Raw genomic sequence first — 288,358 nt, 5'->3', positions numbered from 1 at the left:
GAGGCATATTTCTACTTTTCTTATGTCACTTGATAGACCTGTTTTTTTGTGGTGTTCTCGAAAGTGTTTGCGAAGCGCAGCTTCGCCTGTGTATATATTTTTGAAAGTTGAAAAATGCTCAAACGTTTTCAATAAACAAAATTTTGAATGCCTCAAAAAAGTCGAGTGAGTAAAATTCAAGCTTTTTGAGCCCTGATTCCAGTTGAATTTTTTCATTATTGTGAAAAAAGAATAAAATAATCCAGATTATGATAGTTTGTCGGCTTAATTATAAGAGACCGTTTTTTCTTTCGAAAAATTACTGTAGTTTTTAATATAAAATCTTAAAGATGGTAACTTAGTTCCTAGCATTTTTGTCAAAATTTCAAATCTTTTATGAATAATGTTTAATAAAGTTCTCCATACATATTTTTTCTGACTCTAGTTCAAGTTTTCATAAGCAAAGAGCTGAGTATCTTGTCTGTATGATCATTTGGGACCTTTAACCCAGTCAAAATCATAGATTATAGGGGGAAAAATAGCATAATTTTTTCAATGTTTTGGGTTCATAGCATGAATTTTTTCATGCTTTTTATTTTAACAAGTTTTTATGCTGCTAACCCAAAGTTTTCAAAAAATTATGCTAATATTTTGCCCATGACTGACGGTTTTGAGAAGATTTAGGTCACATAAGATCCTTGCTTTGAATGTGGGCCAACAAACACGTTTTTTATGTTTCGATTCCACTTTTTCAAACCGAAACAATAATGCTCAGCAAAAAAACTCGATTGCAGAATCTGTGTAGTGCTCATGTGTTTTAGACAAATGTAATTTATCCGTTTTATTGAAGGATGTTATTTGGAAGTCAGCGAGAACATGGCGCTAAATTCCATCTAAACCTATATGTTGGAGTTTGGTCACTTAGATGCCAATTTCTTCAACTTTTCGTCTTCTCTTTTCTATTTTGTCTTTCCTTGTAATTTTAAAATTCCATTTTGCAATTTTGCAAGGTTTATTTTCGTTTCTCATTAATGGATTGGTTGTTTTTCTTCTTGATGTCAGTTTTTCTATAGTTATTTGAGAAATCATGCAAACTAGATTTTCTAAGGACATACATGCGAAAACTCTTCATATTTCGAATCTCATTTTTGCGGTTCATAATTCTGTATTGCATGTGGCTCAAAATTTTTTCTTATAACTTGAAACGTATAAGAAAAACTCAATAAAGTGACAATCAAAAACTTATGACGGTAGATAGAATATTTCTTGAGATGTTTTTTGTGAAAACACTTGCGAGCGTAGCTTTTTAGTTTGACTTGTTTCCCAGCCCAACTTGCAAATAGAGGTGTCCGTTTGATAGCACTTTTGTTACAAGCCCCATCTGTAGCATTGATATTTCATAGCATCTGTTGTCTGCTTTATTTTTTGCTAGTGTTTGCTGATGCTGAATCACCCGTGATTGAGAGTTTAAGGCATGAGGTTCATAATCTCTAGGTCGCAGGCTCGAATCCATTGCGTGGTAGCATTTTTTTTAATGAAAAAGGAACTGGTGCAGAAAATGCTTTGTCCTGTGCTTGACCAAAGAAATAAATCAATTCCTATCTATTAAAAATCTTTTTTTCCTTCGTGGATTATATCACTATTAACACCTATTAGTAGCAATTTACACTCACAATCAAATCGTGTGTTTTTTTTCGAATAATAAGTTTGTCTAATACTTTCAGTAAAGCATGCTAAGATGTTTTTCATATATATTCATTTGTATCAATTTGAGTAGTTAGTAGCCTCATTTTTATCCGAGCATACTTAGTCCACAAAAAGCTTCAATTATTCAATAAACTTTGAAAGATTAATACTGCAAAATGAATTAAGTAATAATGAACAAAATCATATAACAATTATAATGTTCGTGTTAATTTGTTCAATTTTTTTCAGGAATTTTTGAGATTTGACTTGATTTTTTATGTTCACTCCAAATTATTTTGCCTAATGGAAGGCAATTTATTTTTTCGATTTATAAAAAAAAGTCGTAAAAAAACGTGAGCGACTTTCGGTTTCAAAAATAAACTTACCTTGTCCGATTTCCAACGAAATAAAAAAAAACTTATCCATTCACGCAGTCTTCTAATTGGGTACATAATATAAAAGAAGTGTCCCTCATACATGAGCCATGAAAATCAATAAATTTTAACGTATATGATTGTCCGAAAACGAAAGTTGAAATTTTTCACCAAAACTCATTAACTTTTACCTAAATTCGTTAACTTTATTACAAATTCCTTTTGGCTAGGTCAATAGATTTTGAAATGCATTATTTATGCGCAATTTGGTTTAATGCATTCTCTTTTTTTACTTAAAAAATAAGTGTGATTGTCATTAGTTTGTTACATTCAAAACTGTTATATGCAAAACTTGAGCTTTTCTACTTTTAAAAGCTCTTGAATTTTCTCTGTGTAAGCCCTGAAAGCTCATGAATTTTCTCTGAGTTGGAGTTTGACAAAAACACATGGAGTGAATTGTTTTTTCCAAACGCATAATTGTTAATCAGATAGGTTTCAGGTCAGAAAATAGAATCGTTACATTTTAAAAAGTTTTATCTTTTGAATTTTTGAAAAGTTTTCTGCTTGCATTTTTCCGGAGGATTCTTTTCTCTGTGTGTTTCCACAAGCCAGCGTAGTGTTATACTTTGAACCTTCTTTTTTCAAGTCCAAATTTCAATTAAATTTGCTCATTTGCTAAATATTTTGCAATAATCACGTTCTGTAGCATTGGAAGTTTCGGTGTTTTTTCATAGTGTCTGTATCCAACTATTGGCAAAAGCTTAATCTATTCAAGGAACCTTACTACTTTTTTGTATTTCAACTAATAGATCTGCTTTAAGTCGTTTTTTGATAGTTTTTGCGAAGCGCAGCTTTGCCTCTGTACAATAATTTTATTTTTTGGTATGGAATGTCAGTCAAGTTTTCCCATTTGACTTTTGACTAAGCTTGATAGATGGCAGTACCATACGCACCAATATACTTATGCGCCAATTTAAAACTATGTGATTGGGTTTTGTATTTTGTGAGACGCTTTTTTTCACTTTTTGCAAAAATGTTACGCAAAAGTTTTTAGCACTTTTCAAAAACGGTGTATCAACGGAAATACTGTTTACTGTAATGTGTCTCTGCATAATCTCTAGTCTTTTTTAATTTTGATGTACTCTCTACAGCCTTCAAAAAGTCTGTGAGTGGAACGTTTGACCTATATTATTAGATGCTTTTTTTCGTCTTCTCACAAACTACTCATCCAAATTTTAAGTTCAATGGATAAAGCGGATTATGAAAAATTCCCCAGCATAATCGACTACAACCATTTTTCCGTTACATAAAAGTTATGGCCCTCGGAAAAATCACTAATTGATTTTGTACAGTTTTTTAAATCTATTCGACTTTTCTCGAAAGCTACTCTCGTAAATTTTTGCGTTCAACCAAAACAACAAATTGGGTGAAACTTTTCTGCATATGCGGCTAAGCCGAAATGATTTTAGAACAAAAAAAATATATTTTGCGAAAAAGTCAATGTTTTGACTTTCTTAGCGTTTTTAGGGAACTTTTTGACTTTCCTCTAAAACTACCCTGCCTATTCTCAGGTTTGAGATGTGTTGGAGATCAATTGAAAAACCCGATTTTGGGAGATATTTCTTGCTAAACTACCGCCATGATTTTTTTATTGCTTAAAAAGTATGATCTTCTGCATGTCGCGATAAAAAAAAATCGGAACCAAATAATAGAATTTTGGCATATTTGAGAGTCATAGTATCAATTGGAATAACAGTTTTTGAAGAATAATGATTAGAGAAACGAAAAAAAAAATTGATTTTTTTTAATTCCTAAAATTGCGCTAAGAAACTCCAAAAGCTACCTTTACCAGAGTAAATTTGAATTTTCACGGCTTAAAATAAGCTTGAATAAGCTATTGCAATTACTTACTGCCTTTCTAATTAGCTCAAAATTAGACCAAAAATCAAAGGTTTCAAATCGATTTTTCTCGACACTGTTAATATTTTTTTGAATTTTTTAAAAATCGTTCGAATCACGAATGAAAGGGTTTCAAAATGATATATCACTCAACTTTGTCCAAGCATTTTTTGGGGTAGCTGATTTTGTGTGGAAAACAAAAAGTTGAACAAAAAAACTAAAACACACCCGAATACAAAGTTTCTCCCCATTTTCAATGGTCAGAACAACAACAAAATAGGTTCAACAAAAAAATATTAACATAAAAGTGTCACGAATGAGATTCTTGTACATTGCAAGCTGTATACCACCAACTACCAAAATTCTTTGAGGAACACCCTTTCAGATTTCATTGACTTTCTTCAGCCTCAATACATTTTGCACAGAAAAGCTTTTGGTTATCTTCGCAGATGTAATAGCGAACTCCTTGACATGGTAAGAGGAATACTGCGCCTGAATCAGTGCTCCCCTCTTAAACTACTGTTACGAATTGTTTTCTTTAACAATTTTTTTCTAATCTTCATTTTTTTTGAAGAAGTTTCTAGTTTACTGAACCTGGACGTTGCCTTACGTTTACAATGCAGGTTAGGTAATGAAATAAGACGAGCCCTCTTAGAAAGTGGTTGAATTTTTCCGAAGAATTGACTGACTAGGGGGATGTATAAAGAATTAAGCATCGGATAATTAATCTGTTTTTATATTAATGGGGTCTCTTGAATGCTGTTGTTCTGTTTTTCTCAAAATTTTTAATCAAAATCGCCGATTATGCTATTATTTACAAAATAGAAGTTTGTTTCAGCGATAACTTATGACGATGTAAATGTAAACGTAAATCTTCCTAGACATGTTTTTTTAACTAAGAGGTTATATGAAATTGACATGTTCTGCTGGAAAAAAGATCAGAATGAATAAATTAAGTTATAAAAATATATAGATAAAAAGCTCCTTAGAAGAATCCTACACGGCATTAGCTTCAAATTAACAAAATCACAATTTTGAACGATTGCTATAACTTTGCAAATGATGCAGATGAAAATCTTTTTAAACCAGCTTTTATTTCGTTGATAGCTTTGACGTGGCGTACGAATTCAGTCATCAAGCAGAACTGTTGCTTCGATTTTCGAAAATTATTTGAAGGAAAAACCATTGCTAGCAAAACTTCGGAACAAAGTGCCTTGCTTGCGCTAAATTTTTATTACCTTTGTTTTGTCGACTGTCGAGGAAAGTTAAGAACACGCTACTTTCAGACTTCTTTTTTTCAAAATTATAACCGAAGCAACCCTTGAATTTGTACTTATTTTAGAACAGTTTACGAATTAGAAATAGTTGGATTTCTAAATCCAAGAAGGTTGAATTCGAGAGGAAGTTGAATGCGCTTTTTTAATTTGACAGATGAGACTCTTGAGGTCTGATCTACTATCTCCACTCCTTATTATCCGCTCACTCTTTAGGACTTTCCCCTCGCAAATTTAAAGCTGCCATCTTTGGTTCCAACGAAGTAGCCTCTAAGTTCCTTCTATATACCAACTGTAAAGAAATATAATTTAGTTTTAGTCTGCAGAAACAAATAGCTAAAGTCGGAAAAACAGTTTGTAACCAGCACTGATTTATGTGATTTTTCCAGCATTTCAAAAGATTGCCATATGGTTGCACTTGAAATCCACATAAACGTACATCGCCATTGACTCTTGGTACAGTTTTTGACTTTTTGGAAAAATTCCAGCCTTAAGATATGAATATTACCATGCATATAGAGAAACACATGGCCGGTACTTATTTGCTAACAGGTTGATATTTCATTATATCAAAAATTTTAATTTGTAAAATTTCACTTCCGCAGTTTGTAATCTGAGAATCAGTCCGATCTTTCTTTAGTTAAAATTTCGAACTAAAAATCAAAAACTTCCCTGCAAAATGCCTCTGAAAGCAGCTCCCACTCTCGGCGTGATCAGATTGGACTATGACTACCCTCCCGCATGTGGAGACATCGACTGTCCTGATACCTACGGGTACGATGTCTACTACAAAGTAGTTCCCGGACTCACTTTCGAAATGGCACAGTCGGGAAAAATGACTGCTGAAGTCCAGAAGCGATTCATCGAGTCTGTCAACTGGCTCATCAACATTAAGAAAGTCAACGTCATCACGGGGGACTGTGGGTTCATGGTCTACTTCCAGGAGGTGGCTCTGAGTATCCAGAAGCAACAGCCAGTGTGCATGGTCATGAGCTCTCTCCTTCAGCTGAAGTCCATTCAGGCTACTCTTTCACCCGATGATGAAATAATTGTCATGACTGCTAACGGAGTTGCCCTCGGAAACATGGCGGCAGCTTTCGAGAAAGCATGTGGGTTCTCCATTGTCGACCCGAGAATCAAGGTCCTCGGATGCGAGAACATCCCAGGATTCGAGGCAGTCGCTCTCGGCCAGAAGGTTGACGTTGCCAAGGTGCAACCAGGAATGGTGAAACTCGTGAACGATACCCTCAAGAAGAACCCCAAGGTCAAGGCCATCCTGCTGGAGTGCACCGAATTGCCCCCATACGCAAACGCGATCCGAGAATGCTCTGGACTCCCAGTTTGGGACGTGATCTCGGCGTGCAACTATGTCGTCTCGGCGTTCCTGAATGAGCCCAGATACGGCAAGCAGGGATGGCAGGCCGATTGGGACAAGGTGCAGGACGAGTACGTGTTCGGACAGAACGTCAAGTCCAGCAACAAAGTATACCTTGTGAACAAACCAGCAAAGCAGTAAGCTCGGAATTAAATTGTGAAACTCGTTAATTCGTTTTATCTTTTGCACTCAACTCGTGTATTGAGTTATAAATTGGGTATGTGGTATTTAAAATTGGTGTCTTCAGCTTATATATACTAACTGAATTAATCTATATTCTCGAAAAATTGTTTTGTGATCAATTTAATATCAGTAAAAGAACCAAAAGCTGACGTTACAAGCAACTAAAATAATGGGATCCAGATTGAATTTTCAAGTTGAGAATCTGGATTGATGACCAAAAATTTCAGGCATCCGAAAAATTTGCAGCTTTCAAAATAAAAATTGCTATCTAGAATTTATTGCAGTTTGAATGGCCTCAAAAATTTTTCTCGATAGAAAAAAGCGCCCATCCGCCTGCCCCACCCACTCATCCATCCAAATCCGCCAGAAAATTTTTTTGAACCGAAAAATAAGACACTAAAATCAATTACAGGTGAATAATTCAGATAACAAATCGTTTTTGAATGAGCTTTGATAACTTTTCAATCCACTTTAAAAGTTGAGTTTTCTAATTGTTCCGACCAGGGGCAGATCTAGGATTTTCTCCAGGGGGGGGGGGGAGGATTTTCAAAACGTTGTCGAAAATTTTGTCGACATTTTTTTTTAGGTTGACCAAATTGAGTTTCCGAGCGTGCACACAAAACACTATAAAGACCCTATTTTGACAAAAAAAATGCTTCGCAGGCAAATTTTTGAAAAACCAGATCAAAAATGCCGTTTTTGGTGTCTTCTTGGAAAATTTTAACCAAAAATTGCATTATTTTGTCAAGCGCTCCCCTTCGCTATTTTGTATTCGGAGGTTTTTTGTTCTGTTTCGATAAAGATTTTTCTCTTCTTTTGAAGAGGAGAAAAATTTTTCTCTTCTTTTGAGTTTCTTGTTTTGTTTTATTTCTTTTTACATAATGTTCTACATCATCATGAAACCTTTGTTCTCATCAGTGGTTCTATCGCTGTTTAAAAACTATCAAAACGTCAGCTCAGCTTTGAGAAAAACCAATTTCAACATTTTTCGTTTTAATTCAGTTTAGTAGAGCAAGTAAAGCAGACAATTTATATTCAGCTGTAGAAAATAGGTCTTCAGCAATGCAAAAATTGATTTCGTTGTGTTAATCGTTTTGCAACGATAGCTGCAGTCAGTTAGAACCATTAGTAATATTCTAAGAATTTCTAGGTTTCTGTCCCCACTCAACCCACAAAACACGACAATTTGCGGTAAATGAACAAAAACTGGCGATTGCCAGTTCTTGATTATTTTTTTTCACACAAAACCAGGGACGGCATCGCAAATACGATCGAGAGTTTTTTCGATATTACATGCGCTTCTTTTGAATTTTTGATACTTTCATAACTTTCAATTATCGAAAAAAGCCGAAATTTTTTAATGGTTTTACAAGGCTTCATTTTCTTTTACAGTTACTTTGATATGATCTAATTTTGTCAGACTCTTTTGCAACCCTTGATTCCTCGATGACTTCCAGGTATGAAATGTCTCTATCAAAGGCTGTCTGTACTGTCTTGTCTTACGATAGTCCGTTTGTTTATTATTTCCTAATTTCTAGACTGAGCTATCTCGTTGGGCGAATCTTTTTCTAGCAAATCAAGACCATTTGGTAGTGCCACTACTGAAATCGAAAGCAACCAAGCTGTGATGAACCTGAAACTAGAGCTCAAGTGCGAGCTTTTCCCCCGCACAGTTTGATGACAGGGGATCTGACTATACCAAAGCAAACTCCTTACCACAATGCTAATTACCTCAACCAAGACACATTCATCCGCTCAAAAACCCTCAACAAAAAAAACTCCGTGCTTCCCACTACAAGCTCCGACTCTGGCTCACAATAAGCCCATCATTTTTGCTCGAGCTCGCTGAACTCAATAAACAAACTGAAGCAAAGTGTCAATGACAAACAAAAAGTAATAGAATTGTAATTGTTCAATGGAAAAGTGATAGTAATGATCAATTAAAATGATATAGCAAGCCCGTATCGTCCCCAATAATCAATCGGCTTGCCAAAAAGTTGTTATTCTGATCAAGCTGTTCCAGTAATGAATCTTCAAACAATTTCAAGTTGAGCCATTTGATAAATCGGTTTAAAAACTTTTAAATCTCAGAGAACAAATTGATTCGCGTAAGCTTGAACTTTTTCTGAGCAAGCTACTCAAGCCATGACAATTAAATAATTTTGTGAAGTTATTTCAAGACAGCATGTTTTGCTTAAGCAAGCTATTCAAGTTATGAAACTTTGAAATAACTCAACTTGTTTCTTATATCGAAGCGTTTTGGAAAAACGTAGAATTTCCTATGCAAGCCATTCGAGCGAGGAAACTTTGGAAAATTCTAAGTATTTCAGACTAGACCGGTTCGCAAAAAAAGTAAAGTTTCTCTAAGCAAGCTACTCCAGCTATGAAATTTTGAAAAAGATCAATTTGCTTCATGAAGCGATTCAGATGGCGGAAAGTTTTTATATTGAAGCCATTCAAGCGTTGAAACTTTGAAATATTTCAAGTTGCTTCTTAGACTGAATCGTTGGCAAACAATAATCTTTTTATGCAAGTTATTCAAGCAAAGAAACTATGAAGATTTTCAGGTTGGTTCCTAGAGGGAATTACTTGGCAAAAAGTTTAGTTTTACTAAGCAAGCTATTTAAACAATTATACTCTGAAAAATTTCAAGTTGTTTCAAAGAGCGGACTGAGTGGCAAAAATTTCAAGTGTTTCTAAGAAAGCTATGTCAGCTATGGATCTTTGAAAAATTTTAAGATGTTTAATGAAGCGAATCGATTCACGAAAAGTTCAAGATTTTCTTCAAGAAGCTATAGAGAGTTGCAAATCGAAAGTTCGGACAGAAAAAATAAAATAAAAAAAAAATTGTCTAGACATCAAAGGAATTTAAAACTGAAATGAACGTAACGTCGAAAGTTCATAAAGCAGAGTTTTGCTCAAAACTTATAACCATGTCGGGCAATTGCATCCGAAGCGTCGAATAGTTAACCTTGAAACAGGAAAATTTTTGCTCAGGGTGGCTAATGTTTTCCTGCGATAAGTTTCCAATTTTGACTGATTTGATCATATTCACCACAATTTGTTTTTTTTTTGGGTCAAACCTAATCTGTTTCTTTGTTCAAAATAACCTAGATGTCTATTTATAATAAAATCTGGATGTTCAATGCAGTATTTAAAAATTAGGCTACCATCAGATAATCGAAGATCTTCGTTTCGAATTTGGTCTGACAAAAAGTTCAAGTTTGTCCGGCTTCAGATTTTGCATGCAAAAAAAGTGTCGAAAAGCACTGATTGCTTCTTTTAATTAATTCTGCCTGTCCGAACTTTTTGCTACTAATTTTATTTAGCCTATGAATAAGTTCAAGTTATTTTATAGGCCGAAGCGGTTGGCGAATTTTTTTTCTGAGCCAGCTATTTAGGCTATGAAAGCTTGAAACAATTCAATTTATTTCATATCCTGAATGGGTTTGCGAAAAAATTAAATTTTTCCAAGTTAGCCAGCTAAGCTAAAGAGCTTTAAAAAATTTAAAGTTATTTCCTAGGCTGAATCGGTTCGCCATCAATTCAACTTTTTTTAAGCACTAAATTCTAATTATGAAACTTGCAAAAACATAAAGTTGTTTTAAAGACTGAATCGATTTCCGAAATATTTCAAGTTATTTCACATACTGAATTGGTTCGCGAAGTTTTAAGTTTTTCTAAGCAAATTATTTTTGGCTTCGAAATTTTGTGCTATTTCAAGTTAAATCATAGCGCGAATCGGTTTGCTGAAATTTATGTTTTTTTAAGCATGGAAGATGCTGTTTTTATTTGATTGATTTCAGTCTTATGTGATTCAGTGCCAAATTTGATTAAAAAGTGGGCAGGTACCGTCTAGCCTTGAAGTTGAATCGAGTTCACATTTCTTAAAAGTTCTGATCTGATCCTTTATACAAGTCGTGCTCAATGGAAAAATTAATTTTTGCGTCCATGGCGCTTTCGGATTTTCATTTAATGTAGAGGATAAATTAAGCAACTAATTTTTTTAGCACGTTTTGTGGTACCAATCAAAACCTCAACAAGGCGATAGAACTTCAAAATTATTCAATGCACGTAGTACTCCCCTTTAGTTGGCAAAATTAGCCCCAGTTTCCTTTTTCACAGGTTAAAAAAAATTTGCTCGGCTCTTGGAACACGAACTTAATTTTACTACAAGACAAAATTTCAAAAAAAACTGTTGCGGGGCACTTTTCGAAATTTTTGGCTATAAAATCGTCAGGCAAGCTCCTCCTTAAAACCCTCCAATCCCATGAACTTTCCTCAAATTAAAGAAAACATTTGAGAAAAAAAATCATTCAATAGTTCTGATTAAATTACAATGTTTTGGTTTTAGAGGAAGAATCTTCAACCTCATTTGTCGTTTCATGAAGAACGCTAACAGATTAGTAAAGTTTCGGGACAAAAAACCGAACAAAAGTGCACACCGAGCGGGGTACCACAATGCTCAAATCTGTGACCTTTGCCAATAATCTTTTGAAAATACAGGGACGATTGCTAGAAAAAAGCTGGATTGGATTTATATTTTTCATCTAGATTGCTAACTGTTCCTCCAAAAAACATTAAAAGTCGATCCGCCAAACCAAACAAGTTCAACTTTTCCTGAAAAAAAAATCCAGCACCCCGAAAAATTGAAAAACCATTTTATAGAAACATGATTGATCTGGTCTTGCCAAAAGTAAAGCTTCCGAAATCTTGAATTACTTTGCAAAAAATTCAAAAAATCGAATCAAATAAGCGGAAACAATTTCGAGCTTCAACATATAAATAACTTCTGCAAACTACACATAATAAAAACCGATGTAATGAACGTAACTTGAAGTTGAAACTTGCAAGTTGCCTGAAATTGATTAAAACAACTGAGCTAAGACGAAATCAAAAATTAAACGCTCATTTCGTTTTTTTAATATTTTAGGCTAAGGATTATCAAGCATTTCAAAGCAAAAAAAAAAGGAAAAATTTTTCTTGGTCAACAACTTCTCAGAAAAAATCTGCGAATCATTTAATAGCTTGGCTCGCAATCAGGTCAAACACAACTACTGCTTTGATCAAGCTGGCGCAGAGCTAGCATCCATAATTAGGATAACAAAGGCTTTGAATATTCGAATCCATGTCAAGATCTGTGTTTTTATTAAACCCGAATTAAAAAAATTTTTTGTTTATGATTATTAGTCGGCCTTGTTTTTACAGCGCTGATGTATCAAGTCATGGAGGCCCAGCAGTTTTTACTTTAAGAAAGCCATTTTTGATCTTTCTGATTGTGCAGATAGTTTTGATCCAAAATAAATGTGAGCTAAGGTGATCTTTACACATTGTGTATTTTGTCATTTCAGTTTGCTCGTACTCATAAGAATTCACGAGCAGTTTCAGATTGCAACATAACTTAGTTTCGTAATCAGATTTTTGCGAACAGATTCAATCTATAAAAACTATAAAAACTAGGAAATGTCACTGCTCGAACATATAGCTTAAAAATCCTTTTTTTTCGCGCAGTATTTCGATCAAACAGAAAAAACAACTTGAGCTTTACCCGCTTCCAGCGCCCATAGGTTCTAATCGATTATAATGGACCCCGAGACAAAAAACTCGATTATAATTCTTTAAAGATGTAAAATTCAGACCACGAAATTGATTGTTTCTGAAAAAAAACCACATTACCATCCATTATAATCGATTGTAATCAATTGTTTTTTTTTTGCACTGAAATTGATTATTTTTGCTACGATAAGCTGTTTCAACCGATTGTGTTTAAAGTTTAAATCTATTGTAATCCATTATAATTGATTATAATCCATTTTGTTTTTAAAACTAAATTCGATTAATTTTGCAGGAAATTAGCAAAATGTATGACATGTCTTTTACTAAATGCCATGTCTTAACGTCACCTCTCAAGTTTTTTTCTACCTCCCCTCAACTAGAGAGAGAGAGAGAGAGGGATGTTAAACTGGGGGTGCCAATCATTAACCCTACTCCCCTTGGCGAAATGTAACTTGGGGGGGTTGGGTTTAACCCCCACATTCTACCATTAAGCTTTTCCTCCCTGCCCCTGCGAAATGAAGTGTAAAACAGATAAAATGAAAAAATAGATACAAAAAAAAATTACAAATTTTAATGTGAAATGTATCATTTTATGAAACGTAATACGTAGCAACTGCATAAAACAGAAGAAAGCGCCGGTTTCCAGTACATATCATGTAGAACGTAGGAGCAAAAATCCGTAAACTTATTCAGAAAGGGCACATTGTAAAGCGAAATTAGTGTACAAGCGAACACTTTATCTCCCGATAGTCATAACTGCCGAGAAGGATGGCACGGTTAAAGTGGCCATGGACGCAAATCCCATGAATGACCAGATTTGCAAAAACCAGTAACAGATGCCAAACCTTTTGGGATTTAATGGTATCAGCTGACCAGATCATCACGCCAAATAAAAGTGGAGAAGTGTGATTCACGTCATTGGACCTCAAATTGGCCTTCAGCCAAATTACTCTGAGTGACTTAGTCAGTATTCAGTGTAACTTCATTTTTGTGTTTGGCGAACAAACTGGAACTTACAGAATCAAAACGGGATTTTATGGTCTTACTGATATGCCCAAGGAATTCCAAAAGATAATGGACAATACACTTCAGAGTCTGTCAGGTGTTTTCTTTTTTTTTTGGATAACATCCTCATTGTTTCTAAAGGCTCAGTTGTGGAGCATAATTATTTTGTGGAGAAAAACATCGTTCGCCTGGATGATGAAAATTTTGCTCTAAAATTATCGAAATTCAAACTTTTTTTGGATGAACTGTGATGGCTGGGTTTTGATAACAATTCAAAGCGTTATAGTCTAAAAAGATCAAAACTAGACGCAGTGTTGGCACTCGGAACACCCTGAACATTGAAGCAGCTCAGCTCGTTTGAGGGTGTTCTAAACCATTTGCAATAATATTTAACTAATCTGCAGTTCTATTCAGACCAACTCCGCCCGTCTTTGAAAGCTAGTAACAAGAACAAAATTGTTTGGGTGTGAACCCCAACAATTAGCGTTCAACAGTTATCTCGACCTTGTCGCCCATATCACGAAAATGCTCCATTACGATCAGAATTGAAAGTGGGTTGGTAATTGCTCTCGAACAAAAGTTGAAGAGGAGGTCTCGGATCCAAAAGCATTAGCTTCACGGTTCCTCAATGACCAAGAGAAAAAGTACATTATGAACGAACTCGAGCGGCTTGCCATTGTCTGGTCCTGTAAATGTTTTCGCAATTATTTGTTAGGAAACCACTTCGAAGTCTTAACAGACCATAAGGCAATCATATCGGCTTTAAAGACAAATAGGGATAAAAAAAGCCCATCAGTCTCGTCTAACCCGTTGGGCAGATCGCTTATTGCCGTTTGGCGTTTGGTTTTGACATCATTCATGTTTCGGGATTCAAATTAGGAATAGTCGACTACTTGTCTCGATTTCCCACTTTTGAGGCTCCTTTTACCTAGCAGCTTTGATGAAAAATACGTCGTCAAATATGTTCGTAAACTATTCGATGCATGTAATTTTCTCGATAGCTGGGCTAAAAATTCTTCATATGCAGTTCAACAATCAGATTTTACGAGTATTTCCCATGAAATGAATCCATTTGTTCAAAATCATAAACCAGTAACTTCTATTAATTACATCTCAAGTATTCGGCAACTTTCATGATAGGACGATTTGCCCAATTCTGCAAATACAAATCAATCAAGCTTCAGCACGCAGTCTGACTCTATGTCACTAGGGGGCGTCATTTCCAGCATCACTTTTTCAGACGAATCAAATGCATGTGCTATTGTCTCATTGCCGCAAGAGGGCTACTATTTGAATGACTGTTGTTTGGACGAACCAGATATGAGTTATTTCTGTGATGGCTCTCCACGAGAGGGCAGCTTAATTTGTTCACAATCATAAACCAGTAACTCTTCATCAACCAGCAATCATAAACCAGAATTCTTCATATGCAGTTCAACAATCAGATTTTACGAGTATTTCCCATGAAATGAATCCATTTGTTCAAATCATAAACCAGTAACTTCTATTAATTACATCTCAAGTATTCGGCAACTTTCATGTTAGGACGATTTGCCAAATTCTGCAAATACAAATCAATCAAGCTTCAGCACGCAGTCGGACTCTATGTCACTAGGGGGCGTCATTTCCAGCGTCACTTTTTCAGACGAATCAAATGCATGTGCTATTGTCTCATCGCCGCAAGAGGGCTACTATTTGAATGACTGTTGTTTGGACGAATCAGATATGAGTTATTTCTGTGATGGCTCTCCACGAGAGGGCAGCTTAATTTGTTCACAATCTGTTGTTCAATCAGATCGTAGAAACTTTAATTTTTTTCACATTTTCACACTTTATCAGCATGTTTCCGAAAAATGCTGCATTTTCAGAATATCCTACTCTTGCTAATTCTGGTGGTTCCTTTGGTGCCACCTTTCATTTCTTATGTTTTCACTGACAAAACCCTAATTTCAGATGAACTCCGAACTTATGGAGCCAATTTGAGTATTCTCTTGTGTTTTCAGAGTTTAACGAAAGTTTTGCCAAAAATTTGTTATTCTGATCAAGCTGTTCCAGCAACGAAACTTCAAACAATTTCAAGTTGAGCCATTTGATAAATCGGTTTAAAAACTTTTAAATCTCAGAGAACAAATTGATTCGCGTAAGTTTGAATTTTTTCTGAGCAAGCTACTCAAGCCATGACAATTAAATAATTTTGTGAAGTTATTTCAAGAAAGCATGTTTTGCTTAAGCAAGCTATTCAAATTATGAAACTTTGAAATAACTCAACTTGTTTCTTAGATCGAAGCGTTTTGGAAAAAAAGTAGAATTTCCTATGCAAGCTACTCCAGCTATGAATTTTTGAAAAAAATCAATTTGTTTCATGAAGCAATTCAGATGGCGGAAAGTTTTTATATTGAAGCCATTCAAGCGTTGAAACTTTGAAATATTTCAAGTTGCTTCTTAGACTGAATCGTTGGCAAACAGTCATTTTTTTATGCAAGTTATTCAAGCAAAGAAACTATGAAAATTTTCAGGTTGGTTCCTAGAGGGAATTACTTGGCAAAAAGTTTAATTTTGCTCAGGGTGGCTAATGTTTTCCTGCGATTAGTTTCCAATTTTGACTAATTTGATCATATTTACTTCCATTTGTTTTTTTTTGGGTCAAACCTAATCTGTTTCTTTGTTCAAAACAACCTAGATGTCTATTTATAATAAAATCTGGATGTTCAATGCAGTATTTAAAAGTAAGGCTGGCATAATCATCAGATAATCGAAGATCTTCGTTTCGAATTTGGTCTGACAAAAAGTTAAAGTTTGTCCGGCTTAAGATTTTGCATGCAAAAAAAGCGTCAAAAAGCACTGATTGCTTCTTTTAATTAATTCTGCCTGTCCGAATTTTTTGCTACTAATTATATTTAGCCTATGAAAAAGTTCAAGTTATTTTATAGGCCGAAGCGGTTCGCGAATTTTTTTTTTTGAGCCAGCTATTTAGGCTATGAAAGCTTGAAACAATTGAATTTTTTTCATATCCTGAATGGGTTTGAGAAAAAATCAAATTTTTTCAAGCTAGCCAGCTAAGCTAAAGACCTTTGAAAAATTTAAAGTTATTTCATAGGCTGAATCGGTTCGCCATAAGTTCAACTTTTTTAAGCACTAAATTCCAATTATGAAAAATGCAAAAACTTAAAGTTGTTTTAAATATTGAATCGATTTCCGAAATATTTCAAGTTATTTCACATACTGAATTGGTTCGCAAAATTTTTCTAAGCAAATTATTTTGGCTCGAAATTTTGTGCTATTTCAAGTTAAATCATAGCGCGAATCGGTTTGCTAAAATTTAAGTTTTTTTAAGCATGGAAGATGCTGTTTTTATATGATTGATTTCAGTCTTATGTGATTCAGTGCCAAACTTGATTAAAAAGTGGGCAGGTACCGTCTAGCCTTGAATTTGAATCGAGTTCACATTTCTTAAAAATTCTGATCTGATCCTTTTTACAAGTCGTGCTCAATTAAAAAATTATTTTTGCGTCCATGGCGCTTTCGGATTTTTATTTAAAACAGAAGATAGATTAAGCAAATAATTTTTTTAGCACGTTTTGTGGTACCAATCAAAACCTCAACATAGTCGATAGAACTTCATAATTATTCAATGCACATAGTATTCCCCTTTAGTTGGCAAAAATAGCCCCAGTTTCCTTTTTCACGGGTAAAAAAAGTTTTCTCGGCTCATGGAACACGAATTTAATTTTACTACAAGACAAAATGTCAAAAAAACTGTTGTTGGGCACTTTTCGAAATTTTTGGCTATAAAATTGTCAAGCAAGCTCCTCCTTAAAACCCTCCAATCCAATGAACTTTCCTCAAATTGAAGAAAACATTTGAGAAAATAAATCATTCAATAGTTCTGATTAAAATACAATGTTTTGGTTTTAGAGGAAGAATCTTCAACCTCATTTGTCCTTTCATGAAGAACGCTAACAGATTAGTAAAGTTTCGGGACAAAAAAAAACCGAACAAAAGTGCACACCGAGCGGGGTACCACAATGCTCAAAGCTGTGACCTTTGCTAATAATCTTTTGAAAATACAGGGACGATTGCTAGAAAAAAGCTGGATTGGATTTATATTTTTCATCTAGATTGCTAACTGTTCCTCCAAAAAACATTAAAAGTCGATCCACCGAACCAAACAAGTTCAACTTTTCCTGAAAAAAAAATCCAGCACCTCGAAAAATTGAAAAACCATTTTATAGAAACTTGATTGGTCTGGTCTTGCCAAAAATAAAGCTTCCAAAATCTTGAATTACATTGCAAAAAATTCAAAAAAGCGAATCAAATAAGCGGAAACAATTTCGAGCTTCAACATATAAATAACTTCTGCAAACTACACATAATAAAAACCGATGTAATGAACGTAATTTGAAGTTGAAACTTGCCAGTTGCCTGAAAATGATTAAAATAACTGAGCTAAGACGAAATTAAAAATTAAACGCTCATTTCGTTTTTTTAATATATTAGGCTAAGGATTATCAAGCATTTCAAAGCGAAAAAAAAGGAAAAAAATTTTCTTGGTCAACAACTTCTCAGAAAAAAATCTGCGAATCATTTAATAGCTTGGCTCGCAATCAGGTCAACCACAACTACTGCTTTGCTCAAGCTGGCGCAGAGCTAGCATCCATAATTCGGATAACAAAGGCTTTGAATATTCGAATCCATGTCAAGATCTGTGTTTTTATTAAACCCGAATTAAAATTTGTTTTTGTTTAATGATTATTATTCGGCCTTGTTTTTACAGCGGTGATGTATCAAGTCATGGAGGCCCAGCAGTTTTTACTTTAAGAAAGCCATTTTTGATATTTCTGATTGAGCAGATAGTTTTGATCCAAAATAAAAGTGAGCTAAGTGACCTTTACACATTGTGTATTTTGTCATTTCAGTTTGATCGTACTCATAAGAATTCACGAGCAGTTTCAGATTGCAACAAAACTTATTTTCGTAATCAGATTTTTGCGAACAGATTCAATCTATAAAAACTATAAAAACTAGGAAGTATCATTGCTTGAACATATAGCTTGAAAATCCTTTTTTTTTTGCGCAGTATTTCGATCAAATAGAAAAAACAACTTGAGTTTTACCCGCTTCCAGCGCCCATAGGTTCTAATCGATTATAATGGATCCCGAGACAAAAAAATTGTTTATAATTCTTTAAAGATGTAAAATTTAGACCACGAAAATGATTGTTTTTGAAAAAAACCACATTATCATCCATTATAATCGATTGTATTCAGTTGTTTTGTTTTGCACTGAAATCGATTATTTTTGCTACGATAAGCTATTTCAACCGATTGTTTTTAAAGTTTAAATCTATTGTAATCCATTATAATTGATTAGAATCCATTTTGTTTTTAAAACTAAATTGGATTAATTTTGCAGGAAATTAGCAAAATGTATGCCATGTCTTTTACTAAATGCCATGTCTTAACGTCACCTCTCAAGTTTTTACCTCACCTCAACTAGAGAGAGAGAGAGAGAGAGAGAGAGAGGGATGTTAAACTGGGGGTGCCAATCGTTAACCCTACTCCCCTTGGCAAAATGTAACTTGGGGGGTTGGGTTTAACCCCCACATTCTAACATTAAACTTTTCCTCCCTGCCCCTGCGAAATGAAGTGTAAAGCAGATAAAATGAAAAAATAGATACAAAAAAATTACAAATTTTAATGTGAAATGTATCATTTTATGAAACGTAATGTGTAGCAACTGCATAAAACAGAAGAAAGCGCCGGTTTCCAGTACATATCATGTAGAAGGTAGGAGCAAAAATCCGTAAACTTAGTCAGGCGAAATTATACATTGTAAAGCGAAATTAGTGTACAAGCGAACACTTTATCTCCCGATAGTCATAACTGCCAAGAAGGATGGCACGCTTAAAGTGGCCATGGACGCAAATCCCATGAATGACCAGATTTGCAAAAACCAGTAACAGATGCCAAACCTTTTGAGATTTAATGGTATCAGCTGACCAGATCATCACGCCAAATAAAAGTGGAGAAGTGTGATTCACGTCATTGGACCTCAAATTGGCCTTCAGCCAAATTATTCTGGGTTTTATAATAATCATTTATAATTTTTATAACAAACAATTCAACTTGTTTCTTAGGTCGAAGCATTTTGGAAAAAAGTAGAATTTCCTATGCAAGCCATTCGAGCAAGGAAACTTTGGAAAATTCTAGGTATTTCGGACTAGATCGGTTCGCGAAAAAGTAAAATTTCTCTAAGCATGCTACTCCAGCTATGAAATTTTGAAAAAGATCAATTTGTTTCATGAAGCAATTCAGATGGCGGATACTTTTTATATTGAAGCCATTCAAGCGTTGAAACTTTGAAATATTTCATGTTGCTTCTTAGACTGAATCGTTGGCAAACAGTCATCTTTTTATGCAATTTATTCAAGCAAAGAAACTATGAAGATTTTCAGGTTGGCTCCTAGAGGGAATTACTTGGCAAAAAGTTTAGTTTTACTGAGCAAGCTATTTAAACGATGATACTCTGAAAAATTTCAAGTTGTTTCAAAGAGCGGACTGAGTGGCAAAAACTTCAAGTGTTTCTAAGAAAACTATGTCAGCTATGGGTCTTTAAAAATTTTAAGATGTTTAATGAAGCGGATCGAGTCACGAAAAGTTCAGAATTTTCTTCAAGAAGCTATAGAGAGTTGCAAATCGAACTGATTACTTCTTTTAATTAATTCTGCCAAGAAGGATGGCACGGTTAAAGTGGCCATGGACGCAAAACCCATGAATGACCAGATTTGCAAAAACCAGTACCAGATGCGAAACCTTTTGGGACTTGTTGGATTCAGCTGACCAGATCATCACGCCAAATAAAAGTGGAGAAGTGTGATTCACGTCATTGGACCTCAAATTGGCCTTCAGCCAAATTACTTTGAGTGACTTAGTCAGTATTCATTGTAACTTCATTTTTGTGTGTGGTGAACAAACTGCAACTTACAGAATCAAAACGGGATTTTATGGTCTTACTGATATGCCCAAGGAAATCCAAAAGATAATGGACAATACACTTCAGGGTCTGTCAGGTGCTTTCTTTTTTTTGGATGACATCCTCATTGTTTCTAAAGGCTCAGTTGTGGAGCATAATTAGTTAGTGGAGAAAGTCATCGTTCGCCTGGATGATGAAAATTTTGCTCTAAAATTATCGAAATGCAATTTTTTTTTGGATGAACTGTCATGGCTGGGTTTTGATAACAATTCAGAGCGTTATAGTCCAAAAAGATAAAAACTAGACGCAGTGTTGGCACTCGGAACACCCTGAACATTGAAGCAGCTCAGCTCGTTCGAGGGTGTTCTAAACCATTTGCAATAATTTTTAACTAATCTGCAGTTCCATTCGGACCAACTCCGCCCGTCTTTGAAAGCTAGTAACAAGAACAAAATTGTTTGGGGGTGAACCCTAACAGTTAGCGTTCAACAATTATCTCAACCTGTAAATGTTTTCGCAATTATTTGTTAGGAAACCACTTCGAAGTCTTAACAGACCATAAGGCAATCATATCGGCTTTAAAGACAAATAGGGATTAAAAAAAGCCCATTAGTCTCGTCTAACCCGTTGGGCAGATCGCTTATTGCTGTTTGGTTTTGACATTATTCATGTTTCGGCGATGCAAATTAGGAATAGTCGACTACTTGTCTCGATTTCCCACTTTTGAGGCTCCTTTACCTAGCAGCTTTGATGAAAAATACGTCGTCAAATTTGTTCGTAAACTATTCGATGAATGTAATTTTCTCGTTAGCTGGGCTAAAAATTCTTCATATGCAGTTCAACAATCAGATTTTACAAGTATTTCCCATGAAATGAATCCATTTGTTCAAAATCATAAACCAGTAACTTCTATTAATTACATCTCAAGTATTCGGCAACTTTCATGTTAGGACGATTTGCCCAATTCTGCAAATACAAATCAATCAAGCTTCAGCACGCAGTCTGACTCTATGTCACTAGAGGGCGTCATTTCCAGCGTCACTTTTTCAGACGAATCAAATGCATGTACTATTGTCTCATCGCCGCAAGAGGGCTACTATTTGAATGACTGTTGTTTGGACGAATCAGATATGAGTTATTTCTGTGATGGCTCTCCACGAGAGGGCAGCTTAATTTGTTCACAATCATAAACCAGTAACTCTTCATAAACCAGCAATCATAAACCAGAATTCTTCATATGCAGTTCAACAATCAGATTTTACGAGTATTTCCCATGAAATAAATCCATTTGTTCAAATCAAAAACCAGTAACTTCTATTAATTACATCTCAAGTATTCGGCAACTTTCATGATAGGACGATTTGCCCAATTCTGCAAATACAAATCAATCAAGCTTCAGCACGCAGTCTGACTCTATGTCACTAGGGGGCGTCATTTCCAGCATCACTTTTTCAGACGAATCAAATGCATGTGCTATTGTCTCATTGCCGCAAGAGGGCTACTATTTGAATGACTGTTGTTTGGACGAACCAGATATGAGTTATTTCTGTGATGGCTCTCCACGAGAAGGCAGCTTAATTTTTTCACAATCATAAACCAGTAACTCTTCATAAACCAGCAATTATAAACCAGAATTCTTCATATGCAGTTCAACAATCAGATTTTACGAGTATTTCCCATGAAATGAATCCATTTGTTCAAATCATAAACCAGTAACTTCTATTAATTACATCTCAAGTATTCGGCAACTTTCATGTTAGGACGATTTGCCAAATTCTGCAAATACAAATCAATCAAGCTTCAGCACGCAGTCGGACTCTATGTCACTAGGGGGCGTCATTTCCAGCGTCACTTTTTCAGACGAATCAAATGCATGTGCTATTGTCTCATCGCCGCAAGAGGGCTACTATTTGAATGACTGTTGTTTGGACGAATCAGATATGAGTTATTTCTGTGATGGCTCTCCACGAGAGGGCAGCTAAATTTGTTCACAATCTGTTGTTCAATCAGACCGTAGAAACTTTAATTTTTTCACACTTTCTCACTTTCTCAGCATGTTTCTGAAAAATGCTGCCTTTTCAGAATATCCTTCTCTTGCTAATTCTGGTGGTTCCTTTGGTGCCACCTTTCATCTCTTATGTTTTCGCTGACATAACCCTAATTTCAGATGAAGTTCGAACTTATGGAGCCGATTTGAGTATTCTCTTGTGTTTTCAGAGTTTAACGAAGGTCTTGCCAAAAAGTTGTTATTCTGATCAAGCTGTTCCAGCAATGAATCTTCAAACAATTTCAAGTTGAGCCATTTGATAAATCGGTTTAAAAACTTTTAAATCTCAGAAAACAAATTGATTCGCGTAAGCTTGAACTTTTTCTGAGCAAACTACTCAAGCCATGACAATTAAATAATTTTGTGACGTTATTTCGAGAAAGCATGTATTGCTTAAGCAAGTTATTCAAGTTATGAAACTTTGAAATAAATCAACTTGTTTCTTAGATTGAAGCGTTTTGGAAAAAAGTAGAATTTCCTATGCAATTCATTCGAGCGAGGAAACTTTGGAAAATTCTAGGTATTTTGGTCTAGATCGGTTCGCAAAAAAGTAAAATTTCTCTAAGCAAGCTACTCCAGCTATAAAATTTTGAAAAAGATCAATTTGTTTCATGAAGCGATTCAGATGGCGGAAAGTTTTTATATTGAAGCCATTCAAGCGTTGAAACTTTGAAATATTTCAAGTTGCTTCTTAGACTGAATCGTTGGCAAACAGTCATCTTTTTATGCAATTTATTCAAGCAAAGAAACTATGAAGATTTTCAGGTTGGTTCATAGAGGGAATTACTAGGCAAAAAATTTAGTTTTACTAAGCAAGCTATTTAAACAATGCTACTCTGAAAAATTTCAAGTTGTTTCAAAGAGCGGAGTGAGTGGCAAAAACTTCAAGTGTTTCTAAGAAAACTATGTCAGCTATGGGTCTTTGAAAAATTTTAAGATGTTTAATGAAGCGAATCGAGTGACGAAAAGTTCAAAATTTTCTGCAAGAAGCTATAGAGAGTTGCAATTCGAAAGTTCGGACAGAAAAAATAAATTAAAAAAAGCAATTGTCTAGACATCAACGGAATTTAAAACTGAAATAAACATAACGTCGAAAGTTCATAAAGCAGAGTTTTGCTCAAAACCTATAACCATGTCGGGCAATTGCATCCGAAGTGTCGAATAGTTAACCTTGAAACAGGAAAATTTTTGCTCAGGGTGGCTAATGTTTCCTGCGATTAGTTTCCAATTTTGACTGATTTGATCATATTCACTTCCATTTGTTTTTTTTTGGGTCAAACCTAATCTGTTTTTTTTTTTCAAAATAACCTAGATGTCTATTTATAATAAAATCTGGATGTTCAATGCAGTATTTAAAAATAAGGCCTGCGTAATCATCAGATAGGCGAAGATCTTCGTTTCGAATTTGGTCTGACAAAAAGTTAAAGTTTGTCCGGCTTAAGGTTTTGCATGCAAAAAAAAGCGTCGAAAAGCACTGATTGCTTCTTTTAATTAATTCTGCCTGTCCGAACTTTTTGCTACTAATTATATTTAGCCTTTGAAAAAGTTCAAGTTATTTTATAGGCCGAAGCGGTTGGCGAATTTTTTTTTTCTGAGCCAGCTATTTAGGCTATGAAAGCTTGAAACAATTCAATTTATTTCATAGGCTGAATCGGTTTGCCATAAGTTCAACTTTTTTAAGCACTAAATTCCAATTATGAAACTTGCAAAAACTTAAAGTTGTTTTAAAGATTGAATCGATTTCCGAAATATTTCAAGTTATTTCACATACTGAATTGGTTCGCAAAATTTTAAGTTTTTTTAAGCAAAATATTTTGGCTTCAAAATTTTGTGCTATTTCAAGTAAAATCATAGCGCGAATCGGTTTGCTGATATTTAAGTTTTTTTTAAGCATGGAAGATGCTGTTTTTATATGATTGATTTCAGTCTTATGTGATTCAGTGCCAAACTTGATTAAAAAGTGGGCAGGTACCGTCTAGCCTTGAAGTTGAATCGAGTTCACATTTCTTAGAAGTTGTGATCTGATCCTTTTTACAAGTCGTGCTCAATGGAAAAGTTAATTTTTGCGTCCATGGCGCTGTCGGATTTTCATTAAATGTAGAAGATAGATTAAGCAACTAATTTTTTAGCACGTTTTGTCGGCCTTGTTTTTACAGCGCTGATGTATCAAGTCATACAGGCCCAGCGGTTTTTACTTTAAGAAAACCATTTTTGATCTTCTGATTGTGCAGATAGTTTTGATCCAAAATAAATGTGAGCTAAGGTGATCTTTACACATTGTGTATTTTGTCATTTCAGTTTGCTCGTACTCATAAGAATTCACGAGCAGTTTCAGATTGCAACATAACTTATTTTCGTAATCAGATTTTTGCGAACAGATTCAATCTATGAAAACTATAAAAACTAGGAAGTGTCACTGCTTGAACATATAGCAAAAAAGTCCTTTTTTTCGCGCAGTATTTCGATCAAACAGAAAAACAATTTGAGTTTCACCCGCTTCTAGCGCCCACAGGTTCTAATCGATTATAATGGACCCCGAGACAAAAAACTCGATTATAATTCTTTAAAGATGTAAAATTCAGACCACGAAATTGATTGTTTCTGAAAAAAAACCACATTACCATCCATTATAATCGATTGTAATCAGTTGTTTTTTTTTGTACTGAAATCGATTATTTTTGCTACGATAAGCTATTTGAACCGATTGTGCTTAAAGTTTAAATCTTTTGTAATCCATTATAATTGATTATAATCCATTTTGTTTTTAAAACTAAATTCGATTAATTTTGCAGGAAATTAGCAAAATGTATGCCATGTGTTTTATTAAATGCCATGTCTTAACGTCACCTCTCAAGTTTTTTTTACCTCCCCTCAACTAGAGAGAGAGAGAGGGATGTTAAACTGGGGGTGACAATCATTAACCCTACTCCCCTTGGCAAAATTTAACTTGGGGGGTTGGGTTTAACCCCCACATTCTACCATTAAGCGTTTCCTCCCTGCCCCTGCGAAATGAAGTGTAAAACAGATAAAATGAAAAATTAGATACAAAAAAAATTACAAATTTTAATATGAAATGTATCATTTTATGAAACGTAGTGCGTAGCAACTGCATAATACAGAAGAAAGCGCCGGTTTCCAGTACATATCATGTAGAACGTAGGAGCAAAAATCCGTAAACTTATTCAGGAAGAGCACATTGTAAAGCGAAATTAGTGTACAAGCGAACACTTTATCTCCCGATAGTCAAAAACTGCCGAGAAAGATGGCACGGTTAAAGTGGCCATGGACGCAAATCCCATGAATGACCAGATTTGCAAAAACCAGTACCAGATGCGAAACCTTTTGGGATTTGTTAGATTCAGCTGACCAGATCATCACGCCAAATAAAAATGGAGAAGTGTGATTCACGTCATTGGACCTCAAACTGGCCTTCAGCCAAAATACTTTGAGTGACCTAGTCAGTATTCATTGTAACTTCATTTTTGTGTGTGGTGAACAAACTGCAACTTACAGAATCGAAACGGGATTTTATGGTCTTACTGATATGCCCAAGGAATTCCAAAAGATAATGGACAATACACTTCAGAGTCTGTCAGGTGTTTTCGTTTTTTTTTGGATAACATCCTCATTGTTTCTTAAGGCTCAGTTGTGGAGCATAATTATTTAGTGGAGAAAGTCATCGTTCGCCTGGATGATGAAAATTTTGCTCCAAAATTATCGAAATTCAAACTTTTTTTGGATGAACTGTGATGGCTGGGTTTTGATAACAATTCAAAGCGTTATAGTCCAAAAAGATCAAAACTAGACGCAGTGTTGGCACTCGGAACACCCTGAACATTGAAGCAGCTCAGCTCGTTTGAGGAAGTTCTAAACCATTTGCAATAATATTTAACTAATCTGCAGTTCCATTCAGACCAACTCCGCCCGTCTTTGAAAGCTAGTAACAAGAACAAAATTGTTTGGGGGTGAACCCTAACAGTTAGCGTTCAACAATTATCTCAACCTGTAAATGTTTTCGCAATTATTTGTTAGGAAACCACTTCGAAGTCTTAACAGACCATAAGGCAATCATATCGGCTTTAAAGACAAATAGGGATTAAAAAAAGCCCATTAGTCTCGTCTAACCCGTTGGGCAGATCGCTTATTGCTGTTTGGTTTTGACATTATTCATGTTTCGGCGATGCAAATTAGGAATAGTCGACTACTTGTCTCGATTTCCCACTTTTGAGGCTCCTTTACCTAGCAGCTTTGATGAAAAATACGTCGTCAAATTTGTTCGTAAACTATTCGATGAATGTAATTTTCTCGATAGCTGGGCTAAAAATTCTTCATATGCAGTTCAACAATCAGATTTTACGAGTATTTCCCATGAAATGAATCCATTTGTTCAAAATCATAAACCAGTAACTTCTATTATTTACATCACAAGTATTCGGCAACTTTCATGTTAGGACGATTTGCCCAATTCTGCAAATACAAATCAATCAAGCTTCAGCACGCAGTCTGACTCTATGTCACTAGAGGGCGTCATTTCCAGCGTCACTTTTTCAGACGAATCAAATGCATGTGCTATTGTCTCATCTCCGCAAGAGGGCTACTATTTGAATGACTGTTGTTTGGACGAATCAGATATGAGTTATTTCTGTGATGGCTCTCCACGAGAGGGCAGCTTAATTTGTTTACAATCTGTTGTTCAATCAGACCGTAGAAACTTAAATTTTTTCACATTTTCTCACTTTCTCAGCATGTTTCCGAAAAATGCTGCCTTTTCAGAATATCCTTCTCTTGCTAATTCTGGTGGTTCCTTTGGTGCCACCTTTCATCTCTTATGTTTTCGCTGACATAACCCTAATTTCAGATGAACTCCGAACTTATGGAGCCGATTTGAGTATTCTCTTGTGTTTTCAGAATTTAAAGAATAAGGCAAAACTTTCGAACGGCTGTTGAATCAGTTCGTTCCTCTGAATAGACCATGGCTCACGGTAACTCGCTCGCGTCTGGTGGCTCGGACTAGTGCAGTTAGCCCACGGAGGAAATCGTCGATTTAAAGAGCAGCGGCGTTAAAAGGTGTCTATACCCGTATAAGGGCCATTTTTTGTTCCCGCCGATTCCGCAGTGCGAAGCCAATCAGACCGTCGCGAGCAAAAAAGTGCTCGGTTTGGGCATTTTGAAGTCTTCCATTGTCGCTCCAGACCGGAAGTCGCTGTCGGGTCTAGTGGAGATCCTTGATGCTGGTATGTTATTAGTGCTCACAGACGAAAGTTCCAGCCTTCGTTTGATGACATTCGTTTGAAAATCCCAGCCTTGATTCAATTAATTCTTCCCAGCCCTTACCGAGATGACTAGGTCCGAATCAGGAAGTCCAGTTGGACTATGCTGGGCCACTGCCAGATCATTTAGGTAACCAAATAAACATCTTGGTCGCAATCTACCGATGTTCTAAGTATCCGTCTTCTATTCTTATCCACTCATCTGGGGGTAAGAAAACTATCAAGTTCCCGAAGTCTTATATTCAACAACATAGCATCCCTAAATCTACTAAAATTAGACCAGTATTCGTGATTTTAAAAAAAGTTGGTCGAGTCTCTCTGTAAGTAGAAAAGTAATCGCTAGTAGTCGCAATTTTGCCCTGTGGGAGATAATCGGGGCCGTGGTTTGGTGGAACGAACATTTCAGACTATCAAACGTCGGTTAGGGTCCGCTAAATTATATCTGGATTTTTCCAACATCCAGGATACTCGGTTGATTGGTAATGGAATTCGCCCAATTTGAGTTACAATATGATCGTGCAACAAATACTGAAATATCAATTGCTGCTGAACGTCTTTCTTTACGTCTTAATTTAGAAAATCAACAGTTGGAACGAGACCTTCTATCGGCGGAGCAGCGTCGGGAGCAGAGCGACAACCGACTTAGAACAAAAATTGTCCACTCAATCCCAAAAAACCCACATTACAAGGCTCTCGAGAACTTAGTAAAGTCCGCAAACCGGTGGTTGACCCTGAAGAAATCAATTTCGCACGACAAAAGCCTGCGTACACTTAAGAGCTTGGCAGAGAGGAACCAAGTTCTATCCGCCACCTTACGCTCAAGTCTCTCAGTCGGCACCCTCCGCATTAAACCCTCTGAAACGCCCAGCATTATCTAGCTCTTCCTCTTCACCAGATGACCAGAGGCCTCTCAGACCCTCTCACGGACCTGTATAACGGCTAGAACTGTGTTGGACCCATTCATCCGAAGCCCGCAAAACTCCAGACTGCTCGAACCCCGTTCAGGCCGACGAAACTCTCCAATTTAATTTTCACATGGACGCTCCGGGCATGAAGCCCGACCAAAGCAGCTCCAATCAAGTAGTCGATTTGACAGTCTCATCATCTACGTCTGGGAATCTTCTGGACACGTCATTTGCTCAAACTAAAGCGCCGTCACCATCGAAGTCTGCGTTCCCAACTGGCCCAGTTCCTAACCCTATTTCGTCGAAAGGAGATTTGAATGTGCTAAAATTGCAAGCTCCTTCGTTTCCGCCAGGGCCTGTTCCACCAGCTCAAGTGGAGAGTCTTCTACCCACATGGGTTCAGATGGGGACGAAACTCACTCTCCAGCATCTAATTCCTCCTGAACTTCATTTTGAAGGAAGAAACAGAACTTGTTTTTCGGTAGCCCTATCCGTCACTCTGTCAAAACCGTCAGATGTTCACCGATGCAGCGCAAATTATACTGCCCAGATGTCGGCTCTCCCGATAAGAAAGTCCGTTTTGTCCCTGACAATCCAGTTTAGAAAGTCTCGCGTGACCTCTTTCCGGTTACTTCGCCCCATTCTTCGGAGGTATATTCACGAATGTTCACCCATTTTCCTCAGTCTTCATCTGAGAACCCTTTACGCAGAAATGAGAAGTAGAAAGCGTATCTCCATTCTGCACAATCAAACTTGTGTTCATTTCACTCCTCTCTCAAACTCTCAGTACTTTTTTATCTATCATTGTGACTTTTTCTTCCTTCTTCAGCCTGTCATTATTCTGCTGAGTTTCAAATTTTTGTGTCTGCTTTCAATACACTCATCTTTATTCAAACAAAATTTCCTCTAGAGGGGGAAATGTGGTATAGTGTCGTTTCTATGCTTTTTATTACGTCATATGTAGATTTTGTTATTTGTTTCTTTTTGATTGATTACGAAGTTCGTTGACGACCTGCCACACCACCGTTAAGTTACCACAGACTCACATAAAAAGAGTAGGAAAGCTGAGATAAAATTCAGATGATAACTGAACAGTTGCACAACTTCGAGTCTATCGCAGTTTAAATCACAAATCTGAAAGATTGCCTTGTAAGTTCTGCTTTTAACTCATGGTTCAGTCTTTTGTTTTCTCATTTCTCGAAAAATCTGCAAAATCAAATGAGGGAAATCATTTTTATTAGTGATTAGTAAGCTTTAGCTTACAGTTTAAAATTAACAACGTAAATGATCATTTAAAAACTCTCATTTTTCGACTATCCGGAAATATGTCTTGATCGAAACTGGACTATAAACATTGAACCAATTTTTCAATGTTTTCAAAGAAAAAAGGAAAAAATTATCACTGAAAATATAGTGAATTTTCATTCAATTTTTCAAAACAAAAAAAACAAAACAAAATAAAATTGAAAGAAGAAATCAAAAAATTTTCTCGCCTGTACCCAATTTAAGAACAAAGTTAACCTGAATATTCCGACTGCTTTCTCAAGACAATTTAAAAAAATTAGTTTTAAGCATATAGGATTTTATTTACCGTTTAGGACTCATAAGACCAAATAACTTTGGAACATTTGAAAACGCCTCATAATTAAATAATAGCGAGCTAAATTTTAATTATTTAAACTCCAGGTATGGATCTCCGCATGGTTGGCTGACAAGGAAAATTTTAACTAAAAAATATCTCATTTTGCTTAATTGAGTTTAAGTCCAGGCTGGCTTTCTCATAGAGTAGTTTCGGGTAAGGCACACCGTCTGTCTTATTATCATCGGCCGGAGAGTGTCGTGCAACTTTTTAGTCTATTACTAATCCTAATCCTACTCTTACATCTCCTAACCTCAATGGATCTAGTGTAAACCGGTATTCTTGCGAGGTTTAGAATCAAGAAAGAGAATTTAGAAAGAGCAACTGTTTGCAAAGTTAATTTTATTCGTCTCTGTCGGACACTATAAATAGTTTCAGCCTTTCAATTTATTTTAAGACGTCGTTATGGAACAGGAGTGGTTCATTCTAAGTTTTTTACAGAGGTAGTTCAAAATATTTTTGGATAAAAAGAATTTGCTTTTGAACTGGTTCCACCCATCCGGGGCTTAGAGCGTTTTTAAGTTTTTAAGTTTTTGAGTTTTTTTGTGAAGGATGTATGGAGAAATTTCTAAATTTCTTTTTTCAGTAGATTCATGAAAGTAGTGGAGATAGAAAAGAAACAACTGCTCGTCTTGTGAAATAGTCGTCTCATAGAAGAGAAGATAATCAGTTGCTCGTGAAGAGCGAAGAGATTGCGTATCTCGTAGGTGAGTCGAGTGATCGAGTCAAGGTTGCAGATTGATATGGTGACGTGTCGATTTCGTTAAGTAGAGGGAAACTACGTGCATTCTCAGCTTTTCATCGAATAGTGACATAGGGTTTGACATCTCCGAGTAAAGCGCCAAGTGATCAGGATTCGTATTTCGGAGTTCAATATCGAGTCGGCCCTTGTTCTTCTTCAATGGGTATCTTTACTGCGATACTGGATCCATACTTAAAATCCTGTAAGGGTTGTGACTGCGGCAAACGAATCCAATAGATTTGCCCTTTCAGAGTCGGAATGTCGTCGAATTTTCATCTCCCCTTTGCTCCTCGTTTCTTTGCTCAGAAAAATTTTCTATATTATATATTTTATATATATATATATAAATATATAAATTTGATATATAAATTTATATATATATATATACATATATATTTATTTATATATATATATATATATATATATATATATATATATATATATATATCTGAATTTTTTTAGTGATTTCAGTTTTAGTTTCGATCTCTGTTAATTGTTTTCATAAAAGCGTGTTTGTTAGTTCGGTTGTATAAACAAATTGCTCACCCTAGAGGTACTCTTTGCAAAAATTTGGGGTCGGGGTCTTAGCACATGGTGAGTACATATACTTCAAGCGACGTTTTTCGGAGGGGTGAGGCCACAAGAGCGTGTACTTTTATCGTCTCTTTGAGCAGAGTTTCCTCTTGACTTTTTTGTTCTGTTTTATCAGGTGTATCGTTTTTGCTCTTTGGTTGTGTCCTGTGTTTCAAAACCGACTGCTTTCACCTCTATAGTTTTCAATCGAGGTTCAAAAGAATAAATTATACAGTCATAACCTGGTTTCAATCTAGTTTGGGTACTGTGAGACTTTTCTGTACATGCGGTTGGTTTATAGGTGTTAGTAAGCTGCTTTGATTAATTTAAGCTTAGTTTTAATTCCTTCCAACCGGGTTAAGGAAGAATTTGATGACGCGTCAAAACATAGTAGATTTGTTATCAGTTAGTTTTTCAAACATTAACTTCATTTCTAAGACAATTCTACAGTGGCGAGTTACTTCGAGTTGTGTGTGGAAAGAGAGCGTGAATTATAGGCGGGTCAAACATAAAATCAAAATAAACAAAAATGAGAAGACATAAAAAGGTATGTGTATCTCATTTCTTGCTCATTAATAATTTAGTACTTCGTATTGGTAACTTACTTACTGCATTGCTAATAAATCATTGGTATTTATCAGTTTTTTTGCACTTATACAATTTCTAGCAAATAGGTAGGATTTTAAGTGGAAAATTTTTTCTGAAGTTTCATTTGTTTTGATTTTATTTTACAATTTCAGAGAAAGTGCTGTTGAAATCTAAATAGAAATGGTGAAACTCATGTGTAGAATTGGTGAGTGATATATTGATAAATGACTAGAAAGAATTATAATATCAAACGTCCTGAGGGTCGGGTTCCAAAAAAATCCATTGGAGAATTAATCTTTTTTGTGGGTGAGTATACAAAAAAAGCTTAGCTAGCACTCGGATTACTGTTTTAGTGCGTAAAAAGGGTCAAAAAAATTCGAGTGCGCGAATGATTTTAACTTCTTCTGACGTGGCGAAAAATTGGTGCTGGGAGTTCTTGATTAGATTATATAAATTGTGATTGAACTTAAAGTTTTGTAGTTTCTGAAATGGCAAATTCACCTAGTTGGATATAATCATGTGGGATAATAATGAGGCGGAAGTCTTCATTTTGGAATTTTTTGATGAGAGAGCAAAAGATACTTATTTGTCTAATGGGATCATAGTTGCGGAGGGCCGTGAAAGTTGGTTGTTTATAATGCAATAAGTGAAGTTGAGAAAGTATGGTAATGTTAATTTGTAGTTGATGAACACTTATCGGTGATGGGGATTTCGGGATGGTGAAAATTGAAGGAAATGGCGTTGAATAAATCCGTAACATGTATGAGTATGTGTGAGTTTAGTCTCAAACATCATTTCGTGTGAACAATTATTGTCACTTATTTTGGAGACAAGAAAAAAAATGTTAGTTGAAATTGATCAAACTTGCTGCAACTTGATTGAAAATTCTTTGTGTTTTGAATTGCATGATCAATATCTTGACAAAATGTTTATTAGTCTGTCTGAGTTAAAGATAAAGTCAGTTTAATCGAAGCACTTTTTGGTTAGTTGGGAATTCACTGCGTGCGGGGTGAGTACGGTGAGTCTTCCATGTGTCGGATGACTGTGTGATCAATGTGTTTTATTGAAATCTGATTTGATTTTCGTGCAATGAAACGGTTAATTGCTTGTCATGACCCAATTTTAGTGAGGTGGTTCACGTGTAGTTCAGTGATGAAATGATGAATGATAGTGTCGCAAAGTTCATCATCGTCGGCTGTTTTTTGTAATGGAACTTTGAGTGGGTTGGTACAATCATGGAATGAGATCCAAGCAAGGTTGGGGAGAAGGGAAATTTCGTCAAGATACTTGGCTCGTTGGGCTTGGTTTTCTCATTATTCTACGTGTACTGGGGGAAAGAGGGAAGGTTTTCAACTAAAAATGATGGTGCATTAGCGTGACGGGGGTGATTACTTGGAAAAGGTCGCATGATGTTGAACGATTCATTAGAAATTGAGGTGGGCTGTTGGGGTATTTTCGCTTCGCAAGGAATTGTTGTGCGCGGGTGGGGGAATTGCGGGTAGATGATTGAGATGACCCGCGGGTTGAAATGGAGTGAGTTAATTGTTGGATTGTGAGTGGACCACGCTCAAGCTGGTCATCAGTCATGGGGCTATGGACATCGGGTGCATGACTGGAAAGAAGAGAAATGGGGTAGTGTCAGTGTGCGAAGAGTTGGAAGTGTGTCAACTGCGGGGTTTTCCAAATTGAGGTTAGTGTCATATACAGTTCGGGTTGAGTAGTAGTTTGAGTAGTCAGAGTTCATGTGTGGCGAGTTAGATGAATAACTGGGGCTAAAAACGTGTAGGTGAGAAGAGGTGGGGTCCGAAATGGATACCAGAGATTGTTGTCGGTGGAGATTGGTGGGTAGGGGAGAGAACGATTGAGGGATCCATTCTGGCGGCTCATCGTGGGCTAAGAAGATGATTGCTCTGAGAACGATAATTTAATGTGTGTGGTTGTCCTATGATTTGTTTATCTTCGATGATTTGTTTTAAGGTTTTTTCGGATATGATTTGTTTCATCAGTGTTTTGTGCTATGCGATATGCGGCTTCGTTGTGTACGTTGTTTTGGTGCATGCCTTGTGCTACGGAGAGTGCATTTCTATACTTTTTGGTATTATTTGTAGAGGATGATGATTTGATAAATTGTGTAAATGTGATGGTGCTGTGGGTGAAGTCGTTTTCTTGTCGTATGGAGTTTGCTATGTGTTTTGAGTTGTTGATAGTTTTTTTATTATTTTCGGTAATTTGTGCATCGAGAAGGATTTCATTAATTGTTGTAGAGAAAATTCCAAAAAACCCTGCGAATAATATTCTTGCTACGCTGGCTTGTCTTTTGAATTGTGTGTACTCCGTATGTGTTACAAATCCTTTTAAGTAGTGAGAATAGAAATTCTATAAAAACAAACCTTCCGTAAAAGATAGCAAATTTTTCTAATATGTAGTATGGCCATCCTAGAAATGCTAGGAGTTAATTTTTTATGTGTAAAAAGCTGAAAACATTGATTGGTGAAATGTCTTGTGAGCGGTTTTTTTGTCCATTCGGAAAAATGTAATCTTTGATGTCTCTAAAAAATCCACTATAATTTTGTTTAAAAACATCGGAGAAACAGGCTGTTTCGGCGATTTTTGGTAAATTTTGATCGATTGATTGTCGTTGGGTAGTGTCCGTTTTTGTAAGTAGTTCTCGAAACTTTTGTATGTGGATGTGATGTTGTCCATCCGATTTTCGAAATATGCCTTTAAATTGTAGATCTACATTAGGATTACGGGCTTTTGCTCGGATGCCTTCGGGTTAAAGTTTTTTTAAAGATTGCGTTAAAGTGGGGTACGGTGTGAGAAGATAATATTTATCTTTGTTTGGATTAAGCTGTTGGACATTTCAGCTATATTCTAATCCACATGGGACAACTGTATCCCAGAACTATTTTCTTTGTGACAAATCTACGAATATTACTTTCATTTTTTTTAAACTTTGGTATTCTTTGGTAGCTTATTTTGTCTTTAAATACATAAAGCGGTGAGATTGTTTTAGTGCATGTGTAATACCAAAGGATGTTTCCTTCGTAATCGATAAAATTTGAGCGAATTCCTGATAGTAGGTATCCTGCATAGGGTATTTTTAGAACGGCTAATGCTACAGGTTGTAAAATTTGTGTTCGTTCTAGTTAACATAAGTAGTGTAGTGTTTCTAGTTTGGAGAGTGACATTTCTTTTAAAATTCTACTTAAGATATAATCAACTTTCATATCAAGATGATAATCGTAGTGAATTGCGCCAAAATATGTGTTACTCGTTAGTGATAATTTTTGGAGTCGTGTGCTATCACGATTTTCTAACAGTAGTTTTCCCCAATGTTTCTATTGTTTTTATAAAATATTACTGGAATACAAGTTTGTTCATGCTCTCTCTTTTGGTTTGGATGCAAAATATGGACCATGAGTTTGCCTGTTTTCATGTCAAATTTTTTTTCATATTCAACAAGTAATTCTGCATATTGTGTCGGAAAAATTGGTTTTGGATATTTACAATCTAGTTCTGTTTCAAGATAATTTCGAAAACGTGGTAATTTAATTTCTATACCTTCTATGTTTTCATACGAGTTTGAATTTCATCGTTTATCGAGGTGTAGCTGATCGAATGGGATGGAATCGATAAACAGTTTTTTTGTGGAATTGGAATATTTCTGCGTAAATTTTAAAAACTTGAAATGTGGTGCATGTGTCTCCAGGGAAACAAACAATGGTTGCCTGTGTGCGAGTGGGGGATCGCAAAATCCTTGGTCATTCCTATAATGTTATCAGATTCCTTCATAGATTGTGGTGTCATCTTTTAAATTACGTGTTAGTTGTTCCTTTTCTAAATGAATTTTCCAATCTAAAAGCTTTATTTCTTCGTATCCTGAATTTTTCGAGTCTACTTTACAACTTGACGGGTCATTTTTTCCTATATGTGGTATCCAGTTTTTATCGTGGACGTCATAAGTTAATTTTTCGTGCACACCTTGATAAGGGAAGTTTTCATCATGGTGTGCGGAGTCTAAAAAAGTATGAAAATTTACTAGATTTTGATTATTTTCTTTGTTGTTTATAATCTTGGAACGTTTTAATTCATTTTTACAGTCTTCTGGATCAAGATGTAGTGTTTTTTCAATTTTATTTTGGTAATATGATACCTTATCGAATCTGTTTTTGTTTTCGCTTGAGACTTGAGTGAGAACAAGGCAGTTTCTTCTCAGAAAGTTTTTCTTTGAACTTATAACCTGTGAAAATTGTATCACGGGCTTTTGAAAAAAGTGTTGAGTTTGTTGTTTCTATTTGTAGTGATTCAGATTCACATTGTGTGACCTGGTCAATTCCATATTTTTTAATGGAGATCTTCGCAATCTTAATGGGTTACGAGGAGATCTTAAGGTCCCGTTCGGGGTGAGGGATTATTATGATTTATTGGTTCAAAAGGTACAAAGAGGGAAAGAGAATTTTAGATAAAAGAGGTAAAATATACTTTTATACGATATTCTTGAAAAAAGATTGTAGAAAATTATTTAGCCTACTGTCTTTTTAGTATAGCCGTTAAAATTAATAAAACAAAAAGAATTTTTTGCAGATAATTGGAGGGATTTATGATTGAACTGTTATGTCTGGTTGAGATATCGGCAATGGGTGATGTAGTAAGTTGTTTAATTTTTACTGTTAATTCAAATTTTAGAATTAGACTTCGTTATGAAAATACTTGAATGCTAGGTTCTTGAATGTATTTGCGAATTTCATGTCTATATTGTAGTCTATTCATTGCCCAATTATGGACGCGAATACTATCGAGTTTTTGTTCAAATAGAGGAGTTAGTGCTGCAAATGAGTTCCAATCTAGGCGTAGGTGTTTACTTGTGTTTTGTATTTGGTGATATCTATTGTTCAATTGATTTGGAAATTTTGTTGGAAAATTAGTTAATGGTGTTATACCGGTCACCGAAGGTGTTGATAGAAGAGATTGTGGTTCTGGTAATGACAAGGTTGTATCTGGGTAAATTTTTAATAGTTCATTTACTAGGTTTGGTTCCCCTTGAGTAAATGTACAGTTCATCCAATGGGAGAGTCTATGCGAGAAGGCGAGAGGGTTGAACGGTTTTTTTCTAATTTGCTCAGATGTTGGTGTTGAGCCTAGGTTATCTGTTGGAATAATAGGTGTTTTTTGTTGCAATGCTAAACTTGTAAATGGTAGAGTGCTTTGGATTGTACTATAAAAAAGATCTAGAGGGGGTTTGATGTGGGTGATGAGGGTATATTGAAATGACTTCTTGGTGTTGCTGGGGTCCTATTTCGTCGTGGGTGAATTTTTTGTCTATCATTGGTGATTGTTGAACTTGATTTTGCCTTTGATGTCTTGTTCGGTTTAGACTTTGTTCAAATGATGGATAGATATCATAAGTTGCCTTGTACTGTGGTTTGCTTATGGGTGCATGGCGATGGGCTGGTAAAAATGGTTCTGAATGTGGTGCATGACTTTCTTCAAAAGTACATGAAATTTTGGTTTGATTGAATTGTTGTAGGTATTGACTAGGGATTTTTGTGTGAGTTGTTAGGTGGGAAATCTTTTATCGGTGTTAGATCAGCAATTTTGTTTTTTGATTTTCTATTTTCATTATTAAGTTGATTAAAGTATATGTTCCTGGTGATATTCTTCAGCAAAGATTATGATCGAAACGATTGCGATTACAAAAGGGGCAGAACAAGGGAAGATAATCAAGTTAGAAAAAGGATAAAGAGTTTCGGACGATTTTTTTATTTAGCATTTTTTGTATCATTTAGGCTAAAATTTTCATTATTGTACCTGGTGAGGTGGTCAATGGTTTGGGAAACAGAAAGGAAGGATTGAATTAAAGAATCAAAAAAACTATAAATGGTTTACAAGAAACTACGAATATAGTAATGATGAAATCTAAATCGTCTTTTATTAGAAAGAGACAAAAGCTTATGGTATTTGATAGAATGAGTAGAAAATTGAAAAAAACTTTTTTAAGAAATTGTTTGACTGAGTTTGAAGTGATTATTCAAAAGGTGATTTGCTTTCCGAAACAATTTCAATTCTTCAGAAATAAACCGAGTGGGGTCAAATTAATTATTGATTTTTGACAAGTGGTTTGGGTATGAAGAGGTTTGGGTGAAGGGAAGTCTGGAGTTTTTGGTAAAAAGTTACTTATTCTTGCTTTTTTTCATGGGATGATTAGGGGTTGTAGACTGGGCAATTTTATGATTTTTTTTACTGTGAGCTAGTTCGTTTTTTGTTTAGTTGATTTTCGGTATCAAAGGTTCTCAATATAGTTGATTTTTGGATTGATTGATAAAAGGGTGATGCAACTTTTATATGATGTTTTTTTTTAATTTTTCAAAAAAGGGTGTTGCTTAATTTTGACCTGGAGCTCTTTTATTTGGAGTTACAGACCTAATTCAAGTTGAACTTATGTCGGCTAATATTAGCAATAGCTTTGAAGAAAGAGTGAGATGACTTCAAGTGATCTGATTGATCGGTTTTTCAGTTACTATTTCTGAGAAGGTTAATAAAGAAACTTAGAAATACGATATTGAAAAATGTCTATTTCTATTGCTCCGCAAGCAATGATGAGTTTTAATTGTTTGGGAAAATATTCCAGTTTCTTAATTGTGTAGAAGGTTGCTGAAATTCTATTTTTATTGATTTTTTAGACTGGGGATAAAGTTTTTATTATTTTTTCTAGGTTGACTTCGGAGTCGAGGTGATTGACGTTGTTGTGACTTTTTTTATTTGAGATTTTAAAATTTGTTCTTGTAACTTAAGATTTTTTCTTTGTTTTTCAGCTGGTTTTTTAAGAGTTTTTTTCTGATATAGTTTTTGTTTTAGGAATGAGGGCTGTGGAAGTGTGTTCGGAGTTTCTGATATTTGTGATTCAAAATTTGCTGAGGTGTTTCAACATTGTGTCAACCTGTAAAAGAGTATAACTGTGTCAGCTCGCAAAGAGCGTATTCTTCGGGGTAATATAGTGGAGGGCTATTTCTCTGTTGTATTATTTCTTTTTCATTTTGATCAATTAATTTGTATGTCACATCTGTGGGTTTTTCAGTAATTTGATACGGTCGTTTTGTCAAAACTGTAATTTTTTTTGTAATTTTTTTTCCTGCATTGTAAAGTCTGGAATTAATTGAAGAGTTCCTATTTTAATATATGATGCTGGTGTAAAACGTGAACAAAATTGAGATCGATTTTTTTGTCTTTATAGTATTGTCTTTGCAATTTGACAATATTTTGTTTCTATTCAAAATCCATTCTGTGTGGCTATGGGAGGCTAATTTTAAAATTTGTGGGTGATGAAATGATCTCCATCATGAGTATAAAGTGAGAAGTTGTAGCAAAACGAGTCTTTAGTCGGTTGGCAATGTCCTCATGCATTTTTCGAGGAGTTTGTCGGGCACATTGTTGGGTTTCATTGTTTTTGGTGAAAAAACTATTTTTTAAAGTGATAATCCAAACGCTGCTGTAATTCGAAAGTTGTATGCTAAGGGAAACAACATAACGTCTGCTGACCATTCAGCATAGTTTTTATCGTCACCATTAATTATACATCGGAGATTTTCTTGTAAGGAACGGTTCATACCTTCAAATAAACTATTCACCCAGGGAGCATGTGAGGTTCTGGGTTTGGGTTTTCATGTTGTGGAAATGACATTATGTGATTAATTCTTTATTTATAACTTCTGTTCCGTTGTCTGAAATCAGGATTTCGGGTAACCCAATCTTTGCTATTCAATGTTCATAGAGTGTTGTGTATAAATAGAAGGCATTACAATGTGGTACAGGGTTTAGTGCTACCTCATCTGAAAGTGCGTCTACAATGACCATTAAGTATGAATTTCCATCTGAGGATGGTGATAGAGGGTCTTTTCTATCAATTAAACTCGGTGATTAAGTTTTTTCCTTTGAAATGTTGTTTTTCAGCAATTTGTTTTTGATGTGGTAAATGTTTGCTTAACTGACATGTAAAACAGTCATTCAAAAAGTACCGTAATCTATATTGGTTTATTTGGAAATTACAAAACTTGTGTGAAATTATGATGAGTTTCTTTCTAATCATGTGGGTCCTTTTTCTGTTCAAAGAGTGTGATGTATGAAATGCTGTTAAAATTAAATTTAATGATGAACAGGTTACGTTTGTATGTGTGTGTTGATATTTCAAAACATCAGTGTTTTCATAAAGCTGAAAAGTTACTAGTCCTACGGAGATGCCATATAATAGTCTATTAAAATCGTACTGTTATTTTCCGATAGTGTCTGTGTGATGATATTCCAAAATATCAGTGTTTTCAATTACTGTGGTTTTGTTAAATAACTGAAAAAAGTCTTGTTTCCTAAAATGGTTTCATCAGTTTTTGCGGGTTTAGTTTTTATTTGTCCAAGATTTCTTTTGGCAAATAACGTGGTCAAAACTTTGATAGTTCTTGAGTAAAATTTTTGTTAGATTGACTGTTCATGGCAAGAAGATATTTTGATTTCTTTACTTGATAAAGGGTTTTGTCTATTGGGTCTATTAATTAAAATATTTTATTTATTGTATGTTTTTCGTTAGTATCTAAATTTCTTACTAAAATAATTGTATCAGTTAGGTTTTTTTTCCATTATTGGGAAAGATTTTTTACGTTGTTGGCTTGCTTACCTGTTTTTTTTATTAGGTATTGCTTTTTATGCATGATGAGTATAGGATTCAAATTTTAATGGCTATACAGTTTTTCCCTTAATATTATGCCCAAGAAATTTTGCTTTCAAGTTTTCTGTTATTAAAAGCTGATGATATGTTTCTAAAACTTAAACATATTTTGTTTTGTTTGTGATTGTATGAAAACATCGTCTAAATCTGTGATAACGTTTTCACTTAAGATAAGTGGACTGAAGATTTTTTTCATAAATACTGAAAAAGATACTAGTCCTATGTAGATGCCATAGACTAGTCTATTAAAACCGTAGTGTTGGTTTCCGATAAAAAATTGTGTTAAACAGTGTAATTGTTCATCTAGTGGAATTTAATATTATGCACTGTTTATGACTGCTGTTGTATAATGTTTTTGGTTTAACTTTGGGAAAATTACTTTTATTGGTTCTATGGGCCAATTGCTTTTTGATTCATCAATTGCGGAATTTAGATACTGTGCAATTAAAAATTATTTTAAAGGATTCACCATTTGCGAGGAAAATCACTAGGTTTATAAAAAATACTTCCCTTATTTGTTGTTTTTTAATGACTGGTGAAATAATTTCGTATTGATCAAGGTTGACCAAAAAGTCTGTATATTTTATCTTGTTATTATTTTGAAATTTTGCTTGCTCGTTGTTTTTTGAAAACTCGTCGGGCTTAAGTAGAAGATGCAGTGCGTGAACGTATCTCTCCGACATCAAAATTCGATATTGCGTAAACCTTCAGGTATTTTCATAATAAATCTGCTAAATGCTCAAATTCTTGTTGGTTTATTTGGGAGTGTTGACAATTAAACATTGATGAAAATTGCTGTTGTTTATTTGTGTTTTTTCGAAACTTTAAAGGTAAGTTTGAAATATGGAAATTTTGTACAGTAATCTGTGTTTCGTTTTGATTCATTTGTGTTGTTATTTATAGAAAATTTTTCATTTAGAATTGTAGATTGGAAAATACCTAAATGTTTCTAAAAATTGTTGACTCTGTATGCTTTTTCCTCAGTAGGAGAAAAAGTTTCGTTTCTTGCGCAATATTCTAATAGTCCTAAAGGAAGTGTGATTTTGTCAGGAGAATTGTTGTACATATTGCGCAATTAGATCTGTATTTGTGTTTTTTGCGTATTTTATGGATGATATTGCTACTCTAGAGAATTTGTGTATTGGTTTGAAGTTGAAATCAGACACGTAGAGCTGTTGTGCATTTGATCATTATTATATTGATAATCTTGGTTAATTGAAAAATCATATGCGGGTCCAGTTGATGGTTTTAAATAATTTCGTTGTTGATTGTAGATAGGGTAAGACTTTGAAAAGAGCGGGGGTTGTTTATGAAGTCTTTGGAAAAACGTTTAAATTTTTTTATTTATTTTGTGCACTTCTCTTTGATTTGTATTTCACTATTTAGGATGTTGATTGTTGGTCTATATTTTGTAATGAATGATATGAAATAATTGCTAGAACGGTTTTATTGGAAGTTTAGTTTGTTCCAATGTTCGTGTAGGTATAAGAGATAACTGAATTTTACCATAGTTTGTAAAACTTGTGCCTTGTGCTGTGGCTAGATTACTTGAAGTTTTGGAAAGTGGAAGTTTGCGTTTTATTGAGTGATTTTCATTCCATGTAGGAACGTTAAAATACTTGATACTGCTCTTGGATTGATTAAAAAATCTGTTTCAAGTTCTGGTGGTTGAAGGTTTTTGCTTTTTGGGCTTTCTTAACGACGTGGAAATGTTCATTTTTTTCTAGGTGAGAAGGTTTTTGGTGCTGTATTCTGATATATAATACTCATATTTGTTCGATTGTCAACCATATGAGGAATATAATTTTTCGCAGTGTGTATGATTTAAATGCAGTCCTAAGGTTTCTGTGCTTTCTATTCCTGGTGGGTCTGGAATTCTTTTGCTTGTAGTTTATACTTGGTTGATTTCTCGTTGATGTTTAGGTAAACTACTTCGATAATTATGATTTTGTATATCTGGATATGGTGAACTATTTCGATGTGGTGATTGAGAATAACTTCATGATCTATTTTGATAGCAATCTTTTCTAGATCTAAGGTTTTCTCGAGATCTTTTGCAATAGTTTTTTATATGAGCTGTTATTGGAATATTTTGGAGATCAATTATTTGAGTAAATCCTATTACGGTTATTTGATTAATTTCTCTTGGGTTTATTTGAAGAGTTTCTTGGTTGATCATTTGTGTAATTCAAGTTGAAAATGATCGATTTCAATTATAATTAGAATAAATTCTACTGTTAAATTTTTATCTTGAATAGTTTTTCCTATATTGATTATTATGACTGTTTGATCAACTATATCTATTTTATGAATAAATTTGTGAATTTTAATTTTATGGGGATTGTTCAGGAAAAATGTTTGAGTATGGCGTTTGGGGTCGGCTATTACTAGAATTAGATAGAAATGTTTTTTTCTGAGTTATTATTGCTTTGAATGTTTTCATTTTGTAAACTTCTCTCTTTTTTAATTTATCGGTAAAATGATTTATTTGGTTCTTTGTATTTCGGTGGCCGATTTGATTTATCTTGTTGTTTTGTCTGCATTGAGCAATGATGTGCCCATTCCAATAGTAACACAGTTTTTTGAAAGAGGGTTTTTCTTTAAATTTTACATTTTTTTCATATATATTCAGACTTAGAGTGATTTTTTCTGCTAAACTTTTATCGGAGTCTTGGATGTTATTTATAAGTGAAGTTGTTGTGTGAATACTATTCACATATTGTAATTGTAGTTTCATTGTGGTTTTTCTGTGTTCTAAATTGTCTAAAAATTTGCGGAAATCAACACCTGGTTCTCGAACTGATGATGCATGTGATGCTCTCTTTCTCATTGCTTTTTTTAATTGTGGTGTTAAGATCACCATTAGAATTTCTGTCATTTTTGTGTTTTCATAGTCTTGTGTATTTAGAGAGTACGCTTTGCGTCCCAAAGATCCTATTCTTACAGCGAGTTGTTTTATAGTTTCGTTCCGGAGTCTGCCAATTTCATTACACAGATTTTTTTTAAATAATCATGTCATTTTTGTGTTTTTATAATCGTGTGTATTTAGAGAGTATGCTCTGCGTCCCAATGTTTCTATTTTTACAGCGAGTTGTTTTATAGTTTCGTCTCGGAGTCTGTCAGTTTCATTACATAGAATTCTTTGATGTTGTTTGTTTCTTTCAGAGTCAAAATATTTTGAAAATTCTGGTGAAAATCAGTTCCAATCGGATTTGATTATTATAGGTAGGACTGAAACGTAGAGTGTGGTTTGTGTCAATGCTGTGCGACTATGAGTCCAATTTTGGTGAAGTGGTGCATTTTTAGGCTCTGGGCATTTATTTAAACTTAGGTTAGCTGCGAGAGGGTTAAAATAATCTTGTCTGAGTATTCATGAGAGGTTTTTTGGATGTTATAGATGTGCGTCTACAATGTGCTATAGGGTTTAGTGCTACCTCATCTAAAAGTGCGTCTACAATGACCATTAAGAATGAATTTTCATCTAAGGATGGTGATAGAGGGTCTTTCCTATCAATAAAATTCGGTGATTGAAATATAAGTTTTGTCCTTTAAAATCTTGTTTTTGTGGAATTTGTTTTTGATGTGGTAAGGGCTTGTTTAACTGACATGTAATACAGTCATTCAAAAAGTACCATAATCTATATTGGTTTAAATGGAAATTACAAAACTTGTGTAAAATTATGATGAGTTTGTTCTAATCTTGTTTGTCCTTTTGTACTCAAAGAGTGTGATGTATGAAATGCTGTTAAAATTAAACTTAATGATGAACAGGTTACGTTTGTATCTGTGTGTTGATATTCCAAAATATCAGTGTTTTCATAAATGCTGAAAAGTTACTAGTCCTACGGAGATGCCATAGAATAGTCTATTAAAATCGTACTGTTATTTTCCGATAGTGTCTGTGTGATGATATTCCAAAATATCAGTGTTTTCAATTATTGTGGTTTTGTTAAATGACTGAAAAAAGTCTTGTTTCCTAAAATGGTTTCATCAGTTTTTGCGGGTTTAGTTTTTATTTGCCCAAGATTTCATTTGGGAAATAAAATGGTCAAAACTTTGACAGTTCTTTAGTAAGTTTTTTGTTAGATTGACTGTTCATGGCAAGAAGATATTTTGATTTCTTGACTTGATAAAAGTTTTTGTCTATTGGGTCTTTTAATTAAAATATTTTATTTATTGTATGTTTGTTGCTGGTATCTAAAGTTCTTGCTAAAATAATTGTATCAGTTAGGTTTTTTTTCCATTATTGGGAAAGATTTATTACGTTGTGGGTTTGCTTACCTGTTTTTTTATTAGGTATTGCTTTTTATCCATGATGACTATAGGATAGGTTTAATTGTGTTTCTGCCTAGTAAATTGACTTTTTAATGATCGTTTTGGCAAACTATGTAAAGTGGGAAGTGTTCCAAGTTATTGATTTGTTTACTATCAGAGTCAATTTTGACTGCATGATTACCTTCTGGCCGTGGTGATGTTTCGTCTTTAGCGAAGACATTTTTTATGTTCTGTGGTATTTTTTTAAGTTCTACGGTTTTTTGTGTAAATTCATTTTGTTGGTGTCTTGATGCAATTCTTGAAGTGCTGCACCAATTCAAAACTTGAAACAACATACATGGCATAAATGGTTGATTTGGATCGAAAATAGTATTGAATATTAAGTCAGTTGGATGTTTTTTTTTCATTTCATCAAAACATTTTTGATGCTTCAGGATCCACGCAAAGTTGTTCTGCTGACGTAGTATGTTATAAAATGGTCGAAAAATAATTCACTTTATAAATTTATTTACTTAAAAAACTTAAAATTCCAAGAATTTCTTAGATTTTTTTGGTTTCATTTCGGTTGGAGTGTTAAAGTTGCATCTATTTTAAATTTTATTGGCTTTACTGTTTTTCCTTTGAAAATATGCCCAAGAAATTTTGTTTTCATGTTTTTTGTTATTAAAAGCTGACGATATGTTTCTAAAACTTAAACATATCTTGTTTTGTTTGTGATTGTATGAAAACATCGTCTAAATCTGTGATAACGTTTTCACTTAAGATAAGTGGTCTGAAGATTTTTTTCATAAATACTGAAAAAGATACTAGTCCTATGTAGATGCCATAGACTAGTCTATTAAAACCGTAGTGTTGGTTTCCGATAACAAATTGTGTTAAACAGTGTAATTGTTCATCTAGTGGCATTTGATTTTATGCACTGTTTATGACTGCTGTTGTATAATATTTTCGGTTTGTTTTTGGGAAAATTACTTGTATTGGTTCTATGGGCCAATTGCTTTTTGATTCATCAATTGCGGAATTTAGATATTGTGCAATTAAAACTATTTTAAAGGATTCACCTTTTGCGAGGAAAATCACTAGGTTTAAAAAAAAAATTCTTTCCTTATTTTTTGTTTTTTATTGACTGGTGAAATAATTTCGTATTGTTCAAGGATGACCGAAAAGTTTGTATATTTTATCTTGTTAAAATTTTGAAATTTTGCTTGCTCGTTGTTTTTTGAAAACTCGTCGGGCTTAAGTAGAAGATGCAGTGCGTGAACGTATCTCTCCGACATCAAAATTCAATATTGCGTAAACCTTGAGGTATTTTCATAATAAATCTGCTAAAGGCTCAAATTATTGTTGGTTTATTTGGGAGTGTTGACAATTAAACATTGTTGAAAATTGCAGTTGTTTTTTTTGTGTTTTTTCGAAATTTCAAAAGTAAGTCTGAAATATGGAAATTTTGTACAGTAATCTGTGTCTCGTTTTGATTCATTTGTGTTGTTATTTATAGAAAACTGTTCATTTAGAATTGTAGATTGGCAAATATCTAAATGTTTCTAAAAATTGTTGACTCTGTATGCTTTTTCCTCAGTAGGGAAAAAAGTTTCGTTTCTTGCGCAATATCCTAATAGTCCTAAAGGAAGTGTGATTTTGTCAGGAGAATTGTTGTACATATTGCGCAATTAGATCTGTATTCGTGTTTTTTTGCGTATTTTATGGATGATATTGCTACTCTAGAGAATTTGTGTCTTGGTTTGAAGTTGAAATCAGACACATAGAGCTGTTGTGCATTTTGATCATTATTTTATCATTTTTTTGATCTTTTTTTGATCATTATCATTGTGCATTTTTGGGGTTCTATTTCGTCGTGGGTGAATTTTTTGTCTGTCATTGGTGATTGTTGAGTTTTGATTTTGACTTTGATGTCTTTGATGTTCGGTTTAGACTTTGATTGTCGGCTTAGACCTTGTTGAAATGGTGGATAGATATCATAAGTTGGTTCGTACTGTGGTTCGCTTAGGGGTGCATGGTGATGGGCTGGTAAAAGTGGTTCTGAATGTGGTGCATGCCATTCTTCAAAAGTACATGAAATTTTAGAGTTTTGATTTGTGATTGTTGAGTTTTGATTTTGACTTTGATGTCTTGTTCGGTTTAGACCTTGTTGAAACGATGGATAGATATCATAAGTTTGTTCGTACTGTGGTTCGCTTAGGGGTGCATGGCGATGGGCTGATAAAAGTGGTTCTGAATATGGTGCATGCCTTTCTTCAAAATTACATGAAATTTTAGCTTGATTGACTTGTTGTAGGTGCTGACTAGGGATTTTTGTGTGAGTTGTTAGGTTGGAAATCTTTTATCGGGGTTAGATCAGCGATTTTGTTTTTTGATATTCTATTTTCATTAATAAGTTGATTAAAATATATGTTCCTGGTGATATTCTTCAGCAAAGATTATGATCGAAACGATTACGATTACAAAAAGGTCAGAACAGGGGAAGCTAATCAAGTTAGAAAAAGGACAAAGAGTTTCAAAAGATTTTTTTATTTAGCAATTTTTGTATCGTTTAGGAAAAAATTTTCATTATTGTACCTGGTGAGGTGGTCAATGGTTTGGGAAACAGAAAGGAAGGATTGAAATAAAGAATCAAAAAACTATAAATGGTTTACAAGAAACTACGAATATGGTTATGATGAAATCTAAATTGTCTTTCATTAGAAAGAGACGAAAGCTTATGGTATTTGATAGAATGAGTAGAAAATTGAAAAAAGGTTTTTAAGAAATTGTTTGACTGAGTTTGAAGTGATTATTCAAAAGGTGATTTGCTTTCCGAAACGATTTCAATTCTTCAGAAACAAACCGAGTGGGGTCAAATTGTTTTTTGATTTTTGACAAGTGGTTTGGGTATGAAGAGGTTTGGGTGAAGGGAAGTCTGGAATTTTTGGTAAAAAGTTACTTATTCTTGCTTTTATTCATGGGATGATTAGGGGTTGTAGACTGGGCGATTTTATGATTTTTTTACTGTGAGCTAGTTCGTTTTTTGTTTAGTTGATTCTCGGTATCAAAGGTTCTCAATATAGTTGATTTTTGGATTGATTGATAAAAGGGTGATGCAACTTTTATTTGATGTTTTTTTTTTAATTTTTCAAAAAAGGGTGTTGCTTAATTTTGACCTGGAGCTCTTTTATTTGGAGTTACAGACCTAATTCAAGTTGAATTTATGTCTGCTAATATTAGCAATAGCTTTGAAGAAAGAGTGAGATGACTTCAAGTGATCTGATTGATCGAATTTTTTGTTACTATTTCTGAGAAGGTTAAACAAGAAACTTAGAAATACGATATTTAAAAATGTCTATTTCTATTACTCTGCAACCACTGATGAGAATTAATTGTGTGGGAAAATATTAGAGTTTCTTTATTGTGTAGAAGGTTGCTGAAATTCTATTTTCATTTATATTTTAGGCTGGGGATAAATTTTTTATTATCTTTTTTTGGTTGACTTCGGAGACGAGGTGATTGACGTTGTTGTGATTTTTTTTATTTGAGGTTTTATAATTTGTTCTTGTAATTTAAGATTTGTTCTTTGTTTTTCAGCTGGTTTTCAAAAGTTTTTTCTGAAATAGTTTTTGTTTTAGGAATGAGGGCTGTGGAAGTGTGTTTGGAGTTTCTGATATTTGTGATTCGAAATTTGCTGAGGTGTTTCAAGATTGTGTCATCCTGTAAAAGAGTATAACTGTGTCAGCTCGCAAAGAGCGTATTCTTTGGGGTAAAATAGTGGAAGGCTATTTCACTGTTGTATTATTTCTTTTTTATTTTGATCAATTAATTTGTATGTCACATCTGTGGGTTTTTCAGTAATTTGATACAATCGTTTTGTAAAAACTGTAATTTTTTTTACTTCATTGGAGAGTTTGGAATTAATTGAAGAGTTCTTATTTTAATATATGATGCTGGTGTAAAACGTGAACAAAATTGAGATCGATTTTTTTTGTCTTTATAGTAGTGTCTTTGCAATTTGACAATATTTTTGTTTCTATTTAAAATCCATTCTGTGTGGGTATGGGAGGCTAATTTTAAAATTTGTGGGTGATGAAATGATCTCCATCATGAGTATAAAGTGAGAAGTTGTAGCAAAATGAGTCTTTAGTCGGTTGGCAATGTCCTCGTGCATTTTTCGAGGAGTTTCTCGGGCACATTGTTGGGTTTCATTGTTTTTGGTGAAAAAACTATTTTCTAAAGTGATAATCCAAACGCTGTTGTAATTCGAAAGTTGTATGCTAAGGGAAACAACATAACGTCTGCTGACCATTCAGCATAGTTTTTATCGTCACCATTAACTATACATCGGAGATATTCAGACTAGGCATTACAGATATAGAGAATAGGCATTACAATGTGGTACAGGGTTTAGTGCTACCTCATCTGAAAGTGCGTCTACAATGACCATTGTTTTTGGTGAAAAAACTATTTTCTAAAGTGATAATCCAAACGCTGTTGTAATTCGAAAGTTGTATGCTAAGGGAAACAACATAACGTCTGCTGACCATTCAGCATAGTTTTTATCGTCACCATTAACTATACATCGGAGATATTCAGACTAGGCATTACAGATATAGAGAATAGGCATTACAATGTGGTACAGGGTTTAGTGCTACCTCATCTGAAAGTGCGTCTACAATGACCATTAAGAATGAATTTCCATCTGAGGATGGTGATAGAGGGTCTTTCCTATCAATAAAGTTCGGTGGTTGAAATATAAGTTTTGTCCTTTAAATTGTTGTTTTTCTGCAACTTGTTTTTGATGTGGTAAATGTTTGTTTAACTGACATGTACAGTCATTCAAAAAGTACCGTAATCTATATTGGTTTATTGTGTTCAAAGAGTGTGATGTATGAAATGCTACTAAAGTTAAATTTAATGATGAACAGGTTACGTTTGTATCTGTGTGTTGATATTCCAAAATATCAGTGTTTTCATAAATGCTGAAAAGTTACTAGTCCTACGGAGATGCCATAGAATAGTCTATTAAAATCGTATTGTTATTTTCCGATAGTGTATGTGTCATGATATGCCAAAATATCAGTGTTTTCAATTACTGTGGTTTTGTTAAATGACTGAAAAAATCTTGTTTCCTAAAATGGTTTCATCAGTTTTTGCGGGTTTAGTTTTTATTTGCCCAAGATTTCATTTGGCAAATACCGTGGTCAAAACTTTGATAGTTCTTGAGTAAGTTTTTTGTTAGATTGACTGTTCATGGCAAGAAGATATTTTGATTTCTTGACTTGATAAAGGTTTTTATCTATTGGTCATTTAATTAAAATATTTTATTTATTGTATGTTTTTTGTTGGTATCTAAAGTTCTTGCTAAAATAATTGTATCAGTTAGGTTTTTTTTCATTATTGGGAAAGATTTATTACGTTGTGGGTTTGCTTACGTGTTTTTTATTAGGTAATGCTTTTTATCCATGATGAGTGTAGGATAAGTTTAATTGTGTTTCTTCCTAGTAAATTGACTTCGTAATGGTTGTTTTGGCAATCTATGTAAAGTGGGAAGTGTTTCAAATTGTTTATTTGCTTACTATTAGAGTCAATTTTGACTGCATGCTTATATTCTGGCCGTGGTGATGTTTCGTCTTTAGCGAGGACATTTTTTATGTTCGGTGGTATTTTTTTATATTCTACGGTTTTTTTCGTGTAAATTCATTTTGTTGGTGTCTTGATGCAGAGTGGTCTAAGATAAGTGGTCTAAAGATTTTTTTCATAAATGCTGAAAAAGATACTAGTCCTACGTAGATGCCATAGACTAGTCTATTAAAACCGTAGTGTTGGTTTCCGATAAAAAAATTGTGTTAAGCAGTGTAATTGTTCATCTAGTGGAATTTAATATTATGCACTGTTTATGACTGCTGTTGTATAATGTTTTTGGTTTAACTTTGGGAAAATTACTTGTATTGGTTCTATGGGCCAATTGCTTTTTGATTCATCAATTGCGGAATTTAGATATCGTGCAATTAAAAATTATTTTAAGGGATTCACCTTTTGCGAGGAATATCACTAGGTTTATAAAAAATACTTCCCTTATTTGTTGTTTTTTATTGACTGGTGAAATAATTTCGTATTGTTCAAGGATGACCAAAAAGTCTGTATATTTTATCTTGTTAATATTTTGAAATTTTGCTTGCTTGTTGTTTTTTGAAAACTCATCGGGCTTAAGTAGAAGATGCAGTGCGTGAACGTATCTCTCCGACCTTAAAATTCGATATTGCGTAAACTTTGAGGTTTTCTCATAATAAATCTGCTAAATGCTCAAATTCTTGTTGGTTTATTTGGGAGTGTTGACAATTAAAAATTGTTGAAAATTGCTGTTGTTTATTTGTGTTTTTTCGAAGTTTTAAAGGTAAGTTTGAAATATGGAAATTTTGTACAGTAATATGTGTTTCGTTTTGATGCATTTGTGTTGTTATTTATAGAATTCATTTAGAATTGTAGATTGGCAGATATCTAAAGGTTTCTAAAAATTGTTGACTCTGTATGCTTTTTCCTCAGTAGGGAAAAAAGTTTCGTTTCTTGCGCAAGATCCTAATAGTCCTAAAGGAAGTGTGATTTTGCCAGGAGAATTGTTGTACATATTGCGCAATTAGATCTGTAATTGTCTTTTTTGCGTAATTTATGGATGATATTGCTACTCTAGAGAATTTGTGAATTGGTTTGAAGTTGAAATCAGACACGTAGAGCTGTTGTGCATTTTGATCATTATCATATTGATGATCTTGGTTGATTGAAAAATCATATGCGGGTCCAGCTAATGGTTTTAAATAATTTCGTGTTGATTGTAGATAGGGTAGACTTTGAAAAGAGCTGGGGTTGTTTATTAACTTTTTGGAAAAACGTTTAAATTTTTTAATTTATTTTGTGCACTTCTCTTTGATTTGTATTTCACTATTTAGGATGTTGGTTGTTGGTCTATATTTTGTAATGAATGATATGAAATAATTGCTAGAACGGTTTTATTGGAAGTTTAGTTTGTTCCAATGTTCGTGTAGGTATAAGAGATAACTGAATTTTACCACAGTTTGTAAAACTTGTGCCTTGTGCTGTGGCTAGATTACTTGAAGTTTTGGAAAGTGGAAGTTTGCGTTTTGTTGAGTGGTTTTCATTCCATGTAGGAACGTTAAAAATACTTGATACTGCTCCTGGATCGATTAAAAAATCTGTTTCAAGGTCTGGTGCTTGAAGGTTTTTGCTTTTTGGGCTTTCTTAACGACGTGGAAATGTTCATTTTTTTCTAGGTGAGAAGGTTTTTGGTGCTGTATTCTGATATATAATACTCATATTTGTTCGATTGTCAACCATATCAGGAATATAATTTACCTTGGTAAATTGATCAAAGTTAGATTTGTTAAAGTTTAATTTAGCAATTTCGTTTTGGTAAGGATCAAGAGTCGATTGCACTTTCGTATTCGTGGTCTAATTTTACCACATTATTAAGGAAAAAAATTTTGGTTTCAATTTCATCATCTGTGTTTTCGCAGTGTGTATGATTTAAATGCAGTCCTAAGGTTTCTGTGCTTTCTATTCCTGGTGGGTCTGGAATTGTTTTGCTTGTAGTTTATACTTGGTTGATTTCTCGTTGATGTTTAGGTAAACTACTTCGATAATTATGATTTTGTATATCTGGATATGGTGAACTATTTCGATGTGGTGATTGAGAATAATTTCATGATCTATTTTGATGGCAATCTTTTCAAGGTCTAAGGTTTTCTCGAGATCTTTTGCAATAGTTTTTTTATATGAGCTGTTATTGGAATATTTTGGAGATCAATTATTTGAGTAAATCCTATTACGGTTATTTGATTAATTTCTCTTGGGTTTATTTGAAGAGTTTCTTGGTTGATCATTTGTGTAATTTAAGTTGAAAATGATCGATTTCAATTATAATTAGAATAAATTCTACTGTTAAAATTTTATCTTGAATAGTTTTTCCTATATTGATTATTATGACTGTTTGATCAACTATATCTATTTTATGAATAAATTTGTGAATTTTAATTTTATGGGGGTTGTTCAAGAAAAATGTTTGAGTATGGCGTTTGGGGTCGGCTATTACTAGAATTAGATAGAACTAGTTTTACTGAGCTATTTTTGCTTTGAATGTTTTCAAATTTCTATCTTTGGTAAACTTCTATCTTTTTTCATTTATCGGTAAAATGATTTATTTTCTTCTTTGTATTTCGGTGGCCGATTTGTTTTATCTTGTTGTTTGTGTCTGCATTGGGCAATAATGTGCCCGTTCCAATAGTAACACAATTTTTTGAAAGAGGGTTTTTTGAAAACACAATTTCCGGAAATCTACACCTGGTTCTCGAACTGATGATGCATGTGATGCTCTCTTTCTCATTGCTTTTTTTAATTGTGGTGTTAAGATCACCATTAGAATTTCTGTCACTTTTGTGTTTTCATAGTCTTGTGTATTTAGAGAGTACGCTTTGCGTCCCAAAGATCCTATTCTTACAGCGAGTTGTTTTATAGTTTCGTTCCGGAGTCTGCCAATTTCATTACATAGATTTTTTTTGATAATCGTGTGTATTTAAAGAGTATGCTCTGCGTCCCAATGTTTCTATTTTTACAGCGAGTTGATTTATAGTTTCGTCCAGGAGTCTGTCAATTTCATTATATAGAATTCTTTGATGTTGTTTGTTTCTTTCAGAGTCAAAAAATTTTATAGGTAGGACTGAAAATTTTTCGAGCTGTACCGTCGAGTGTGGTTTGTATCAATGCTGTGGGACTATGAGTTCCGTTTTGGTGAAGTGGTGCATTTATAGGCTCTGGGCAATTATTTAAAATTAGGTTAGCTGCGAGAGCGTTAAAACAATCTTATCTGAGTATTCATGAGTGGTTTTTGGATGTTATAGATAATCCATCCTTGAGGTATGAATTCATCGTCATCAGAAGTGATTCTGATGTAGTTTGTAAGTTAGTTTTGGTGATTTCATGTTGTTGTAAATAAAAGGGTAGTGGAATTCCATTTGTCATTGAGTCAGGTTGGTAAACTTGAGTAATTGTGTAGTGTTGTGATTGCATGTTTTTATCTAGTTGTACAAAATTTGTCTTGGAGTGTTTTGTTGTTGTGTTTCTCGTGTTCTTTGTGGGTTCATTTAAGGTTCAAAATGTCTGTTTGTAAAACATCATCTGGTGGTTTTTCGCTATTTATTAATCATGCCAGTGGTATTTCGCCAATTATTATTCAACTGTTGTTCGTTTCGATGAAAACAACCTTCATCTTTTGATTAGTATGGTTGGTTTCTAGTTAACTGTCTTTAATTTGAGTTTTTTTTTTATTGTTGAAAAATGGATAGTTCTCAGTGCGCTGTGAATAAAATTTTCTCTTTTCTTTTAATATTACAGATTGAGATAATGGCTTTTAAAGCACCTGTTGGGTATGATTATGTTCATGAGATTGGTTGTGTGTTGTAGCAAAAGGTCGTGCCATTGGATTGTTGATATTATTGTTTGTGAATAATTGTAATTATGGTTAGCAAAGCTTTTACCTTCGGTATAATTTGGTTTGTAAGATGGATGTTTTGTGGTTATTGGTCTATATGTTTAGTTATCAAAATGGGAGAATTTTGGTACGATTGTTCGTTTGACTGCTGACTGTTAAGTTGTTGGTGAAAACCGAGTGTTGTTTTTTCTGCGTGGTGTTTTAAAAGTTGGATGTATAGGTGAAATATTTTGTTGTTTTGTGGTGAGTAACGTTTCCACTATTCTTCGTTTACAATATGTGATGGTGTTTGGTTATCTTGCGGTGTCAAGATTGTAGCTCTCCTTAAATTTATTTTTTTTAATATAAGTCGAATTTAGACTGTTATTGAAGGTTCTATCATAGAATATTACGCTGTTTTATAGGTTTAAAGCTGTTGTATCAGTTGTTAATGGAGTTACTTTTGTATAATCTATATATACTGAGGTTGTTGCAATTGCTATTTTTATGATATCGTTTGGTATGTTGAAAAACAAAACGTGAGACACTTCTGGGTCCAATACAAAATCTGTTTCAAATAATAGCTTTGTTTCGTCAACGTTTTGTGGTCAAAAAAGCTTTCTCGCTTGTGAATTGAGATCTAGTTTATGTTTGAAATAGTCACCATGCTGGAGATACATAAAATGTCTCATTTATCTCCAATATTCAAATGAAACTATGATCATTTGTGAAAATTGAGTTTGCCCTTTTTTCTGAGTTTCAATGTTGAATAATTTTATTAGATTTTATAAAAATTTTTGAAAATCTAATTCTATATCATCTGTTTGTATTCGATGTGATGGTTAATTGGATGTATTTGCTGGTGAATTTCAATTGCGAATATGCCATAATATTAGGTTATTTTTTTGATACCTTGTTGGTAGTGATTGAAAACTTGTCTTGTGATTTTTGTTTTGTGGAATTCTCGTTTACATGGACTAGGTCCTTTTTGGGACAAGTTTACGATTAAAATGTGACAAAATTGTACTTGCCCTCCTATTGGATTGCTTTTAAGCTCAAAAACGAAGAAAAAGATTCTTTCATTGTCACAACTATCATCGTATTGTATCATTTTTTGTGGGGTATTTTGGTTAATTTGTAATTTACTATGTGTCTTATCGGTTGATTCCTATTGTATAACCTTAATGGTTTGCGAAAATATGAGTTTTGTTCATCTGCATTTGCCTCTTATGGATGATGCTGTTGTGGCTTCTCATTCGGAAAACATCTTTTATTGTCTACTGTTTTTTTGTCGTGTAGTAGATCTTGAAGATTGTGAAGATTTGAATTGTTGTTGAGTCAGATTCCGAAACAGCGTTTCGTGTTCTGAAAAATTTTGATGTTAGTATATGTTTTCGCTTTGGGATTATTGCCTTCAATTCTGTTTGCTTTTTTGATCTAATATGTCCTCTTTTTGGTCTGTGCGCTGTAAAAACGAGATCATATCTTGTTTTTTACTTAAACAATTATGGAGAATTATTGGTTGCTTGTTTCCCAAATTATCTCTTTACTTACGTGTTAGATTGATTGATGCAAAATCCGGCTGTGTCAGTTTTTTGTTTTTAAACTGGTAGTTCTTGCATTTTTCGTGAGGTTATCCTAATCCTCTGGATAGATGGTCGTGAAAAGACGGATTGGGGAGAGAGTTTATCAATTCGTCGAAGTCATTTTGTACTGCTCTCGAGTGTATATATTTGCATATAAGAAAGACTTAATCTAATTTTGTTGGGGTTTTAGTTTGAGATCGAGGGTTGGAGATTTTTAAATCAATATACAAGGTTGGGTATAATTAGAAAACAAGTAGATCCTTAGATACTGTTTGAGTTCCTACTAGTTTTAAGGTATGTTCTACGCTTGGGTTAATTAAGAGGTGGGGCTCAAGTTAAGAACGAGTTACCGAAGTTGTCCAACGTTTATTCTTTTGAAATGAGTGTCTTTAGAAAAATTTCTGTTAGTCCTGGTTTATATGTAAGGGTTTGAAAATAACTCAACATTTCAGGTCGTTAGACACTATTTCTAAAATGTGGGGACTAGAAAACAATTTTTTTAAATTGATCCAAGGAAAGCCTTGATGATCGAGTTTTTTAAGGATTATCAAATTACAGTTATGGAGGAAAATTTTCAGTTTTAAAATTAGGTTTAAAAATTAAAGATCAAAGGATAGCCTTGATGATCTGATTAAAAATTTATATATTAGGTAGAAATTAAACAAGGATAGTCATTGACAAGATAAATTTAAAGGTTGAATAAATTAGGAAAAGAATAGTATTTAATTTTAAATGAAATGAACTATTTAAAATAGTTATGTATGTTTAGATGAAGAAATGCAATATCAGAAGAAGAAAATACTCGAGAAGCAAGAAACCTTTTTTAAACTAATCATAAACATTTTAATTAACTAATTTTTTGTTATTTTTTTTATTCGATAAATAGAAAAACTATAAAATTTTTACCAAATTACAGGAGATTTGAAAGCTATGGTAGGTGTGTAGTCGACTGGGCATGTATATAACTATCAATTATAAATCGTAGTGAGATATATAGAATTGAAAGTAGTGTTACTGTTTTATTTATTGCAATTCATATTAATGAGTGAAAATGTACTGCTTAAGGGTTTTGTAGCTAAAGAATCGTTGTAGCCTGCTTCTTCGTTTCACTCGGTTGTCGTTCTGATTGTGACATGGTGTCAGCTATGTTATCCTTTTGAATCGATTAGACCTATTGAGACGTGGAAATAAGCTAATTGTTTTATCAATTTGGTTTATCATTTGGTTTGGCGTTTTTGATCTTATTTTTCTATTTTTTGTGTTAATTAGATTCTGCTAATTCTAAATTAGTAGAGGTCTGGTGGAGACGCTTTGAGTCGTATCAGATGAGTTTAAGTCCGTGGTGGCTTTCTCATAGAGTAATTTTGGATAAGGTACACTGTCTGTTCGTCACGCTATCTTATTTTTGGCCGGACAGCTTCGTGCAACTTCTTACTCTTATACTAATCCTAATCTTACTCTCATGTCTCCTAGTATCAATAGATCTAGTGCATACTGTTTTTTGCGAGATTTAGAGTCACGAAAAAGAATTTAAAAAGAGCAATTGTTTGCTAAGTTAAGTTTGTTTATCTCTGGCTGAAACTATAAATAGTTTCAGCTTTACAAGTTTTTGTAGGATTTAGTTATGAATCATGATTTGTTAGTTTTCAAAATTTTACAGATGTGGTTTTACAAGATGATTATTGGATGTAATAAATACTTATTTTGAACAGGTTCCGCAATTTAACAGTTTTCAATTCCCCCGAACATAAAAAAAATGATCACAAGTAAAAAAATTTAAATTGAGCTCTGGACAACGACATCTTTCAGATGCTATAAGTAAATTTCCCAAAAGACTGAGTTAAAATGTCGAAACATGATTGAATAAAAAACCAACTCAAGCATAAACCTTTCTCGCTTTTGTCAAAATTTGGAACACAATTTGTTTTGTGAAATTTATCTTGGTCTCCTGCTTTGGAAAAATTTTAATTCGAAGTATCTTATTTTGGAACTGCATGAACTCAGAGCGCCAAAAACCGGTATAATAAACACAATGGAACCAGCTTATCTTTGATCTGGATCAAAGTCATCACAATATCTTTCGATTAACAATAAAAACATATGTAGAACGCCAGCTTTTTTGTTATCGAACATCATTTGTAGAGATTCAATTATGAAGTTCATCCGCAGTAGAATACTGAAATATTTGCTTTCACATCAGCGGTGTGGTTTTTTCCCCCGTTATTTGTGGTGTTCTATTGACTATACTCATAGAGTAATTTCAGATAGGTACACCGTCTGCTCGTCACGCTATCTTATTTTCGGCCGGATAGATTCGTGCAACTTTTTAGTCTAATACCGATCTTAACCTTACTTACTCTTATATCTCCTAGTCTCAATAGATCTAGTGTATACTGGTTTATGCGAGTTAGTTCTTGGAGTTTATCCAAAAGGAGAACAACTGTAATCTAAGTAGAGCGAGACTACGTGCAGGGTGAAGTTTGACTTTTCCGTGTAGAGTGCCAGGTGACTAGCATTGGTACGTGTAGTCCACATCGAGATGGCCATTGGTCTGGTTCAATGGTTTTCCTTTGCTGCGATGTAAAGACCATACTTTAAATCCTTTGAAGGTAGTGACTTTAGGCAGGAAATCGAATAGATTTGCTATTCCGAAGTTGGAATGTGGTTGGGTTGGCATCTCCTTTGCTGCTCGTTTCTTGGGCTCTAAGAATTCTTTACATACTGCATTTATAGCTTACATCTAAAATTACTTTTTGTTTATTAAGTTTTATTTATGATTTGTTATTAATTGTAATCGCAAAAGCGTTTTACTTTACTTCGGTTATTTTTTAAGAGTCGCTCACACTAGAGCAACTCTTGGCAAAAATAGAGTGTGGGTCACAAAGCATGGTGTAGCGCGGTGGGTTAGACCGGCCATAGAGCATGCTCAGGTCGTCCTATTGGTTGGTGAGGCCAGGCGAGGGGTATATTTTTATGGTATCTTTGTGCAGAGTCTCTTTTTTTGCTCAACCTTTTGTTTCATTTTTATTACTTGTTTTTCTCTTTTTGTTTTTGTTGTGCCCTTTTCTCAAAAGTAGAATCTTTTGGTTTGGGTTTGTTTTTCGACTCTTTTGTGTCTTATTTGATTAAGGTAAAACTTGAAAGTGGTTTTCAAAATAATAATTTATCCATTTTTAATCTGGTTTTAATCTGGTTTGGGTACCGTGGGTTTTTCTTTCATAGTCATGCTAATAGTTTGTAGTTTGTGTCGTTAGAAAGCTGCGTTGGTTATTTCAGTTTACTGTATAATTTGGGAAACGATTGTGAATAGTGTCCGATGATGTAAGGAGTTCTGCAAGCAAGCGGGCAGAACAAGCAAGTGGTTTTAATCTGGTTTGGGTACCGTGGGTTTTTCTTTCATAGTCATGCTAATAGTTTGTATTTTTGTGTCGTGAGTAAGCTGCGTTGGTTATTTCAGTTTACTGTATAATTCGGGAAAAGACTGTGAATAGTGTCCGATGATGTAAGGTGTTCTGCAAGCAAGCGGGTGATGTAATTAGTTTGTAGGAGGGGCCATAGGAGTTCAAGTGCTTTGATGATCTTTTGCTCTTCACTACTTGGCGAGAAATCGTGCGGTGTATTTTGGATTAGATTATAAAGCTTATGGTTATAATTAGTGTTGTGAATATTTTCTAGGATTTGGACTTCGACGGGCTGTGTATATTCGTGGCAGACAATTAGTGGGCGACTTTCATCAACGTTGAAAGTTCTGGTTAGTGAGTAGACTATATAAATTTGCCTTATGGGGTCGTAATTTCGGATGATACCTTGCATATTAGTGTCTTTTATACAATATGTGAAATTTAAGAAGATGGTTGAAGTATATTTAGAGTTAATAAATTGAAATCGATGTTGTGGATTTAGTAATGGTGTGTTAGTTGTGTTGGATAATATTTTAATAAGTGTACGTGTGAGTTTGTTTTGTGCGTAACATTATTTAAGGTGAGCAGTGTAAGTCGCGTTCTTTTGGTGTTAAAAATTGAAAGTTAGCGAGAAATGGTTAAATTTATTAAAATAGGGGTTGTATGCTTTGGTGTCGCAAAGTGCTGTGGATTTGATATGATCAAATTTTTTATTCTTGCAGTTAATGTCAAATACATAATGAGATATAATGAAAATTTTTTCATTTAGTTGGGGGTAAGCGTTAGTATTGTCTTCTAAAAGATATCTTCCATATAACGTGCAATAACGTGATCATAGTGGTTGATAGAAAATCGGTTTGCTTTTTGTGCAATAAACCTATTTAGTGTTTGGGTTAGTCCCATGGTTGTGAATTGTTTTTCATGAAAGGCTGTGGTTAGGTGATGTAATCGAGTGTGACACAATTAATTGTCTTTTGGGTTATTATACAATGTGAGTGATAATGGGTTAGTGAAATGATAAGATGAGGTCCATGAAAATGTGGGAAACAAGGCATGTTCGTCAACGTAAGTTCGTTGATCGTTGTTAGTAGTTTGATAGCAAGTGTATTGTGGGAAAAAGGGTAAGCACACTTGTACGAATTCTGAGTGACGACAGTGACGACAGAAGCAGGGCAACACAACTTCTAGAGATAGACAACTCTGACGATAGAAAGCAGGGAAACACAACAGAAGAATAGAAGACGGTCAAAAGCTACACAAAGGGGCACTGAGTGAGCACAGCAGTGGAAGAAGCACTACACTTTTGATAGTGAAAGAAAACTGAATCAAACTGATAAATTACATGTTTATTTGTAAAAGTTGCTGATTTATACTCAATTTTTGTGGAAGGATAAAGTCGTACACGGTTGCTCGAATCCGACACAAAATCAATCCAAAGAATACGTTGCCATCAAAAGAAAAAGAAACTCATACCCCAGAATGAAAAGACGAACTTCTGTTTTGCTAATATATATATTACCTAGTATGAAATCTGAGAAGGGACGTTAGCTTTGCTAATTTGCTGATGTGTTATTCGGTACGCACTCCGGTAGGTTCCAAATCAGATTTGGGCATTGGGATGTTTTTGCTTAAATACTCGGTGGGCTCGAGTTTTTTCAGTTGTGGATGCTGGGTTGGAGGATTCTGAGGATGTAAGAGTTTGTGATAGGCGATGAATTGTTAGTGTGTTAGGGTTTTGAAGCTGTTGTTGTAGGGTTACAAAAATGTCTAGTTCGTTTTCGAGTTCTTCATCAACGGGGCTAGGGGGGTCAGGTGGGTCGCTGGTCCTTGGGGAGAAAATTGGGGTTGCATCAGTGTAGGTAGAAGGGGCTGAGGAAGTTCATCGAAACTTGGGGTAAGGAAAGGTTGAAAGGAGGGTTGGGAAAAAGTGGATAGGTTAGGCTCGGAATCTGCCAAATCATCTGAGGTTTCAATATCAGAATTGTTAAATTATGAGATGGTATGAAAAACTGTGTTTGTGGAAGTGTCATCTGAATCCATTCTTGGTGAATTATTAGTGTATGATGGTACAAGGTAGGGAGTGAAATCAGAGATTGATATGTTTGCAGAGTGACGTTGGAGATTGGATGGGTAAGAAAGGGAACGGTTGAGGGATCCAATTTGGCGGCTCATGATGTGCTAAAAAGATGGTTGTTCTGAGAACGGAAATCAGTGGTGTGTGGCTCTTTTACGATTTGCTCATACGCTTCTTCTATATTTGGTTGCTGGGGTATTATGTGAGTAACTGGACTTTGTGGATAACTATAGGTTGCAGAGATATACTCTGTTATGGCTGTATTCCTGTAATTTCGTGGTACTAAAGATAATGGATGGTTATTTTATAAAGTGTGTAATTGTGGTGCAGTAGGTGTTGTCTTTTTGTTGTTTTGTGAATTATCATATGCATTTGGTGTGGTTGATAGTATTTCGTTATATTCATTTATTTGAGCGTCTACAAGGATTTTGTTAAATGAGGTTGAAAATATTCCGAAAAATCCTGCGAAAAGTATGCGTGCTACACTTACTTGTTTAATTACTTGCGTGTTGATTGCGCATATAATATAGATTCCTTTCAATAATGAGAAGAAAAAACCAAAAAAAAATTTAACTTTGCATATAGTATAGTCAATCTTTCTAAGATGTAGTAGGGCCATCCTAGAAAGGCGAGTTGTTCACTCTTCAAATTTACAAAAAAATTGATGGGTGAAATATCTTGTGGACGGTATTTTTCACCGCTTTTATATCTTTAAAATATCCTGTAGTCTTGTGTATAGATGTCTGAAAAACCTGCGGTTTCTGCAAGTTTTCTTAAATTTTGGTCAATGGATTGTTTTTGTATTGTATCAATTTTTGTGATGTTTTATATCTGATCTAGAGTATATACCTACTGAATGTAAATCTATATTTGGGTTTCTAGCAATAGCTCTGATACTTTCTGGGTAAAATTTCTTTAATGGTAGCATACGTGTAGGATATGGTGTCAGTAGATAGTATTTATCTTCATCTAGATTTAACTGTACAACATTGTGGCTATTTTCACATCCACATGGGACGGCTGTATCCCAAAATTCTGCTCTTCCAGAAAGTGTGTCAACAAACGGTACTTCGATTTTGTAGAACATGGGGATTTTTTCGTAACATCTTCAATCTTCAAATACATATAATGGTGATACTTTTTTCGTACAAGTGTAATACCATAAAATATTTCCTTTGTAGTTGATAAAATTTGATCTATTTCCTGACAATAGATATCCTGCATAAGGGATTTTTAATACTGCAATTGCAAGTGATTGCAAAATTTGTGTTCGTTCAAGTTCACATAAGTGATGAGGCGTTGCTAGCTCTCATAGTGACATTTCTTGAAAAATTCAACTTATTGGTTAGTTTAATGTCATGTCTAAGTGGATGTCATAGTGAATTGCACCAAAATAGGTATTGTTCATAAGTCATAGTTCTTGTAAGTGTGTACTGCTTTTGTCTTGTGGCCGAAGTTTTCCACCAGTTCATCCTGTGTTTTTCAGAAATGTTACTGGGATGTATCAGTTTTCTGCATGATTTGAAGTATAATGTATTGGATTTGAGTTAACTATTAATTTTCCGGTGTTCATGTCGAAACTTTAGTATTCGACAAGAACATCTGAGTTTTGTGTTTCGTAAAATGGAGTCTTATATTTGCAAGCGAGTTCTGTTTCGGGGTAGATTTGAAAACGTGTCAATTTGTTTTCTATATTATCGATATTTTTGTTACGATTATTGTTTTGCCGGAATTTTTCAGGGCTTACTTTATCATAAGGAATGCATTCAGTTAAGATTTTTTGATGAAATTTTATCATTCTTTCGTGTATTCTTGCAACTTGAAAAGTGCTACATATGTCTTCTGCGAACCAAACAATAGTTGCTTGTTCTTGTTGTTGGATCGCAATATCCTTAATCATTTTTACCAGGTAATTGTATTCCATGATAAATTATGGTGCCGTCTTTTAAACCTCGTGTTAGTTGTACTTTTTTAAATTGGATTTTCCAATCGAAAACCTTATTTTTTGATATCGCTTGTTTTTTGTGTCAGCTTTGCAAAAAGAAGGTGTGTTTATTCCAATGTGTGGTATCCAATTTTTATCATGGAGATCATAAACTAATCGTCCATGAAACCTCGTGTTGCTTCGTGTTAGTTGCATTATGTAGTTGTAGCTGTGTTAAAATATGAAGGTATTTATCATCAAATTTTATATGACCTTGGTATCTTTCAAGTTCTGCTTGATGTGCAGAGTCTAAAAAAACTTGAAAATTTACCAATTTTTGGTTTCTGCCTTTATTTGTGGTTAATTTTAATCGCTGAAAATCGTTTTTACAATCTTCAGGGTTAAGATGTAGAAGTTTTTCTATATTACTTTGATAGAAGGATTCGTGATCAAGTCTATTTTTGTTTCCATTTGAGACTTGGGAGCAATGCACTGTTTTCTCTGAGAATGTTGCTGTGAATTTGTATCCTGTTGAGGTTGTGGCTCGGGTTTTTGAATGAAGTGTGGCTACTGTATTTGTAGTTTCTATTTCTTTTGGTTCGGATTCGCTTTGAGTTACTTGGTTTATGGCGTATTTATGTAGTGTTTTTTGTTCATTTTCTTCACAATCATAGTTTGTGACTAGTAAATCTTGAGGTCCTGTTCGAGAAAAAGGGTTTTCATGATTTGTTGCTGGTTCTGAAAAAGTTAAAGGAGGGAAGGTTTGAATGAGAAGGATTATCAGGGTTAAGATGTAGAAGTCTTTCTATATTACTTTGATAGAAGGATTCGTGATCAAGTCTATTTTTGTTTCCATTTGAGACTTGGGAACAATGCACTTTTTTCTCTGAGAATGTTGCTGTGAATTTGTATCCTGTTAAGGTTGTGGCTCGGGTTTTTGAATGAAGTGTGGCTACTGTATTTGTAGTTTCTATTTCTTTTCATTCGGATTCGCTTTGAGTTACTTGGTTTATGGCGTATTTATGTAGTGTTTTTTGTTCATTTTCTTCACAATCATTGTGTGTGACTAGTAAATCTTGAGGTCCTGTTCGAGAAAAAGGGTTTTCATGATTTGTTGCTGGTTCTGAAAATTAAAAGGGGGAGGGATTGAATGAGAAGGATTATTAAAAAAATACATGTGGAGGATAGTCCTGAATATGGATTGTAGAATGTGATGTATCCAAGTGTCTTTTTTGTTTATCTATCGTATTTATAGATAATTTCTGTTGTGATAAATGGGGGAAGTAATGATTGAGCTGCTTTATTTGATGGAGTAACTTGTTTAATCTTACTGTTATTTCAAGTTTAAGTGTCAAATTGTCTTGTGTAAGGATTTGTATTTTGTGTTCCTGCATGTCTTTGTGATTATCGTGTCAATATTGTTATCTGTTGAGTGCCCAATTAAGTAGTCTGTTACTGTCAGGATGTTGGCCAGATAATGGAGGGGTGCTACGAATGTATTCCAATCTAATCGTACGGGTATTTTATTGGTTAAATGTTCTTTATATCTGTCGTCTAAATTTGTGGGGAATGTTTGAGGAAATGATGTTGTTGGGGTTTGACTTATTGAAGGGGTTGAAGGTAGTGATAGCGTTTCTGGTAAGGACAAAGATGTATCCAATGAGATTTCTATAGGGTCGTTTACCAAGTTTGGTTCACTTGAAGTGAAAGCTTGTGTCATCCAATGTGGGAGACATTGCGTTGAAGATGGGGGTGAAAAGGATTTTCACGAATTTGTTCGGATGTGGGGGTTGATCCTAAGTAATCCGATGGTATGTTCGGAGTATTTTGTTGTGAGGCAGATTGTAATGGTGGAGGGTTACTTTGAACTGCACTACTGGAAAGATTTGGGATTGGTGATGAGGGTATATTAAAATGAACTCTGGGAGTTGTAAAATTTCCATTACGTTTTGGATGTATGATTTGTCTATCTCTTGTGGATGTATTTTGGTTTTGACCAGAATGTCTTGTTCTATTAAAGTCTTGCTGGAGAGAAGGTTATATATTGTATATTGGTTCGTATTGTGGTTCGCTTAGGGGTGCGTGGCGAACTACGAGTTCTAAAGGTTCTGATAATAGTGAATGTCTTTCTTCAAAGGTATATGGGTTTTCTTGAAATGAAAAACGTGTTGATGATTGGGGTTGATTTCTCTGACTGGATGTTGTTGTTTTTTGAGATTCCTGGGATGTTGTAGTCAGTGGGGACTGTTGTGTTGGTTTTCGATTAGCAACTTTGAAAATTTCTTTAAATTTTTTACCTTTGAAAAAAATTTATGTTGATTATAATATGAGCATGCTTAAAAGTTTTCTTGCTAGTGCAAAAGTTATTGTTGCCCTATAAAAAATTTGCATTTTGTCAGAATTAGAGAGTTGAAAAAAGTGAAAAGTATCACTAAAAGAAGAAAAATGTCTTTCTTGTTGAATAGATGTCTAAACATTTAGATAGTTGTTGAATTATCGTACCTGAGTATAATTCGTATAAATTATCTTTATTTAAATATCTTGTTGTGTGAGATTTCTTGTTCTGTGGTAAATGTTTGAATTGATATATCAGTTGGTATTTTAATAAATAAGGGTTGAGACCATTCAGTGTCCCGAACATAATCTGTTTCATCTGCCAATACAGTTTCATCGTCTGAATTTTGTGGTCGAAAACTTTTTCATGCTAGTTATATGAGATCAAAGTTATGGACAAAATAATCAATTAGAAACCATGCGAGTATCTTTGTAGATTGTGTTTAACATTTTGTGATATTTCATTACTAGTGAGATTTTCACGGATTGAATTTAAAAATTTTGAGAATATACAGATTTTTTGTCTCACAGTTGTATGTCGGGATATTTGAGTTGGTGACTCACTTTGTGTTTCTCTTACTTCTAGTATGGATAGATCGCTATTAATGATTGAAAGTACATCGTTTGTGTATTTTGAGTTTGATCTTTGTGAATTTTGGTGTTGTATATTTTTTTAAAATCTGTAAAAACTTTTGAGATTTCTATATCTATATCGTCTGTTTGTATTTGGTGTTTTATGTGATTTGGTTTTGTTGATGCAATTTCGATTGTAAATATACCATAATATGATGTGATATTACATATATCTTTGAGATAGTAGTCAAAAATTTGTCGTTTTTTTTTACTTCAGGAAAATCTTGTTTACATGGGCTATTTCCTTTTTTGAATATACTTGCAATTAAGTTGTAACAAAATTGTACTCGTTCTCGTGAGGGATCATTTTGTGGTTTTATGAAAAATGGGAGCATCGATTCATCTTCGAAATTTTTGTTGTACTCGATCCTGTTTTATATTGTAAAACTGTTAGTGTGTAACATTCAATAGGTCTTATTGGTTGATTCCAATTATATAGACGTAATGGTTTGTTAATCTATGACTTTTTATTTTGCGTTTTCCTTTTATTGATGATGGTGTTGTGGCTTCTGAGTCGGAAAAGTATAATGGTTGTCTATCGGGTTAATTTTATTTATTGAAACTTTTAAATCTTGAACTTCCTGTTTTGTGTTTATTTCTGATTCAGAGACTGCGTTTCTTCGTTTTGAAAATGAAAATCGTCTTTTTATAATTTGTTTTTGTTTTCTTATGATTGTCTTTTTTTGTCTTTGTCTTTTTGATCTAATATACTGTTGGTCTATGTGGTGTGATTACAAGGTCGTATCTTTCGCTTTTTTAATTAAAATATTATGTAATACGATTGTTTGTTTGTTTGCTACCTAAATTATCTCTTGACTTAAAGTTTAGGATGATGGGTGCAATCTTTGAGGGTTAGAGTTTTTAATTTTCCCAAACTGTTAGTCCTTACGGTTACGGTTTTTGTGTGGTAATCTTAGCTTGAGGCATAGGTTTTCATGGTTGACGGGTTGGAGAGAGAGTATATCAATTCGTGAGAATGATTTTTACTTTCTTGTGATTAAGTTTTAAATTATGAGTTTACTACTTAATCTTACCTAGGGGTTGTGATTTGCGATCAAGGGTTGGAGAATAGTAAATCAATCCACAAGTTTCAGGTATAATTAAAACACAAATAGATCGTTAGATACTACTTTATGACCTACTAATTTGTTAAGGGTTTTAGCCTGGGTCATCTAAGAGAAAGGGCTTAAGTGAAGGATGAGTAACCGAAGTTCTTCACTGTTTAGCTTAATTAAAATGGTTAATTTTTTCAAAGTTTCTATTAGTCCTGGGTCGTTTATAGGGGTTGGGTAGTGAATCGACGTTTGAGGTTGTTAGACATTTTTGAAATTGTGGGAAGGGGAGAACAAATTAGTTCTGATTTGATCCAAGGAAAGCCTTGATGATCAATAATAAAATAAACTAAATTTAAGTTTAATTTGAAATGAAAGATCCAAGGGAAGTCTTGATGATCTGTTTAATAAAGAAAAGTGGGATTTTGAAAACCAGGATAAGCCTTGATAAGTTTTAATTTAAAAGTTTTGAGATAATGAAAATTTAAAAGTTAAGGTTTTGATGAGATTAGTTTTTTGAATTGTTGCTGTTATGTTTTAGGTGATGAAGCTGGGATGAGAAAAATCAGTTAATTTATGAAACTAACAATGAATTTTGTACTAACTAATTTTTGTATTTTGTATTAAATAAATTATTTATTGAAAAATTTTGATTTACTGCAGATTTTGGGTGGAACGACTTGTGCTCTTTTTATCAGTCGTTATTGTTTAGATAGTAGGTTTAGCACCAGTAAAGTTGTTGAAAGATTTCTTCAATTTTTTTTAATGTCAGTAAATGAAAATTTAAATTTACTGCATAAAGTACTCTAAATACAAATGTTTGTTCCGGTTTCCGTCGTACTATCATGTACCAGAGTGGTCCGATTCCTGACTGTCTTTCGCGCCACGATCTTGTTCTTCTTTCAATACCTGGTATTTCTGTTATTGTTTGAAAATTTGGCGTAAATTTATTGAGACGTAGAGACGTTGCTATTAAAATATCTATTCCGTCTAGCATTTTTGCAATTGTCTAATTCTAAGATCTATTTTTTCTAAATCTAAGTTAGTTAAGGTCTTGTTCGAGACTTTAGGTCGCACCAGATGGGTTATGTTCTATTGACTATACTCATAGAGTAATTTCAGATAATGTACACCGTCTGCTCGTCACGCTATCTTATTTTCGGCCGGATAGATTCGTGGAACTTCTTAGTCTAATACCGATCTTAACCTTACTTACTCTTATATCTCCTAGTCTCAATAGATCTAGTGTATACTGGTTTATGCGAGTTAGTTCTTGGAGTTTATCCGGAAGGAGAACAACTGTATTCTAAGTTTTATTTAAATTGTTCTGGTGCTGAAACTACAAGTAGTTTCAGCACTTACAAATAAGTGTAAATGTTAGAGATGGAATATGATTGGTTAGTTATAAATATTTTATAGTGATATTCCATCATAATTATAATTGGTCTGTAATTAATACTTTAGAGCTGGTTCCAATATATTGTCCTGTATCAAGGGAAGACGAAACTGAGCGTCCTAAAAAGTCGAGAACGTTTTCCCCTGACAACTTCAAGCGTGTAAGAGGCGCCAATAAAGCTTATTGCTACAAGGCCAAACCAATTCCAGAAGGGACTGTGTGGTTCTCCGATTGCATACTGTATTGTCTGAATCAAAACGCTTTCATCATTCGGCCAAACTCGAAGGCACAAGTTTCGGCACTTGCTGAGTTACTTGATCTCCCGGGAGAAGGCAGGGATCCAGTCGAAGGCTGCTAGGGAGGATGGAAGAGAGAACCGGCTCCTCTGGTTGATGTAGTTCTGACTGAGGCGAATCGGGCAATTAGGAAGAATCCTGGACAATTCTACGACATATAGTCACAGTGTCCGGGAGTGAGGATCCACAACATCTTCAGACGGCCGTCACAACCGGGAGAGAAAGAAGACGAACGCGATGAGCACTGCGTGGTGAGGAAGCAGCCCAACATAGAAGAGAAATTGCAGGGTGTAGATGACAACAGATGCATTGGAGGAGAACAAAACTTCTGCATTTGTGAGAAGTGCTTGGAATTGTAAGAGTAACAAATCCACACGACACTGCCTGCTACGAAAACAAAAAAAAATAACAAAAGAAAGCGAAGAAAAGCAAACAGCATAAACGCAACGAAAATGACAAAAAACTGAGAGAAAGATTAACTGGGAGGGAAAAGACTAAAAAATTAGCATGGGAATAAAAAACCCAAGTAAAAAAACAAGAAATGTGTTCAGGATCATGATAGAAATGGGAACCAAATTTTATGCACTTCTTCCTTTAAATGGTAATTGTGAGGTTGCCTTTGGTTAATTGTTGGGTGCAAAGATCAAAATGTCATTATTGTCATTATTCGGTTTGGGTTCTCAGTTTTTTTTAAGTTAATTATAACTACGATACAACATGGGTTTTTCTTTTCAAGATTTAATCGATAGAAAGTTGTAACAATGCCCACTGAACTATTCGCAAACGTTTTCGAACTGCTCAGGCCAAAACCAGGCATCAGTTCAATCTAATAAAAGATGAACAAGCAAGGCTTCTTGTTCAGTCCCCTACAACTGACTAAACATTTGACGTTATTTTTTTTAAAACCTAAGTTTCAATATCACAATAATGCAATGGAATTTGGCATGTTCATCCAAAAAACAAGTTGACAGATTTATTCATCATACTTTACGTCGTGACATCGCCCATTTTACCATGAGAACGAAAAACAGCTCTAGAAATAGAAAATTTGAAACGTGGGAGGGGAAGGCACAGGCAGTTTATGATTAAAACTACTGGATAATGTGTGTTACAGGATAAATCACATAAACTTCGTGTTAGAAAACTTCGTTTCGGCAAAATATTTAATAATAGTTTATGCTCCTTAACGCAGTTGCTTTTCGCGCCGCACTTGATAGCTTCCGATAAATCACAAATAGTCCGATACAAACAGGGCCGGATCCAGGATTTTCTCGAGGAGGGACGGATTTTCAAAAAATTTTCGAAAATTCTGACGATCCTTTTTAGGTAGACCAAATTGATTTTCCGAGCTCTCCGTTTTTGGGAACTTTTAAAAAAATGTTGGCAAAAAAAATCGCGTTTTTTGGCCCGCGATCCACCTCAAAGTTAGTATAGATTGGCACCCAAGATGCCTTTAGAAAAATTTTAGGGTCGGTCGGGCAAAAATGAATTTCTTAAAAAGTACCAGCGGTGGACCGTTTGGGTCGGCAGGGGGTCGAATCCCTGAGGCAAAAGCGTCTGCCCCCCCCCCCCCTAAATCTGCCCTTGGATACACGTATCTACCCTAAGTTGTAAATCAATCGACATTAATTATTTGGAAAAACTGGAGGTTCCTATTTTTGGTAAAAGCGTTCCCTTTACTATACCCCATGCACACAGCTATTTTGCCACAGAAAATAAACTCTGCTTAGCGTTGGAAATTTTCCATTACCATTCAGTTACTAAATTAAAGCACAATAGATGTTTTCATAGATCAAACTCAATCTGTTGTTTCTAGAGTTAAAATGATAGAGTCCAATCTTGGAAGATTTAATTGGGTCTAGGACAACAAGCCGACGGGACTTCAAGCCGAAGGGACTTCAAGCCGAAATTAAAACTTTACAAGCACCCCAAAACGCTTTTTTATCATCTGCAAAATGTTGCTTTTCTAAAACTTTGGCAAGTTAAGTCCATAATAAGCGTTATTCATGACAATGCGCCGCTTGTGATTCGCATCCGTTAATAAAATCAGCCGGTTTTTGAAATGCATAAATTATAAACATGAAAAAAATGATTTCAACCATGTTTTACTTTTCAACTTTCCGGAACATCATTTGGAGGCTTAAATTAAATGCAAATGCCAATAACTAGTGAAGAAAAATCATGAAATTCAAAAATTCTTCAAAAAATTTTCAAATTGTTCATATTTCACGACTTTATAAGGAATTATTCAGCTTGAAGTCCCTAATTTTACAATTCGGCTTGAAGTCCCGTCGGCTTGATGTCCGGCACCCGATTTAATTCAGTCGGACTGGTGATTAAAACGTTAGAAAATCAAGTTAAGCCTGCTGTTAGTGTAGTGTTTGCAACACTACAACTCACCCCTTTTTAGATAGATAGTTGATTGGTACTCACTTTTAGTTTGGTATGAAACTATGTGTTCAAATGATCTAATGTATTAGGCTTAAGACTTTAATGATGAAAAGACACTTAAATTTGAAATGTTTTTGGTTATTTTTTTTTAAAACATACTTTTTCTTTCAATTTTGTTTCTTCTTTTCATGATGCCTCCACTTGTTTTTTTGTTTTTTGTTTAGTCCAAGAGCGTCATTTGATTGTCACCTTGATCCTCATTGTCCTGATGTTTGTGGTATTAGTCATCATCGAATTTTGATTCCAATCATGTTACTGGGACTTTGTTCGTAATCCTCTCGACAACCGTAAATGCAATGGAGCTGTCATTCGGCCGGATAATGGCAAACCATAACTATTAACATACTATATAATTAATAGCTCGTAATCCTTTCGACAACCGTAAATGCAATGGAGCTGTCATCCGGCCGGACAATAGCAAACCAAAACTTATTAACATACTGTATAATTAATACGATTCTTATGAACTTTTTAGTGAAGTTTGTGTCTACATAGTGGAGGCGAGAGCTTTCAGAGCTTGAAATAAATTATTACGAACAGTGCTTTCTTCGCTCGCCTTAAGTTACTCTGTTTCCCAATCGGTTTGGGTTCAATGCTAAAGGTTGCCCATACACCGGGTAATGACTTGGCGCAACTTAGAATTATAACAAAAACCTCTCAATATTAACCCATTCTGGCAACGGTTATCCACAGAGCCGCCATTCGAACGGTCAAAGTGGGCGGCAATGAAGGAAATGGCCGCTGCAATTGACGTTACGCTGTAAATCGGAAAGTTCCGCTGTAAAAGGAAAAACATTTACAAAAAATGTATAGAAATTAATTTTATGCCAAAAAAGAGACTTCACAGGTGTTCAAATAAATCAGTTATGCGAAATAGTATTATCCTAAAAATACAACTGAAAACTAATAAAAATAATTTTAAAGTACCGGTTAGCTTTTTTTCAATAGTTTATCGTAAAATTGAAATTGAATGATCCGCTCCTCAATAAATTTAAATATCGAGTATCTCCCAAGTTCATGATTGGTTCCCTATCAAACTAACGGCGAAAATGTTGTTGCAAATGAATTGCTAAATTTTTTTATTCCGACCATTGAGCATAAGGAGTAACTTTGTACTGGGTGTGGTTTAGTTTTTTTTGTTTTCCTCTCAAAAACAGCTACAACAAGTAATCATCGGACTGGGTTGAGTGATAGTTCATTTTTTAAAAAAATTTCAGTTGTGATTAGAATGACACCAAAAAATTTCAAAAAAGTTTTCCCAGTGTCGGGAAAAACCGGCTTGATTTTTTGATTTTTCGTTTAATTTTTTGATTTTTCGTTTAACTTCGAGCTGATGAGCAGGCTTACATTAGCTTCTTTGAGTCTAAGTTAACCCTTGAAAATTTAGTTTTTACTCAAATGACGTTAGTTTTTGGAGTTATAAGCTTCATCTTAGGAATCTAAAACTTCAACCATTTGGGAGAAAATTTTTGAAAGTTCAAATTTTTTTTTCTTTTTATTTGTTTTCACAAGTTGTTTTCTAATTTGAAGATCTCACAATGACTGGCAAAAAATGGCTAAGCTCAACTTTTGATCCCAGATTCCGTTATCACTACACACAATAAAAACGGGACTAATTTAAAAAAATAATAATTATTTTGTTGTAACTTGTCGAAACATTCTGTTCTACTTGTTTATCTTTGCATTCACAAAAAAAGTTACGTTTGGACGTTTTTTACGGTCATAAAAGGCCTGGTCGTTTTGGGAAATTTAACGAAGTCAAAAAAGGGTCAGAATGCCAAATTTCGGACACTGTCATAGTCCATAGCTGATTCCCTGCTAAAGATACTTCGCTTGTACGGGGATGCGCCTAAAACGTTTTTGTTTATTCCTATTTAATTTCAGGTTTAGCACGCAGTTTTTGCAAAAATATCTATAAAGTATCCAAAAGATTTTTCCGCGTTCAAAATTGCTTTTTTACAATAATCAGGGCTACGAAAATTTTAAAATCTGGATATTTTTTAAGTCTATTTTTTCAAAACTTGTTTCTTTGGTTGAAACCTCAGTCATTGATTTAGCAGCGTTTTTGTCAACAAATTCAAAATTTATCAAAAAACTATTCAAAAAATGAGGATTTCTTAAATAAGAACGTTTGTTTTTCAATAGGGCGTGTCACTGGTACAAAAAGCTTCGCACAATCTGTTCTTCCACTTAAACTTTTAGTCCCTGATTTGGAAGGGGTAGGTTTTGGATGAAAAAAAACTAGAATACATTGCATTCCCATAAGTCGACGAAGTTTTAAGAAACATCTGGGAAAAAGTTTTTTAGTCTGTAAATGAACCAGTGTTCTTACCTGGGGAGGCTTATACTGAACATAACACGGATTTGGTTAACGAATGGAAAAGATTACTTGAACTCAATTTAACGAGTAGTCGGCATTTTCAAGAAGTAGTACTTCGCATACACAAGCAAAAATATGACCGATAAAGCTATTGGAAAAAACTGAATATGTAAAATTTTGAGTCTGCAAAATTTTTCAGGTGACGCACGCCAATTATGAGTCATTTTAACTAGTATACGAAAAATTTCATAAAAACATCCGACCCTGCCCAGGTTCGAACCCTCTAATTTTGTTGCTGGCCTCCTTCCCTACCTCTACGCTACAGATCCATGATATCTTGAAGCTAAAGTGCTATTTGTAATATAATAGTCGGTGTTAATATCCTTAGCATTGACTGTACTTGATAGCTGGTGGATCAAAATGAACACTTTCAAAATGAACACATTTTGTCGCAACAATATTTGCGACTTAGGTTGGAAAAAAGGAAGTTCATACTATAACACAAGTTATGCTTGTGTAATAACTTGAGCCTTTACCAAGAAAAATATTTCCTATTTTACGAAACCAGACGTCCAAGATTATCGCAAATATCTTTTGAGAATTGTTTCCGTATTTTCGCATGGATGTTATGTAATTTATACCAAATTTTGGATTCTTCGTCGAATCATATTATGATCCAAATAAATGAAATATTCATTCAGTCACTTTACAGTGTCTATTTTTTGTGAGTTCTTTGATTCCCAGATGCTCTATGAAAGGCTTTTCAGCCGTTCTAAATTTAATCCATTGCTCTTATTTCTCAACATTCTAGACTAAGTTATTTTGTTGAGCGAAGCTCATTTTTTCAGACTCCGGAACGTTTTTGTGTCTTAAAATTTCAGGTGTTAACACTATTGTAGCCGAAATTGGACAGTCTGAGGTAGATATCAAGCTAGAGGTCAAATGAGAGCTCGTCTTCACACATTATAATTTCCATAGAAGAGGATCGATTGCACGATCTGACACTCTCGATCTGAATACCTTACCTCTATGCACAGTGCATAGATCTACTTAACAATCACCCTCTCTTTGTATTTGCTGCTTTTCACTTCTGAAGAATACTTTTTAAAAAAACCCCTTTCAATACAGGTTAATTTTGAAAAAAAAAATGATTGACACTTGATTGCGCAATAAAAATTTCAAATTAAATAGGCATCATTAAAACTACCAAGTATGTACAGTAAAAACAGATTAATTTGAGCATAGGTAATTGCAAATATGTAAATAAGTTTTGAACTAATTTTAAACAAGTCCCTGATTTCACGATCTACGCGAGCTGAGATAGAAAAATATAGAGATCAGTCTGTCGTCATGATTCTTAATATGATGACACTGAATCTAATGTCCAACTGAAATTTCTTCAAAAATCGAAGCTTTGCACTGTGCAGGTCTGTTTATTGCTATATATAACTGCTAAACCCAAGTTCCTTTGACCTTATCAAGTAAATTACTCAGAGCATTTTCTATTTTCGAGTAAACTGGAATGTGGAGTTGGTTGGCCATATCCGTCAGATACGCTCTGCCTCGCTTATAGTCCTTAGCCAGACAATCTGCACCTCCTCCTGAGGTGCTGCAGAACGGTTCCACACACAACACTATGCTCTTGATTCCCTGTCCAACAAAAAAGGCAGCCTCGCACATACTGGCAACGGAGCGAGATGAGGAAGATATGAAGTAGAACAGAACTGTGCAGGCGTTTTTCTGAAGTTCTTCTTTAACAAACATTGAGCAGTCCCATGGGTGTGTCTGGGGGTTGTAGTACGTGATTCCGTGCTCCAGTAGAAATGGAATCGCAATTTTCTCTCTCCATTCTAAGCCATTGCAGCTCCCGCCTTCAACACAAAACTTACTTCTAAATGCAGAAAATTGCAATCAACTATACAGAGGGTTAGACGGTGAAGTCTCATTTGTACCAAGGTTCATTTGTACCAAAATGAAAAATCGGTCCCATTTTCACTAAAATTATTCAACTCTCTGATTGGTCGAATTGTGAGCCAACGAATTATTATATTAACTTTCTACCGTTCAAATAGAAGAAAACTAAATAGCCGAATAATGACCGCCGCAGTCGCGCCACCGTGTTGCGAGTTTGCCAACAGAGGGTAGGAATCTACACGAAAATTAGATCCGGTTATCGCCGCAAACCGGCGACGCGTGCGTAGCGCGCACACAGGCGACCTTAAGCCAAGAGCTTAAAATAGTCGGCTTAGTAGTCTTTGGCCAATTGAATATTTTCGGTACAAACGCGATTGATTTTTTTTAAATTTGGTACAAATGGGACTGATTTAATATTTTGGTACTTGTGAATACCCACCGGTTAGACAAATAACCAGGCATTGGGTAAATACGCCGCGCGTAAAATTGCATAGTTGGCGCGTAAAATGACCTAAATTCAGTTCCGCGTAACTGCATCAATAAGCACGTAATTAGTGATTTTCCGCATTAACCAGCGCATCCTATTGGCTAATTCTGAACAAGCTGTTGCTTTTCGCTAGTTTATTTTATCTGGTACAGCTATCTGTAACGAACCTACCGCCGCGGAAGATTTGAAACAGTTTTTGGAAGTCAATTACAAACAAGTTTTTTCATTAAAAAGCATTTTTCATTAAAAATTGGGCAAAACCGACACAGACTGGACCCCCAAACACTCAAAGATTTGCTGTTTCTTTATGTGAATAGCAATCAAATTTGAAGAAATTCAGTTTTTTTGGTAATTTAGCGCATAAAAGCAAAATTGCCGCGTAATCGGCGCGTACAAAGGAAAAAATTCCGCATCCCGGAATTTGCTAAAAATCTCCGCGTATTTATCTAATGTCTCAAATACCTTCAAAGTGTTTTCAAATCACAACAAAAAACAAGCAGTAGAAAGCTATTGCTTTTCAAATATGGTTATACAATACTCATTATAATCAAGCAGAAAATTGATAGAAATTTTTGATCTTTAGCAAACAACCCAACACTAAATTAATCAAAAAAATATTTACTCATGAAAAATTTCACATTACTCGATCGTTAAATTTAGAACGGTCTCTTTCAAAATCATTTCATTTTTGACAGTGAAAACAACTATAAATAATTAGGTTAACTTCAAACGAGTAGCGTTCCAGTTATTCTACAAAACTATTAGATTTAACAAAAAAATGACAACAGAAACTAACCAAGAAACACATCCTTTTTCAGCGGCGCACAAGATGTGAGAAAAGGGGAAGACAGTAAAAGAGGAGGCATATCAGACATTTCACTGCGAGTTTCTTTTGGCACTGGATTGAGGAATCCCGCTGATAGCCATGTGTAATAAGTACTGCTGAGTCTAGGTGAATTTCCATTCGATTCTTTTCGACGAATTCGCTTCTGTTTGAAGCCACGACTATTTTCCGTCGATGTCAAGAACTCCGACATTTCCACCGCAAGAGCTGAAAACTCATCCAAACTTATTTGAACATCATCAAGAGAGTCTTCATCTTCAGATCGCTGCAGAAAATGCGACCTCAAAATCTGATAGAAAAGAGATGGAAACTCAGCATGTAGCCCGAAAAGAAGCTTCAATGCCAAGCAAGTTTCGTCTAAGCTCAAAAATCCGCGAGATTGAAGATCGAGTTCATTGAAGCAACGCCTAATTTCTCCAAGTGATTCTCCCACCATTATATCAGGAATTTGAGAGTAGCTGTTCAGACAAGAAGGGTGTTTGTTATACTTCAGAAGGTACGAGCAGGCTAAAATGTGGAATCACTCAATATCACGTGAAGAACGATTGTTCAAACAAATCTCATGCATGTTATGGTAAAAAAGTAATGCAAAACTAATAGGAAAGCACAAGTGATTCGTGATATATTTTGCTGAATGTCCGAGATTGAAATGGCATTTGAGGAGGAAAAACTAAAAACCACTTGTGCTTGAACTTGAAATCTAACTTGAAGCGGACTGTATTCCAGGAAATAAATGCCAAACAAAATTGCTCTCATTCATTTAACAGAGTTATCATCTTAACTTATCATACCTTGCAGCGCTGACTTCATTTCACCGAAAACAGGCACCATCATTTTGTCTATGAAAGTATTCAGCAACACTAAGCCTCTGTTCAAATCATCTATTTCTTCGTTATTTAGAGTCTGTCCGTTGATTTTTGTGTTGGCAGTATATTTTTCGCCTATGAGTACAACCAGAAGCGGCTTCTTTGCCCCAGCCAAGTGGCAAACCTCTATAAGCGACACAATACCTCTCGTCTCTCGGCAATCAAGAACAAAAAGAAGCAACTTAGCGCTGCGTTTGGCTATTTCCTCGCTCTCGATCATTTCCGGAGACCAGTTATCTTTCTGCGGATTGAAGTATGTCGTAAAATTATGCTTCAGGTATGGAATCGCTATCTCCCATCGCCACGTGGTCGGGTTGCACGCTCCTCCCAGAAATACTTCGTGGGGTTTGATGAAGAAGTTTTGGAGCGAGGCGGTTGTCGCGGTTTTTGACTGTGACCCCAATTTATTGTAAACTATATCCATTGTTGATGACAAAGGAGAACTGTGACAGGATGAAGTTAGACGACTGATTGTGCGACTGCCGCTTTCGTAGATTTCGTCGCGGTCAAGTGATGACGCTTGTTTGGACTCCTTGGAGAAGTGCATGGTTTTGGAGCTCTTAAGAGGACTGTAATGTGACTGGTAGTAGATCGGGTTCTGCCAGTCATCTTCTGGACTCGGAATGTCTCTAGTCTGTTTTGCCAGAGACAATCGACACTCGAACTCGTACATTCCCGCGCAAAAACTACCGAAGGTGACTGCATCTGAAACAATAATTCATATCGTTGATATAATAGTTTTTAAAAGAAAAATACCATCGACATCACTCAGAAATGACATCAGTCAATACGCAAGGTACTGCAAGGTACAAAATTATTTTTATTTTTAACATTGATTTCTTTCTTTATAAGGGTGAAAACTCGTTACTATGTAATATAGTGGAGAACCAGTTCATGCTTACCGATTTAAACTATAGAGAAAATCATTTAGAAACTTACGGTTAGGACTCTGACTCTTGTAAGCCTGATGCACTATATTTAACACTTGGGTCGGGGTGGGATACAATTTACTGCCTCGAAACACATTCTTCAGGTCTTCAGATGCAATCACCAATTGTCCTTCTTTTTCCGTGCAATGCTGCAGAAAAGTCTCGCAGTACCTCTGAGTCTTTGGTCCTAATATTATCATCATTTGAGATCGACCATCGAAGTTAAGTTCAACTCGTGCAAATATGTGTACTGCTGGTCGGTTTCTGGGAGTTTGTAAAAACTAACCCAGTAACTGATAATTTGTAAGTAATACTATTTGATAGTGCAATGTTGTTCATAGTAAACCTGAAAGCAGAACACAATTACCAGCCACCATTTTACTAACTGTTAGTTCACTACTCAAGCAGCCGATAACACAATTTACTTTTGTTTTATAAACAGAACCTGGCTAGCTTGCTAGCTCATTTATCTAGCACAAGCGTTAGGCTCTTCTCGGAGAATGCTTTGTTTCTGGCTTTACTTTTTCACAGAGTATTTGTTACTCAATCAGAGGCAAAACTCAACTTTCAATAAAAAAATCAAAACAGAGACGAAGCAGAGCTACATAAAACATGAAGTCGAAAAAACAATTGGAAAAAAAACTGAATGAACAAAAATATTCGCACGTCTCGATAAAAAGTACTTGAAGGCCTAACATTTAAAAAAAAGTAGCAGCTTCTGTAGGAAAAATTATCGCAACCGGCTCTTTCGATCGAACCTTCCATCTCAGATTTAATAGGGTACTTTCTAAGAAAAGTCAAAAACGAAGGTCGTGATAGCTTGAGCATAGAAAACTCCCAAAACCAGCTTTCTGATTCACACCTAACTTAAGAATTGGTTGGGTAGTTTTCGAGAAATTTCAAAAAGTTTCCAAAAAAAACAGTTAATAAATTGAAAACTCGACTTTTCCGAGAATCATACCTTTTTGTGTACAAAATTTTTGGTGTATCCGCTTATACAAGGGAGCTTCCCACAACCGCCTGATACCCTTTTTTTGAAAATAGAAAGAGTAGTTTTGTGCCGATCTTAAACTTGCAAAAAATGAAAACAGTTTCGAAAGCATCTCAGAAATGGAAAAACCTAATCGCACACATTTTCATAACACCTGATTTTGTCGAAAAGGAACTTTTGGGCATTTAAAACTACACAATACAAGTTGAATAAGCCGATATAAAATTCCAGCCGAAACCGTCTAGTCAAAAAACAACTCTTTTAGAAGACAAAATTATACGAAATCAGACTTGGTAAAATGACGAACTACAGAACTTTCAATTATACTAAAAACACATTTAGAACCAAAAAAACTCCATGCTTTACAAAGTACGACGATAAAAATTAGTAACAGATAATATAAACACCACTTAAAAATGGAAAATAAACCGACAGAACTAGGCCGAAAACCCGGATCCGAAAAAAAATTGATAAATAATAAATTGAAAAAATAATTAATTCCCCAAACATACTCCTTCTATTTCCTATATAGATAAGTTAGATTTATTTTAGTTTTTAGAAATTGAGCATGTCCCGAGAATTACCATTCCTATCAAATTGACCATTCTGTGAACAAAGTTATTTAAGGGAAAAAGTCAGTACCCCATAGCACCACCCTTGCTGATCAAAAATTTCGGCAATAGCAAATTATTTAATATTATGAAGCAATGTGCATATGCAGCAAAACTATGAACATATTGGGACAAATTTCCAAAACGGTTAACTTTGTAAGGTGACAAGCATAAAAAATGCGTTAAAATCATTTAATTTCCGGAGATAAGAACATGCAATAAAGAGAATAAAACACTAGAAACAACCTTGAAGCTTACTAAAATAATCTACCTCACATAAATTGTTTGCAAAATTAAAGTCGAAATTTCAAAAATGCTAACTCATTAAGAGCAAAAGCTGACAAACGTTTTACTATTTATATTTTCAGAGACTCAGAACCTGCGATAAAAACCCCGAACAAAAACAAAAATTACAATAGCAATAGCTATCAACGTCCAGTATATTCAGTAGACGATAACAGGAAACTTATCTGACAGAGTTGAAACAATGAAAAAACAGAGCTGAAACAATGGAAAAATTAGAATATTTTTTATAGTCACTTGAAAAAATAGCTAAATTCGAAAAAAAAATAAAAACCAACAACCGTATTTAAAACTATTTTTCATGGCAAAACTCGGAAACAGATCAGAATTATTAAAACTAGATGTCAGACGATTTCGGTTTTTTAGCTATGCCTTGTCTTGATGGTAACCGCAATACAGATATTTAAAAATTATTTAAAAAACCATGCGATTCAGTCGACCAAAATTGAGACGAGAGTGGCTGAGGCTAAAAAAAGTGCAAAAAGGTGAAGCGGAGCTTCGCAACAGCTGCAATAATACAAATAGAGCATGGCCAAATAGCCGCCAGAAAATGAAACAAAAGCTCAAGTGTAAAAACATCTCAAAAACTATCGAAATTTCAATGTCTCGATTTGCCTCAATGAACACAGTTCATTTTGAAAAACATGCCAAGTAAGACAATTGAATGTTCAAAAAAACAACAAGACAAAAACAATGGAGCGGCAAAAAAGCAGCAATATGCTGAGCAGACATCCTTTATAATAAAAATAATGTGGTTCCTGCAAACTGCAGAGGAGCTATCAACAGTCCTGTCGAAGGATAGTCCCTTTGTAAGTCTCCCAACATTCCAGACAGTGTTATTTTGTTAAGCAAAGCTCTTTTTTGCCTATAGAACTTTCACGTCGTACCTTTATTGCAGCTGAAATTAGTCAGGCTGTGATAAGCCTGCAGCTAGAGGTCAAGTGAGCGCTCGTCCTCGCAAACCATCATCGCTATGGCATGGGATCGAATAAACGATTTCAGCGGAAAAAAATAAGTTTTCATAAAAAGCGCACCTCCCAATCAGAAGTCAATACGTCGATATAACTTTTGGGCCGAATGAATGAAGACTTAAAAAATACACCATCCAACTTTGTAAATTTACCAACAAAAAAAATTCGAACAATGATATCCGGTTACGGTGCAAGTAGTCGAGAATATTCCGACCAATTTTTTTTTTTTAATTAATGACGTTTTTTTTTCAGCGTGGTGATAGTAGAATCTGAGCAAAAAACTAGACGTTAAGCATTTTCGACAGTCATTGTAAAACAGGCAGTTCGGAAAACAATTTTTGAAAAAAAATTTACTAGAAAAACGAAGGAAATAGTAAAAACACATTAAAAAGTTTCAAAAATTTTTATAATTGATCAAAATTTTTTCAAAATTTGTAAAGCGTGAGTAAAGTTACATTTTCAAGGCTTAAATTAAGCCTAGAGGGACTTATGTAAGCTTGCTCACTCGAACTTAGATGAAAAAGCAAAAATTCCACGCAGTTTTTCTCAACTGGAGAAATTTTTTAATGTCGTTCGAATCACGATTTACAGGGATTTATTATGATATATCAATCGACCCAGTCCAATGAGTATTTGTGGTACCTAACTTTGCATGGTAAACAAAAAGATATAAAACTAAAACACACCCGATTACAAAGTTCCTCCCCATTTTCAATGGTGAGAACAACGATTATTTGACATGCTCATAATATGTTTGTAGGTTGACCATTAGGTGTATTAAACCATTAGGTGATTTTGTTAGCGAACTTGTTGAGCTGAACAAGTCTATAATCCGGCTTGATGACGCCTGCTAGTCGCAAGCGCTGAAATGTCCAAAACATAGCCAATCGAAGATTGGAAAAGAGTAATGAACGCAAGTAAATATTAAAAAACACTGACTTTCTTGAAAAAATTTCAGCTTTCGAATTTCAAAGAAAAAAAGAGATGCCCTTTAAGCTCTTTGAAATTCTAGAACAATTTATGATTGGCGCTTTTGTGATATAACATGACATCAACTAGAGAAAACTGGATCAACAGGTAAAGTTTTATTCCGCTGGAAATCTAAAAATTGAACTCCACTTTCGAAACTAGAAATCGTTCACGTTTTTTCGCGCCATTTCCACTTTCGTTTTTGGAAAGTGCTATTTACGTCACTTTCAGCAGATGAATTTTAATTGAACTCATAAAGTGCAAATATACCTAAAAGCATTCATAAATGCATCAATATGTATGAATGCACATGTATTTATTAGAGACTTTTAAGACTTTCCCTGAAAAAAAAACAGAAAAAATCAGCAAGACTTATATAAGTCTTGACTACGTTAATCTTAAAAAAGATACTTGAATTTTAAAAATATTTCCCTCGACTTGTCTTGAAATTATTTTTGAAGAACACCATGCGAAGTAAAAACAATCGAATGCCAAATGAACGCAATCTACAAAGCCATGCCAAAGCGGATAAAACTTGAGTAGACAGCGGTTTAGCCAAAAAAATGGTTCAACAAAAGTTTCACCTTTAGCCTAATTTTTGTGATAAGCTTATTAAATAGGTGAAAGTTGTCGAGAGACAGGAGATTGCTTCCTCTGTGCTGTTAACCGCCGAACAAAAATTGATACTGCAACCTTCTATGATCAGTTGTCGCTACAATGGTTTATTCCAGTGACTCATTAAGAATAGAACTCGAAACTGAATGAAGAACTGATTGAAGGATGGTTGTGGAGACAGCATGGCGGGATAGAAACGAACAACCACATACTACAGCCATTGCAAGAGCATCATCAGAAAAAATCATATGTAAAAAAATCTGGTCGATGTGCGATATGTGAAGGGTGGCTCCATCTCAAATGCAGTGACCTCCCCAGCAGCGACTTATACACCGCTGATTACACATGCAATGCCTGTTCATTAGAGTCATCTCAATCCAGCTCCACAGGGCTGACATAACAGCTTGGGTCTCTCGAGCTATATGACAAGTCTCAAGATGTAATGCAACCTCCCGAAACCTCGAATGAGCTGATCATACTCATGGGCGACATGAAAAACCAGATGCCAGCATATGTTGAAGTTTACTCTCAAAGCATTACCCAACAATTTCGAACTGGCACTCGATATAACTGTGAACAAAATCCTCAGGAACCCTGACGACCCTGCCGATGATGTTAATGCTTGCAACGAGCCTGAGAGCCGCATCTCGCGCAGTGAAACAGAGATCTTCGTCACTTACCAGCATTTTCAACTGTCAGATCAGCGAAATTTTTCTGAGGGAAGACCCTCTCCTCTAAACCTCATTCGCCAAACAAAAAAAGCACCCGCAAAAACTCTAAATCTGAACTCAAATCATCCAAAAATGACAAAGGTGACATCAAAGGAGCTGTCAGACTCATGTCATCTGACGAAGACATGGAGCCCCAGAACGAAGACACTAGAATCTAGATTCAAGCGAAGCATCCCCCAACATGCTCAGATCGGCTTGGTTTGCTACTGACAATATAGAAGCCCTCAGAATATCCCCAATAATGGCGAAACAGGCCATCCGCAGCATCTCCGCTGGCTCAGCAGGTAATCCCTCAGGTCTGCGTCCGCAGGAACTGGAAGATCTGAGCTCCTGCACTGCAAAAACAGCAGGAAACAGCCCTGATATCCTTTACAGATGCTGTTAAATAGATGCTAAGCCGGCAAAGAACCTGAACGTGTCTCCTGTTCTCGCTAGAGCCAACCTTTTAGTGAGACCAGAAAACTTGATCAGTTTTTTGAGAGACCAGAAAACTGATAGCAAAATGCGCCTCAAAAGTGGTCAGAAACAAGCTGTCTACTATGGTTACTGCACTTCAACTCGGCGCAGGGACAAGGAATGGAACCGAAGCCGCAGCACATTCATTTCTGATCAACGCATCCGACGACACGTCATTCTTGAAACTGGATCTCAGCAATGCATTCAACACGCTAAGACGAGACTGCATTGCACAGTCAAACCTGAAAAATCCGACCTTTTTTCTGTTTTACTCATCCTGTTACAAGAAACACAGCTTCCTCTCCAATGGCGACTATCTCATCAAATCTTATGGAAGGTTTCAACAAGGAGATCCAATAGCTTCTGAGGGGTTCTTCCTAGCCATTCACCGCATGCTATTGGACATGAAACTTCGTTTCAAAGCGACACATTCAAAAAGATCATCAATGTGACCATCAACGACGACTGACAGCAAATTAGGTTCCACTGAAAATGGGTGGATTCGGTATACAATGCCCACTTGACGTTGCCGGACCTGTCTATATCTCGTCAGTTGTCAACGAATGACCTGGCAACTTCAATTGCCGGCGAAGAACCTACCACACTTCTGAACGAAGCAGTCGACTACTGGCGGTCCAAGGTCTCTGAAAACATGCGCAGTCCGTCAGAGCCCTTGAAACAGAAAGCCTGATTTACGCCCCCTTGCCGCTAAAGTCAATGATGATCTACTCCGTGAATCATTTGACTACCATAAGACGCGTCTTCTCGGAGTTTCCGCACCAGGCTCACACGACTGGTTGAACTCTCTACCCTCAAGCTATTTGTGGCTTGCTCTCACAGACGATCAGTTTCGTGTTTCATGTGCTCTTCGACTTGGTGCTGCTGTCTTCTATGCGCAGAGTTGCGTGTGAGGCACTGACCCTGATGAGCTAGGTAACCATGCTCTGGTCTGCAATTCTGAAGCCGCGCTAATCAAGGCACAGCCTAGGCAATCAAGTGATCCGCGAAGCCCTCCGCACTACCTCACTACCACCTACCCTTGAGCCTGTCAGTCTGCTACAAAATGACGGAAGAAGGCCAAATGGCATGACAATGTTACCATGGTCTTGAGGAAGATCTCTAGCTTGGGACACCTCACATGCGTTCACCGAGTAGCAGACACTCATTTCGCTACAGCTAAGCAACCAGGTGCCACTGCCCAAGAAACTGTAAAACGAAACCACTACAGCGACTTGCTAAATTATTGAGCCAGTTACCGTGGAAACCCTTGGCGGATTTGGCGAAAAATGTTTCCAAGAAAACGGATGAGATCACACGAGAGAAAAAATCAGTCTCCAATCAACCAACGACTTGGCCTGGCCGTTCAACGCGGTAATGCCGCCTGCATTTTATAAGCAGTCACTGACAGCAATAACTCCAATCCGGTTTCACGCACTCTGTACTATAGTTGGACTTTTTCTTTGTTTTTCTTTCTGACTGTTGAACAGGTATGTAAACATAATCACAAGACTATTTCTGACTGTCTTCATTGACCTTTTCCCAATTCACAAAAAGATAACTTGAAGTTATCAAAAACTGTGGAGTCACTCAAAAACACGCATAAATAACTTTTTTTCATTCATCAAATGCAGCAAGATGAGGCCAAATAACCGATATAATATGATCTGAAACTTTTTAACCCGAATAAATTGAAACAAAGGCAAAGCCGAAAAAAAAATTCGAGAATGTCAAAAAAGTAGATCTATCAAAAAAATTATCGAGGAGTAACAAAGCCGGGAATACCTTAGCAGAAATCCTTTAAGACGAAAAAAAATCAAAACATTTCATAAGTCCCCATCCCCCATCAAACACGCAACAACTAAGCCGATATAATACTAGCCAAAATCTATAAAATCAAAAAAAAAATTTAAAAAAAGCCGAAAATAATTCTAAATTTAAGAATTAAAAAATTTATCAAGTCTCCTTCACCCTCAAAACACGCACAGCTCATTAAACGCTACAAAATGAGTTCACTTAACAGATATAACATAGGCTAAAACCTATCAAGCCGAAAAAAATTTTAAAAAAAAACTATTAAACCCTCCCGCCCTCAAAACACATGCACACACAACAAAATTTTTCGCTTTTGAATGATTAACGCAATATGAGTCCACAAAGCCGATAATATATAGTCAAACGCGAAACCTATAAATCCGAAAAAACGAAACATAAAAAAAATGAGTCGATAAAATTACAACAAATATAAAAAGAAGAGATAATTTCGAATAGGACACAAAATATATCTGTAGCGGTAAATTTGTCGCCAACAGGCTTTCAGGAAATGAGTTCAGGAAAGCATTCCTGCAAGCAACGTTTTTTTTGGGTAAAAAAAGTTGCAGGTCCCGATTGCAATACTGCTGCTTATCGCTAAGGTAAACAACGCAAAAAATCTATATTAAAAACTTACCTCCAACGAAAAAATTTCGAACATAACAGGTATTTAAACCAACAAGCAAGACAGTTGATATTGATTAAGTCGAAAACAGCTGAACCTAAATTAGAGGGCATGTATCAGGGCAATAGTCAAAAATAATTTTGTTGTATTTTCATATCGCAAAACAAGACAGAACGGAACTTGCTCTCAAATATGCACAGAAAAGCAAGAAACATCTCAAAAAGAACTGATTCTATAAAGATGTTTTTATCGCGATCACCAACATCTGGCACACTCGGGACTGAATACCCGACCCACTGCCGAACATTGACTTCAAATGCTGGACTATTCATTTCGTAACCGAACCTGGCTAAGGAAATATGCTGTCGCAACAGTTTTCGGCTTCAATCAACGCACTTGAATTGAGCGGATCAGCTCATGCTGTTTAAGATCACAAAACCAACATGAAAAAAACAGATATACCCAAAAAAGTGAAAATTAGCTTCGTTCATAAGAACTCAAATTGTCTACTATCCCATTCAGAGCTCAATTAAATTCTGTTTTTGCTAGAAGATAATATGGAAAATTTTGAAATTCAGAAAATTCGTAAACATCTTTTCGTGAATGGAGAAATTAATTACCAGCAGCTATCCACTTCACATTGAAAGCACAGTATTACCCTCAACGCACGCAGCATAAGATGAATCCATTAACATAGCAATTTGAAGGTTTAAGTTAAAGATTGCAATTACTTAGGACACCAGTATTTTTAGAGCAAGAAATGTTAATAATCGGAACAACTCGCGCAAGATTTCCCCAGCCGTGAAATAAACTGCACCAGAAAGGCAATCATTATTGAAGACGGGTAACGCCTTCTAAGCCCTTATAGCTAAAGGTCAACAGCTAGTATGTTACACAGTGTTACCAGCCCCATTCCATTTTCCGAATGACTACTATACAGCGGAAATAAGAAATAGAGGTTATATAAAATCGAGGATCAAATCAAAAAAAGAATTGGAATATACTAAATTTTTGAGAATCGAACAATACATTACCGAGCACAGTTTGCTTGTCATTGATTATATAAAGATAATTGCTACTTTAATTATCGAATATCCAAGGAAATTTCAATTTATTTATTCGCTCCTCTTAACTGAACAACATTTTAACATCATTACTCCATCTTAAACTGGATTATTAGCTTTTTAAAATAAATTTAGAGCTCAAATCAATTTTTTCGAGCACAATTCCTTGGCGTGAAATACAACAATTAAGGATTTAAATGAAGGATTGATTACATAGTGAAAACCTATAAACCGCGAAATGATCCATAGCACCATTTTATGTTTCGAATTAACCTGCTCGTAATCAGTGGCTGGTCACATCATTTTAAATTACACTTCAGTCAGCCGGAACTGGTTTTTTGAGGGGGAGCGATAGGGTTACTTCTTCATCTTCTCAATTGAGCCGTTAATGTGTTGCAGGAATTCGACGTAGGATGAGCTGCCGTCAGTTCTGTCATCTACCAGGCTCTCGAAAAACAGAGCCTTGCTGGGGTCATCGTCTCTATAAAAGTTAAAAGCAACATTAAAAACTTAATCTGTTCATTGATACAAGACTATCACTTCGCTTTCCATATAAATAAAGTCTCTTCAAGGTTGAAAATTTCAGCGTGAAAAAGAAATGTACAATTAAGAATTGTAATCCATCAATTTCTGGCTGGTATAGTATTTATAATTAACATTCAGGCTATTAAACAGAGGAAACCATTCTCCTTTATCTTCAGTTGATTATCCTGTATTATTCTCAACACTCAAAATATGTGAACTCTTATTTTCGAAAACAAAGAGTAGAAATCTAACCTGAGTATTAGGATGGGTGCGTGGTTTGGCCTCGAGTCCAGCAAGGAAAATATGAAAGCTCTGAGGGCATTTGACACAGTGTTGTCTAACTCAGGCAGCGACTTCTGAAACAAAACCAAACCTATCGGTTCCAATCACAGCACTACATTCAAGAAAGGTTGTAAGAACATTCTCCAAGAAAAAGGCAAGGTTATATTGTCAAAAATTGAATTTAATTGAATGGCAGATATTGGCGATCTATATATGTCGGTCTCACCAATCCTCCAGATGGTATGCCAGTGGGATTCGGAAGGTCCAGGACCTTCATGCACCAGTTCATTGATACGTGACTTCGCACCAAAAGGATCATCTGAGTGCCCTTGTCCAGAAGGTATGCTCCGTCACGTGACAAACTCTCTGCAGACAACTGAAGTTGGGGAGGCTGGGGGATTTTTCCCTCTGCGAAGCTGAAGACGGTCTCCTGGTTGGCATTGGTGGGCGTCTCGTTTGGATCAGATCCCATTAGAGGCTAAAAACAGTAATTGCGATTTCACGAAGAGAAGGCGTTTAACCAAAATTTACTTTTTCTTTCCCAGAAAAAAGATCCACAGAATGGCCGAAACATTGAGTATATGACCTCAGAGTCAATAACCGGGGAAAACAACAAAAAAAGACAGCATTTCAAAGAAAACTATATGGATAAAGCTCTTTGAATTTCGTGCATCTTTCATGATTGAAATTTTTTTGATAAAATAACCAAATTTCAGAAAATTGAACCAATTCCCGTGGAAAAGGAACAGACCGAACTGCGATACAGGTAAAACACACCATGGCAAAATAGCTGACAGAAAGAGCAGTTTCCAACTACATTAAAACCAACTATATTGAAACAGTCCGTATACCAAAATTACTCACTGAGCACCCCCACTAATCCCCCAAACAGAACTATCACTCAGCCGAAATGCCTGTTCTGGCCTGGCTCAATTACCCTCTGGCTACTCACCTTTGCACAATTCCTACCTCAAAAGACTAGACCCAATCAACCCCAATGACAGTCACAAGTGCTTCAACACCCTCAACACACCAACAACCTCTTCAAAAATCCCCTAACCACACCACTCACTAGTCCAATCAAGTAGAGGCTTTGTACATTAGTAGACCTGACTCCAGGTGACCAGTATTGGCTCAACACTAGCTTATAGCTCCGGCCATGAAACCAAAACCAATCATTTGTCTTGGTGTTCCGTAGATAAGGCATGGACGAAAACAGAAACCACCACCATAGCTCAGCTATACTCTTCCCCGTTAGACGGCTTGCTATTTCATCAAAACGGTTTCCGCAACCAGAATTAGCGGAAGTCTCAGTTACTGCAATGATGGTGGGGGCTTCACCCAGAGGCACTCCGGAGGTGGCCGCAGTTGGAGACTTAGACGACAAGACACCAATGAACTTCCCCTGGAAGTACTGGATAGATCCACATTTAAGAAATTACCCTTCTGTACGCAGAAATACGTAACAAACACACAACCAGTTCCAGATTCACCAAAGTCAACTAGCTTAAACGACCAAAATCATTCAGATGAAAGCGCTGCCCTTCAACGAGGCAACAACAGCGACATCAACGGCTTGCAGAAAATGAAGCGAAAGCCACTTGCAGCAAAAAAAATCGAAAATCAAGTTCTATCCAAAAGGTGATAGTTTGTCTCAATTTTCGATTGGTAAAAAATATCTATTTTAAACAACCCTAAAACAAAAGAATGAGAAAATGTACCAAGCTAAACAAAACCAAAAAACCGGAGCAAACCCTCGCACCCCCTTCAAAACTCAAACAAAAACTTATTGGCTCATCAAACAAGGTAACATGGGTCTTCTATGTGCATATAATACAGGCCCAATACTATTAGGAAAAATATAAAAGTATAAGTAAGCCAAAAAAAATGACAATTTTTGAGCCTTTTTTAACTTTCGAATAAACACGTATTTAAGGTTTTAAGATCTTTGAATTGCGAGAGAAACATATGATGACACTTCTTTGATTTTAAAAAAAACCCAATTATAAAAACTGGGTCAATAACTAAAGTTTTAAGCTGGGAAATTAAGAAACTGAATTCCTTTTTCAAAACTTTTGTTTTTTTGCGCCATTTCAGTTTTTGTATTTGAAGAGCGCAATTTGCCTAATTTTTAGCACATGAAACTTTAGCAGTCAAAAAGTGCATATATATATACTGAAGTGCAATCATATATGCATTAGTTTGTATGACTGCTTTTCTGTAGTTATTAGAGCAGACTTTTTTCGTGAAAAAAAAACGAAAGTATCAAGACTTATTATATGGGTGAAAATCATTCACCCATATAATTTAAAAATTAAAGCACTTAAAAATGAACAAAGAGAGTTTGTAAAATCAAAAAAAGTCGAAAATGAGGGATGTTTTAAATGGAGATATGATCAAAATTGCAGTGAATATGTTGCTAACAGAGGCGTCCAGGAGATGAGCCCTGTGAAAAAAAGTATTTGCACGAAAAAAGTACCAAGTTGCAAGGGTTAAGAGAAAATCCACATTATAAACTGAAGTCATTCACACGTTTTGCGCAATTTTAATTTTTGATATCGGAGAGCGCAATTGTTAATAGCAAATGAATTTTATGTTAAAGTTAAAAGAAATCAAAACCTCGAAAACATTATATCTTTTGAAACTTTTCCTGAAAATTAAAAAAACACGGCCTGGTCAGAACGTAAGTTGTCCTCGCAAATAAATTTTATAAGAGATTAAAAAACTAAACACAAATTGCAAAAAATGAACTTGAGCGAAAATATTGAACACAGAGGCGAAGCTTTGCTTCGCAACCACTTGCGAGAACACGACAAAAAGCAGCTCTATAAAACGCAATAGTTAAAATTAGAAATAAGCTTCAAATTCAAAAAAAAATTAGCTACCTCTGATATTCGAACACGCAACCAAAAGATTATGAGTCTCGCACACTAACTACTCAGTCACGGAAGCTTAATAGTAACCAAACACTAGCCACAAATAAAGCAGAGAACAGATACAATGCAATTTCCAATGCGACTGAAATTTCCAAATAAGTAAACACTTTTCATGAACACTTTAATTAGCGAGTTTGTTAGAAAAAAAGAAGGTTCGTAATATTACACTAAGCTGATCACAAGTGTAAAACGATTTTTCCTGCAAATGAAGACAAAAATCAGCACGACATATGTAAGTATTTTCACTTCGTGCATTGACACTTACAAATTTATCAGAAGCAAAAACACTAATTCAATGCTTTAAAAGGGTATACAAAAACCAAATACCCATGAGAGTATTTCATGCGTCTGTAAATTAAAGAGAGACGAAGTTGCACTTCGCATACACAATCAAAATAATGACCGATAAAACTACAGGAAAAAACTGAATGAGTAAAACTTTGAGTCTACATAATTTGTCAAGTGACGCAGGCCAATTAGGAGTCTACACAATTGCTAAGTGACGCAAGTCAATTAACACGCATTATGAGTATCAGTCAATTTGCAAAAAAAATTTACCAGCTAACATGCCTCAATTTATAGAGCGGACGCATTTGAAATAGTATACGAAAAAGTTCATTTAAAACATCCTACCCTGCCCAGGTTCGAACTATATTATTTTGTTCCGGGTCTCCTTTACCACCTCTACGCTACATATCTATGATACCTTAAAGCTAAAGTGCTATTTGTAATATAATAGTCTATGTTAATATCCATAAAGAGTAATGAACGCAAGTAAAACGAAAAAAAAAACACCGACTTTGTTAAAAAATCTCAACTTTCGAATTTGAAAGAAAAAAAGAGATACCCTTTAAGCTCTTTGAATTTCTAGAATAATTTGTAATTGCTACTTTTCTGATAGCATTAACCCAATTTGAGAAAACTGGATCAATAGGTTAAGTTTTTATTCCGCTGGAAATCAAAAATTTAAACTCCACTTTCGAAACTAGAAATCGTTTACGTTTTTTGCGCCATTTCCACGTTCGTATTTGGACAGTGCTATTTACTTAACTTGCAGCAGATGAATTTCAATTGAACTCAAAAAGTGCATATATACATAAGTGCATTCATAAATGCATTAATATGTATGCATGAACATCTGTAGCTATTAGACCATTAAGACTTTCCTGAAAAAAAAAATACACAGACCTATATAAGAGTCTTCACTGCGTTCATTACTCTCACTTAAATCAAAAAAGCAAATGAAGTTTCATTTGAAAAAAAAAACACCAAGCTAAGCCAAAACTAAAAAAAATTCGTTCATCCTGTGAACTAAGTTTAGTTTGTACCGGGGAAAATGTCTAGTACCCGCCTGCAATACGCTTGTTTATCGCAACAGTAATTTCTCAAACAAATGCGACAAAACATTGGCAGTAAAAAGAGAATTAAGGAAAGAAAAGGCAAAAATTAGCTTTGACATATAAAAGTTTGACCATGTTCCGGAATCAAACCCCCAACTTGAAAACTAAGCGTCTCCCGTCTTCGCAATATTCTCATTAATTAGCTAAACACTAGCCATCAATAAGTCAGACATGCAAGCCTTTAAATTGCAGCAATGCCACAAAAACTAGCACTATTTTAAGCAACTTGGATCGGTAAAATTGACTCGTAATATAACACTTGCTAAATTACTGAATAGACAGCAGAAAAGTTATTTCAAATCGTCAATCTTCAGACACTTAACCAACCTGTAGATGAATATTGTGTACTGGGTACATTGGAGGGTAAATCATATGCATCACGTGAAACACTGGCATGGATAACATGTCAATCATGGCTGCCAGACGATCGTCAAGTTTCGTACTCGATCCAACTCGGAGAGCTTTGCTCTTCAGGAGTCCCGAGAGAAAGAGTGGGAAGAGGGAGAGAGAGGGTGGGGCAATCAACATGGTACCCATTGAGGCATGTCCAGGCAACGATGCTCGGTATGCCGCCAGACAATCTGTGACTGCATTTAGCAGGGCGTCCCTGGCATCGGAAATTGTCGAGTCAAGACTGCGGTCCACGGCTAAACAGACATTTTAATAATTTCAAAAGTAAGCTGTAACTAGAGACTGGTCAAAACAGTAAAGCAGTTTATATTGAGATTGGAGAAAAACCCTCGATAACAGTCAAGCTGTAAACCGTCACAGATGGTTTCCAACCTTGCAATCAATTCTTTGAGCATATAACTTCTACTAAAGCATCTAACTATAGGCATCTGCCTTTAAATTTAAACAATTATCTTCACCTCCCCAGCTTTGTTTTTTTAAAACTAGTTACGTGCTCATTTTCGGCAAAATATGGTATTCAAGATTCAAGAGAATCAGTGTTTCTGAAGCAAATACGGTTGACCAGGAAAAAATTCAAGAACTTTTATGATTCGCAGGTAATACCAGTTACAGTGTACTTGCAGCTCGATTCAACCGTCAGATAGCGTGGAAAGAACCTCGAATATTCAACAATGCTCACCCATTTGGGCCAGAAAACAGGAAACTGCTTCGACATCAGCCGACGCCACAATATCCTGCACACTATTGGCCATAGGCAGGTACAGAGTATGCACTCTTATTCGCCTCTCTCCTTTTGTACTAGTGTACAGCAGAGCTGCCTGGAAACAACAGTGGCTGGCCGATGTCAGGTTCTCCTCAATGCGGACCCGCATCGCCACTCCCGCGTCCGGGTTCACATTCGGGAATGCCAGAAGGTCAGTTGACCTCACGAAAAAATTGCCAAAGAAATCCGAAACTGTCAGTCCTAAAACATAAGTTAATGATTATAAGTAAAAGCTAATTATAAAACTGAATCATAAGTAGAAATTAATCAAACTCCAACTTTCGAATTTGAAACAAAAAAATATATGGCCTGAAAACTCTTTGAATTCCAAGAGCAATTTATTGAAAAATTTAACCCAATTTGAGAAAACTGGATAAGGAAAAGTTTTCATTCTGCTGGGAAAACTAAAATTAAATTCCACTTTGGAAATTAGAAATTGATCACGTTTTACGCGCCGTTTCAGCTTTCATAATTTGAGAGTGCCTTTTGCCTACCTTCTAGCAAATGAACTTGAATTGAACTCAAAAAGGGCTATATACTTAAGGGCATTCATATGTGCATTTTTAAGTATGAATGCACTCCTTTGTTATTAGAGCATTTGATACTTTTCCTGAAAATAACTTTAAAAAATCATCACGACCTATATAAGAGTTTGAACTATGTTCACCGACTCTTAATCAAATGATTTGACACTGAGGCAAAATCTAACCCCCGACCTGGAGATTAAGAGTCACGCATATAGTATCTGCGCCTTGGGTGCTCAACAATCTTCAACACAGAGGCGAAGTTGCACTTCGCATACACAAGCAAAAATGGGACCGATAAAGCTACTGGTAAAAGCTGAATGAATTTAATTTTGAGTCAACAAAATTTCATAAGTGACGCACGCCAATTATGAGTCTACATAATTGCTGAGTGACGCAAGACAATTAAGACGCATTAGCAGTACCAGTCACTTTGAAAAAAGAAATTTACCAACTAACATGCCTCAATTTATAGAGCGGACGCATTTGAAACAGTATACGAAAAAGTTCATTAAAACATCCGACCCTGTCAAAGTTCGAATCCTCTTATTTTGCTGCTGTTGATGCCTTGAAGCTAAGTGCTATTTGTAATATAATAGTCTGTGTTAATATCCTTAGCACCGACTGTACTTAATAGCGGGTCCAAAATGCACATTTTAAAATGAACACATTTTGTCACAACACAACAATTGCATCGCAACAATATTTGCGACTTAAGTTGGAAAAAAAAGAAAGTTCAGACTATAACACAAGCTATGCTTGTGTAAACACTAGTCACCAATTAGCCTATAAAAGCTTTGTTAACCGGACACCAAATTTTCTGTTGACTGCAAGCGTTATCCTCAGCAGTAGCGAAATTGAATGGGCTGGATTCTTCCCAATTTAATTCGACGACAACTACTGAAGACTCAAAAATTTATTTTTGGCAGACCCTAAAATCTTTCCAAAAATCGCATTTTTTGTTTAAAACCTTCTAAAAAAAGATCCCAAAGATGAAAAGACGTCCTTTTTGTCTTATAAACTCATTTGTAGCGCAAAAAAGGGTGTTAATTTAGGGTGTTGGTATTCTCATGGAAGAGCTTGGAAAATCAACCTAATAAAATCCACCAAAGTTTGGTCAACCTAATAAATTTGTGCATTTGAAAAAACCCTCTTTTTCGAAAAAACTCGATCCTCAACATAAGTTAAAACATGATAAATAATAAATTAATTTCTATCAAGCATTTACAAAACTATTTCACTCTTTCACTAACCTCTGTTACATCTAACCCGCAGCACAGCTTCGAATCCCAATTTCCTCGTCAAGTACCGCGTGAAATCTTTCTCGAGTCGTTCTGCCTGTTGCGACTTTGGCAGCATGTTCGGAAACGTTTGGATACAACCTCCGCAAAAACGAGACATGCCACCTAAGATGAAATCAAAGTGCTTAATGCTTTTTTTGATGAGATGCCAAAAATGTTATTTAAAATTATACTAACTCAGAGAGGCCATGTCGATGTACTGAGTGTTGACCGCGAACAGATCAATCGCAATTTGATTCCCACTGCAAGTTAGAGCCAATGATTTATAGAAATCAGTCGCCGGTTTCAAATTTTTCACATCCTGGATAAACAACAGATATTTTGATTTCTCTCAACAAGACAGCACAACAATCGAATATATTTACTCACAGTTCCTGCCCGTTCGTTGGGGTCCTCCCTGGAGCTCAATTTTCCGGGCCCTAATGTCGGGAGAATTGATTGAAACACTGTAATACGACCGCCAGTGCTGGCCTACGAACAAACGCCAGTTTTCAAAGCAAAGTAGAGGTTGGATGTTTCGAATAAAAAATTGCAGTACTTACCAGAAGTTTTTGTCCCGCACTAAGCGCTGATCCCAATGCGCTTCTTGTTTGAACATTTTTGCGAAATATTTCGGGTAACTTAGATAACAGATTAGATATTTTGTCCATGTTTTCGCTCAGGTTCACCAAAAGGTCATCGTGTCTTGGCAATTCCAAATCTATAACAGAGAAAATTTTCATTATCTAACCGATGTTCAGCGAATATAAATTCAATAATTTGTGTGAATTTACCATCAATATCCGGAAAAGAAAGCAGCTGAGCTTTATCTTGATTTTCGAGCACAGCCAAGTAATGGATTGAAGAATCAAAGCAGATAATGGAGACTTTAGTACGAGCATCTCCGGGTAAATTAGCAATATTCTTCTTCAAAACTGAGCACACTATGTCAAGATATCCGGTGGCTATTGCTTGAGACGTGACGTCCAGAAGAAACAAGTAAAGCGCCGCCTGTGGTGGCCTCAGCTAAACAGAACAAAGTTTCAGGGTTGCATTGACGTGCTTTGAGCACTACGCGCTATTTTGGACATAGAATATTTTTAATCACAGAAATGGTCCCACGAAACAATTTTGATAATTTATAAAATTTCAGGCTCGAAGATGTAGTTCGCTTTGTTGATTCAGATCAGCAACATGAAATACATAATGTCTTACCATGTAATCTCCAGGAGCAATAAATTCGACGGTAGCATTTCGAATTTCGGGTCTTTTTGTCACATCTTCTACTCTTCCGTTTGAGTTTACCAAGAAGTCGCTCGGCACTAAAATCGGGAAAAAATTATAATTTACTTTTCATTCTTCTACCACATTCTTTGGTGTACACTAGTAACTTAAAGAAAAATTTTATAACATATCGTATAACCTGATTATCGTATAGCGTATAAAATTATCAGTCTAGCACTCGTATTATAAATAGATAATCTGTTACAAGGAACGATATCTATCTTTTTGTACTTTATATGGCGTCTCCGGGTGACGTCTCCGGATTTTATATGGCGTCTCCGGATTTTCATAAAAAATTTCAAATTTTAGAAAAAAAAATTTCATTTTTTTTATTTCATTTAATTTTTTTAATGTTATTACTGCTGCTCCATAAACCTTAAAAGGCAGTCGGAACATTCAGGGCTTCGCCCTGATACGAGCAGTCTTGTTACGATTTCAAATCAAAAATTTTCAATTCAATGTTTCGCACAAAAAAAAATGAAAAGATTATAAACAATTTAGGGAACGCAAACAAATTTGAATTAATTATGAAACAAGCTACCACTTGAGATGAGTCTACAAGAGTCAAGAGTCGTGTGAACAAAGTTATTTACGGGAAAAATTATAGTGCCAGGTTGCAATGCACTTGCTTATCGCATTGCACTTGCTTATGAAAACAGAAAAAAAAACTGACTTGTTTTCAGAAAAACTTCAATTTTTGAATTTCAAAGTGAAAATATATGACATTACAGCTCTTTGAAAGTCAAAAAGATTTAAATTTTTCGATTGAATGGACTCAATTTGAGAAAACTGGACCATTAAGTGTTTTTTCTGCTGGGAAATCAAAACCAAAATCCGCTTTCGAAACTAGAAATCGATCATCTTTTCCGTGACCTTTACACTTTCGCTGTTCGAAACAAGAGTTTGCCTTCCTTTTAACAAAAAAGATGTAAATTTAAAAATAAAACAAAACACTTAAACCGCAAAAAAAGCAAAATTGAGCCATTTCACTTAAAAAAATTATCAAGACCTATATGTAAGAGCATTCACTACGCACACGACGCTTATTGTGAATAAAAGACCTCGGGTGCTTACTTTATTGGATACTTAGACTATTTTCAGAATAAACATAGCATACATAAATCTGAAAGATGTGGTCCCGCAAAAATCACACTGTGGACTTCAAAGTGTCTGAATTGCGTTGAGCATCACTATAACAAAAGGTTACCTTCATTCGTTCTGAAGCACATGTTGCATTTCCACCTCCGCTGATCAATGAATGAGACAAACGGGTTAATATACGTTCGACATGATTTGCACCTCACGATGACTGGCGACTGTATAACAGGCAGGTTTTGAAGATCCTTGAAAGGATGTATTAGCAGCCCGAAGGGCAACTTCGCTTTCGTTATTTCTTCCTGTTTTTGCGGGATTGCATTTAAGGTACATCTAAATACAGTCGGATCACAGTTCAGTCCTTTGTACTGCTCTGGAACCTTAGGATTTATTGGCTGCAGAGGTTTGGAGGGTAGTATATGTCGATTAGCTAGCAAATTAACAGGCTGGGGTGAGCTGGACTGATTATTGAAGCTGTTTTGTGGTGAGATTGACATGTTAGAAAACTGAGTCTGCATTCCTGCTCCTGGGTAATGTGTAGGTTGTTGGAGAGGCTGAGGGAATCCAGTTTGGCCGCTCGATTGATATTGCCCTGGATAGGGAGCAGATTGATTTACACCGTTGTATTGGACTGGGGGTTGTGGAGGCACTTGGGGGTTCGGTGCGTAATTTCGCGACTGTTGCCATGTCTGAACAAAAATGTTTCAGAGAACAAGTTCCATGCTAAGATCTTGACACAATTATAAAGCTCCAATTTCGAGAAAAGCCTTTGTTAGAAACTTTTCTGATGAAAAACTACTAAATTTAGAAAAATATGACCAAAAAATAATTTGTTCAGAACACTTAATCATTGCACCATACTAACCGGAGTAGGGTAAGCGTATGTCCCCGGAGTGTTTGTTGGTCTTTTACCCAGAACACTCGATCTAGTGGTGTTCACTCCAGCGCTCATTGAATGGGGATTATACGCAGGCACAGGAGCTGATGACTGCTGGTTGTTCACATGTTCTGATCGATTTGTTGTTCCGCTTATGGTGTCCGAATCGGCTGATTCTGAATCACCACCTTCGACACCACTTCCAGCTGGCGAACTCTCACTGGCGGAATGCTCGGGAGATGAGCTCAAACTGCTTTCCGAATTCATTGTTTGCGATTTATTGATATTACTTTCAGTTTCCCCTGCTGTTTTATTATTGAGGGAAGGCGTTGTAAGAGCAACGTTTGGAGGCTGCAAGTGTTGATTAAAACTATTATTTTGTGCAGTATTAGGATTCCAATATCCACTTGGACCATTTACGCCATACTGGTTATATTGCATATTAGAGTTAGAATAATTCATCGGATATTGCTGGCCACTAGATGCCGGATCAGCTGCAGTGTATTGACCATTATAAAACTGATTCTGAGGGAACGCATACCCAGACATTTGTGGATATGAGATGTTTGAATTTGATGGACCAGGTTGGTTGTTCCCTCCAGTGTTCCTCACGGGTTGAAACGCACTCTTCGAGTTATACCCCGGCTGCATATTGAGCTTACGATATCATTATCTGAAAATCGAATATTCATAATACTTTAGGGACACCATTATCTCTTAGGTGAAACAATCTGTATTCGGAACCAGACCCCAGAAACTTCTAAACATTCACCCGGAAAGTTTATATCGACTCAAGATAAACATAAGCTCTGTAATGATCGCCGAGCGGCAGATACGAAATCAGTTCAGGAAATCAAATACGTTCTTCAATCTCAACCAAAGTCAAGTCATTGTGCTCCATCTCCATCGTATAATATATCTACGTCTTCTGGATAACATAGAGCAAACAGATGTTAAATTTGTAAATGCGTCAAAGACCGATACCTATACATAACAACGAGAAAAAACTAATAAAATATTTAATACAGAGGCGAAGCGGAGCTTCGCCTCACTTGCGATATAACACAACGAAAAAAACATGAAGTTAAAAATGAGCCAATATACGTTTTTCGAGTGACGAGACGGCGTCTTTTAGATCAAATATAGAGACAGGTTTATGCTACAAAATACCACATATTAGAAAAGAAACATTAGAATATTCTTTCACAGGAATCTGTTGAAGCAATATTAACTTTTTCTGCAAAAATGGTTCGATTGGATACTGTGTTTATCCATAAGTTTGTCCTTCAAACACTGCCCATTTTGAACAGCTCTCTTGGGATCAACCAATATAACTCGTATCTTATCAAGCGACTGAAAACTGCTCAAAACACGCAACGTCTTCTGGATAAAACGCAACGTTTTTATCACCAAGTTTTATTCAAATTCTCAAAGTGATTTCCTCTCCACTTTTGATGTTTCTAATAAAGCCGCACTTGATGATTCAGTTCAGTTGAGTTCAGTTCTTTTTCTGATCTTTTAGGCGTTTTGTCGCCTCTATCGATCAGCTCATGATGTACTCCTTTTCGATTAATTAGTCTCAAATTTATTAATTCCGCTTTTCTTCCAATGTTTGTCCAGGTTGTTCTTGAAAGCGTTCAAGGTCTTCGAGTCAATTACTTCTCCTGGGAACATGTTCCAATATGTAGCTGATCTAATAGTAAAAAAAAACTTTTTCCGAAATTCGAAGTTGGCCTTCTTCGTTATCACTTTTTTTTCATTTGTCCCTGTGTCACGATTATTCAATTCGAACATGTCTTTCGTAGCTTTTGGGTCAAAATGGTTGTAACCTATTTTGAAAATTTTGATTATTGTTCCTCACCTTCTGTGGTATTCAAGTTACGGTATGTAACATTCGCCCGGAAGATGCATATCGACGGAAAATAAAACTAAGTCCTAAGACGACTGGCTAACGTCTAAACAGAGCTTTATATGCTTTTCACCGTCTCTAACAAGCCAGTACTTTTCGGTGGTCTTTTCTAACATCGGGTCGACAAAAACGTTACTGCTTTCGGCTTCGGTCAAAACACTCAAATTAACTCGATTACATGCAGAAATAATGAGCTCATGGCTGGGTCTCAGTAGCCCCAGACCACGAGGTCACTCCTAAAAACAGGGTTACTACTATTTATTATATTACTATTGTTTTTGTTCAGTAGATAAAAATCATCATCTCCATCGAAGATGGATCAACCCTTTCCCCCAACTCCTAGCTTCTCATCCTTATCAAAATGAATCTAGTTGTTAATTAAATTCAACTCAGGACATGTCAGGAAGCTAAAAATTTATATAAAAGGATAAAAGTTTCAGTCCCGAAACCCTTCCGGATTCTTGAATCCACTGAATCAAGCACGTTAAACTTGACTTTTCCGTAATCCGGAAGGCTGTCTTCCACCCTTCACCGTTGTTCGCAACGGCCTTGCAACTATTGTAGCGACACAATAGTTGCAACTCGGAACGTTCTCTGTCAACTCCTTGATTTGTTGTCGTTTCTTGACCACAATTTCCGTTCTTTTCGCAATCGCTACTAATATTGTTCTGTTTCTTTTTAGCTTTTCTGCCAAAATGGCCGTTTCTGACGTTTCTCAGAAATGTTACGTCATCACTTCGAAAATTTAAAAGTTTAAAAGACGGGAATATCCTGACCTTCTCCGTTCTGCTAATCATCCGAATAACGTCGTTAATCTTTCAAAATCATTAACTCGGAAGGCTCACTGCTAAAAATTCGAAATCTGCAGAGATTGAATTTTGGCACATTCTGGTCGAATGTCACACACTCCCCGGACAGTCCGGTCAATGTCCTCATTGAATCACGCAATGTTCGTAAAATAGATACAGTGTCATCGAACAGAATTTACAAAATGCACGAAATTACTTTTATCCACGTCACATCGACTCACTGCAGAATATAATTGGCATCATGCCACATCACTATAGCCTTCAAACTCTTTCATTAATCTGCACATTGAGGATATGACCTAAGATAAAAACATATTTTCTGACTTCCAATGTCAATGTCCCGATTAAAACTTTTTTTCTCTTAGATTTAAAAGGTGTTGGTTTGCAGGACAGTCCTGCCAACCAACAAGCTAAAATTATCCTACTATGCTCCTTCCCTTCGGAAATCTTGCTTGTTATTGTCCTGAACATTAAAACTACGAAACTCTGTGGTTAGAAAGAACAATGAAACAATCTCCCTCTTCGAGAGATTACCCAAGCCTTCCACGTCACCACAAAGTGATCAGTTCTCCTAGCTGATTAAAAACAGTCATGTAGGCTGGAATATTTAAATATACTCCTTTACTTAAGCCTTTCTAAATAAATAGTAAGTGAGTGTCTCTAAAGCCACTCAACTAAAATCAAAATGCAAATTTTTAAATGCAACAATTTCAAACTCAACTAAATGTTTCAGTTTTCAATTACAATTTGGTTGCTTGGTTTCTCACTTGAGTTTTTTCACACACATAAAACAATTCTGAGTTTTAACTTTTCCTTCATCACTCCATTGTTTTCTTCATTTTTCGTCGTTTAGAAGTTCTAAAACTTCTAAATTCTTCTAATTTCGTCTCTTTTTGCATCTTGTTTTTCGGTCATTCGTCAATGTTCTATTTCTTCCTCCTGTGATACTGACTCTGCACTCTCAGTCTCCGTATCCTGCAACACGTCTTTAGCTATCCTGACGCTGCTGGAAGCAATCCTCCAACACTTCTGCTCTTCTACCCTCTGTTTGCAACAAGGTAGGGGATCCACGTTAGATTCTCTGTTCCTGCAGAAGCTGTTGTGGAGACACAATGTCACATTTCTCTCCAAATCTTCCTTTAACATCTCTGCCTTCTCCTTTCCACTACGTTCACTTATCCTGGAAATTCTTTTCACAGCGGTGGTCAATGCATTTCGATGAGTCACGAGAGCTCGCTTGAAAGCTCCTGCTCCAATGTCCAGCTGATATTCACTGTACACCCTGCCGTGCTTCGACATATGCTTTTTCGCATATTCGTACAACCATGCAGTCATGTTAGCTCTGAACCATGGCATCAATCGTTTTCTTGCCCATATCTTCTTCACGTCCATCGGAATGTTTAGAATTTTGCACATTGTCTCAAAAAGATCTAAATCTTTTAGACAATCTAATTTCCGCAACTGTTCTCTCGTCGGTGCCTCCTGTCTATTATTTTCTCTCACATGAGCTTCCAGCCATCGTGTCGCCATCATAACTCCCACTATCACTATTGTTATGGGCTGTGATGAATCTGGTAAACCCATGGAGAGCAGCTCTCCAGAGTCCCAGATCAACATCAGATTACTACGCTTGGGATACCACCAAGTCTGCAGCAAGCAGTGGCAAGGAAACTCGTCATGTGTCAACATGATGCTCCTCCAATTACGTTTTCCCGAAGCTTCCAGTAATGGTTCCACTTACATCATCACTCGGTGGACTTCATCATTCTCGTCTACTGTATTGTAATCTGTAACAGTTGATCCTCTCTGTTTCTGTCTCTCAAAGTCACTGAAATTCCCGCTCACATACCCCATGAACTTCTTTCCCAGTATCGACTCCAACTCTTCCTTGGTTCTCTCTGGAACTGCTGAGAACATCTTACATAGCAACTCGTAAGACTTCTCGGACATTTTCGTTAGTCTCACACACTTTGGCACTGAGAAGGCTTGATCCACGATCGTTCTCGTACTCTTTACATCCACAGCTACGAAATGCACCGGGTATCTGCTCTTGCACATTGGAGTCAATGTCGATCCCACCAAATATCGTGCTCCTGATGGTCTACAATAAGTCTCACTGTGTCTAATGTTCATTTCCGTCTCGATTGCTTCCCTCCATTTTCCTATGTGTTTCTGCTCAGTCTGCAGAACTCCTGTGAATACTTCTACACTGATGGCTGTGACCATCTCATGTTTCTGTTCTAGATTCAATAGTGACTCTAAACAACCAAACATGCTGTAGAATCCTAGTGCAGTCACTAGATTCACCTCGGTTCCTCCATGGCAATCTGCTATCAGTTCCGTTTCTGTTCTTGCTTTCATCACTACGTTTCCAAACAATACCGTCAATTGCTTGTGTTGTTTCTCCAGGGTCTTCACACAGTCCAGACTTCCACAAACGTGACCCTCCAGTACACAGACTTCCGCCAGACAGCTACCAGGTTTGACCCAGTCTTCTGGTCGCCAGCCAGGCAACTCCACTTTATCTTCTCCGTTGCTCTTAGAGGCCGTTATCATCACATTATATATGATGTTGAGGTCACGCAGGTTACAGTCTGCATTCAGTTCCCTCTGCACGTCTTGTGTCGCTAGCAATATCGAGTCAGCGTTGGAACTAGGACACCATGATGGCCTCATCAATTCCCACACTGCCATCAAGCTCGTTCTCAGTAATTCATCTGAGAATCCCAACCCAAACTCCACTCTTTTGTAGGATTTTGGTACTGAAGGTGCAGTCACCTCTTCTTCCAAGATCAGTCTCAATCTGGCCTGTGGATTGTTAACGCTCTTAATCGTTACAATTCTGGACGTCCAGAATCTTAGCAACACCGCCTGCTCGTAATCGAAGAAGCAATCGCGTATGTCTTTACTCAGGAAAGGGTTGTACGCTATCCCTATGATCTCGGATATGTAGCTATATGATTTCTTCTTGAACGGTCCACAGTATTCACTGGATTTCGGCAAAGCCCCCATAGATTCTTTAGTGAGTCTCAGCTCCTTGTTTGAGAATCTCCTGATTTCGTCTATCTTTCTCATGGGTTCTAATTCTTCGGGTTCTTTCATGTTCACCCTCATCGGTTTACTTTGCTGCATATCTAGCAGTGCTAGCAAGAATAAGGCTTTCGCTCGCTCATCGCCTTCCCTCAGCATCTTAACACAAGAGTTCAATGCAGGTACTGAAATCTGCTCTATCAGGAAACGAATGAATCAGAGAGCGTCTCTCCGCTTCGCACACGCTACTGCTGCTCCCTCTTGGACTATCAGATCCCTCAGGTTCGTCATAAGGAAAACCTTCTCCTCTTTTGACCTCTCCCTTTCTTCTGAATCATATTCTTCGCGAGTCAGTCCCATCATGCACCAGGCGAACCTGAGTTGTAACTCTGTTCTTACGTAAGGTACTGCCACGAGAGCAAGTATTTTTGGCGTAGTCCTCATTTCTTCTTCGAAATACCTTGATACCACTGCTTTCCATGGAAGAATCACCAATTGCTCCATCGTTTCTGCCTGTATGTCAGACGACGCTAAAGTCCCGTACGCCTTCTGCTTGAGGGTGGTGCCTTGCAACATCGTTTCCAGATAACCCTCCATGGCTTTTTCGTCTTCCAGGGCCATCACATACCCTCTAGCCGAGTTTCGGTATTCCATCATCTCCATGTATCCACCGGTGGGTTTATCTTTCGACACAGTCTCCGACACTGTTAGTCGGTTATATTTCACTGGTATTAGTTGTCCTGCGACACTTCCCTTTCCGTGATTCATGGGAGATGGCTTAAAGTCTTTCGTTTTGCTCTCTCCACATTGGCTGAGTATCTCCATTTCTAAGGTTGCTCCAGTCAGAGTGCGGTCACTCTTTTTAGATTTATAAGCTGTTGACTTTATCCCCGCCATGAGAATGGGTGGCACCATCGCTACATCAGTTAACATTTTATCTGTGCCAGGCAGTTGATAATCACCTTGCCCCAAATCCATGACTTCCTCGACTCGTTTCCTTTTCGCTGAGTTAACAGCTTTCATCGATATCTCTGAATCCACCATCGTCTTTCCCACTCTCCTCGGTATCACTCTGCTGCCTAACTTCATTTTCATCGCATTGATCTTATCAATCACCAATTTTGATCGCATCGTCCCTCTCCTGGTTCTTGACAGATACACCACCTCTCCTTTATCATCCTGCGGTGTCATCTTGATGGGAGAATTCGCTTCACTTTCATCAGTGGCCGAGTCGATCAACAACTCACTCAGTCTCCCTTCACAATCATCAAGCTTGTCAAGGACTTCCCTGATCAAGGGTTGGTTGAGACCCGTTTTCAGAATGGACTGGGTCCCATAGCTTTGAATCACGGTCCAGACTTCTTCCATAAACGCCACTCTGTCCAATTCGCATCCCGTCCTACTCTCGTGGTCTCGGTGATGTACTTCCCATTCTTCTTCGGGCAGCGTTCCCAAGAAAGTCACTCTGGCTGAGGCCTCTATTCTTCTTCTTCTAGGTGATTCCATGAGGACTCTTTGGTCGTTATTTCTTGAATTGCCAGGAGAGCTGCTCTCCGGCAAATTCTGTTTCATTTCCATAAAGGCTGACGGAGGCTCCAGTGTCGAGATGCCTTCATCCGCTGGTTCAGTCGTTTCCAACGTATCTGCTTTGTTCTCAAGATCACTGAAGATATTGAAATCCAGGCTGGATGTTCCTCCTGTCGATGCCCTGTCGTCTTCCCCACCAGCTTGATCTTGTTGCATGGGTTCTTCGGTTTGACGGCTTCCTCCCTGTCCGTCATCTCCTTCTGACTTATCCTTGTTCGAGCTCGATGGTCCTTTTTCATCATTGTCGGCTTCTTCCGGGAATCTCGGTATGACCAATGTACCGGCCGATCTATCTTCCTCTTCTCCATGGACCACTTTGATTTCTTCGCAGCCGAAGGGTGCTAGGAAGGTTCTCGTCTGAAGTATTCCTCCCACTTTCATCTCCTGTTTTACACTAGTCAGGATTAATGAGGCTTCAGGCAGTTCGGTCCTGCCTCTCATCCTCATCGGAGCTAAGCCTAATCCCTTCCATTCCTCATCAAATCTTCCAGCTTTGGGAGTCGCGGCGTTGCTTATTCGCCTTCTCGTTGCTTGATCCGTATATGCAAATCGCGTGTATTGTAACACGGCGATATTTCTCCCAACAAAGTATGGATCCATCGTTCCCACGAAATTCCCTACTCTCCTTTCATTGGTTTCGAATGCTCTCAATCTAGGAGTTTGTACCACGGAGACTGCTCCGAGCAACATCCTTCTTATCAGAGGGAATTCTGGGATTGCCTCCGGCAGCTTCTTGTAATCGCCCCCAGTCCTTCGTCTCTTCTCTCACTTTGTGATATGCTGCAGTGAGACGAGGTACTCTGGTTATTTCACCATTCGTTTTATCATAGGGTCTCAGATTCCAAAGCTTTGGAAACACTTCGATGTGTCCTCTTTCTACTTCTCCCATGCGATCGCGGAAGTGATCGTCAAAATTGATGACTGTCATCTCTGGCTCCGATATTTTCGCAAATAACAGATCTTCACTCATGAGCTCCCGCAATGTGTGCTGCTCACACCAGTTCAGTGTACTACCATCCACTGCCGATATGAGGTTCAGGTGCAGCACCGACCTCCTATATGCTTCCACTTTAACGTCAGGGAACGCAAACGTGACTGCTGGACCATAGATCACTGTCACGAACTCCGTGACTCCTCTGATCAGCGCCAAGGGATCGGTTCTCATAGCCAAGCTCAGATCGGTTAACAGCGGCATGCCTCCAACATGTCGTCTAACATCTTCCTCTCTTTCAATCGTCTCGTCTTCTCCCGTTCCAAAGCGATTTTATTGTAAGAGATACTGGATAAGAGTGTGTCTCAGGTCTCTTATCTTGTTCCACGAGTACGTGGATTTCTTCCAAGTTCCTCACTCTCTCTCTCATCTGCTCTGGACAACGTGCCAGTTTCATCAGTCCTCCCAAGTTTCCGTGGGTAATTGCAATCAATGTCAGAAGTCCGTCTAGCCGCAGGTTCTGGATTCCATCGGTGAGCAGTATCGCCGGTCCCTTCACAAAATTCTCTGCTCCAAATGTCACGAACAAGGCTATTAGTTCCACTATCGATACTTCCACTACTGCTTGGATGAATTCTTTTATCAAGTAGTGCGAGACTTTCGGGTAAACTATTGCCAAGAAGGACGCGGTCCATCCGGCTCCCAACCCTTCCAACATGCTGTCTGTCCGTTCAAAGCCCTCCTGTCCCTTCACTTCCTGGGTCCAGAAGGTTTCCAGAGTAATCTGACACATTCTGTTCACAAATTCAGCGGTCTTTTCTCCGGCATTTTCCGCCAGGTTCACCTCCTTCATCAAGTAGGCATGTATTTTTGTGATCATCACGGGGCCTTGCTCAAAAGCATCTGCACCCAATGCCGCTACTCTAGGGTTCAGGTGTAGCCAGTGGTTGGCTTCCGGCTTGGTTCTTAGAACCATCGCCTCCAAGTGAGCTCTCGTCTCTAGTGAATTTTTCCTTCTTGTGTCTTCACCTGCCACTTCCATTGCTCGGAACCATAAGTCATTGGACATCGCCGCGATCACTCGATGGTCGTCGTCTATTCCCGGTTTCAGTTTGAGCTGTCGGCTGAAATTGGACAGTTCCAACCCCAGCACCTCGTCCAACACTAACATGTGTAGCGCATGGTCCTTGAGTCCTCTCATCGCGTTTGAGATATCTAACCACACTGCAGGCAGTTCAGCCTTAAGTGGCCTCAGGTTCTCCATCTCTATCATGCGATTCGGGGCTGATATGATCACATCATATTTTCCTTCCGAAAGTAAGGCCACAATCGCATACACAAATTTCAGTCCATCCGGGAGATGTGCATATCCCGAAGACAACGCGAATACTACTCTCAGTGTCACTTTAGTGAATGACCCCTCCTTCGTCGCATCCACCACTTCACCCATCGACTCAAGGATATCTTTTATCGCTGGCCATACAGCGTTCTCTGCCGTTGTAGGATCTCTGAGTCTGCTCAGAAAACCTCTACTGTGTAGATGGTCATTGATGCCAGCGAACACAATCGTAATTGGGTTCATATCTGTCTGCCTTTGCACCCCTATAGCCAGAGATATCAATTGCTGTAGGTCCAGGTCGACCGCTGCCAACATTATGACGTCCGGCCAAAACAGAGACTTGGAGGTGTGCACGAACTCTGAATTCGCTACTACCATAATCTTGGCCTTCCTCATTTCTGCTTTGTCATAGGCGGCGAAGATGGTCTCATCTTTCTTTATCGCTTTCAATCCGCCATATCTTTGGGCATCACCATCTTGATTCACTAGTTTTGGGTATACTCTTTCCTTCACATGACCAGGGGGTGTCGTCAGCTGCCTGAATATCTTCACGTGTTGTCCAATCGGCGCGCTCGTCGTCAGGAATCTTCCTGGTCTCTCTTCACGATTCCCCTCATCATGATTCAGCCTCACATCTTGCAATGGTCTCGCATTCACTGGTCCCATCGTGTTGTTAAAGGGCAGTCCCTCTAAGTCAGCAAATCTCAAGGCCGTCGTGGAGCTGAAATTTATGCTAGCGGCTATCAACCAGTCTACGCCGGTTATCGAGTACAATCTGCTGACGGATAGCGTCGCTCCACTCAGCATCCTCCTCGCATCTTCGATGAAGCCTACCCTCTGGAGATCCAGGTTCATTAGCTCGTCTTTGTATATATGCCAGGGAGACGGTATGGGTCTTGACCACATCAACGAGCCTCTGCTCGGACGTCTCTCCTCTTGACTGGTACTTGTCGTCCTCGATCTAGTGTCCGATCTAGTGTCCGATCTGGACGTGCCGGCTGTCTCTTCAATTGGGTTGACAGGTCCTATTCTTCTCCTAGGATGGATGGTCCTCCTCATCGGCGCTTTATCCAATCGATCTTGTATGGCTGTCCTCTGACCTGGTTCGCTGGAGCTTTGTTGCCTGTAGTTCGTGACGGCCGGGACCGTACCCAAGCGTGTTTCCAAGCTAGGAGGCACAAAGGTGGTAATCACCGCGTCACTCACTGTTCCTTCTTCCTTCAGCACTCCTGTGTCAAAGAGTTCTGCTTCCAGCTCATCCAACCGCTCTTGGAATACTCGATTCAACCAAGCTTGTCCTTCGATACTGTCGAAGTGGATGCCGTCCGTGGTCAGTCTGGCCTGATCCATAGCTCTCAACTCATGTTCGATAACCATGAGGATCATTCTTCCGGCGTTTCGACTTGCGAGGTTCCTCAAGATGTTATTCCACCTGACGACTCCCTCGTTGTGCCTTCTTCCTGATGCTGTCAGGCTTCTCGTATTCATTGGCACAGTGCAATCGGTCAGTACCGCGCAATTGAATTTCTGCCAGAGGTTAGTAAACAAACACACCATCATTGACTCCCATAGTGCTTCCTGCTCATCTGAACCTCTGGAGATGTCATTCGTCCCAACTAAGAACATCACATTGGGGATCCTCCCTGGATTCATCAGTTCCACCATTCGATATAACTGGGCTATCGTCGCGCCTCCAAAGGCCATCACCGTGGTGACCCACGAGGTCCTCAAATTCGACAGCACTCTGACCAAATTGTCTCCCAGTATCAGATGAGATGTCCCGAGTGGTGGTTGCTGCAGGTTTACAGCCGGGCTCCAAGTCGCTCGATTGAAGCAGGCCCTCGGATCTGTCTCTGGAACTCCCGTGAAATTATATTTCAATTGATTATTCTTTTGCACGTCTATTATGCGAGACACTTTCTTCGCTGGCATCTTCCGTATTCTTCTCTCTGGGGCCCTCGAGCTCCCCATGAGTGGTGTCACGTCACTTATCCCCTGTCTGATCACAGTCTGGGAGAGTCGTACTCTGCCCGTGTCGTCAATAGTTCCATAGGGTGCTGTCTCTATCAACTTCCTCACTGTCTGTTCCACGACGGGGTCACCCAAGGTGTCACTAGGATCCGGGATTGTTACTCGATTTGTCTCTGCTGGGAGCCGTGTCTCCGTTGTTTGACTCATTTCTCGAGGCGTCAAGAGCTCCATCGGGGACTGCCCACGAGGAATATCCCTTGCAGGTATCACTTTCTCCACGGCCGTTGTCAACGCCATCTGTTCCGATCGCTCTTTGCATGGTTTGGTTCGTCTGAACCTTCTGTCCTACTTTCGCCCTTTTTGAGGGCACAGCTGCTCTCAGTGGTGAACCAGACGAGGTCGCCTCGCTGTTCATCTCCCGATGCATTCTCGTCAGCTCAGAATTGGGCTTGGAGGGCATAGGCATCTCACCTGGTTGGTAGGTCCTAGAACTTCCCAGTCCAGGCTCATTTGCCAAGTCACTCCCTGAGAGAGCCCCGTTTCTCCACCTCATCACTCTCATGTTCGGGCTGTCTAGTACTCCCCTTTCTCAATATGCTGCCATCAACAGGACTTCCGTAGGGCGGTCCCCACGGTTGTCGTGCCCCAAGATGTTGATCAGGGCGGTCAGCAACATGACTACCTCTGGGTCCTCCAGAGCGAAGTCCCGATCGATCAGCCGACGATAGATCGCATCTATCATCGGTCCTACATATGCCTCTGCCAGGTCCATCAATTCATCTAAGTTGAAATTGTCCAAACTGTTCTTCAGGTTTGATTTGATTCGATTCGATTGCAAGGTTTTGACTCAAGTGAGTAATTAAATGATCAATCAGTATCTAGTAAAGAAGTCACAAATATCACACTTGTCAGTTTCACCTTAACATATATCGTTAAAATTTGCTTAAAAACAGTTCAGATAAAAAGATATTTTATCCTAAAATTTATTAAAATCAATCGGTCTCTAAAATTTTGGAATTCGACCTAAGATTGGACAGTCCAAACTTTGGATCTATTCTTAAGATCGTCATTCAGTTGTTCATGGTCACTAACCCCTACTTATCCATGATCTTAATAACCTAACACATAACATAACATAACATAACATAACATAACACATATTACATACAACTTAGTCTTTGGCCTAACACCCTCTCGCACGTCACTCAGCCTATACTTAAGTAATATTTCTTATGTAGATATACTTGTATATTCGTATCAGAGAATATCACGTGCACAAGCGCGTACAATTCCCGAGGATGCAGTCTTCCTCTGTTTGGATCGTACACTGGAAGCGAGAGCTCCTTCACGTCCATTTCCACAAGGAAGTCCCTCAGCCTCGTCAAGGACAAGACTAGGTTCTCTGGGTCCACGTGCTGCTTCTCCGTCGCCCTCGTTACCAGGAAGCATAAGTATTTTCCCGGTATCTGCGACGCCGCCGGAGGTAAGGCTGCTACGCCCCCTACTCCTGGTCGTTGCTTCCACAGGAACTCTATGTTTTTATATTCTCTCTTAAAATCTGCCGCTAACGCTGTCCTAAAACTCATGTCTGCCGTGACTGCTATCGCGCTTGTTCTATTTGTGAGTATAAAATCACTGTCTGTTAGTATTATGTTACTTGAATATTCATTTGGTAAGTTAAAATATGACTCAACTACTCTGCCTATGTCAGGTTTCTTAGGTTGTTCGCCTGTTTCTGCTTCTAAGTCCTCTGTTTCTCTTGCTACTCTTAATTTTTTTATTATCAGGTTTTCAGAGTGGGTAAGTCCTACCCCCACTCCCCGGACAAAAACATCCATCGACGTCCCCGTCGATCGCATACCGGGTATCAAGTCGAGGTTAGAAGCTGGAATGAGCAGTCGTCCTTCCTTGGCAGCCCAGGAAGGATCATCTTGTTCGGTCTTGATGTATTTCATGCTTTCACGATCTACGTCTTGAATCGTGACACTGGTCTCCTCAGGATCCGAGGTTGTTTCATTCAGCCACTCTAAGACACGCAGGTTCGTCAAGTCTTGTTCATATGACTGCTGTTGCTCGTCGTCGAATTCTACCTCGGATTTCGACCAGTCGTCAACCCACTCATCATCGTGATCATCGACTATGTCAATGTCTTGTGACACGGTTATTTCCTCTAGACCCACTACTTCCTCCACTATCTTCTTCAGATCTATCCTATCCACTACAAAGTCGTCACCGTAAGGATTGTATTTCTTTCTTGGTCTCGTCCCGTCCTTCTGACGAGTCTGTATCGTGAACGGAAGATCCGGTTCTAAGTTCTTGGGAACCTCTATCTGTTCGGGATCCTGCCAATCTTCCTCTGCGTAGGGTAATGTTTCATCGTCCGCTTCGATCTGCTCGTTTGGATCCAGGTCCAGCGGTGTATCCGTACCTTCCTCTACGACTTCGTTTCCATCGTTCTTCTCCCTGGTGCCCTTTTCATTGACCTCACAAGCAGGATTCATCATTAGATAATCCCCTTCTTCCATGTCTGCAGGTATACACCAGTCTTCTGTCGATGGATTGTGTGGCTTGATGTTCTCGTAGTGGGCGGCTCGGCCAGTACTCAGTCTATAAAAGCGTCCCTCCTGGTGCACCTCTGTAATCATGAAGCGTCCCCTCCACTTCTTTAGGAGCTTTTTCGTCCCTTTCGGTGGTATAACGTTCTGAAATACCCATAAGTAGTCTCCCACCGAGTAAGCTTTTGCACCAGCTGCTTTCTTGTCGAATCTTTTCCTCTGCCTTGCCTGTGTCTGCTGAGTATTTCGTCTACACAAATCGTTCAACTCCTGTTGACGTCTGATCACATCCCTCACGTAGACCTGTGGGGACGTTTTCTTTCCCTCATACTCTGGGTAGAAGAAGTTTAAGGGTAAGGACTTTTCGTGTCCAGTTAGCATCATGTGTGGACTGACTCCAGTGGTGGAGTGTTGCGTGCTGTTATATGCTCCCATCACCTGTGGAAGGTATCTGTCCCAATCGGTCATGTACCTGGAACAATATACTCTCAGCATCGACACTAACTTCCTATTCTGTCTTTCCACTAAGCCATTCGTCTGAGGGTGGTATGTCGTGGAGTGAGCCTGAGCGACCTGTGAGCGTCTCATAAGCTCTTTCGTAAGCTCTCCAACGAAAGCTGTTCCATTATCCGATTGAAACTTCATCGGACAACCATGTCTTGCTATCCACGTATTGATCAGGTGGTCGCATGTCTCTTCCGCCGAGGCAGTTATGCAGGGCACGGCCTCTGCATACTTCGTAAAATGATCTATCATGACCAACACCTGATTATAACCACTGTCTGTCATGCATATCTTCTGGTGATCTATCTGCACCACCTCATTGAATTCAGACGACTCGATGGATTGTAAAGGAAATCGCAGCTTCCTTGGATCCTTGACCTGCTGGCATGACAGACATGCTGTTACCCACTTCTCGCATGCCTTTTTCATTCCAGGCCACTCAAAGCGCTTCAGGATCCTCTGATATACTTTGTCGATCCCCTGATGGCCCATCTGATCATGTGACCTGAATAATAGTTCTGTCTGATAGAGCTGCGGTAACACTATCGCGTTATACTTGTATAGGACTCTGTCTTCCTCCCTTCTTTTGCAAGCCACAATCCCGTCCTTGTTCAAATATAACCTCCCTTCCTTCTGCATGAAGTATTGTCTCAGGATGCGATAACTACCTTCCTCGAGGTCCCCTTTATCCGGAGAACCATTCTCGATCCACCTTTTCAGGTTGCTTGTCATTCGATCATTTCTCTGCGCCCTTAGAAGGTCCGAGAGTCTGTATCTCGCCTTTAAGTACGTCTTCATGACCCTCATCTCACTATTCAGCTCGTTGGGCTGGTGTGTGTCTTCTTCCATCTTAACGCACCAAATCTTCGCCAACGGCTGTGTTTCTTGTTTGAACGGCAGAAGATCAGTCCTGACTACCTCTTTCTGCGGCAACAGGCTTGTCGAACGTTTCGATACCGCTATTGTCTCCAAGTCATCCGCTGCGTTGTCAAAGACTCTTTCGCTTGGTATAAGGTAGCGATCGCTGTCAGGATCCTGGTACACCTCTCTGTCCAGGTTCCTTGCCCGAGTTTCCACTAGTAGTGTGTGTATCGCTAGTTCTGACAGTTCTGATCCCGAGGTCTTAACTAGGTTAAAAAGCTATTCACGGTAATCCGGAAGGCTTCCGCGTTCCGAACTACCCTTCCGCCCCGGCGGTTTAGGCCTATTAAGGGCGTTAATGTGAGCATCCGCTCGGCGCGGAGTGCTCGTTAACGGTACTGCCGGTCATGATGTTAAAAAAGAATAACACCCAGGAGCGCCATAAAAACATGTATGTAACATTCGCCCGGAAGATACATATCGACGGAAAATAAAACTAAGTCCTAAGACGTCTAAAGAGAGCTTTATATGCTTTTCACCGTCTCTAACAAGCCAGTACTTTTCGGTGGTCTTTTCTAACATCGGGTCGACAAAAACGTTACTGCTTTCGGCTTCGGTCAAAACACTCAAATTAACTCGATTACATGCAGAAATAATGAGCTCATGGCTGGGTCTCAGTAGCCCCAGACCACGAGGTCACTCCTAAAAACAGGGTTACTACTATTTATTATATTACTATTGTTTTTGTTCAGTAGATAAAAATCATCATCTCCATCGAAGATGGATCAACCCTTTCCCCCAACTCCTAGCTTCTCATCCTTATCAAAATGAATCTAGTTGTTAATTAAATTCAACTCAGGACATGTCAGGAAGCTAAAAATTTATATAAAAGGATAAAAGTTTCAGTCCCGAAACCCTTCCGGATTCTTGAATCCACTGAATCAAGCACGTTAAACTTGACTTTTCCGTAATCCGGAAGGCTGTCTTCCACCCTTCACCGTTGTTCGCAACGGCCTTGCAACTATTGTAGCGACACAATAGTTGCAACTCGGAACGTTTTCTGTCAACTCCTTGATTTGTTGTCGTTTCTTGACCACAATTTCCGTTCTTCTCGCAATCGCTACTAATATTGTTCTGTTTCTTTTTAGTTTTTCTGCCAAAATGGCCGTTTCTGACGTTTCTCAGAAATGTTACGTCATCACTTCGAAAATTTAAAAATTTAAAATAAGGGAATATCCTGACCTTCATCGTTCTGCTAATCATCCGAATAACGTCGTTAATCCTTCAAAATCATTAACTCGGAAGGTTCACTGCTAAAAATTCGAAATCTGCAGAGATTGAATTTTGGCACATTCTGGTCGAATGTCACAGTAGTTCTAGTTTCTTAAAACTTTCATTGTAGCTTAGTGCCTGCAGCCCTTGTACCATTTGTGTCGCTCGTCGTTGCACAATTTCGATTAATCTTGTGTTCTTCTTTAATCGCGGGTACCAGGCTTTTGTACAGAACTCCAATTGAGGTCTTGTGAGGCATCTATGAACATTTGAAAATACAGGTATAGTCATTCTAATGAATGTTTTCTTAAAAACTGCAATGATAGAATTTGCCTTTTTAACTTTTGCAAAGATATAAGAGTCAAAGAATATTTACTATCGATAATCACTCCAAGCTCTTTTTCTTCTCCTACCGTTTCAAGCTGTTTATCGTAAAATTCATCTGATTTTGTTTCACGATTTGATCCTCCATTTGAAATTATCAAATGTACACATTCACGTTTTATGAAACGCAAAAGACTATTTTTTGACCATTCTTCCAGTTTTCTTAGATCTTCTTGCAGCAGTTCAACGTCTTTGTTACTGGTACCTTCTCTAAATAGTTTTGCATCGTCTGCAAATAAATAAAATTTTGATTTGACTGTGTTTGGCGTTTAATTTACAAATATTATAAACAAAACAGGTCCCAGTACAAATACTTGGGGAATCCCACTCAGAACATCTTTCCGTTCAGATCTACTGTCGTTTATCACAACTCTTTGTCGTCTTCTTAATAAAAACTCGTTGATCCAGCCCAGTGTTTTTCCTTTTATTCCATATTGTTTCAGGATTTCTATCATTCTGTTGTGCGGAACCGAGTCGAACGCTTTCTTCAAATCCAAGTAGATGACATCCGTTTCTCGGCGACTTGTGCCAGTCGGTCATATTTGGAAGTTTGACCTTGAGCAATACGAACAACGTGATTTTGGGATGAAATAGAATTTTTGAAAAATTCGACTTGAGCATGTCATGCTCAACTTTCTCGCGACAACTGAAAATCTCAGAAATATAATATCAGAACAATCGAACTACAATTGCGGGATAGTGGTCGAAAGAGCAGAGGGAAATTGCTAGTCGCAATTTTCCAGATATAAAATCACACGAGAGTAGAGCTGTCTTATCCTGAAATAGGAGACAGAATGATTGCGAAAGAAGAAGATATTCATTAGAAGTGGACTAGAGTCAACCCTCGGTGGAAAGGTGGACAGCCGGGGTCTCCCAATGGTCCAGCTCCAAAAACTCAATTCCCAAGTTAAGACTCATTTCCTTTGCTGGGATTCATTGATTACAGACTTCTTGAGTTAAAACTTAATTCCCTTTGATGCTAGAGTTGCTGATTAATTTAGTTTCTCCAATTCTCGAGTGTGCTGAGAGTACCCAATTTAGTTTTCTTGAGTTTGCTTTGTAACTGTTATGTTGAGGTAAGGAGAGTTTTAGGTTGATCCATCTGAAAAGGATCAAAGTTCCACTGTCTAATAAAAAGCAACCAAAACGGAATGTTCCGACCCTGTTTTTAACCGCGTTCGCGTAATTTGGGTGTTTTGAGTCCTAAGTATGTGGACGTTCTAATTTTCTAGAGTGGGGCGTATTTTGGTAGTGGCCTTTAAGCTTTAACGAGGGTTTTAGTCTCTTGTCGCAAGTGAACCGAAATGGCTCCGACCGTTCAAGGTAGAAAAACACAAGAGATAGTGTCCCTGACTCTTGAGCCAATGGTTATAGGGCCTATTTTTCTTTAACCTCATATGTGACTTAAGTAGGCGACTGTTACATAGTGTTTTTATGGCGCTCCTGAGTGTTTTTACGACATCATGACTACGGAGTGAAACCCACTTGACACAGCTCCGGGCTACATGCCTATTCTAGAGTACCGGTGGTACGCTTCAGCGGGAACGTGTAAGTCTTCCGGTAGTACCGTGATAGCTTTTTTAAAAAATTCGAGAAAATTCCTGGTACGCTTTTCGAACGAGCCTAGCTAACCGAGTAAGGGGGTAACTAGGGGGACAAAAAAGGAGCAAAAAGACAAAAAGCGAAACAAAAACTATATAAGAATAGAAAAAGGAACAAAAACCATACAACAAAAAAGGACAGTGACTTTGATACCAGATTAGTTGGATCAAACCTTTATATTAATTAAATAGTATATTTATACTGTTTTCATAAGACCAATTGTTTCGATCAGTTCAGCACTTTAGAAAGGTGTCCGAGTGTGGGGCGTTGTCAAGGGTTTTCAGATAGCTTGCAACTTAGCTGGACCACTAGGAGACTTGACTGGAAAAGTTGACCAGCCAAGTAGGAAAGTGGTTCACAGGACGGGAACCTGACAAGTGCTGGACACGACAAAGAGGCATCAAGCACCGACGGGACCGAACAGCGAAGGCACACAGGGGTTGTCCTGTTTGGTCAATCGACAGACCACTGGGAGTCTTGACTGGAACAGGTGACCAGCCAAGTGGGAAAGTGGTGCTGGTGTGAGGTGCTGGACGAGCAGAGCTTGGAAACAGGTTCTACGGTTTTCTCTCAAGAGTTTTAGCACCCAGCGCTTAAGGTGATTTTCGGCTTAAGAGGGGGGCTAAATAGGGGGGAGGTTAGAAGGGGGGCTGGTTACGTGAGTGGTTGGCGGTTGCAAATTGTAAAAAGGGGGAAACATTATATTAACTATAATCGATATCGTCGATTATAGTTACACTAGTAGTGCCAGAGTCTGGAAAGTCTCATCTCTAGACCCCGAACAAGAGTTGCAACGCGAGGATAATCAAATTTAAGATCGGATTAAAGTAGGTGACCTGGTAGGATCGGGTGGGGGATCGGAAATAGACAGTTTTTGAAACTCGAAAGGAGAATACACCATAAGGTCGTTAGTAGGGGAGAGGAAAACGCGTGACGATTAGGTACCAGACATTTTTATTTGAGAAAGGACGATATTGGTCAACTTTGAATTTTAGGTTACAACAAACAACACGCCGGAAACGATAAAGGATGATTCTCAATCAAAAAGAACGTCGTTCACCGAGAGGATTGCAATGATGGTCGGAATGAAACCAAGAGAGAAGGAGGAGGTAGCACCAACGACCGAGAAAGACAAGACATTTGGAACAGTTTCTGCAATAACAACAGAAGCCAATCGAGACGATGATCAAGTCGAACTTGGAGCAACAGCTAACCATGGGGCAACAGCTGACCATGGGGCAACTGCTCACTATGAAAAAACAACCTCTCTCGAGCTGGGCGACTTGATGGAAAAATTGGATCAAATCGGCAAAAGACTGAAATGCAGTGAAGAGGATAGACAAGTAGTAAAAAGGAAATACGATACAACAATAACGAGAACCTAGACAATTGCTTCAATCTGGCGAGGGCAACTGAAGAGAAGCTAAAGCAAATGTCAGACAAAGTAGAGGCTACCTACAAAGAGAGAGAGAGAGAGAGAGAAAAAATCAAAAAAGACATGCAAGAAATGAAGCAACGGTACGAAACTGTGAACAGTAAGTTAGGGAGTCTGGAGACGAAAATAGACACAATGAGTAGGAACCAGGCTGAAAATTCATGTGCCATACAGTCCAAACTGGATGCTCTCTTGAGACACTCTACATCACAAGACAAGCTGGTAACAGATTGAACGCAAGGCAATAGAGTAGATTTTGTAGAACCACAACGGAATAAACGAGAGTCCACACCATTACCCCAGAGTGAGCGAGCGCAGGGGCAGGGAGTGCCAAGACAATTATGAAGGATGGAACCTCGAGCTCGACAAATGGCCCAGGGGATTCCACCACGCGCACTAATGTGGGACCCGATGCCATGACGTAGGCTAACACCTGGAAAATGATGAACAAACAGGACAATGGAAGCGTTCGCTACAACGAATACAGACTCGAATGAAAGAGGAGGTGGCAAATCCAGGAAAACCTTCAAGAAACCAAAGGAATTCAAAGACGACTCAGATGGATGCATCGACACATGGGTAGAAGTCATGAGGTTACACTTGGAACAAGACAACTTGAATGACGAAAGGCAGGCCTGCACGGCAATCTTGAGCAACCTACAGGGCACAGTGTAGTTGCAAAGAAGGAATAGGAAAGTGAGACTGCGGACAAGATCTTCGAGATATTGCTGAACCGAATCGGATTAGGAATGAAGGGCCACTAAGCTATGATGAGATTTGAAAAAAGAAGACAAAGGGACGATGAATCAATCGATCGATTCCTGGATGATCTTGAGAGCTTGAGGAGAAGGAATGATCCCGAGAAATCAACGAACAGAAGGAATTTCAGCATCGCCTCGAAGTTCATCGATGGGGTAAAGAGTGACGACTTGAGAACAATACTGGCAACGTACCATAGACTTTTGAAAGATAATGCACCAACTCCAGAGGAGATGAGACAAAAATCAAGGGAGTATATGTTAATGAAACCAAAGAAGTATCCCTACTCAGAAAATAGAAACATGCAAGGAGGAAGTCAACCAAGAGGTCGTCGTGGTACAAGCCTAGAGATGGTATGGACAAACGTAGGTCATGCGCAAATTGCGGATCAGCGGATCATTACGTGGCGGATTGCACGACGTACAAACAAGGCACGAAGAGTCTGGGATATGCGCCGTATGAGAAAGATATGAGCCAGACGGAGGAACATAAGTGGTTTTATCATCAAAATAGGTGCAAGGTGCTTCTTCTGCAATCAAGAAGACCACTTCAGGATGGATTGTCCGTTGTTTTGGGAAGCAGTGAAGAACCAAAGTCACCCCAAACTCAAGCTAGCGCTGGCGGCGGTACAGAACACGAGGAACAGGCAAGCCGAGTTTGACACAAAAAACTCGGAGGCACCGAGTGCGGAACTACCGACAAAAACGGTGAAGGCTGTAACGCAAGTCAGAAATGCCATAGAAGCCGAGGCCAGGAACTCTCTAGAAATAAACTATGAGAAAGCAGCTGCGGAGGCTATCAACAAAGTGAAACAGGACCTAGCGACGAAAAAGATCGAGCAAAGACTGAAGCAGGAGATCGAAAGGCACAAGTTGAAAGAGGTATTGTGTAGGTCAGTGCCAGTGCCAGAGGCCGAGATGGGAGCCACAAGGAGGGGAAATTGTAGCACTCTAAAAATGGTGACGGGAAAACTATTCGGCATAACAAAAATTGGAGCCAGGATAATGTCGAAAATCACGGTGGGTGGCCATGAAGTAACGAGAAACCTGAGTGGGCCAAGCGATCAGACGATAATGCACATTGATTTGTAAGCAGATTACTTAAGTGCAATAAGTCCGCAGACATCTTCTAGAGCCTTAACAGCTTTACTCACGAGATACACGAAGGCCTATGGTCCTTATGAGGTAATGTTAAACATAGATGGAACAAACATCTACACAAAGACTACGATAACATGTCACGAAGACCTAGCCGGACCGATCTACGTGGTCAGAGAAGAACTGAAAGTGAGATCAATTGGACACTGCGCCATGTTGGAAGAAGATGCAATGCATATCGGAACGGAAGCAGACGTATCAGCGCACGTGCTTGACATAAGCGGCAAGAAGACTCAGTTGCGCGGGTTACTAGACACGGGAACGGTCTTGAGCGTTATTCAAATCGAAACTTGGGAGCGAATGGGCTTCGACAAAGACGATTTGATAGACTCGAGAATACGGCTGTCAGCTGCAAACAAAGGGGCGCTGCGGCTAATAGCCAGGACACCAATAACAGCCCTAAACTTGGGGAACACAACCTGTGGAAGAGCTTTCTTGTGGTGGAAAACCTGGATGAGTATGACCAACTCATTTTAGGCAGAGACTTCATCAGAAAGTTCGACGTAACAATTGATCTAAGCAATGCAATGTTCAGGATTCGCAATCCGGAAAGGACGTACGTAACTAAACCGGTAAAATTAATAATGACGAATGGGAAGAAAGCACCGGTATTCTTGAGTAGGAGGGTGAGGCTGAAAGCAAACGAAGCAGCAATTGTAAGCTTACGGACAAAAAATTACAAAGAACTAAGTGACAACAAGCAAGTATGCATAGTCCCAAATCCAAATAGTCAAAGTGCTGCTGTTTTAGGTAGATCCTTCTCGATAATCAACAGCGGCCTCTGCGTCAGTTTTTTGTTGAATACTCTTGATATACCCATCACCATCCAGAGGGGAAGGAAACTGGGATACGCTTTACCGAAAACTCGTGAAAACTCGATATGAAATGACTGAAAATGTAAAAGAAAATGAAGTTCTTGATTGTTCCAATCATAGGGACAAGAATTGTATATTGAGAAGATTAGAGAAAATAAAAAATACATCAGGTCTTGTGAAATCACTTAACTCAAAGACAGACGATGGACTTTCGGGCTGTTCGAATTTCCCGGAAAGACCCACACTAGAGGAAATAGAAATGGATAAAACGGTTTTTACCAGAAATAGAGCACTTGAGGGGCAAGTTAACGGACGAACAGCTCGAAGCCATCAAGGACGTACTAGAGCAGAATGAGGACGTTTTTTCGAAACATAAGGCAGACATTGGACGTTGTAATTTTGTTGAACATGAAATAGAGCTTGAAGAGTCAGCGGTACCGCACAGGGAGGAGGCGAGGCGTATGACCCCACACAAATCGGATGCATGTAGAAAAGAAATAGAGACCTTACTAGAGTATGATATGATAGAACCATCCAAATCACCGTGGGCGTGTGGAGAAGTGATGGCTCAGAAGAAAGACGACCAATTGATGTTTTGTTGCGACTTTCGGTATCTGAACTCCGTCACTGTGAAGGATGTCTATCCCATACCTAGGATTGATGAGAGCCTCTCGAAGTTAGGGGACGCAAAATTTTTTACGACTCTTGATTAAGGATTAGCTTTTTGGCAGGTTCCACTGAGGAAGCAGGACAGGGAGAAAACAGGGTTTGCCTCCGAGCTGGGATTGTTTCAATGGAAAAGGATGCCCTTTGGTCTTTGCAACGCCACGGCTATCTTTCAATGATTGATGGCACACGCATTGATAGGTGTAACGAAGAAATACAGCAACCTGGTAATGTGCTACGTGGACGACGTGGTAATAGCGACACCAGCACTAGAAGACCACATCGAGCGACTAGACGAAGTGTTCGCCTGCATGAAGAGAATGGGACTAAAATGCAAGCCAACAAAGTGTGAAATACTCAAGGACTTGATTAAATACCTGGGGAGGATGGTTGATAGACATTGGCATGAGACCAGACCCAGATGCAGTAGAAGCGGTTCTGACCTGGAAATCCCAAAAAACGGAACATAAACTGATGAGCTTCTTGGATTTCGTGAACTATTATGGGGAATTCATTAAGGGCTACGCGGACACAGTGTACCCGATGGAACAACTAATGAGGCACAACGGCAAGCAATTCGCGTGGAACAATGCAGCAGAGGAGTCATTCCAGAGAATAAAGAAGGAGTTGTGTGAAGCACCGGTGCTAGGGATGCCAACGGAAAAAGAAATGTTTGTGCTGGACACGGATGCGTCGGTAGTAGCAATTTCTGGCATTCTACATCAAGAGCAGGAATGGAATGGGAAGACAGTATTGAGACCAATAGCATACGGGAGTAAAGTCTTGAGTGATACGGAGATGAAGTACGGGGCGGCTAATCAGAAATGTTTGCGGTGGTCACCTTTGTCGAAAAATACAGGGCATACCTAGGTAGCGAGTTGTTCAAGTTACGAGTCGACAACAGGGCACTCAGCTGGTTGAAAACGTACTCAATGGATCAGAACTACATTGGGAGATGGATAGTTCGCCTGGATGGATACAACATGATAATTGAGCATAGGACGAGAGACAAACATCAAAATGCCGATAGCTTGAGTTAGGAGACGGAGTTCTACGAGAGACAGGAACAGAGGGAGGCAGATAGGCCAGAAATCAAAGATGGCTTCTCCTTCATGGATAAGGAGACGTTTAATAGTCTTCCACTCACGAGATGGCTCGACAGGTCTGGCAAACCTATAGAAGATCACCACGAATTACCAAAGGAGCGTACAGAGAAAACAATCTTGAAAAGAATCCAAGGGATGCCAATGGAGACAATGCTCAAGTCGAAAATTATGAGGAAGACACTCAAGCCAAAAGGCTATGATCTCAATCAAGTGGAAACGAGAAGGGCAGAGATAGGTGATGACTTGAGGAGGTTACTCGAGAAAATAGCATACGATAAACCCGTGGTCGAAGAAAAGGGTAAAGAGGAACCGGAAGTCACGATATTGCGAAGGAATGATGCGGATGGTAGCGAGGACTCCTTGAAAGAAAAGAAAAATGATGAAAAAGAAGTCGTGCAGTCATTGGTTGGGAGAATCCCGAAGACATACTTAAGCGGACTATGGTTAGGAACAAGAAGGTGGCATTCAAGGAGGTGGCTGAACACCTTGGACTGGGTCAAGAGTCAGGGGAGTGGCCCACTGCAGAAGAAGATGCTGAAGAAAGATTGTCCGGGGAGTGTGAAGAATGAGATGAAGACTCAGAGAAGAGCAGCGATGACCAAGATCGTCTATGCATGATATTGGCAGAAGAGAAGATGAGGCACCGTGACAGGGAGCTACAGAGGGATCCTTCCTCAGGAACGTACAATTTGGATCAGCAGGAGGTGAGCGGAGAGGAAGAACTTGAGAAAATTGCAGTATCAAGGAAACGGTTCAGGAAGCTATCGTGCAACTCAAATGTCAGAACAAACCTGGTGCCAGAAGATGACAGGAAAATCTTGAGGAGAATGTTTGCGTCAAGCTGAAAGACGTCATCCACAGTCCCGTAGAAATGAATGGTCAGATAATGGCACTGAAGGAACACGTCAAGACGAGATATAGGCTGTCGGATCTAATACGAGCCCAAAAGAATGACGAAACGACAAGCAACCTCTCCAAATGGATTCGGACGGAAGCCAAAGAGAAAGGGAATCTGGAAGAAGTCAGCTACAAGATCTTGAGCCAGTTCTACAAGGAGAGAAAAGATTTACTCTATCACACATACTACTTAAGCATAAGCTCATCATACTACCACAGTTATACCAGACTGAAGTATTATTCAGATCGCATGATCAAATGGGGCGTCAGGGGATAGACAAGGTGCAACAGAGAACACTACACAGGTTTGATTGGCCGGGGTTAAGGAAGGCTTGCGAAAGATTGGTGAACGCGTGTCTGGCATGCCTACAGGTAAAAGACCCACGAAAGATGAAGTTCCCACTCGAGTCCGTTGAGAGCTCGGAATGCAACGAGATTGTGCAGATAGACCACCAGAAGATCTGCATGCAGAGTCGGGATACAACCAAATACTTGTCATAAAAGACCACTTTACGAAATTGGCGGAAGCGGCGCCCTGTCAAACAGCGAGGAGGAGGAGACTTGTGACCACTTGATAACACATTGGATATCACGATATGGTTTTCCGATGACTTTTCAGTCGGACAATGGGAAAGCCTTCGTGGGTGACCTAACAAAAGAATTGATGAAGAGGTCACACATTGCTCAAGCGCACTCAACGATTTACCATTCTTAGACTAACGGGTTAGTGGAGAGACAGAACAGAACGTTGGTGAACATGCTGAGGGTATATTGCTCGAGATACATGACAGACTGGGATCAATATCTGCCGCAAGTGGTCGGGGCGTACAACAGCACGCAAAACTCGTCAACAGGAATCAGTCCCTTCATGATGTTAACAGGCAGGGAAAGAGCAATGCCCCTAACCAAATACTTGTCATAAAAAACCACTTTACGAAGTTGGCGGAAGCGGCGCCCTGTCAAACAGCCTCAGCGGAGGAGACTTGTGACCACTTGATAACACATTGGATATCACGATATGGTTTTCCGATGACTTTTCAGTCGGACAATGGGAAAGCCTTCGTGGGTGACCTAACAAAAGAATTGATGAAGAGGTCACACATTGCTCAAGCGCACTCAACGATTTACCATTCTTAGACTAACGGGTTAGTGGAGAGACAGAACAGAACGTTGGTGAACATGCTGAGGGTATATTGCTCGAGATACATGACAGACTGGGATCAATATCTGCCGCAAGTGGTCGGGGCGTACAACAGCACGCAACACTCGTCAACAGGAATCAGTCCCTTAATGATGTTAACAGGCAGGGAAAGAGCAATGCCCCTAACGTTCTTTTACCCGGAATACGAAGGAAAAAAGACGTCGCCTCAAGCGTATGTGAAGGAAGCGGTCAAGAGACAACAGGAACTAAACGAGCTCTGCAGGAGGAACACGGAAATGAGGCAGCGGAAGAAATATGATAAGAAGATACTTCAAGCTAAACCGTATGCGGTGGGCCAGTACGTCTGGGTGTTCCAGAAAGTTATACCTCCCAAGGGGACGAAGAAACTACTCAAGAAATGACGAGGACCTTTCATGATCACGGAAGTACACCAGCAGGGACGGTTCTACCGCTTGAGTACGGGACGTGCAGCGTATTATGAAAATCTGAAACCTCATGTACCATCTCCGGAAGACTGGTGCGACAGAATATGGAGGTACTAGAGTACCTAATGGTAGAGCCAGTGTGCGAAGTGAACGAAAAAGGCACCAGAAAAAAGAATGATGGTAACAAGGACGTGAGCATGGACGATAATGAAAAGATAGAAGCAGACTCAGATGCGGAATCCTTTGCGAAAGAAGACTGGAATGATCCAGAGCGGAACGAGGTGCCAAAGTGGACGGAAGCATCCAGCAGGTCAACGTGTAAGCAGAAAAGCACGTGAAAAGGAAAGATCCCCTCTTCGGTTGGGCAGCAACCGTCAGGCCGCTCGAGATACCGCCAGATATATTAGAACCAGCATCATCGAAGGGGCGTCGATAAATATTTTTGTCCGGGGAGTGGGGGTAAACTCAGAGAAGTGAAAGAGACCAGTTGGCTGGAACTGGATGAGGAAGAGGCCGAGTCTACCATAGGACGAAATTTCAAAACAAAATTTGAGATACCCATTGAATACTCGGAGAACATCCTGATAACGGACAGCGACTTCATTTTGTCAGACAGGACTAGCGCGATCTGTATAACGGCGGACATGAGCTTCAAATCGAGACTAGAGGCCCACTTCAAGTGAGAATATCAGAACGTGGAGTTTCTATTTAGACAGAGACCGGGGTTGGGAGGAATGGCTGCGCTTCCCCCTCAGTTTCGCAAGTCCCGGGCAAATGATGTGCTTTCTGGTAACGAGGATCAATGAAAGGAACACGATAGATCCTGAGCACGTGATGTTGGCACTAACGAGAATGAGAGATATCATGGTCGAAAGAAGGATAATGGAGGTCTCAATGCCGGTTTATGACCCAAACAGGGGCAAGTTGAGCCCAAGGGGTTATACGCCATCCTACACGTGGTCTTCGCAGAAACGGAGATAATGGTGCACCTACACGAGAATTAATACTTGAGTATCGCCTGAGTCACGGACGGACAATGGAGGTCTCGAGTTAGCTACATAGGGATCTCGAGTTGGGTACATAGGGGCGCGAGTCAGGTGGACGGATTTGAATGTAATTGACATGACAATCAAATCTTAAAGAATAAATGGTGCTAAAACATGAAATGAATCTGCATGCTCTTAAAACTTACAATTGAACTATTTTAGTAGAATAGATGATGGGATAATGTTTTAAACACAATGATGGGGGGGGGGCTCGGGCTAGGAACATAACATCTTAGTCTAAAGATGGATCTTATTTTCAGATTGATTTGTAAAATTGAATCGACACCCAAGCATCACTTACTCAACGAAGAGAAAGATATCTAGAGCAAGTATTCTGTCAGCGGTCTGAAAAGGTGTTCTCAAGTTTAACTGGTATGGTGTTCTCTAGTTTAACTGGTACGGTGTTCTCAAATTTAACTGGTACGGTGTTCTCAAGTTTAACTGGTACGGTGTTCTCAAGTTGATTAATGGTAAGATCAAATTGAAGATAGTGACGATGGCAGATCGCTTCTGGAAATCTATGCCAGCAGCGCTCAAGAGGCCCACGCTCGATGAACTGTACAAGCGCCTGAGGGATCCTGATTATACTCAAGTCGATGAATGTTGAAGGCCATCCTACAGCTAGAAGCGCAGGGTGAATGTAGGGAGTCAGCAACGGAGGCTGTGCTGATGGTCGGCTACACAACGGAGGGGATATTCAATCAGAAGCAAACTAGGTGGCTATCCTGGAACGTAGATGGAGGTGTGAGGGGATTCGACCTGGCAAGGAATCCCGGATTGAACAATACGACAGCATATGGTGCGGGAGAGTTCCCGCTTCCTACCAGACCGCCGGTAGGATCCGCAGGCCAATCCACGAGCAGGCCCCTGTCTATGATACGGTCCCAGCTGACAGAGGAAGCCTACCCGGACCTCAGAAGTTTGAAGAGGGAACTAGAAAGAGCCCCGAGGATATTAGTAGACAAAGCCTTCTCGGTACCCAAGTGCGTACGACTGGCCCGAATGTCACATCATTCACATAGGCTGTTGAAGAATATCCTGGGAACTGTGCCATGGAACAAAGAGATGACTTGAGTGAAATCTGGTGGAGGGCGAAAACACAAGTGACTTCGAGAGACAGAATACCATCGGGAAGCCGATGAAAAGTGTCCCAGCACAGGAGGAAAATGATACAACACATGAGAAGATGATGGAATTGGAACCTCTGCTGGAAGCTTCGGGAGAACGCAATCTCCGGAGCATCGATATTACACATGGGGAATGCCCATGCCATTGCTTGGCACAGACAGTGTGGTATCCGGAACACTCAAACCTCTGTTTAGTGTGGGACGTGGAAGAAATTCGGTCGATCGGATTACCCGATCATCGGCAGATCATCTTGGTAGTGAGCACGCTTTTGGCGTTGCGGTGGATCGAGGAAAATGTGACGAAATACCAGTAATCGAAGACACCAACGGCGGAATCGATATACACTATTGATTATAGCAGGAGACTTGAGTTGTTTGAGACGGCGTGCAAGGTATTCGCCATACCTATGGAGGTCAAGCACGTATGGAGCCGCATAAGGTTCTTCCCGTGGTTTCGAGCGACATTGATATCTTGGTTGTATATGGTGACGAAAGACCACCTGAAAAAACATTGTAAAGTGTACCGGCAGTTCCTGGCGGAGATAGGACCGGAAGCCTTCAAGAGACCTTTGCTGACCCATCGAAATGCAATCACGACGGGTTGGAAAAGAGTCGGTAGGGTGTCTAGAGACAATACCAAAGCGAGGAGAGACAAATCGATACTGGAGGAGGACTTGGCGAAGAACGTGAGCATGAGCCTGCAAAATTCCTTTTGCTTGAACAGGAAATCGAAAGTGAAGGGTTTACCAAATCAGGCAAAGACGTTGCAAGAGCAGAGGGAGTGGATGCAATCCTTCGAACAACTAAAAGCGTGGGAAGAGATCGTAATCAGCTCCGATGACGAGGAAGCGCTGCTGAGGCAGATCAGGGTGTCAAACTCATCAGGGCCTAGCACCTCAAAGGCTAGGAATACGAAATGAGCAGGGGGCTCAATGAGGGTTTCTTGAGTCTTGAGAAGGAAGGAAAGGGCTCGAGTGTGAACTCGGATGAAATCTGAGGTCACGAAAAAGAAATTTTGACGAAACGATATATTGTTAACAATATGCTATAAATATTATGTAAATCAAATTGCTGCATGAAATTTTTCCGATTGGATAAAACAAAAGAAATTTTAATCATTAGCTTGTAAAGCGGAAATTTAAGGTGCAGGTGTATGCAAATTTTGATTGCTGTTCGGCGATAGTGTGACAATTTTACATGGTTGTGAATTTGGGGTGTAGATAAAGTTAGATCTGCTGCAAACTTCTGTAAATGATCACTGGCACTGTATCTTGAGCAACACTCAACATTCTGGGAATTCACTGGCAGACGGCAACACGCGATGAGGACATCGATTTTGAGTCCGGGGAAATGTGCCAGTCGGTCGTATTTGGAAGTTGACCTTGAGCAATACGAACAACGTAATTTTGGGGTCAAATGTATTTTTTCAAAAATTCTAATTGAGCCTGTCATGCTCAACTTTCTCGCGACAACTGCAAATCTCAGAATTGCAAGATCAGAACAATCGAATGACAATCGCGGGAAAGTAGTCGAAAAAAAGCAGCGGGAAATTGCTATTCGCAATTTCCAGGTAAAAAAAATCACACGAGAGTAGAGCTGTCCTATCCTGAACAGGAAGAAGAGCGATTGCGAGTAAAGCAAACACAAGTAAGAAATGGACCAGAGAACCCTCAGTGGAGAGGTGGACAGCTGAGATCTCCCAATGGTCCATTTCCAAAACTCAATTCTAGAGTCAAAACTCATTTCCTTTGCTAGAATTCTTTGATTACAAACTTGTAGCATTCGCCCGGAAGATACATATCGACGGAAAATAAAGCTAGGTTCTAACACGACTGGCCAACGTCTACACAGAGCTCTACATGCTTTTCACCGTCTCTACCAAGCCAGTTCTTTTGATGGTCTTTTCATCATCGGGTAGACAAAAACGTTACTGTTCTCCGGCTTCGACCAGAACGCTCAAATTAACTTAATTACATGCAAAATCAGTGAGCTCATGGCTGGGTCTCAGTATCCCCAGACCACGAGAACACTCCTAAAATCAGGGTTACTACTATTTATTGAATTATTATTGTTTTTGTTCAGTAGATAAAAATCATCATCTCCATCGAAGATGGATCAACCCTTTCCCCTCAACTCCTAGCTTCTCATCCTAGCAAAATTAATTCAGATGTTAATTAAATTCAATTCAGGATATGATAGGGAAGCTAAAAATTTGTATAAAATGCTATGAGTTTCAGTCCCGAGACCCTCCGGATTCTTGAATCCGGGGAAATAAGACCTCTAATTTTCTTCCGGAAAGCTATCTTCTACCCTTCACCGTTGTTCGCAACCGCCTTGCAACTATTGTAGCGACACAATAGTTGCAACTCGGAACGGTCTCTGCTATTTCTGCTCGTCTCTAATTCCGATTATAAGTTTTTTCGTTGTTATCGTGGCAACTGCTGTTGTTGTTGTTGTGTTTTAATTCGGTTTTCTGCCAAAATGGTCGTTTCTGACGTTTCGCAAAAATATGACGTCATACTTCGAAAATTTAAAAATTTGAAACACCAGAATATTCTAGCCTTCACCGTTTGGCTAATCGTTCCAATAACACTGCTAATCCTTCAAAACTGCTAATTCGGAAGGTAGCTGCTAAAATTTCGAATCTGCATTTTCGTCCATTCTGGTCGAATGTCACATACTCCCCGGACAGTACGGTCAATAACCCATTGAATCTCGCAATGTTCGTAAAATTGGTACAGTGTCATCGAACAGAATTTACAAAATGCACGAAATTACTTTTATCCGCGTCATATCGACTCACTGCAGAATATAAATGGCGTCGTACTACATCACTATAGCCTTCCAATTTTTTCACTAATCTGCAAATTGAGGATATGACTTAAGATAAAAACATCTTTTCTGACTTCCAACGTCAATGTCCTGATTTAAAACTTTTTCTCTTAGATTTTAAAAGATGTTGGTTTGCAGGACAGTCCTGCCAACCAACAAGCTAAAACTATCCTACTATGCTTCTTCTCTTCGGAAATCTTGCTTATTATTGTCCTGAATATTAAAACTAAGGAACTCTGTGGTTAGAAAGAACAATGAAACAATCTCTCTCTTCAAGAGAATACCCAAGCCTTTCATGTCACCACAAAGTGATCAGTTCTCCTAGATGATTAAAAACAGTCATGCAGGCTGGAATATTTAATTATACTCTTTAATCAAGCCTTTCTAAATAAATAGTAAGTGTCTCTAAAGCCACTAACTAAAATCAAAATGCAAATTTATAAATGCAACAAATTCTTTAATGTTCAGAACTCAACTAAAGGTTTCAGTTTTCAATTACAACTTGGTTGCTTGGTTTCTCACTTGAGTTTTTTCACACACATAAAACAATTCTGAGTTTTAAATTCTTCTTCTTCGTCACTCTTTTGTTTCTCTTCATTTCGTCGTTTAGAAGTTCTAAAACTTCTAAGTTCTTCTAATTTTCTTTCTTTTTGCATCTTGTTCTTCGGCCATTTGCCAATGTTCCATCTCTTCCTCCTGTGACACTGACTCTGCACTTTCAGTTTCTGTGTCTTGCAACACATCGTTAGCTATTCTGACGCTGTTGGAAGCAGTCCTCCAACACTTCTGCTCTTCTACCCTCTGTTAGCAACACGGTAGGGGATCCACGTTAGATTCTCTGTTCCGGCAGAAGCTGTTGTGGAGACACAACGTCACATTTCTCTCCAAATCTTCCTTCAACATCTCTTCTTTCTCCTTTCCACTACGTTCACTTGTCCTGGAAATTCTTTTTACAGCTGTGGTCACTGCATTCCGATGAGTCACGAAAGCTCGCTTGAAAGCTCCTGTTCCAAAGTCCAGTAGATATCCACTGTATACTCTGCCGTGCTTCGACATATGCTTTTTGGCATAATCGTAACCATGTAGTCATGTTAGCTCTGAACCATGGCATCAATAGTCTTCTTGCCCATATCTTTTTCACTTCCATCGGAATGTTTAGAATCTTGCACATTGTCTCAAAAAGATGTAAATCTTTTAGACAATCCAATTTCTGCAACTGTTCTCTCGTTGGTGCCTCCTGTTTATTGTTTTCTCTCACATGAGCCTCCAGCCATCGTACCGCCATCATAACTCCCACTATCACTATCGTTATGGGCCGTGATGAGTCTGGTAAACTCATGGAGAGCAGCTCTCCAGAGTCCCAGATCAACACCAGATTACTACGCTTGGGATACCACCAGGTCTGCAGCAAGCAGTGGCAGGGAAACTCGTCATGTGTCAACATGATGCTCCTCCGATTACGCTTTCCCGAAGCTTCCAGTAATGGTTCCACTTCCATCATCACTCGGTGGACTTCATCATTCTCGTCTACTGTATTGTAATCTGTAACGGTTGATCCTCTCTGTTTCGGTCTTTCAAAGTCACTGAAGTTCCCACTCACGTATCCCATGAACTTCCTTCCCAGTATCGATTCCAACTCCTCCTTTGTTCTCTCTGGAACTGCTGAGAACATCTTACATAGCAACTCGTAAGATTTTTCGGACATTTTCGTTAGTCTCACACACTTTGGCACTGAGAAGGCTTGATCCACGATCGTTCTCGTACTCTTTACATCCACAGCTACGAAATGCACCGGGTATCTGCTCTTGCACATTGGAGCCAATGTCGATCCCACCAAATAACGTGCTCCCGATGGTCTACAATAAGTGTCTGATGTTCATTTCTGCCTCGATTGCTTCCCTCCATTTTCCTATATGCTTCTGCTCAGTTTGCAAAACTCCTGGGAACACTTCTACACTGATGGCTGTGACCATCTCATGTCTCTGTTCTAGATTCAATAGTGACTCTAAAGAACCAAACATGCTGTAGAATCCTAGTGCAGCCACTAGATTCATCTCGGTTCCTCCATGGCAATCTGCGATCAGTTCCGTTTCAGTCCTTGCTTTCATCACGACATTCCCAAACAATATCACACAATCCAGACCTCCACAAACGTTATCTTCCAGTCGACAGACTTCCACCAGACAGCTACCAGGTTTGACCCAGTCTTCTGGTCCCCAGCCAGGCAACTCCAATTTGTCTTCCCCCTTGCTCCTAGAGGCTGTTATCATCACATTATATATGATGTTAAGGTCACGCAGGTAACAGTCTGCGTTCAGCTCTCTCTGCACATCTTGTGCCGCCCGTAATATCGAGTCAGCATTGGGACCAGGACACCATGATGGTCTCATCAGTTCCCACACTACCATCACGCTCGTTCTCAGTAGTTCATCTGAGAATCCCAACCCAAACTCCACTCTTTTGTCGGATTTTGGTACGGAAGGTGCAGTCACCTCTTCTTCCAAGACCAGTCCCAATTTGGTCTGCGGATTATTAGCGCTCTTAATTGTTACAATTCTTGACGTCCAGAACCTTAGCAACACTGCCTGCTCGTAATCAAAGAAGCAATCGCGTATGTTTTCACTCAGGAAAGGGTTGCACGCTATCACTATGATTCCGGACACGTAGCTGTACGACTTCTTCTTGATCGGTCCACAGTACTCACTGGATTTCGGTAGTGCCCCCATAGATTCTTTAGTGAGTCTCAGCTCCTTGTTTGAAAGTCTCCCACATGGACTATCTCCCTCATGGGCTCTAACTCCTCGGGTTCTTTCATATTCACTCTCATCGGCTTGCTTTGATGCATATCCAGCAATGCTAGCAAGAGTAAGGCTTTTGCTCGTTCATCGCCCTCCCTCAGCATCTTGACACAGGTGTTCAATGCTGGTACTGAAATCTGCTCTATCAGGAAACGAATGAATCAGAGAGCATCTCTCCGCTTCACGCACGCTACTGCCATTCCTTCCTGGATTATCAGATCCCTCAGGTTGGTCATCAGGAATATTTTTCTTCTTTTGACCTTTTCCTTTCTTCTGAGTCATATTCCCCGCGATTTAATCCCATCATGCACCAGGCGAACCTCAGTTGTAATTCGGTTCTCACCTATGGTACTGCCATGAGAGCGTGTATTCTTGGCGTGGTCCTCATTTCCTCTTCAAAGTACTTCAACACCACTGCTTCCCATGGAAGACTCACTAATTGTTCAATCGTTTCCGCCTGCATCTCAGACGACGCTAGAGTCCCGTACGCCTTCTGCTTGAGGGTGGTGCCTCGCAACATCATCTCCAGATAACCCTCCATGGTACCCTTGTCTTCCAGAGCCATCACATATCCTCTAGCCGAGTTACGGTATTCTAACATCTCCATGTATCCACCGGCGGGTTCATCTATTGACACAGTCTCCGACACTGTCAGTCGGTTATACTCCACTGGTACTAGTTGTCCTGCGACACTTCCCTTTCCGTGGTTCATGGGAGATGGTTTAAAGTCTTTCATCGTGCTTTCTCCACATTGGCTAAGTATTTCCATTTCTAAGGTTGCTCCAGTCAGAGTGCGGTCACTCCTTTTGGATTTGTAACCTGTTGACTTTATCCCCGCCATGAGAATGGGTGGCAACATCGCTACATCGGTTAACATTCTGTCCGTGCCAGGCAATTGATAATCACCTTGTCCCAAATCCATGGCCTCTTCGACTCGTTTTCGTTTCGCTGAATTGACAGCTTTCATTGATATCTCTGAATCCACCTTCGTCTTTCCTACTCTCCTCGGCATCACTTTGCTGCCTAACTTCATCTTCATCTCGTTGATTTTATCAATCACCAATTTCGATCGCATCGTTCCCCTCCTGGTTCTTGACAGATACACCACCTCTCCTTTATCGTCCTGCGGTGTAATCTTGATGGGAGAATTCGCTTCACTTTCATCAGTGGCCGAGTCGATCAACAACTCACTCAGTCTCCCTTCACACTCGTCAAGTTTCTCAAGGACTTCCCGCAACAATGGTCGGTTGAGACCTACTATCAAAATCGACTGGGTCCCATAGCTCTGAACCACTGTCCAGACTTCTTCCATGAACGCCACTCTGTCCAATCTACATCCCGTCCTACTTTCATGGTCTCGGTGATATACTTCCCACTCTTCTTCGGGCAACGTTCCCAAGAAAGGTACTCTGGCAGAGCCTTCTATTCTTCTTCTCCTAGGTGATTCCATGAGGATTCTTTGTTCGTTATTTCTCGAATTGCCAGGAGAGCTGCTCTCCGGCAAATTCCGTTTCATTTCTGTAAAGGCTGACGGAGGTTCCAGTGTCGGAGTGCCTTCATCTGCTGGCTCAGTCGCCTCCAACGTATCCGCGTTGTTCTCAAGATTACCGAAGAAATTGAAATCCAGGCTGGATATTCCTCCTGTCGATGCACTGTCATCTTCCCCACCAGCTTGATTTGCATCTTGTTGCATGGGTTCTTCCGCTTGACGGCTTCCTCCCTGCCCGTCATCTGCTTCTGACATATCCTTCTTCGAGCTTGAGGGTCCTTGCTTTTCATTGTCGGCCCCTTCCGGAAATTTTGGTATGATCAGCGTGCCAGCCGATCCATCTTCCTCTTCTCCATGGACCACTTTGATTTCCTCACAGCCGAATGGTGTTAGGAAGGTTCTCGCCTGCAACGTTTCTCCCATTTGCAATTCCGGTTTCACACTAGTCAGGATCAAGGAGGCCTCAGACAGTTTGGTCCTGCCTCTCATCTTCATAGGCGCTAAGCCTAGTCCCGCCCATTCCTCGTCAAATCCTCCAGGCTTGGGAGTCGCGGCGTTGCTTATTCGCCTTCTCGTCGCTTGATCCGTGTAGGCAAATCGTGTGTACTGTAACACGGCGGCATTCCTCCCCACAAAGTATGGATCCATCGTTCCCACGAATTTCCCTATTCTCCTTTCATTAGTTTCAAATGCTCTCAACCTAGGAGTTTGTACCACGGAGACTGCTCCGAGCAACATCCTTCTTATCAGAGGGAATTCAGGGATTTCTTCCGGCAGCTTCTCGTAATCACGCCAATCTTTCGTCTCTTCTCTCACCTTGTGATTTGCTGCAGTGAGACGAGGAACTCTGGTTATCTCACCATTCGTTTTATCATAGGGGCTCAGATTCCAAAGCTTCGGAAACACCTCGATGTGCCCTCTCTCTACTTCTCCCATGCGATCACGGAAGTGATCGGTGAAATTGATGACTGTCATTTCTGGCTCTGATATCTTCGCAAACAACAGATTTTCGCTCATGAGCTCCCGCAACACGTGTTGCTCACACCAGTTCAGCGCACTACCGTCCACTGCTGATATGAGGTTCAGGTGCAGCACCGACCTCCTATACGCCTCCACCTTAACATCAGGGAACGCAAATGTGACTGCTGGTCCATAGATCACTGTCACAAACTCCGTGGCTCCTCTGATCAACGCTAAGGGATCGGTCCTCATAGTCAAGCTCAGGTCGGTTAGTAGGGGCATGCCCCCAACATGTCGTCTCACATCTTCTTCTCTTTCGATAGTCTCATCATCTCCCGTTCCAAAGCGATTTTGCTGTAAGAGATACTGGATAAGAGTGTGTCTCAGGTCTCTTATCTTATTCCACGAGTCCGTGGCTTTCTTCATGTCCAATTTTCTCACCTTCTCTCTCATCTGCTCTGGACAACGTGTCAGCTTCATTAATCCTCCCAAGTTTCCGTGGGTAATCGCAATCAACGTTAGAAGCCCATCTAACCGCAGGTTCTGAACTCCTTCGGTTAGCAGAACCGCCGGTCCTTTCACGAAACTCTCTGCTCCAAACGTCACGAACAAGGCTAGTAGCTCCACAATTGATACTTCCACTACTGCTTGGAGGAATTCTTTTATCAAGTAATGAGAAACTTTCAGGTAATTTTTCGCCAAGAAGGACGCGGCCCATCCGGCTCCCAACCCTTACAGCATGCTATCTGTCCGTTCAAAGCCTCCTTCCCCCTTCACTTCCTGGGTCCAGAAGGTTTCCAAGGTAATCTGGCACATTCTATTCACAAACTCAGCCGTCTTGTCTTCAGCATTTTCGGCTAGGTTCACCTCATTCAACAAGTAGGCATGGATCTTCTTAATCATTATGGGGCCTTGCTCAAAAGCATCTGCACCCAATGCCGCTACTCGAGAACTCAGATGTAACCACTGTTTGGCCTCCGGTTTGGTCCTCAAAACCATCGCCTCCAAATGAGCTCTAGTCTCCTTGGAACTTTTCCTCCTCGCTTTTTCACCTGTCACTTCCATTGCTCGGAACCATAAGTAGTTCGATATCGCTATGATCACTCCATGGTCGTCGTCTATCCCCGGTTTAAGTTTGAGCTGTCGACTGAAATTGGACAGTTCCAACCCCAGCACCTCATCCAACACTAACATGTGCAGCACATTGTCCTTGAATCCTCTCATCGCGTTCGAGATATCTGACCACACCGCAGGTAGTTCAGCCCTGAGTGGTCTCAGGTTCTCCATCTCTATCATGCGATTTGGGGCCGATATGATCACATCATATTTCCCTTCCTAAAGCAAGGTCACGATCGCATATACGAATTTCAATCCATCCGGGAGACATGCATACCCCGGAGACAGCGCGAACACTACTCTCGGTGTCACCTTGGTGAACGACCCCTTCTTCGTCGCATCCACCACTTCACCCATTGACTCCAGGATATCCTTTATTGCTGGCCAAACAGCATTTTCTGCCATTGTAGGATCTCTGAGTCTGCTCAGAAAACCTCTTCTGTGCAAGTGGTCATTGATGCCAGCAAACACGATCGTGACTGGGTTCATGTCCGTCTGTCTTTGTACCCCTATTGCCAGAGATACGGCTTGCAGTAGGTCCAGGTCGACCGCTGCCAACATTATGACATCCGGCCAAAACAGAGTCTTGGAAGTGTACACGAACTCTGAATTCGCTACTATCATAATCTTGGCCTTCCTCATTTCTGCTTTGTTGTACGCGGCAAAGATGGTCTCATCTTTCTTTATCGCTGTCAATCCGCCGTACCTTTGGACGTCACCATCTTGACTCACTTGTTTCGGGTATGTTCTATCTTTCACATGACTCGGGGGTGTCGCCACCTGCCGGAACATCTTCACATGTTGTCCAATCGGCGCCCTCGTTGTCAGAAATCTTCCCGGTCTCTCTTCTCGATTCCCTTCATCATGATTCAACCTCACGTCCTGCAATGGTCTTGCGTTCACTGGTCCCATTGTGTTGTTAGAGGGCAGTCTCTCTAGGTCAGCAAATCTCAAGGCCGTCGTGGAGCTGAAGTTTATGCCAGCGGCTATCAACCAGTCTACGCCTGTTATCGAGTACAGTCTACTGACGGATAGCCTCGCTCCATTCAGCATCCTCCTGGCATCCTCGATGAAGCTCACCCTCTGGAGATCCAGCATCATTAGCTCGTCCTTGTACACAGGCCAGGGAGATGGTATGGGCATTGACCACATCAACGAGCCTCTATCCGGGCGTCTCTCCTCTCGACTGGTACTTGTCGTCTCTGATCTCGTGTCTGATCTAGACGTGCTTGTTTTCTCTTTCATCGGGTTGACAGGCCCTAGTCTTCTCCTAGGATGAATGGTCCTCCTCACCGGCGCTTCTCGCAATCGATCTTGAACGTCTGTTCTTTGACCTGGTTCGCTGGAGCTCTGCTGTCTATAGTTCGTGACGGCCGGGACCGTCCCCAAGCGTGTTTCTAGGCTAGGAGGCAAAAAGGTGGTAATCACCGTTTCATTCGATGTTCCTTCCTCCTTTAGCACTCCTGTGTCAAAGAGTTCGACTTCCAACTCATCCAACCGCTCTTGGAAGACTCGATTCAACCAAGCCTGTCCTTCTATACTATTGAAGTGGATGCCGGCCGTGGTCAGTCTGGCCTGATCCATAGCTCTCAACTCATGTTCGATGTCCATGAGGATCATTCTTCCGGCATTCCGACTTGCGAGATTCCTCAAGATATTATTCCACCTGACCACTCCTTCGTTGTGCCTTCTCCCTGCTGCCGTCAAGCTCCTTGTATTCATCGGCACAGTGCAAACGGTCAGCACCGCGCAGTTGAATTTCTGCCAGAGAGTAGTAAACAATCACACCATCATCGATTCCCATAGTGCTTCCTGCTCATCCGAACCTCTAGAGATGTTATTCGTTCCAACCAGGATCATCACATTGGGGATCCTCCCTGGATTCATTAGTTTCACCATCCGATATAAATGGGCTATCGTCGCGCCTCCGAAGGCCATCACCGTGGTGACCCAAGAGGCCCTCAAGTTCGAGAGTACTCTGACCAAGCTGTCTCCCAGTATGAGATGTGATGTCCCCAGTGGCGGTTGCTGCAGGTTTACTGCCGGGTTCCAAGTCGCTCGATTGAAGCAAGCTCTCGGGTTTTTCCCCGGGACTCCCGTGAAGTTATATCTCAACTGGTTATTCTTTTGTACGTCTATCACACGTGACACTTTCTTCGCTGGCATCTTCTGTAATCTTCTCTCCGGGGCTTTAGAGCTCCCTATTGTTGGCGTCGTGTCGCTAACTCCCTGTCTGATCACGGTTTGGGAGAGTCGTACTCTGGCCGTGTCATCGATCGTTCCATAGGGTGCAGACACCCCGGAACCTGGCGCATTCTTGCGGGCGACTAGTCGTCCAGCTGTCTCTATCAGCTTCCTCACCGTTTGTTCCACGACTGGGTCACCCAAGATGTCACTAGGGTCCGGGATTGTCACTCGACCTGTTGATGTCGGGAGTCGTGTCTCCGTTGTCTGGCTCATTTCTCGAGGCGTCAAGAGCTCCATCGGGGACTGCCCACGAGGAATACTCCTTGCAGGTATCACCTTCTCCACGGCCGTTGTCAAAGCCATCCGCTCTTTGTAATCCCGCCTCAAGCGCTCAATCTCTTCGCTCTGCTTTTTGCTGCAGTCCTCGAACAACCTCTTCCACATGTCCCTATCTTCCTCCGTACTGAGCATGGTCTTAGTCATCTCGTCCAGCTCCCTTTTCGTCCTTTCCAGTTCGTCCTTTATCCCATCCAGATCTTGCATGGTTTGCTTCGTCTGAACCTTTTGTTCTACTTTCGCCCTCTTTGGTGGCACAGTTGCTCTCAGTGGTGAACTAGACGAGGCAGCCTCGCTGTTCATCTCCTGATGCATTCTCGTCAGCCCAGGTTTGGGCTTGGAGGGCATAGGCATTTCACCTGGTTGGTAAGTCCTAGAACTTCCCAATCCAGGCTCATTCGCCAAGTCACTCCCTGAGAGAGCCCCGTTTCTCCACCTCCTCACTCTCATGTTTGGTCGGTCTAGTACTCCCCTCTCTCCGTATGCTGCCATCAATAGGACTTCCGTGGGGCGGTACCCACGGTTGCCATGCCCCAAGATGTTTATCAGGGCGGTCAGCAACATGACTACCTCTGGGTCCTCCAGAGCCAAGTCTCGATCCATTAGCCGACGATAGATCGCATCTATCATCGGTCCTACATATGCCTCTGCCAGGTCCATCAATTCATCCAAGTTGAAATTATCCATTCTGTTCTTTCAGGTTCGATTTAATTTGATTCCAAGGTTTGACTCAAGTGAGCAATTAAATAATCAATCAGGATCTATAAAAGAGGTCACGAATATCACACTTGTCAGTTTCACCTCAACTTCTTGTTAAAATTCATTCAAAAACAGTCAGATAAAAAGATTTTTGTCCCGAAATTTATTAAAATCAATCGGTTTCTAAAATTTTGGAATTCGACCTAAAATTGGACAGTCCAAACTGTGGATCTATTCCTAAGATCGTCATTCAGTTGTTCATGGTCACTAACCCCCTCTTACCCAAGATCTTAAAAACATAACACATAACATAACATAACATAACACAACACACATGTCACACAACTTAGTCTTTTAGCCTAACACCCTCTCGCACGTCACTCAGCCTATACTTAAGTAATATTTCTTATGTAAATATACTTGTATATTAGTATCAGAGAATATCACGTGTACAAGCGCGTACAATTCCCGAGGGTGCAGTCGTCCTCTTCTTGGATCGTACACTGGAAGCGAGAGCTCCTTCACGTCCATTTCCACAAGGAAGTCTCTCAACCTCGTCAAGGCTAAGACTAGGTTCTCTGGGTCCACGTGCTGCTTCTCCGTCGCCCTCGTCACCAAGAAGCATAGGTATTTTCCAGGTATCTGTGACGCCGCCGGAGGATAGGCTGCTATGCCCCCTACTCCTGGTCTTTGCTTTCAAAGGAATTCCACGTTTTTGTATTCTCTCTTAAAATCTGCCGCTAACTCTGTCCTAAAACTCATGTCTGCTGTGATTGCTATCGCACATGTTCTGTTTGTGAGTATGAAATCGCTCTCCGTTAATATTATGTTACTTGAATATTCATTTGGTAAGTTAAAATATGACTCAACTACCCTCCCTATGTCAAGTTTCTTAGGTTCCTAGCCTGATTTTGCTTCTAAGTCTCATGTCTCTCTTGCTATTCTTAATTTTTTTATTATCAAGTTTTCAGTGTGGTTAAGTCCTACCCCCACTCCCCGGACAAAAATATCCATCGACGTCCCCGTCGATCGCATACCGGTTATCAAATCGAGCTTGGAAGCCGGAATGAGTAGTGGCCCTTCCTGGGCAGCCCAGGAAGAATCATCTCGTTCGGTTTTCATGTATTTTATGCTTTCACGATCTACTTCTTGTATCGGGACACTGGTCTCCTTTGGGTCCGACGTCATTTGGTTCAGCCATTCTAAGACACGCGGATTCGTCAAGTCTTGTTCATATGACTGCTGTTGCTCGTCGTCGAATTCTACCTCGGGTTTCGACCGGTCGTCGACCCACTCATCGTCGTGATCATCGACTATGTCAATGTCCTGTGACACAGTTATTTTTTCTAGACCCACTACTTCTTCCACTATCTTTTTCAGATATATCCTATCCACTACAAAGTCGTCACCGTAAGGGTTATATTTCTTTCTTGGTCTTGTCCTGGCGTTCTGTCGAGTCTGTACCGTAAGCGGAAGATCTGGTTCCAAACTTCATCGGACAACCATGTCTCGCTATCCACGTATTGATCAGGTGGTCGCATGTCTCTTCCGCCGAGGCAGTTATGCAGGGCACGGCCTCTGCATACTTCGTGAAATGATCTATCATGACCAATACCTGATTATAACCACTGTCTGTCATGCATATATTTTGGTGATCTATCTGCACCACCTCGTTGAATTCAGACGACTCGATCGATTGTAAAGGAAATCGCAATTTCCTTGGATCCTAGACCTGCTGGCATGACAGACATGCTGTTACCCATTTCTCGCATGCCTTTTTCATTCCAGGCCACTCAAAGCGCTCCAGGATCCTCTGATACACTTTGTCGATCCCCTGATGGCCCATTTGATCATGCGACCTGAACAAGAGTTCTGTCTGATAGAAATGCGGCAACACTATCGCGTTATACTTGTATATGATATGTCCTCATATCTTCTCTTGCAAGCCATAATCCCGTCCTTGTTCAAGTATAACCTTCCCTCTTTCTGCATGAAATACTGTCTCAGGATACGGTAACTGTCATCCTCGAGGTCTCCTTTATCCGGAAAACCATTCTCGATCCACCTTTTCAGGTTGCTTGTCATGCGATCATTTCTCTGCGCCCTTAGAAGATCCGAGAGTCTGTATCTCGCCCTCAAGTACGTCTTCATGACCCTCATCTGACTATTCAACTCATTGGACTGGTGTGTGTCTTCTTCCATCTTAACGCACCAAATCTTCGCCAACGGCTGTTTTTCTTGCTTGAACGGCTGAAGATCAGTCCTGACTACCTCTTTTTGTGGCAACAGACTTATCGAACATTTCGATACCGCTATTGTTTCCAAATCATCTCAAAGACCTTCTCACTTGGTATGAGGTAGCGATTAATATCAGGAGCCTGGTACATCTCCCTATCCAGATCCCTTGCACGAGTTTGCACTAGTAGTGTGTGGATCGCTAGTTTGGACAGTTCTGATCCCAAGCTCGAGTTCCTGTCTGAGTAGGTGTCAATTCCAGAGTTTCGGGGGTTGTCATCTGTTGAGGAGGTTGTGATGGAGTGTGCCTCCTCCTCCAGATCATCTCTGTGCCTTCTTTGCATCCATCTGAACTCCTCGGACAAAACTTTGTTCCCCAGATCCTGTTTTTCATCAGGAACTTCTTCATCCATCTCAGACTCCCCGGACAAACTTCCTTGTCCCGGGTGTTGTTCTTGTACTCGCTGGCTCTCCTCATTGTTCGTCTCCCCGGACAAACAATCTTGCACTAGGTTTCGTTTTACCTTTACCCCTTCTTTATCCTGGTCCACAAAGATAACAGTTTTTCTTCGCGTATTGCTCCCCTGTTCTTTCCGTCCGTACGAAGTACTGGTTTAAACCTCATGTGGTATTGAGGATACAAGTTGCTGAACTATTGTCCTACAATCCCTCTCGTTCTCTTCGTGTTGTCGTCTGGACGGCATGATCTTCACCTTCTCCCTAACTGTTAGTGATGCCACTGCTGCTGTCCACTCAGGGTCATCTCTGGTCACTTCTCTTTCTAAGAATCCACCCAGCATCCGCATCACTTGCGGTGTGACCTGCACGTTTTTTTCCAATAATGAGAGGCTGTTTATGTTCATGCGAGAGAGTTTTTGCTGGAACAGGTTTGAGCGCAGCAACAGATCCAAGGGACCGGGTTCTCCTTGGATAGGATCTTTATCTCGGCTGCTTTCTCTACAGGTAACTCAGGGTGTCCTGGAATTGGATGTCCAGACTTGTCCAACCATCTCGTTAAGGGAAGCGCTTCATAAGTTTCTTTGTCCAGAAACGAGAATACCTCCTTTATTTCTGCTTGATTGGCTTGCTTCTGTTCCAATCTTTCATAGAACTCAGTTTTCTTAGTGAGGCTGTCAGCGTTCTTGTGTTTATCACGCATCCTGTGCTCGATTATCATGTGGTAGCCATTCAATCTTACAATCCATCTACCAATATAACTCTGATCCATCGAGTAGGTCTTCAACCAGGATAACGCTCTGTTGTCTACACGTAACTTAAGGGGAGCGCTCCCCAAGTATGCGCGGTATTTTTCCACAAATGTGACTACTGCAAACATTTCTGCTTTTGGTGCACCATATTTCATCTCAGTGTCACTCAAGACCTTGCTGCCGTATGCAATGGGACGGAGAACCGTTCATCCATTCCATTCTTGCTCCTGATGCAATATTCCTGAGATGGCTACCACCGATGCGTCTGTGTCAAGAACATGCATGCCCTTTTCTGTAGGCATGCCTAGCACTGACGCTTCGCACAGTTCCCGCTTTATGTTCTCGAAGGCAACTTGTGCTTCATCGTTCCATTCGATTTTTTTCCCTTTGTTGCGCATCAGCTTCTGCATCGTATACACCTTGTCCGCATATCTTTTTATGAACTCCCGATAGTAGTTGGCAAACCCTAGGAAGCTCAGGAGCTGTGTGTCCGTCCTGAGAGCCTTCCATGTCAACACTGCTTCTACTGCTTCTGCTTCCGTGTCCGGCCTCACACCATGCCTGTCCACCATTCTTCCCGGTTACTTGATTGAATCCCTAAGGAATTCACATTTCGATGGTTTGCACTTCAAGCCTGCTCTTTTCATGCATCCAAAGACCTCATCGAGCCCATCAATGTGGTCTTCCAGGGTTGGTGTCGCTATGACCACGTCGTCCACGTAACACATTACGAGATTCCCGTACTTCTTGGTCACTCTAGTCAAAGCCTGAGCCATCAGTCTTTAAAAAGTGGCCGTTGCGTTGCACAAGCCAAAGGGCATCCTCTTCCACTGGTACAACCCCAACTCAAACGCGAATCCGGTCTTTTCTCTATCCTTCTTCCGCAGCGAGACCTGCCAGAAGGCAGAACCCAAGTCCAACGTGGTGAAGAATTTGGCATCACCAAGTTTAGAGAGGCTCTCGTCTATTCACGGTATCGGGTACGCATCTTTTATCGTTACCGCGTTCAAGTAACGAAAGTCGCAACAAAACCTAAGCTGCCCCCCTTTCTTTTTCGCCATTACTACCCCGCAGGCCCATGGCGACTTTGAGGGTTCTATCATGTCGTATTCGAATAACATTTCTATTTCCGCTCGGCACGCTTCCGACTTGTGTAGCGTCATTCGTTTTGTTCAAGTCAATCATCACGTCACAATTCCTGACGAAATCTCTGCCCAAGATGAATTGGTCGGCGTCGTCCAAATTCTCTACCACCAGGAAGCTCATCCAAAGATCCCGTCCTCCCATGTGGAGAACCATTATTGGTGTTCTTCCGGCTACGTAAATCGCTCCTCGATTGGCGGCAGCCAGTCGGAGATTCGTTGGAATTAGATCTTCCCTCGTGAAGCCCATTCTTTCCCAAGTTTTTATCGGTATCACACTCACTACCGCTCCTGTGTCCAGAAGCCCTGTGACTCCGATTTTCTTCCCGTTGGTGTCGAGCAGATGTGCGGTCACATCTGCTTCGTATCCAATATGTACTGCATCTTGTTCCATCATGGCGTCATGGCTTATCCTGCGGACTTTGAGTTCCTCCTCACACAAATAGATCTGCCCTATCTGGTCACTGTCTGTTGTTACATAAGTCCTAGTGTAGATACTGATTCCATCCACGTTCAGCATCACTTGATACGGCCCATAGACCTCCAGGTAGCGTCCATGAAGTTTCTTTATGCGAGGGCCAACCGTTGTTAGTAGTGCTCGCACAGCTCTCGACTCAGTGCGTGGCTCCACCTGCCTCAGATAATCTGCATATGTGTCCAAATGCATCAAAGTGAACTCGGATGGTTCACTCAGATTTCTGATTACCTGGTGTCCAGCCACTGAGATTATCGACTGTATCTTGCTTCCTTGTGGCACCCTGCCGAACCTCTGACCGGAGATCACATTAAGTTTCATGCTCAAACTGCTTGGTGCTTTAGTCTCCTCGACCTCCGTTGCTTCGAAGGTATTCAGTTGCTCCTGTAGTTTCTCATTTTCCAGTTCGAGTTTTACTTTCTGTTCGATCTCTTTTGTCACCAGTTTCTGCTGCACTCTATTTAGAGTATCCCTCGCGGCTGCCCTATAATCAATCTTGAAGTCATCGGCCGCAGTCACTGTTTCCGGTTCACATGTCTCTTTAGTTACCGCTTGCATTTTCTTCGTCGCCAGCTCTTGCGGTTTGTCTTTTCTGCGGGCCTCCGCTTCACTCAACAGGCGAGCCTTGCTGGCTTTCACTCCTGATAAAGCTTCCTAATGCCTTGGATGCTTGATGTCTGCCACTGCATCCCAGAATTGCGGACAATCTGATTTAAAATGACCTTCCAAATTGCAAAAGAAACACCTCCTCTCATTTACTCCTCTCATGAATTCTTCATGGTCAACTTCTGACGCATCTTCGTCCTCGAGGCTAAAGCCTATTGCTTTCATGCCTTGTTTGTAAGTTGGACATGCTGACACATGATGGTCCGTTGAACTGCAATTGGCACAAGAGTGTCTCTTGTCCATATCATCCCTCGGTTTGTACCAGTTGTTCCCTTGGTTTGCTTATAACATCCAGATCTCAAAGGAGGTTTCAACAAAAGATATTCTTTTGACTTGAGCCTCAACTCCTCTGGTGTTGGCGCATTGGTTGATAGAGGTGTGTAATGCCTCGCTTGCATTGTTCGAAAATCATAATTCTTCACACCATCAATGAATTTAGAGGCTACCGCCAGGTTCATCCTTGTGTTTGACTCATCCGGTTGGCTGCGTCTTCTAAGCATCTCCAAATCGTCTAGAAACTTGTCTATCGTCTCATCTTCTCGTTGCCTCCGTTTCTCGAAGCGCATCATTGCTTGGTGCCCCTGCACCCCTGATCCGAAACGATTTAACAAGATTTCGAAGATTTTCTTAGCCGTATCTCGCTGATATTGCTTCTTGGCCATGACACAGTTCAGGGCTGTCCCTTCCAAGTTACTGGTAAGCGCACTGCATTCTTGTCTTTCCGATAAATCCTCTTCCTCGAAATGCAGTTTCATTACCTCTATCCAGGTATCAATACAGCCATCAGATTCGTCTTTGTAGCATCTTGGTTTCTTGAAGACTCTTCTGGACTCTGGACTTCTCACTGCGTTCATTGGCTCTGGATAACCTCGTCAGGAATGTCTCCAAAGACCTGTTCAGGGGCTCAAAGGCTGTGGCCATTGCCGTAGCATCTCTCGAGTGCCCCGCTTGAGTGTCATCACACCTTTATAATGGCTCTGTATTTGGTGCATTCCTGCTATCCGAATCGCCGTGAGTGTTTCCCACTTGGCCCACATGACTCCTCCCTGGGCTCACATGTCTCCTGTTACCGGAATCACCTCTCCCAGTCGCATGTGTGATTTGCGTCGGTCTTTCGTTAGAGGTCTGTCTGTTCTCCGTTGAACTTCAACTGGAGCTCTCGACTCAGTGCTACTGAGCTCTACTGTTCGGGCCCATGTTCTATTACCCCTTGTGGCATAGCCTGATGAACTGCCCCTGCCTCTAGTGGATCCATATGTCCTCCTCCTTTGATGGTCATTGAAGTTCACCTTCGGCTCCCTGCTGGGACCTCGCGAGTTCGGTTTCCCATCTTTTGGTCCTCTCTTGCTGCCTAGTAGCCCGTCCAACCTATCCATGATAGCCTGAGTTCGCCTCTCCATCATCGCATCTATCTTTGTGTCAAGAGTCTCAAGAGACTACTCTTGCTGAATTCTTAACTTCTCCATGTCGTCTCTTAAGCTTAACTCTCTCTGTTCCGCTTCTCTTGTCATTCGCGACAAGTTCTTCGCTATGTTCTCGTCCGATCTTTCTTTCAAGCGTTTTTCACTCCTACCAACTTCTTGTCTATTGCGGTTTATTTCTTCCCGTAGACTTTCTCTTTCAATGTGAACTGCTCTTTCTAGTTCACTTATTCTTAAGGACATCTGTTTGTTCTGTTCTCCTATACTGCCCACTATGATTTTCAAGGCTTCTTCTAATGCTGCCCCGTTATCTACTAGTGGCGTCACTAGTGGCGGTGTCACCCTGTCGGTCCCAGGTAGCTTCGTGCTGGTCGAGATTCGGGCTTTGATTCTCTGCCTCGAGGTCTTTTCGTTATCCACTTCAGGATCCGCCAATGCGTTGCCTAGCCCTTTGTTTCTACTCTCCCCAGTTCGCGTCTCTGAATTTGTCATAATCGCAAAGCCTCTCGACTGGCCTGGTGTGTTTGCGTCTTTGCTTATCGTTCTCACCACACCAAATTTGTCCATGGTTCCAGTCTCTCTTTCGACGTATGCCTCATTTTCCTGGATCGAACTATTGAGGTTGACTTGAGATCCAAAGTCTACTTGCTCGTCTTCGTCCTCTTCTTCCTCCTGGGATTCACCTTCATTTCCTGTGCCCACTCCCATGGTAAATGGAAAGATGTTTCCGAATAAGGTCTTCATTCTTTCTGAGAACGATGAGGACGTTGTTTGTTTCTCAGTCCCGCCTGCAATCATGGTGTTGTCTGTTGGAGATCTTCTAGTTGCCACTATTTCAGTAGAGATTTCGGACAGTTCCGACATCTCCTCTCGGTGCAATGTCCCGGTGTGCATTGTTCTACCGGAGTAGATTCACTCGCCAGCCTTCTGTCTCTCCCCTCCGGTCCTTGTATTTCCTGGTTCTCATTCATGGCCTGGTCCGTATGGACCTCCACTTCTAACATAGCTTTTCGCTCTTCTGAGGACTTCTGACTCCTAGTTTCAATCATTCTGCCTGAAACCGTCTCCCCTTTGTCGTCCGGGCTCGTGTGATCCGATCCACAAAAGGGTCGGTCATTGCTTTTCTTTGCTTTTTAGGTATGAATTTCCAAGAGCTATTACCTCGTTTAGGTATTCTTGACATGTCTAGACTCATTTCCAATCTACCCATTCTTAATGTCTGTACACTCAATTCAATTTCTAGTGATCTTCTAGTTTGACTATTGATAATAATAACACAATACAATAAATTTCACAAGATTCTTTTAAATAGTGACCACGAATCCCTGTATGTTATCGGAATACAGATTGTATATAATTTATTCACACTAACCAATTATCGGTCGTAAGATTTGAGAACTAGCACAATATGATGATATCAGTCAATTTAAAAGAAAGTGTACTCACTACCCAATCAAGCACAAATTTTGTTGATTTAAAATTTAAAAAAACAGAATAAGAATACTTCTATGAAAAACGTATGTGTATTGTACTTTTAGTCGGTCGCAGTACAATAGTCGAACTTGTATTTTAAAGAAAAAGCTTTCCCTGCTTGGAGCTGCACCAAACAGACAAAACTTTGAAGGCAGTAATTTTATCAAGTGGGCGTCTATTGCACCCACCGAGTACTGTGTTACCTATCTGCCTTCGGACTGCCCGAGCTAGACCTACTAAAATCCTCAGGGCAGTTACTTTTCGCAAAAACGTATTGGGTTTCAATCCACACCAATGAATTACGCCCTTTTTAGTTTAGACTTAGTGTCGCGAATATCCGAGCTCGGACCTGTTTTGTTTTGGTCTAGTCTTTATTGAAAGAAAAGTTACCAGTGCAGTCATTGATTCCTAGCCTGTCTGTTAATAACCTAATACCTCTCACTATAATCTTTTTTTCTGTCTACCTAAGTCCTTTAATAAAATAATACCCCTCCGGGTTGACAAAGAAATTATATATCCCTTCGGATTGGCAAAATAGGACCCTTCCGGATTGGCAAAATTGAGACCCCTCCGGATTGGGACCCCTCTGAGTTAGCAAAAATAAGATCCCTCGGGATTGGGACCCCTCCGGTTTTGTGAAAACAAGACCCCTCCGGATTGGCACCCCTCCGAATTTGAAAAAAATTTTGACCCCTCCGGATTGGGAGCTCTCTGGTTTTGTAAAAGTAGCTTTCGGAGATTTCCTTGATTTCCAGCCTATACCCCTCCGGATACGTTCTCCGATGCTATTATGCTGTTTGAATTGACTGGAAAGGGTATGTGATCCTTTCCTAGACCCTTCCGGATTGAAGTTAAGCCTCTTATTTGACAATTCACGCTAACGGTGAAGGGTCTTATCGCTTGCCTAACTTCGGCTCGATTAAGGTTTTCTTGTGCCTTTAGCCTTCCCTATTCTTCTAGAACAGCTTAAAATTGCCTTATTCAACCGTTTCTTCCCTTTGGTAGGGGTGTAAGGGCTTTCCAAAAAAAATTTATAAAACGTGAAGGGTCTACCTTCCTAAATTGGTGAATTTGCTAAAAACAATCTCAAAAAATTTTCACGCATACTTCTTCGATTAATTCTTGTTCCTACTATTAAGCTCAGTTGATTTCTGATCTAATGGTATCAAGATCAACTGGATCTGTCCAGTCGTTCAAAAGTTATTAACCAAAATGTCTATTTTCTAAAGTCAAGAAATTTCTCTCTTATAGGTTCCACCTAACTTTTTCCGCAATTCTGTTCTTTTCGATCTAAAAATTTTTGATCCGAGCTCAGAAGGCCTATACTCTTCTAGTTCAATGCAAAAAAAACCCGATCTAAAACGCTTTAGTTGAAAAAATTTGCGAATTTCCGGATTGATGAATCCACTGAATCAAACACGTTAAGTTCGATTTCTCTGTAACCCGGAAGGCTTTCGGGAAGCGGGTTTTAAAACTTGTAGATTAACTAGTGGACAATGTCCGAACAACTATTTTTCCTGTCCTAACTCAAAAATTTCAAAAAATTTTCTGATTTTATAGTGTTTCGTATTATCAAAAATCACGAACATTCGGTTTTTGGTATCAAAATAGTTCCAACCACTTCCGAACTAAACTTAACCGGTTCTATCTATTATAGTAGTGCAATTACAATGTAACACACTAACATAGCGCTTTTTTCGTTTCAAAAAATATCGATATCTCAAAAATCGCGATTTGTGGGGGGATCAAAATATCGCTATTTTGACCCTAAAAACCGGTCTGCTTTCTGTGTTTTTCAATAAAAAACGATATAGGAGTATTAATATAGGCTGTATAAGTAATAATATTAGTAATACTATACCCCTCCGGGTTTGTTTAATATCCGAATTAAGGTGCTTAACTCGGATTTTCGCAGTTCGGTGAAGGGTCACTACAGTGCAGCACTGTCGAGCCCCCCACAGATTGCTATCTTACTTTTATTACCAAAAGGGATGCAAAACTTGTTAACGATACCCAACAATCGATTGTTGTTGTCGTTGAGCCCCTTCTTGTTGCGCCTTGTACTGCTTGCCGGATCAGTCGTCTCCCAAGACCCTTCCGAATTGAGCGCAAATCAGCTGACCCTTCCGGATTGAGCGCAATTTATCATTAACATGCTTAAATGCTCAAATAACCCTACAGTACAAGACTCACAAACGGGCCGCAAAATTGATCGTAACGATTCTGACTGATATAAATGCATGTAACAACAATATATCTATCAACAACAAACGGGGGGTCAGATCACATCTTGTCTGGGGGGATGATTTCTCGGCGCGGATTGCTCGTTAACGGTTCTGCCGGTCATGATGTTAAAAAAGAATAACATCCAGGAGCGCCATAAAAACATCTATGTAACATTCGCCCGGAAGATACATATCGACGGAAAATAAAGCTAGGTTCTAAGACGACTGGCCAACGTCTAAACAGAGCTCTACATGCTTTTCACCGTCTCTACCAAGCCATTTCTTTTGGTGGTCTTTTCGACATGGGGTCGACAAAAACGTTACTGTTCTCCGGCTTCGACCAGAACGCTCAAATTAACTTAATTACATGCAAAATCAGTGAGCTCATGGCTGGGTCTCAGTATCCCCAGACCACGAAATCACTCCTAAAATCAGGGCTACTACTATTTATTGAAATATTATTGTTTTTGTTCAGTAGATAAAAATCATCATCTCTATCGAAGATGGATCAACCCTTTCCCCCAACTCCTAGCTTCTCGTCCTAGCAAAATGAATTCAGAGGTTAATTAAATTCAATTCAGGACATGATAGGGAAGCTAAAAGTTTAAGAAAATGCTATGAGTTTCAGTCCCGAGACCCCTCCGGATTCTTGAATCCGGGGAAATAAGACCTCTATTTTCCTTCCGGAAGGCTGTCTTCTACCCTTCACCGTTGTTCGCAACGGCCTTGCAACTATTGTAGCGACACAATAGTTGCAACTCGGAACGGTCTCTGCTATTTCTGCTCGTCTCTAATTCCGATTCTAAGTTTTTTCGTTGTTATCGTCGCAACTGCTGTTGTTGTTGTGTTTTATTTCGGTTTTCTGCCAAAATGGTCGTTTCTGACGTTTCTCAGAAGTATGACGTCATACTTCGAAAAATTAAAAATTTGAAACACCAGAAAATTCTAGCCTTCACCGTTTGGCTAATCGTTCCAATAACACTGCTAATCCTTCAAACCTGCTAATTCGGATTGCTAGCTGCTAAAATTTTGAATCTGCATTTTCGTCGAGTGGACCAGAGAACCCTCAGTGGAGAGGTGGACAGCCGGGATCTCCCAATGGTCCAGTTCCAAAACTATATTCTAGAGTCAAAACTCATTTCCTTTGCTGGAATTCCTTGATTACAAACTTCTTGAGTTAAAACTTAATTACCTTTAATGCTAGAGTTGCTAGTTAATTTAGTTACTCCACTTCCCGAGTGTGCAGGTATGTGATTACCCAATTTATTTTTCTTGAGTGTGTTTTATAAATGTTATGTTGAGGTAAGGAGAGTTTTAGGTTGATCCATCTGAAATGGATCAAAATTCCACTGTCTAATAAAAGTAACTGTACGGACTGTTCCGACCCTGTTTTTAACGGCGTTCGCGTATTTTGGGTATTTTGAGACCTAAGTATGGGGACAATCTTTTTTTTCTCGAGTGGGGGGTATTTTGGCAGTGTCGAACTTGTATTTTAAAGAAAAAGCTTTCCCTGCTTGGTGCTGCACCAAACAGACAAAACTTTGAAGGCAGTAATTTTATCAAGTGGGCGTCTATTGCACCCACCGAGTACTGTGTTACCTATCTGCCTTCGGACTGCCCGAGCTAGACCTACTAAAATCCTCAGGGCAGTCACTTTTCGCAAAAACGTATTGGGTTTCAATCCACACCAATGAATTACGCCCTTTTTAGTTTAGACTTAGTGTCGCGAATATCCGAGCTCGGACCTGTTTTGTTTTGTTCTAGTCTTTATTGAAAGGAAAGTTACCAGTGCAGTCATTGATTCCTAGCCTGTCTGTTAATAACCTAATACCTCTAACTATAATCTTTTTTTCTGTCTACCTAAGTCCTTTAATAAAATAATACCCCTCCGGGTTGACTAAGAAATTATATATCCCTTCGGATTGGCAAAATAGGACCCTTCCGGATTGGCAAAATTGAGACCCCTCCGGATTGGAACCCCTCTGAGTTAGCAAATATAAGACCCCTCCGGATTGGGACCCCTCCGGTTTTGTGAAAACAAGACCCCTCCGGATTGGGACCCCTCCGATTTTGAAAAAAATTTTGACCCCTCCGGATTGGGAGCCCTCTGGTTTTGTAAAAGTAGCTTTCGGAGATTTCCTTGATTTCCAACCTATGTCCCTCCGGATACGTTCTCCGATACTATTATGCTGTTTGAATTGACTGGAAAGGGTATGTGATCCTTTCCTAGACCCTTCCGGATTGAAGTTAAGCCTCTTATTTGACAATTCACGCTAACGGTGAAGGGTCTTATCGCTTGCCTAACTTCGGCTCGATTAAGGTTTTCTTGTGCCTTTAGCCTTCCCTATTCTTCTAGAACAGCTTAAAATTGCCTTATTCAACCGTTTCTTCCCTTTGGTAGGGGTGTAAGGGCTTTCCAAAAAAAATTTATAAAACGTGAAGGGTCTACCTTCCTAAATTGGTGAATTTGCTAAAAACAATCTCAAAAAATTTTCACGCATACTTCTTCGATTAATTCTTGTTCCTACTATTAAGCTCAGTTGATTTCTGATCTAATGGTATCAAGATCAACTGGATCTGTCCAGTCGTTCAAAAGTTATTAACCAAAATGTCTATTTTCTAAAGTCAAGAAATTTCTCTCTTATAGGTTCCACCTAACTTTTTCCGCAATTCTGTTCTTTTCGATCTAAAAATTTTTGATCCGAGCTCAGAAGGCCTATACTCTTCTAGTTCAATGCAAAAAAAACCCGATCTAAAACGCTTTAGTTGAAAAAATTTGCGAATTTCCGGATTGATGAATCCACTGAATCAAACACGTTAAGTTCGATTTCTCTGTAACCCGGAAGGCTTTCGGGAAGCGGGTTTTAAAACTTGTAGATTAACTAGTGGACAATGTCCGAACAACTATTTTTCCTGTCCTAACTCAAAAATTTCAAAAAATTTTCTGATTTTATAGTGTTTCGTATTATCAAAAATCACGAACATTCGGTTTTTGGTATCAAAATAGTTCCAACCACTTCCGAACTAAACTTAACCGGTTCTATCTATTATAGTAGTGCAATTACAATGTAACACACTAACATAGCGCTTTTTTCGTTTCAAAAAATATCAATATCTCAAAAATCGCGATTTGTGGGGGGATCAAAATATCGCTATTTTGACCCTAAAAACCGGTCTGCTTTCTGTGTTTTTCAATAAAAAACGATATAGGAGTATTAATATAGGCTGTATAAGTAATAATATTAGTAATACTATACCCCTCCGGGTTTGTTTAATATCCGAATTAAGGTGCTTAACTCGGATTTTCGCAGTTCGGTGAAGGGTCACTACAGTGCAGCACTGTCGAGCCCCCCACAGATTGCTATCTTACTTTTATTACCAAAAGGGATGCAAAACTTGTTAACGATACCCAACAATCGATTGTTGTTGTCGTTGAGCCCCTTCTTGTTGCGCCTTGTACTGCTTGCCGGATCAGTCGTCTCCCAAGACCCTTCCGAATTGAGCGCAAATCAGCTGACCCTTCCGGATTGAGCGCAATTTATCATTAACATGCTTAAATGCTCAAATAACCCTACAGTACAAGACTCACAAACGGGCCGCAAAATTGATCGTAACGATTCTGACTGATATAAATGCATGTAACAACAATATATCTATCAACAACAAACGGGGGGTCAGATCACATCTTGTCTGGGGGGATGATTTCTACTGATTTTTAACTTTTTTTTTTTACTGTTCTTGGTTTTTTCGGTTATTTCTTATGTTTTTTGTTTTTCTTGGATACTATACTACTTTTTGTTTGGTTTTATATTAATCATTAAGTGTTTTTGGTCACAGACATCTCAGGGAACGAGGTGATGGCCGATCCCCCCACCCTTCCTGGTTCGTGAATTTTCGGTCTTAACTAGGTTAAAAAGCTACTCAAGGTAATCCGGAAGGCTTCCGCGTTCCGAACCACCCTTCCGCCCCGGCGGTTTTGGCCTATTAAGGGCGTTAATGTGAGCATCCGCTCGGCGCGGATTGCTCGTTAACGGTTCTGCCGGTCATGATGTTAAAAAAGAATAACACCCAGGAGCGCCATAAAAACATCTATGTAACATTCGCCCGGAAGATACATATCGACGGAAAATAAAGCTAGGTTCTAAGACGACTGGCCAACGTCTAAACAGAGCTCTACATACTTTTCACCGTCTCTACCAAGCCATTTCTTTTGGTGGTCTTTTCGACATGGGGTCGACAAAAACGTTACTGTTCTCCGGCTTCGACCAGAACGCTCAAATTAACTTAATTACATGCAAAATCAGTGAGCTCATGGCTGGGTCTCAGTATCCCCAGACCACGAAATTACTCCTAAAATCAGGGCTACTACTATTTATTGAATTATTATTGTTTTTGTTCAGTAGATAAAAATCATCATCTCCATCGAAGATGGATCAACCCTTTCCCCCAACTCCTAGCTTCTCGTCCTAGCAAAATGAATTCAGAGGTTAATTAAATTCAATTCAGGACATGATAGGGAAGCTAAAAGTTTAAGAAAATGCTATGAGTTTCAGTCCCGAGACCCCTCCGGATTCTTGAATCCGGGGAAATAAGACCTCTATTTTCCTTCCGGAAGGCTGTCTTCTACCCTTCACCGTTGTTCGCAACGGCCTTGCAACTATTGTAGCGACACAATAGTTGCAACTCGGAACGGTCTCTGCTATTTCTGCTCGTCTCTAATTCCGGTTCTAAGTTTTTTCGTTGTTATCGTCGCAACTGCTGTTGTTGTTGTTGTGTTTTATTTCGGTTTTCTGCAAAAATGGTCGTTTCTGACGTTTCTCAGAAGTATGACGTCATACTTCGAAAAATTAAAAATTTGAAACACCAGAATATTCTAGCCTTCACCGTTTGGCTAATCGTTCCAATAACACTGCTAATCCTTCAAAACTGCTAATTCGGAAGGCTAGCTGCTAAAATTTTGAATCTGCATTTTCGTCGAGTGGACCAGAGAACCCTCAGTGGAGAGGTGGACAGCTGGGATCTCCCAGTGGTCCAGTTCCAAAACTCAATTCTAGAGTCAAAACTCATTTCCTTTGCTGGAATTCCTTGATTACAAACTTCTTGAGTTAAAACTTAATTACCTTTAAAGCTAGAGTTGCTAGTTTATTTAGTTACTCCACTTCTCGAGTGTGCAGGTATGTGAGTACCCAATTTATTTTTCTTGAGTGTGTTTTATAAATGTTATGTTGAGGTAAGGAGAGATTTAGGTTGATCCATCTGAAATGGATCAAAGTTCCACTGTCTAATAAAAGTAACTGTACAGACTGTTCCGACCCTGTTTTTAACGGCGTTCGCGTATTTTGGGTATTTTGAGACCTAAGTATGGGGACAATCTTTTTTTTCTAGAGTGGGGGGTATTTTGGCAGTGGCTTTTAAGCTGTAACGAGGGTTTTAGTCTCATGTCGCAAGTGAATTGAATTGGCTCCGACCGTTCGAGGTAGAAAAACACAAGAGATAGTTTGCCTGACTCTTGAGCCAATGGTTATAGGGCCTATTTTTCTTTAACCTCATATGTGACTTAACAAGAAGACTGTTACTTTGTCAATTAAAATCTACCCTCCTCGATTATAGCACAGACAAAATTGTCTATGTTGGATGTATTTTTGAGATTTCTGCACCCCCTAAGTCAAAGGATTACACTCCTCAGAAGTGCAAAACATAATTTTGTTCTTATAAAGTTTTTTGTGTTCGAGTATGATTCGTTCCGTTTTTCGCTTAGTTTCTCTGCTAGTTTCTGTGCAGGCGTTTTTCTGAAGTTCTTCTTTAACAAACATTGAGCAGTCCCATGGGTGTGTCTGGGGGTTGTAGTACGTGATTCCGTGCTCCAGTAGAAATGGAATCGCAATTTTCTCTCTCCATTCTAAGCCATTGCAGCTCCCGCCTTCAACACAAAACTTACTTCTAAATGCAGAAAATTGCAATCAACTATACAGAGGGTTAGACGGTGAAGTCTCATTTGTACCAAGGTTCATTTGTACCAAAATGAAAAATCGGTCCCATTTTCACTAAAATTATTCAACTCTCTGATTGGTCGAATTGTGAGCCAACGAATTATTATATTAACTTTCTACCGTTCAAATAGAAGAAAACTAAATAGCCGAATAATGACCGCCGCAGTCGCGCCACCGTGTTGCGAGTTTGCCAACAGAGGGTAGGAATCTACACGAAAATTAGATCCGGTTATCGCCGCAAATCGGCGACGCGTGCGTGACGCGCCCACCGGCGACCTTGAACCAAGAGCCTAAAGTAGTCGGCTTAATAGTCTTAGGCCAATTGAAATTTTTCGGTACTAACGCGATTGATTTTTTATTTTGGTATGGGACTGATTTATCATTTTGGTACTTGTGAATACCCACCGCTACATTAAGTAAATTTTAGTCGAGTACAGTCATCCGTTATTTCTGAAAGACGACACTTCGAAAATCAGTTGCATTGGTCTGAAAGAAGGGACTGATAGCAAATGTGTTGGAGGATCCGACAACAGTCTCCTGCTAGGAATGATGAAGATGTTGTTATCTACAATGACCTCATTTTCTGAACAGGTTACATTTTTTTCTAGCTGAAGCTTTAATTTCACTTTACACGCAACCCGTCCAATTAAACTACTTTGAAATATCAGCAACATCTGCGTGCTTAAAATAACCTAAAAAAGATACCTTAAAATATATAAAGTACAAAAAAAAGATCGTATACGGGCTTTCAGGCAACGATTTTTTCTACCTTGATTTCCCAATAAGGGAATTATGCGCAAATGCTTAAATACAAGCCCAAACTCCAAATTCTGATTCCAGTTTTTTTGTTTCTTGGACATACTGAGCGAAATTTTTTGTTTGAAAATATATTTTTTTTCTGCGTATCCCGGTTTTGGGTTCGATTTTCTGGGCTATGTCGTCAGACCCAGGGATGTTCAAAAATTAATTGCAATTAATGTTTTGAGTTTTTTCCAAGGCAATCAATTAAGTGTAATGGGGACTAATTGTCATGGGGAAAACGATATAGGAGTATTAATATAGGCTGTATAAGTAAAAATATTAGTAATACTATACCCCTCCGGGTTTGTTTAATATCCGAATTAAGGTGCTTAACTCGGATTTTCGCAGTTCGGTGAAGGATCACTACAGTGCAGCACTGTCGAGCCCCCCACAGATTGCTATCTTAATTTATTACCAAAAGGGATGCAAAACTTGTTAACGATACCCAACAATCGATTGTTGTTGTAGTTGAGCCCCTTCTTGCTTCTTGTTGCTCCTTGTACTGCTTGCCGGATCAGTCGTCTCCCAAGACCCTTCCGAATTAAGCGCAAATCAGCTGATCCTTCCGGATTGAGCGCAATTTATCATTAACGTGCTTAAATGCTCAAATAACCCTACAGTACAAGCCTCACAAACGAGACACAAACTTGATCGTAACGATCCTGACTAATATAAATGCCTGTAACAACAATATATCTATCAAGAACAAACGGGGGGGTCAGATCACATCTTGTCTGGGGGGATGATTTCTACTGATTTTATACTTTTTTTTTACTGTTTTTGGTTTTTTCGGTTATTTTTTATGTTTTTTGTTTTTCTTGGATACTATACTAATTTTTGTTTGGTTTTATATTAATCATTAAGTGTTTTTGGTCACAGACATCTCAGGGGACGAGGTGATGGCCGATCCCCCCACCCTTCCTGGTTCGTGAATTTTTGGTCTTAACGAGGTTAAAAAGCTATTCAAGGTAATCCGGAAGGCTTCCGCGTTCCGAACCACCCTTCCGCCCCGGCAATTTTGGCCTATTAAGGGCGTTAATGTGAGCATCCGCTCGGCGCTGAGTGCTCGTTAACGGTTCTGCCGGTCATGATGTTAAAAAAGAATAACACCCAGGAGCGCCATAAAAACATCTATGTAACAATCGCCCGGAAGATACATATCGACGGAAAATAAAGCTAGGTTCTAAGACGACTGGCCAACGTCTAAACAGAGCTCTACATGCTTTTCACCGTCTCTACCAAGCCAGTTCTTTTGGTGGTATTTTCGACATGGGGTCGACAAAAACATTACTGTTCTCCGGCTTCGACCAGAACGCTCAAATTAACTTAATTACATGCAAAATCAGTGAGCTCATGGCTGGGTCTCAGTATCCCCAGACCACGAAATCACTCCTAAAATCAGGGCTACTACTATTTATTGAATTATTATTGTTTTTGTGCAGTAGATAAAAATCATCATCTCCATCGAAGATGGATGAACCCTTTCCCCCAATTCCTAGCTTCTCATCCTAGCAAAATGAATTCAGAGGTTAATTAAATTCAATTCAGGACATGATAGGGAAGCTAAAAGTTTATATAAAATGCTATGAGTTTCAGTCCCGAGACCCCCTACGGATTCTTGAATCCGGGGAAATAAGACCTCTATTTTCCTTCCGGAAGGCTGTCTTCTACCCTTCACCGTTGTTCGCAACGGCCTTGCAACTATTGTAGCGACACAATAGTTGCAACTCGGAACGGTCTCTGCTATTTCTGCTCGTCTCTAATTCCGATTCTAAGTTTTTTCGTTGTTAGCGTCGCAACTGCTGTTGTTGTTGTTGTGTTTTATTTCGGTTTTCTGTCAAAATGGTCGTTTCTGACGTTTCTCAGAAATACGACATCATACTTGGAAAAATTAAAAATTTGAAACACCAGAATATTCTAGCCTTCACCGTTTGGCTAATCGTTCCAATAACACTGCTAATCCTTCAAAACTGCTAATTCGGAAGGCTGCTAAAATTTGGAATCTGCATTTTCGTCGAGTGGACCAGAGAACCCTCAGTGGAGAGGTGGACAGCTGGGATCTCCCAATGGTCCAGTTCCAAAACTCAATTCTGGAGTCAAATCCTTCAAAACTGCTAATTCGGAAGGCTGCTAAAATTTGGAATCTGCATTTTCGTCGAGTGGACCAGAGAACCCTCAGTGGAGAGGTGGACAGCTGGGATCTCCCAATGGTCCAGTTCCAAAACTCAATTCTGGAGTCAAAACTTATTTCCTTTGCTGGAATTCCTTGATTACAAACTTCTTGAGTTAAAACTTAATTACCTTTAATGCTAGAGTTGCTAGTTAATTTAGTTACTCCACTTCTCGAGTGTGCAGGTATGTGAGTACCCAATTTATTTTTCTTGAGTGTGTTTTATAAATGTTATGTTGAGGTAAGGAGAGTTTTAGGTTGATCCATCTGAAATGGATCAAAGTTCCACTGTCTAATAAAAATAACTCTTTGGACTGTTCCGACCCTGTTTTTAACGGCGTTCGCGTATTTTGGGTATTTTGAGACCTAATTATGGGGACGTTCTTTTTTTTCTAGAGTGGGGGGTATTTTGGCAGTGGTTTTTAAGCTGTAACGAGGGTTTTAGTCTCATGTCGCAAGTGAACCGAATTGGCTCCGACCGTTCGAGGTAGAAAAACACAAGAGATAGTTTCCCTGACTCTTGAGCCAATGATTATAGGGCCTATTTTTTTTAACCTCATATGTGACTTAACTAGGCGACTGTTACTTTGTCAATTAAAATCTACCCTCCTCGATTATAGCACAGATAAAATTGGCTATGTTGGATATATTTTTGAGATTTCTGCACCCCCTAAGTCAAAGGATTGCACTCCTCAGAAGTGCAAAACTTAATTTTGTTCTTATACAGTTCTGAATAATGTTCAAACCGAGAAAGACTTAAGGGTTATAGTTGACTCGAGACTACTATTCCGTGAGCACATTGCCAAGAAAACAAGGTCGCGATAATACGGAAAAGCTTCATCTATCTTAACGCTGAGGCACTAACAACCCTATATAAAGCCCTAGTTAGAACGCACCTGGAATACGCAAATCAGTGTTGGAACCCATACCTGAAAAAGGACAAGATCATGATTGAGAACTACTACTACTACTACTACTACTAAAAGAATTTATTCCCTTTAAAATTTAAAGGCATCAAACAAAAGAAACGGTATGATTATGTACACAAGACATCACGAACGGCAATTTATGCAATGGCAACAAAGTAGCATTGAACAAGAGTTGTTTAAGTTGAACATATCAATTCTATTTTTCAGATAGATTTTCAATTTTGCTTTGAAAGTTTCAGGCGATGAAAAAATTTCGGCTATGTTGTTTGCTGAAATCATGTTGGCATACCGACAGACGCGATAGAAGAAAAATTGCTCTGTAAAGAAGAGTCGACAATTCTGGGTTGTTGAAAGCTTAGGGCGTGAGCTATTGCGAAGGTCTTTGGCTGCAAAGGTAAAATTTATGTATCTGTAAAGGTCGAAATCAAATTGATCAGTCAGGACTCGATTAAGAAGACACATATCATGTAAAGCTATAGGGAAGGAAATTGGCAAGGAATTCGTTTTTTTAAGTTGTTCTGTATAGTCGTTCACTCCCGTTACCCATTTCAAACACTTTCTGTTAAATAATTCTAGTTTGCGGCGATATGTTAAAGATGGAAACCAGACCTGACTACCGTATAATAAAATACTCATAATACATAGCTGGTAATATTTGAATTTGGTTCTCATGGATACTCCATAAGGGATTGAACGTTTTAAGAAATGGAAAGCTTTGTTAACTGCGACCAGTTTGGTTTTAATGTGGATATCCCACTTTAAATCACTAGATATCGTTACTCCGAGATCTTTAATAGATGAAACTGACGGAATTAGGTAATCATTAAGGCAAAGAGTAGATTTGGGGGAAGTTGAGTTAAAACAAATAACTTTGCATTTATCAGAATTAAATGTCATTTCGTTTTCAAGCGTCCAATTGATAAATAGATCATTGTCTATTTGAACTAAGGAAAAGTCATATTTTGAATAGAGTTTGCTGTCATCAGCAAACAGAAAGCAATTAGAGGTTTTCAAGACAGCTGGCATGTCATTAATGAAGAGTATAAATAGCAAAGGGCCGAGTACATTTCCTTGCGGAACACCACTTGTTACATGGCTTTTTGGAGATGCTTCATTGTTAATTAAGACAATTTGCGTGCGGTTTGTGAGATAGGAAGCAAAAAGTTCAAGAAAGCTAATGTCAAAGCCTAAATTACCAAGTTTCGAAATAAGTATATGATGAGGAACTTGATCAAAAGCCTTGCGAAAATCGAAGTACACAGAAAGACATTAGTTTTTTGCCTCGACGTCGTTATAAATCTGATCTAGGTATTCAAGAAGCTGAGTAACAGTCGATCGCTTGATCATAAAACCATGTTGAGCAGGTGTAACTTTAGCCCGAATTTTAGGATAAATGAAATTGAAGATCATTCTCTCCAGAATAATCGATAATTGAGGCAATATGCTAATCGGGCGTTAATTTTCAACATTTTCGGGATTACTAGATTTAAGAATTGGCGTAATAAACGCACATTTCCAAAGTTCTGGCCACGTTTTAGTTTCCAAAACCTTGACAAAGAGCTGCACGACTAGAGGAGATATTAATTCACTGCAGCAGTTAAGAATAAAGGTTGGGAGGCGGTCGTTGGTAATACAAGAAGTTTTAGCAAATTCGAGAGCTTTTTCGAACTTTTTAAGGTTGACATGGAGATCGGATAGAAAAATGGTGGGTTTTTCGGGTTGTAGGATTTGAATTTCGTGCTTTTCTAGAAACACTGAACAGAAGTAATCGTTTAAAAGAATGGCTATTTCAATAGAAGTGGATGCTTTTCTATTCATCCAGTGCATTTGGTTTGGTAGTTTCCTTTTGGTAAAAGATCGAAGGTAATTAAAGCAATCACGGGTAGAATTTGGTCTTAAAGATTCAAGGAGACAAGTTTTATCTAACTCGATTGAATTGTTAAGGTCTCGTTGGATCGAAGCTAAATGATTTGTGTTGGCTGTCCGTTTAGATATGGAATGGTGCTTATTCAGTAAATGAACTGTATGCGACGAATAATAATAGGGAGTTGCTGGCGTCTTTTAGTTTTATGTGCGCATGATAAAAGAATTGCATGATTGATCTGAGCGTACCAGTTATCTACATAATCATTAGTGGTGGATATGGAATAACATGAGTTTTGTTCCACAATGAGTTTGGTAAAGCAAGGGCTGATGTTACTATTGAAGATCGAATGAGAGAAAGATGATTTAGACTGAGAGGATTTCATAAAATTCCCAATCACAGTAGGCGCTGCTTCAGGAATGGTAAAAAAAGCAAATAAAGGAAAATGGTCTGAGTAAAGCACTTTATTTACAAATGCAGTGAACAATTCTGTGTGCGAAGTTAAAATGATATCAAGAGTGTAGCCTGAGCGATGTGTGGGTTCATATACAAGGGGCATTAAGCTATGATCCTCAAAAACCTCTAGGAGCAGTTTTGAGTAATCACAACCTCCATCAGAAGATGCCCAACAGATATCGGGCAGATTTAGGTCACCTAAGATTGTGTACGAACTAGAACCATTAATCAATTTGGAGTTAAAATAACGTATTGAATCAGTAAGCATTTTGGCAGGTATCCGAAACTGCGACGAAGCGGGGGGGTTGTAAAGAAGGAGGAAAATATGATTAACTGCACCCAAATATTTTGAAAGTCCGATGCAGTAATCTGCATCGTATGATAGAATTGAATAATTTAAAGCAAAACTATTTTTTGTAGCAATGAGAACACCTCCGTGTTCTCCAGAAGTGCGGTCTTTTCGAGCAATAACCGATTAGGGAGAATTCATAGGAAAAGTTTCGGGATCAGTAATTTCTGGTTTAAGCCATGTTTCAGTAATGAACACGATATGAAGAGAATGTAAAGAAAGAAAATTGATTAACTTCAGACGCTGATTTAGGCTCAAGAGACTTTGTGCGTTGATAAGGCATAATTTTCATTGTAGTCAGTTGAGATTGATCTTGATACCATTTCGTTCGAGGGTCAGACCACGAATTTTTAGCTCATCGCGTGGAACTTTTTCATTGTTAATCATGTCGTACCGTTTCTTGAAGATTTTACGTTTCAGAATCTGTTCTTCTTGTTTAGGGACTTCGATATGAAAATCTTTTCTTTGAAATTCTTCAGTTTGTAAGATTTTGCTAGGCATTTTCTAGCATTCCATTCGGATGACAGACGAACAAGTAAAGGACGCGGTCTTCGTTGTTGGGGATTAGCTTTACCAAGTCTATACATTTGGCAGATACTGAGATTTTCTTCGCCTATATGATCAAAAATTTCGGCCACTTTGGCTTCTTCGGCCTCTATATTGGATGTAAATTGACCGTTGTCTTCGCAGACTCCGTCGATGATTATCTCGTTTTCACATGTGTTGGCCCGGTTACTGTTATTAATACGACTATTAACAGGTACATTCGAGGATGTTGTCTTGGTTGGATCAACATTTTCAACAGTTTCTTTTATGCTTTTTGTAATTTCGATTAAGCTTTCTTGTCTTTGAATAATCAGTTCAAACTTAGCTTGGGAGGTGAAGATGTTCCCCTCAAGGCAGCCAGAGCACAGCCAGAAGCATCCTCGAATTTTGCCCATTGTAGCTACATCATCAGGAGACAATCCAACACATTTCCCATGGAACCACGCGCTGCACTTTTCACATCCTATAGCAGTTGAGTCGTCCTTCACTGGTTTGTTGCATGGTCCACATCTAGTAGCTTTTGCTTGAGACATATCAAACCGGAAACTATTTAATGAGTTTATCACAACAATTAGGCTAACGTTCAACGGCGGGCGACAAGACTGGTCGCAAACATACAAAAACTTAGTTACCCGGAAAGACTGAAAGCTCTGAAACTGCCAACGCTGGAGTATAGAAGGAAGCGCGGAAGAATGATAGAAGTCTTCAAAATTTTGAATGGAATGTACGATGCCGCAGCAACGGAAGGACTGTTTACGATCAATGAAAGAGACACCCGAGGAAACCCGTACAAAGTTTTAACGAGGAAAACCAAAACAACAGCAAGACAAAACTTCTTTACTATCGCAGCCATTAACGACTGGAACTCATTGCCTGAAAGAATAATATCGAGCGAGAACGTCAACATATTCAAAGCAAGACTTGACAAACTATGGGCGTCCGAAATGTACGACGCATCGTTTTTGGAATGACGAAATGGACGTCGACGAAAGAGCTGGCCTATAGACCAGAATTGAACTTGTGAACTTGTGTTCTAGTATGATTCGTTCCGTTTTTCGCTTAGTTTCTCTGCTAGTTTCTGGACGGAGTGCAGCCTGTATTTAGACAACCGCGTATTAATTCTCGTCAGTATTTAGACAAATTCTGTATTAACCAATCAGAATCGAGAAAAGACTTAAATAATCCAAAATAAATAATAATTATTTATTAATTTCTTCTTTTTCTCGATTCTGATTGGTGGAAACAGTATTTGTCTTAATACTGACGAGTCTGAATACGCGGTTGTCTAAATACTGCTATATAACCTTTATGAACGGTTTTTTGTAGAGCCTGGTGCTGCTCCTCCGGTACACGTAAAAGTTAGTGGAACGAAGCTGCTGTGTTCCACATTCAGAATTCTTTGTTGGTATTTTAATGTTTTGACACTCTCATGATATTTGTACAAATGGAATGGTAACCTCTTATAACAGATAATTTATTTTCATTTCTCACTTTCAAGGTTATTATGCTCGCATCAGGTTTTCTCTTGAATTTGTGGGATATCCTTAATAAACCAAAAAAGCATTCGGGGGCTTATTGGAGCTCATGTGGATCGAAGTTTGTGGTATCAGAGCCTCAGCTCTTTTTGTCGTGTCTTAATGTAAGAGGCTACATATACCGTTCCATCAAAGACGTGGGATTGGAACTAATCAACACAGGTTTCCTGCAGCAATCAGTTGAACCAAGTAAATTTTTGCTAATTTGATATACCCTCGATTGTCATTTGAAGTTCAATTTGAATTTCAAGCTCGTCTGATGGCTATGTGAGCTTTTTTTTATTGTAACAGTTTCTGAAAATCCGAAAAATAAATCGCACGACATACGCTACGATACGTCTCATTTGTACCAACGTTCATTTGTATCAAAATGAAAAATCGGTCCCATTTGTACCAAAATTATTCAACTCGATTTTTGATTGGTCGAATTGTGAGCCAACGAATTATTGTATGAATTTTCTACTGTTCAAGCAGAAGAAAACTAAACAGCAGAATAGTGACCGCTGCAGTCGCGCCAACGTGTTGCGAGCTTGCCAACAGAGTGTAGGAATCTACACGAAAATTAGAGCCGGTTATCGGCGACGCGTGCGTGACGCGCCCACCGGCGACCTTGAACCAAGAGCCTAAAGTAGTCGGCTTAATAGTCTTAGGCCAATTGAATTTTTTCGGTACTAACGCGATTGATTTTTTATTTTGGTATGGGACTGATTTATCATTTTGGTACTTGTGAATACCCACCGCTACATTAAGTAAATTTTAGTCGAGTACAGTCATCCGTTATTTCTGAAAGACGACCCTTCGAAAATCAGTTGCATTGGTCTGAAAGAAGGGACTGATAGCAAATGTGTTGGAGGATCCGACAACAGTCTCCTGCTAGGAATGATGAAGATGTTGTTATCTACAATGACCTCATTTTCTGAACAGGTTACATTTTTTTCTAGCTGAAGCTTTAATTTCACTTTACACGCAACCCGTCCAATTAAACTACTTTGAAATATCAGCAACATCTGCGTGCTTAAAATAACCTAAAAAAGATACCTTAAAATATATAAAGTACAAAAAAAAGATCGTATACGGGCTTTCAAGCAACGATTTTTTCTACCTTGATTTCCCAATAAGGGAATTATGCGCAAATTCTTAAATACAAGCCCAAGCCCCAAATGCTGATTCCAGTTTTTTTGTTTCTTGGACATACCGAGCGAAATTTTTTGTTTGAAAATATATTTTTTTCTGCATATCCCGGTTTTGGGTTCGATTTTCTGGGCTATGTCGTCAGACCCAGGGATGTTCAAAAATTAATTGCAATTAATGTTTTGAGTTTTTTTCCAAGGCAATCAATTAATTGTAATGGGGACTTTATCAATCAATTATTGCAATTAATTGACCCATAGTCGACGATTGTACTTAAGGAATAACTGACATTCCATGTTTGCTGGCAAAAGTCGATACCGGTAGTCGCTTAGAGCTATACCTGCTGTGCTGAAAAAGCCTTCCACAATGTTTGACGTAGGTAATACATAGAGAATTCTTTCTTAGTCGCGTAGTCGGACCCGGAGTTGCACATTCTTTTCTTTTTGATTATACTCTGTGCAAAATCGTCTGAGGTGCTTGTTGCTGACGCTTGTTCATCTTCGTTTTTCTTCAGCATTTTCACGGCCAGAACTTCTTCTTTAGTCATAAAACGTTCGTTCTTGTTCTGAATTTTCGTGATAGCAGATTCAAACACAACATCAAAAACAATGGACGCATCAGAAGCCAGGTATTTGGATGTCATCGGGTGAGATTTGATGACCTCGTCGAACAGAGCCCGCGTGTCAGATATTGTGATTTCTACATGTTGCATCGCTTTGTTAACTGAGTTCAGCTTAGTAAACTGATTGAGCAGGTTCTCGAGCAGATTGTTTTCGAATGGTGCGGGTAAGTATACAGCTAGCGCGGGATCATTTTCAATTGTACTGAAAAGAGTTTTTAGCTCGAAGTATCTTTTTATCATCTCAAACGTACTGCTCCATCTGGTGACGTTGCGTTGTACCGGAACCAATGATGTTGAGTTTCCTCAATTTTGTCCCGAGAATCAAGTTTTCGAACTTGCCCATAAGCGTGTTGACCTTGTCCAGAATAATTTTGTGTTCAGCAGGTATGATTTTTATTGCGAGGTTTAGCCGATGGGACCCGCAACCCACCAATGTCTTTCCGAGTTTACGAGCAATAGACTTATTCGCCTCGAAATTATCGCCTAATATCGAAATAACATCTGTTTCCACGTTCTTTCCATACAAATCTTGAACAACCCATTTTATAAACCTGCAGTGTTTGTCTGCATTTAAGTTGGTCTCGTCGTACAATGGCGAAAAAGACAAAAAAAAACAGTGGAATAACCTGCGCTCACCTTCGAATCTGGAAGGGCAGCAAAAAGTGCTACGTAATGGGTGCTGCCTTTGGACCACCCATCCATCAGAATACATAACTTTCCTTTTCAACTTGTCTTTGACCGCACTTTCAACTTTGGCCGATAAACCAATCATGTATTTCTATAGAGTGTTGCGAGAAATCGGCTTCAAGCTCGTATATTTTCGATTTATTTCATTTTCGACAAAACTGAAAGGATAAAAGCAGTCTGTGATCCAGTCGATCCATCCAAACACATTCTCCACTGGTGATGATACGTAGGCGATAAGTGTGCTCTGGTTTTCCGTGTTTCAGTAGTCTGGGTGAAGGGCAATGATGTGGTTCCATAAATTTGTCCAGCCCTTTTCTTTCTTCTGTGTGACAGTTTTTCCACATGTACATGTCCATTTGTTCTCTAATGCTCCAGGTGTAAAATACTTTTCGCATATTTGTTTACGAAATGAATTAGTAGTCATGCTGCTTTGTTTTCACTGGAGCAGGTAATGTCACACGCGCTAATGTCGTAATATGTGAACAATTCCACTAGCCAGTAGAATTTACTCTTATTTTCATTCACACACTGAAAGAATATCCAGGCTACATTAGGCAGACAAAACTATTAGAATACGCTTTATAAATACTTGATAATTGCCAATTAATTGCTTGCTTTACCATCAATTAAGTGGTTTAGAAAAATACAGCAGTCAATTAATTGCATCCCATTAATTGCAATTAATTTTTCCCCCATTATTTTTTGAACACCCTTGATCAGACCATTTTTCACTTGAAGTGTTGAACCGTTGAAAACTTGAACAGGTTTTAGCTCTATTTTAAATTGAATTTTTCAATTACACTTTGCTCAGCGCAATTATCAAGTTTCTTTCTTTTGTCTAGAATCTAAAATGTTTTGCAATAAACATCGTTTTTCAAACAAAAATTATTTGTGTCTATAAATAAGCCAAAATTCAGGTAAAACTACCGCTAAGGCATCGTTGAGATTTTTTTAGCATTGTTGAATTTGCCTTTTTTAAATGATTTTTTTAATTTAAGCAAACACATTTAGAGCAACAAACCAGGTTTCGAAATGACTGTTTAGTTTTGTTTTAACTAGCGAGCAGCTAGTGTATTAGTACGAACCTTTTTTTTCTAATCTAACTCGCAAATAAAAGTGTTCATTAAAAGTGGAAAGTGTTCAGTTATTTCCATAATCACGATCTAGCATCGGAAATTTGATAGCATCTGTTTTTTTTGCTTTATTCGTGGTTAATGCTTGTGATTCAATTTCTCTAGGTCGAGCTCGGCCGGAGATCGAATCCGAGACAGCCGAAATTTTATTAATTCGAGGCTTATTTCGACTTTTTCTTATTCTACTTAATAGAGTTGCTTTTTGTGGTGTTCTCGATAGTGTTCGCAAAGCGAAGCTTCCCCTCAGTGTAAAAATTGAACGAATGCATGGCTAAGCTTAATCGATGGATTAAAATTAAACGCCTATGACAGTAAGAAGCTGGCACTACTTAAGAAGTGGATGTATCTCAAACGATATTAGACAAGTTATGCTTTTTAAATCATTATGAAAAAGAAAACTGAAAGCAACTACGTAAATGCCCTTGAGATGCTGGAGCAAAGATACAGAAACCAGTGAGGCATCCTTCGAAATCTCTTCGAAAAGAATCCCGGATTATTGTGTTCGAACATAGAACAACTCTCAGCTTTATATGCTTCATTCACTCTATAACGAGCCTTCTCTAGTGATCAAGGTACTCAAACGATCACCAGAAATTAGGCCATGGCTTTCCATTTTTGAGAAAAACGACCGTGAGTCGGAAATAGCATAGGAGGTTGCGAAAGATAAGATTGAAGCTCTTAAAAACCTATCATAACAGAATACGGTCTTTGGAGATGGTACAAGGATCTTAATGTAGACTACACAAACCTAAGCATGAGCATCACATTATTTTTTTTAGCGGAAAGGGACCTGTTTAATAATGTAAAGCTGTTTGCCACCTACACATTGATTCGGCAGTGCAACATATTCAAATCAGATCAGCGAGTTTTGCTATGTACAATAAGACAAGCTTCAATTGTTCGGCTCAGATATGTAGTTCAATATATATGGAAGAAATTTCAGAAGATCCGTCATATTTCTCAATTTGTCTCAAATTTATATCTACACAATTGTCCTTGTCTAACTGCGAGAATAGATTCACTTTTTATTGATTGAATTGGAAACATTAGCTCTCTCTCTACAGCAATTGTAAAAAGATGGTCTCAGATTGGCCAAAATTATAACCTGAGGGTGGTCGTAGACAATTGAACTCTGATAAAGGTCGTCAACCTGCAGGTCAAAGAAAGTCTTGGTTTTAACTCAATCGAAACTCCATTCTTCATGACAAAAATTTCCTCTGGCATTCTTTGTTTTCTGATCAATTGATGTCGAACCGCGTGTTGTTGGTTTTGATAACGCTACGCTAAAACCTGCAGGTCAAAGAAAGTCTTGGTATTAACTCAATTGAAACTCCATTTTGCATATAAGGAGTAAAATATACTGAACATGTACCTACTGTTGGTTGACTTAAAAATTGCCTAGAGAACATCGAATACTCGAATTTCAGCCCGTGATCTATTGAAAGGATATCAACTACAGCTTAGAGAAAGTTTTCGCTCAGCCAACAAGTTTTTTGTATTTGTTATCGATATATCTATATCCAGATAACTTAATAAATTACATTTGTTATATATACAAGTGAAATATTTGGTGGGCGATTTCAAAAATTCAAGCGGGACAAAAACTTCCTACTGATGCAGTTTTCTCAAATTCATTTAATCAATTTTGGGATGCAAAAAACCAATTTCATCCCCACTCACCAGGAATCAAAAATGATTTAAAAAATTAAGAAAAAACACGTTCTTTTTATGCAGTTATTGTACATTTTTCCCCGTAACAACTATTACACATTTGTAATTAAAATTGATGTTGTTTTTTAAGCGAGTGTCAGCAACTTCTCGTTTAGCCAAGAGTTAATACCCTATTTTCTGGGTTTCGAGTTTCGGTTGGACCTTGTATTTTCAGTGTCTGAAATTAAAATTTGTTTCCGGGAAAAATTGATTAGTCGGACTTAAAGTTGCTGTGTCGTCGGCTTAATTGCCACACCACGTTTTTTTTGCGCTGAAAGCAGTTCTCACTGTAGTCTTCAGTGTCGTTGGTAGTTTTTTGAAACTTACTATCACTTACTGGCATGTTTTCCGTTTATTTTTCGCGTAGAAATTTTATTCGGCTCAAATAATTTGGGTTGATGTTTTTTCGGTTTAGTAAACTTATATTCCGTTCAAAGATAAAAAATTATTGCTCTTATTTTGAATAAATTAAGTCGGTTGGTAGTTTGAACGTTAAAAGTTCAAACTTTTTAGTCGCTCAAAATTTTTTGATGACAATTTTCTTTGGCGTTTTTGTTTTCCGATGATCAATTGGCGTCGAACCACGTCTTTATGCTTAGTGAACGCTCTGAAAACACCAAAAGCTTGTTTGATGCTAGTGCTTGTGTTTTTTTGGAAATTAAAGTTCTTTATTTCCAAAAAAATTGTATTTTCATGACAAGAATTTCCTCTGGCATTCTTTGTTTTCTGATCAATTGATGTCGAACCGCGTGTTGTTGGTTTTGATAACGCTCCGCTAAAACTAAATGCTAGTGGTTGGATATCTCTTCTGTTTTTTGGAGATTTTTGATAGCTCTCATCTCCCTGTCTATTTGGTAGCCGTAAGCCTGTAGATATATTAAGTTTTAAAAAATTCAGACCTAAAACCAACATAAATGACCAATTAGCTCCCCGAAAACCAGTCACTTGCATTCAATTACACAAAGTATAAGATCGGATTAGATTTTTTTTCAAAAATCCGAAAAGATAAATATCATTTAAGTAAGCTCAGAATAGTTTGATAAGATTTTGAAAAAAAATTGGATAAAATAGAAAAAAATCAGATCAGATAGAAAAAGATAGAAGTTATTTTTTGCATCATTAAAAAATATCGAAAAAACCAATGATTTTTTGCAAAGTAGAAGGATCGGAGGGTCAAATCTTTTTCATACAAGGCTAAACCCTCATTAAGGGTTTAAACAGGGTTAACCCTAATTGAAATAAAAGGTTACACGTGCGTAGCGTAGTGTGATAATATGTTACAGCTTTTTCCAGCCTAAGTCACAATGAAAAGTGCTCATTTTTATGGCACTTTTGAATTAGCACGCTGCTGTGGCGGTATATTTACCTTGTGACATTTGATAAGTGCTTAGTATTAAGTTAACACAGTTGATGCTTTTTTACTCATCAATTGAACCGAAAAAAAAACTATTTTCTAATTCGATATACTTTGCGAGATTTTTAAAATGCAGTTTATAAGCAATTTGGTTTTGTACATTTTAATTTAATACATGCCAAGTTAGTGTGGCTGCCTTGATTTTGTCTCTAGAGTCCGCTGTTTTTCTGAAGACTTGCAATAAGTATCTTCGTGTATTTTGGGAAAATTTATCTTCTGCAACAAGTGATTCAAAAAAAAATTTGAATGCAATTTTTTGAACGCTCGAGGACAATTGAGATGATCATAAACGAACAGAACAGTTCATGGACCAACGATATCTGATGTATCTAAATTCAACTGATATGCTGTCAAACTTACGCATCAAGTTAATGATTTTTTAATCAGCATTTTTTTGTAATGAAAAATAATTTATTTTTGTGATAGACGTATCGTATAGCCGAAACAATTTTGCTTTGTTTTGGGTTTAATCAATACTGCTTGCGGAAAAAAGTCTCTTATTAGAAATATAACACCACAGTGTCTCCCTAAATTCGTTTCTTCTTTGGCAGTATGACACTTTTTTATTGTGAACTTTGATGACACGTAAATGTTTGCACGTTCCTTTGTAAAAAAGAACTCTGTTGAGTAGTTTTGAGCAATAGTAGGATTGGAAAATTCTGTTTCACCTCTAACTCTTATCAAAATTGTTTTTTTTTCTGTATTAGGTGTTATTTTAATCTAGACTAACCAAGCCCGGATTATCAACAAATCTGATTAAAAGTCACTTTTATGCATTTTTATTTTTATCATCTCCAAATAAGTATTTCCGACGTTTCACGTAAGCAAAGCATATAATTTTGGTATATAAGCAAAAGCCTAGAACCAACACAGAACGTGGCAAATACCCAAATTAATAGCTAGCCCGTCGGATTGACTCCTATCGCCTAGATACCTTCTAAACCATTCAAGGCTAACATCTCGGATTTCATAGAGCTCCAATTAAGTATTATCATTTTGTTATCGAGAGTTTTAAATGCTTTTACGTCAACAAAGAAACTACAACGCTATGGTTTTACCAAAACTGAATCTTCGTTTTTCCATTAGTGCAGCTAACGCATCATTAGTTGCATACATTTCTCAGAATCTGCATTTCTTGCAACAAATTAAATCGAATTTTTCTACATAGTTCTACGGTCGCGAATTCGTAAGTTTTTCGAAAGTTTGCTACAATTGATGAGAAGAGAAATTGAACGGTAGTTAGTTAGTATGTTTTTTTTTCGGACGTAAGTGGTTCTAATGTTTATTGCTGATCTTTTTTTCGACTTCATTCTTTTCTAAAGTACTTTTACTGCATGGCAACTGGTCCGAAGTTTCGCATCTATAGTTTTCATTTCTCTCAAGCAATATCTAGCTCGTAATCTATGCGTGTTTGGTTGAATGGGACCAATTTGTCTGCTCAAATTCAATCGGAAATGATTTTGATGGGTTATCAAAAACTGGACCAAAGTATCTTGGTTAGCAAACACTTATTCAAGCAAAAAGTGGTCGGAGTTGAATTAAATTATGAAATTGATACACAGCTTCAATTTTTAATTTTTTGAGCATTTTGGACTCATTAACCTTTTGTGCTACCTACCTGCACATAGTCAGGAACTGATTTAGGAGGGGGGGGGGAGATGGACTCCACCCTACTCAGGGATTCGACCCCCTGCCGACCCAACTACTATGTACTATTTTGAAATATCCATTTTTGGTGACGGGCCCTAAAAGTTTTCTAAAGGCGCCTTTGGCGCCAATATATTAATTTTGAGGGGGTAGCGCGCGCCAAAAAAGTGCGATTTTTTGGTCAAAATTTTCCAAAAAGTGCCTAAAAACGCCTTTTTGGCCTGTTTTTATTCAAAATTTTGACTACGGCGCAGCAAATTTGGCCAAAACAGGGACTTTTTAGTGCTTTGGGAGAGCTCGAAAAATCAATTTGGTCGACCTAAAAAAAAGGTCGACAAAATGTTCAAAATGTTTTTGAAAGTCCGCCCCCGCTCCTCGAGAAAACCCTAGGTCCGCCCCTGCACATGGTCGAAACATTCAGTTCTGCTTCAACAGCAACCAACAAGACTTGACTGTTTGAAAAAGCTGCAATTTATCTCGTTTTTGCGTCAAATTGAAAGTCAAGTTGTTTGTTTTTTTTTGTCGTTGAATTGTTCCATGGGTTTTTATTCCATGGGATTTAGTTGTCAATAAAAGGAATTTTCATGCGAATAAAGCAAGCGAGTAGGCTATTAATAGTTACTTGAATTTATCTTTTGATTTTATAATTTTTTTTATAATTTTTATATAATAAATTGTAGTCAAGTGTCCCCAATTTTTTTCGATCGAATTTACTGGCTTTCGTGTCATCACAACAAAAATGAAAGACAACGCAATTTGAAAAAAAACCGGCTATCTAACGGAATTGAAAAGATTGTATGATTGTATTTATATTGGATTAGCTGGGTCAAAAATTAATGTTAATCAAAAATGAAGACTCTTTAAATTGAAAGACCTTTAAGATATGTTTTATCTTTGAAACTCAAAATTTGAAAAACGTTCGGAAAAATAGATTTTCTTTTTTTAGTTTCCTTGAGCTCATTGATAATTTTTCCATCTGTTAGCTAGGTTGACTATTCTCTCGATCAGCGAAAATGCACACTATGAAACGCTAATCTCGTTCTTCTTTTGTCGATGTCAATAACACGGCTCATTTGGCTTAGGTAACACAGCTGCAAGCTGAGATAACCGAATACAAGAACTTGTTTGAACTAGCCTCCCGTGCCTCCGAAATCAGACATGACTCACTTGTAGAGCGGAACAAGGCTCTCAAAAGTTAGTTAAGTTTCAAATGTTGTTTTTGCAGATTCACTATTGAAAATTATAATGAGACCTTTAAATTATTGCTTTTATAAAAATTTCGGAGCCACTTATCTTTTTTGGAGTTTGTTTGACCGTAGATTGATGAATTTTAGAGGAAATTAAAGAGTTGAAATCTGCCACTGGACAGAAATCAGAAGGTAGCTGTCCGTGTTATGAGCGAAGGGTTTCCACGTCCCTTCACATGGAGGGTCTGAACAAAAGGATAAAGGAGAAGTTTGTAGGAATCAACAGCATGCAACTCAGTCACGCGAAGCTTACAAATACTCAGGTCATAGATGAACTTCTGAGGAAGAAAATGATTCCATTGCTGTTTCTATTAAACAATAAGTTTCAACAGGGAATCGAGTACTTTCTACACCCTTGTAGAGGAGCGATAAATGGAAATCAAGTCCAAATATTCAAAACAAAGCAAATAGTATCCAAGGCAGCGCAACCTAAATCTTCGTATGACTCGAAATCACCAATTGCGGATCAAAAGCCGACAGATCATGACAGTGCGAAATTTTCGCCTTCTAAGAGTCAAAGTAGCAGTGATATTGCACTGATGAGTACTCTGAAGTCTATAGAATCTAGTCTGGGTTCAGAAAACAACCAGATACATACCAGCAATGTGCCTTACAGCGGCGTCGTCCTGAACCAGGAAAAGTGTATGCAACAAGGCTCGGAGACCACGATGTGTTCCGAATACTTAATGAAGCCCCGGACGCTTCGCGATAATGCAGCGCCTCAAAAGGAAAAGAATCAACATAGAGATAATTTCAGCTCGGTAAAAAGAGCCGACGATAGCATCGAAAGCCAAAGGCTGGCGAATCCGTTAATTAAAAGATCTATGCCATCGACGTCAATTGATAGACAGTTGGGTCACATTTACTCCGGTGCAAACCATGCCCTCGTTTCTAATGGTCGCTTTTTTCCAGCGTATAAACCAAAAGACCCGCTGAATAGCCTAAATATTCTGAAACGTCCGGCCATGAATGAAAATGCAGAATTAGCCTCGAAGCGGGCGAAAATTGCGAAGTTTGATATTCGAAAAAGCGATCAGCCGCAGAGTATTCCTAATTTAGTGAAAGCGGCACTTAACAAACTAAGTGGCTTGCAAAGCGTAAAGCCATCAGTTTCGTACCCTGTAGTCAAATTACCGCCTATGAAGCCCGAAAAAGCTCGTACTACAGCAATCACTCAACTTGATATCAAGAGAGAGCCAACTGAATTAACAGAAGTTGCCAATTCACCTCAAATAGTCGAAAAACCTCCACATCTTTTGGAAAAAACTGTGACTGGTAGGTCCATTCCGACTTCATTGACAATGGAGTCGCTAGTATGCCATGAACGATTCAAGACTTCAACTCCAAATACGAAATATGTACATAGTGTTCCCAAACCGCCTACGATACCAACATCGGCGATAGCGATAGCAGCCTCTCATTATTCGGCAACTATCAATCCCAGTGGAAGTCGTAGCTGCGTAAACATCAAAGAGGAACCGCGGTTTGATAGTCCGGAAAAAATAAACCCACGATTTGATAGTCAGGAAAGAAAAAACCCACAATTTGATAGACCGGGAAAAGGGAACTCACGGTTGCCTGATCGACACTTGATCGTAGAAAATAATGATGTGAGTGCAAATATTGTTGCTCAGCAAATGAGACAAATAAACAACGATATCAGTCCGTTTCTGATGCAATTTTAGTGGTGCTATATTTCTTATTAGAGTCGAATTTTCAATGTATTCTTACTTGAGTACTGCTCAATTGATATTTTGTTAACCTCAAGTTCTTCTGAAGAACTATTTAATAGTTTTGAAAATAATGCTTCAATTTGTTATGGCTAAATAATTTCAGATTGCTGATGGAATTAAAGCAGCCAGCTCTAAACATGGTCTTTGCTATTTAAAGCCCTTTTGCATTTCGATATTCGTATCATGCCAGTAATGTCGTCCAGTGAACAGAATATACCGAATCAAGCGGCCTCGATTCCAAAGTTCCTTTTGAAATTGTGGAGTTTGGTCAACGAGGAGTCCACGCAAGGAATCGTGGAATGGTCTGATGATGGGACATGTTTCCTGGTCAAAGACCAGAGCCAACTTATCCAGTTATTGCCGTACTACTTCAAACACAATAATATGGCTAGTTTCAATAGACAACTGAATATTTACGGATTCAGGAAGGTTCACGATAATTCTAGTTCGCATGCTCAGCTCACTAATTCAAATAGTAAGTGCCATAATTTTGTTTCTAACTGACTAAATGCTATGAAGTCATTAGATAAGCACGGAAGGATTACTGACTTTTTGTTCCATCAAACGGGGTCGATTGAAATATCATACAGCCTTGAGTCGAGCTGAATTTGCAATTTTGGAACAGCTGTCTGAAAAAATGAGCTGATTTTTTAAAGAGTCAATTCAATGAACGTAGTGAAGGCATTTATATTGGTCGTGATGAATTTTTTTTGGAGGAGTCTTTAAGCGCTCTTAAATTGCAACCTGGTACTAGACTTTTTTCCGTAAACAACTTTGTCCACAGGAATCATGTGAACGTCTAGTTTCATTTCTAACTTGTTTCATAGTGTATTAGCCTGGAGGTATCGAATATGCCTGGGACGGCAAAGGTTCGAATCTGACTGGGTTCGAATCTGTCAAGGACATGTTTTTTTTCAAACGGGAAGTATTCTGTTTCAAATAAAGTTATCGGCCAATTATTTGTCTGCTAACCTGTTGGCGGCTTAGTTATCTTGGAATAATTTTTTGCCTGTGCGCATTTTTCTTTAATGTTGTTTCAAGTGTCTGATTTACGCCTACATTTTGTAATTTTACTTAGCTTGACTTCGTATTTCCTTTGTTTTTTTTTCTTTTGCCAAACAAATCCCTCGGCCAAAATTATTTCGGCCGGGTTTCATCGGCCTCATGATCTAATTTTTGGCCGTTTCAAGATAAACGCAATTTTAGCACTCTCCGCCGCCCTTTTGAAGTTGGTTGTATGTCTGTCAATCGGTTTGTTGAAATTTCATTTTTTTTGTTTTGGAAGTTTTATTCTTTTTTAGCAAAGTTTTAGTTTTTCTCCACCTTCTGGTTTTCAAAAAAGGTATCAACTGAACGACCTTTGATCACTGTGTACATATGTACTCTTCTAGAGTCTTTTTTTACTTGAACCCTTTGTCTACAGCCTTTGAAAAAGTGTGGCTGAATATTTGACCCATATTTTAGAATTTTTTCGTTTTCCCAAAAACTACTCCCTCTGCTATATGATTTTTGGTTTCAATGAATTGAATTGTTTTGACAAGCTCACCTGCATAAGTAGTCACGACCAAGCTTTTTTTGCACACAAATTTATGGCCCACGGAATAGTCAAATTTTTAATTTTTGACGGTTTTTTGAATCTTTTGACTTTTCTCGGAAACTAATCTCTCGAAAACTAATCTCTCAAATCCAATATTGTGGGTTTAAGGAGGTAACGGTTAGCAGGCACCTTCAGTGCATTAACGGACACTAAAAAGTTTTACACACGCAGTTTTCGCCCTCTGATAATTCAATTTCAATTTTTTGATTTTTTCACCGTTTTTTTTCTAAGCTTTTGAAAATTACCCTGCCATAGCTAAGATTTTGAGTTTAATTCTCAGAATCAGAACGGGTTTCCGGAAGCTCATTAGTTTTTTCGAATACGCCAAAATTTTTTAACTTCAATTGTTTTGGCCCTCGGAAAAGTAAAAATTTTGATGTTGTGACCGTTTTTTCGAAAGAATTTAACTTCTCTCGAAAACTACCCATCCAAATCTGAGATTTCGGGTCCAATCGAAATTACAGATTGCGTGAACCCCCTCTGCTTAACGTTTTTTTGCATAATTTTTTCACGAAAAATTATGATTCTCGTTCCGATCATTCATTGCAGATGTTGAATTTCGTATAAGATCGAATTCAAACGACTCGCCAAGGTTTTCTAGTGTTTCAAATGTTAAGGCTGGAAGTATTTTTCATTTGAACGCAAACCGAACAATTTTTCATAAAAAAAACAACCAGACAACTGGGTGTATTAAATTTACAGGGTTAAAAAAAAACTAGGATACGTCTTAGGACGCCCATTTCTGGCTAGCTGACTCGAAATTGCTACTTTGAGGCGGTGAACTTTCCAAAAACGGCAAAAGTAGTTGTTTTGAAGCAAAATAGATTGTTTTTTTTTAATGTAAAAGAACTTGTCACTTATATAGGATAGGTCGTATTGTTTGTTTCAAATGTATGATTGGCTTCTAGTTTCAAAAAGGACTTTAGTTATGACTTCCCAGCGAATTAAATAAAACTACGTTTTGATAATTCAATAAATTAGTGTCAATCATAATCAATTTTTGAAATTCAAAGAGATTCAATGTGATGTATAGTTTTCTTCGAAATTTTTATCTTCGACCAGCAAGAAAGTAAAGATCTCCAAAAACTTGAACGGCTTCTAGTTTCAAAAATGGACATTAGTTTTTTTCACTTCCTGACGAATTAAAGAAACTGCCTATTGATCCACATTTCTCTAAATCGAGCAGCCAGGAAGTGAAGATCACGAAAAAACGCGAACGGCTTCTAGATTCCAAATTGGATCTAATTTTCTGACTTTCAGGCGAATTTAAAAAAACTACCTATCATAATCAGTTCTTGAAAATAAAAGAGATTCAACGTGATATTTTGATAGTTCTCGAAATTTTTTTGTCTTCGACCAGCAAGAAAGTAAAAATCTTGGTTGTGAATGGTTTCTAGTTTCGAAAATTGATTTAAGTTGTCTGACTCCCCAGCGAGTAGAAAAAAACTACGTTTTGATCCAGTTTTCTCTAAATCGGATGCCTTTAAAAATAGTTTCAATCATAAACAATTCTTGAAATTCAAAAAGTCAACGTGATTACTGTAGCGATAAGCAAGGGTATTGCAACCGGGTATAGACTTTTTCGCCGTAAAAAATGTGCACGGAATATTCAATTTAGTAATTTATCATTTCTAAGTTCCCTTTAATGTACCCTTCGCATCTTACATGTACTACTTATGTTTATAATTTTTTTTACGACAAAACGATTTCTTGGAGATTTTTTTTTCCATTTTCTGATTTGGTCTTTTTAATTGCTTGTTATCATAGTTGTTCGTTTTGTACCGCAAGTGGTGCGAAGCTCAGCTTCGCATCTTTCTTTATTGTTTTTTCGAAATTCGATAGTTGAAAATTGTTACAAACATTTAATTAACTTTTTTTTTCGGTTTCTTAGCTATTTTACACTTTACCAAGCATGACTGTTTTGCGTACGAAGAATTATAAAAATTGATTAGATTGATCTGAAAAAGTATTAAACACGAATTGTTCGAGTGTTTGAAAATATGTTTCTCCCCGTTTGTTTTTGTAAGTTCTGGATTCGCCATTGCTCTAAAATACGAATTGAGCATGTATCTTATAATTTTCAAAATGTAGTAGAAGATTAAAACGGTTTGACATATTTTTTCGTAATTTACTGGGCATATGCATGCATAAAACTGTATTAGATAGCTTTTTTGATATAAGTGCTGTAATTCGAGCATTAGTTTTTTACACGGCACTTCTCTTTTAGCGTTGGCTTTTGCTCACCCTGACTTCACTCGGGACAACCCTTCAGGACTCTCAAACATACGGAGAAAAGGTGTGAATACTTCCAATAACCTACAACAGTTCATTCCGGAACTCATAGTCACAGAAGATTCCTTGGGAAAAATCATTCCCAATAATGGCGGCATTAGTATGGAACATATGCATCCACAGGAAATTCCCATCTCGGAAAATACCCGTTCTGAACATCAATCATCTTGCGGTTCAAATGGGATGAATTCGAAACAAGAGCATCTGAATGAGTTAATTGCGTTGGAAATGCGAAATTTATCAGACAGAGCAGAGTACAATAACGCGCAGATTCAACTACTGCAGACTGAAAATCAAAAGTTATGCGAAGAAATTGAGCAATTAAAGAGCCAACAGCAGAGACATGAGTTGATTATCAGTCGACTGTTTCAGTTTTTCTTCGGCAACACGACTAATGATTCAAAATTTGGAGCGAAAAGGAAGCGAAAGTTTTCCAATACTGTTGGTACTTTGCCGTTTCTCGAAAATGGCAGTAGTAATAGTGGCACTAGTGGAAATAACAGCCAGAGTAACACCTCGCGTCACGATCTTCAGTCGACGTCCATGGAGACGCAGAGCGTGAGTCCAACGGGCGTTATAATTGAAGAGCTACTGGAAGATTCGCCCAAGAATCCACCGGAACCTACGACTGATGTTAAAAGCCTGTTAAGAACTAACCAGACAAGCAATTTACCTAGATTTGCAAACGCTTCTAACACTATAGTTCCCTACAAAGCGGGGCACGTGGTAACTAAACCCAAATCCAATGCGAAAGCGCAGCTCACGAAACCATCTACAGTGGTTGGTAATAACACCACATCTTCAGGGTTTATCAAAGTGATGATCAACAAAGGCGGTAAGATGCAACCACATTTAGTACGTGTTATGCAATCGCGAAATCAACAGAGTGCTGTAAACTCTAAAACAGCAACAACGCAACATCAGCCAATTGCTGTAACAGTCCATAGCAATTCGGCACCACACTTGCAAAATGGGCAGAACTATACTACATCTACAAACGTAGTCGGCCGAGGAATCGGGATGAAAGTAGCTAGTACTGACGCCAATTTCTCAAATGGTAGTGGTTTTTCAAACAATGCTGAACTTGCGACAACTACAATAGAAAATGTTATGGAAGGATCGGTGAATGAATTGGTCTGTCCTGAATTTGAACATTCGAATATCGAGAACCAGTTTGGAATGGGCTCTGAAAATCCACCAGATAATTTAAATGTCGATCTACCCACGCCCTCATTCTTGGGCTTAAATGAAATGGATGAGCAGACTTTATTCAACCCCAATACACCTATTCCACCACAGCTTCTGGAGATGAACAATATCGGCAAAGATGAAGTGACGTTTCCAATGCGACCAAGCATTCATGTGAATTCAACTCAGCTCAACCCAGTCAATGAGATCCACAGCAATATCCAGCAGAACCAGGAGTCACTGGACAACCTTCGTCATATGCTAAGCTCTAGTAGTTCAAACGATAAAGTACTTTCACCTGCATTTCCAGATTATTTGTTTGATGTTGACAAATCTCTCGGAGACCAAATGGATGCCACAGGCAAGTTTCCAGATCTGTTTTCATTCAGCCCAGGAGAAGCTCCGATATTTGACACATTTGTTCAAATGGACCACCCAGTCACCAATGAAAGGCCTGACTCAAATGATCCTGTCCCGGTTGACAAGTTATGAAATGTATTTTGGACTTTGGAATGAGTGGTTGAGGTTCTTGTATCAACTGAGAATATGCTAAATTCGTATTTCATAGTAGAATTATATATAAAAAACTCTGCAAATCTATTGTTGAATCTTTTGAGTTTTGATACTAGTAATATCTCATTTTTCTTAGATAGTGTTATACAAACTGCAATCAGTAACTTATCAAAGTCATATTTGAACTTATCATAGTCTTGATAATTGAATATTATGAGCGTTAAAAATTTCGGTGAAATCTGTAAAAGCTAATTAGGTTTTCATCGCGTTTAAAATTGGCTTATGTCTGTACTATATTTATCTATACTATAACTTATTCCTATTTTTCTCAACTTTGAATTAAGTTTTGCCTCGGCAATAATTAAAAACATCAGAAAAATTGAAATGGTTTATGTTGTTCGATGCGTAAATTGAGGAATGCTTGCTGGGCGTTGATTGTTAGCTAGTTCCTTTTTTCTCTGGAAAGGTTAGCTATGATGTCTAAATTTAAACCTGTTTTTGTGTAAATAGCGACGTGATTGTTCATCTGTTTTCAAGTAGTATTTTTTAAAAGAAAAAGTTACCAAATTCATATACCAATTTGATATTGTATTTACCAAATCAAAGGCAGATAAAACTCGCCAATAGCAGTACAAATAGCGAAAAATGTATTAAAATGTAGCCGAATTTTTCTTTCTTAAGTGGGTTTCAAATTCCAGAGGAAACGAAAATGTCTTTTTCAGTTTTTTTTTCATTGCGTGAGACGAGCGTAGTGTGATACTACATGGCCACTTTTTTCCCACCTTAGTCACAAATATTAGTGTTTTTCTTCGGGTGGCACTTTGCTGCTCATGCAGAGCTGGCAGTTTAATAGCTTATGCTAGGAAATTTAATTACTAACCAGACTGCTCGTATAGGAAGGCAAAGCCCTGAATGTTCTGACTGCAGTTAAAGCCAATTGAAAAGTTTTTTTTGATTGAATAATTGAGAAAAAAAAGATTTTTTTTTAATTCTTCATTTTATCCCTTAACACGTTATGTAAGATACTAAGGGTGTGTTTAGTGTCTCGTATTGCGATAATCTATACATAATTTAATCGGCGTTTCACTTGACAAATGTTTAAGAAGTCCCTATGTTGACATGTTTGAGCTTTTCACTGTTTTATTTTTCGCAAGTTTAACGAAAGATTTTTGTACGCTTAAGCTATATCGTATATTGAAATGATTAAGAAAGTTCCTTTGGCACATGTTTAAAAAGTCCCTACATTGGTCTGTTAAAACGTTGAAGGACTAAAAAGCTTACCCAAGTCGGCGTTTTTAAATCTGTTGGAGCGCGAATACTTTATTTCTACGTTTTCCTATGCTCGCAACGTAAAACTATCAAATTTTTTTTTGTTTCACAATTTATTCAACTTAATTTGAAATTCTCAAGCCTATTGTGGGATGCTGTCAGGTACACTCAGGCATCGCAAATCTTGCGTCCAAGTATGACGCAAGTTTTCGAGATATGGCGTTTTTTATGATTTTTCATTGTTTCAAAAAACTTAGATATAAAAAATACTGACCGAACTCGAAATTCTCAACCCCAAAGTGGGGTCCTGTCAGCGTACATTCAGGGTGTACTGTCAGGGTACGAATCTGGCCGCTAACTTTTACTGCTCAAATATTTTTTTGTTCCTGAGATTTGGCGTTTTTCATGATTTTTTCAATGCTTTCAAAAATACTTCGAAAACAACTAAAAGAAATTGAAATTTTCCACGCTATGGTCGGATCCTGTTAGGTTACAATATAATCCCTTATTGAGAGGGCGGCGTCCGTAACGCGGGGCGCTGGACAGCGGTGGTAACGGCGCAAGACTTTTCGCCGTCGTCCACCTGTATCGTAAACCGTCGTCCACCACAACCGTAAAGAGAAGGAAGGGGAACACAGAAGTGTAGACACCCTACTCTCCCCCTTGCAGCAGAAGTATGGGCGCCAGAAGCGTATGCGCGTACATCCAAGGTACCGGAAAGTTACGATCTTCTTTACGTTCAACGATCTATTTGAGTCCTGCGCTAGTAGGATTAAATTGGGGCCTAGGAAATTAGACGAAAAGCAAATTCGACGTGACCAACAAAAACTAATTTAGACGTCGATGCAAAATAACAAATATGGGAAATTAGACTTAATTGTATTGTTCGTGTCTGAAATTTGTTCACCGACTACAATTAACTTTCGTTCAGCTTTCTTAAATGCAAATCAACTTTTCACATGCCGCAATTTTCACATGCCGCATTTTTCACATGCCGCAATTGTATAATTTATGCATTTCAAAAATGTTTTATGATCTTGAAATTAACATTTTATAAATCAATTGAGATAAATATTTTGATATGCAATGGGATCATATATTATTTTTGTAATTGTGAAAATTTGTTTTAAGCAATAAGTTTTGTTAGCCCTTTGCTTTCCGTCTAAGATGCTAGTTTTGCAAAAAATAGTTTAACGTCTAAATTCGTTTTTGTTGGTCACGTCTAATTTGCTTATCGTCTAATTTCCTAGCCCCCATTAAATTGCTGGTCTCAATTCAATTTGGAACGCATTAATTCGCTTCCTACGCGTGTTATAAGTACGCAATATATCGCACTTAAATTATCCCAAGTTGGCCATATTAGCAATTTTAGCTACAATCGCTTAGTTAACAGAAACGCTTAGTTAACAACTCGAAACTGAATAAAAAACCACACTTAGCATAAATATTTCGCACTTTCTCCGAAAGTCGGAACAATAAATTCGAATCAAGGTGGTTGCCTTTAGTTTGTTTTTATCAAGTTACTTCATGCAAAGTTTATGTTTTTGTACATTTCACAGCTCCCTTTTGCCGTTTTTTTGCCAGTGTTTGCGTAATTGCGGCTTCGTTTCTCTGCTATACTTGCAACAAATATATTTCTTACAAATATCTAGGAAACGTGCTTTTGCTGACTCCGCTTTCATTTTCTTGTGAAATTATAATTGAACTTTTACTGACTCGATTTGGGAGCATTGTTTAATGACCAGTGATCTCCAATGCAACTCGCAAATGAAAGTGATTTTTTGGTGCTTTAGTTTTGTTAGTTTATGAGCATGTGTTCTCCGCTTTATGAGTTGCCTATGTTCTAGCTTCAGTGGCATAGTTGTGTAGGATAGTCGAGTTGTATGTTCGAGGCCTGCGGTTTGACTCGCTTTGTGAGATTTTATTGTTCAATTTTTTTAAATTAAAAATAATTTTCTTTTGAAGCTTTTTCTAGGCGCTTTATCGATTGTATTTGCACTGTAAAGCTTTGCCTCTATATTTCGTATAGCTAATAATAATAAGCGACTGATCACAAGGTCCCTATTTTTGTGTCTTCAACGAAGGATGGATTATTTGTGCTCGTGGTTTTTTTTAGATAAAGCTTGACTCTTATTTTGTTTTAAACTAATTTTTTCCCAAGTTTCGGAAATGTTTTGCTACGTTAAGATTTGAAACTGATAATCCGACTTGAAATTGATTTTTAGGACATCGTTTCTGTACTTGGTTGTTTTTTTTTCATCAATTTCTTGAATTTTTGTATCGCGAAGCATTATTGTTTTTCACCTAACGAGCTTCATTTTTCAAAATACCGGTATGGGATATTAGTTTGATTTCTCTCTTCCCTTTGCTAACAAATGATATCTTTGAATTGATGTGTGGCTCGTGGCTTCACAGGTTTCCAATTTTTTTTTATTAAAGTGTTTCTTTGGTAACTTTTCATGTTTGAGGACCAATATTTTTAAGATGGAATTTTCTTATATTTTACATTCCTTTGCCTTTCAGTTTTGAGGAAGCAATGTGCAGGGCTTTTCAAACAAAGTTTTCTTGATGTTGCTTATTACCTTTGCGATAAGCAAGGGTATTGAAAGTTTTCTTGATGTTGCTTAATAAACTTTTTTCTCTAATTAACTTTGTTCGCAGAATTCTCACGTTTAAATGTTACATCACGTGTTTTACTTGCTCTATTGTAAATTCAAGTGTGGTGCAGAGTTAACATCCATGCTTGAGACGACAAAGACCGGGAGCTCGTTTCCACCTGTTTTTCGACTTTAGACTATCGTCGTTGTGCTTATTCTTCTTATATTAAAACTTCTTGTGAAAAATAGGAGTTTTGTGATAATCTGGATATCCGTAATGGCTTAGGTAGTTTATTTCATGTGATTTCTTTTTAAAGGTAGTCGATTTTTTAACAAAGATTCATGATTTTTTTTTTAAATTTTTTTTTTGCATAAGGAAGTTGTAAATGGAAACTGATAGTGTTAAAGAACCAAAATTTTTGTTGTATATGCTTCTGAATGTTCACTATTTCGTTTCTGATTGTTTGGGGAAAAGTTTAATAAAGTTTTTTTTTATGGAAATGAAATTTTCTTTGAAATTTATGGCATTTTAGCAGTTTTTTATAAAGTTAGATTTTTCTTTTTAATGATATATATTTTTGTCTTGCTAATTGTTTTGAGCTTTACTTTGCATGTTTTAAAAAACCATTTTGATTCGTTAAAGATTTTGATATCGCTGAGAGGTTTAAGGTGTACTTCTGTATAAGAAAGGGCAATAAAAAGGAGTTTACGCATATATAGACTGTTTTTTTTCTCAAAATTTGTTCATGCACTTTTTCTAAGTTAAGTTCGAAATTGGATTAAAATTTTTGCATCAATTAATTTCTGTGGTAAAGAGTCATTGGTAAGAGTTTTTTTAAATTCAATTGGGTTATAGGTGTTAGTATTGGGCATTTTGGTAATGTGTTAAAATTTATAAAAATTATGTTAAAAAAATCAGCTTTTTTGTTCATTGTTGCATATCTAACTGTTTGTACAGGCTTTTTCACAATTGAGCATTCCGGAAACTGTAACTTTGTTTGATCAAAATTCACTTCATTTTTAATGTTTTGTTTTTCTCAATTTTTTGTAATGTTTTTGCTGACATTTCAATAATTTTGCTGTTCCGACCAGTGAAAAGAAAAGTTGTCTTCGGGATTATTTCAACATAATTCTAGTCGCAATGAAAAAGTTAGTAAATGTTTTGTGTCTGACCATGTTTTGTGTTTCAGACTTTTGTAGAGCCACAATAGTTGAATTGGAGTGTTCATTGACTCGGTGCTTAACTTTTTGATCTTAAAAATTAATATATTAATTCGACATTATTTAAGCTAATAATATTGAAGCTAAACGAAAAGCCCTCCTAAAAGAACGAGATTTTTCAAGTTTTTTTCCTTGGACGTGGAGAAAGGATGTGGAAAATAGCTATGTTTTTAGGAGTTTAGAAGCCAAAATATATCAATATGTTGCTCATCTTCCCGGTGTATCGGCTCCTCGCAAAAATCCTCCTCTTGATAGTTGAAATGGAGTGTCATAAAACGTTGACTTTCATTAGATCATGTTCAGATGAGAGAAAGCGTTAACGGACATCTTTTTATTTGGGAGGTCAATTTAGTTCAAATTAAATAAGAGACCTTGAGAAATCGTTTATGGTGCGGATTCGAACATTAATCAATTGAGTAAATATTGTACTTCATTTAGCTTCTCTATAAAATTTATTCTTCAAAGACAGTTTACCATTTTGTTCATTTGTTCACTTGGGACAAAATTTGGTCAAACTTAGTTTCGCTCAAAACCTGTCCTATAAACTGTCGGAACATTTGTTTAAGACTTGGCTATTGTGCTTAGCTTAAACTACAAGGCGATTATGTGCACTGTAACACTGAAAACTTATGACATCAATTTAAAAATAAGTTTGGATCTTTAATTGAACAGCTGAAAAGCCAAATGTTGGTCATGACATTTAGTTCGCCAGTTATTACATGGCATTCGTTTCATTTCAGACTTTGATGTAAGTCTACGAACCAAAACTTTATATCTGTTTACCGTGCAATATGTAAGCAAAGCAACCACTGTAACTATGAGAGTTGGCAGTTTTAGTGAACACGTTTCGACCTACTTTAACCTTGTGCTAGAGACTTTCACTGACTATTATCCATCCTCTGCGCAGAACTTTCTGCCACAAATCTCTTCGGCTTTCAGTCGCCAAGAGTTGCCTTATAATTTGAACACCATCTACTCTGTGGTTACCATAGTGCTCCTAGTTCTCTATCTGTTCAAGCGACTGTTGCACCTGGATCAAATGGGGGAGGCTCCTCTTGTTCACATGAAGGAGGAGGAATCCGGAGTAGATGAACTTCAGAGGACTTCAAAGGAGGAACCGAAAGATGGCGCCGAAGATACAGTGGGCGAGACAGGAGCCGAAGTCGAGAAAGAAGTCCATCCCATGAAGATAATCATGGAAAAATGCACCGTGTTCAAATCTGTGTAAGCTGTTCTGCCTTACTCAATTTTCTGGGCCCTCGAAACAAAAATCCATTTCGTCCACCTATCCAAATGGTGGCCAAAATCCTCGTCCCCTTACCGAAAACCCTAGATCAGTCCCTGAAAGAAATACCGTCAAAAAATGTGTTGTCACTGTCAAATATTGCTTAAAATAGAATTTTACATTTCGAAAAAATTGTTTATTTTTTTAAACCAATTGTCTCGATGATATGTGACTGGCGTAAATGCGATAGAGGTTTAGGTAGCCAAAATAAAAACAATTGAAAGTCGTATCATTTTACTTTTGGATGCACTAAATTTGATGTTGAATTGGAATTAGTTTTGAAAGCAAAGTAAAGTTTTGTGTTAAGATATAAGCCAACTTGGTTCTGGGGCAAGAGCGGGCACGTGCAGACTGTTCTGTTTGGAGTCATGCAGAAGCCACACAGGGCCATAGAGGTGAGCGAGTGCAAGCCATACTTCGTCACTCTCCCAGACACATCTGTGGTCTCGTTCCACGTCTACGAGCCACTCAAACCACACCAAAGTGGTAAGCCATATTGTTTTCTCGAGTAAAATTTTTATATTTGAAATAGATTTTAAAGTTGAAATAGATTTTAAGTTTTTAAAATTGATGGGCTCTCTTATATTTTAAATTCATGCAGATATACAGCTATTAATCGAGGGCGTTCCTACTTAGAGTTGGCTCTCGTTGGAAAAGTTATCGTTGTATTGTAGACTGAAAAAACAACTTTTTTCCTCCCAGTTGTCTTTTATGTATCTCCACGTGTCGCCAGAGTAGCATAAATCGAGTTTGAATGATTCAATTGAAAGGTCATAATTCTACTGTAACATTTGACAAGTCTTTGGACAGCTATTTTTCAAACTCGATTCAATCCAAAAAATTACGACCCGATTGCTTTTTAGCAACAATGGCGCTCAACTTCAGCACAAATGCTGATTTGTCATTTAAACAGGACATTCGTTATTTCAAAAGATATCACAAAAGAGTGCATTTAAACTTTTTTTGTAAAATTAAGGAATTTTAGAGGAGTTGTAGTAAAATTTAATGATAAACGAGAAAACTTCAAAACTCTGGCACAGTTGTGAGACATATCATAACTGTCCCGTGCCAAAGAAATTTACACATTGTGAATTTCGTTGAAAATTTAGTGTGTGTTTTATCCTCTATTTGATTACTGTTGCATGCGAAACAGGATGGTGATTTAGTGCAGATGTAAGACTCGGGGTTCGAATCCCGCATATGGCATTTATTTTCCAACGAGTATTTTTTACTTTTTACAGCTCTCTGTTGCCAATGTTTGCCTGTGCTTGAAAATGCAATGTCCTGTGTTGAAATTTGTTTTTAAAAAAGAAGAGTGCTGAATTTCCAAATTAATCCGTCAATTTTTGAGTATAAATAATCAACAAGACTGCTCGTATCAGGGCGAAGCCCTGAAAGTTCCGACTGCCTTTTATCATTTATGGAGCAGTAATAACATAAACAACATTAAAACATTAAATGAAATAAAATAAATGAAAATCTTTTTTTTCTAAAATTTGAAAATTTTTCGATAAAAATCATCCCCCCACACGCCATATATAGTACAAAACAATAGATTTCGCTCCTTGCAACAAATGAATTATGGCAAATAGGCTTCTTTCAACCAATTTTGAACGATTTCTAAGACGGATTAAATCTCCCCTTACGCGTTAATGACGCAAATTATATCGCGCGTTAATTGTCCCAAATTGGTCAAAATTGCAATCTTTAAAGCCTCATAACTTCACGAAAAAAGATCTTAGGTGAAATATTTTTTCAAATTTAAGCTCAGGACAACAATAGCTTTCGAATGATATAAAACAATTCCATCAAAAACGGCTAGTTAAAAAGTCGAAATTTGTCTGAAGAAAAAAACCCCCCCCGATCACAAATATTCTGTTACTTTCGTATCGAAAGTCGGAACAATAAAGTGTAATAAGTCTGGTCAATTCCGTAAAACAAGGTAGCAAAGAAGTTATTATGTCCTCGAAATATTACAGAGTTTTGGCCTTCTGTGTGCGTAAATGTCACAAATTAGATACTGAATGTTGTAAACAAAAATTATTCTTATAAATTATTGTTCCGACTTTCGATACGAAAGTGACGGAATATTTGTGCTCGGTGTGGGTTTTTTTTTCTTCAGACAAATTTCGACTTTTTAACTAGCAATGTTTGACGGAATTTTTAAATATCATTCAAAGGTATTGTTGTCTTGAGCTTGAATTTGAAAAGATATTTCACCTGTGATCATTTTTGGTAGAATTATGGGGGTTTAAAGATTGCCATTTCGGCTAAATTGGGACAATTAACGAGCGATATATTTCGCGTTATTAAAGCGTAAGCGGAGATTTATTCCGTCTTTGAAATCGTTCCAAATTGGTTGAAAGAAGCTGATTCGCCATACTTGCTTTGCTACAATGAGCAAAATGTATTCTTTTTAAACTTTATATGGCGTGTGGGGGGATAATTTCATAAAAAATATCAAATTTTAGAAAAATTTTTCATTTTTTTATTATATTTCTTTTTTTATGTTACTACTGCTCGATAAACCTGAAAAGGCAGTCGGTACATTCAGGGCTTTGCCCTGATACGAGCAGTCTTATTTTGATTATGCACATCAAAGGTAATAACTCTTTTTCTCTAAATTTTGAGCACTACTTGTGAATATTTATATATATATATATATATATATATATATATATATATTTTTTTTTTTCACAAGTAAGATAGACTAAAAAGATTCCATCGCTATTTTGTTCTGCTAAAATTACCCTATGTGTCCGTGTAACTAAATCTTTGTAGAATAAATTGAAAATATTAATATTGGTCGCGTTATTAATAGTCGATGAGCGTCGAAGAATATAGGACGTGGTGATTTTTTTTTGTTTTTAAAATAATTTTTTCACGCTCAAATTTACTCGTGGTTTGACTTTGGATTTCTTTTTAAGTTTAGTTCATTTTCTTTGTTGAACGGAAGACAAACTCAATTGTCGAACAGCAAAAGTATAAAGGTCATTTAAATTATAAAAGAATAAAGGTTTCGAAAATGGAATTTAATTTTCAGATTTCCAAAGAAGGTTGGAATTTTCATATAAAGAGCAATTTTCATGTAAAGAAGGTTACTCGATCGCTTTACTCGCTCAAAATTAGACAAAAACTTCGAACTGGTTTTTCTCGACACTGGGACAATTTTCTGAGAATTTTAAAATTTCGTTCGAACTAAAAACCCATTCCGGTGATTATTTGTGGTATTTGATTGTGTGAATACAAAAAAGAAAAAAAAACTAAAGCAAACCCGAATACAAAGTTCCTCCCCATTGTCAATGGTCGTAACAACAAGAATTATTTTTGGCAAAATCTACGAAGTTCTACCATTGAATCATTGAAGAACAAAATAATTGAGCGATTATCGGTGTTTTCATATTTTTTGTATCGCTTAAAGGAGCTTACTCAGTAAAATGTTTTTTTTTTGAATAAATTTTGTCCTAGAAGCTTGAATAAATCGTGAAAAATCCAAAAATTTGAAGTTTTAGTGTTTATTTGGGTGTTCCAGAACAGAAATGAGAGTGTCTTTTTTATCCTACATGAGATGATGGAATGTACCATATGTTTTACGCAACAAAAAAATTGCGTGCAAGGCAGCAAATTCACTTGTATAATTAAGTTTTTAAACAATGTTTTGCTCACCAGGTTTGCTACTTTAATGTTATGAAAACTAGCAGGACTGATGTCTAACAATTTCAGGGTTCCTGTAATTGAATTGCTCGATTTCCGAATCATTTTGATTTCAGAATCATTTGGAATAAAACCGGCGCTTCTACCAGGTTTCTTTTGTAACTCTCTAAATACGGGGAAAATCGTTGAATCTTTACCTCTCTGATTGTTTTTTGTCTTTCATACTCTATGATTTCTCGTTTTGTCGAGTAATGTGAAAGCGTTGTTTTAATGTGCACATGGTAAGTGGCGACTGGTGTTAAGTTCAAATTAAGAGCTAGATTTTTTCTCAGTTGCCTTAATTACCAAGTTCACTATCGTGGTCGGACTAATGAAGTAATCACTGCAAACAATTTTGTAAATATATTAAAAACTGTCACTTGGTAGCTATGAAAAATTAGTAATGCTAGGACGTCTGTCTGAAGTAAATAATGGCTTCGACTGTATTGAGTCAACTACTCTTGATTGTATCTAATTTAGGTGAGGAAATCACTCTTCTGATCTGTCCGGGAATTTTTGGCAGCTACAACAAGAGTTACGTACAGAGCACTATCGGAGCAGCCTGTGCGAGGGGATACAGAATAGTGTGTTTGAACCATTTGGGAGTGTTGGATGAGGTCGAGCTAAAGACGCCCAGATTGTTCACTTATGGAAACACGGAAGTTAGTATATGTGGCTGTATATGGAGGTTCATAAGTGGTTTAACTGGTATTTCTAACCCTGTAATTTCCTTTCTCGGTCTTACAAAAGCAGCAAATTGCGGTTGTTGGTAAATTTTGTTTAAAATGAAAATGGGGCCAGTTTTTTCTAATTGTTTTATAAAAGGTGTCAATCATAAAAGAGTATTGAAATTGACTCAGTTTTAACGTGATTTTCTTCGACATTTTAAACGCTTGTTTTGAAGAGTCCATGAACGTTGTTCAGACTTTTATTTAGTTCACGATGATTTATCGTTCTTTCGTTCATTCATACATTTTAATGAATTTATGAATGCTTTTTGGTATGAATGCACTATTGGAGTGCTATGCAATTTCATCTGCTAAAAGTTAAGTAAGTTGCGCTCTCCAATTACGAAAATGTAAAGGTCGCACAAAACGTGATCGACTTCCAGTTTCAAAAGTGGAATTTAATTTGTGGATTTACCAGCAGAATAAAAATTGTACATATTGATCCATCTTTCTTAAATTGACATAGTTTTCGTTTGTAAAAACAAATTCTTGAAATTCAAAGAGCTGGAAAGCCATATATTTTTGTTTCGAAATTCCAGTCAGTTTTTTGTCTGTTTACTTGCGTTCACTAACTCTTTTCCAACTGTCTCTTGGCTGGGCTGCGTACAAATTGTAGTACATATAATTGTAGAAATTTTGAGATGTTGTTCTTTCGATTCATGTTTTTTTTTGGTTTGATCATGCGGCTGTTTTGTTTTTGTTTCAATAGTGTTCCCAATTCCGTTTAAATCCCAGTGATTTGAATGAAAAACTATTTCTGCCGTTTTTTTTCTAAGTTTCTACCATTTGCTTATTTTACGTGCGGCGGCTAGCACACGTTCTCAAATCTGATCAAAGACTTTTTTCATGTTAACAACTAGAAATATAGAAATAATGAATCATTCGTTTAGAAATCATGAATCATTCGGTAGCTTGATTCATATTAATTGCATTTCTTGGAGCAATTGTGTACATTTGGTAAAACAGGTAACGCTTCTGCCTAGGACGCTGAGGAACAACGTAGGGTTGAGTTCCGCCAGTAATTTTTGTAAACTACAAATTTTTGTTCGGTCTATCGCAATACTGCTTTTTGTCGGTTAGGTACCAGTATTAACAGCACGAGCTATTACTGATAATGCGGACGTTTCTATTTTTGAATAAAATTTTAATATTTTTAACAGTGGAGTTAATTTACAAATTTTTTGCGAGTTTGTTGAATTTTTAACTGAATAAATTAAATTTTTTGTCTTCGTTTCGTGGATTCTTTTTGCAAATAATCATAATCATAAATTTTAAATGTTCACAGATGACTTAGATGCAATGTTCCTGACGTAGGTAGATAATTCGATAACCGGTGCGATTATTTCAGAAACGTTTTATATAGTTTTTCCGTTTTTTTTTCTTGTCGGTTTTTAATTTTCGGCTCAAGTTGAATCATTCATGAACTAAGTTTAGGCCGGCTTTGAACTTTCTCTAACTGCTTGATAAATGTATGCGTAACGACCGCGATCAGAAAGTTTTTTAAAAAGTTGTATTTGCAATGTAGTTTTTGTCTGAAATTTTGTCGGCATAGTTCCCGCTGATCTCACTAAATTCTGTGAAGCTGATGTGGAAGTTATTCAAGATAAAGAAATTACGTTAGTTGCTAAAGTTCTTTGATAATATCAAGTTTTGTTGAGTGCTCAGAGTTCAAGTTTTTAGCTATCTTTTCTGCGAATTTTGGTTTGGGCTGTGTAGGTGCCTTTTTCCATTTAATTGCACTAGCCAGCTTGCGAGATGTTGCATGAAGTTAAATTTTCAATTTATTTTCATGCAACAGGATAATAAAAAAATTCTATTTTTCAACATAATTTAAACTCGATATAGTTCGTGAGATTTTCGAAATGCATAATTTACGCGCAATTTAGTTGAGTGCATTCTAGTTTATTACATACAAAATTAGTGGGGTTGCCTTTAATTTGTTATTTTAAAGGCAACCCCATTACTTTCAACTTATTACAGCTTAAGCTTGCAAAATTTGAGCTTTTGTGCATTTGAAAGCTCCTGAATCTTTGCAACTTTCTCGCTCGTGTTTGCGATGTTGCAACATCGGCTCTGTGTAAAACTTGTTAAATATGATTTGTTTATCTTCAAGACGAGAGTTCTCAGTTTGACAAAAACAAATGTAGTGAAATGTTCCTTCCAGATGAATAACTAAATAAGATACATTTCAGGTCAGAAAATATATTATATCTATTATATATTTAAATGCGGGCTTCACTATCCTATGCTTAAGCTTTTTCAACGTATTATTTTTGCATGTTTAACGAAAGATTTTTTTCATATTTATGCTATGCCGTATCTTGCAATCGTTAAGAAAATTTTCCGATTTTTCAGTTTATATTCAGTGTTTTCACCAAATTAAAATTAGCAACCCATTAGTGGGTTGCTGTCAGGTTTCCTAGAGAGGTTGCGATTTTTGCCTCCATTATGAATACCCAAATCTTGTTACTAAATGAGATTCGACCATTTTTTCAAAAATTGTCAGAAGAATTAATTTGAAGTTCTCAAACTTTGAAAATCCCAACCTTGTAGTTAGGTGTTGTCAGGATACTCTCAGGGATTGCGAATCTTGCCTTTAAATATGACTGCTCAAACCCGTGTAGTTTTCGAGACGTTTTTAGGATTTCAAAAGAAAAATCAAAAAAATTTTGATTCAAAAATTTTAAAAGATAAAAAATTGTAGTTTGAAACTGTGAGGGTACTCTCACCAGTGGCAAATTTTGCATGCAAATGCGATTGCTCAATTGCTTTTAGTTTCGGAGATGTGACGTTCATGCCTTTTTAAAAGTGTTCAAAGAAATTAGAATCAAAATAAGATTCACAAAATTTGAAATTCCTATCTATGTAGTGAGGTTTTGTCAGGGTACTCTCAAGCGTTGCAAATCTCGTTTCCCCATATGACTCCTCAATTCCCTGTAGTTTTCGAGATATGACGTTTTTTGTGAGTTTTTCCAAAATTTTAGACAAGTTTTATTTCAGGAAATTCAAAAAAAGGTGGAATTGTTTTAATCTGTATTGGGTACAGTGAGGGTAGTTTCAGGGATTGCAAACCTCCTTTACTCAAATTGTGACTTCTCAACATATTTTAGTTTCCTAGATATGACGTTTTTTTAATGATTTAAAAAAATTCAAAGAGCTTACATGTAATAAAATTCGCAAAATTTGAAATTCCGTTTTTTTTGTGAAACAACGTCAAGGTACTCTCAGGCGTTGCGAAACTTGCCTCTAAGTATGAAGGCTCAGTTTTTTTTAGTTTTTAGAGATATGACATTTTTTGATTTTTTCCGAATTTTTCGGTAATTTTAGGTTTAAAAAATTCACGAAATTTCCAACCCTGTAGTTGGGTGCTGTCAGGGTAAGCTCAGTGATCACAAACTTTTCCTTCAAATGTGACTGTCAGTGGTTTTTTAGTTCCTAAGATATGACGATTTTCAATATTTTTTGGAAAAGCTTAACCTTAATAAAAACTTAATAAAGTTTGAAATTCCGAACAAGGTTTGTGCTCTCAGATTACTTTCAGTAGTTGGAAATTTCGCCTGCGTTTTTTTTTCATAGGCCATTTAAGTTTCCTAGATATGACGTTTTAATGGTTTTTCAAAGTTTGAATTTTAAATTCATTTGAGTTATAAAAAACTATTTATTTTTCCGGAGAATTCTATTTTTCTATTGTGTGTTTAGAGTAGCGAGCTTGCGAGCGTAGCTTATTAGTATAAAAAAATTTTTTTCAAGCTTACTCGCAAATAAAAGTGCTCAGGTGGCACTTCTGCTATAATTATGATATGTAGAAATAGAAATTTCATAGCTTCTGCTCTCTGCTTTATTTGTGGCTAGTAATGTGATTCATTAAGCGTCCGTGGCTAGTGTGTGAGACTCTCAATCTCTAGGTCGCAGATCGAACCCGAGACGTAGGCGAATTGTTCTCTAATTTAAGGCTTATTTCTATTTCATCTTATTGAATTTTATAGAGCTGTTTTTGTCTTGTTCTCGAATGTTTGTGAAGCGCCTCTGTGTCTGAAATATGATTTCATGTGGTCACAAAACTTAAAAGAGCAGTTTTCATTCTTTTTATTTTTTTTATTTCACTCACTTCTAAGTTCAGTCTCCGGCGCACTTGGTCTGGAAGTAACGAATACGCCTGAGGCGACAAAGGTCCTCGGTTTCGAAACTGACAGGAACTGTTTTTGTTATCTAATGGGAAATATTCCGTTTCACAAAAAAATTTGTCGACTTATGAATTGTCTGCTTATGTTTTGTCGGCTTAGTTGTTTTATTGTAGAATTGTTGTTTTAGTTAGTTTTGTTACATTCAAGTTGCTTTTTTGTTTTAATTTAATTTTGATGTCTTCTTTTTTTGCTTAAAATGTTATTCTGCCCAAATGATTTCGGCCTATTTTCATCGGCTCAGTGACCTAATATCAATTCGTTTCAAGGAAAACAAATTTTTTTTCTCACATCTGGGTCGCTCAAAACGCTTGAAATCTTAGAAATCTAGTTCAAGTTTTCATAACAGCAATTTTTTTCTGTTTTGTTTTCTCCTTTTTTGGTTTGATAGGTTTTGGCCTGTTGTATTGAGTGAAAAAAATTGTGTGTGCGTGTCTGTGTTTTGGGGCAGGGGACTTATTAACTTAAGTCTTGTTGGTTTTTTCTGCTTAAAGGGTTTCTGCTATGGTATCATTCGTCTTTGCTACCTTTTGGTAAATTTTTGCTACCTTCCGAAGCTTATTACACATTCCATTGTCATGGGATGTTTTTTTTATTTGAAAACTATGATAGATCTAGTTTTTTGACTTTTACTTTTTAATTATTTTGATTTTTTGACTTAGTGGCTTTCTTGTCTTGTATCGCAAGTGGTGCGAAGCTGAGCTTCGCCTCTGTGTGAATTATTCCGTTCTTTTCAGTTATGCTTCCCATATCCGAAGGAACAAATATGCTATGGGTATTTTTTTTCAAGCCAATTTACAAAGAAAGTTAGACAGCTTGGGGAGCGGTTCTGGAATCTTTGGTATCGCTTGCACTAGCCTATATGTGGTTAGAACTTTCTCGTCAATTTCGTAATAGTTTCAATACGCGATTTAAACTAAATCTGTCATATTAATTCGCGTATTAATTCCGTTTTGGCACTTTATTTTCGATATTCTTTATTTACCAAGAACTATTGGAGGCCAGTTAAAGGGTTGTCGCTATCGGGATATTCAGGGCTCGGACATAAAATACGGTTAGTCTTTTTGAACTATCTAAAAATTTTTCATGTTGTCAAGTTTTTTATTGGAATATTGACCCGCATTTTGTATCGCTTCGCCTCTTTCAAGTAGTTTTCTTCATTGTTTCTTTGTAACAGGAGTACGCGGCCATGTGTGACAAGGTAATGGAGATGTTTCCTGACTCGAAATTCATCTCCCTGGGCTACAGCATGGGTGGCAACCAGATATGCAAGTACCTGGGCGAGAGGCCAGAGAGACAGGAGAAGTTTGTGGCCGCTCTCTCCATATGCCAGGGTTACGACTGCATCAGGTGAGAGCTACTCTTGTGTAAGTTATTTTTAAAGAAGACATTTTTGCAAAGAAAGTTTCAAGAAAAGTAAACCGAATAATTTGCGTATATTTGTTTGATGAATTTTCATCGATCTGAAAATATTTTTTGGGAGCTTCGTGCGATACGAAGCGCTCTAGCTCATCATAGTTTGATTATGGAATAATGATTTCTAGCTTTTTTAATTCAGACAGTCTGCCTTACCCGGGCTATTTTTTAATGCATCATGTTTAAATAAAAGTGGTTTCCTAGTGTTATTTTAATTTAAAAAGAGTTGAAAACTCATTAAACTTGTTTTCAGTTTCAGAGGTCAGTAAGGCTTAAATATCGACACATCCTATAGTTTCTTCAGCTCATTTTATTTTAATTTCATTTTTTAAAGACCAATTTTGTTTTCTCTCATATTTCACAAGTTAGATTTACCATTTCAGCAGCCACATCACTACATCAATAACATAATGCAGGAATTGACGTATGAGTTTTGCGAAGTTTCAAGTGTTGTTTGACAGATGAAATCCTAGCGAAATTGAAGCATGAGTCTATTATGCCAACGTTTATCGGCAGTCACTCGTTATTTTCTCAAAATTTTACAAAAAACAAGCAGTTGTTTTGAGTTTTTTTTGCAATAAATAGACAAAAATCCGAGAAAACGTCGATAATTGAGAAATTTGACAATTCACTCTATTTTAAGGCTTAAGAAATTACCTGTAATTAGAGCAATTGCACTAAATTAAATTGTGCTCATCTTAGTAATTTTCGGCAAGAAAAACTGGGTATGTTCTGATTCATGAACTTTTAATACTTCGACAACGTATAGTAGTTCAAAAAACGTGCGTTAAAAATATCTCGAAAATTGTGCAATATTTATGTAGTGATTGTGGGGTGTAATAAGTTGATGCTTAGGGCTGCAAGGGGGCTGAAGAGATGGGACAAGATGCAGGCACTGTACAGCTACATTCTGACTCAAAGGTGGATCTCGCTGGTAGAGAAACACCCGATCGTCATGCAGACAGCTGTGGAGAGAGGCATCAACTGGAAGGACGTCAAGGCTTCCAGGGGACTGGGACAGTTCGACTACCACTTTTCTAGGTGGGTGGCAGTTATACAGATGAAACTTGTATCCCGTTTCTCATATCCTGTTGCACATGTTGGTCTTGAAATAAATCACAGTGCTGTAGTTTCGTTCATCTACGTTTCGTTCTATTTTTCAAATACTTTCGTTAATTACTTTCGTTTCAAGTTTCGATACTTCTTTAGATGTTGATGTGTCTCCAGCCATTTTTCTAGCTCTGAAACGCTGTTCCTATTACCCAAAGTTCGAAAGAATTTCATGTTCGGTTGCCAAAAATATAGTTGATTTTTCACGCGAGCGAATTCGAATCTGGTAGAATTTTGATGTTGATTTTTTTTCAAGGCGTATATATCTATTTCTTGTTTTTTTTTGCAGTTCTTTGAGCTGCGTTTTGCCGCTTCCTTTGCTGAGATTTTCGGCGAAAATCCTAAAAAAAGTTAAGAGTTAAATTATAGCTAATTAGTTGTTGTTTTTTTGTTTGTTATCTAAAAGTCGATGAACATAGTTGAGACTCTTATCTAGGTCGCGATGATTCTTGTTTCGTTTTTTTTCAATGAAAAGTCTTAAAAATTGTTCAGGCTCAAAATTATTTTTCGCGGCTTCTGTTTCAATTGTTTACCGACCATTTGAAAAATTGTTCCAACCATCGCGGTTTCTAATTTTATTGTTCTGACCATTTGTATCCGGGTGTGTTTTGGGTTTTTTATGATCATTGATTTTTTAAAACAAATACTCAGCAGAGAGAGTTGAGTGGTTTACCATTTTAAAGCCCTTATAGTCTTGATTCGAAGGACTTTAAAAATTTCGAAAATTTTTTTCAGTGTCGAGAAAAACCGGTGTGAGATTTTCGGTTATTCGTCTTATTCGAGCGAATAAAGCGAGAGAGCAGGCTTTCAATAGCTGACTTTAATGGCTTAAAAGCTTACAATAGTTTAATTTAAAACATAAAAACTTAGTTTTACTCGAATAACTTTAGTTTTTTTGAGTATTTTAGGGTCTTTTAGGAATCAAAAATTCAAAAAACTGCAAAAGAAATAGTTTTTGATTTTTTTTTTCGTTTTTCTAGCTATTTTTTTAACAAAAATTGTTTTTTCAATTTTTTTTAAATTTTATTATGGCTGTGGAATATGCCTTGTCACTATGTTTTTGTTCAATTCTTTTTACAGACTACGCCGAAAAAAAAACGACACTAATTTGAGAAAAAACTTTCTTGTTTTTTTTTATAATAAGACTACAGTCGGAACGTTCTGTGCTACTTGCACAGTAACCGGCTATCCTTGTTTGTTTTTTAAATTTAATTCTTTTGTTGAAAGGAAGGCAAACTACACTGTTGAACAGCAAAAGTGTTAAAGTCACGAAAAACATAAGCGAACAAGGTAAAATTCAGATTTCCCAGCGAAAGAAAAGTATTGCTTTTTGAACAGTTTTCTCAAATTGGGTTGCTTTTATTTTAAAAGTGTCAATCATTTTTTTGTTCTCAAAATTCAACGAGCAGTAAGGATTTTTATTTTTTTCATTAACATTCGAAATTTAAAGGTTTTTCAAACAACAACTTGCCATATCTTATCAAAACTCGCCAATAAATGTGCTAATTTTTGGTAGTAATTTTGAATCACTAGGCTGCATCAGCACCTATATTAAGATGTGTGCTGTGATATTTGGTAGTAATAAATTAAGACAATTCATGCTTTGGTCAATCGAGCCGAAAAAGGCTATTTGTTTCATGCAACAGTATAAAAATTAAAATATCATTTCAGAAATTTTTTAACTCGAGGTTTTCGAAATGCATAATTTATGCGGAATTCGGCTGAATGTATTCCATTTTATTACATACAAACTTAGTGTAATTGCCTTTATTTTGTTACATTCCAAATTATTACATGCAAAATTTGAGCTTTTGTGCATTTGAAAGCTCTGAGTCTCTGCCGCTTTTTCGCTCGTGTTTGCGAAGTTACAAGTTCTGTGTGAAATGTTAAATATGAATCGATTGTCATCCAGAAGTATAAGAATTGCCATTTTTTTCTAGAGTTTGACTTTAACAAATGGAGTGAATGGTTTGCTCCAGATGAATAATCAATAAGATACATTTCAGGTCTGAAAATGGAATATGTACATTTAAAAAATTCTCCTTTCAAAACATTTTTTGCATGCATTTTCCAGAGGATTCTTTTCTCTGTGTGTTTACACTACTGAGCTTGCGAGCGTAGTGTGTTAGTATGAACCTTTTTTTCCAACCTAACTTGCATTTAAAGGTACTCACCTGGTGGTGTTTTTGCGATAATCGAGATCTGTACCATTGGAAATTTCATAGCATCTGTTCTCTGCTTTGTTTGTGGCTAGTAGTGTTTGGCGCTGATTAAGCGTCAATAAAAGGTTCGAAGAACGCGAGACTCTGAGTCTCGAGGTTCAAGGTTCGAATCCGACAAAAGGCAAAATGTCAGCTAAATCGAGGCATAAATGTCAAATGCAAAGTGGTATTATTTCTGTCTAATAACCCATTAATGCAACCAATCACTTTGGAGAGATTTGATGAATTCGTCACTTTTACTGTGCGTTGATAGAGGCTTGAACATCGCACCACAAATTAATTTCAATCCTAAATGGAAAATTGGCAACTTTTAGAAAAGTGTTTGCAAGTAAAATATCTTGAATTGTGACATTTGGACATCGGTACATTTCACCGCGTCCAGACAATTCGGCCAAAGACAATTCAGCCGATTTGAAATTCAGACAATTCAGCCAGAAACAATTCAGCCAATAATAGTGACCACCGCAGTCGCGCCAACGTGTTGCGAGCTTGTCAACAGAGGGTAGGACTCTATACGAAATTTAAAGCCGGTTATCGCCGCGAAGCGGCGTAGCACGCCCACCGGCGAACTTAAACCGAGAAATATCTACAATTCCGATTTTTTCTTTTCGAATCTAGCGTTTTGTAAAAGGAGAAATATATCTACAATTCCGATTTTTTTCTTTCGAATCTCGCGTATTGTCTCAGGCTGAATTGTCTGTATACTTTTGGCTGAATTGTCTGAACTTCAAATTGTCTTTGGTGGAATTGTGTGTGCGCCACATTTCACATGTCTTTCAAAAGTATTACCTGAGAAGTCGAAATTGGCTTGACGAATAAAAAAACACCCGAGAAAAATACCGTTAAAAACAAGAAATGCCCGAGAATATACCGTTAATTTGTATGTATAGGTAAATTGCCGAATATAGGTAAATTGCGCTCTACGATTACGGAAGGAAAGTGGCGCGAAAAAACGTGAACGACTTCTAGTTTCGAAAGTGGATTTTAATTTTAAGATTTCACGGCGGAATAAAAAAGTTGCCCATAGTTTCTTCTTGAATTTCAAAGAGCTTTGACCTGAAATATTTTTTCTTTGAAATTCGAAAATTGAAAAATATTTACAAATTTTTCATTCATTTTTTTCTTTTCCTTGTTCTTAACTTTTTTCCAATCTTCTGTTGGCTACAAGAGGTTAATTGTTTACCGGAGGTTAATTGTTTAAGGTTAACAAGCTATAGATATTTTACGGTTATAGTTGCTTTTGTGAATTTCAGAACCTATCATTGCAATCATGTTCCATATATGACATGTGTATCTTTGTCGCTGTTGATCATATATGACAGAAAATTTTTATGAACGCAGATGCGGTGATGCAGTGTGAGTCTTTGAAAAGTTAGTCCCTTTATTACTTGAATTTATCGTGAAAAGCCTGGAAAATGATTTATAGAATGACTGTTTAATTGGTTGCTTTGTTTTATTGGTTATCTTTTCACGCGTGAAGCTGGGTTAGAAGGGGTCTTGCGCTTCTTCCGAGCATTGTTTTCTGCTAGAACAACTTGTTTCTTTTGCTTTGTCTGGGGTTCTTGACGTTTCCTGTTAATAAACGTAGTGGTCAGATTTGATTGTTTTTTAGTTATCATGCTAAGACATTGGGGGTGAATATTCAGATGAGAATGATTAAATTATTTTATTTCCCATCTTATAAAACATTTCTTACGTGGCATTTTTCACGCTCGTTTGGTTGCCGCCATTCTTCGCCACAAATTGCGAGAGAAAGCGGTCCCTTTCAGCCGTCTCTGAAGCTAATTGCAGTCCGTCATCTGATGGGATGCTCGACCCACGTCTGTTTTGCACCATGTACGGAGCGTAAATGTCAGCAGGGTTCATTTCTACCGGGTGTTGAGGTTCTTCTGGGGGTTTCCCAGAGCAGCCGAATAAGACATGCCACAGTTTACCAAGTGAGGAACGCTGTTTGGTTTCAACTGCGGAGCTGTTAATTAGACGCTGTTTTTAAGAAATTTCAAATCAATAGTATGTGCTCCGCTTAGATTAATGCTTCCGAGAATCGAATGTATAATTGCAAACGTCGATAGCCTTAAGCGTTTCGTATTTTCAAACTACCGAACAAATATAAAAATTGTTTAAAGGAATAGGAATGAAATTACCAGTTGGGGCCATTGGATCTTCGTCTGAAGAAGTAGATGCTACTCGTCCCTTTGCTGTTTGTCGCCTGCTGTTGTAGGGAATTGTCATTGAGAGTGGAGTTGTCTTGCACGCCTAGACTGTCTTCGCCCCCTAGACCCAGGAGAGCCTGCTCAACTGCAACAGGGGGACTGTAGGGTCTGGTCCAATAGCGCAACTTGCTCTAAACAGGGGCTTTTACTCTAGTAGATATAACTTCGAAAGAGGAGACGAAAATTTACTTGATAAATTTGTCAAACTTGAGTTATTTCCAATCTGCGAAAGATTCTTGATGTCAAACAAATGCGATGTGCAGAATTAAACCATCATTTGCTTTTTGCGTAAAGATAGTCAAACGTTAGTTGATAGACTCGTATTTGTTTTTTGGAAGTATGAGTTGGAATCCAGAGTCTGGATGAATTAGCTTAGTAGATAGTCTACCTGCAGGTCTGTCCATTCGACGTCTATCATCTTGTCGGGTTTGAATCCGATCTCCCTGAGGATGTGGTTGGTGTCCATTCTAGTCACCTTGTTCATCCCACTCTTCCTCAACATGGCCACAAACACATTGTGCAGCTTGTGCAACATCACTTTGTCCTCTCTACGCGCAAAAAAGCTCTGTTACAAAGATATCATCTCTGTTCCTTCATGTTAACGTCTGTTGAAGTCCTTTAAATGTAACTGATTTCGGAGTATGTTGTGTTGTTCACCTTATCTTGTGCTTACCGGATGTTTTCGTGGCTGAGTTGTGTGTTCCACTGACTCTTGAATGCCTTCTCGTTGTGTTCCATCTCCGCCTGCAGCAACTCAATCATGTCCGCACTCCTCCTGTTCCCCTCGCTACTCCCCTTCACCATGTACATCATGCACTCACTACTGAGGTACTGGGCCAAGCAATGGAAGACGAGTGATGATGAGTATTCGAAGTTTGAGCTTATCAGATTTGAAAATAGCGCATGCTGTAATGAAATAAGTGTTTATCGAATGGATCCAAAGCAATGGCTAAAAATTTTTGCCGGTCTTTGGTATTTGAATGTGCTGCTCATGAATATTTGAATGTTTTTTTTTGAAAAACTTTTTTTCCAGTATTTTAAAAAAATAATAATTCCAAATTGCTGTTTCTGTTTGATTGTTTTTAACAATTCAAGCAAATAACTAACTACTTTATTTGAACAGTGGCGTGCAGATGGCAGAGGCGTGAGCCCCTCCCCCGGTTCTATTGATTGTTCTATTTATCCACTGGTTTTGGGCTAAATAAGCCTAAATTTTTCTATTCTTTGTATTAAATTTATTATGCCAACTAAACTTTTCTTGCCAATAATTACTAATTTTAGGGAAAAGCACGCTCCTATTAGTTCTGGGGTTTCAGCTTAGCTTGAAATTTTCTAATTGGCTGGACATGGGGCGGATCAAGGATTTTCCCGGTGGGGCGGATTTTTTTTTTAATATTGAAAATTTTGTCGACTTTTTAGGTCAACCAAATTGATTTTTCAAGCTCTCCCAAAGCACTAAAAAGACCGTTTTGGCCATGTTTTTTGCAAATAAGCCAAATAAAACGCGGTTATTTTGCAATTGAGATTTTATCGACCCTTGTTATTAGTTCAGCCGTTGAACTTGTAAAAAAGGTCAATAAATCTCGCAATATAACCGTCCCTTAAATATGTTCCAGCGCACGCCGCTGCATTTGAATAAGATTCCAAGTTGCAATTCTCATCTTAACTGTCACCTCAATTCAGCTATTCGTGTGGTAATAAAATTCGATTGTTTCAACACCGAGCTGCGCAGCTTCTCGACAGTAGATGCTGGTTGACTTGTGACTTTCAAAGTAAAAATCAGAAATCATCAATCAGTGTTCAGCAATTAAATAGATTATTAAGTGTAGTGCAAAAATAAAGAATTAAACCATCTGTCCATAAAAAATTACTTCGAATCGCGTCTTTTGAATACTTCGAATTGCGTCGTTTGAATTTTTATGGAGTAAAAACGCGTTAGGATACCTTCGTTCTTTTTGGACTGGGAATTGTTTCGAAGAGAACAATTGTTGAATTGAAAGCAGTTAATTTTGAGACATGTTATGAAAATTGAAAAGCAACACCGACCAGCATGAATCTGTAAACCAGAACTCGTTGAAAGTTAACTTCCTTGAAAAGGTTTAAAATTTATTTTGGTTTATTCGTGTTTTCCGAATAGAAGAAATATTTGAGCAGGTTTTTGGGGTTAAATAATTATTTACACAACTTAAGGCGTAAGAAGGAACTAAAAAACCTCTGTTTTCTTAGTTGTGTAAAATATTTCTCAATTACTTTTCTATTGTATATGTCTGTTATGTTCTGTTTCAGCAAGTACTATGGCTATGATTCTTTTGAGAAGTTCATGACGGAGAACAGCTGCTCTCAACACCTGGACAAGATAGACATTCCTCTGCTGCTGATCAACGCAATAGACGACCCACTCATTGGGCCTCTCTACCACGACATTCCACTTGCAGTTGCCAGTTAGTCCAACTCAATCTCAGTTTCACTTTTTCAAAAAAGAGAGGTATCACAAAACTTATTTCTTCTGAGATTAGTCCCATAGAAATCGACTGATTTTTTGATAGAAAATTGTTTAAGTGACCTGCTTTGATTGTTTGTCTTAATACTGACTGTGGAATTCCTGTGTAGCTTTTAAGCTGTAGTACTGAGTACTGTTTGTAGAATCTATTATCTCTTCTATCGAGTATCCTTGAAAACGGATTTTTTTTCGCAATGTTCTCAGAAGAAGTTAAGTGTATGCGAACTGCTTGAACTATCCAAGCTATGAGTTAATTCTACTACCATGTCTATCGTGCAACTACTCACAAAATGTTTGAACTGGGTGTTAAATGGCTTTGGTTTTGTTTAGAGAAGAAAAGCAACGTGGCTTTTGTCGAGACGCACCACGGAGGTCATTTGGGGTATTTTGAGAAGGGTATGTTCTACCCCAGAGAAGTGTGGTTAGACTCCGCCATTCTGCAGTACTGTGACGCAGCAATAGAGACCATGGCTTTCAAGACGGCATCTAAGAAAACCTCGACGTCTTCTGACACTTCAGAGGATAAGTGGCAACATGCAGCAGACAGCGCAACTCCTGGAGATGCTGATATGATCACTAATTCAGACAGCCTGACGATATTCCGGTCGTCTGAGTTCGTGAAAAGCGCCGAATTGAAAGTGGACTGAGTTCCTAAATTAAAATATAAACTTAAATTAACTGAACTGGATTTCAAATAGTAATCTGATGTTTAATTTCTAGTGTCTACTTTGTAGCTTGTCTTAATCTATGGACTCACAGTGTAAAGTGTGCAAGTTCAAATTTCCACGCAAGTTAAAAATAATCCTGTTCACAAAATTTAGCTTAAAAATTGAATATATCGTTTCATTTGTTTTTAAGAAGACTGGATAATCCCGTCTGTCTTTAGTAATGAGATTCGACCGAAGGACAACTGAGGGAGGAAAGGTGCACCCCCAAGGAAATTGACTCCTTCCTCAACATGTGCCCTCTTTGTTCGATTAACTTCTGATAACTGGAGTTCATTCGTATACGTTTCTCAATTATCTGTTGGCTTTGTTCTTTTGAAACATAAAAATGCTGTTTATTGGAAATTTTTCAATTCGTTTTCCAAATTCCCCATGCAAATAATCTTGAGGACGATCATATTTTCACAATTTCCGTTCTCATTTTTTCACAATTTAATCATAGAATCTTGTTTAAACAAGCGAGCATGGTGACTTATTAAGAAGTCCACTTTTTCTAGCCTAGCTCGCAAATAACATTTGCTGGCATTTTAGTGCCACTTCAATAGCATCTGTTGTATCTGCTATATTAGTGGCTAGACTTTGACGGTTGTCCAGCGATCATGGCACAGATGCGAGGACGTGATTCCTAATCTTCAGGTTGTGATTCGACTGCGGTACATATATAAAGTATTGATAGGCTGCGGTAACAGTATGATATCATATATGCTTTGACATTTGATTTGTAAAAAGTTAACACAGCTGATGCATTTTTAATTCATCAAATGAACCGAAAAAAGTTATTTGTTTCAAACAGCAGTACAGTACAATGATAAAAAGCTCGATTTCAGAAATTCTCGAACTCAATGTATCTCGCATTTTTTCTGAAATACATAATTTGGCTTTATGTTTTCCAATTTATTACATGCGAAATTGTGTCCGTTTGTATTTGGTGCTACTTTTGCTGCATTCAATTTGCAATTTTTTAACATACGTAGCTGTTTTATTGGTGGCTAGTTTTTGGGGATTTTAAGCATCCGTGGTTAGTGCGTTAGACTCAATTTGCTAGGTTGCAATTTTGAATCCGAGTTTTTGCTAATTTGAGGATTATTTCTATTGTTTTTTATTTCACTAGATAGAACTGCTTTTTGGTCATGTTGTCGCAAATGTTTGCCAAGGGCAGCTTCGCCTCTGTTGAAATCTGCTATGTTGGTGTAGTAATTGATGGTTGTGAGGAGGCTACTGCATAGAAGTGACAACGTGAGACTGATTCTCAGGTCGGGGTTCGATTCTGGTAGAAGTCGAAAATTTTTGTTTTCATGTTTTTACTTTGTGTTCTAAATTTCGTTTTCTTACGTTTTCAAGTTTTAGAGCTACTGTTGTTTTTGTTAGTTTTGTTCTTATTTGTACGTAGGGGGCTGGTCAAGCGCGCAAAGCCCAAATTTCAGGAACTTCGCTAACTCATCCGGTCCGAGCCACAGTTCTTTTGGGGGCGAGTTTAGTCTGGTTGTTGTGGCCGTTGAAACGATGATGAGTGATATGGGGGACAATGGGTCAACTCTATTGCGTTAAGTAATTAAGAGAGATTGTACTGCGCAACACAAATCAAAGCACAAATCAAAGCTGCGTTAAAGTGCTGACCGGGAAAACATTTCCTCGGTCGAATAAAATGTCGTAGAGCGCAGTGGGAGCTCTTTGGGTCAGAGCATCTTGGATGGTCTTTGTAACGTATTATTATTGATAAATTTTAGTAGCTGGTTAACACTTTTTTGAAGTTTTTTCTGTCGCTGAAAATGAAAGAAATGAACTCCTTATTCAGGGAAATTGTTTTTTCGAGTTTGTCTTTCAAAAATCGTTTTGATTTTTCTGGGAGGGGAAAGAAACGAAACCTGTGAATTAAATGCGATGGATGGGAATCGAATTATGACTTCAAAAAATTGGGAGCAAAAAAGTTTATTGTGTTGTGACACCGTTAGTTGTTTTCATTCAAAGTGTTTGTGGTCATTGGAGCTCATTTTCGTGCGTCTTATCACAACACAAAGAGTTTTGAATGACGTTAAGTTTGTCCAGGGCGGAGTTGCTTGGGATTTGGGACCAAACAGGGCATGATTAGTTTTGTATTAGTTCATTTAAGTACGTGTAGGTTTTTTTTACTCACTCCAAACATGTACCTGAAAAAGCTTTCTGGAATAATTGAGGTAATGTAAAATTGAGGTAGGGATCAAACACCACGCCAAGTTTTTTCGGAACTTTCTGACTAAAAAAAAGAGGAATCGACTGAAAGTGTTGGTTCTGAGTTACGCGCTAATGATGATTTTCGATATTTTCGAGTTAAGCGCTAATGATAATTTTGGATAATTTTGACCTGAGGTACAGGAATCCATTCAAAGGAGGTCTTGAGTTAAGCTCTTTATTGTGGGAAGTAAATAATTTCAAAGGCCCTTTGAAAGAGAACAACAAATGTCTTCCAGAGCGGTTTGATTGCAGTGCTCTGCAAAATAGAGGTAGGGATCAAAAACCACTCCAATTAATTTCGAGTACTTTCTGACCGAATTTACAGAGGAATCGACTAAATGCGTCGGTTCTGAGTTACGCGCTGAAGGTAACTTTTGATAATTTTGAGTTACGCGCTAATGATAGTTTTGGATAATTTTGACCTGAGGTACAGGAATCCATTAAAAAGGCGGTTTTGAGTCAAGTTCTTCTTTGTGGGAAGTAAATAGTTTCACAGGCCCTTTTGGAAGAGAGAAAACAAATTGTCTTGCGGAGTGGTTTGCTTGCAGTGCTCTGCAAAATTGAGGTAGGGATCAAAAACCACGCCAATCACTTTCTTCTGACCGGAAGTACAGAAGAAATCACTGAACGTGTCGGTTCTGAGTTACGCTCTTCAATTTGGGAGTTAAATAGACTCACAGATCATTTGGAAGATAAGAGCACTAGGTGTTTTCATGGCAGTTTTTGGCAATTAAAAATTTTGATTGTGAGTTAAGTTTTTTGTTGTGAGAGCCAAATGGATTTACAGACCTTTGAAACACAAGAACACCAAGGGTCTATCCTAATGGCATGTTTGCAGGGAGAGATCAAGAACCACATCAAAATTTTTCGAGTATTTCATGACCGAAAACACAGATAAAAGTGTCGCTTTTGAGCTAAGCTCTTTAATTTGGGAGCGAAATTAATTCGCCGGCCATCTGAAAGAGAAGAACCTTAAACTCTCACTGCGGTGGGATAATGTAAAGTGGCAAAATTTGACTTAGGAATGCGACTGCAATGACTCCATAGTAATAAAACAAGACGGTGCAGAGTCCATCGAGGCTCATCGCCCTGGATGGGTTAGGCGCTCGGAGTTCTGTTGCAGTTTCACTAGAAAGAAAGATCAGTTTTTTTTCCTAACTTGAATTTTTTTATGTTGAGTCAGCCTCTGTTCGTTGTTCGTTTTGTGCTTTCTGAGCTGATTGAATTGCATGTGGAACGTATTAGCAAGGTCTTCTGCTTTAAAAAGTTTTGTGCCTGTAAAATCAATGGGATGATTAATTACAACAGACTTCCCTCCATTGAGAGAGGGAAGCTCTTTCGAAAACTTACTCGGTATCGCGCTATGTCTAAAAGCCTGGATGAGGTCTTCCCAATTTTATTTTCTTCTTTGCAGTTTTTTTGAAATTCGGTGTTTTTAAATCTAAGTTAGAATGATCCGTAAGTCGAGTTTGGTCTCTTTCTGCTGCCAGGGATTTAGCTTCTTACGGAAGAACAGATAAAAAGAAACGAGGACACCAGTCGGGGAAATGGTGACGGGCGGCCGCTTAAGATGTGTCACAAAGTTATTTTTCCTCGGTAATTTTTTTTACGGCAGGGGCAGCTGTTCTAAATATTAGTCGATTGCATAACTTATTTTTGTCCCATCGGTTTTTGTGAAATAATTATAGATTTTACTAAGTGAGAAGATTTTCATCGCACAAAAAAAATTTATAGAAATTAGACAGATGATCAGATGTTATGGTTTAAAGAGGTTGCCAGCTTCGCTATAGTATTAAGAAAGAGATACAAGTGCTATGTCGGTCGGTGATGGCAATTTTGAGTTATCATACGGGAGCTTGATTAACCTCGATTAAAAGAATAGAAGTTTAGATGAGATTTTTATTGGTTATAGTGCTACCTCTAGAGTAACCCGAAAAGATTGCGTTTCACAGAGGAAAATCAGTATTCTTGCCCGGGTGTGATGTAGACGTTCGAGATTTGTATGCTTTGGTTGTTGTTGTTAGCTTTAATACTCTGAGCCTCAAGAGTTCCGTCTTCTCTACATTTTAGCTCCCCATACAAGCAATTTATGTACAGTGAATTACCGGCCGCCGCCTGCAAGTCTGCGATCATTTCTGAATGAAATATAATTGAGTCCAATTTTTGAAAATTGGTTGCCTGGGTTTTACTTATGTTGAAGTACTGCTAGTTGGACTCGTGGTTCGCAGAATATAAGTGCAACTTCCGGATCTTTGCTTGAGTTATTATTGCAATTGAGTTCGGAAATTAAAAAGCAACAAGTTATTTCGTAAGTACACAAAAATCCAATAAAAAGCGGTTTCAAGTAAGACTCTTTGTTGTTGTTAGTAAAGAGACTCACTGACCCCTCTGAAGAGACAAGTTTTAATTGTCCATTTAAAGAAAAACCTGTGCAGCTTGTTAAGATTTTTTCTTACAATAGCGTACGACTTCATAAAGTCACTGAATTGAACAAATGGGTGAAAACGTTCAGCTTCAATTCTGGAGGCCTTTGAGAAACATCATGCAGGCTAAAATGAGGTGTAAGGGATGAAATTGAACCTTAAAGATCTCCAATCTGGACAACGTTGGTGGTTGTTATGTGCTTTCTAAAAAGATTCTCGGATTGGTGCCCACTAAAGTAGTTTGAAAGACACCTGACATTTTCTTCAGGTTTTTTGGAATCCTGGAGAGTCTTCAGAAACTTACGGCGAATGACAAGGTCAAAGATCTTAGATAAGTCGAGGATGGCTAGTATCTTCGTTTTTTATTGGAACCACTTGAGACAGAAAAATAGTTCTAGACTTTACAGGGCTGTTGAACCTGAGTGAAAAGGTCGAAAACCATTTTGGTGGCTGGCCTTTGTTATTTTGTTGGCGATAGTAGGGTGGATTAGGGTCTCAAAGTTTTTAATGACCGGGTAAAGGATTGATACTGGACGGGAGTGTCTGACGACCTAGGAGTCTTTGTTGGGTGTGGGCCAGGGAAACGACTTAGGGTTAGGAAACGACTGAATTTTTTTTTAATTTGGAGCTTAAAAATAGAAGCGTAGACAGACTAAAATGATCAGTCAGGAAGGCAATTGAAATGGGTCCTTAGTTTTGAAGAAAGACAGTTTCACCGTATTCACGAAAAACGAAGGATAGTTTAGCCGCTCTGATTACCGTTGCAGTTTCAGCAGGAAGGAAGGTCAATTAATTTTCAATTGTTTTTTAAGTTTTTTGTTTAGCCAGCCTTTGTTTTTGTTTTGATTCTTGTTTTCTGTGTTGAAAATCTTGCACGTTGCACGCATTAGCAATGTCTTTTGCTTTAAAAAGTTTTGCGCCATTAAAATCAATAGGTCGAGAGAGCGAACTATTCCTATATCTTAAACAATACCGCGCGATGTCTAAAAGTCTGGAGAAAATCTCGCCAACATGCTTCTTTTTTCCTTGCAAAACATTTTTGATTTTCTGTAAGAAAGAATTTAAAAAATTGATTAAAAAATTGGTAAAAGGATTCGCATCAATTCTAAGGCATGATCGATTTCATCACTCAAACTTGGCCCTTTGGTTTTCTTTAATTTGAGGTAAGTTTCTTCTAAGAGGAGGGATTTTTATCGCACAAATGAAAATGACTTAAAATTGGCTCATCAACAGATCCTAAGGTTGCAAGGGGATGTCAGCTCAGTGACAGTTGTGAAGACGGAGTTTTTTGTGGTATGTCTGGCGATGATGGTGATTTTGAGTTTTGAGCTCTCATACGGGAGTTTAATTAAATTCGTTTAACGGAATCCAAAATAGTACTTCAATGTTATCGTAATGATGCTACGTCTAGAGTCTCGCAGAACGTTTGAGTTTCACGGTATGGAATGAGCTTTTTCGACCCCAGTATTTAAATTGTGTCCCCTGAAACGAATTGGGCGATGGACGGTTTTTAATTATTTGAGCAGTTACTGCTCGGAGGTATGCAGATGTTCGAGTTCTGTTGGCTTTAGTTGTTGGATTTAATTTTCGTACTAAGTTATACAACGTTTTTTCTTCTTTACGTTCCGGCTCCTCATACATTAGCAATTTATTTTCGGAGTTCTTCAATTTTGCAATTAGTTTTGAATAATATGTAGTTGGGCCCAATTTGCGGAGTTGTACTGTTTGTTTTTACTCGGTTTCTCCAAACAATTTGCCGATGATTTCGTCGTTCGTAGAGTAAACGTGCTTTGGGTGCTTTGTTTGAGCTTTCATTGTATTAACATTCGAAATTATTTTGAAAATTTTCAAAACTAAATAAATGGGGTTGAACTACTTTAAAAAGGCTTAACGAAACTAAGAGATTGAAATAGCTTAGAACGTTGCAAATATCAATTAGCTTTTTAAGGACCTTGGGGCGCTTAATGTTGGAATTTTTTACAAAAAACTGTTGTCGACAGGAGTTTTTTTGCTCAAACTTGGAGTTAGACTTCCAACAGACTAATTGACCGACTGTTATTTTTTGTGTATTTTTGGTTTTATTTATGTGATAATAGAAATTTCTTAAAAAACTTGGTGGTTCAATTAACAAGTCCAATTTTTTTAAATAAACTTACCTTTTTAGTGTAAAAACTGAAGTGGTTGTCATTTATTTGAGTCTTGATGATTTTCTCAAAATGTTTTAATGTGACGCATTTTTTTCGACGCAATTTAGTAAATTGAAGTTTGTTAAAAACTTCCAATCAACTTTTTTCGTTTACATTTGTTTTTGAGTTTTCTCATCCATCGGTTCAATTTGTTTTGATTTGTAAATTTAAAAACAAGAAGTGATCACCAGTTGTATAGGCTGTTTGGTTTTTATTTGTTTTGTTTTCGGAAAAATCTTGGTTCCGCTCAGATTTGATTGAGTTGAGTTTTGGTTTCTTACTTTAAGTTCGAATTAATTTGGTAATCAAAAGACTCGATTTAAAAAACCAAACAATGCGAAAAAAGTTAGACGAATGAAACATAGATTCAAAATAGTTTTCTCAGTTTGTGTTAATTTCATGAAATTGTGTCTATCATATATTGCTCTACAAATTCAAAGAGCTTTAAAATATGTTTTTTCCAAAAAAAAATCAAAAACTGAAGTTGTTTAAGAAACAAGTCAGCTTTTTTTTTCTGTTTGCTTGCGTTCATGACTGTTTTCCAACTGTGTGTTGGCTATGTTTTGGAAGTTACACTAAGTGAAGTTGGGAACACTGCGTCATACGTGTCATCCGGCCTGGATCGATAAACTCAGTATATATACTTGTTATTTATACTATTCATATTTTATGATAACCTCACTCGGTTGGTCGGTCGATTGACCTTGATAGGCGTCAAACATGAACTGCGTCTGAACTATTGTTCAGTCGTGAATAAATGTTGTCTATCGACTAGTTTTTTTTACACCGCTTCGGTTGAGACTCTCTGTTTATCGATCCATTCGGATTCGAGAATTAGATATTCATACGTAGAGGTATGACATGGCGCAGCCATCAGGATATTCCAAAAATCCGCTAAATTTTAACCCGTTTTGGGTGCAGGCGTCCGTCGAACCACCAATAGAGTGGTCCAAGTGGGCAGCAATACTGGAGATGGCAATATTGGCAAAGGACGGAATTGAGGTACGAAACTAGCTGAGAGCCAGACCAACACTAGTCAAAACCCCAGAACCTATATATGAAGTCGAAATAACGGGTAAAACTGAGGCACAGAGGAAAAATGAGAGGTTCGAAACCAGGAGAAACGAGTTGGTTGGGAAAACCATGTCATAAAAGCTCTGGAGAAAGGAGTGCTATTAATTCATTCAGGTGGGAGGAAGCACACGCGAAAGTACGCAGCTATCTTTTTCTATATCTAGGAGCTGAAGGGCAAAGACAAATTCAACAGAAAAGACCCAGCTTGGAACTACATACTGTCACCACACAAGACCTAATGATAACACAAGAAGATATTTTCATTACGACCAGAATAGTAGCCTTCGAAAGGTACAATTTTATCTATAGGAAGCAAAAAAAATCGGAGAGCCTTGAACAATTCCATGCGGATCTAGTAGAACTAGCTTCAAGAGCTGATTGTGGTGACCGTGAAGACAGGTGGGTGAGAAAAATGTTCACCGCGCATATGAACATTAAAACAATTGCGGCAGAATTACTAGCACAAACATGGAGTCCACAAGATGCGTACGAATATGCAATCCGCCGGGAAAAGGGTATTGAACACAGTCGCACAATGAAGATAAACCCGATCGGAGGACAAACAACAACAACAAAACAAGAAGCGGTACATTACATAAACACACGTGGCCGATATAACTACTCAAAGAATCAAAACTCACAAAGACGCCAGGGTGGTTTCCGCAGTCTACCGTATACACGTGGAACACAAAACACAAGAGGACAACAACAGAACACTAATGTAAACACTCAAAAACAATGCTACAAATGCAGAAACGAATATGGTCAAAATCTTTTTCAATCTTGCCCCCAAAAAGACAAGATCTGCTCAAAATGCGCCAAACGAATACATTTTGTAAAAGTTTGTCGATCCAAAAACGTCAACTACTTGGGAGATTGACATGATGAACATCAGGAAGAAATTGAAACTGAAAGCTTGGAAACCGAAAGCGATCCCGTGGCATTTGCTGAGTTCACCTCAAACAATGGATGGGACTATTACCAAATAGACAAATTCTCGGTTAAGGCAGTTGCCGAATCTTTCGATATTAAAAACACAACTGTCCGAGGATGATTTAAACAGCCACATCGTTAAATTAAAAACAAATACAGAAGAATTATTCGCGATCGCCGATTCGGGCAGTCCAATGTCCTTCCTAATTGAAAAAACCGCACGGCGCATACAACAGAACGACAAGTCAGCATTATTCAAATGCATTCCACCAGAGGACACCGCCAGGAATCTGGTATGCTACAATGGTGAAACAAAGAATCCGAAAGGGAGATTGATAATAATGATTGAATCAGGAGGCTGGAAAATCCAGACAGCTCCATTTATTATAGTAGATGACCAAAAAGCGAACATCATAGGAAGAAACATTTTACCACGAATAGGTATCAAGTTGATTCAAGAAAAGCAAAAACAGAATGTGCTAAATGTACGCGAACAGGAGGAGTCAGATCCAGAGATTAAACAATGGGTCAGAGATAATTTCCAAAAACTGTGTATACGTATTGGAAAATCAAAACACCATGTGATGAGAACCCAATTCAGCAAAGATTTCACCCCAATTCAACAAAAGAGTCAACGTATTCCCGTGCACCTACAAGAACGAGTTGAAGAGGAATTAAACAAGCCGATGGACCAAAAACACATTAGCAAGTTAGGTAAATGTTCAGATCGACAATTTATCAGCCCAATTGTCATAACAGTAAAAAAGGATCAGACAGTTAAACTGGCGCTAGACTCCAAAAAAATAAACAAATTCATACATAAAAACAAATACCGATTGCCCAATATCGACTTACTGCTGGACAACATCGCACAGGTAGTCAAATCGGACAAATCCAAACAAACGCTTTTTTCTCCACTCGACCTTTGTTACACATACTTGCAAATCCCTTTGGATAAGACCAGAGAACAATGCAATTTCAGCCTTATTGGTGGCAACGCCACCGGGACATATCAATTCCAAACAGGGTTCTATGGCCTTATGGATGTGCCAGCTGAATTTCAAAAAGCATTTGAAGTAACTTTTACGAATTGTACTAACACCTATGCATACTTAGACGATATATTGATAGTAACAAAAGGGTATGTCGAGTTACACCGGCAGAAATTACAAGCAGTTTTGACATAATTAGACGAAGAAAACCTTGCGATCTCATTGAATAAATTTAAGTTCGGATGCGAACAGGTTGAGTGGTTAGGGTTTAACATTAATAGCGAGGGAACAAAACCTCTTATAAAAAAACGGAGGCCATTGAAAAACTATCGCCACCAAGAATTTTTAAAAAATTAAAAAGTTTTATGGGCTCCATACATCAACTCTATTTCAACTACATACCAAAATTAGCACAAACAGCAGCTGCTTTACGCCCACTGTTAAAAAATACAGAGAAAAATAAACCACGTGGCTGGTCACCAGAGCACAACACAGGCTTCAAAATCATTTTGAAACAAGTAGCTAAAATAACACAAAACAAACACTTTGACCAACACCTTGATACTCGTATCGTATGCGATGCATCTACCACAGGACTAGGGGCTTCACTAGAACAAAATTCACCAGAACGTTGGGTACCCGTAGCATATGTGTCTATTCGTCACGTTTCTTAAATTCCCTCGAGGAAAAATGTTCCGTAAACGAACTAGAGTTATTAGGGGTCGTGTGGGCATTTGAACATTTCAAATACTATTTATATGGAAAACACTTTACCGTCATTACAGACCACCAAGATTTAATCAGCGCTTTAAACGCGAACGAACAATCGAAAACAAGTCAGAGTAGGCTGCGCTGGATTGACCGACTGATACAATTTCATTTTGTCATCAAACATCTTGCGGGGCACAAAATTGGACTAATAGATTTCATTTTTCGAAATCCGGTTGGATTCGCAATACCTCCTAGTGAGTACGACGAGGAATTTGTTGTAGCATCAATTAATGCATTCATAAACAACCTCAAACTGATTGAAAATGTCATCCTCAATAATCTGGCTAATCAAATTACAGCGCCGTATGAGCTGATCAAAAAGCGCGCGAAAAACAAAGGGCTGTTGAATGCTAGTTCAAACGCTCAATTAACAACTAAACATTCCAAACATTCCGCATGCGGTCAATTGCAAACTCACAATTAAATTCAGTTTTACTCAAAATCTGCTCATAAACAGTCAGCAGTCAGTCCTTCCGCATTCAAAAAAGCTAAAAGATCAACTAAGCTGCAAAATCTCAGTTAACACAATCTCAACACACACAGTTCGGACAAAGAAGATGAGCCGCAAACCAGAGACAAAAGGTTTCAAGGAAGATCTTTTCTTCCCCAGAACTAAAAACAACCGAGTCACGGGGCACAACAGAATCAACCACACAACGGTAAGGCTTCTCGGACCGAGAAGAAAGCTTATCGGACCCGAGATGGCACAAACGACCCCTAACTAAAGGAAGAAAAGGGAATGCAGACCACACAAAATCGCCGGATTACAAGTCTCCCATCGCTTCGACAACTTTAGTTCAGGATGCAAGGGAACTATTATCGTCAAAGAAAAAACGAGAAACAAGGGAGAAGACGAACTTCTCCAAAATTATATTTGGAGATGACACCACTCAGGAAAAACGACTATAATCAACAAACAAAAGGACATCAGTCTAAAAATAAAAACAACACGAGCCGCCCAAACTGAAACGCCAACAACAACAATGGCTACACAAACAAAGTCCGATAGGAGAGAAAAGGAGGACAGAAGAAATTTGAGGAGAAGGCAGATAATGTAAAATCACCGACATTGACAACAACATTGCAGTTAGAAGCCAGTGATTGTATGATCACGGAGGGATAGTCACGACAATGGCGAAGGCCACGAACAACAGAATCAGAGCCAAAAGATACAACGGGTTCTAGGCGTACGATTCGTTGCTGCTGCCATAAAGAAGAATCGGAATCTACGCCCCCTGATAAATATCGTAAAAAAGAGAAACTGGGAAGCCATAAAAGCGTCTTACAGACAATACTGGCACAACATAAGAAACAGATTACAGTCAGAGAGGACTGTTTACTAATCGATGAGAGGATCGTCATCCCTACACAGTTACGCCAAAGAGTGCTTAATAGTCTCCATCTGACCCATCTAGGATCGGCAGCAATGTTGGATTTGTGTCAACATGTCTGGTTTCCGCATACCCACAGATCCATCGTACAAAAGGCACAAAATTGCAGACAATGCCCGGAACAAGGTAAAAATTTAAAACCCATAATAGGAACAAAACATTCATTCCATATGGAACCAGTGGTCGAGCCTAACGAAGACGTTCAATTAGATTCCGCAGTTCCCCTCCCGGACGAATTAAACAGGGACGCGTACATTTTAGTTGCAATAGATAGGTGGTCAAAAATCTCTGCTGCAAAACAAAATTTCTTTCGAATACAACAGCGGATGTTGCCATTCAATTTATGCAAAGATGCATTTCTAATAACGGGGTACCTCGAAGATTAAGGTGCGACCAGGCGCAAACAATTAGAGCGAAAAAAAAATTTTTTTTCAGTACAAACAATATAAAACTATTTTTCGCCCCGGTAGACGATCAAAGAGCAATAGGAGTAGTCGAGAGAATGAACCAAACATTAAAACGCAGGTTAGTCCTAATGAAAATCGATAAAACAAACACACCATACAATCTCGCTTGCGATGTGGCTGAGATTAAAAAAACATTGAGAATCACACCACATGGCGTCAGAAAAATTTCACCGTTTGAGGCCTACATGGGCCGAAAACCAAACACTCCTCTTTCAAATGAAGCAACTACTAGTTCACCTAATAACCTAAACTGGGAAAAAACAAAACATGCTTGGTTAGATAGAAAGAACCTTACAAAGCCGCCACTACCAGCAGAGAGATTGCATGACTTACAACGGTGGTCGAAAAACGAAGTATTCATGAGGAGACAAGAAACAAAATTGAATCCACAAATGCCGAAAACCCTCCAAATAGCGAAGTCTCCGCCACAGCAACACACAGGTGCAAACTCTAAAGTTACAGAAACAAACAAGGATAGGTTAAATGTACGATATAAAAGGGTACAAGCAACAATAGACAAAAGTACGAAAAAACGCATAAACCAGGTGGCACGAAAAACAATTAGACTAGCAACAAAGGTTAAAGATCCAAAAAAAATTCGAACAAAGATATAAAAACAAAGACGGGAAAATCTTAATATACACACAACATACCGCATAGGTACAAACATTCGGAAAGCAACCAAGACTATTAATAAATAGCGGAGCCTCATTTGTTCCTAACCCTTTAATATACGGACCATGCAGACTCTCTCTGCACGGTCCGAATATTAACCCTATCTGCACGGTCCGGATAAATCCGCACGGAGATCAGGACCATGCCTGTGTTTTTTAGACATCGAGAATCCTAACGCTCCTCAACACCCGAGGACGAGAGAACGAAATGGAGGACGAGAGGACGAGAGAACGAAATTACCAGTAAAATTAACTCGTCAAGAGAAGACTACAGGCCAGGCACATCAGAACAGTCCGACAAAAAGAAAGGCCAAATCGACAGGAAAACGAACAGGCGGGCGCCCGACACACAAATTACAAACAACACGCGGAATAAGTTTACAAACAGACGACAAGGTTGAAAAGACGAGAGATAACAACACGCAGGAGAAAACCACATCCAGTGGATCAGACAACGACGATGATTCGTCTACATCCTCGGGAGACATCGCACCATCGCCGAAGAGGCTGAACCAAAATGTACGCCACCCACAATCACAGCAGTACCACAACGGAAATCAACACGAAACCGCCAGTCGGCGCTATCAACTGCATTTCGGGAATCCTGTCCCGATTAACGCAATAAACGACACGAACGACGAAGGACAGAAAACAATTCGATTTGAAATTGAATCGCCGCCAGATAAAACAAATACAGAAAGTTAACCGAGCCTAAAATCGCTCATACAAGAAATGGGATTTACAGAGAAAACACCACAATATCAAGCTTGCGTTAAATTTATCGAAGCCATTAGTCCAAAAAAGAATTAAAAAACTTGACATCACCAACAGTAGACGAAACGAACAATAACAACAATGATATTCTATTTGTAAAGGAGAAAGGCACGCCGAAAGGAGATCAGAATGAAAAGAAAAACGAAAAATTTTACGAAGGGGAACATGAAAATAATGTGGAGGACGCCAACAAAGATGGAAAACAAACAGAGGTGTGAGGAGAAATCAAAACTCCCATGGGGACTATAAAACTCAAAGCTCAAAAAGTCCCACGGGGACTATAAAACTCAAAGCTCAAAACGTCCCACGGGGAGTATAAAACTCAAAGCTGAAAACAGTTTGCTTAGATTTCTCTTGCTGAGCGGGAATGTCATCCGGCCTGGATCGATGAACTCATTATATATACATGTTATTTATTTTGTTCATTTTTTATGTTAACCTTACTCGGTTGGTCGGTCGGTTGACCTTGATAGGCGTCAAACATGAACTGTGTCTGAACTATTGTTCAGTCGTGAATAAATGTTGTAAATCGACTAGGTGTTTTACACCGCTTCTGTGAGACTCTTTGTTTATCGATCCATTCGGATTCGAGAATTAGATATTCATACGTAGAATCTACCTATGTTAATGATAACTTTATTCGCGATTTCTTTAATTATTCATTCAGAGGAACTGAGCGCTTCACTGATCTCAGGAAGGGTTTCAACCAGTACTCCAGTGAAGGGCCCTGTCATGAGCTATATGAGGGGAAATGGTTGGGAGCTTCCAGACGCTGAGACCTGTACGGAACTAGAGTGGGATCAAATGCCAACATCGATACCTTGTAGAAGGCAGGATGGGGGTTTTTGACAGAGAGGAGGAGTGCTGGACACCTACACGCTGTCAGTCGAAAACTTAATCGGTTCTTTTTGTGGTTAATAAGTGCACATTAAAAACAAAACACCAAGGTGCGACTCCACCTGGAACTTGCCAAACATTGAAGCAACACCACTATGCTCAAGAAATGCTTGCATTGCACCATAAGTGTAAGTTTCCAAAAGAAGTCATGCCCCCAGCTATGCTACCTTTCGCTCATTGTTGCTTGTTACTTGAAACACTGAGGGGACGCGACTTGCAGATAGAAAAAAAAAGATTTCAATGAGTTGTAGGTATTCGTGGTTAAAATGGATCATGGACTCGCTGAAAGTGAAGATTATTAAAGACAAAGCAATACTTAATCACCTCGCAAGTGGTTAAGCATACATCGAGTAAGGAGAAATTGGATACAAACGTTGGTTAGGATATGCAATACAGCAAGACAAACTACTTTAGGTAACCAGATACTAGTCATTAGTGGTGATAAGCTTTACAAAAGACTAAAAAACAAAGTTGAGCTCCATACATTTCATCTGCTACATTCAAGAATAATTCAAAGAACCCAGAACAAATTTTTGCCTGCCAGAATTTTGCCCCGCAATCTTCTGTAAAATGCAACTTGTTACCTAAACTAACCAATCAGCCCAAGTCCAAATAATAAAGAAAGTCACAATGCCTACTTGGTCATCTTTCATCATCGGATGCCGATGTGGTATCGATGAAATTTGCAGAGAGCGACAGGATAAAGCCCATTCAGTTTGGTTGGCCCAAGAGTATTGCGAATATTGGCTAGTACCGCCTCTTTTCTGATTTCAGGATTTTGTCAGGCAGCAGCAGTAATTTATATTCAAAACCAATGTGGAACCACCAGATCTAAACTAGTATTTATCATTGGTTATCATTATGATATTTTATCTGTATAAAATGTTAAATACTAACCAATCATACTCCATCAAACTAACAACCCACTTATTTGTAAGTGTTGAAACTACTTCTAGTTTCAACACCAGAACAATTTGAATTAAACTTCTCATTCTGGAACTAACTCGAATAAACCGGTGTACACTAGATCTATTGAGTCTAGGAGATATAAGAGTAAGATTAAGATTGGTATTAGACTAAGAAGTTGCACGAATCTATCCGGCCGAAAATAAGATAGCGTGACGAGCAGACGGTGTACCTTATCTGAAATTACTCTATGAGTATAGTAATCCATACATAACTCAAATGGATTTCAGAGCTTCTTAATTTTTTTTGTCAAATAATTTTTAGCAAATGTCAGTGAATCCTAAAAATTGCCCGACGATTCGAGAATTAGTCTTCGTTTCCACATATTTAACGATAAGTTAGAAAGTTCGTTAGTTGTACAGTCGTTGTGCATCAAGAGAAACAAATGTAGATAAGCAGCCGTTGAACATTGGTACCGATGAGCTTCAATGAAAGATAAAGAGACAAAGTTCCACTACCTTTATTTCACCTACATACAGTTAAGAGCATTTCGAATAACCCAGAATCAATTTTCGCCTGCCTGAGTTTTGCCTCGGCTCAGCCTGTTGACTACAACTACTTATCGAAGCTAACTAATCAGCCCCATCAGTAAAAAATCAGAACGCCTATTTGGTCATCTTTCATCGTTGGATGCTGATGTGGTATAAAATAAATCTGCAGATAGGGACAGGATGTTGTCCAAGGAGTCGTGCGAATTTTGTCTGGTTCTACTTCCTTCCATTTTCAGGGTTTTGTCAGGTGACGGCATCCTCACATTGCTAATCACCTCTAGCATTTGACAAAAAGCTAGAAGTGGAAAAATAGTGTTTTGTTCTCCGAGAGAATAAGAAGTGCAGAAATGCTAGAAAGCAAGAACTGAGAAAGCTCTGAGTAGAAAACCTGTGAAATAGATCGAGAACCCTTGAAATGAAATGATGCTACAGAAATGCATCTCTGTATTTGTAACTGAAAAATCTGTATGCTGTATGTGTTCAGTTAAATTTACTCCAGCTACAATCGTTTAATTATCGGCGTGAAGGTTTATGGAGATCCACTATGAGCAATCAACAAGTTTTGAGTGTTGAAGTGATATATATTTAAAACCTATGGCTTTCAGAGCCAATTAGTTTTTTTGTCGATTGGTATTAGATATTGGCATTGTGTCGGGATATTTGTTTGAAGATTCAAGAATTTGTATATTCTTTCATATATACAGGGGCGGATCTAGGATTTTCTCGAGGGGGGGGGGGGGCGGATTTTCAAAAAAAATTGGAAAATTTTAACCTTTTTTTTTTTTTTTAGGTCGACCAAATAGATTTTTCGAGCTCTCCCTAAGCACTGTTTTGCCCCTATTTTTGCTAAATTTTCTGCGCCGCAGGCAAATTTTTGAAAAAACAGTCAAAAAAGCCGTTTTTGGGCACTTTTTGAAAAATTTTGACAAAAAAATCGCGCGCTCTCCCCCTCAAAGTTTTTTTTGGCGCGCGCTCCCCCTCAAAGTTAGTATATATTGGCGCCATAGGCGCCTTTAGAAAAATTTTAGGGTCGGTCGGCCAAAAATGGATTTCTGAAAAAGTATCAAAGGGGGGAATCCGCCCCCCCCCCTAAATCCGCCCCTGCATATATATATATATATATATATATATATATATATATATATATATATAAATATATATATATGAAAGATTAAGTAGATAGGTTTTTTTCAGTTTAACAACTTTGTTAAGTAAGTCATTAATTGCATTGAAAACTTGATTTCTAATAATTGAAATTGCTTATTTTTTTCTGGCAATTTTAGGCTTGAGGCAATGTCCACGCCTGGGAATGTAAAACTCTTGGTTTCAAATTGGGTCAGCAACTGTTTTGTTCAATCTGAAAATGTTCCTTTTTAAAATTTTCTTTTTTATGATTAAATCATTTCTTTTGTTTGATTAAATTTTGACAGCTTAGTTGCCAGATATGCGAAATAATTATCCTGCAAGCAAATTTATTCGAGAAACTGTTTTTTCCCCGGTAAAAAGGAAGTTTATTAGCCTCTGTTTGTATATTCTACTCTTCTTTTTGTTTTTTGCTTTATAAATTTGATCCTGTTTCTAGCTATGTTTTCTTGAATCAATAGTGGTTTTAAAAGCTTCCAGTTGGTTTTAGCTTATGTTTCATCGGCTCTTTGACCTCATTTTGCGTCGTTTTAAACGTTAAAATAAATTTATGCCTCTTTTCTTCCGGAAACACACATAAAGATTTTAAAAAATGGCGGAAAGTTTTTATTCAGTTTTGTTTGGTTCAACGAGAACTGACCCCAGCTTTGTCGGTTTTGTTGCCGTTCGTTGAAAAATTTGGAATCTCTTTTCTTTGCAACTTTCTTTGCTGGACGCCTTTTTTCTCAATTTGAATATCATTTCAGACGAAATAATGAAATTCGTGTATTTGGTTTTTTCACTTTTTTAATTTTTTGTTTGTTTCCGATTTAAGTGCTTTCATTCCATTTTTTATGCAAGGTTGCAATGCTAGGTTGCAATGTAACCCGCCCAGTACTGACTCAAGATTGAAGGGTTAAAAGCTAATAGTAAATTAATTAGTATCATAAATAGATAGGTTATGAGTAGAATAAATAGATACACTGTATCGAATGAATAAACATTTACTAACGCCATTTTAGATAAACCATAGATGGCGAATATATAGAGGTATAGAATAGGCACTCAGTTCAGTATATGACTGTATCGTGTTAAGGCTATCGGGCAACTGGCTAAACGCAAAACTTAACGGCACAAACTGACCGTTTAGTTATGGCCTTGAGTAAGGACATACATAATAGCGAACAGATAAGTAGATACACATGATTAATATATTTATGCATAGGATAAGCGAGGTACCGAAAGTCGCCTCACGACATTCCCCGCGGGAGAAAAAAACTTCATCCTTAGGATAAGGATTAAATTTAGCACTCAGTTTAGATAAATGCATGACAGGGACAGCCTGCGCGAGGAAGAAACTGCGAACAAATTTTTGCACAAGAATAGCATGAGAGTTTTAATACAAAAGCTTAACGTTTGGAAAATTGAGTCATGTCATATAAGTTTTATTTTCTTTTGGCTCCTGTATTTTGTTTTTCTTAATAGGAGTCACCTATTCTTGCGCAATTGGGCCCAGTTGCAGACGAATAAGCTCAATACGCTTGTGGGGAGAGGTGAGATTTACAACGGTTATGACTACCGAAGACGAGTGTTCCGACATCTCTTCCTCTACTGCCTTGACCGAGTGACGAAGAGGGTCACCAAAGAACCTTGTGCGCGTTTTAATGTGAGCAGAAGCCCGCGTCATTTCAGAACTGTCCGGAGCCTGAGTGGGAATTGGAGCCACCAGCGCAGCCGCGCTACTTCCAGTTTCGTTGCTGGGGTGAGTTATCGAGTGAGATGAGGCGTCGTTGCGTTTTGGACATACTGATCGATGGCTGTCAAAGTCTTTTTCCCTGGTGACAGAGTCACTGAATACGTCTTTTCCGGCATCGTAGAAGGCACTTGAGTGGTAGGACCAGGAAATGGGATCAGGGTCGAAGAAGTATGGGTTGCTGGATTATTGAGGCTGACTACCGAACCGTCACTAGAAGAGGAATCGGCTGTGAGGTCGACCACTGTAGGGCCTGTGCTGGACTGAACGAAATGGGATCAGGGTCGAAGAAGTATGGGTTGCTGGATTATTGAGGCTGACTACCGAACCGTCACTAGAAGAGGAATCGGCTGTGAGGTCGACCACTGTAGGGCCTGTGCTGGACTGAACACGAGGTTGACCTTTTTGGTGGCGAAGAAGACTGTGGTTTTGGGCGATTCGGCGTTGCAATGTGGCTATTCTGTCGCCCAGCGTACCCTGACTAGCTGAAATGTCACAAAAATTGGGACTAAACTTTAGACAAGTATGATTTTTCCGGTATACTTTTCTTTTGTCTGTGATGTACTCGATAGTTACAATGTTGAGGATTTTCAATTTCGCGATTTCAATTAGAGGTTTTCCGAAATGTCGGTCTATAATTTTCTTGAGTTCTCTAACACGAAAATAATTTTCGAGGAGTAGTTTTTCTAGCTTACTTGTTTTGGAGGCTCAACCCGAGCTTTGCGTGACACTGAGGTGCTGGTAGGGGAATAACGCTGGGATGGCAGGATCTGAAGCATGAGCGTAGAACCTGCGGGTGTTTCCAGTAAGCCCTGTCTGTGACCTATTCGCAAGGTCTGAGTAGCGAGTTGCTATTTCCTTCATAACCAGGCGTTTTTTCTCTAGAGGTAGATTACATTTTTGTTGGGCACAAACTTTCGCGGCCTTCGCCAGATGCTCCAGCGCTGTGTACGGCTCGCTCTCCGCTACATGTGAGCCAACCGAGAACATTGGCTGATTTCGTGGTGCCACGTGAGGGCTGGAACTGCCGCGAGGAACCACTTTCACTCTGTCTCGGCTATAGTCTCGGCCCGCGATCTGTGCAGGAGTCAACAAGTTCATCTCGAGTCCTTGAGCTAAACTATCATAAATTATAATGTTATTAACCGCTTGGGAGAATTCAGTATTAGGTTTGCGACCACAGCGGAGCTCAAAAGGAGACTTTTTGAGAACAGAATGTTTGGTTTTTCTAATCTCTTCGAGTGTTTGTTGAAGAATAGATTTTAGTTGATCAAAGTTAGGATCAAGTTTTCAGATCCCAATTTACGTTTGATTGTGTGAATCATGCGTTCGACCAAAGCATTGACTCAATGGTCAGCCATCGGTGTAAGGATGTGTTTTATCCTTCGTTCTCTACAAAATTGACTGACGATTTCAGTTTTTAATACAGAACCGTGATCCATTCGAATCGACTGTGGCAAGCTCTGAAAGCGAATAAACGAATTTCAAAACAGGACTGACTTTTTAGCGCCTGACGTTTTTGTAAGTAAGATGGACGGAATCTTAGAGAATTTGTCGATTGAGACTAGGATAAGGACGTTTTCTGTACTTTTCATCAACAATCGGACCCGCAAAATCAAGTTGCAATTTTTGATTAGGGGCCAAAATTTCCGGTAGTGGCCTAGAGGAGTCAGACTTTAGGGTTGATGTTATGTTCTTATCAAAAGGGTGTATTCTTTGCAGTCTTCACAAGTCCTGATGTTGTGGCGATTGAAAAAAGGCCAGCAGATGTTGTGGCGATTGATTAGGGGCCAAAAATTCCGGTAGTGGCCTAGAGGAGTCAGACTTTAGGGTTGATGTTAGGTTCTTATCAAAAGGGTGTATTCTTTGCAGTCTTCACAAGTCCTGATGTTGTGGCGATTGAAAAAAGGCCAGCAGATATACTCGGAGGCAGTAACCATAGCCTCTTGTCTGGGGTGCGAGCGGTGAAGTTGCACCAGAATGCCCGATTGCAGCTGATCCGGTATCGCCAGTTTGTTGTTGACACTCACATAGTTGTTGACAACCGCTGCCTTGCTCCAAAATTGCGCCATGTAGGTGCTCAGTTTGCTGAACGAAGAAATATCCGTGTTAATGGTAGCTTTCTTCATCGGGTCCAGGAAATGGTCCTCCTCCGTCAATTTGGCCTGTAGATCCGCATCGAAGAGGCCGGGCAAACCCACGAGAGCCTGCCTGCTTCGGTTGACTAAGGGTTTCTTGTTATTGATCGCAAACACCTCCACGTTTGCAGACGCTTCTATCCGTGCTCGTTGGGTGAGACGCTTTCGCTTGAGGCTCTCGATGAACTTCACCAGGCGCTCCTTTTGGGTAACTGAGCGGGCTGTCACAAATCGTTTTCGGGAGGCAAGTTTCGAATCTCTACTCAAATGCGATTGAGGTCAATCCTGTTCCTTCGAATTCAATTCCGGTAGTAGCACGAGACCGGTGCGAGCTATGGTCAGTTTTAGGCAAGAGCAGATTTTAAAATTTTCTTTTTTATGATTAAATCATTTCATTTGTATGATTAAATTTTGACAGCTTAGTTGCCAGATATGCGAAATAATTATCCTGCAAGCAAATTTATTCGAGAAACTGTTTTTTTTCCCTGTAAAAAGGAAGTTTATTAGCCCTGATGTTGTATATTCTACTCTTCTTTTTGTTTTTTGTTTTATAAATTTGAATCTTTTTCCAGCTATATTTTCTTGAATCGATAGTGGTTTTAAAAGCTTCCAGTTGGTTTCAGCTTATGTATCATCGGCTCTTTGACTTCATTTTGCGTCGTTTCAAACGTTAAAATAAATTTATGCCTCTTTTCTTACGGAAACACACATAAAGATATTTAAAAATGGCGGAAAGTTTTTATTCAGTTTTGTTTGGTTCAACGAGGACTGACCCCAGCCGTGTCGGTGTTGTTGCCGTTCATTGAATAATTTGGAATCTTTTTTTTATGCAACTTTCTTTGCTGGATGCCTTTTTTCTCAATTTGAATATCATTTCAGACGAAATGATGAAATTCATGTATTTGGTTTTTTTTCACTTTTTTATTTTTTTTTGGTTTCCGATTTAAGTGCTTTTATTCCTTTTTATATGCTAGGTTGCAATGCTGAGTATTGAAATAACCCGCCCAGTACTGACTCAAGATTGAAGGGTTAAAAGCTAATAGTAAATTAATTAGTATCATAAATAGATAGGTTATGAGTAGAATAAATAGATACACTGTATCGAATGAATAAACATTTACTAACACCATTTTAGATAGACTATAGATGGCGAATGTGTAGAGGTATAGAATAGGCACTCTGTTCAATATATGACTGTATCGTGTTAAGGCTATCGCGCAACTGGCTAAACGCAAAACTTAACGGCACAAAACTGACCGTTTAGTTCTGGCCTTTCTGTAGATACTGTAGATACTGACTCAAGATTGAAGGATTAAAAGCTAATAGTAAATTAATTAGTATCATAAAAAGATAGTTCATGAGTAGAATAAATAGATACACTGTATTGAATGAATAAACATTTACTAACACCATTTTAGATAGACTATAGATGGCGAATATATAGAGGTATAGAATAGGCACTCAGTTCAGTATATGACTGTATCGTGTTAAGGCTGTCGCGCAACTGGCTAAACGCAAAACGTAACGGCACAAAACTGACCGTTTAGTTATGGCCTTGAGTATGGACATACATAATAGCGAGCACATAAGTAGATACACTTGATTAATATATTTAGGCATAGGATAAGCGAGGTACCGAAGGTCGCCTCACGACATTCCCCAAGGGAGAAAAAAACTTCATCCTTGGGATAATGATTAAATTTAGCACTCAGTTTAGATAAATGCATGACAGGGACAGCGTGCGCGAAGAAAAAACTGCGAACAAAAGTTTTGCTCAAGAATAGCAATAGAGTTTTAATACAAAAGCTTAACGTTTTGAAAATTAAGTCCTGTCATATGAGTTTTATTCTCTTTTGGCTCCTATGTTTTGTTTTTCTTAAAAGGAGTCACCTATTCCTGCGCAGTTGGGCCCATTCGCAGACGAATATCTCAAAACGCTTGTGGGGAGAGGTGAGATTTACAACGGTTATGACTACCGAAGACGAGTGTTCCGACATCTCTTCCTCTACTGCCGTGACCGAGTGACGAAGAGGGTCACCAAAGATCCTTGCGCGTTTTAATGTGAGCAGAAGCCCGCGTCATTTCAGAACTGTCCGGAGCCTGAGTGGGAATTGGAGCCACCAGCGCAGCCGCGCTACTTCCAGTTTCGATGCTGGGGTGAGTTATCGAGTGAGATGAGGCGTCGATGCGTTTTGGACATACTGATCGATGGCTGTCAAAGTCTTTTTCCCTGGTGACAGAGTCACCGAAGACGTCTTTTCCGGCATCGTAGAAGGCACTTGAGTGGTAGGACCAGGAAATGGGATCAGGGTTGAAGAAGTATGGGTTGCTGGGTTATTTAGGCTGACTACCGAACCGTCACTAGAAGAGGAATCGGCTGTGAGGTCGACCACTGTAGGGCCTGTGCTGGACTGAACACGAGGTTGACCTTTTTGGTGGCGAAGAAGACTGTGGTTTTGGGCGATTCGGCGTTGCAATGTGGCTATTCTGTCGCCCAGCGTACCCTGACTAGCTGAAATGTCACAAAAATTGAGACTAAACTTTAGACAAGTGTGGTTTTTCCGGTATACTTTTCTTTTGTCTGTGATGTACTCAATACTTGCAATGTTGAGGATTTTCAATTTCGCGATTTCAATTAGAGGTTTTCCGAAATGTTGGTCTATAATTTTCCTGAATTCTCTAACACGAGTAGGTTTTTCGAGAAGTAGTTTTTCTAGCTTACTTAATTTGGAGGCTCAACGCGAGCTTTGCGTGACACTGAGGTGCTGGCATAGGAATAACGCTGGGATGGCAGGATCTGACGCATGACCGTAGAAACTGAGGGTGTTTCCAGTAGGCCCTGTCTGTGAGCTATTCGCAAGGTCTGAGTAGCGAGTTGCTAGTTCCATCATAACCAGGCATTTTTCTCTAGAGGTAGATTAGGTTTTTGTTGGGCACAAACATTTGCGGCCTTCGCCAGATGCTCCAGCGCTGTGTACGAATCGCTCTCCGCTACATGTGAGCCAACCGAGAACATTGGCTCATTTCGTGGTGCCACGTGAGGGCTGGAACTGCCGCGAGGAACCACTTTCACTCTGTCTCGGCTATAGTCTCGGCTCGCGATCTGTGCAGGAGTCAACAAGTTCATCTCGAGTCCTTGAGCTAAAGTATCGTGAATTATAATGTTATTACCCGCTTGGGAGAATTCAGTATTAGGTTTGCGACCAAAGCGGAGCTCAAAAGGAGACTTTTTGAGAACAGAATGTTTGGTTTTTCTAATCTTTTCGAGTGTTTGTTGAAGAATAGATTTTAGGTGATCAAAGTTAGGATCGAGTTTTCAGATCCCAATTTACGTTTGATTGTGTGAATCATGCGTTCGACCAAAGCATTGACTCAATGGTCAGCCATCGGTGTAAGGATGTGTTTTATCCCTCGTTCTCTACAAAATTGACTGACGATTTCAGTTTTGAATACAGAACCGTGATCCATTTGAATCGACTGTGGCAAGCTGTGAAAGCGAATAAACGACTTTCAAAATAGGACTGACTTTTTAGCTCCTGACGTTTTTGTAATTAGGATGGACGAAATCTTAGAGAATTTGTCGATTGCGACTAGGATAAGAACGTTTTCTGTTCTTTCCATCAACAATCGGACCCGCAAAATCAAGTTGCAACTTTTGATTAGGGGCCGAAAATTCCGGTAGTGGGGTCAAACTTTAGGGTTGATATTGAATTCTTACCAAAAGGGTGCATTCTTTGCAGTCTTCACAAGTCCTGATTTTGTGGCGATTGAAAAAAGGCCGCCAGATATACTCGGAGGCAGTAACCATAGCCTCTTGTCCGGGGTGCGAGCGGTGAAATTGCGCCAGAATGGCCGATTGCAGCTGCTCCGGTATCGCAAGTTTGTTGTTGACACTCACATAGTTGTTGGCATCCGCTGCCTTGCTCCAAAATTGCGCCATGTAGGCGCCCAGTTTGCTGAACGAAAAAATATCCGTGTTAATGGTAGCTTTCTTCATCGGGTCCAGGAAATGGTCCTCCTCCGTCAATTTGACCTGTAGATCTGCATCGAAGAGGCCGGGCGAACCCACGAGAGCCTGCCTGCTTCGGTTGACTAAGGGTTTCTTGTTATTGATCGCAAACACCCCCACGTTTGCAGACGCTTCTATCCGTGCTCGTTGGGTGAGACGCTTTCGCTTGAGGCTCTCGATGAACTTCACCAGCCGCTCCTTTTGGGTAACTGAGCAGGCTGTCACAAATCGTTTCCGGGAGGCAAGTTTCGAGTCTCTACTCAAATGCGAACGAGGTCAATCCTGTTCCTTCGAATTCAATTCCTGTAGTAGCACGAGACCGGTGCGAGCTAGGGCCAGTATTAGGCAAGAGCAGTGACGCTGGAGAGAACGTCTCGACAAACGTTTGCAGACTATTTTGCTCTAGACTGTTGTCGAGATGAATGATCGTGTTGGTGGATGTATTCTTTGGATCCGTATTCTTTGATGTGTTCTCATTTCAAGATCAAGACTATTATGATTAAGATGAGCAAGTGGAAGATAGATGATCAGGTCGGAGACAAAGATTTTCTGCCGTTGTTCGTTATTTACGATTTTCAATTTGCATACTGCATTTTGATTGGCTCAAATTTCTCACGCATAAATCAACGCCCTCTAGCGGCCAGCGAAGAGAGGACTCATGCTGCAATTTGGTTGGTCGAGAGCGAAATTGAGCGACTCATTTCCCTCTAGCGGCGAGCCAGAAAAAGCACCAATTTTAAAGCACGATAGTGATTGGCAGAAATTCTTAGTGAACTTAGAGCCGCCCCCTTGCTGACGAAGACGGGCATTAAAGTGCTCTGAACGGGTGAGCGTTGCACTTGGGAGGAACAAATTTTGGCCTGAATCATGACCATAAACAGTGATTGGTTTATGCAGGCTTTTTTCATAATGACTAGTATTAACGGAGATTGCATTTAACCTCTCCCTGTCGATGTTTAGCGCGCCTTTTTTATGGAAATTAACAGCGTTTTTGATTACTTGGGTTGACTTGAAAACAAAAAATTTATCTTAACTAGATGGTTCAGGGGCCGCGAATGTAGGGTAGCGAAACATAAAATCTACGATTCCCAGCGTCACGCCTGGGACGTGAGTAACCTCAAAATCAAAAGGTAGAAGGCGATCCGCCCAGCGGGTCACCTTGGATTGGTAAAACTTATTACCGTAGTGCTCGTTAAGGGCCAAAATTTTAGCATTATGATCAGTTAGGATAGTGAATATATTTCCCAGAAGGTACGTACGAAAGTGTTCACAAGACCATACGTTAGCCAAAAGTCCGTTCGTGCTATATTTGGATGCTGCGCTACTTAAAAGTTTTGACGCAAATGCAAATGGTGCCCATACGCTAGGCTCTACTTCTTGTTCAAGGCACGGTCCCAGGTCGCTGTGGCTGGCTTCGCATTTTCTTATCGAAATTTTGGTTGAATCACAATGATACAAGCTTAGAAATTTTGCTATCATTTTTAGGGTAGTATAAAAAGAAGCGTTTTGTTGTTCCCTCCATATGAAGGATTGGTTGTTGCATGGCTTCAGCGACGCCCGGAAATGGACCGTAAGTTTGTGTAGGTCCAGTATGAGACGCTGCAAATGATTCAACGTTTCTATAAAAGAATGTAACTGTTTTAATCTTCGAGGGGGCTTTAAGGACTTGATAGAAACAAATTTTAAAAAACATGATGCGTAGCCACTTTCATCGATTTCATTGTCCTAAGCAGATAATTTTATTAATGGGAAATTCACACGTACTGTACTTCAGTGCCCATCCTTCATAGTCCAGTCTTCGCATCACCTTGTCGACGGGCAAGTTGTGATCCGAGACTTCCCCTTTGGTCACGATCGGGTAACAGATCACTCCTTCTATACCTTTGAATGTACTATTCAGAGCCTTCTGGGACTCAGTGGGCATGTCTGTGAGTCAATTGAACCCCGTCTTGAACCTATAAATTCCAGTAGCCTCTCCACATAGGACGCTGAAGTTACAATGACTGCTTGTTAAATCAGAAAGAGGTAATTGACTAAAAGCGTATTTGAGGTCTAGAGATATGAACCACATTGCTTGCCCCAGAACGTGCTTATTAGTGATCTGAGCTGCGGATCCAATAAGTTCGCCCATACTAGGCATCTGATACTTGTTCTTCCAGATTTGGGCGTTCATAGGCTTCGCGTTTACGGCTAGCTTAAAAGAACCCTCTTTCATTGCGGTTAAGACTATGGGAGCAATAAAAAGATCGGTCGTACGATTTTCCAGCTTCTCTATATGTTTTTCGTTAACCAGATTTTTTATCTTTTGCGCCACTCGATCTTGAATATGAATAGAGACTTTTCGATCTTTAACTTGTCGAGGCATGAAAGGTACTTTGAAGAAAAAACCTTATGATTCTTTTACCGGCCCAGTCGATTGAAAACATGAGCATACCTTCTGGTGAAGTGGTTTCGCCATTTGTCGGAAATTGTGCTAAGGGTTGCCTCCACAGTTATTGAATCAATTTCTGACCTCTTTATTTGGGTAGTAGCTATCCCCAATTAGGCGTGCAAGTTCAAGCCAAGCAGGTTGCGAGTTCAGCTGTCCGACACCAAGAAGGGCGCGGCGTTCAATTTTCAACCGTTGGTTGAGAGCAGAAATACAATCGTGCCGTACAGTTTGATGGGCACTTTTTTGTAGTCCACATTTCATGCGTCGTGTTTAGAGAGAATCGCGCGACGTCTTCAAAAATGTGATTAGGGCTCTTCTTGAGAAGGAGGTTTGCAGTACGTTGGTTGAGAAGTGATACGGGGCTACCCTTGTCCACGGTGTCGTATAAACTCTGTTGCGTGCTGTTGTATGCTGAAGCCTTGTGGCTTACCGGAATGGGACTGATGAATTTCATTTATTTTTATCTGTATCACGTCCTCCACCATGAGTACGTCTGTTCAGGTTAGCTATCGTAAATGACGTCAATAAATCTACAGTTTTCCACGATACACGAAGAGGTTTGGATTTTGTCTTCTCGCACCAGATTCACCCTTTTCTTGGAGGAGTTACAGATTTTAGCCCTCATTTCTTGCACAGGTTGCAAGTCACTTCCCTCGCGAGGCACGATTTTTGATGCTGCAGCCAAAACGGGTTCCCCAAAAAGCTGCACGGCTTGCTGTAGTTGTTGCTCTGCCCCTATTTTGGAGTGCGGTTTGCAGATTCTCCCCTACCACAAGAACAGAACTATTTCTTCCGGATTGAATCGAAAGTGTTGGTTCTCTCTTGATCCTGTTCATACCTGATGGTGATAATTGTGGGGCAACAATTTTTTGAAATGTGCTGAGGTACTTGCTCGTTTCTAACCTTTCATGTCTAACTTCAGCGCATTTTCAAGGTTTTCACCAGCCTTGATTAGATGGCGTCGTACTTCTACGTCGCGAACTCGTCCGATGAGTAGATCATTTAAAATTTCGCGATCTTGCTTGACAGTGTTCAAAACTGATGGCTGATTATTGTGGGGCATGAACTTTTGGAATTGTGCTGAGGTACTTGCTCCCTTCTCAAATTGCAACGCTAACTTGAACGTTTTGTCAAGGTTTCACCAGCCTTGATTAGTTGGTGTTGTACTTCTACGTCGCGATTTCGTCCGATAAATAGATATCGCCTATAGATTTTGCCTATAATCGCGAGCAGTTTGAAATAATGATTTGCACGCGTCGTGGAAGTCTTTGAGTGAGCACACATTAAAATTAAGGTGTGGATTGGAGTCTGTAAAACGTCGTTTTCCTTCATTTCCCAGAGAAAAGAATAAGCGTGATTTGAGTCGAACAGCTGCTTCACGGTAGAACCAATTCTGGCCAATGCGAGGGCCTTCTCGTCGACGCTCTGCGCTCCATTCCGCATTTCTCCTATCAGCCTCCTGATCGCGGAGAACACGTGCGTCTCAGGTCACTGCGTCTTCTGTGTCTTCTGGTGTCTCCGATTTTGGGGGAAGTTCGCCGGCGATCACCGCCGGGTCAGCCAAAACATCGTTGGCATAAGGTTATCCTTGAGGCCCACATCCAAGAAGAACTGGCCAATCTAATTTTCCCATAAAAATGGGGGGTTAACAGAGTGTTTCGCTACCAAAGGCGGAAGGGCCAATAGGTCAATCCTGTCTTCTTTCACAGAAACTGCTGGCTGCGCCATGAAATAACCCGCCCAGTACTGATTCAAGACTGAAGGATTCAAAACTAATAGTATTTTGATAAGTATCTGAGATTGATAGATTATGAGTAGAATAAATAGATACATTATATCGATTGAATAAACGTTTGCTAACGCCGTTTTAAAAAGACTATAGATGGTGAACAGATTTCGAATTTGACTGCATTTTGTTAAGGATATCATGTAAATGGCTAAATGCAAAACATAACGGCACCACACTGTGACCGGTTAAATAATGCCCTGTGTAAGGAGATATGAAACAGCAAATACATAAGTAGATACACATGATTAATATTATAAGCATAGGACAAGCGAGGTACTGAAATTCGCATCATGACAAGTATCTTAAGTGGTGCAAAGCTCACATTCGCCTCTGCGTGATGAAATACGCTTCAATTGAAAAGAAAACATTTGTCTATCGAGACCAAAAAACCTATGTCTTTCTATTCCTCAATGCCAGATTTTCGCTTGCTAGTTTTTTTTACTCTGAGCTGATATCTTTTGCTGAATTCTCTGCAAACTTGGTAGAATCCAGCGACAATGTACAGGGAGTCCAAAATATTATTATTTTACCTGAGATTGGCGTTTTATGTCGTCCTCGCAAATATTACTTTATAAAATGTGTTCTGAAAGTTCAATTCTAAGAATACATAAAACCAATAAAAAGCATTCTTTATCTCAAATTTTTTTGCACCATTCGTTTTTCTTAGCACATAACAAGAGAAATTATGAATCTTGTTTCGTTTCTAAATATATGCTAGAATCATGACAAAAACAGGCTCATCTTGTCTGCTCCCTTTAATTTTTTAAGTAAAACTATCACGCATAGTTTTTTATCTAATGTATCTTGTCATAGTACTTGCGACGTCTGTTAATGCAATATTTATGAACTGCTGCATAATTAATTGTTTTCTTTTTGGCCTTTGCAACGCGCAACTTTATAAAGGGCACCAAATTTTTAATTTAGTTGCCTTGCCCTTTACCTGTTCAATCTATCTTCAGAACTAAATAAGTCTTGCTTCCTTATTTCACCTCTAACTGAATTCTATCCCCTTCAGACAAGAAACGTTTGTTTTTCAAATGATTTTATATAAAACTTAGTTCTCTGCCAAATATTGAATTGCCATTTGAAGTCGAAGTTTTGAAGTTATTGAGTTCTTCCATCACTATATTTTGAATGGTTCGTAAAAAAAAAACATTTAACAAAACAGTAGTTAAAAAACGGGGAACGTTTTTGTAAAATTTTGATTATTTCAATTGGAATAATGTTGCAGCCAATTTTCCCGAATCTCGAAAGATTTGTTCCCTGCATTTTGTTTAAAAAGATGCAATTAAATTATGTCCACGTCTCATTTAACCCAAAACGAACATAACTCAAGAGAATCTACGTTCCTCGGAAAGTCCACTTCCCTCAGAAACATCTAGACTCGAAGTTGGCACCGCCGAGAATAGAAACATAGAGTGCATTAAAAACGTCTTTTGCTTCAAAATTACCTATAATGCTTGGTAGCATCTAAATGGTTGCTTCAATGTACGTCTATTTTAAATATTGTGTTCAGTACGCTTGCGATTAGCGAGCGTTATCAAACTTGAATATAGTCTTTTTCTATTTAACAAAAATCACTTAAATCATTTGCGGACTATGCAGCTGACTTCTTTTCACTTCTTTTCTACTCTTCTCCTTACTTGTTCCAGGTTGCTTCCCTCTTGAACTGGGGGAAAATCAGTTGCGGTGGTAAATTGAAGTCTGGGGTCGAGTTGTGGCCAGATAATGTTTTTTCAGTATCAAGTAAAGTGGATAAAAATACAGAGAAAATGAACTATTGAATTTTCGTTTCTTCGCTCGAGTTTTGTCAGCTAAACTGCCACAACGGATTTTAATTGTTTCGTGGAAAATTCCCATAGTTGCAAGTCCGAGTAATGTTCATTCTAATTTCAGGGGGCTTGAAAGGTATTTAAATAAGTTTTCAAAAATATTTTTTCTTTTCCAGTTTAGTTGGTGTTTGCTCAAAGATTATCGGCTCTTTTGCCACATCACTGGTTTTGTTTTTGCTGTGATTAACCTTCATTGTAGTTGCAAGTGCAAGTGCTGTTAATTATACTATAGTGGGGACTTGAAATATTCTTTAAAAAAATTTAGAAAAAATCCGTGAGGAGTCGATTGCTTTTATCGGGATTGGATTTCCCAGTGCCGTCGTTAGTCTGAACTGTCGTGTTCTTGTGGACTTTCTCGTTGGTTCTGTGGTTGCGAGCTGTGGAGGTGTTGTCTTCATATCTTGTCGTTAGGGAGAAGGCGCTGTGTTCTCCGAGGCTGTGGAGAAGCATCCGTCGCTTGACAAAGGATCTGTCTCCTTCGAATTCGTCCTGTCTGTGTCTTTGAGTGTCATACCCCTTGCATGGTTCGCCGCCCGTCCATTTCTCAGTTTGTGGTTTTGATTTTCTCTTCTTCTCCGTTATTTTGGCCTCTTTCTTGGCTTGCTGCTCCTTTCGGGAAAATTTTTTCGGGAGTCCCGTCTTTTCACCCTCTGGCGTTTGGCGATGTTGACTGCTCAATGTCTGCAAAAACGCAAGCATGGATCCATTCTCCTAGTCGATTTGTACGCCACAAAGTCACTTAGACGGGAAAGTCTACAAATTATAAACATTTTAGGGTTTGGTATGAATGCGAAGCCGCTGTTTCTCAGTAGGCGAGGTTGTTTTCTTCGAGTTTGTAACCAAGCCCTGCGCGGAGTGTACCTTAAGATTTTACCATCGATTGTTTTGTACTTTTGCTCAAATGCTTTCAGCAAGCAAAAAAAACGCAAGCATGGATCCATTCTCCTAGTCGATTTGTACGCCACAAAGTCACTTAGACGGGATAGATACAAATTATAGACTTTTTGGGGTTTGGTATGAATGCGAAGCCGCTGTTTCTCAGTAGGCGAGGTTGTTTTCTTCGAGTTTGTACCCAAGCCCTGCGCGGAGTGTACCTTAAGATTTTACCATCGGTTATTTTGTACTTTTGCTCAAATGCTTTGAGATCTCTAGCTCTTGTTGCAAGACGGACAGTTTTTCCTAGCTAGCTGTTGCATGTGTTTTTAAATGTTAGTGTCCACCTGTTTTTGTGTTGCTTTATATCTTAAATTAAGGGCTTACCTTTCCTTAGCTAGTGAAAGTCTGATTCTCACAATTGTACTGCTTTTTGTAAAGGATTTTCCGACATTTAGGATCGTAATCGACGGTTCTGAAGGGTTCTTCATGGGTCATCTTTTTATCTTCACTTCACTCTTTGACCAGCATTGAAAGTCGTGCATGATTTCTTGCGGGAGAAGAAGATACATCAAGTTTTTCCAATCTAAGCAGGCGTCTTTAGCGTTTTCCCAGTTTAATATATTTGGTGAATTAGTTGTTGCTATGATTGGATGATCGCGTGGAATATATGTCCTACGGAGAAATGTTTGTAGTTTTGAATGGTGTTACTCTTAAAGTTTTTATAATTTTGGCGATATCCGAAGCTAACTTATAAGGGAAGCTATTTTTGTCTATTCGCAAAACCCCCAGCCTGCGTTTTAATGATTGTATCAGACGCCCACAACCTCTATGAACCTTTGGTCATCTACCGGGGCGAAAAGAAGTTTGAGATTGTTAGATTTACAAAAAAGCGGAAATTTTTTGTTTCTAAACGTTTTTGCTTATCACACCTTAGCTTTCTGGGTACCCCATTAATCGATATGTATGTTTCCATAAATTTTATTGCTATATCTGCCATTGTGTTTTAAACTAATTTTGGTGTTAGGAGTTTTGACTATTGGGATTAATCTATCAATCCACCTAGTGAGCCTGCTTTGACTAGTCTTTGATCGTTTGCTGGCGTTTAATGCGCTGACTGAAGATTGATGGTCTCTAATGACAGTGAAATTTTTTCCGTATAAATAAATTTTGAAGTATTGAATCGTCCATACAACTCTTGGTAGTTCTAACTCGTTTTCTGAGTGTTTTTACTCTGGGGAAATTATGAACCTTGACGCATATGCGATTGCTACCCGACCATCGTCGGTGAATTGCTCAAAAGCAGCTCCGAACCCAAAAAACGATGCGTCACAAACTACACGTGTCTCTATTTTTTGTTTAAAAAGTTCATTTTCAGTTATTTCAGATACGAGTTGTAGGGGTTTAAGGCATTCGGATGTGTGTTCCGGCACCCAATTCAATGTTCTGTAGTTATCTGAATTTTATAGCAATGGTTTTGGTGTGAATGCTGTTTTTGCGATTTTCGGTATGTATTTTGTGTGTTGATGTATCGTTAAGTTGTTCAATTTTTTTTGGGTTAAACAACTGTAATTCTTTTATGTAATAGGTTGGTTTTACGCGTTAGTTGTTTAGTGTCTTCGCTATTTATCTTGTAGCGAAGCCACACTACATGTTCACATGAAAACTTGCATCTCTCTGTAGAAAGTATTGACACCTTATGTAATTACTCTTTGTGTGTGTCTTTTTACCCTTTTGTTACAATTAATCTGTCATCTAGATATGCCTCGCTCGATCCTTGCATTTCAGAAGATGTTTGTTAAAGTTTTCGGATTTACTGAAGATAGTGTCACAACTAGGACACCGAAAACACTTGAAGAAGCTATCTATATCATTTGTATGAATGATATGACTTTTGAGTCTCAGTAGTTCTCCTGCATATTCGCTCTCTTCGATATCAAAGTCGTATACGAAGATGTTTCTTGGCACAATTTCCTCAACAATAGGTAGGTGTTCTACTATAACTCCATGAAAAATTTTAGGATCATGATCTGACTTCGACACAAATTGATTAAAGTATCTAGAAGTGTGAGAGTTGAGATCATTAAGTCCGTTCATGCACCTGGCCAATGCGCTAAAAAGACACAAATGATCTTTGTATGGTTCCTTGTCTTTGTTAGTAAGAGACAGTTCACTTGCGTATGTCGTAGTAAAGCTCACGTAAAACAGAGTCTGGACCTCACATTGGTATGTTTTCAACAAAGGAACAGAAATTGTAACGTTAGTAATCAACTTGAAACTCCAGTTTGTGTTTTGGCGTTCTTGTGTACATTGCTCCACAATATCGAAAAATTCTTCTTTCTCTTCAATTGTTATCAAGTCTGTTTAGTGCAAAGCAAATGAGATTTTTCAAACAAAGTAATGTTTTCATGGGCGTAGAAATACCGAGATTTACCAGTCTCAATATGTTGAAGAACAAAATCCAGAGCAATGTTGATTTTAGCGGCAGCATCGAGCTTGTTCAAGACTTGTTCAAGTTTCTCATTAATTGTTCTAGTATCTAATTTGGACATTTGAATTTTTGGACATCCTCCATCAATTTTTCACCTTTCCCCCCTTCTTCCTCCACAATGTTGTTCCAGATCACTAGGTTTGCTTTTTTTTGCTCCATGTTTCTTTCTCCGATGTTGTTAGAGAAAAAGTAACTTGGAAAATCAAAGAGTCGACTGCTGAGAATTTGGTTAAGCATGCTTCTTAGCCATATGATAGTTCATTTCTTGCTGACTTTAAGTAAAATAATTACAATCAGGACAAAAAATAACTCGTTTGGAACAATTTTTCCCGTGTTGAGCTGCGTATTGACAACTATGCATATTTCCACAGTCTCCTCACTTCACTTTCCAGTTGCTGCTAAGAGAAGGAACTATCTGAAAAAAAAAATTGGTTTTTGAAACTGTTTAAAAAAAAACTTAAAGTACCAATAGAATAATTGCAAAAAAAATTTTACTTTTTTCTTTTCGTGAAATAACGACTGGTAAATTTTGAGTTAAACTTCATTTGATTGTTTCTAATTGGCGAACAAAACTAACGATTCAATCCAATGAATTAACCGTTTTATACTAACAATGACGAAATCGCCTAAGCAATTATCCTTTTTTGGTCATGACGTCATTTCTTCTACATAAATAATGTCAACACCTACGCAATTTTGTTTTTATGGAAATGACGTCATTTGTCAAATAGAAGTGACGTCCCACCCACGCGATTTTTCTTCTACGGTAATGACGTCATCTTCTACGAAAATTTCGTTCGAAAGTTGTAGTTTTTTTCCAGAAAAAGTTTCAACCAGTCAGATTCAGCAGTTACTAGACATAACTTTGGATGAAATACAAGCATTATTTGAAAATTGTCTTTTCTCGAGTTACTCTTCAAGAAAAAGTAAAATAATCTATTTGATTTCCTTATTGATAAACTAATTGTAAGTTCTCACGTTTTTCACAACTTTTTGGATGTCTATGTTGTCCAAAATAGAATTCTCCGACTAAGCAAAAACCTTTTCAGGGAGACTTTCTCAATCAAAACTTAATTTTTAAACCAAAGCTTGAGAATCAAAACTGAAAATTTACGGCTGAATTACACTTGGCAAGGAAATAAATTTTATTGATTTTCGGAAAATGTGAAGTTATTAAAAAAGTCATATGATAAAAATTCAAAGACTCTTTTTATTTCCTATCCATTTTCCAAATTTGCCAAAACGCCGCAGCAAAGTTCTTTTTTCCTCCTTTCCTTTAAACATTTTCAAAGTTCAAAATCTTGCATGATAAGTTTTGTATAAAACTTCTAGGGATGTGCTTTGAAAAATTCATGAGTTTTAAATTTAAATCAAAATCAAACAATTTGACTATCTATTCAAAAATCAACAATTTTTCATTGATTATGTGCAAACAATTCACATGAGATGATGAGGAAACACGTGGAAGTGCTACTTTTATTAGTTTTCTCTCTTGTTATCTACATCGGCATTTTTTCTTATTTGCACAGCAAACAACCTGTGGTCATTTATTTTAGCAGTTTCCTTTGTGTACATTTGTACTTATTTGGAAGATTTTAGTCTTCAAAAGTTTAAGTGTTTTTGATTGGATACGACAGCCTAAAATAGTTAAACAGTTTTTGTTACTGGAAACTCGAAATTGTAAAAAACGCCTTTAGTGGAACTCTATTTCTGAATGGATACCACTTTTTATCAAAATTTCCCTAAAAAGAAGCTGAATTCTGATATTGGATACGGCTACCTTCCATATACAGAAAATCTACTCTGATTGGTTAAACCCACACATTTGAGTTGCAGGTACTACTCATTTTTAAGTAAAAATCTATATTTTTTTCAACTTAACCACCTTCAACTAGCTCCATTATCAGCTCTAAATCAGTCATATTCCTTGTGTTATATTCCTTTACTCAGTAACTCATTTCTCGGACTTATCTTCTCCTTTCAGAATAACAATCTCACATACTCGATTGAATTTTTACCAGAAATGATGACAATCAATGCGCTTGAGTCAGTCTCTGAGATTTTCTGGGCTCAAATGGATGTCCCAATTTAACTGTGGCACATGATAGAAATCACGAGGAGATACTTCAGTTAACATACCCTGATGCAGGTCCCCATCACTGAGAATCAGCTTGGAACGATGGGAATGATGTCACAGACTGCAGAACAAGTTGGTATGGACTAACCCGAGGTTCCTGACTCCAGATATGTGGCTCAACCTGGAAACGATTTCCTTTTTCCGAGGGAAGAAGAAGGCTCTGTGGAGAACCCAATTACAGTCAAAGAGGATGAGGGGTTCACTGAACCAACGCTTTTTTGAGAACTTGCAAAATTTGTCAGCTGCTCGACAGCTCTTTGACTTGCAAATAGTTTGGTTGTTGTCTAGTGTTTTTTAATTAAATTTTTTTTTGCATCTGGATTTTTTAAAAAGAATTAGGAACAAAGACATAATGTAAGAGATCATGGAAAAAATTTTCAAAGAACTTTACCCACTGATTAAAAACCAAATTAATTCTTCCAATTGGCAAATAGTCTTACATCATTTTTTTGCAAACATGTTATTGAAATTGAAACAATTTTATGATTTTGTAAAAAGTTTGACAACGTTTTTGCACACATGATAAAAAAAATCATTACAAATTTTGCAAAGATGTTGAAAACTTTACAGTAATTTTTGCATCATGCAAAAAATTTTCACATTGTTAATTATAAGCACACAATGTTAAAACATCAAATAAACATTTCGCATTTAAAAAAGAATTTCATTAATTTTGTTGCATTTTAAACTTCTTGCACCGTTGATAATTAAAATTTATGAATTTCTTTGCTCGAAATTTGATCTTTAAAAAAAATTTTTTGCGTGCATTCTGATCAGAATTATCAGAAATGTATTAAGATTGGGAATAGCACTCAAAGTCATCATTAATGAAAGTTTTTAAGTATCAAATTAACAAGTTTCCACAAAAAAATTGCTTCATTTTACTTAAGAAAATTACCTTACTTAAGAAAAAATAAGTTAGGTTTTTGCATAAGTTTTCTCAAAAAATACGAAAAAACTTGCCTCTCACACAAATACTTCATAAAAATTTCTGCACACTTAATAAAAAGCAAAACAAGTTTTGCATTTTTTAAAAAAACTTAATTGAATTCAAATCAATTTTTTTATTGCTGAAAAAAAACTGCAAACGTGTTAAAAGAATCTTTTTATATTGAAAAAAAATTGATAGTTAGGATTTCTATAAACAAAAATCCAATTTTTAATTGAAAAAAAAGACACTTTCATTATATAGAGAACCATAAGCATCAATGAAACAAGCAACAGTTTTCAACAAGTTAGACTCGTATTTTGAGTTTTGATTTTTTCGAATGGTTTTCAAAAAAGTTGATCCAAGAGTCTAAGTAGAGGCAAGCTTCTGGGAAGAGCTGAATTGAAGTCTTTTGATTTTTTTTCGCAGCAGGCATTTTTTTTGCAACATTGGGTATTTTTTCTGGTATTCAATAATTCATGTTGCACGATTCAATTGATTGGAAACTTCACCTCTCGATGAAACAGTATTGGAATAAATTATTTTTCTGTAAAAAGTAATAATACAGTCAACAATTTGGTAATTAAATGATATTTATCTAATCTTTGCACAATTTGATTGGACGTTGATCCGATTAATTTTAACCGAAGCTTGCAATTTTCCACTGGGCAGAATGATGAATGATTAGCTACACAGTAGTCTTGAGTATCAAGGAATTTCTCATTAAGTTTTCTGAGACAGAGATAAAAAAAATATTTTGCATTGTAATCCGATTAAAAAGTGGGATGTGCTTGACACATAGCAGATCCCATCACCGAATATTTGTTGAAAATGATTTTTTATCTACATTGAATTACTTGGATAGTATTTCTAGCACCTACCCAATATCCATTTTTTGGATCATCATCTACTCACTATTCCATATAAGGTAATACTATGTTATTTGGAATGTACAGTGAGTCATCAACATTTCCTATTCTCTCTCTGTTTTCAAATATCATTATGTTGAAATATCTACTTCTGATCAGTTCGCTCTGAGTCTCAATCAAAAATGTATGCGCGGAAAGATATCCTTCCTAGCTATTTTACTTTTGCTAAACATCAAAAAACAATAAAAAAGTCCCAAAAACAATACAACGGAAAAATTACTTTGAACCTTGTTTCAAACTGCTAAAGAAAAATGAATCGGAACAAAACGAAAAATCCCAGCAAGTTTGTTTTGTTAAAAAAGAAGAAGAAAGAAAATCAGCAATACTGAATACTGTTATTCACGATGCCTAAAACTTTGGACTTGTTCCTCTATTGGAACCCTATTCTGACAAAGACTCAACCATGGAGCAGGAACTTGCGAACTGCCATGCAGTGTATGACATAGCAACATAGGAGAAGAGAAGAGTGTGGGTCTCAATCAAGAAGTACACTGTGAACAAGCCACCTTACGTTCAGGTTCGACTCTTCACTGCAAAGGAGAACGAAGTTTTGAAGCAAGTTGTCTATGTCAACTATAATTTGAACGAATTCAAAGAAATCGACATCAGAAATCGAGGTCATGGGAGACTTTATGTTTGTTGAGAACTGCAAGGTTTAACAATTTTGCTGAGTGATGTTTTTATAGTCATGTAATTCAACTATTCATCTTCTTAACCATCATCATTTTTTGAATTTTTTTAAGCTGAGCAGTATGAATTGAAACATTGGTTTTTCCAGAAATTTTGTTTTAAAGCCTTAAAGTAAATTGGAACGTTTTCATAACAATCTAGAAAAAAGTCCAGAAGTTTTTGCTTACAGTTTTGTTCAGATTTTAAAAAAATTAGATCTTGGAGAGTATCGAAGAAAAGAAAACACTTGGAAAAACAATCAGAAACTTCAGTTGGAAAAAGAAGAGTTTGATAAACTGGTTGATTTCATCCCCTCGGTTTCATCCCATCACCATAAAGGATCACCTTGAGTCAACCTAACTTGTATCAGGTCAACTCTCTTTGAACGATCTTTCGGGAATCTAAGGTAATCCATTAAGGACTACCTTGAGCCAATCTAACCTAAACTAGATCAACTCTTAGATGAACCATCTTAGATGGACCACCTTTCTAAGGATCACCATAAAGGATCACCTTGAGTCAACCTAACTTGCATCAGGTCAACTCTTTTTGAACCATCTTTCGGGAACCTAAGGTAATCCTTTAAGGACTACCTTGAGCCAATCTAACCTAAGCTAGATCAACTCTTAGATGGACCATCTTAGATAGACAATCTATCTAAGGATCACCATAAAGGATCATCTTGAGTCAACCTAACTTGCATCAGGTCAACTCTCTTTGAAGTATCTTTCGGGAATCTAAGGTAATCCATTAAGGACTACCTTGAGCCAATCTAACCAAAGCTGGATCAATTCTTAGATGGACCATCTTAGATGGACCACCTTTCTAAGGATCACCATAAATGATCACCTTGAGTCAACCTAACTTGCATCAGGTCAACTCTCTTTGAACTATCTTTCGGGAATCTCAGGTAATCCATTAAGGACTACCTTGAGCCAATCTAACCAAAGCTAGATCAACTCTTAGATGGACCATCTTAGATGGACCACCTTTCTAAGGATCACCATAAAGGATCGCCTTGAGTCAACCTAACTTGCATCAGGTCAACTCTCATTGAACTATCTTTCGTTTTTTTGATTTGAGTGGAACTTGCATATTGAAAGACCTAAAAATTTTCTAGGTTATCGTTTTGTTATTAGAAAATAAATGTTATGGAATATCGTACGAAAGAAAAAACTGGGAAAATTTATCAAAAAATTCAGTAAAAAAGGAGAGTTTAATAGAATGTATAATAAAGTGTATAATAAATATAAGAAAATGGTTGATTTTATCCCCTCGGTTTCTTTTTTTGTAGAAACATTCAAAAAAATTTATATCATTATTGACGAAAGCACTGTAGAAAATGAACGTTCAGATATTGATTGAAGTTCTCAGAAATTTGGATTTGGGTAGCATGATTTTTCACCAAATCGAAAAAAAAAAGTTATTTTCTTTGTACTTGTTTTGTTTTCAGGCCCGAGCATAAATTTGAAAGAAATGGACCGAAAACTTTCTTTTGGGGGTCTAATTGGATACGGAAAATCCTGCATCGATTGTTTTTTTGCAAATTCCAAAATCTTCAGACTTCTTGCAATTCTGCATCATGCAGCTGGATCTGTAAAGCCTACTACACATAAGGGAACTGGTTATTGTTATTTTTTACCTAGATTTCTTAGTTCTTATTTTCTTGGTCACGTGAATGGATTGCTTTTCTGTTTATATTTTAAAACTTTTGCTTCAACAGTTTTTGCATTGTTTGAACGTTAGTCATTTCAAACAAAAGTTTCAGCAAAAACAATTAACATCATGAGTCTGGTTGTTTTGGATATTGACTGTGTTGAAAACAAAAAAGTGGAAGAGTTAGGAGTTTATAAAAATGAACAAATTGTTGGATATTCAATTCTTTCTTCCAAGAAAGACAAAGCAACATCTCATTCTACTTCTTGTACGGATCATCTTTGAAGAATCAATTAGAGCAGTGATTATGAAAAATATATTGAGGTTGAAAAAATAATGAAAAAATTAAATGCTCCAGAATCGAAATTTTTTTTGCATTTTTCGAATTTTTTTTCCTTTTCTGAAAAATGTAAAATTCTGTCAAAAATTTTGGAAACAAAGGTTAAAAATCTGTATTAAAACGCATGCCCAAAAATTCATAAATAGATTTTCAAACATGGAGAATATGATTGAAGTTGTGTCAACTAACCGTTTTGACATCCAAAAATTCATCACTGTGCAAAAAGAAAAGCATTTGCATACGGAACATAGAACCAATGTTTTTTAATAGTATATAAATCATATAGATCGTTTTGTATATCTTGTATTTTTGAAATTTAAATATTAATCATTATCAGTTTTTGCATTCCAAAATCGAGATTGGTGATGAAATTGACAAGCATTTAAATTTATGAAAATTAGTGTTTGATGAAGAGAATCATGAACAAAAATTATGGAAGTTTTTTGGACGTGCGCGTAGAAGATCTGTTTTAGTTTTTCTTTGCCATTTTTTAATAGGTTTATCACAAGCCTGTGCAATTGTTCGATTATTGTTATCCAGTGCATGTGAAGAAACAACAGCTTGGGTAGCATTTCAACCCAAAGTTGACAAAATTTTCTACTTTTATCAACATTATCATTCTCTTTATGGACAAATGCAAATAAAAAACTTTATATTTATCCAAGGATGTGACTGTGAACTTATTAGAAACCTTCCCAATATTATAACAACATTTCTGTTATTATTTGATGACTCTTGTGAAAAAATTTCAAATTCTAAGCAGATTGTAAAAAACGATACTGCTGAAAGACACGGGACTTGGTACAATATGTACACAAAGCATAAATTGTTTCATCAAAGCAAATTGGGAAGAGATGTAGAGTTACAAAAAATATACAAAGTCATGCTCAAGTCACTGAGAGATGTTTTATTAATCAATACATTTAGTCAACAACTAGGTCTAGGATCTCAGTTGAAAGAGTAGTATCAAGATGCAACATCTATTCCATATGGTCATTTGCTCATTGATATAACTCTGAAAACAGTTGACTCGCTAAAGTTTTGCACAAACAGGTTCAATTCTATCAAAGTTTTTTTACCAACAGGAACAGAAACAAAATTTTTGGACAATGTACATACAATACGTCTCTATACGCTCAATGTTTCACACATTTTCCCATAAACTTCAAAAACAATTCACCCTCCATTGTCCAAAAAGTTTCGTTCAGTTCCTCGGTTAATGTCTAGTAAATTTGCTACGAAGCGAGCTACAGGATTTCTGAAAAAACATCGAAGAGAAATATCAGAAGTCACACGAAGAGAACTTCAATGCTTGAAAGAAGAACTTTTTTCAGCTCGCCTCAATTCTCACAACTAATATCTCTTTTCACTCCTCTTGTCAATAAACGCTTGACATAGTATGGATCAGTTTGTTCTAATTCCTTATTAGAACAATCACTTTATCAACCACAAAGTACGCTTCCAAAAAGCCAAAGTTTGAACAAAAGCAGGAAAAAGAGGAAATTGTCTCAAAAGACTTTGATTCTATTCACACGGCTGTAAATGTTAGGTCAAAAACGAGTAACAATAAGCAACTTATTGATTTAATTTTGATTTCTCCTAGATATAAACTAAGTCAGTCTGAAAAAATTATAGTAGATAATCGAGACACAAAAGAATCTATTGTAGACTTTGTGTGTGCACTAAAGAGAAAAAATACCGACTTTTCAGATGTTTGCTGTACCATTTTGGAAGCAACTCAAATACCACCTAAATTTGCTATCAACAAGAATGACAAAGCGAAGCACAGAGGAACTATTTCCATTCAAAATCTGAGAAGGTAAGTCTGAACAGATTGTTGTCTACGGTGAGTCGAAGACCGCTTGAGTCGAAGAAGCGGTTTGTCAAAAAAGAAAGTAGGTTAATTTTTACAAACCAAGACATCCTACATAAAAATTGGTCCTGCAATGTGAAGTTTCCCAAAAGACTTGGCTTTTTTGGACAAACTGGCGAGTAAAAACAATGAATTCAAGTATTTATTGGTTGCTGTGAATGTTTTTTTTGCGAACTTTTGGAGTTCAAGCTGGAAAAACAAAAAATGCCAAAAACACTTGGAAAACTTTTAAAAAATCGGTTTCTCGAACAAAACACTCCTGAAAAAATTGGGTTGAAAAAAGAAGAGAATATGGGGAAACTTTGAAAAAAAATTGTTAGGCGAGAGACATTGAAGTTATCTCAACAATGAGTGAAACAAAAGCTGCTTTTGCAGAGAGAGAGAGAGAGAGAGAGAGAGAGAGAAAGAGAGCTATTCAATCCTTAAACACATGATTTACCGCTACATAAAAATCATGATAAAAAATTCATTAACAAATTACCTCAAAATGTGTCTACAAGAATTTGTCGCGTCATTAGATCTTTTGGGAAATGACCTAGAGAGTTCAAGAATACTAATTGCTTCGCAATAAAGCACAAAAAACCTCTAACAATGTATAAGAAACCAAAATTCAAAATTGGAGATAGAGTGAGAAATTCAAAGAATGATGTTCCTTTTCGAAAGTGATACAAACCACAAAATTCAGATAAAATTCTACAAAAAAAAGCCTGCTGAATACAAAATCAAAGATCTCGAAAAAAAAAGCTGGGAAAATGTTGTGAAAAAAAGCAGAGTAAATGATATGATGAAAGGTAAATTGTTTTTATCGATCAGCTGTTATGAGTTTTTTTCTACTTTTGAGCTACTTTCTAACGCTTCTCCTAACTTTTACCCAAATAATTTTCGTTGATCATTTTTTTAAACAAAAAAATTTTATAAAAGAGTTTTTTTTATAATTTTTCTACCCGAGCAAAGACATTTGAAGGGAGCACGAGAACTTGTTATTTCAGAAATATCATACCACATTTTGTACCAAATTGTTACACAGGGAAAGTTTGCTTTCGTAGATGGAAGAGAAAGCTCTGAGGGGAAAAGAAAGATTGAACCGATGCATTTTGAACCAAGATTGTATCCAACTATTGTTGATATACTTGTAGCCATGAAAAACAAAGTTCGAGAACGTCTAGGTGCTGAAGCAATTGAAGATAGCAGAATATATGTATCAGTAGATAAAGTTACACAAAAGGTCAAAGTCAAACAGGGGTTATAAAAATGGAAAAAAGACAGAATTATCAACAGTATTCTTACAACCTTATAATAAAAGATTCTTTGATTTTTGATCATTTATACTGCTAGTATAGAATTCAAATTAGTCGGTGAAAGAAAAACTCTTTTATTGCGTTGTATTCCATTCATCTCTAAAATAGAAGTGGAGATTTAATTTCTACAAAACGGTACATGAATTATCAGTCCTTTATAAATTTACGGTTTGAAAAACTGTTAAAAAATCGTTCCATAGTATCAAGATAGAAATCAGAGATAGTACAGGCGAAAAAAATTCTTTTCTGTCCGAAGGAAATTTATGAGTTGTTCACTTGTTCGGCAAGATTTTGAATAATCAATTTTGATTTATACTTCATACAAAACGGATGCTCAAAATTCAGCTGATTTTCCCATTTTTTGAGGACACACAAGAAAAACGTGGAAAAGGTTTTGGTGATCTTGCGCAAACTCTTGGGAGAACTGCAATCCCCTTTATTAAAAAATATATCGTCCTAGATGCAAAAAGACCTGGAGCAGATTTATTTGAAATTTCTGCTCCAGAGATTTAGAAACTTGCTAGTGGACGCAAAAATCTCAAAACATTTGCAAAAGATGTGGGAACACAAACAATTCGGAAACGATAGAAGTGGAAAAAAATAGAAGCGAAGAACTAGTGGAACCACATCCATTTCTCTAAAACGTAGTTCGAAAACCACTCGCTCTCGCAAAGACTTTTTTGACAATAAAAAATGAGTATAAACCAAAGTAATCATTTTTTGTACGGAATTTATACAATTTCCTCGTTTTGGAAATAATTATGTCATCTCACTGTATTCCCCAGTAGTTCTCTAGATAAAAGTAGTATTGAGTTTGAAATTGAAACGGATCGTAATCTCCACTTGGATTAGCGTGATACCCATCTTTGTTCAAAGCTTCAATTATTCAAAAGGAAGGTTGTTTGATGCTTTCAAGAGAGAAAAATCAGATCATTAAGCAAATTCAGAGGATGATCCAGATGAGAACCAGAACCTTACTTAACTTATGTAAACAATCTACTGCATTCACTACTCTCCAATGGTGAAGTTTATTTTAACAACACAGTAGGTACAACGCCAATTAATAATATTCTCATAAGTCTTAAACACCGAACGAATTAAACTAGTCGGCAGCGAGTAATAAAGGAATACTTGCTTGTCATGGATACAATTTTGAAGAATTTCCTGATGCATTTGATATGCATCCGTTCACTAATAGAGCTAATTCCGTAATAACTAGGATAACTTTTTCACTCTATGGGAGGCTCGCCATTGATATGTTTACTCGCCCTTGTTTTGTTTACTCGCCCTTGCAAATTTATTGCTACCAAGTACCAAAGTTCGAAATAAACGAAATCGAGCTAGACATAATTCTTACATGCTATCTGATAAACTAAAAGTTATTCTGAAAATTGTTGATTGTTCGCTGTTTACTAGACAAATTTTAGTTGCTGAACCTAATCATCAATACTTGCAACGGATTCTGGAAATAGAACCTGCTCAAAACAATTAAATGGAAACTATTTCAAGAACTTGTATCATTCTGTCTCGTCAAAACCAATTCATACAAGAGTAACTATTCAAAAGAGAGCTTAGAGTTATTCGAGATGGAAGAGCAATTGTCTCATTAGATACAACTTTTTTTGTCGCCCGTATGTTACAACAATGAAAGCAATAGAGTTTAACGAAGGTTTCCCAACTCTTCCCATAGAAATTTTTCAAAATTTCTGTGTTCTTGATTTTTAATTGACCTCACTACAGGATGCAGCTGAACATTTGCATTATCCAGAACTTAGTGGAGAAAGCTTGAGATTAAAAATGTTTTTCCAGTTTCCCTTGGAGCCATTAACCCAAGTTATAGTCTTGGGAGAAAAACTATCAAATGTTCAAATTGGCAAATTCGGAATAGTCGCTGAAACTGTTTAATTTTTGAGTTATCGGGTTCTTATGAAAATCTTGTAATTTTTTTGGGATTTTTCATTGTTATTGTCTCTGTTTGATCTAATTTGTTTTTCTTCAGACCTAAATCTCCAGAAAAAGTAGACAATGAATGCTGTTTTATTGAAAACCCGAGATACTTTTTCAATCTAGACTGTGAAGCAGTGTTCAATAGCTTTTGTCCATTTCATAGGACTTGTGTATGGGACTTTGTCGATTCAATACCTAAATGCTTGTAAGTAAATAATCTTAATTTTTTGTTCAAAAAAACATTATCGTGCTAATAGTTTCTTTGTTCTTAGATGTTAATCAAGAAACAATTTCTAAGTTGCAGAGGTTTCCACTTCTCTAATTTTTTGCACAAATTCCTAAGCGCAGGTTCAAGTACATCTCGATAATCTGGATCTCGATAAAGTACCTCAACTAACAAAACACTCATTTGCATTCATCAACTCACTTTCCAGCAAGGACAGAGGAGAACACTGGATCTTGATAGCTTGGCTAGACAAAAATTACTTCTTTGCTAATTCTTTGGGTAGAAAAAGAACAACTTATTCTTTTCTAACAAAAAAGTATTGGCGAATGGTTCCCAGAAAATTACAAAAATGATAATTTTTGTGGATTTTACACAATTTCTTCAGCATTTTTTCTTCATAAAATCTTCTAGGGAAAGTGAAATAGTTTTCAAGATGTGGATGTAAATTATTGCAACAAATTTACTATACGATGCAGTGATTTATATACTTTCTCTAAAATTTAAAACTTTTTCTCGTAAAACTTGAATTTTTTTCTCGAATAAGGTTTCAACTTGTTCGAGCATATCACATAAAACCAATAAAAGCTTGAATTAGATATATCGTGTTCTGAAATTTTTAAGAAAAAGCTTTATTTTTTTGAAAAAAAAATCTAATTTTTTGCCCAAAAAACTTTTTATTATTGACTTACCATGAAACAAAAAAACTATTTAAAAGACCTTCATTCTACATTCTACATTCTGCAGACAATTCGATTTTGTATCAATTGAAAATGTATCATCGCCATAAAGGATCACCTTGAGTCAACCTAACTTTTATCAGGTCAACTCTCTTTAACCATCTTTCGGGAATCTAAGGTAATCCATTAAGGACTACCTTGAGCCAATCTAACCTAAGCTCTATCAACTCTTAGATGGACCATCTTAGATAGACCATCGATCTAAGGATCACCATAAAGGATCACCTTGAGTCAACCTAACTTGAATCAGGTCAACTCTCTTTGAACTATCTTTCGTCGTTTTGATTTGAGTGGAACTTGCATATTGGAAGACTTAAAACTTTTCTAGGTTATCGTTTTGATATTATAAAATAAAGGTTATAGATTATCGTACGAAAGAAAAAACTGGGAAAATTTATCAAAAAACTCAGTAAAGAAAAGGAGAGTATAATCAAGTGTTTAATAAAGTGTATAATAAAAATAAGAAAATGGTTGATTTTATCCCCTCGGTTTCGTGTTTTGTAGAAACATTCAAAAAAATTTATATCATTATTGACGAAAGCACTGTAGAAAATGAACGTTCAGATATTGATTGAATTTCTCAGAAATTTGGATTTGGGTAGCATGAGTTTTCACCAAATTGAAAAAAATCTATTTTCTTTCTATCTGTTTTGTTTTCAGGCCCGAGCATAAATTTGAAAGAAATGGACCGAAAACTTCCTTTTGGGGGTCTAATTGGATACGGAAATTTCTGTATCGATTTTTTTTTGCAAATACCAAAATCTTCAGACTTCATGCAATTCTGCATCATGCAGCTGGGTCTGTAAAGTCTACTACACATAAGGGAACTGGTTATTGTTATTTTTTACCTAGATTTTCTAGTTCTTATTTTCTTGGTCACGTGACTGGATTGCTTTTCTGTTTATATTTTAAAACTTTTGCTTCAACAGTTTATGCATTGTTCGAATGTTAGTCATTTCAACCAAAAATTTTAGCAAAAACAATTAACATCATGAGTCTGGTTGTTTTGGATATTGACTGTGTTGAAAACAAAAAAGTGGAAGAGTTAGAAGTTTATAAAAATGAACAAATTGTGGGATATTCAATTCTTTTCCAAAAAAGACAAGGCAACATCTCATTCCACTTGTTGTACGGATCATCTTTGAAGAATCAATTAGAGCAGTGATTATGAAAAATATATTGAGGTTGAAAAACTAATGAAAAAAATAAATGCTCTAGAAACGAAAATTTTTTTTGCATTTTTCGAATTTTTTTCCTTTTCTAAAAAATGTAAAATTCTGTCAAAAATTTTGGAAACAAAGGTTACAAACCTGGGTTAAAACGCATGCCCAAAAGTTCATAATTAGATTTTCAAACATAAAGAATATGATTGAAGGTGTGTCAACTAACTGTTTTGACATCCAAAAATACATCACTGTGCAAAAAGAAAAGCATTTGCATACGGAACATAGAATCAATGTTTTTTAATAGTATATAAACCATATAGATCGTTTTGTATATCTTGTATTTTTGAAATTTAAATATTAATCATTATCAGTTTTTTCAGTCCAAAGTCGAGATTGGTGATGAAATTGACAAGCATTTAAATTTAGGAAAATTAGTTTTTGATGAAGAATCATGAACGAAAATTATGGAAGTTTTTGGACGTGCGCGTAGAAGATCTGTTTTAGTTTTTCGGTGCCAATTTTTAAATAGGATTAATACAAGCCTGTGCAATTGTTCGATTAATGTTATCCAGTGCATGTGAAGAAACAACAGCTTGGGTAGCATTTCAACCCAAATTTAACAAAGTTTTCTACTTTTATCAACATTATCATTCTCTTTATGGACAAATGCAAAGAAAAAACCTGAAATTTATCCAAGGATGTGACTGTGAACTTATTTGAAACCTTCCCAATATTAGAACAACATTTCTATTATCATTTGATGACTCTTGTGAAAGAATTTCAAATTCTAAGCAGATTGTAAAAAATGATACTGCTGAAAGACACGGGACTTGGTACAATATGTACAAAAAAGCATAAATTCTTTCATCAAAGCAAATTGGGAAGAGATGTAGAGTTACAAAAAATACACAAAGTCATGCTCAAGTCACTGAGAGATGTTTTAATAATCAATACATTTAGTCAACAACTAGGTCTAGGATCTCGGTTGAAAGAGTAGTATCAAGATGCAACATCTATTCCATATGGTCATTTGTTCATTGATATAATTCTGAAAACAGTTGACTCGCTAAAGTTCTGCACAAACAGGTTCAGTGCTATCAAAGATTTTTTACCAACAGGAACAGAAACAAAATTTTGGACGATGTACATACAATACGTCTCTATACGCTCAATGTTTCACACATTTTCCCAAAAACTTCAAAAACAATTCACCCTCCATTGTCCAAAAAGTTTCGTTCAGTTCCTCGGTTAATGTCTAGTAAATTTGCTACGAAGCGAGCTACAGGATCTCTGAAAAATAGACGTAGTAAAACACCGAAGAGAAATATCAGAAGTCACACGAAGAAAACTTCACTGCATGAAAGAAGAACTTTTTTCAGCTCGCCTCAAGGCTCACAACTAATATATTTTTTCACTCCTCTTGTCAATAAACGCTTGACATAGTATGGATCCGTTTGTTCTAATTCCTTATTAGAACAACCATTTTATCTACCACAAAGTACGCTTCCAATAAGCCAAAGTTTGAATAAAAGCAGGAAAAAGAGGAGATTGTCTCAAAAGTCTTTGATTCTATTCACACGGCTGTAAATGCCAGGTTGAAAACGATTAACAATAAGCAACTTATTGAATTAAGTTTGATTTCTCCTAGATCTAAACTAAGTCAGTCTGAAAAAATCATATTAGATAATCGAGACACAAAAGAATCTATTGTAGACTTTGTGTGTGCACTAAAGAGAAAAAATACCGGTTTTCCAGATGTTTGCTGTCCACTTTTGAAAGCAGCTCAAATACCACCTAAATTTGCTATCAACAAGAATGACAAAGCGAAGCACAGAGGAACTATTTCCATTCAAAATCTGAGAAGGTAAGTCTGAACAGGTTGTTGTCTACGGTGAGTCGAAGACCGCTTGAGTCGAAGAAGCGGTTTGTCAAAAAAGAAAGTAGGTTAATTTTTACAAACCAAGACATCCTAGATAAAAATTGGTCCTGCAATGTGAAGTTTCCCAAAAGACTTGGCTTTTTTGGACAAACTGGCGAGTAAAAACAATGAAGTCAAGTATTTATTGGTTGCTGTGAAAGTTTTTTTGCGAATTTTTGGAGTTCAAGCTGGAAAAACAAAAAATACCAAAAACACTTGGAAAACTTTTAAAAAATCGGTTTCTCGAACAAAACACACCTGCAAAAATTGGGTTGAAAAAAGAAGAGAATATGGGGAAACTTTGAAAAAAATTTGTTAGGCGAGAGACATTGAAGTTATCTCAACAATGAGTGAAACAAAAGCTGCTTTTGCAGAGAGAGAGAGAGAGAGAGAGAGAGAGAGAAAGAGAGCTATTCAATCCTTAAACACATGATTTACCGCTACATAAAAGATCATGATCAAAAATTCGTTAACAAATTACCTCAAAATGTGTCTACAAGAATTTGTCGCGTCATTAGATCTTTTGGGAAATGACCTAGAGAGTTCAAGAATACTAATTGCTTCGCCATAAAGCACAAAAAACCTCTAACAATGTATAAGAAACCAAAATTCAAAATTGGAGATAGAGTGAGAAATTCAAAGAATGATGTTCCTTTTCGAAAGTGATACAAACCACAAATATCAGATAAAATTTTTAAAATTTCGACAATATCTACAAAAAAAGCCTGCTGAATACAAAATCAAAGATCTCGAAAAAAGAGCTGGGAAAATGTTGTGAAAAAAAGCTGAGTAAATGATATGATGAAAGGTAAATTGTTTTTATCGATCAGCTGTCATGAGTTTTTTTCTACTTTTGAGCTACTTTCTAATGCTTCTCCTAACTTTTAGCCAAATAATTTTCGTTGATCATTTTTTTAAACAAAAAAATTTTATAAAAGAGTTTTTTTTATAATTTTTCTACCCGAGCAAAGACATTTGAAGGGAGCATGAGAACTTGTTATTTCAGAAATATCATACCACATTTTGTACCAAATTGTTACATAGGGAAAATTTGCTTTCGTAGTTGGAAGATAAAGCTCTGAGGGGAAAAGAAAGATTGAACCGATGCATTTTGAACCAGGATTGTATCCAACTATTGTTGATATACTTGTAGCCACGAAAAACAAAGTTCGAGAACGTCTAGGTGCTCAAGCAATTGAAGATAGCAGAATATATGTATCAGTAGATAAAGTTACACAAAAGGTCAAAGTCAAACAGGGGTTATAAAAATGGAAAAAAGACAGAATTATCATCAGTATTCTTACAACCTTATAATTATAGATTCTTTGATTTTTGATCATTTATACTGCTATTATAGAATTCAACTTAGTCGGTGATAGAAAAACTCTTTTTTTGCGTTGTATTCCATTCATCTCTAAAGTAAAAGTGGAGATTTAATTTCTACAAAACGGTACATGAATTATCAGTCCTTAATAAACTTACAGTTTGAAAAACTGTTGAAAAATCGTTCCATAGTATCAAGATAGAAATCAGAGATAGTACAGGCGAAAAAAATTCCTTTCTGTCCGAAGGAAATTCATGAGTTGTTCACTTGTTCGGCAAGATTTCGAATAATCAATTTTGATTTATACTTCATACGAAACGGATGCTCAAAATTCAGCTGATTTTCCCATTTTTGAGGACACACAAGAAAAACGTGGAAAAGGTTTTGGTGCTCTTGCGCAAACTCTTGGGAGAACTGCAATCCCCTTTATTAAAAAATATATCGTCCTAGATGTAAAAAGATCTGGAGCAGATTTATTTGAAATTGCTGCTCCAGAGATTGAGAAACTTGCTAGTGGACGCAAAAATCTCAAAACATTTGCAAAAGATGTGGGAACACAAACAATTCGGAAACGATAGAAGTGGAAAAAAATAGAAGCGAAGAACTAGTGTAACCACATCCATTTCTCTAAAAAGTACTTCGAAAACCACTCGCTTTCGCAAAGCCTTTTTTGACAATAAAAAATGAGTATAAACCGAAGTAATCATTTTCTGTACGGCATTTATACAATTTCCTCGTTTTGGAAACAATTATGTCATCTCACTGTATTCCCCAATAGTTTTCTAGATAAAAGTAGTATTGAGTTTGAAATTGAAACGGATCGTAATCTCCACTTGGATTAGCGTGATACCCATCTTTGTTCAAAGCTTCAATTATTCAAAAGGAAGGTTGTTTGATGCTTTCAAGAGAGAAAAATCAGATCATAAAGCAAATTCAGAGGATGATCCAGATGAGGAACCAGAACCTTACTTAACTTATGTAAACAATCTACTGCATTCACTACTCTCCAATTGTGAAATTTATTTAACAGCACAGTAGGTACAACGCCAACGAATAATATTCTCATAAGTCACAAACACCGAACGAATTAAACTAGTCGGCAGCGAGTAAAAAAGGAATACTTGCTTGTCATGGATACAATTTTGAAGAATTTCCTGATGCATTTGATATGCATCCGTTCACTAATAGAGCCAATTCCGTAATAACTAGGATAACTTTTTCACTCTATGGGAGGCTCGCCCTTGATATGTTAACTCGCCCTTGTTTTGTTTACTCGCCCTTGCAAATTTATTGCTACCAAGTACCAAAGTTCGAAATAAACGAAATCGAGCTAGACATAATTCTTACATGCTATCTGATAAACTAAAAGTTATTCTGAAAATTGTTGATTGTTCGCTGTTTACTAGACAAATTTTAGTTGCTGAACCTAATCATCAATACTTGCAACGGATTCTGGAAATAGAACCTGCTCAAAACAATTAAATGGAAACTATTTCAAGAACTTGTATCATTCTGTCTCGTCAAAACCAATTCATACAAGAGTAACTATTCAAAAATGCTCCAATAAGGAGAATAGCTATTGCAATGAATACAAGTTCAGCTGTTGCGGGATTTTTTATGAAAACTTTTCAATTATCAACATTTTCATCTGAGAGAGTTTAGAGTTATTCGAGATGGAAGAGCAATTGTTTTATTAGATACAACTTTTTTTGTCGCCTGTATGTTACAACAATGAAAGCAATAGAGTTTAACGGAGGTTTCCCAGCTCTTCTCATAGAAATTTTTCAAAATTTTTGTGTTCTTGATTTTTAATTGACCTCACTACAGGATGCAGCTGAACATTTGCATTATCCAGAACTTAGTGGAGAAAGCTTGAGATTAGAAATGTTTTTCCAGTTTCCCTTGAAGCAATTAACCCAAGTTATATTCTTGGGAGAAAGACTATCAAATGTTCAAATTGACAAATTCGGAATAGTCGCTGAAACTGTTTAATTTTTGAGCTATCGGGTTCTTATGAAAACCTTGTAATTTTTTTGGGATTTTTCTCGGTTAATGTCTCTGTTTTATCTAATTTGTTTTTCTTCAGACCTAAATCTCCAGAAAAAGTAGACAATGAAAGCTGTTTTTTTGAAAACCCGAGATACTTTTCAACCTAGACTGTGAAGCAGTGTTCAAAAGCTTTTGTCCATTTCATAGGACATGTGTATGGGACTTTGTCGATTCAATATCTAAATGCGTGTAAATAAATAATCTTAATTTTTTGTTCAAAAAAACATTATCGTGCTAATAGTTTCTTTGTTCTTAGATGTTAATCAAGAAACAATTTCTAAGTTGCAGAGGTTTCCACTTCTCTAATTTTTTGCACGAATTCCTAAGCTCAGGTTCAAGTACATCTCGATAATCTGGATCTCGATAAAGTACCTCAACTAACAAAAAACTCATTTGCATTCATCAACTCACTTTCAAGCAAAGACAGAGGAGAACACTGGATCTTGATAGCTTGGCTAGACAAAACTCATTTCTTTGCTAATTCTTTGAGTAGAAAAAGAACAACTTATTCTTTTCTAACAAAAAAGTATGGGCAAATGGTTCCCAGAAAATTACAAAAAATGATAATTTTTGTGGATTTTACACAATTTCTTTAGCATTTTTTTCTTCATAAAGTAAGAGAAAGAGCGCAAATCATGCAAGAAAATCCCCGCTCTGTTTAACAAAACGTAACAAGCACCGTTACTGAGGAGTGCCCAGCAAACATGCCCAAAAATACTTTGGTTGTAAGAGCGTTTCAACGAGAAAGAGACATTGGAGTTGTGCCAAAGACCTTAGGGTACATAGCAATTCTCATGTACATTCATACCACTCTAATGGTGGAGACTTTCTTGGCTCATGGCTCGGTGTCGGGGGGTTCCAACCGACTTCTAGTCTTCACCACTGAGGCATTTTTGGACATTCTCGAGCGTTACACAATTTGGCACGCTGATGGCCCGTTTAAAAGATGTCCTTCAATATTTTATCCAGTATATACTGTACATGCGGTTATTAAAAACTGCTCCTTCCCAATGGTTTACTTTCTGTTGCTATGAAAAAGTCAACAGCAACATCAACAAGCATGTCTTGTGTTACGTGAACTGAATCCTTTATTGAAGCCAACAGAAACTGTTAATGCTTTCGAAAAAGCAGCTACTTCTGCTTTGAAATCAAAATTTCCCACAGCGTCTATAAAGGGTGCTTTTTTCAGTTTGCGCAGGCCAATTGGCAAAAAATTCAAGATTTAGGACTGGCAGTTAAATAGAGAAAAGACAGAGACTCAAGAAGTTGGCACTGGAAGCTTTCTACGGCACTGGAAGCTCTTGAAGTTGGCACTGGAAGCTTTCTACGCAACAAAAACTAAGAATGATCAGCTCCATTCATATTCATATCTCAATTATTTCGAAAAAAAACTGGGGGAATATGCACGTGGAATTTATGAAAAGATCCAGATTTCAAACTAGCTATATGGAGTCAGTTCAGCAATGCGATGAAGGGAAATGAACAAACCATCAATTTGGTTGAAAGATGGCATAGACTTAGGTAACTAGGGTTGCGTTATGCTCACCCCACTGTATCAAATTTCACTCAGTAAAAAGGAGCAAAGTTTAACAGAAAATTGTCTGATCCGGTTCAAATCCGGAGAAAAGCCCTGTAAACGTCCTAAATAAGAACAATTGCAACAAAGGATATCAGAAACTTTAAGAAACTATCAAAACAATGATACAATTTCAAAGCTCTTTCATTTAACTTCGATCTGTAAATACTTAATCTTAAAAAAATTAAGGGAAATTCAATTCAAGTGGTCTTTTTTGCGAGTTGTCTTTCTTTAAAAATTTTGCGAGTGTTTTGCTTTGCATGCAAATGGTCTTTTAATGCGAGTTGTCGCGGTACCTTTCACTTACTGTAAACACAAACTATTGTATCACAGCCTTCTGTATGCCCTAATGCAATGAGTTTGTAAAAAGTTTTAATTGTAACTAGTTTGTCGGGATGTTACTTAGGCAATCGGTTGGCAACAAATTTTTATCAGAAAATGTTATTAGTTATTTCGACGTCGATTAATTTTGCATCTATAAAATTAGTTCTTGTTCTTCTTGGTCTTAGCAAACCAAATTTAAAAAAGGAAAGTTCTTTTTTCCATTTTTTTAATGATTTTTTATGCATTTGATGATTACTTGCTTTGACCTTTACCTCCTTTATCTTCTTGACTAAATAAATTTTAAAAAGGACTCTTTGATATGTAAGAATTATCTTGTTTTATTATTACTTCCTCTCACCTAGACCTGAATTTTTCTCCGTTTTTCATTTTAACTGTTTCTAAATCGAAAAATTACTTCTGTACTAATTCTTCAGATTTCAATTAAAGTGTACTTTGTTGTCGAGGCCATGATAAACCATGCGGTTTGCAAAAATATTATAAATTTCCTTAAACAAGGAACATTTTTGCGAAACGTCGGTTATCTCAGAAGAAATCACATTGCAGCCAATTTTAGTAATAAGGGAGACTGATTGGAGTGCCATCTGCATTTTGCCTCTAGGATATAGTTTAATTATGCTCACATCCCGTTTCACCTGAAAAGAAGTAGAGCTGGAAAATCTAACTCTATTAGAAAATCAACCTTTTTCAAAGTTGTCAAAATTCGCAGCCGGTTAGTTTTTTTTGCTGATATTGAAAAACATGAAAAACAGAGCGCATGAATTGTCATTCTTTTGCGAGTTGTTAGATGGTTTCACCAGACAGGAGTAAAATGGATGATTAAAAATCATTTGGTCAAACGTGAGTTAGGTTCTAGGTTTAACTCATAGAGTAATTTCGGATAGGGTACACCGTCTGGTCGTCACGCTATCTTATTTTCGGCCGGATAGATTCGAGCAACTTCTTAGTGTAATACCGATCCTAATCTTACTCTTATAACTACTAGTCTCAGGGTGTTTAACTAGTCTCTGCTAGGCTCAATAGATCTAGAGTATACTGGCTTATTGCGATTGCTAAAGTTCTCTTGGAGAGGTAACTAATTTCTAAGTTCAATTCAAATCTCTCTGGTGCTGAAATTACAAGTAATTTCAGCACTTACAAATAAGTGGGTTGTTAGTTAGATGGATCGTGATTGGTTAATATTAAATATTTTATTGAGATAAAGTATCCAATTTATAACCAAATAATAAATATAGTTTATATCTGGTTCCACTCATCCGGGGTTTACCGAGTTTTGAATCTTAGATCTTCTATCTGTAATGAAGGATGGATGTTGGTCGTTGTTATTTGGCGAGCATCTTTCCTGTTTTGTTCTTAGAGAAAAAAGCTCCAAGAAGTTGGAGTCATCGATAGAAAGTTGTTAGTTATCGTTTGACTAAGACTATGACTGTCAATGAAATCAATCTGATTTCAAGTTGGTTTGCTATGATCGTCTGCTCTTGCTTGGTTGTGGAGAACTGTGTTTCGATCTGGTTTGGGAATGGCGTGAAGATCGTGTGTGGAAGGGATGCCTTGTAACTCGGATCTGTACGTATACTTGAACATCGAGGTGGTCATTGGTCTAGTTCAATGAAGTCCTTTTCTGCGAAGTCAAGTCGTACTCTAAATCCTTTATGAGTCGTGATTGTGAGCGGCATGTCAGTTGTATTTAGCCATCCTGTAGGTTGAGTGTGATGGGTTTGTCTAGTCTTTTGATGCTCGTTTTTGTGGTTGTTCGTGATCTATGTACTGCATATTATAATTTCCAAGTTATAAAATTTTGTTAGTTCTGTTTTTTAGTTATGATTTTGATTAATTGTTTTCGCAAAAGCGTTTTAGTTATTTTTAAGAGTTACTCACACTTGAGTACCTCTTGTCAAAAATAGTGACGTGGTCACAAAGCATGGATGTAGCACGGTGGGTTAGGCCGGCTATAGAGCATGCTCAGCACGTCCTCTCTGGTGGGGAGGAAGGGGAGTATGATTTCGTGCTGGTTTTTTAAGGGATCCTTCTTTGTGTTAACTTTTGTGTTATATTATTTTTTATTTTCCTTTTGTTTTGTTGGTTGTGTCCTTTTCTCAAAAATCAAATTGTTTTTGGTTTTGGTTTGTCTTGCGACTTTTTGGTGTGTTATTGTTTCTTTTTTAGACTTGGTAATAGTCATAAAAAGAATAAATTATCCAGTTTTAAGCTGGTTTAATCCGGTTTGGGTACCGTGGGTTTTCTTTCTTAGTCATGCTGTTAGTTTATGGTTTATGGTGTTTAGTAAGCTGCGTTGGTTTGTTTGGTTATTATATAATTCCATTCCAACCGGGTTAAAGGAAAAGTGGAAACTTGTTGTTGCTTGTTTGAGTTGTTGCTAGTGTAAACTTAAAACTTGAATTCATTATTTTAAGCAATTCTTCGTGGGCGAGCTGTGTGATTGTGGATAGAATTTCTGTGCGCTTAAGTAGAAGTGATAGAAAAGGTTAGTACTGCATTTCATTTGTATGAATTTACTGCTTTGTAAGGCAAAATTTTACTGCTTTTGGGGTTGAAAAGTATAAATTAATTTTCATCGTATTTTAAATTTACTACATTTGGGGAAATAATTTAGAAATGAATTTACTACTTTGAATTAACTTTTACTGCATCATTTAGTGCTGTTGGTTTAATAGAGTTTAAAATGGAAAACAGAGTTTATATTTTTGTTTGTCTTTTCTTGTTTTGAAGGTGATCGTGATGTGAAGACTAAAGATAATACAAATTTCTGAATAAAAGGTTAGTTCGATGTGGAATTAGTTTGTTTGAAAATTATTAAATTCATAAATACCTTTATTCGTCTGGGAAAAAGCTGTGAGGGAAAATGTCGTGAATGGCGTCTGAGTTAGTTAGTAGTTTTGCTAGTATGCGTATTATATTTTTAGTTTGCAGCAGTGGCCAAAGCAATTGCAGTGCTTTTATGGTTTTTAGTTCTTCGGTGCCTACTGCAAATTCATGAGGTGTGTTCCGGATTAGATTATAAATTTTATGATTGTATTTAGTGTTATGGATGAGTTCTAAAATGGGTACTTATATGGGTTGAATATATTTTCATGCGGAATGATCAGAGGCCGGGATTCTTCGTCGTTGAAGGTCTTCGTGAGGGGACAAAATATATACATTTGAGTGACTGGATCATAATTCCGGAAAATGCCTTGGAAGTTAGTATTTTTAATTCAATACGTGAAGTTTAGAAACAATGGTGAGCTGTATTTGGAATTAATGAACTGAAATCTGTGGTGCGGTTGTCGTGATGGTGTGTGTAAATGAAAATGATTTTGGATAAAGCGATAATAAATTTAAATATGTGTTTGCTTAGTTCTCAACATGATGTTGTTTGAGCAGTGCAAATCGCGTTTTTTTGGTGTTAGAAAGTGAAAAGTTAGTGAAAATGTGTGAAATTTTTCGTGAAAGGATTCATACGCTTAGATGTCTGATAGTGCTTCTGAAATAATGTGATCATGCTTTTTGTCTAGTATGTTAAGTGTGAATATGTATGATGATTTAATAAAAAAATTTTCTGTGATTTGTGGATTTGCGAACTTATCGTCGTCAAGAAATTGGTCTTGATTAGATTTGATGATGTTAGGATCGTAATATTCAATTGAGTAGTCGTTAGCGCGGGGTGCAGTGAATGTTTTTAGTAATTTTTTTAACCCTACATATGTAAATTGTCGGGGAGTGAGTGCTGTGGTTAATCTGAATAATTCGTCTTTACTCCTTTCAATATCGATAGTGGTGTTATAGAGTGGTAGCGTAAGGGGGTTAGTGAAATTATAATAAGCTGTCCAATGAAGTGTGGGTATTAATACATGTTCATCTACAAAATGACGTGGTTCAGGTTTAGAGTCGGGTTGATTTAGTGTATATTGGGGAAATTAAGGTAGGGTTATTTGAAGAAAATTTGTAGTATTGGTGTGGTCTGGATGGTTGATATATTCTCGGGCGGTTCCGGGTCTGGATGGGAATGGATGATTTGGGAATTTACGTTTAAATGTTCTATAAGCACGGTTAGTACTGTTGGATGATTCTGTTGAAGTGGATGAATGAGCTAATGATGGACTATAATCTGAAATTGGTGTGGGTGTAGGTGGATTTGATGATTTTATTGTTGATGATAATTGTTGAATAGTTAGGGTGTGGGGAGATAGCAATTGTTGTTGGAGTGTTATTAAATTATCCAGTTCTTCGGAAATTTGAATATTATCAGGGGATTTGTTGGTGGAGCGTTCATTATTGAATGGGGAGTATGTTGGGGTTACTTGAGAAGGATTGTAGGGAGATGTATGTTGGCTCTGGGATTGTATAGGTCGGAAAGGGGGTTTTAAGAAGGTTGTTGAGCTGGTCGGGGTATGTGTAGAACGGGATGGTTCGGAATCGGCGAACTCATCGGGGGTTTCAATATCAGAATTATTGAATTGTGAAACTGTTGTATAAATTGTGACATCTGAGTTAGTGTCAGAATTCATGCCTGATGATGTATTAGCTTGTGGTGAATCAGGTGGCGGAAAAGCAAAAGTGGGATAATAGGGAGTGGATTTTGGAGGTTGGCAGGGTGGGAGTTTGATCGGTGGAGTGATCCAACTTGTCTTCTCATCGTGGGCTAAAAAAAATGATTATTTTGAGACTGAAAAAGGTGGTATGAGGCTGTTCAATGATTTGTTCGTATGTATCGTCAATTGGAGGTTGTTGTGTCACTATATGTTGGATGGGGCTTTGTATGTGGCTGGGTCTTAAGTTTAGGGGGTTTGTGATTGCTAAGTTTCAAAAATTTCGTGAGACTAAATATAATGGATGACTATGATGTAGATTTGGCAAATGGGGTGCCGTAGGTAATGCGTTTGTATTATTGTTTGAGTCATCGTATGTGTTGGGATTTGTTGATAGTTTCGTATTATATTCTTTAATTTGTGCATCTAGAAAAATTTTATTTATTGATGATGAAAATATTCCAGAAAATCCTGCAAATAATATGCGTGCTACGCTGGCTTGTCGGTTTACTTGTGTATGTATTGCGCATGTGTTATAGATTCCTTTTAGTAATGAGAAAAGAAATCCAATAATAATAAACGTTGCGTATAAGATAGTCAATCTTTCTAAGATGTAATATGGCCATCCTAGAAAGGCTAATACTTCTTTTTTGAGGTTTACAAAACTAAAAATATTGATTGGTGATATTTTTTGGTCGATATTTTTCACCGTTTAAATATTTGTAATCTTTGATGTCTTTAAAATATCCACTGTAATCTTGTGCTTAAATATCTGAAAAACCTGCTGTTTCTGCAAACTTTCGTAAATTTTGGTCTATTGATTGTCGTTGTATAGTGTCCATTTGTGTTTGTAGTTCTTGAAACTGTTGTGTTTTAATTTGATGTTGTATATCGGATTTAGAATATATACCGATTGATTGTAGATCGATATTTGGGTTGCGAGCAATAGCTCGAATGCTTTCTGGTGAAAACTTTTTTAGTGGCTGCATGAATGTAGGGTATGGTGTAAATAGATAGTATTTTCTTCGTCAGGGTTTAATTGTACGACGTTGTGGCTGTTTTCTGATCCACATGGGACTGCGGTATCCCACAAATATGTTCGTCTTGAAAATGTATCAACAAAGTGTATTTCATTTTTGTATAATATGGGGACTCTTTTGTAGGAACGTTTGTCTTCAAAAACGTATACTGGTGATACTTTTTTGGTACAAGTATAAAACCATAAAGTATTTCCTTCATAGTCAAGTAAATTTGATCTATTTCCGGATAACAAATATCCTGCGTATGGTATTTTTAGAACTGCTAATGCGAGTGATCCTAGAATTTGTGTTCTTTCTAATTTGCATAGTTGATGGAGTGTTTCTAATTCAGACAGTGACTTTTCTTGGAAAATTCTACAAATTGTGTAGTCTAATTTCATATCTAAGTGAATTTCATAATGTATTGCGCCAAAACAGGTATTATTCATTAATGATAGTTCTTGTAAACGTGTGCTTTCACTGTCGTATGGTTCTAGTCTTCCACTAGGATTTCCTGCGTTTTTGCGGAGGTTCACTGGGATGTATGATGTATCTTCGTTTATTACGTGATGTGTTGCATAGGGGTCAAGTTTTATTTTTCCAGTGGTCATTTCGAAACCTTCGTCGTATTCAACAAGTATTTTGATTTGGGTTTACTTTTTCAAATGAGATTGATTCAAAAAAATATTTTTGGTGAAATTTAATCATTCTAGCGTGTATTCTTGCGACTTGGAAAATTGTGCAGGTTTCTTCAGGAAACCATATTATGGTTGCTTGCGTGCGTGTTGTAGATTCGCAATATCCTTGATCGTTTTTGCAAGGAAGTCAAATGCCTTTGTAAAAAATTGTGTCGTCTTTTAAATCTCGTGTTAGTTGTACTTTTTCAAGTTGTATTTTCCAATCAAAAAACATTATTTCTAGATTTCCTTTATTTGTTGTGTCTGCTTTGCAATTTGAGGGATCATTGATACCTGTATTTGGTATCCAGTGTTTATCATGTAGGTCGTATGTCAGTCTTCCAAGTGTTCCATGAAAGGGGAAATTTCTGTCTAGTCTAATGTGACCTTGGTGTTTTTCAAGTTCTGTTTGATGTGCTAAGTCTGGGAAAACTTGAAAAATTACAATCTTTCTATTCGTTCCGTCGTTTTGCGTTAAGTTTAATCGTCTAAGTTTATTCTTACAATCTTGAGGGCTAAGATGTAGTAATCTTTCTATATTACTCTGATAGAAAGATTCGTGGTCTAGTCGGTTTTTATTTCCGTTTGAGACTTGTGAGCAATGTATTTTCTTTTCGGAAAATGTTGCTGTAAACTTGTATCCTGTTAATGTTGTTGATCGGGTTTTTGAATATAATGTTGCTATTACATTTTTGCTTTCTATAGATTGTGGTTCTGATTCGCATTGTGTTACTTGGTTTATAGCGTATTTGTGTAGTGTTTTTTGTTCGTTTTCTTCACAATCATAGTGTGTTACTAATAAATACTGAGGTCCTGCGAGGGGATGAATTTGTATGTTGTTCGGAAAAATTAGAAAAAGAATTTGTTGAAACGTAAATATCTTTAAAATAAAAAGGTGTATGATAATCCGGAGTATGTGTTATAAAATGTGATATATCCAATTGTGTTTTTAGTGTATCTATCGTATTTATATATTACTACAGTTGTTATAAATGGAGGGCGTGGTGATTGAGCTGTTATGGTTGGTGGACTTAGGGGAAAAGGATGTTGAACAATATTATTAAGTTTGACTGTGATTTCAAACTTTAATTGGAGACTGTTTTGTTGAAGTATTTGAATGTTAAGTTCTTGGATATCTTCGTGGATATCTTGTCTATAATGTAATCTATTAAGTTCCCAACTATGGAGTCGGTTACTTTCTTGATGTTGTCCAAATAGTGGGGGAGGTGCTACGAAAGTATTCCAATCTAATCGTAAAGGGATATTTGACGATGATTGTTCTCGGTATCTAGCGTCGAGGTTGTTTGGAAAATTGAAAGGGAAAAGTGTTGGTGAGACTTGACTTATTGTTGGTGTTGATGGAAGTGAGAGTGTTTCTGGTAATGATGATAGTGTTGTATCAGAAGAAATATCTATTGGTTCGTTTACTATATTCGGTTCACCTTGAGTATATGAGTGTGTTGTCCAATATGGTGGTCGTTCTGTGGTGTCTGGGGGATTCAAAGGGTTTTCTCAGATTTGTTGTGATGTTGGGGTTGAACCTAAGTAGTGTGAGGGTATATTTGAGGTGCTATGTTGTGAAAGAAGTGTGGGAGTTTCTGTTAGTGTATTGCTTGAAAGTTCTGAGGTAGTTGGTGTTGGTGATTGAGGTATATCAAAATGAACTCGGGGGGTTTGAAAATTTCTGTTTCTTCGCGGGTGTATAATTTGTCTATGTATCTCAGATGTATTTTGATTTTGGCTAATATGTCTGACTCGATTGAGGTCTTGTTGCAAGGTGGGGTATAAGTTATATGTTGGTTCACATAAAGATGCTTGTCGATGAACTGGTTCTAGTGGTTCTGATAAGCGTGCGTGTCGTTCTTCAAAGGTGTATGGATTGTCTTGGAAAGAAATGCGTGTTGATGGTTGGGGATTGTTTGCAGTTGTAGGTGTTATTGGACTTTCTTGGTATGTGGTTGGTGGGAGCTGGTTTGGTGGTTGTTGATTAGCAATTTTGGAAAGTTATCTGAATTTTAATTTTTACTGGAAAATTTGTGTTTATTAAAATATTCTTCAATAAAAAGTATCAAGCGAATAGTTGCTAGGACAAAGGTGACTATTGCCTTTTTTATACATTTGCACATTGTCATGATGAGGGAGATTAAAAATGTGAGGAAAATTATGTATAAAAGAAAAATATCTGTTCGACTGAAAATAGTTCGTATCATTTAGATAGATTATACGTATTCGCACCTGTAGATGTGGTCATGGATTTGGGAGAGTTGGAGATATATTTCAAATAGGGAATAGAAAATTTAAAAAAATTGCAAAAAACTATAGAAATTATTATTATTAATTCAAAAACTTCAATGAAAAAGTATATCAACAATTGAAATAGATTGAAAACTTTTGTGAAGAGGTTTACAAGTTTTTGTTTTATGTGATCAACTGTTATGGAAAGAAGCATTTAAGAAGTGATTTGTTCGTCGAATATTTTATAAAGTTTTGAGGCGAAATTCAAGAGTGGTCGGATTATTTATTGATTTTTTGACAAGTGGGTTGAGTTTTGTCAAAAATTGTTGAGGGCTATTTTTTCGGTGTTCGGGAGGTCTTCATAGTATTGTTTTCATTTGTTGGATAAATGGGGGTATCTTTGAAATACTTGTACTTTAGGCCAAATGATCATGGGTCTTTTTTACTTAATTTGCCATGTTTGGTTGGGGGACTTTTGAGGTCTGAATTGGGAAAATAATGTTGATTTTTGCATAATCTGATACGGGAGGGTTATAATATTGAAGTAGTGTTTATTTTCGTTGTCAAGTTTTAGCAATTTGCTTATTTTTGAACTGGAGGTTGTAAAGTTATAGTTATTGATATGCCTGGAGATTGATTTCTATCGGCTAAATAAGTTTGTGTTAGAGATAGAATGGTGACAATTTGAACAATTTCTATTGGCTGAATTTGAACTAGAATTGATCGAGGTTATTTTCATCATGTTTTTACAGAAATGTGAAGGTTTAAAGTGATAAAAAAGAATGTTTACGGTAATCTTTAAATCAAGGTTGTTTCTGAAATTCAACTTTCTTTAATATTTTAGATTGTGAGATAAGTGTTTTATAGTTTTTTCGTAGTTGACTTCTAACACTTGATGATTCTCTATGTTCGGATTTTTGTTGTTGATCCTGTGGTAAAATTTTTTCTGCTAATTTTCTATTTTTTTCTTTCTTTTTGAGGTATATTTGATTCTGGTGTGTTTGATCTTTGAGGGGCTATATTTTGCGTTTGAATTGTTTTTGTATTTTTGGTAGTATTAACGATTCGATTTTGTTCTATTTGTGGGTTATTTTGAACGATGTGTAAACCTGTGAAAGAATATAATTGAGTTAATTCGCGAAGTGCTTATTCCTTTGAATAATAAGGTAAATTGTTGTTACTGTGTTGTATGATTTCCTTCTGGCTGGAGTCAGTAAGTTTGTTTGTTACTTCAGTAGGTTTATCAATTGTTTGGTATGGTCCTTTTTGAAGTAGTTTTTATTTTTTTTTCGATATTCCTTTTTGTATATCAAAATTAGGTATTAAAACAAATGTTCCAATTTTTAAGTCTGCGGCTGGCATGAAGCGTGAATTAATTTGGTTACTTACAATTTGCCTTTGTAACAATTTTTTTGTTTCTTTTTGGTAGATTTCTTTGTTTTTTATCTCTTTTTAAAATCCATTCGGTATGTGTACCGGAAGCTAATTTCAAAATTTGTGGATGATGAAAGTGGTCTTCATCATGTGTGTGTAAGGGTAGGTTAAAACAAATTGAATCTTTGTTGGGTTGACAATAACCTTGTGCATTTTTATGAGCGTTTGCTGTAAACATAATTGGTTTACGTGGCGTTTGATTAAAAACCATTTCATATGGTGACATTCCGAAAGTTGTTGTAGTTTGTGAATTATAGGATAATGGGAAAAATTTTACATCTGTTGACCATTCAGTATATCCTGTATCATTTCCACTTATGATGCATCTAAGATATTCTTGTAGGGAACGATTCATATCTTCAACTAATCCATTTGTCCAAGGTGCATGAGACGTACGTGGTTTATGTTTAATATTATATAGGTGGCATAATGTGATGATTTCGTTGTTAATGAATTCTGTTCCATTATCTGTGACTAGTATTTCTGGTAGTCTGAATTTAGCTATCCAATGTTCGAAAAATGTTATGTATGCGTAATAAGCATTACAATGTGGTACTGTGTTGAGTGCTACGTAGCGTGTAAATGCATCAATAAGTACCATAATATAAGAATTTCCTTCGGAGGATGGTGAAATTGGTCCTTTTGTGTCGAATGAAATTCTATGATTGAAAAATAGGCTTTGTCCTTTAAAATCTTGTTTTGTTGCTATTTGTTCTTGATTTGGATAAGGTTTATTTAATGGACATACTATGCAATCGTTGCATAATACTTTAACCCAAATTGGTGCATTTGGGAAGTAAAATTTTGTGTAAAATTTGAATATGTCTTTTCTGATCCTGAGTGTCTTTTTGTATGTTGTGTATGGGATATGTTATATGCTATCAGCATCATGCTGAGGGGGGCGACATGGTACTTTAAGATTGGGTGTTTGATATTCTAAAAGGTCTGTAATTTTATTAATAGTTGTATTATTTTATTTTCTAAAGTATCGGAGTAGTATTTCATTTCCTAATATTGTTGTATCAGCCTTTCTTGGTTTTGTTTTATACTTGTGCCATGATTTGATTTGTCGAATTACGGGATCAAAATTTTGGTATTTTTGTAATAACTGTAGTGTAATTTTTCCTGTTGGTGGTAGAAAAATATTTTCAACTTCTATTTTTGATAAAGGAATTGTGTCGAGTGGGTCATGGAGATCAAAAACTTGATTTATTGTGTATTTTGAATCATTTATTGGTGGTCCTGATAAATTTATTTTGTCAGTTAAAATTTCTTTTTCTATCAATGGAAAAGTGTTATGTTTTGTGTGGTTGTTATTTGATTGTTTTTTGTTGAGTATTATTTTTTATCCAATGTGAATAAGGAATTGGTTTGAATGTGGATGTTCCTAATAGATCTTTATTTATTTGTGTTAGAAGTTATATATTTGTGACTGATCTATATCAGTTTTTATTGCATATTTTTATTCCAATTTCGGTGATGTTTCATTTTTTGCAAAATAGAATTTAATATTTTGTGGTATTTCAACTGTAGTTTTTCGTGTAAGTAGTTCAGGTGGTGTATTTCTACTTAATGTATCTGGTAGTGCAAGATTTTTTCCTGCTGCCCAAACTATATGTAAGTTTGGGAATTTCATTAAAATTAATTGAAATCTATAAATTCTATGGCTTGGGTTTGATTTCTGAGTAAAAAGAAATATTATAGGTTTATGATCTGTAAATAGAACTGTTGGATGTTTAGATCCAAGTATTAGAAATTCATATTCGGTAAGTGTGTATATTATAGCTGTGCATTCTCTCATGAGAGTAGAGAGTCGTAGTTCAGCTGGTGTAAATAAGCGAGAATTTTTTACACGATTCATTTTGTTTGTTCCACTGTGTGATTGTAGCAATGCTGCGCCGATGCCAAAGTTTGAAGCATCGAACATTGCGTAAAATGGTTGACTTGGATTTGGGATTGTATTTGATGTTTGTTGTGTTAACAGTTTTTTTATTTCTTCGAATCTTGTTTGATGTTTGGTAGTCCATTCGAAGTTATTTTGTTGTCTAAGGATGTTATAGAAAGGTCTTAAGTATAATTGCATTTTGTGTACATATATAGTTAAGAAATTTAACATTCCAAGAAGATCTTGGATTTTCTTTTTATTTGCGGGTGGCTGAAGTTTCTGAATCGCGTGTATTCGTGATTTCAATAGAGTTATAGTTTTACTTTTGATAATGTGGCCAAGAAATTTTACGCGTGTTAGGAAAAAATGTGATTTGTCTGGGCCTGCTTTCATGTTTTCGTTTTTGAGTAATTTATGATATTGTTCTAAAATTATAAACATTTCGTCTTTCGTTTGTGACTGCATGAAAACATCATCTAAGTATGTGATTGAATGTTTTTTGAGTATAAATGGTCTAAAGATTTTACTCATAAAAGCTGAAAAAGCTGCTGGTCTTATGGAAAAACCATAGAATATTCTATTGAATTCGTATTGTTGATTTCCAATAACGAATTTTGTTAATCGTCGTGATTGTTCATCTAGTGGCATTTGATTGTATGCACTATTCATATCTGCAGTTGTGAAATATTTACCATTTGTTTATGTTAGAATTACTTGAATAGGTTCAATGTACCAATTTTATTTAGTTTCGTCAACTAGTGAATTGAGGTATCTAGCATCTAGATAGATTTTTAGTGATTCTCCTTTAGCTAAGATGATAACTGGGTTGATAAAGGTGTTATCTTTTGGTTGTTCGTTTTTGTTTACTGGTGATAAAATTTCATTTTGTTCTAAAATGTCAAGTTGTCTGTTTACTTTATCTTGTATATGTATCGGTACTTTACTTGCTCTTTGATTTTTGAAAACTGCGTCAGGTTTTAAAGGTAAATGTAGTGGTGAACTAATTTTCCAACATCAAATTTTGATGTTGCATAAACTGTTGGAAATTTTAATAATAGTTCGGCTAATTTTTCGAATTCTTTTTGTGTTATTTGGGAATGTTGAAAAATAAACATTGTTAGAAACTTTTGTTGTTCTTCCGTATAATGTGATATTTTAAACGTTGGTTGAAAATATGGTGTTTTTTTGAAGTAGTCAGTGTTTCTTTTTTCGTTTCTTATTATGTTATTTATTGATAATTCTTCATCAAGAATTGTGGATTGACATATATCTAGTAATTGTAGTATATTATTGACTCGATACGCTACTTCATTTGTGGGTGAAGTTGTAGCATTTGTTTCACAGTATCCTAAGAGTCCTAAGGGTAGTGTTATCTGCTATGGTGAATTGTTATATACGTGTAATGAAATAATATCTGATATTGAATGTTTCATATATTTTATGGATGAAATTGTGATTCGAAAAAACTTATGGATGGGTTTAAATTCAAGGTCTGACATAAAGAGATGTTGTTTGTTTTGGTCTTTATCGTACTGGTGGACTTGTTTGATTGAAAAGTTATATTCATTTCCTGATAGTGGTTTCAGGTATTTTCGTTCCTGATTGTAAAAAGGATAAAATTTGTAGAAAAATGATGATTGTTTGTTTAATTTTTGAAAGAATGTTAAGGATGTATTTTTTGTCCTTGTGTATTTATCTTTTATATGAAGTTTTCTATTCAAAATGTTTATTGTGGGAATATACTTAGTTATAAATAGTATGCCAATGATATTGTGTTTTATGTCTGTAATGTGAAATGTTAGTTTAAATGGTTTTTTATTTTGTTCCATTGTTCTAGTGGGAACAAGGAAAAGTTGGATTTTTCCGTAATTTACTAATGTTGATCCTTGTGCTGTTGCTAATTTACTGGCGGTCTTTATAAGTGTTAGGATTGGATGTAAAGATTTGATTTCATTCCAAGTAGGGTTGTTAATAATATTTGCTTCTGCTCCTGAATCAATTAAAAAATCTATTTCAAGATTGGGTGGTTGAAATTTTTTAATTTTTGGGCTCTCTAAGAGAAATGGGATTGTCCAAATTTTTTCTCTTGGCTGTTTTTTTCTGTATATTTTGGTAAATGTGATTTGTACTTGAGCGTTGTTTTTCGTTAATGACTTCTGTATTTATTTCATTTACATTCTGTTCAATTGATACATCGTTTCTTATGGGTCTAGTATAGTAGTCTTGAAGAAGTTCCGATTTGTTCTCGTAAATGTGTGAACTAAAGGGTTGTTCGTATAAAATGGGTTCGTAGTCGTTTTCGACTGTGATCATATTAACTGAGATAGTGTTATTTGTATCACTCTCGCTGTCTATTGATTCACAATTAATGTGGTTTAATTGTAGTTCGGTACTTTCTGTGTTGTCAATACCAGGGGGGTCTGAAGTTGTTTCTTCAGTTGTTTGTACCTGATTAATTTGTCGCTGATGTTTCGGTGTGTTACTTCTATATTTGTGTTGGGAATCAGGGTAACGATTGTTGTTTCGATAAGGGGATTGAGAATAATTTCTTCGATTGTTATAATTGGGATTCCTATTTTGTGATTTGTTTCGTGACCTATTATAGTAATTGTTATTGTTTCTTTGATAATTAGATCTGTTGCAGGAATTGTTTCTTGAATTATTGTTTTGGTAATGTTGGTTTCTGTTTTTTGAATAACTTCTATTTATGTTATTTGAGTAGTTTCTATTTCTATTGTACGATGAATTACGTAATCTACCGTTTGAATAGTGTCTATTCCTAGAATTTGAATGGGAACGGGTGTCAAAAAATTCTGTTCTGTTTGAATTTGATCGTGAATAGTTGTTTCTATATTGGTTATTTTGGCTATTTGATCGACTATATCTATTTTGTTAGAAATTTCGTGAATTTCTTTGTTCTGGTGATCTACCTCTATAACTAGAGTTATAGGGTGATTGGTTTCTTGAGTGATTTGAATTGTTTGAGGGTGGTTTACCAGAGCTGTTATTACTACGTATATTTTTGTTTGGTAAATTTTGATCCTTTTTCATGTATTGATAGAATGATGTTTTTGGTTCTTTGTACTTTTGTGTTTTTTTTTTGGTTAACTTGTTGTTTTTGTCTACATTCGGCAATGCTGTGTCCGTATTTTTGAGAATAATTACACCATTTCTTGAAATAATATTTACCTTTGAAATTGGGATTTTTCTCATATATGTTCAAAATTTTAGTGATTTTTTCAGTTAGGTCTACATCTCAGTCGTGTATGTTGTTTATATGTGTAGTATTTGTTTCGATTCTATTAACTTATTGTAGTTTAAGATTTTCTGTTTCTTTGAGTTTCTTTGTGATTTCTGCTTGTTCTAATTTGTCAACTAGTTTTCTGAAACCTGAATCTGGTTCTCCAATTGATGAGGGGTGTGATGCTTTCTTTTTTATAGCTATTTTTTTAATTGTGGTGTTAGAGTCATCATTAAAATTTCTGACATTTTCGTGTTTTTATAATCATGAGTGTTCAGTGAATATGCATAAAACTCTTTGGTGTTGTTTATTTCTTTCAGAAGCAAACATTTTTTAAAATTCTTGTGTAAATTTGTTCCAATTTGTTTTTATGTCTATTGGTAAAACTGAAAACCATTTCTGAGCTGCGCCTTCAAGTGTTATTTGGATTAACGCTGTGTGTCTATGTATCCAATTTTGATGGAGTGGTGTATTAATTGGTTCAGGTCCGATATTTAAAATTAAATTTGCTGTGACTGCATTTAAATAGTCTTCTACAGAAAATTCAGGGTCTGTGCCTGTCAATACCATTAGTGTTTTAATTGATGTTATCGATGATCCACCCATGAGATATGGATTCATAGTCATTTGTAGTGATTCTGCGGCATTTGGCATTTGTGAAAAATTTGTCAGTTGATTTTTTGTTATTTCATGTTGTTGCAAATAATATGGTAGTGGTATTTCATTTTGCATTTGCGTTGGTTAATAATAATCAATATTTGTTCGTTTTTGTGAGTAAAAATTATGATTTTGAGGTTCGTGATTTGATCTAGGTTGTCGCATATGTTGTTTTTGTGTAAATGGTTCAAAAATATCTGGTTGACTTACGTGATAAGAGTGGAGTCTTTGGTTTTTAAAATTTTGTTGATGGTTTTGGTCATGAAAATCGTCATCATCTGATGAATGATAATTAGGTGTATAGTAAGGTGTTTTATGTTTATTTTGGTATGGCTGTTTATGTTAGAATTACCTGAATAGGTTCATTGGGCCAATTTTATTTAGTTTCGTCAATTAGTGAATTGAGGTATCTAGCATCTAGAACGATTTTTAGTGATTCACCTTTAGCTAAGATGATAACTGGGTTGATAAAGGTGTTATCTTTTGGTTGTTCTTCTTTGTTTACTGGTGATATAATTTCATTTTGTTCTAAAACGTCAAGTTGTCTGTTTACTTTATCTTGTAAATGTATCGGTACTTTACTTGCTCTTTGTTTTTTGAAAACTGCGTCAGGTTTTAAAGGTTAATGTAGTGGTGAACTAATTTTTCCAACATCGAATTTTGATGTTGCATAAACTGTTGGAAATTTTAATAATAGTTCGGCTAATTTTTCGAATTCTTGTTGTGTTATTTGGGAATGTTGAAAATTAAACATTGTTAGAAACTTTTGTTGTTCTTCCGTATAATGTTATATTTTAAACGTTGGTTGAAAATATGGTGTTTTTTTTGTGTCAGTGTTTCTTTTTTCGTTGCTTATTATGTTGTTTATTGATAATTCTTCATCAAGAATTGTGGATTGACATATATCTAGTAATTGTAGTATATTATTGACTCGATACGCTACTTCATTTGTGGGTGAAGTTGTAGCATTTGTTTCACAGTATCCTAAGAGTCCTAAGGGTAGTGTTATCTGGTATGGTCAATTGTTATATACGTGTAAGGAAATAATATCTGAGTTTAAATGTTTCATATATTTTATGGATGAAATTGTGATTCGAAAAAAATTATGGATGGTTTTAAATTCAAGGTTTGACATAAAGAGATGTTGTTTGTTTTGGTCTTTATCGTACTGGTGGACTTGTTTGATTGGAAAGTTATATACATTTCCTGATAGTGGTTTCAGGTATTTTCGTTCCTGATTGTAAAAAGGATAAAATTTGTAGAAAAATGGTGGTTGTTTGTTTAATTTTTGAAAGAATGTTAAGGATGTATTTTTTGTCCTTGTGTATTTATCTTTTATATGAAGTTTTCTATTCAAAATGTTTATTGTGGGAATATACTTAGTTATAAATAGTATGCCAATGATATTGTGTTTTATGTCTGTAATGTGAAATGTTAGTTTAAATGGTTTTTTATTTTGTTCCATTGTTCTAGTGGGAACAAGGAAAAGTTGGATTTTTCCGTAATTTACTAATGTTGATCCTTGTGATGTTGCTAATTTACTGGCGGTCTTTATAAGTGTTAGGATTGGATGTAAAGATTTGATTTCATTCCAAGTAGGGTTGTTAATAATATTTGCTTCTGCTCCTGAATCAATTAAAAAATCTATTTCAAGATTGGGTGGTTGAAATTTTTTAATTTTTGGGCTTTCTAAGAGAAATGGTATTGTCCAAATTTTTTCTCTTGGCTGTTTTTTTCTGTATATTTTGGTAAATGTGATTTGTACTTGGGCGTTGTTTTTCGTTAATGACTTCTGTATTTATTTCATTTACATTCTGTTCAATTGATACATCGTTTCTTATGGGTCTAGTATAGTAGTCTTGAAGAAGTTCCGATTTGTTCTCGTAAATGTGTGAACTAAAGGGTTGTTCGTATAAAATGGGTTCGTAGTCGTTTTCGACTGTGATCATATTAACTGAGATAGTGTTATTTGTATCACTCTCGCTGTCTATTGATTCACAATTAATGTGGTTTAATTGTAGTTCGGTACTTTCTGTGTTGTCAATACCAGGGGGGTCTGAAGTTGTTTCTTCAGTTGTTTGTACCTGATTAATTTGTCGCTGATGTTTCGGTGTGTTACTTCTATATTTGTGTTGGGAATCAGGGTAACGATTGTTGTTTCGATAAGGGGATTGAGAATAATTTCTCCGATTGTTATAATTGGGATTCCTATTTTGTGATTTGTTTCGTGACCTATTATAGTAATTGTTATTGTTTCTTTGATAATTAGATCTGTTGCAGGAATTGTTTCTTGAATTATTGTTTTGGTAATGTTGGTTTCTGTTTTTTGAATAACTTCTATTTCTGTTATTTGAGTAGTTTCTATTTCTATTGTACGATGAATTACGTAATCTATCGTTTGAATAGTGTCTATTCCTAGAATTTGAATGGGAACGGGTGTCAAAAAATTCTGTTCTGTTTGAATTTGATCGTGAATAGTTGTTTCTATATTGGTTATTTTGGCTATTTGATCGACTATATCTATTTTGTGAGAAATTTCGTGAATTTCTTTGTTCTGGTGATCTACCTCTATAACTAGAGTTATAGGGTGATTGGTTTCTTGAAAAATTTGAATTGTTTGGGAGTGGTTTACCAGAGCTGTTATTACTACGTATATTTTTGTTTGGTAAATTTTGATCCTTTTTCATGTATTGATAGAATGATGTTTTTGGTTCTTTGTACTTTTGTTCTTTGTTTTTTGTTTTTATCTTGTTGTTTTTGTCTACATTCGGCAATGCTGTGTCCGTATTTTCGAGAAAATTACACCATTTCTTGAAATATTATATACTTTTGAAATTGGGATTTTTCTCATATATGTTCAAAATTTTAGTGATTTTTTCAGTTAGGTCTACATCTCAGTCGTGTATGTTGTTTATATGTGTAGTATTTGTTTCGATTCTATTAACTTATTGTAGTTTAAGATTTTCTGTTTCTTCGAGTTTCTTTGTGATTTCTGCTTGTTCTAATTTGTCAACTAGTTTTCTGAAACCTAAATCTGGTCCTCCAATTGATGAGGGGTGTGATGCTCTCTTTTTTATAGCTATTTTTTTTTAATTGTGGTGTTAGAGTCATCATTAAAATTTCTGTCCTTTTCGTGTTTTTATAATCATGAGTGTTCAGTGATTATGCATAAAACTCTTTGGCGTTGTTTATTTCTTTCAGAAGCAAACATTTTTGAAAATTCTTGTGTAAATCTTTTCCAATTTGTTTTTATGTCTATTGGTAAAACTGAAAACCATGAATGCCCAAAATACCATTGATCTATTTCCGGATAACAAATATCCTGCGTATGGTATTTTTAGAACTGCTAATGCGAGTGATCCTAGAATTTGTGTTCTTTCTAATTTGCATAGTTGATGGAGTGTTTCTAATTCAGACAGTGACTTTTCTTGGAAAATTCTACAAATTGTGTAGTCTAATTTCATATCTAAGTGAATTTCATAATGTATTGCGCCAAAACAGGTATTATTCATTAATGATAGTTCTTGTAAACGTGTGCTTTCACTGTCGTATGGTTCTAGTCTTCCACTAGGATTTCCTGCGTTTTTGCGGAGGTTCACTGGGATGTATGATGTATCTTCGTTTATTACGTGATGTGTTGCATAGGGGTCAAGTTTTATTTTTCCAGTGGTCATTTCGAAACCTTCGTCGTATTCAACAAGTATTTTGATTTGGGTTTACTTTTTCAAATGAGATTGATTCAAAAAAATATTTTTGGTGAAATTTAATCATTCTAGCGTGTATTCTTGCGACTTGGAAAATTGTGCAGGTTTCTTCAGGAAACCATACTATGGTTGCTTGCGTGCGTGTTGTAGAATCGCAATATCTTTGGTCGTTTTTGCAAGGAAGTTAAATGCCTTTGTAAAAAATTGTGTCGTCTTTTAAATCTCGTGTTAGTTGTACTTTTTCAAGTTGTATTTTCCAATCAAAAAACATTATTTCTAGATTTCCTTTATTTGTTGTGTCTGCTTTGCAATTTGAGGGATCATTGATACCTGTATTTGGTATCCAGTGTTTAGCATGTAGGTCGTATGTCAGTCTTCCAAGTGTTCCATGAAAGGGGAAATTTCTGTCTAGTCTAATGTGACCTTGGTGTTTTTCAAGTTCTGTTTGATGTGCTAAGTCTGGGAAAACTTGAAAAATTACAATCTTTCTATTCGTTCCGTCGTTTTGCGTTAAGTTTAATCGTCTAAGTTTATTCTTACAATCTTGAGGGCTAAGATGTAGTAATCTTTCTATATTACTCTGATAGAAAGATTCGTGGTCTAGTCGGTTTTTATTTCCGTTTGAGACTTGTGAGCAATGTATTTTCTTTTCGGAAAATGTTGCTGTAAACTTGTATCCTGTTAATGTTGTTGATCGGGTTTTTGAATATAATGTTGCTATTACATTTTTGCTTTCTATAGATTGTGGTTCTGATTCGCATTGTGTTACTTGGTTTATAGCGTATTTGTGTAGTGTTTTTTGTTCGTTTTCTTCACAATCATAGTGTGTTACTAATAAATACTGAGGTCCTGCGAGGGGATGAATTTGTATGTTGTTCGGAAAAATTAGAAAAAGAATTTGTTGAAACGTAAATATCTTTAAAATAAAAAGGTGTATGATAATCCGGAGTATGTGTTATAAAATGTGATATATCCAATTGTGTTTTTAGTGTATCTATCGTATTTATATATTACTACAGTTGTTATAAATGGAGGGCGTGGTGATTGAGCTGTTATGGTTGGTGGACTTAGGGGAAAAGGATGTTGAACAATATTATTAAGTTTGACTGTGATTTCAAACTTTAATTGGAGACTGTTTTGTTGAAGTATTTGAATGTTAAGTTCTTGGATATCTTCGTGGATATCTTGTCTATAATGTAATCTATTAAGTTCCCAACTATGGAGTCGGTTACTTTCTTGATGTTGTCCAAATAGTGGGGGAGGTGCTACGAAAGTATTCCAATCTAATCGTAAAGGGATATTTGACGATGATTGTTCTCGGTATCTAGCGTCGAGGTTGTTTGGAAAATTGAAAGGGAAAAGTGTTGGTGAGACTTGACTTATTGTTGGTGTTGATGGAAGTGAGAGTGTTTCTGGTAATGATGATAGTGTTGTATCAGAAGAAATATCTATTGGTTCGTTTACTATATTCGGTTCACCTTGAGTATATGAGTGTGTTGTCCAATATGGTGGTCGTTCTGTGGTGTCTGGGGGATTCAAAGGGTTTTCTCAGATTTGTTGTGATGTTGGGGTTGAACCTAAGTAGTGTGAGGGTATATTTGAGGTGCTATGTTGTGAAAGAAGTGTGGGAGTTTCTGTTAGTGTATTGCTTGAAAGTTCTGAGGTAGTTGGTGTTGGTGATTGAGGTATATCAAAATGAACTCGGGGGGTTTGAAAATTTCTGTTTCTTCGCGGGTGTATAATTTGTCTATGTATCTCAGATGTATTTTGATTTTGGCTAATATGTCTGACTCGATTGAGGTCTTGTTGCAAGGTGGGGTATAAGTTATATGTTGGTTCACATAAAGATGCTTGTCGATGAACTGGTTCTAGTGGTTCTGATAAGCGTGCGTGTCGTTCTTCAAAGGTGTATGGATTGTCTTGGAAAGAAATGCGTGTTGATGGTTGGGGATTGTTTGCAGTTGTAGGTGTTATTGGACTTTCTTGGTATGTGGTTGGTGGGAGCTGGTTTGGTGGTTGTTGATTAGCAATTTTGGAAAGTTATCTGAATTTTAATTTTTACTGGAAAATTTGTGTTTATTAAAATATTCTTCAATAAAAAGTATCAAGCGAATAGTTGCTAGGACAAAGGTGACTATTGCCTTTTTTATACATTTGCACATTGTCATGATGAGGGAGAATAAAAATGTGAGGAAAATTATGTATAAAAGAAAAATATCTGTTCGACTGAAAATAGTTCGTATCATTTAGATAGATTATACGTATTCGCACCTGTAGATGTGGTCATGGATTTGGGAGAGTTGGAGATATATTTCAAATAGGGAATAGAAAATTTAAAAAAATTGCAAAAAACTATAGAAATTATTATTATTAATTCAAAAACTTCAATGAAAAAGTATATCAACAATTGAAATAGATTGAAAACTTTTGTGAAGAGGTTTACAAGTTTTTGTTTTATGTGATCAACTGTTATGGAAAGAAGCATTTAAGAAGTGATTTGTTCGTCGAATATTTTATAAAGTTTTGAGGCGAAATTCAAGAGTGGTCGGATTATTTATTGATTTTTTGACAAGTGGGTTGAGTTTTGTCAAAAATTGTTGAGGGCTATTTTTTCGGTGTTCGGGAGGTCTTCATAGTATTGTTTTCATTTGTTGGATAAATGGGGGTATCTTTGAAATACTTGTACTTTAGGCCAAATGATCATGGGTCTTTTTTACTTAATTTGCCATGTTTGGTTGGGGGACTTTTGAGGTCTGAATTGGGAAAATATTGTTGATTTTTGCATAATCTGATACGGGAGGGTTATAATATTGAAGTAGTGTTTATTTTCGTTGTCAAGTTTTAGCAATTTGCTTATTTTTGAACTGGAGGTTGTAAAGTTATAGTTATTGATATGCCTGGAGATTGATTTCTATCGGCTAAATAAGTTTGTGTTAGAGATAGAATGGTGACAATTTGAACAATTTCTATTGGCTGAATTTGAACTAGAATTGATCGAGGTTATTTTCATCATGTTTTTACAGAAATGTGAAGGTTTAAAGTGATAAAAAAGAATGTTTACGGTAATCTTTAAATCAAGGTTGTTTCTGAAATTCAACTTTCTTTAATATTTTAGATTGTGAGATAAGTGTTTTATAGTTTTTTCGTAGTTGACTTCTAACACTTGATGATTCTCTATGTTCGGATTTTTGTTGTTGATCCTGTGGTAAAATTTTTTCTGCTAATTTTCTATTTTTTTCTTTCTTTTTGAGGTATATTTGATTCTGGTGTGTTTGATCTTTGAGGGGCTATATTTTGCGTTTGAATTGTTTTTGTATTTTTGGTAGTATTAACGATTCGATTTTGTTCTATTTGTGGGTTATTTTGAACGATGTGTAAACCTGTGAAAGAATATAATTGAGTTAATTCGCGAAGTGCTTATTCCTTTGAATAATAAGGTAAATTGTTGTTACTGTGTTGTATGATTTCCTTCTGGCTGGAGTCAGTAAGTTTGTTTGTTACTTCAGTAGGTTTATCAATTGTTTGGTATGGTCCTTTTTGAAGTAGTTTTTATTTTTTTTTCGATATTCCTTTTTGTATATCAAAATTAGGTATTAAAACAAATGTTCCAATTTTTAAGTCTGCGGCTGGCATGAAGCGTGAATTAATTTGGTTACTTACAATTTGCCTTTGTAACAATTTTTTTGTTTCTTTTTGGTAGATTTCTTTGTTTTTTATCTCTTTTTAAAATCCATTCGGTATGTGTACCGGAAGCTAATTTCAAAATTTGTGGATGATGAAAGTGGTCTTCATCATGTGTGTGTAAGGGTAGGTTAAAACAAATTGAATCTTTGTTGGGTTGACAATAACCTTGTGCATTTTTATGAGCGTTTGCTGTAAACATAATTGGTTTACGTGGCGTTTGATTAAAAACCATTTCATATGGTGACATTCCGAAAGTTGTTGTAGTTTGTGAATTATAGGATAATGGGAAAAATTTTACATCTGTTGACCATTCAGTATATCCTGTATCATTTCCACTTATGATGCATCTAAGATATTCTTGTAGGGAACGATTCATATCTTCAACTAATCCATTTGTCCAAGGTGCATGAGACGTACGTGGTTTATGTTTAATATTATATAGGTGGCATAATGTGATGATTTCGTTGTTAATGAATTCTGTTCCATTATCTGTGACTAGTATTTCTGGTAGTCTGAATTTAGCTATCCAATGTTCGAAAAATGTTATGTATGCGTAATAAGCATTACAATGTGGTACTGTGTTGAGTGCTACGTAGCGTGTAAATGCATCAA

At 37.4% G+C, this 288,358-nt stretch overlaps 4 protein-coding genes across 6 annotated transcripts; 2 read left to right on the top strand and 2 right to left on the bottom strand.

Moving 5' to 3' along the window:
• Nucleotides 1-5,891: 5,891 nt before the first annotated feature.
• Nucleotides 5,892-6,728, top strand: LOC134844921 (uncharacterized). Its single transcript, XM_063861747.1, has one exon. The coding sequence runs from the start codon at nt 5,892-5,894 to the stop codon at nt 6,726-6,728; it is 837 nt and encodes a 278-aa protein (XP_063717817.1).
• Nucleotides 6,729-75,139: 68,411 nt separating this feature from the next.
• LOC134845109 (uncharacterized) lies at nt 75,140-79,373 on the bottom strand. The gene is made up of 4 exons (XM_063861966.1): nt 79,042-79,373; nt 78,028-78,807; nt 77,189-77,743; nt 75,140-75,862 (listed from the first exon to the last, which is right to left on the bottom strand). The coding sequence occupies exons 1-4, from the start codon at nt 79,232-79,234 to the stop codon at nt 75,444-75,446; spliced, it is 1,947 nt and encodes a 648-aa protein (XP_063718036.1). The 5' UTR covers nt 79,235-79,373; the 3' UTR covers nt 75,140-75,443.
• A 4,111-nt stretch (nt 79,374-83,484) lies between these two features.
• On the top strand, nt 83,485-208,985 carry LOC134845198 (monoacylglycerol lipase ABHD2-like). 3 transcript variants are annotated; one of them, XM_063862094.1, is made up of 8 exons: nt 83,485-83,496; nt 189,546-190,029; nt 190,398-190,576; nt 194,264-194,445; nt 199,870-200,042; nt 200,964-201,149; nt 207,940-208,094; nt 208,484-208,985. In XM_063862094.1, the coding sequence occupies exons 2-8, from the start codon at nt 189,623-189,625 to the stop codon at nt 208,798-208,800; spliced, it is 1,599 nt and encodes a 532-aa protein (XP_063718164.1). In that variant the 5' UTR covers nt 83,485-83,496; nt 189,546-189,622; the 3' UTR covers nt 208,801-208,985. The 3 variants fall into 3 exon arrangements, with proteins under 3 accessions (XP_063718164.1, XP_063718162.1, XP_063718163.1); XM_063862092.1 differs by lacking the exons at nt 189,546-190,029; nt 190,398-190,576; nt 194,264-194,445; ... (2 more) ...; nt 207,940-208,094; nt 208,484-208,985 and adding exons at nt 166,768-166,993; nt 167,565-167,728; nt 176,231-176,342; nt 176,483-178,162; XM_063862093.1 differs by lacking the exons at nt 189,546-190,029; nt 190,398-190,576; nt 194,264-194,445; ... (2 more) ...; nt 207,940-208,094; nt 208,484-208,985 and adding exons at nt 178,232-178,603; nt 181,953-183,818.
• Nucleotides 87,666-100,222, bottom strand: LOC134844055 (protein transport protein Sec24B-like). The gene is made up of 13 exons (XM_063860520.1): nt 99,542-100,222; nt 98,789-99,365; nt 97,513-97,619; nt 97,092-97,323; nt 96,861-97,018; nt 96,688-96,789; nt 96,496-96,619; nt 96,271-96,423; nt 94,410-94,694; nt 93,647-93,966; nt 89,210-89,461; nt 88,954-89,057; nt 87,666-88,657 (listed from the first exon to the last, which is right to left on the bottom strand). The coding sequence occupies exons 1-13, from the start codon at nt 100,202-100,204 to the stop codon at nt 88,534-88,536; spliced, it is 3,201 nt and encodes a 1,066-aa protein (XP_063716590.1). The 5' UTR covers nt 100,205-100,222; the 3' UTR covers nt 87,666-88,533.
• Nucleotides 208,986-288,358: the final 79,373 nt, after the last annotated feature.

This window comes from Symsagittifera roscoffensis, chromosome 4 (genome assembly GCF_963678635.1).
Source record: "Symsagittifera roscoffensis chromosome 4, txSymRosc1.1, whole genome shotgun sequence".
In the NCBI taxonomy this organism is placed as follows: domain Eukaryota; kingdom Metazoa; phylum Xenacoelomorpha; order Acoela; family Convolutidae; genus Symsagittifera; species Symsagittifera roscoffensis.
Note: the sequence above shows the minus strand (reverse complement) of the source record. Positions and strands in the feature narration are given on the sequence as shown.

Bases quoted from the DNA above. Each gene is read 5' to 3' on its own strand.
- LOC134845109 (XM_063861966.1), bottom strand. From the start codon at position 79,234: ATGATGATAATATTAGGACCAAAGACTCAGAGGTACTGCGAGACTTTT. The intron at 78,808-79,041 runs GTAAGTTTCTAA...TTATTGTTTCAG, and splicing joins CAAGAGTCAGAGTCCTAACC to ATGCAGTCACCTTCGGTAGT. The intron at 75,863-77,188 runs GTTAGTTTCTGT...TTTGTGTTGAAG, and splicing joins GAAAAAGGATGTGTTTCTTG to GCGGGAGCTGCAATGGCTTA.
- LOC134845198 (XM_063862092.1), top strand. From the start codon at position 166,774: ATGCTCGCATCAGGTTTTCTCTTGAATTTGTGGGATATCCTTAATAAA. The intron at 166,994-167,564 runs GTAAATTTTTGC...AGTAAATTTTAG, and splicing joins GCAGCAATCAGTTGAACCAA to TCGAGTACAGTCATCCGTTA. The intron at 167,729-176,230 runs GTTACATTTTTT...CATTTGGCTTAG, and splicing joins TGACCTCATTTTCTGAACAG to GTAACACAGCTGCAAGCTGA.
- LOC134844055 (XM_063860520.1), bottom strand. From the start codon at position 100,204: ATGCAGCCGGGGTATAACTCGAAGAGTGCGTTTCAACCCGTGAGGAAC. The intron at 97,620-98,788 runs GTAACCTTTTGT...TCCCGATTTTAG, and splicing joins GTGCTTCAGAACGAATGAAG to TGCCGAGCGACTTCTTGGTA. The intron at 89,462-93,646 runs GTTGGTTAAGTG...TACTGTTTTTAG, and splicing joins TACACAATATTCATCTACAG to CCTCTAATGGGATCTGATCC.
- LOC134844921 (XM_063861747.1), top strand. From the start codon at position 5,892: ATGCCTCTGAAAGCAGCTCCCACTCTCGGCGTGATCAGATTGGACTAT.